Source organism: Barbus barbus (assembly GCF_936440315.1).
Source record: "Barbus barbus genome assembly, chromosome: 2".
Lineage (NCBI taxonomy): Eukaryota > Metazoa > Chordata > Actinopteri > Cypriniformes > Cyprinidae > Barbus > Barbus barbus.
The window spans coordinates 10582346-10839465 of NC_136730.1; the positions used below are offsets into that span (position 1 = coordinate 10582346).

The 257120-nt window shown below is 37.2% G+C and overlaps 3 protein-coding genes and 1 long non-coding RNA gene across 4 annotated transcripts; 1 reads left to right on the top strand and 3 right to left on the bottom strand.

Moving 5' to 3' along the window:
• Positions 1 to 37427: 37427 nt before the first annotated feature.
• LOC306881060 (NT-3 growth factor receptor-like) lies at positions 37428 to 162005 on the bottom strand (the record flags this gene model as incomplete). Its single annotated transcript, XM_079434956.1, has 15 exons — positions 37428 to 38875; positions 40055 to 40213; positions 44151 to 44394; positions 48158 to 48330; positions 50053 to 50183; positions 64282 to 64470; positions 99462 to 99564; positions 99654 to 99703; positions 102612 to 102917; positions 112123 to 112264; positions 112350 to 112492; positions 113389 to 113543; positions 155519 to 155590; positions 159260 to 159334; positions 161854 to 162005. 15 exons carry the CDS (start codon positions 162003 to 162005, stop codon positions 38690 to 38692), a joined length of 2280 nt encoding a protein of 759 aa, XP_079291082.1. The 3' UTR covers positions 37428 to 38689.
• Positions 68816 to 74626, bottom strand: LOC306883565. Its single transcript, XR_013785366.1, has 4 exons — positions 74531 to 74626; positions 73400 to 73489; positions 70438 to 70531; positions 68816 to 69770 (listed from the first exon to the last, which is right to left on the bottom strand). It is a non-coding gene; the product is annotated as an uncharacterized lncRNA (long non-coding RNA).
• A 64026-nt stretch (positions 162006 to 226031) lies between the features above and the next one.
• Positions 226032 to 228354, bottom strand: LOC306844239 (large ribosomal subunit protein mL46-like; the record flags this gene model as incomplete). Its single annotated transcript, XM_079376212.1, has 4 exons — positions 226032 to 226468; positions 226971 to 227141; positions 227250 to 227454; positions 228109 to 228354. 4 exons carry the CDS (start codon positions 228352 to 228354, stop codon positions 226221 to 226223), a joined length of 870 nt encoding a protein of 289 aa, XP_079232338.1. The 3' UTR covers positions 226032 to 226220.
• A 276-nt stretch (positions 228355 to 228630) lies between these two features.
• LOC306888370 (small ribosomal subunit protein uS11m-like) lies at positions 228631 to 235237 on the top strand. Its single transcript, XM_079446608.1, has 6 exons — positions 228631 to 228798; positions 229373 to 229489; positions 229996 to 230094; positions 230453 to 230582; positions 231617 to 231682; positions 234930 to 235237. Exons 1-6 carry the CDS (start codon positions 228719 to 228721, stop codon positions 235035 to 235037), a joined length of 600 nt encoding a protein of 199 aa, XP_079302734.1. The 5' UTR covers positions 228631 to 228718; the 3' UTR covers positions 235038 to 235237.
• The last annotated feature ends 21883 nt before the right edge of the window (positions 235238 to 257120 follow it).

Sequence of the window (257120 nt, forward strand, 5' to 3'; positions counted from 1 at the left end):
TTTGCCAACATCTTTGTTGAACACAGTGGTCTGAATGAAAGTGTACATCTTGTGTAGAATCGTGCCTTATAAGTGGTGCCAAAAACAAAGTGTGCCTTAAGAAGTTTGTTAACCAAAAATTAGAATTCTCATTAATTACTCACCCTCATGTCATACCAAACCTATAAGACTTTTGTTCATTTTCTGACCACAAATGAAGATATTTGTAATGAAATCTGGCAGACTTCTATCCTTTCATCGACAGCCTATAACTACATCTTTCAAGGCCCAGAAAGGTGTTAAAGATATCATTAAATTAACCCGTGAGACTCTGGTGATTTAACTTCAGTTTTATTAAGCAACACGAGTGCTTTGTTTGCGTAAAGGGAAAAAAAGCACGATGACAGATGAGTGTTTTGTTTGAAATTAAAGCAGACATTTTGTGAATGCATGCATAAAATTAAGGTTAAACCAGTGGAGTCACATGGATTACTTTAATGATGTCATTACTATATTTCTGGGCCTTGAATGTGCTAGTTGCGTGGACTCTCAATGTAAGGACAGAAATCTCTCAGATTTCATTAAAATATCTTCATTGGTGTTTTGAAGATGAACGAAAGTCTTACAGGTTTGGAACGACATGAGAGTGAGTAAATGATGACAGTTTTAATTTTTGGGTAAATTAACCCCATTAAACAATTTGTCAAAGGCATCAAGAGAAGAGATTGACTTGCATGGAATGGCATGCTGATCAAAACTGAAGTACTGGTGAACTGAATAATTCTTCCCTGAGCCAGGAGACAGGGCTGAGCACTTCCAGCGATGTCTTGAATATGCTCCTCAATGCTTGTTACACTCTGAAAAAAACAAGCAAATTGCAGAGGACTATCACTGATATGTTAAATTAAAAAACTACAAAAAATAATAATGAAAAACAAACCTTCTAGAAGATATCCCTACTTGAGACGTAGACACCTTTCCTGGTCTCTTCTGGCCTTGACAAGACACAAACAACAAAGCATTTTAAGATCATCAACAATGCTATATGAAGTTAATCCTTAGTCACAGTTAAAAACTGCTATGAAAAGTGGCACAATGAGATTTCTCTTTTCATTTTGTACGTTCAAATTATATTCCTCATTCTTTAGAAATGCCTCTCTGTATAGTTATGATTCAGGTACTTCTTAGAAAGACAAAAATACAGAAAAAGCAGGAGAAAGTGTTTTAAAATCCAAGAGAAAAATACACCACCTGTATTATGGGCATGTGATCAAAACATTTAAAAGTTGTCAACAATGCATTAAAACTAAAACAAAAACAGTGTGATACTTACGTAGCCATTTTGGAAGAAGGTACAGGAACAAAGGCACAATTCCTCTGGCACAGTTTTCGTTCATCTTCCTTGGTGGTTATATACTGCAAAAATTATTATTATTATTTTTTTAAACATAAAAATTGTATATATATATATATATATATATATATATATATATATATATCATATCGTTATCATATATATAGTTATTTATATTAAATATTACCTATTCTTTTCTTTAATGTCAGCAGTCAGAATATTGACAGTTTTTCTTTTTTCATCGAGAATCGATCAGACCAGCTTAATAATAATTAAATAAATTAAAAAAGCAAAGCAAAAACTTAAATATGGTATATAAACAATAAAAATACTACTTCAAACAATACTTAATTTTAAACACTTTTACCTTATAAAGATCAAATTAATGTTGTGTTTTTAAGTAGATTTATGAGTTTAACAGTCCCCCAAATTGCATAAGTAATAAAAACTTATTGCCATCAATGTGGCTTCAGTAAAGATGCATTGGCGGCGTTCGACTAATTTGTCTTCACAGAACTTAATTAATTCCGTTGGACACATTTAGTCTTTCGTGAGCTGAACAGTAGCAAATATAGAGTTTATATAACATTCCAACGGTTTACATAACATCATATAATTTATTCAGAGTTACGTATCTAACGTCGTAGGACATTCTATAAGACATTTCATTCCACAACAACACAATGTGCTATTCATTATACTTACATTCTAACATCAAAGCTAAATACATCTGAAAATCTAATTAAGTAAGATTACTGACATCATTTAAACTTTATCATTACCACATTGAGATGAAAAAGCACATTTCTCCAACATACTGACTTGCCTATTCAATACCTATTCGATATTTCCGAGTTTAAACCAAAGTTAAAAATAACTACAACTTATGCATTAATAGTAACACAATTATTAACCTCGAATATTAAACTTATGTTTTAACAAATTAATTAAAAGAGCTTACCTTTTCGTGCAAGGCAAAAGAAAATGGTGATGAGACAACTTTTGCTCTGGTCTTCGGGGTTGGCTTGAGGGGTGGAGCTTAACAGAGTAAAGTTAACAATGCAGAATTCAACTCTGATCATTTTCACCAACACTAGAGGGAATTTTTCACTATTCATTGTTAAGTTAACTCCTTAAGAGTAAACAGAGAGTAACACTGCTTAATTGACACTGACGATTTTACTGCTCCAGGGCCACTGCCGTCCTGCCTGATAAAGTCTTGAGGCAGTTCAGCGCAGACTGAGCATGTTCCTGGGTGAGGTGTGCTGTCTGGTTGACCGAATCCAACTCTATGCCGAGAAAAGAGATCCTCTGCGTTGGCACGAGTTTGCTCTTTTCCCAATTGATCCGAAGGCCCAACTGGCTGAGGTGCCTGAGCACCAGGTCCCTGTGTGTGCACAACTGCTCTCGAAACTGTGCAAGTATGAGCCAGTCGTCGAGGTAGTTGAGGATGCGCTGGGTGTGAGGACAATCGCTTGCGCTTGAGGACAATCTGGGTGTGTTCCTCCTCGTGTGGGAGGAAACACAGGAACCCGGCTTGAGGCTTGTGACAGCCCGGCTTGTGATGACTTGAAGCGGGGACTCGAGTGCTACCGCCCTTACCTGGTTCCACGAATAGGCAGGAGGGGTGCTCTTGGGCAACCACCCGCTGCCTGGTTGAGAGAGGAGGAGGAAAGTGATCCCGTGATGCACGGTTCACCACTCTCCTCCTCTTGAGACTCAGAGATTGAGGATAGCGCTCTTTTATTGATGTTTTGGGAACAAAAACAAAACGAAACTAAAGATTCTCCACCCGGCCCTCCTCCGGGGGAGGGAGTGGTGCGGTCACCATCTCCTGACGAGCAGTCTCCTCCATCTCTGGGTCGCCCGTCTCAGGGCCTCTTGCACTTGCCGCCAGGTTTGGCGGGGGCCTGGACGGGCTGGGCGTCCTGCCTGTGACCGGCTCCACGACGCTGCCTGGTGGAAGGCTGCTGCGGCTGCGCTGGAGCGGCCGCAGGGGGGCGCCCACAGCGACGACCAGTCTGAGGGGCTGAAGCCAGGGTGGAAGCAGCAGGATTCCTCCGGCGCTTGATCGCCTCAGTCTGCTTCTGTGCCGTCGCCAAAGAGGCCGGTCTGTGACACGGGAGCATTCAGAAACTGTACCTTCTCCTGCTCCTTCATGTCAGCGAGAAACAGCCAGAGATGGCGATCCTGGACCACTAGCGTGGACATTGCACGACCCAGAGACTGTGCAGGCTCCTTCGATGCTCGAAGTGCGAGGTCTGTCGCAGCACGCAGCTCATGTAGAACCACCAGGTCGAGACCACCCTCGTGCAGGTCTTTCAGGGCTTTGGCCTGGTGGACTTGCAGTAACGCCATGGCGTGGAGGGCAGAAGCCACCTCCCCACAGACTCTATAAGCACTGCCAGTTAGACCTGACGAATACTTACAGGCCCGTGAGGGGAGACACTGGTCACCCCGCAGGGTGGTAGCAGCTGTTGGACACAGTCGCATGGCCACAGATTGCTCCACCAAGGGGATGCCCGCGTACCCCAAAGCGGCTCCATCATCGAGTGTGGTGAGGGCAGAGGAGCCACGAGATTTGTTTTGGGCGGTGAAAGGTGCCTTCCACGATCTTGTAAGCTCCTCTTGAACTTCTAGAAAGAATGGCACTGGAGGGGGGTGCTGAGAACCCCCACCGAGAAACCACTCATCCAGCCTCGAAGGATCGGGACGCGGTGGAGGATTCCACATGAGCCCAACATTATCGGCGGCCCGGGAAAACATAGCCGTCATCTCTGGGTCTGGCTCGGACAACGCTACCACACCCGAAGGGGAAGGCAGCCGAGTCGTCATCCCCAGAGAAAGAGAGCTCACCCTCCGATGCAGCGATCAACATCTGGTCGTCAGGGGGAACACCGAAGGAAACAGGTGGTGAACCCCATTCTACGGAGGTCCCAACCCGCTCCAACGGCAACACCACCGGCTGCGGAGTGCTTGAGGGGTGAGGAACTCCTCTTGGGGAAGCTCTCACCATAATCCTCAAATCACCTCTGACTCCACCGGACGCGGTGGCGCCCCAGGTGCCAGGACGAATGCCGGATCGCGGTAGAGGGACTCCGCCATGTTTGACATAACGGAGTCTATTGCGCAACTCCGAGATGGTCATGTCCCCACAAGAAGAACATGAACCATCCACAAAAGCTTCCTCAGCATGCTGAATGCCCAGACACGTGAGGCAGTGATCGTGACCGTCCTGAGGTGCCAGGAAGCTTCAACCACTACCGCTCAGCTCCGAAGCGAAAGGATGAATTAATGCGGTGCACCTGCTGCCTCTTATAATCACGCTGTGATCAGCGGAAGCTGGATGCAATGATCGCATGCCAATGTCCATTGGCTCGTTTAGTTACACTCGAAGTGGATTGGTGGATCCAAAATAAAAGTTTTTGTGTACATAATATTATGTATATATATATATATATATATATGCATGTATTTAAGAAAAGTATGTTATGTTTATATATTAAATTTATTTATATATAATATAAAATATAAGAATATAAATACATAAATGTATATGCATGTAAATACTCTATTTCCAAAATGTATACTGTATGTGTGTGTATTTATATTTACATAATAAATATGCACAGTACACATACATATATTATGTAAACAAAACTTTTATTTTGGATGCGATTTGACAGCACTATTTACTATAATGAGTAACATAAATTTAAAAGGCAATTATAGCCATTTTTACATAGTTAAGATGACAAATATCATAATTCAAATCACAAGTGTGGACCCATTTGTGCGGGAAACAGACAATCCCACCCCAAACTCACGTCATTAGTTGAGCCAGTGTTGAGATCCTTTAAAGCAAACAGAGCTATTTAATATAGTTTCACAGTCTCTGCATTTTAAGCTCAAATAGGAGAAACTTTTTTAACACTAAAAAAAATAACAAGCATCACCTTTAAGGAAAATATATATTTACTGTTTTTCCACCGTAATAAATAACAATGACAAAAGTACTCTTATCTGAAGGCAAAAACAAAGGTGGTTAGTTCTAAGTAAACAGAAAATACACATTCTATTGTTTACTTCCCTTCACTAATGCACCTCCATAGAATATCACAGCTATATAGATATAAAGCTCAAAAATAGAAACCAGAGAAATATGCAGTGCTGTTTTCAAACCATTTCCAACCGTAAATGCAAGAGTTCCTTCTACTTTGCTTCGACGCTTCTAACACCAATAATTTACATCAGATTTAAAGTCAACATGAAACCTAAATTGACCCTATTTACTGTCTTAATAGATGTTCCTGCTCCCTGATTCACCAGTGCACTTTATTCCAAAGCAAAATGTTTGTCTTGGGAATCATGCATCAAGATAATGTACAGTACTTTTTGGCTGACAGTACAGGTGGTGAAAATTAAAGCTATTTAGACATTCCTTCATGCTATTGTGCTGTGTAACACAACCTTTGAAATGCCAGTTAGCACAGTAATTTAATGCAGGTTAAGCATTATCATTAGGATATGATGAGGTGCTCTCAAGGGTGAACTTGATCTTCATCCTCCACCTCCCCATCACCATCTTGGTTCCCAGCTGGAAGAGGCTAAAATAAACATGAACTGATTCCTTTTTCATCCTTTTACAAGACAACTGCAATCTTGTATTCAGATATGAAACAGCCCATTTTTGCAGTCTAATCAATTCCCAGTGGAATGGTCCTTGCACATTTTTTCTTGTTGAATATTTTGTGTCACTCACGAATACGTCACATTAGGTTGCCGTTGCATGGTGTCTGATAACAACAACAGCGATTTTGTGTGTGAATCTGTGATGATGCATTATTAGTTATTTATTGTGAAAATGCCCCAGAAATGTGCAGGCCCATGAGTGCACAGTCCAGTGATGTTTACACAACAAATATGAAATGTCAAAGTAGATCACAATGCCATCAGGAAATCTGCATAAGCTTTAAGTATTTTGCATATTTCATAAACAGACAGAATAAAGATGAATTAGGTCACTGTTTGTAAGCTTTTCTTTTTGCGCAATACACAGGTAGAGTCTCTCTTGTTCACGACCTCAGAAACATACATAAACAGATTCAAGGATTTTTCCCGTATCACATACTTTCCTGCTGTATTCCTCACGGTCTCTGTTTTAAAATATATTCACAGAATTACAATTTCTCTGTGTTTTGAAAAGCTGTGACATGTCATTGTGTAAATCAGAGAGAGAATTTGAGGCTTTGCTTATGAGACATCAAAGGTCAGCGAGGGATCTAAAATTCTGCCTTTAAAGGGGTCACGAAATGTATTCTGCTCCTCATGCAGTTCAACACAATGAAATACGAATAAAATTTCCATTTCATTCAACTGTGTTGGAGCTTAGTGTGTTTTAGCCTCTCATGGCTATAAACTGTATCCAGAAGTGAATTTTGCCAAAATAGAATAGATTACCATATTAAAATATTAAGATCGACAGTGATTCGTTGGCAGTGAATGGTTATCTCGTTCATATTATTCAGCAGTGAGGCTTTTTATTCATTTATATATTTTCTTTAATGGCAAACTGTCCAAATGGCTCATTAGTTGCATCACGCATCGTTTTCAACGGTGTAAACCAGAAGTGAACACTTAATTGGAAGCACTGGGGCTTTGGGTCAAAGTTTGGGTCAAAATTTCGGAATCCTCATTAAGCGAAAAGGCTCAGTATAATTAAATATTTCTCTTGTTAAGTTCAGAAAAAGATGGTAGCATAATTCAAATGCATATCAAAGACAAAACTGTGAATACATTTGCTGTTATAAGTTTTGACCTTTCAAGTTACAAGTTGAAGAGTATGTAATTTTTTTGCCCCTCACTTGGATTTCAAATTAATTGTGACACTCATTTTGAATAAACATTATAATATGCATGAAAGATTTAAAAATGCACAGTGATGTTTTCTGGTTTTACTTCATGACACAAATTTTACATTGGACATTTATGCTTGAATTTGTTATTGCACAGAATTAGAAAAATCACTGGAAATCAAATGACAAACTAAAGGAATAGTTCCAGTGTTTCCAGTGTAGCAAAGGCCAGCGGGTAAGTGCTGTGCAGGTAAAACTTCACTTCCCTGATCTCAAGAGGCGCTCTAGCGACAGACACTAGAGGCTGTTGCCTTTAGCCTCCTTGTTAGAGCACCTGCCTCCCACGCCGAAGACGTTCGAATCCCGTTCGGAGCAGGGCGAGTAGGACCGCAACACCAGACAGACGATAATTATCGAATTTGTACAATAATTTTGACCTCTGTACAATGTGTGATTAATAATGAAAAAGAAAATCCCATAATGTTTGATAAATTCAGAATTTTGTGTGTGTAAAGGGTGCCCTGCATTTAAGCCAAAGAGCACTATATTGCAGTCCATGACGGTATCAAATCTGTACCGCAAAAAGAACCCCTCAACATCTGGCAACACGCAGGCTTCTGATGACAGCGACTAGGTGGAGTTTGGACCGTCCCACTAAGGTACGCCTAGTTATTTATCTATTGTGGTAATTTGCAGGTTGTGTCAGAAAGTTGTTGGTCTAGATAAACACCTGTATTCTGTACATTTGACTTGTCTACAATAATTTTCTTCCAAATACAATAATTTTGAGCTTCTGGTACGATACTTGGACATTTCCAATCTGGCAACACTGAATAGTTCACCCCAAAATTAAAATGTACTCACCTTCGGACCATCCAAGATGTAGATGAGTTTGTTTCTTCATCAGAAGAGATTTGGAGAAATTTAGCATTATATCACTTGCTCACCAATGGATCCTCTGCAGTGAATGGGTGCCGTCAGAATGAGAGTCCAAACAGCTGATATAAACATTACAGCAAGGGTCACCAAGTTCAGTCCTGGAGGGCCGGTGTCCTGCAGAGTTTAGCTCCAACCCTAATTAAACACACCTGAAGCAGCTAATCAAGGTCATACTATACTTGAAACTTCCAGGCAGGTGTGTTGAGGAAAGTTGGAGCTAAACTCTGCAAGACACCGGCCCTACAGGATCAAGTTTGATGACCCCTGCATTATAGTAATCCGCACAACCCCAATCCATCAGTTAACATCTTGTGAAGTGAAAAGCTGTGTGTTTGTAATAAAATCATCATGAAGATATTTATAACTTCAAACTGTTGCTTCCAGTTGAAATATGAGTTCTCTTTCTGTAATGTTGTTTTGTTCAATAAAAATCTCATCATCTACATCTTGGATGGCCTGAGGGTGAGTAAATTTTCAGAAAATTTTCATTTTGCGGTGAACTATTCCTTTAATGTTACCTAGAACTGATAAGTAAAAAATTACTAACACGATTGGTTTCTAAATGCCTTTTGAATTTCAAAATGAGAAACTGAAATCTTTCCTCTGCCATTGTTTGTTAACAGGTCAAGAATTGGCAGTAAGATTTAGATGAACTCCAAAAGAGACAACAGAAGCATGAAGGATCAGCCCACCACAGACGCATTCCCATCTCTCTTGGCACCATTTTCTGGGGCCATTGCATTGATAGAATTTCCTGAAATGGTGCTTGAAATGCTTTGGCACAGAACAAGAGACGAAGAACAACTTGAGCGTTGCAGCTCTGCCTGGCGTGTGTCAGAGTACATGGTGCTCTATGGGTCCACTGAGTGCTGCATAAAACACCTGCCAACAATGACAAATCACCCATAATACCATGCCATGCGTTTCCAAGGGAGGCACAGACAGAACATTACCTTCATTTCTAGATGTCAAAAGAGGTGCCGGTGCTTTATTTTGATGGATCTTGGCAAAGAGGTGGCAGACTGTGTAGCATGAAGTCATACAGATGAGTAGCTGACAACGCAACCATGCACGTTCGCAATATTATTGTTGCATGTTTTGCTTTTCTACGTCTCTAAGCGTGCAAAAGTATCAGGGAATGAGTGCTACATATATTAAACTCTAATGTAACATCATCTTTCTAAAGAAAACAGCATCTCATTGTCTTGTCAGTATTAAGCAAGACTCATTAAGTTGCAAGAGACTATAAAATGAAAGAGATATTTCTGAGAGGAAACCATGTTACATAACCAATAAAATGATAACATGCCACTTTTTTTGGCAAGAAGCTATAAAGATATTTAGATGGAAATTGATTTTCAGTAAAGCTGCTTTGAAACGATGTGTATTGTGAAAAGCACCATACAAATGCACCATACACCATTACTTGAGTGTTACAAAACACACTCTATGGCGCTGTCTGACAGTAATCTGAACCAGCATGACATCAGATAATATGTGAGTAAACAAGTCACTGAATGTGATTTCCTCTCCTCAGCGTTATGCCAGTTTCCTTAGCCATTCATTTTCAAGTCAACTTAATCTTTGCAACCCATTTAACTTTCATAATGTGTCATGTTTCCAAGTGAAATAGGAGAATCAGTGAGAAATTAATTACTTTTTATCCTCCAGGAGTTGATTAGAAAATTTGTTTCATATACTGGAATACAGCTGTACCTGAATGCGAGTTTGCGGTGGATTGTGAAGGAACGCCCATCGTGAAACACCATCACCGGCACTTTGGAGGAGCCTTTTTGACTGGAACATGGAGGTTGAAGATCAGTGTTAATGCTTCTTTTTCAAATCTATTATTAGATCTTATTTATTATTGCAGTAGTTTACTACATTTGAACAGTAAAAATAGTAGCCTAAAAAAGTCAAATAGCAATTTGCCTATTGGTTAATGTGGCGAATATAAGAATTCACATTTATTTATATAGCGCTTTATAAAACAGAGATTGTTTCATAGCAGCTCCACAGTAATAAACTAGAAAATAACATTTGGATCAATTATGAAACAAATGCAATTTCAGCTGTAAGCTCAATTTAGTTCAATGCTTTATTCAATACAGTTTCAATAATGCATCAATTATGAAGTTTAATTAATTATTAAACATCTTCAATTTCAACTATAACACAGTTCTGTAAAAGGCAATTGTGATTATCCAGCTTTGTAAATCACCTTCTGCTTTTATCCAAAAATAAAAAATTAAGTGTCTTTTAAACCCCAATGTCATAAAAAATAAGTATTTTCAGAGGAATAGTAAATTAGCATTTTGATAAATAAAACTTATATAAAACTCAATCGTTATTTACAATATATAATTGAATACATTGCATGATATGCTGATCGGTTAATCAAAATAGTTGCAATTAATCATATATCAACATGCATTTGTGTACATTTTTAATAATTTTTTTCAGTTTATTTTATAAAATACAATGCACTAAATGCTCAATGATTATTGTATCTTATAGGTTGAAAATTATGTAATGGTGGTCAATATATTGAGCGTTTTGCATGATTTTTTATTAATTATCTTTAAAAAAAATGCTATTTAATTTGAACAATATTTAAACATCATTTACTAAAATAATTTGGTCAACTGATAACCATAATACTGTTGAAAATAAATATTTATGCACAAAATGCATAATTATTGTATCTTATAGGTTGAAATGAAAATGATGTAATGGATATAGTCAACATACTGTTTTGTGTCAGTTATTATTCATCTTTTTAACATTATTTACTAAAATAATTTGTTATACTGACAGCCATAATTCTGGTGAAAATACATATTTGTTTATGGACTGAATGCTCAAAATGTATTTTATCTTATAGATTGAAAAGAATATGATATGATGGTGGTTATATTGAAGGTGTTGGAATAGTACTACTCAAAAACCGATGTTGTGGTGATCCGGCAATGTGTTTGCGCTGCAATGACTGCGAGTCTAAGTGCAGAATTCAGCAATGAAGTTTTCAGCTCTCTCTAGCTGCACATCTGACCCCCATGAGACAATGTGTGGCACACATTATGGATTACACACCTTCTGATTGTGACTCGAATCACTTTACACCCGATTGTGGAATACTGTGATTTATCACACCACATCAAACAATATCAGCTCAGAAAGGGGCAGATAGGGAGAAATGGAGCAAGAGGCACAGAGTAAGCGACAATAAAGCCTTATGGCTGCTTAAGAGAGATGGATGGTAGCCTGATCACCCTGATTGAAGTGGGTGAGAGAGAGAGAGAGAGAGAGAGAGAGGATCATTTGGAAATGATCCTCTCTCTCAAGTATTGCAAAAAAACAGGATCATTTGGAAATGATCTTCAGACAGCCCGATCTAAAGCACTATATGGATGGGATTCATTTTTCAAATGATGTTTAGGTTGCAATTATTAACAGAAGATTTCTGTAAAATAAATAAGAATTATGTATGTTATAAATTTATGTGTGAATAGTGAAGGAAAGGTAAAAATCATACCCAATGCTGCTTGGGAGCTCATTATATTATATTTTTACTTCAAATGGGATGCTAGTACTGGACCACCAACTGTTGCACAGAAAGCTGGAATAAAGGTGAGATGCATGATGAAAGAATATTATAGTGCAATCACAGATATCCCTATGTGGGCAGGATAAGATTGTCAGTGAAGCCCATAGAAGAGTTTGAAAAAAAAAAAAACAATAGGTAATTTTGCTTTGTAAGCTTTTCTGAGGTTGTGTTTTTGATTTCAAAAATCTCAAGGTAAGTCTGTGAAAGATATATTTATCTGACCTCCTCTGGAAAAACTAGTCCTGTCTGAATAGAGCTAAGTATAAAGCTGTAAAATTAAATGTGAAGAACATAGTTCAGATAATCTTGTATTGGAAAAAAAAGAAATGTTGAGGAATGTTTGAGTTCATACTGAATTCATGGCATCTGAGAAATTGTTGAGAAACTGTATATTTATTAATATTACTTTTAGCTCAAATAATGCCATGAGTCTAGGGCCAAAGTATTTGTTTGTATAACTATCTATTTAAAAACATCAAATTAAGAAGCATTTTTTTATTTTAAAAAAGAGAGAAGACAAAAGTAAGCATGAGCTGCAGGAGGAAGCTCAAGGGATTCCTCGTGTGGTAGATCTTGTGGTAGAGTTACATAAACAGGTGTCTAGCTAACCCTGTGGCATTGCTTTATTGATCAGAATGGCAGCTGAGTCAGAGTTGAGGATTCTGGCGTGACTACATGTACCACAGCTTCCACAGACCTCAATACCTCACGGTCTGCCACAGAGAGTCATTTATTCGAGCATTGCCTACGGCCAGTAGAAGGCCCTGTCATCTCCAGGGCCTGAGGGGGAAAAGTATTGCAAAAAACCGCCTTGTCAAAAGGACAGACATATATAATGAAAATGTTACTCCAGTCAGAAGGATGATTTTGCTAAAAGGTTGACTTCAAAATGCATACCACATTGTTGCACTAAACTGACATCTCATTAAGCATTTATCATTTACATTTAGACAGTACCACTCCAAACCTGCTTTTCACACTTTTTGGGATTTTGCGAACAGTTGTGACCTCATGCCACAGTTTAGTTTTTGTTTCTTATCTGAGTAGAAAGCACCTTAAAAGTTTTAAAAAGGTGGTTTCCTATAAAAACTGATTGAAGTATTATAGGCTACTGAAGGACTAGGCCCACTTTTTTAGTAATTAAAATACAGCTCACGCTTTCGCAATGCATAATAAAAGTGTCATCTGAAGGGTGAGTAATTAAAGGTATAGTGTGTACGGTGGCCCAGTAGTGCACAATACAACGAAATCGGCACAACACAACGCATAGATCTAATTTTGTTGTGTTGTGTTCATTTCACTGTGTTGTGGTTTGTTTCCGTTGTGTTGTGACTTGTTTCCTTTCTGTTGTAGCTTGTTTTCCGTTGTGCTGTGCTAATTTTGTTGTTGCAGCTTCTTTTGTGCTAATTTCATTGTGTTGCGACTTGTTTCCTTTGTGTTGTGCTAATTCCTTTCTGTTGTGGCTTGTTTCTGTTGTGCTGTGCTAATTTTGTTGTTGCAGCTTCTTTTGTGCTAATTTCATTGTGTTGCGACTTGTTTCCTTTGTGTTGTGCTAATTCCTTTCTGTTGTAGCTTGTTTTCATTGTGCTGTGCTAATTTTGTTGTTGCGGCTTCTATTGTGCTAATTTCATTGTGTTGCGGCTTGTTTCCGTTGTGTTGCGACTTGTTTCCGTTGTGTAGTGCTAATTCCTTTCTGTTGTAGCTTGTTTCCGTTTTGCTGTGCTAATTTTGTTGTTGCAGCCTCTGTTGTGCTAATTTCATTGTGTTGCGGTTTGTTTCTGTTGTGTTGCGACTTGTTTCCGTTGTGTTGTGCTAATTCCTTTCTGTTGTAGCTTGTTTCCATTGTGCTGTGCTAATTTTGTTGTTGCGGCTTCTATTGTGCTAATTTCATTGTGTTGCGGCTTGTTTCCGTTGTGTTGTGCTAATTCCTTTCGGTTGTAGCTTGTTTCCGTTGTGCTGTGCTAATTTTGTTGTTGCGGCTTCTATTGTGCTAATTTAATTGTGTTGCGACTTGTTTCCGTTGTGTTGTGCTAATTCCTTTCTGTTGTAGCTTGTTTCCGTTGTGGTGTGCTAATTCCTTTCTGTTGTAGCTTGTTTCCATTGTGGTGTGCTAATTTTGTTGTTGCAGCTTCTGTTGTGCTAATTTCATTGTGTTGTAATTTGTTTCCATTGTGTTGCAACTTGTTATTGTTGTGTTGTGCTAATTTTGTTGTGTTGCATCTTTTTTCTGTTGTGTTGTGGCTGGTTTCCATTGTTTTGTGCTAATTTTGTTGTGTTGTGGAGATTTCGCTGTGCTGTGCACTACTGGGCTGCCGTAAGTATGTAATATTGTTTGTATGTAATGTAATGTATGTCATATGTAATATGACATCTAGTGTTTAGAATGGGTACTGCAATCTAAAATTCAGAGTTGTCTCCTCAGACTTGATGTTCACTCAGGTTGACAGATTGAGGACACTCAACATTAATGAGCGCAATTGACAATGGAAGGCGACGAGCCTTTGTTACGTCCAGAGATGAAGTAATTATTGATTTATATTTTTTTTCTAATATGTCCTGTTTTTCTTGGCTCTTTCTGCTCAATCTGTCTGGCAGGTAGTTGATTGCTCCCAGCTGTAACTGCTTACCAATTACGAGTGAGCCAGCATAAAAGCAGAGCTCCAGCTACCAGACGGTGTGAAAACGTTTCCCCAAGGGATTTCTCCAGAGCGTTGTCTTTCTCCTGCCCAGCCCGTTGCTGCAGTTACAATTGGTGGTTATTGAGCTGTGGCCTATTTTATTTTGGTATTGTAGCATTCTCATTATTGGTTCGTTGTGATATTTTCCAAACGCTTTTTGTTATTTTAGTTAAAGAGATTTATATTATCCTTCACCTTTTAGTTTGTTGTTTGATTTACAGCTGCTATTATTAACATTCTCTTTAGCAGCTACTTTAAATGTTTGCTTATTTTGTGTTTTGCTTATTAGCTTTACTTGGAAGCTGTAGGGAGGTGGATGCCATTTGGTTTAACCCTGTTTTCTCCTGTTTTGGGGGCTAGCAAGGGAGTTAGGGTACAATTTGTATTTTCTTTTCCTTGTTAGTTTAGTTAGAGGTAAACAAATCCGGTTAGATTGTCTTTTGTTTATTATTTTGGCCTTGTCCTCTCCTGAAACTACTGCTTCCCCTTTTTTTTTTTTTTTTTTTTTTTTTTTTTTTTGTATTTGCTCCACGAGCTGTGAAATAAAATATTTTTTTCTGGACACTTGTTGTTTGTGGTGCTGTGGCAGGACTCCGATTAACGCTCTTTAAAATATTTTTAATGTTGTTACGTCCACATTTATCCCTAGACTTATGCAGGACGTAACAATTGGGGGCTCGTCCATTCGTTCAATTACTTCGTGGAATATATTAGTTTATTTCTCTTAACTTAAATTTTTTGTTGTTTGGTGTCGTGAGTTTTTCAGCAGCTTCGAACTTGTGCGGGTGAGGAAGTGTACATGTTATGAATTGAATAATGGAATTTGATTTGGTTAAGTTTACTTTGTCTCCGACAGTGGAAGAGTTTGACAGGTGTATAAAAAAAGATCTGATTGTGATTGCAGAGTTTTTTTAATATTCCTGTCAGCAAGGACGCAAAGAAACAATGCCTCAAAGATGAGTTGTACCGAAAGCTTGTCCAAGCAGGTATTTTGCCAGTAGATTCTAACGTGGGTGGGGAAGCTGTGTCGGAAGAGTCTATTTCTTTTCATAGTAAAGGTGGCGATTTGAGTTCTGATCCTTTGATGGCGCTTCGTTTAAAAGAATTAGAGCTTGAGCTCAAGAAGCAGGAGCATGAAATTCAGCTGTTAAAGTTGAAAGCTCTGGAAATTGAGGCCGATCGAGATATTAAACTTCGAAAGTTGGATCTCGAAGTTCAGACTCTTCATAGTAGGCCGGTTCCATTGCCTAGGTCTCGTCCTTCCTCATCCAGTGTTTCGGCACCGGTCGAAACAGATTTTGATGTGAGTAGGTACGTGAGATTGGTCCCTCCCTTTCGTGAAGGTGAAGTGGATGCGTACTTTGTTGCATTTGAGCGTATTGCCACAAAATTGAACTGGCCAAAGGATTTGTGGGCTCTTTTGGTGCAGAGCAATATTGCTGGCAAAGCTCAAGAGGCTTGTGCGGCATTGCCAGTTGAGAGTTCGTTAGATTATGATGCTGTTAAATCCGCTGTGCTCCGTGCCTATGAATTAGTCCCTGAAGCGTACAGGCAGAAGTTTAGGCTGTGTTCGAAGCTGCCTAACCAAACTTTTACGGAGTTCGCAAGAGTAAAACGGGTACTGTTTGAGAAGTAAATGAATGAATGAATGAATGAATGATGCATTTATATAGCGCATTTATTGTGTATTGCCGTACACCCAAAGCGCTTTACAATCATGTGGGGGTCTCTCCTCAACCACCACCAGTGTGCAGCATCCACTTGGATGATGCGACGGCAGCCACAGGACAACGGCGCCAGTGCGCTCACCACACACCAGCTACAGGTGGAGAGGAGAGAGTGATAGAGCCAATCAAGTGGATGGGGATTACTAGGAGGCCATGATTGATAAGGGCCAGTGGAGGGAATTTGGCCAGGACACCGGGGTTACACCCCTACTCTTTACGAGAAGTGCCATGGGATTTTTAGTGACCACAGAGAGTCAGGACCTCGGTTTAACGTCTCATCTGAAAGATGGTGCTTTTTACAGTATAGTGTCCCCGTCACTATACCGGGGTGTTAGGACCCACACAGACCACAGGGTGAGCACCCCCTGCTGGCCTCACTAACACCTCTTCCAACAGCAACCTAGTTTTCCCAGGAGGTCTCCCATCCAGGTACTGACCAGGCTCAACCCTGCTTAGCTTCAGTGGGCAACCTGTCTTGGGCTGCAGGGTGATATGGCTGTGGCATATGAGTGGTGCTTCGCAAGCAGGGTCACGGCTTTTGAAGAATTTCAGGAACTTTTGTTGCTGGAGGACTTCAAGAGTTGTGTTCCTGAGGGCGTTGTAGTTCATATAAATGAACAAAAAGTGAGTAAGCTTGCTGAGGCTGCAGTTTTGGCAGACGAGTATGTGCTTACACACAGAACTGTTTTTCCTTCAATGCGTTCTGTTAAAATTTTCTCCTCTGAGGAGAAAGTTGCTAAGAATTGGTCAGGGGCTATCCCTGCTAAACCGATTTTGCAAGGCTGCAAGAAGGTCGAGGATAAGCGGGTATGTTTTTACTGTCTTGACCCAGGGCATCTTATTTCAAATTGCAAAGCTTGGAAACAGATAAACTCTGCTAAGTCTAAGGGTGTAGCATTTGTCAATGCTGTTCCTGAGAGTGCTGTTAGTTTACAATTTGGCCTGAGTACTTTCAGTCAATTTGTAATGAGGGGCTCGGTAGCTCTCTCTGAAGATTCTGACTTTAGGCCACACCTGATGCTTAGAGATACAGGAGCAGCGCAGTCCTTAATTTTAGACAACGTGCTTCCATTCTCTGCTGACTCGTACACTGGGTCTAGTGTGCTAGTCCGTGGGATTGAATTGGGCTGTATTTCCATTCCGCTGCATAGTATTTATTTGAAGTCTGATCTTGTTTCTGGTTGCGTGAGCCTTGGCGTGCGATCAAAACTGCCTGTCGAAGGGGTAAGCATGATTTTAGGAAATGATTTAGCAGGTGGCAAAGTTTTTCCTTCTCCAATTGTGTCTGAAGATCCTGATTGGTCTGCTCAAAACGGCCTAATGCAGTGTTCTGCTACTTTTCCGGCATGTGCCGTAACTCGTGCTCAATCACAGAACTTTGAAAATGTGATTGATCTTTCTGATTCCTTTCTGTCTACCCCACAGACTGTAGAGAGTGAGTTCTATATTAGTCCTGTTTCGTCGGAATCAAGTGGCAGGAGTAGTGAAGGTAAACTCCCTTTAAAAGTGAATAGAACCCAGTTAGCTACTGAGCAACGTTCTGATCCGTCACTTGCTACATGTATTGGTGGTACTGTGGACAAGGCTTTAATCCCTCAGATAACAGTGGGTTATTTTTGGGATGATGATGATATTCTCATGCGTTGGTGGAGACCACGTGCTACAGATGCAGAATTTTTGATTGTGTTTCAAATTGTGCTACCTGAGGCATACCGTAATCAGATTTTGAAATTGGCCCATGAACATGTGTGTTCAGGACACTTGGGTGTCACCAAGACATATCATCGAATTGCCAGACGTTTTTTTGGGCCGGGCATGAAAACCGCTGTGTACGCAGTTTGTACGCTCATGTCATGTCTGTCAGTTAGGTGGAAAGCCCAATCAAGCAATTCCACTTGCTCCACTACAGCCTATCCCAGTTCTTGGAGAACCGTTTGAGAGGCTCATTATTGACTGCGTAGGCCCATTGCCTAAAGCTAAAACGGGACATCAATATCTTTTAACGATTATGTGTGCTAGTACTCGTTATCCTGAAGCTGTTCCTCTGCGGACTATCCAAGCTAAAACTGTAGCTTGTGAGCTCATTAAGTTCGGTTCAGTTTTTGGCTTGCCGAGAGTCATCCAAAGTGACCAGGGGTCCAATTTTACCTCTAAACTATTTAAGGAGGTAACGAAAGAGTTGGGCGTAGAGCACCAGTTGTCCACCGCATATCTTCCAGAGGCACAGGGAGCTCTGGAGCGGTTCCACCAAACTCTGAAGTCTCTTTTGCGTATATACTGCATGGAGACTGGTAAAGACTGGATGGAGGGTTTGCCGTTTTTGATGTTTGCTGTGAGAGGAACTGTCCAAGAATCCCTGGGATTTAGCCCTGCTGAGCTGGTTTTTGGTCATTCAGTTCGTGGCCCATTAAAACTCCTAAGTGAGCAGTTTCTAGCTAAGGAATCTCCTCGTAAGTCTGTGCTAGACTATGTGAGTACTGTACAGGAGCATCTACACAAAGCGTGGGAGTTAGCTAGAGTTCATCTTGCTGAAGCCCAGTCCAAAATGAAATTTCGCTACGACAAGGGTAGTCTTCAGCGTAATTTCCAGCCTGGTGATAAGGTCTTAGTACTGCTTCCTCTGCCTGGTTCACCCATGCAGGCAAGATTTTCTGGACCTTATCAGATTGAGAAGAAGTTGAATAACACAAATTATGCAGTTTCTACTCCCTATCGCAAGTGTAAGACTCGTGTGTGTGCCACATTAACATGCTTAAGGCTTACATTAGTAGAGATGGTGTTAAGTCTCAGCCTGACCCTGTTGACCCTTTTTCTGTTGTTGCTAACACTGCTGTTAACTTGTCTCCTGTGTATTCTCCTGATCTAGATGGTCTTTGGAATAAAGATTTCATTGCTTCATGTGGTACACTGACTAACTCTGCCATCTTGTCTAACTTGCAGTCACATCTATCTTATCTGCCTGCAGCCCAGTGTGATCGTGTGGTCCAGCTAATTGAAAAGTATCATATGCTGTTTAATGATGTACAATCACAAACTACTATGGTCACTCATGACATTGATGTTGGTGAATGCAGGCCTATTAAACAGCATCCATACCGTGCAAATCCCAACAAGCGTCAGGTTATGAAAACTGAGGTAGAATATTTGTTGACTCACGGCTTTGCAGTGCCAAGTCAAAGTCCGTGGAGTTCACCGTGCTTGCTTGTACCTAAACCTGATGGCTTGTGGCGATTTTGTACTGATTTTAGGAAGGTGAATTCTGTAACTAAGCCTGATTCCTTTCCTCTTCCTCGAATTGAGGACTGTGTTGACCGGGTGGGATCAGCTAGCTTTGTTACCAAGCTAGATTTATTAAAAGGATACTGACAAGTTCCTTTGACACCCCGTGCCTCAGAAGTCTCGGCATTTGTGACCCCCGATTGTTTCCTACAGTACACGTCTATGGCTTTTGGCATGCAAAATGCACCAGCAACATTCCAGCGGTTAATGCTGAAGGTACTGTCAGGTGTGCCCAAATGTGAAGTCTATCTAGACGACATGGTTATCTATTCTGCAATGTGGGAGGAACATGTACAAACTCTTGAGTTGGTGTTTAAACGATTGTTGGAAGCCCATCTTACCTTAAATATAGCTAAATGTGAATTTGCTAAGGCAAGAGTGACCTACCTAGGCAAATTAGTTGGCCAGGGCCAAGTGAGGCCTGTGCAGGCTAAGATAGAGGCTATTTTGTATTTCCCACGGCCAAGTAATAAGCGGGAGTTATGCCGTTTTCTGGGGATGACCGGGTACTATCGTGGCTTTTGTAAGAACTTTGCTACTGTTGTCACACCCCTAACTGATCTCCTTAAAGCAGAACGGAAGATTGTGTGGAATGCTGAGTGTGAAGCTGCATTTAATTCTGCTAAAGATCTGTTATATCATGCTCCTGTGTTGTCTGCTCCGAATCTTGATTTGCCTTTTAAGTTACAGGTGGATGCTAGTGGAGTTGGAGCTGGGGCAGTGTTGCTGCAAGAAGACAAGACGGGAATTGAACATCCAGTATGCTACTTTTCGAAGAAATTCACCAGATGCCAAAGAAATTACAGCACCATCGAAAAGGAAGCTCTCGCCTTGATGTTGGCACTGCAAAATTTTGAGGTCTATTTATGTAACGGTAATATGGGCCCTATTATTTTATACACTGACCACAACCCTCTCGTCTTCCTGTCTCGTATGGCAAACTCCAACCAGAGATTAATGAGATGGTCTCTTATTCTGCAAGAGTTTGTTCTTGATATAAGGTATAAAAAAGGAGTGGACAATGTAGTAGCAGATGCTTTATCAAGAGCTCATATTGAAGACTAAACCGCTCATAAAATGTGTGGTAAATTATTTTGTTTCTCTCTTTTACAAACCAAGAGAAATCATGGTTTGTAACTATGGGTGGGGGTGTTACGTCCAGAGATGAAGTAATTATTGATTTATATATTTTTTTCTAATATGTCCTGTTTTTCTTGGCTCTTTCTGCTCAATCTGTCTGGCAGGTAGTTGATTGCTCCCAGCTGTAACTGCTTACCAATTACGAGTGAGCCAGCATAAAAGCAGAGCTCCAGCTACCAGACAGTGTGAAAACGTTTCCCCAAGGGTTTTCTCCAGAGCGTTGTCTTTCTCCTGCCCAGCCCGTTGCTGCAGTTACAATTGGTGGTTATTGAGCTGTGGCCTATTCTATTTTGGTATTGTAGCATTCTCATTATTGGTTCGTTGTGATATTTTCCAAATGCTTTTTGTTATTTTAGTTAAAGAGATTTATATTATCCTTCACCTTTTAGTTTGTTGTTTGATTTACAGCTGCTATTATTAACATCCTCTTTAGCAGCTACTTTAAATGTTTGCTTATTTTGTGTTTTGCTTATTAGCTTTACTTGGAAGCTGTAGGGAGGTGGATGCCATTTGGTTTAACCCTGTTTTCTCCTGTTTTTGGGGCTAGCAAGGGAGTTAGGGTACAATTTGTACTTTTCTTTTCTTTGTTAGTTTAGTTAGAGGTAAACTATTCCAGTTAGATTGTCTCTTGTTTATTATTTTGGCCTTGTCTTCTCCTGAAACTATTGCTTCCTTTTTTTTTTTTTTTTTTTTTTTGTATTTGTTCCACGAGCTGTGAAATAAAATCTTTTTCTGGACACTTGTGGTGCTGTGGCAGGACTCCGATTAATGCTCTTTAAAATATTTTTACTGTTGTTACGTCCACATTTATCCCTAGACTTCTGCAGGACGTAACACCTTACACTGTACGTTGATGAGTTGATTTATCCACATTTTAATATTCCTCTGAGCTTTTTAGATGAATGCAGTGGTTTTTGAGGTCAGGTATATTTTGCCATCGCTGACCCAGTCCATTTGCTGGCTTCCATGACTGCAATACACAGCGTTTGCCAGCAACTGGGAACCCAGTGTGACCGAACACTATTGGGTAAATTGGCAGTGGGTGGATATTTTACATAAAATGTTTATATATTGTCCACAAGACAAAAAAATAGCTGAAATGATTAAAATAATCCCCTTCAAACGTTTGGGATACCTTGGTTCTTAATACTGTGTGTGGTTACCTGGATCATCTATGGCTGTTTTTTGTTTTGTGATGGATGTTCATGAGTCCCTTGTTTGTTCTGAACAGTTAAACTGAGCACTGTTCTTCAGGAAAATCCTCCATGTTCTGCAGATTCTTCAGTTTTCTAGCATCTTTTGCATAATTGAACCCATTGCCGCAATGACTGTATGATTTTGAGATCAATCTTTTCACACTGAGGACAACTGAGGGACTAAAACTCAACTATTAAAAAAGGTTGAAACATTCACTGATGCTCCAGAAGGAAACACGATGCATTAAGAGCCGGGGTTTTCACCCCCTGGCCCTAATGCATCGTGTTTCCTTCTGGAGCATCAGTGAATGTTTGAACCTACAGCAATACTTATTGACAAAAATGGAGGTTATGTATTCTAACTTTGCCAGACCACATAGTAGGCGGTTGCATAAAATGTGCTGTTTTATTATAATCATTGCAATGAGGTCACTGCATAGGGGGGCTCTGCAGTGCTCCGCTAACCCCCCATCACTGTGGTAATGTCTCCAGGTGTGCTGCACAGCTAACAAGACACACTGGGACTTATTTAGCAGATTCAGTGTAGTGTGAAAACACAGTCTGTTTGAGGGTATGGAGTCTGGCTTTCACGAATGATTGGAATGCAGAACTTAAAATATAGTTCAGCCAAATGAAATGAAGATTCTTAGTTTCACTCATGTAAATGACTTGACATCTTCTGTGGAGCACAAAATTAAATATCCTGAAGAGTCTTTCTTTACAAAGAGAGTGATGCTGTAGTTCAGAAAAAAGCAAACAGAAAAACTGTACTGTAAATATGTCCACATGACTCTGTATCACATACAGTAGGGGCTAATAGATTTGTGTAAGAAGCACAATTATTACAGGCAGGAGAAATGTAAGGTCAGATCATTAAAAATCATATTAGATTTTTCATTGTTATTTGTGTCACTTTAGCCCCACTTTTGCTGTAAGTTATGTCTTATATCATAGGTTAATGATGGTTAAGGGTCTGTGTTTCATTATTAAGTGCAGGTTAAGGTTAATAAATGTAGGAAATGAGATCATATTTACACTGTACGCCCTTTAGTCACTTAACCCCATGACACTGTACGTGCAATTAATGCACTGTAAATTTATTTAAATTTACATTCATTTGTCAATGTGATTATGCAGTTATTAATTAGGGATGTGCTCTGGCAACGAGAATCTTGAAAGACTTGATCTTCAGTCTGACCTATAGAATATTGTATTGAGCCACTGTATCTATTTTCTGGCCCGATGAAGACGACGAGAAAGGTGAATCCTGCATATACTGCTAGAGTAACTCCCTTAAGGCACATTATCATAATAATTGGTTAACATCAACCCATGATAATCATTTTCTTCAAGAGGTGTCTATCGAATTGTACAGCATGAGAGCATGCAGAAATACCCACCCAGCTTTTGATGAAAGATTTTTGCTGCTAACATCATGCCGTTACACAACCACACGACAGGATTTGCCCCAGTTTTTTTTAAAAAACTGCATTTTTGAAAAACAGAAATGAAGTTCACAAAACTTTTTTTCCCCCACTATGTACTCTGTGGTGCATCTGCTTTGAATTATATATTTAACCCACATGAGAGAGATGCCCGTGTATTCTGAGCTACACAACCACTTTAGTATAACTTATTGAAGACATACAGGCTGAAGAACCATTAACGGTTACTGGTGCAAGGTGCTCTTTGTGTACCTGTATGTATTGTCACTCAGACCAAATCTGACTGAACTGAACCAACATGTATTATTAGCTGTATGTTTTTTATTCAATTTCATTGTCATAGATAGGCAGACTGGCTTGATTGATTGATTGATTGGTTGGGAGATTGACATACTGTAGATCACAAATTTCTCAGGAAAAATCACCTTCAATTTTTATCGCTGTAAAGTCCTTCAGAATGCTTAGTTCATTCAACCATGGAGTATTTCAAGATTAAACACATTTATCAAAATGTTTTATCCATATGTGATTTGAGAAAATCTTTCTTTGGTTCTTTTAATTTATTTCTCCATCAACATGGTGAAGTTTGAGTGATCGCAATTCTAACTCTGATCTTAAAGCTATATGCAATTTTGCAGGGACAAAAACACCAGCTTTGTTAAGTTATGGACTCACACATGATAAAACGCACATTTTAAAGAGAAAATGTGAAAAATGTTAGGGAGAAAGAGAGTGATAAGTCTCGTGCAGATGGAGATTTTTTTTTTTTTTTTTGTATTTCATCTTTTCAGGAACATTTTGGTGAGGATGAGGAGTGTCCACTGAGGATTGGCGAGTTTGTATAAATTGGTTGATTTTGATTATGATTTATTTATGTATTTTAAACAGGGCTTTACACATGAAATAGTTAACCATGGGTTATTCTAAACACTGGCTAAGGATATCATGGGTTATCATACTTTATGTTCCACACTGCTCATAATTTACTTTGGGTTAACAATGAATGCTATCTATACGCCGACATTTCACACTGTATGTTCCTAAACCCTGGGATAATGTTCTTATTTGCTGTGTCACTGATTAGACGAATGAAGCATGCGACCTGTTTACATAATGGCTCTAGCATTGCATAATCCTTGTGTTATATCTTAATTTTACAGACTGTGCTAAATTTTGTGTTTTTTTTTGTGGACTGTAAAGGTAAGAATCTCTTCACTTCAGTGTTTTCCATCACAACTTTACATCTTTATTTCTCCTCAAAGGCTGAAATGACTGTTTATACAACCTGTGGTGTTTCCATGACTGTCCAAAACATGTGAATATAATCCATGCTATTGGCTATTTAGCTGTAACATTTTAACACTGTACGCGTTTTGCACTGTAATTGTGGGGTTAACATTGCAAAAGGTGGGCTAACTTGCTCCAGAGCAGGTTTTCATAACCCAGTAAAAATTTACGCAAACCCCGCTTCTAGATTAACTGGAGTTAAAAGCTGTGTTTAGTTCAGGGTTCAGTTTATTGTGTGAAAAGCCCTATTGTAGTCTCAAATGTAAGCCTATACAGTGTGAAACGTTAGCATATGAATAGCCAGGATTAATTATTAACCCTATGAGCAGTGTGAATTCCATTAACCTTGGGTTTAAAATGACCCAGTGTTAACTATTCAAAATGTGAAAAGCAAAATGTTTCATAACCCCTGGGTAAAACTAGAGGTGCTAACTCTACATTTCTTTACCCAGGGTTAAGAGAAGCGTTTAGAATGTGGATAAACCAGGCTTAAGTGCATTGTGAAAAATAAGTCCAAGAACTTGTACAGTAGCTAGGGTCAGTGCAACTTTTCTGATATCAGTAATGATATCAGTGCAATCAATATAATCAAATATGTGAAAGGGGTTGATGGATTTCCTACTTTTTGTCCTTCACAATTCTGAATGGGACAAGAATTATTGCAGTCATCATATGGACTAAAATGTAATGAAGTATCAGATTAGACTAAAGCTCAATTAATCTTTTACTCATCCTCTCCAGCTTTCATAGCGTCCTTGCTCTTTTTGACCAAAATATCTCCTGTAAGAATCATCAGAAATGCTCACACAGAAATGTTCACACATCCCATCTAGAAATGGTCTTCATTTATGCTGTTCTCTCTCGTAGCACATGAATATTTTACTCTCTTGCCTCTTTGACACAGGAACATGACATGACCAATCCGCAAATAGCATTAAGCCAACAAAAACACTTTCATTAATCTTGTGTTCATCTCGGTGTGAAATTAGTGGGGAAAATGTAATCACTGATGAATCCACCACAGGTCAATTGGTTGGGTACCTGTTTGGCATGAAGGTATTTAGTCGATTAGTTACAGTGTAAGGTGGCTGGGGTGACCGACTGGGTGGTAACTGATGACTGATATTGACTGTGCAAAGGAAGCACTAGGATTCAAGCACAGGTCTAATTAAAAGAGTCAGCGCATGTGCTGTCAAAATGATGAAGATGTTTTCTTGATTTGCTGGTGTTTTTTTCTATTTGCATGTGTTTTCTGAAGTTGCAGCGCGTTGAGCTCTCTCGGCCACCGTAGATAGATGACTTAAATTCTCGCAAAGGGAATGTATCTGATTGCAACAATAAAATAAATTAAGCAAAGTTTATTCCTCGATTCTACGCATAAATTGGAAACATCAGCAAGGATGCAAAATAATTATGCCATGTAACTAGTCACATCATGACAAAGATTGACAGATGGCACCCCTTCACTAGCAACTTTTGTGAGCCGTGAAGTGAAAGACAGCAGACTGGGAAAAATATTTAACTGTTAAGAGCCTTCTAAAAAAATTGGGCCTTATCAAAACATTTACTATGATATAATGAAATACTTGCCATATATTTAGCATGCTGCTTCTGAAACTGAAAAATCTGCTTTTGCCCCCAGATAGTGTAGTCGCGGGATCTTCCAGCAGGACCATTGTACTGTAATCAGCCAAATTCTGATCCCTGGAGATTGTCTCTATAATAATCTCTTATGATGACATCATGTGAAAGTCATGGAAATTTATTCTACCAGCCTTGCTTGTGTGGCAATAAATTCATTTTAGATTCTTTTTTCATTCAATCTCCAGCATGAGAACATACTCTAAGCACTAGGTCATGGCTCTGACAGGTTATATGACTGTTTGATATCAACATGATCAAAATGATGCAATGCATGAATAATGCATTATCAAGGTGATGCAATGCATGATCAAGGCACGATCAAAGTCTTTAAGTTTCTCAACTTTTTGTCTTCTCTAGACTGCAGTTACCTTTAGTCACCCCACACCTCTGTACTAAAAGGCTAAGTTAGCGCACCTCCACTGCCAACATGTATTTGCAGCTCCCCGTATATTCATGCTCAGATGAAAATAGAAAAGCTGCATTTTTATTAGCAGAATTGTCTTCGTGCCTGTATCATTTATTCAGGTTTCTCTCGGAGAAAGAACACGAAAAAGCGCTTTAGCTCCAAGTCCTTATTTTAACCCCATCAAAGGAGGTACGTCTTGCCACAGTAGCTCCAATGAAAGGCACTTACGAGTGGGAACCGCATGTGTATGTGAAAGAGTGCATCTAATGTTGCCTAATGACAGTGCTGCACATTGACCCTTCGAGTTTCAAGGTGAGAGGCCTCTGCCAGCTGAAGCATCCCATCCCCTCGTCTCACCGCCTCTGACAGCTCAGAGAGTGAGCTACAGAGAAAATCTACAGGAATCAGATGTTGCTCTGTTATCCAAACAACCTTTGTGGCATGCCACCCCTGCTCTGTTTGGCAAAGATACAGTGCTTTGACAGAAATCCAAGGGAATGCTTGAAAGGACTTTGTTGCATTGAAAGACGCGTTGTCATTCTCACTAGTGCAGAAGTGGGTGTGCGGGAAACTGCTGACTTTGTACAGCATTCTTAGTAATTTGTGCATTCGATATATAAGACAATTCAAGTGGAGACAGAGTTAGTTTGTAATATACAGTGGATATTTAGTATCACATTTCATAGATACACCGTTATGTATGTCAGAATAATGTACAGTAATGAACTTACAATTAATCAGGGATGCAAAGAGGTGAGATAATTATAGATCCAGTGGAATTATTGCTTTAGTGGGAATTTCTTGTGAAAGAATAAACTTCAAGTACATGTTTAAGTAAATTTTTAGCAAAGGCAGGTCTTGGATTTTTGTATATTTAATACATTACAATTACGAGAGTTATTTTATTTTTGGGGTGTTTTCACGGTAAATCACATAACATCCATCTTTAAAATATTTTGTATAAAAATGCAATGTATAAACAGCTGAAATTTAGTCAACACTGACAAGACTGTGTAAAATATTTTTAAACATAATTTCACTGGCTAAAAAAATCCACACATTTTCTTTTCTTTTTTTGCTTCATGTAAACATCCCGCATATTTATGATTATACCTTATAGCTCCGCCCCTTTTCAGCACTGCCTTTATTTTCTTCTGTATTACGTTTTGAAGCTTGAAGATAAGTTCGTACATGTAATGTGTTCATAATGTATTAAATAAACCTTAATGATGCTATCCGTAGACATATATATATATATATATGTCTATGATGCTACCTTATTTTTCAACGTAAGCCGTTTTTTTTGCAAAGCCAGATGCCAGATGCCTGACTCCAGAGGCTGGAGTCAGTCAAGTGATTAACCATATCCGTAAATGAACGATTTTTCTTTCAAAATGGATAATTTTGTTAAAAAGCAAATAAGAAGTAATTATTTTTTACATTTTATAAAGGGAAACGTAAGTTGTGTTTGCCAGTTAAAACCATGTCGCCACAGTGCTAGGGTGTTGTGATTGGTAGCAACATAGATTTTATGTTTGTCAAGGTGTAGCTATGCGGTTGCTACGGTGTCGTAGGTGGTTGTTAAGTAGTTCTTGGTGGTTGCTATTCAAAAGAGACCATCCTTAAATCTGACTGAATTTCTAAGTGGCCTAAATCCCTCTTTCAGTACACTGTAAAAATGATTTTGATCATTGAAGTATATTTTATAAGAAAACATTTCCATCTTTCTTGCAATTTTCCATCTTACTTGCAGTTTCTTTGTAATTATTTGAAATTAATTTGCAATTTCTGAGTGAAAACTGTTTCACTACCAAAATGTTAGTGAACCAACCAGACCGAGTCTTTTACACAGCTACTTATGTAACCAAAAGATTGTTACATATGTGTTGCAGACTTTATACAACGTAATTATAAATTTAAGTACGCAGACATAAACTACTTAAAGTAAAGTGCATCAAGATTGTACTTAAGTGTACAAGTAGCTGTGTAACAGACTTGGCCTGTTACATACAGTATGTGTAACAGTAGCTGCCTATTACATCTACATAATTACAAACTGCAATTACAGGCAGTTCCATAAATTAGTTACATGGTAAGTACATTTTGTTTCATGCAAGTACAATGGCTACTATTAAGTACTTAATTGGGTAATTACTCTGCATTATGACACCTTAAAATAAAGTGTTACCCTGTCGTTTTATCATATTCGAATGGTGGTTCAGTTAGGAAAATATGCTGGGTACATTAGGTTGATGCCCTGATTTTATCATTTTGAATGTTAAAAACAGCATCCCTTTGAAAACAAGAATCTTAGTGTAGAAAGGAAGAAGGTAAGATTTATCCTACATCAGAATGTTAACACATGCATTAATAAATGTGAAAATATGTTTCAGAGGTAAATACAGCAGTTGCTTACATGCTTGTCTATCTGCTTCCACGTCTGAAGGAGAACTTGACCTTCACACGGTGTCCTGCGATTGACAGGCAACATAAAGTCAAGCCTAGCTAATTAGATTAAGAAACATAGATCTGTGCAGGCAGTGGATGTGACAGGCACATTGATCAATCTGCTATGCATGTCTGCGAGATACTCTGCATTCAGGGCTTCTATAAAGCACAGAATTGGCCGCTTGAAGAGCTTGGAGTTGGATGCAATTAGTCAGGTTTGAATGTATGTGTATTCTGATTGTGGGAATGCATAAAAATAGCATGTAAATGATTCACTAAACTGAGTGTAAATAAGTAAATGTATTGAGGTTGCACAACAAGGTTTCTGATCTCTGACAGATGTCTATTAGAATACGCTGGGGACATGAGCTCACTTTCACATTAAATATAAAGCACTTTATGTAAGCTGTTCTGAATAAGAGCAACAGCTAAATGCTTTAAATATAAATGTAAATACATTCAGATAAGTGTATGCAAATTTAAAGAGCGCAGCATTACTGTTAAGGATGTAATGAAGCTGCCATACATATATTTTTTATCTTTAAATGATAGTTTAAAGACACAGCAAAGATCATGTTATGTTTTAAGATATGGTTCAGTTTTTCATTGAAGGCTTGAGCTATTAGAACAGCATGCGAGAATCATATCAAAGAGCTGAGGATATTTCAAATTCTCAGGAGACACTTTAATCCTACTTAATAATATCTTTAAAAAAACATTGTTGGTTGTGCTTGCTAAGACACCGTTATTATCATCAGTGGAGACCAGGACTACTAGCTGAGCCCCAGACACTGATCCCCAGTGAAGACCCTGTCTCCTAGACAGCCATCGGGACGAGACCACAGGAACCAGATGTCATGTCCTGCTGGTGTGCCCTTATTGGCCAGCAGATGTCACTGTGTTTGTTTGAGCACATGGCTTGTTGTTTGTGCCATGTGCTCTTCTGTCTATTGTCTGACCCCGCCCTCCTTGTTATCTCATTATTGTTTCAGTGACTTCACCTGTGTCCTCCTCGTTTGTCTCCCTATTAATTCTCCTGGTGTCTGCAGTCCTGTGCTGTTTTGTTATTTCATGTTTAATGTGAGATGTTTGACATTGTGTGTGTGTTTGCAGTCTCGGCCTGCCTGCCTGTTTTTCCCCCTCGGGGTGGTTTTTGTTCAGTTTTTGTTTCATTTTATTATTAAAGGACACACCATTCTCCTGCACTTGAGTCCTCGCCTCATCTCTCTTCCAGAATCCGTGACAGAACGAAACAGCCAAATGAGGACTCAGCGGAGAATGGGCTCTCACCTTCCATCAGCCTCTAACGTCAGCAGCCCCCTCTACCAACGCATCCTCCAGTTCCAGGCCCTGAGCTCCCTCCGTCAGCAGGGCACTGACGTGAGGAAGTTTGCCCTGAGGTTCGGTGGTGCAGCAGAGGGTCTGGGGTACAATGATGCAGCCCTCAAGGACCTCTTCAATAGTGCCCTTGAGGAGCCCCTCAACAGGTGGAGGATGAGGGGGCTGGACCACCTGACATTTGGTGAGTTTGTTGAGTGCTTGGCATGTTCCACAGATAGGGTGGCTGGTGTGCCTCAGGCAGTGCTCGCAGAAGCTGCAGCGCCCACAGTGATGGCCGACAAGGCTGCGAGCCAAGAGGCGTCAGAGACCTCGTCTGCCGCACCCAGTAATTTACGTCCGGTGACCGAGCGTCTCAGGCTGATGCACAGTGTGCAGGATCCCCCGCTGATGTCGGTGCGAGCAGCGTGGTCTGCTATTTGTGGTCTTTCCGAGGCGGCGGTGCCTGCTCACAAGGCTTCCAATCACAAGGCTTCCGAGGCGGCGGTGCCCGCTCACAATCCTCCTGAAGGGGCGTTGCACGCTCACAAGGCTTCCGAGGCGGCGTTGCACGCTCACAAGGCTTCCGAGGCGGCGTTGCACGCTCACAAGGCTTCCGAGGCGGCGTTGCACGCTCACAAGGCTTCCGAGGCGGCGTTGCACGCTCACAAGGCTTCCGAGGCGGCGGTGCCCGCTCACGATCCTCCCGAAGGGGCGGTGCCCGCTCACAAGGCTTCCGAGGCGGTGGTGCCCGCTCACAAGGCTTCCGAGGCGGCGGTGCCCGCTCACGATCCTCCCGAAGGGGCGGTGCCCGCTCACAAGGCTTCCGAGGCGGCGGTGCCCGCTCACAAGGCTTCCGAGGCGGCGGTGCCCGCTCACGATCCTCCCGAAGGGGCGGTGCCCGCTCACAAGGCTTCCGAGGCGGCTGTGCCCGCTCACAAGGCTTCCGAGGCGGCTGTGCCCGCTCACAAGGCTTCCGAGGCGGCTGTGCCCGCTCACAAGGCTTCCGAGGCGGCTGTGCCCGCTCACAAGGCTTCCGAGGCGGCGGTGCACGCTCACAAGGCTTCCGAAGCGGCGGTGCCCGCTCATGATCCTCCTGAAGGGGCGTTGCACGCTCACAAGGCTTCCGAGGCGGCGTTGCACGCTCACAAGGCTTCCGAGGCGGCGTTGCACGCTCACAAGGCTTCCGAGGCGGCGGTGCCCGCTCACGATCCTTCCGGGGCGGCGGTGCACGCTCACAACGCTTCCGAGGCAGCGGCAGTGTCTGCTCACGATCCTCCTGCTCTGCCTGCCCCGCCTTGGCCTCCTGCTCTGCCGGGACCACCCTGGCACAGAGGTGTCTCCAGGCCCTCTGCCGCTACACGGGCCTGGCCCACCATCCCTCCCCCTGATCCACCTCTGGCCCACCTCCCTCCCAGACATTTTTTATTTCAGTTTTACTTTGGAGCATCTGGAATCTGCTCCTTAGAGAGCGGGTTGTGTCATGTCCTGCTGGTGTGCCCTTATTGGCCAGCAGATGTCACTGTGTTTGTTTGAGCACATGGCTTGTTGTTTGTGCCATGTGCTCTCCTGTCTATTGTCTGACCCCGACCTCCTTGTTATCTCATTATTGTTTCAGTGACTTCACCTGTGTCCTCCTCGTTTGTCTCCCTATTTATTCTCCTGGTGTCTGCAGTCCTGTGCTGTTTCGTTATTTCATGTTTAATGTGAGATGTTTGACGTTGTGTGTGTGTTTGCAGTCTCTGCCTGCCTGCCTGTTTTTCCCCCTCAGGGTGGTTTTTGTTCAGTTTTTGTTTCGTTTTATTATTAAAGGACACCCCATTCTCCTGCACTTGAGTCCTCGCCTCATCTCTCTTCCAGAATCCGTGACACCAGATGAGTCCTTTGCACAATCTGACTCTGCTGCAGCCTAGATTTAAACTGCTGATTTTGTCGGGCCAGAGGAGAATGACACTATTTTGACACACTATTTCCCCGTCTAAATACTGTAAAGCTGATATAAAGCCATCCAGCTTTATATCAAACTGATGTAACGCTGCTTTGACACAATTTGCATTGTTAAAAGCGCTATACAAATAATAGTGACTATTATCGCTCATAATTCTTATTGAACAATGTACACTGAAAGTGTTAGAAATGTCATCAAACTTTTGATTCATTTACTGAATTGAATGAATTATTGCTGTACTTTTTGTTATAATGTATTGTCGTTATAATGTTATAGCCTTTTGAAACTTGATAAAATAGTGCTGCACATGGTTTTGCAGCATTGGAAGTTATCCAAAATCTGTCAGTTAGATATGTTACAGCATAATATATTATCAACTCAGAAAGCAAAAGCAAACATAAAAGCATTATAATAGAGAAAAAAAGAAAGTGCAGCTTTTAAGCATGTAATTCAGCTCTGGTGTGTAATTGAAAAGTAGTCAGTAATAGCCACAAAGAACTTTTACATGAAATGACTGGAATGTTTACTTTCCGCTCTGATCAAAAGGCCAATTAAGTGATACACACTTTGTATAAATTGTTTGTGGAGTTCAGATGTAAAGGCCACCATGCATCTGCCGGACAACTAATCATTACATTTCCAATCTGAATTAAGCTGTGCTACTTCATTGTCCAGGGCTAGGATGCAGCAAAACTGCTTCCAAACCTGTCAGACCAAATTTAGTGAACAAATTTTGAAATCATATTTATTTATATATTTATTTTGTCATGACATTTACAAAGACATGGCTAATGGAGAAAAATGCATGCTTTGTTTTTGAAAGATGTTTTTGAGGCTGCAAATAAAACAAATTTTATAGAAGTACTTTTCACAAGGAAATTTCATTTATCACATTTAATTCAATGCGTTGCTTGTCAATTCTAAAAAATGACAAGGAAATTTCAATAATTATTTTCTATATTTCTAATATACAGTGTAATTACAAAATCTACCAGCAGTAGGTAGAGTGGAAAAACCTTTACCCCTTCTGGTCACTGGCCATCAGTAGCAAGTAGCAAATCACAATTCACGGCTGTGATGTGCTAAATGGTGCTGAATGTGCTAAAATAGTATTTAAATTAAGACATTGTCATTCTTTTCAGCACAAACACGGATCTTATGTAAATTACGCTCATTATCGTGTCTCATTCACAGAACTCTGCGCTATTTGTCTGGTGCAATTAGCATCATATTGCTTCCCACAGAAAGCAGGCGGTAAATTAAATGTAATGTTTACGTTTTCTATTGATAATGGCAGCAGTAATTCATCAGAAGACCAAAATGATGGGGAAGAGGGTGATATCCAGGCATATATCCATACTTTCACCATTTTAACGAGCCGAGTGACTCAGAACTGACCGGCAACATCAGCAGGTGTTGTGCAAACTGCATTCACAACATAATTTAGTGAATCTAAATTAATATGATCTGAAAGACTAACAACTACACTTTTGACAAGCAAAGCTTAATCATGTTTGCTTAAACTGGCTTGAAAATATATCTGTACTGAATTTATTCTTACCCTCAAACATTGGTAAGTGAAATCTAACACTTTACTAGACAATGGCTAACAACAGATATTATTTATTCGCATATGTGAGTGATTTACTTGCAATGTAGAGGGTTGGTTTAAAACCTATTTTTAGCTCAATCAAATGTAAGTGTGATCGAAAGCGTGCACATGAAAGGAGTTACATCTGCAGGAGAAACCGGGTTGAAAGGTGATGGAGCATGGTTGTGTGTGCAGTAATGCAATGTTGCCGTATTCCACACGTCCTATCTTTAGATGGTACACACTCACACAGCAGACATGTAGTCGAGCTGTCAGACACACACAGCGGGCAAAGCTCCTGAGGGTTGCAGCCCTGGAGTGGAGCTCTCATCCCCAATGCATTCTAATAAGCTCTCGGCAGCCTGGCTCTCTGCAAACCAAGGTTAATCTAGGTGTCAACACCTGTCGCCGGAATTGGATATTGCTCTGGGGTGACATGAGCAAGCACCACGAGTACGTGCAGCTCCCCAACATGACTCTCACTTTGTTCCCGCTTTCCATATTTGGATCAGTCACTGGATTTGCTTGACTTGATTCGAAGAAAATTCCTAGATTCTTTCCCCTCTTTTTTATTTACCAGTTCAAAAATTGGAGTCAGAGTTACACTGAATAAATTTAACACTTGATTATGGTGCAACTGCGTGCAATAATTCATAATATTCTGTCATCACTAATCTAGATATAGTGTTTCTAAATAGGGTCGCTCTCTTGGGAGCAATTTTCACCTGCTAAACTAAACGTTTAATATGACCGTTATATGTGTCGGATGGTTACTTCTGCCAACGTTGTGCTTTAAAAGTTTTAACACTTGTCGCTATGCAATAGTGTGTAATGATGACTTTTTGAAGAAAACATGAGCTTGACTGTGTAACATCGGTAAAGTCTTGGACTGTTGTGGATGTTTGCAAAGGTCTTCTTAAACGTGGTTTTGATTCGGTTTCTGTGTGGTTGTTAGGGATTTCAGAGTGGTTGCTAGGAGGTTATATACTGGCACAAGTCAAAGCTATAATTTGGTCTGCATATATGGATTGTGATTTTCAAAATAGGACACTTTGACAGCATTCATTTCGAAGGTTAAAATTGTAAGGGCCTCATTTATGAAGCGTGCATATACGCTCAGATTTGATCTCAGAGTGTGCGTACGCTTAAATCCACGCCAACACTCATATTTGTAAAAACTGCCTTTGACATGGATAAGTGCTTAGCATCAAATCAGGGTCTGAGCAGGGTCTGAGCAGCTTTTCTTGAGGGAGTACTGCAGGTTTTTGGAAATGTAAGCTGTTCTTGCAGCTCGCTGTTCTAAATTAAATGATTTAACCCTAACCCGACTGATGATCATTTATATGTTAATGACATTAATTAGCAGTTGTTTGAAACAATTCAGTTGCGTGCAAGTTCAAGATCATTTGCGATTCATAGATTTCACATCTGAAAGAGAGGCGTACATGTGTTTTCTGTGCATACATTTATTCCATACGCATATTTGAGAGATGATCGTTAAGATCAAATTTAGGATGGTTTCTGCGCAACATTTTATAAATGAGGTCCCGAAATATTTGATAAATGAGGTCTTATTTTTTTTTTTTTTTTTACGAAAATAGTTCATCTGTTTTATAGATGTGCTCTCTCTTCCCATTGTAATGTCCTCATATTCACTTTTTAACACGTGAAAGAGGATTATCATAAAGACACAGCAAATAACATCCAAAAACGACCATTTTAATTTTAAGAGTCAGACTAAGATCATGAAAAGCTAAAATTTATTTTGGCACTTTACTATCATTATACATTATGTAGAATTTAGAGATAAATAAAACACAACGTGGCATATCTTACCCCACTGTGTGCTGCAGTTTGAGAAACTCACTTCAACTCCCTCAAGGATTATGTGATTTTAATCACATTATAGCTATATTTTAACTAAAGAGGGCAATCGGTTATAATGGAGAATGAGTACGGGCTTTCCAGATTTTTGAAGTGAGCTGGAAAAGTGGTTAAATTTAGAGGTCTTTGTAATTTGGCAGTGGTGTCATTTTTTATTTTATTTTATTTTATTTTAAGTTCATTTCAGTTTAATCTTAATATATTGTATGCCTCTGTGCTATAATACTGGCTTCATACCTGTCATGATTCCATGAATAATAATCTAGAGTGTTCTAATAAAGCAGAATAATAACTCTGATGTATTGCAGTGCACATTTGTGTTGCATTTATGAAGGCAATAGGGAATGTGGGTTTAGTTCTCAGTCTGTGCACCCTTAAGGGATTTAATACTGATACTGAAACAGCTGGGTTTCACAGTGTTCCCTGAAAATCCCCCTTCATTATGATAACACCATTGACAGGGAACATCTTCATCTGCCTGAAGCAATCACATCTAGCAAGACTTGAATGGCTCATATATACAGAGTTCCAGTCAGGGGTAGAGTATCAAATGCTATCACTTTAAAAGCCATCATATAGTCATCATGTGTGAGAAATTATACAATGGACAGAGTAATCTCTAGTTGTCCAGTCGAAACGGTGATTCTCAAATTATTTCAGAACCAGGAAATCATTTTTACAGACTAAGCCCTTTGGGCAACTACAAGCTTTTCTTCATCTCCTCATTTGTTCTTTGTCATGCTCCTTCTGTTTATTGTTCATGTCCATGCATGAAATGTCCAGGTCATATATTTAACCCCAAAATAATTCATAAATGGTGCAACAACCTTTCAAAAGATATTTGTATTTTTTATATATATATATATATATATATATATAGGCCTATATTCCTAATTGTATTAATGAGAATCAGGGGATAATTGTGTTTAACGTGCTTAATTGTCATAAAAATATATTCACAATGCAAAATATCTTATTGGACCTAAAACAGGCTTACTTTTTTAGGAGGGAAGAAGCTCTATATATGACTTTCTATTTATTTTTTGTAATTATTGAGTGAAATATGACCTGGACATGTTTCTTAAAGTAGATGCATTCCACATGTTAAATTGCCTGGATTGCTAATAGGTATCAAATGTGTTGACACATATAAAGTATAATGAAATATGGTAATTTCATAATCTGCAACATTACAGCTTCAGCATACAATTATTCCATCACAGGCGTATGAGCATATTTTACATTTAATGGTTTAATGATGTGGTTATGGTTAATTGTTAAGCCTGACAGTCATGCAGCCACTGCATGTGGCCTCAGTTTCCACATGAAAAAACTAAATGCACTGCTGAATACATGACATGATTTGTCCATTCAACATATTTTAAAAAGACTGTTTTATTACAATGAATTATATTACTAAATATCTTTCAAAGAAATGGCCACAATAAAATATGTTAGGACCCAAAAGCTTTTTCCTCAGTTAATTGCTAGCCAGCAAGTCACTACAGTGTATGGCGCTGATGTTAAACTGCTTATGGTGGCCAAAAACTATTAGATTTCACTCTGCTTTGCTTCAAGAGCAAAAGACAGGGCATATCCAGCCGCAACATTGAATTTCATGACAGCTAGAGTCAAAACTAGGTTACGCTACCCATTACCAACAATGGACAGCCTAAACACAACGAACAGGAAAGACTTGATTTGACAAGGTTCTGATATTTATTTAATAATTAATCTAAACATACATTTTAATATGTCGTTTGCAAATATCTGTGGTACTGCAAAGAGGCAAGAGAATCCGTTGACATCGAAATCCTGACGTCAAAAAGATTTGGTGTCGTATCGACAAATATCTCAGAGAAACGGCCCCTGGAATAACAGAACTGTTTAGCTACAGACAACAACATGAAATCGTTAACTTTAGATGCTATGGCATTGATATTTATCAAACGCTATGAAGATTGCGAAACATCGATTCAAACAGGTGTCATTTTAGGATCTCGTGACATCGAACCTGCAGTTTAGTTCTAGTTTTACCACATTCAGTTTTGGTGATCAGAAAAGTACGGCAGCACGGTTACAGACTGGACTCGGCCGTGATGCGTTTTCCCTCCAACAATATTAGAGACCCTGTATTATTAACGAGCTGCCAAGTGCTCATTTTATGATACTGTGTGATATTTATGTTCTCTCCTGGCTGACCCTTTCTAAAGAGTACGTCACAAAATAACTCTTGTGTCGAAAAAAAAAAATCAAAACACACATAAAAAAAAAAAATAAGTTAACAGGTTGACAAGGATATAAATTTACAGTATATACAATCACGTACGATGAAAATATATCAACGCTTTAGTATGCTAAAGGTTCCAAGTTGCCCGCTCGAGAGCTATAGATCAAATCAAAGTTGCAGGAAGAAAATATAAGAGAAAAGGATGCTGACCGCAGCATCGGCAAAATAATCCAAACCTAATAAGGCTTTCCTCACAAAATCCCAGCTGTTAAAGCAGAGTAGAACCAAAGAGCAGCCGTCTTGAAAAGATAATATATCAACAGCACTAAACATGACAGGCACCCATACTTTACCTTCAAAATGAAAGAAAATAAATAAAAATATATTCATATATGTGTGTATATATGCTTATAAAAATGAAACACTGAAAATCATCATTTCTCAAACACAGTGCCGTCACACAGAAGGCAACATTCTGCTTTCGCCATCACTTTTTAGGATTTTTTTTATCTTTGTACAATAATCCTGTACACTATATACTGTAAACAAAATGTAAAAGTTTGTTTTTAAATATTTTTTTACTTTTTTCTGTATACCCAGTGTATCGAAAAAAAAAGTGTTGCAGGCACTTAAAGTCCATCTCCGACGTGTTGGTGTTTTTACAGTGGAGCGCCGACGCGGGGAAAAGGGCTTGTTTGGTTATTCCTGGATTGTGTGGGAGACGTCGCACCAGTCTTAGCCGAGGATGTCCAAGTAGACAGGCATGGCTTTTCCCAGAGCGTAAAGGACTTTCTGAATGTCTTTGATGTTCAGTCGTTGTTGCGGCTCTCTTTGCCAGCAGCCTAACATGAGGTCGTACACCTCCTTAGGACACAGACAAGGCCTGTCTAGAACCCGACCTTGGGTAATGCATTCAATGACCTGCAAAAAAGGGAGAGACAAAAATGAGCAAATGTGTGCAATTAATTTAGAGGTGGCGTGTTTACTTTTTTATGCTACTTCACTCAAATATAAGTCATGTTGAACACTATGACCAACCTGATACAGCAACGTTGGTTAAAATAAAGGTGAAGACCCATTCCCAAAATTCACTCAGTAAACTCCCAATTGATTAGTATTAGCATTCTAATCTAAAATATTAAGCATACAAATTACATTGCCCACATACTACCACTCAAAAGTTTGGAGTTGGTAAAAAAAACAAGGCTGCATTTATTTGATGAAAAATGAGAGTAAGATTTAGAAATGTTATTACTATATTTTTTATTTTTTTTATTATAATTTTTTTAATTAAATATATTTTAAAATGTATTTTATTACTGTAATGCAAAGCTAAATTTTCAGCAACATTTATTGTTATTATCAATGTTTAAAAAGGTTGTACTTAATGTTTATGGAAATCATTTATTCCCTCAAGGATTCTTGTGTTTTATTTTTGTGGAACGTTATAAATGTCTTTACAATCATTTTTCTGATCAATTTAATGAATCCTTGCTGAATAAAAGTATCAGTTTCTTTCTTTCCAATAAATAAATAAATAAATAAAAATAACTGACCCCACACTTTCTTTTTTTTTTTTTTGACCCCACACTTTCAATAGTGTTGTATTGGTTAAAAGTATTTTTAACTGAACTAAACTATTTTTAGAAATTCTTTATAACAGGTATACAATATTTAAATATATAAGATATGATTACTTATATATATATATATATATATATATATATATATATATATATATATATATATTAAAAATGTGATATTGTCATAATGCACAGTGGGACTGACAAATCCACAAAAAAAGGAATATACAATTCTGCCTTTGAACTTTTTCTGAGTATACAATTCAGTCTTTGGACCTCTTCTACCTTTTTTAACAGCCTTCATGTAAGTACACTTATGATGCCTTAAAATACTGTCTAGATAGACAGCTCACTAAGTTTTCCAGTCAAAATGTGTGTGTGTGGCAAGATGTATTGCTTCTAACCTGATCTCTGACAGCATTACACCCCGCCTGTAGAGATCACACTCACATTCTAAAACTGTCATATTCACACCAATGTTCTAACAATGGCTCCATCTCGTTTTGTGAAATTTTACCTCATTATTGGATAACTGAAACCATGGCTGTTTCCCATAGGTGAAGATCTCCCACATAATGACTCCGAAGCTCCATACATCACTCTCGGTGGAGAACTTCCTGTACATGATGCTCTCCGGAGGCATCCAGCGTATGGGCAGCATGGTGTGACCTCCCACCTACAAGAAAGATCACACATCAAGCATTGCTCAAAAACAACTTACGTGGTAGGGATAAAATTTCCCTCTCTGTAAACAAGCTGACTAGTCTACTAGTTAGCTCTAAATGGTTATGAAAAGCTCTTTTGATGAACTGACAAGATACAATGCAACAGTTTTGATCTTGCTTGACACCAGCATAGGGAGTGTCACAGTTTACTAGATTTTTATGCATCTATTCATATAAAAGATTAGAAATATTTAAAAAATAAGAAAATTTAAGGTTCACATTGATGTGTTGTGTTCAGCTTTTGCAGCAATACACATGCTGTGGAAGTTATGAATTGCATAATCAGGGTGCTCTGGGAGATCATGTGCTCTAACTGAGGCTGACTTTGAACAAAAAACAGCATTGCATACATTTTCTATGAAAAAAAGGTTTTTGGAGCTGCAATTCATCACAAACATAAAACCACTGAATCTGATGAACTGTAATGCAAGTTACTATATGCACTTTATTGTGTTAAAGGAGAGATCATACAGTATGTGCTTTCTGAAGTCATTTTTATTAACAGTTGCTGTGTGTTAAGTTCAAGCAGAGCACTCACTGTTGAGAAGGAAAGAGACACTGCAGCAGCGTGATACATAGACCCAATTGAGGGCATGAAAGAGCATGTACACCAACAAGAATGAACGTATATATACCATTCAAACATTTGGGTTCAGTATTTAAAACAACAACAACAAAATAACTTAATAATTCTATTCATCACGGGTGCATTAAATTGATCAAAAATGACAGTAAACACATTTAAATTGTTTAATAAAATAATAAATGCAGTTCTTTCAAACTTTCTATTTATCATAATATCCTGGGAAAAAAATCACATAAATTTCTTAATGAAAGCAATAGATATGAAGTTGTTCTTCACAGCACATGTGGGACTCTTAATGGGATTCTTATATATTAGAATTAAGACTTAAAAAAAAAATACATAACACATCAATTATCCTGATCCATTCTGTAAAATGCTGTGAGCGTGATGATGTAACATAAATAAAACAAACACAAATATCAATTTTAGTCACTTTGATAATACTAATGATTTCTTCCTCTACTAGTTGAGCCAAATTGACTAAACAATCATGCATTAATTGTGCATGCACTCAGCTCGATTAAAATGGCTTATTCACAAATCTATTTCTTATTCACATCAATTCCACTTCATTCATCATGTTGTGCCAGCATGAAATGTCCACGGGACTGCCGGGTGTTGCTGGAACCCTTCCAGCTCAGCGTGAAATTCTCTTTGTAATTACTATTCCCTCTGTTGTGTGCCGTTACATTGAACCTACTTCCGGCTGATAGAGAGCAGACTAATGGATGTCTACCTCCACATTAGAAATTAGCCAAGTTCCTGTGACTACTGTCTGCTGCATATAGTCAATATCTTTTCAAAAACCTTTTCAACCTGTGTTCTGTAAACTGTATTTTAGCTGCTCTTATTGCAAGTGATAGTTGGGAGAGGATGCGAAATGACGGGGCAAAGAGGAATTTCCTAATATCTTCAAACCCTTGATTTTCTGCAGCGAGACATGATAGCAATACATTTTGAATTGTGTACTGACGGATGTAGGGAAATACAAAGCTGTATTATACATTGCAGATGCTTCTGCTGTATTATACATTGCAGTTCACTGCAGTACCCCTGCTGCGAAACCATCTCATTTGTGATATTAGATTTTTTTTTTTTTTGTATGAAACAAAATCAAAATGTGTTTTACTAAAAAAAACATCTGAAAGTGTAGCTAATTAAAAACATCAATATGTTCTGTCAGCTCTTGTAATCAGCCAGTTTTATCAATAAAAACCTGAAAAAGTGTCTTGGATGGTTGTTGACTGTTAAATTCTAATTTGAATTGATGTATTGATGAAGTATAAGTAGAATTAAGACATTTAAAAAAGAAAATTCATATAACTGATCTATCTATCTATCTATCTATCTATCTATCTATCTATCTATCTATCTATCTATCTATCTATCTATCTATCTATCTATCTATCTATCTATCTATCTATCTTATAGTACATGGTGACCTACATGTGTCTCACCTTAATTTGTAGTTCAAATGGTATTAGAATTACTGGATATATTTATGTGAATTGCTAATTGGTAATTTAAACGAGCTGAGTAACAGTGATCTTAATAATAGACTTACAGGAGACTCACACACGTCCCGGCCCTTTAATAATGTAAATTACTTTCAAATCCCTCATTAAAATGAGCAACTAAAATTGGTTAAGCAATCATTCAAACCACTATCCACTGTATCACCTTGGGCTTTGTGGTTGAGACTGGAGCAATTAGCTTGGCGGTTTGAAAATTGATAAACCCATTAGACAATAACAGATTGAAAGCAGAAAATTAAGAATCTCTCTGCTGACCATATTTCCATTCCGTCAGCATGTTTTTTGCTTTATTTTGGTAGTTTGTAAACTAGACTAGGCTAGTCTTTGGCTCAGTGGTAGAGGGCTAGATTGGATTATGGGTATGAAGAGCAAAGCAGCATGTTGGAGAATGGATTACAGCTCCACTATAGAGCTACTCTCTGGGCATTTACGCTTTTACACTTAGTAACAGGGGAAGCAGATTCATGCATCCATGACCGATAACGGATTTCTCCAACCATTTAAAACACTTGGCCGAATTTCAAGTAAAAACAGACCTTTAGAGAGTTTAGAACTAAAATCTCGTCTATGTGATGACATTTAATGTCATGAGTGGTTTATTTACAGGGTGTTCAAAACCAAAATGACAGGGTGACCTGTACATTTCACTTGCTTATAGCGTGTAATCAGCTATTTGTGGTGAAGAAAACCCAAGACGACATCTAAAACAATCCTCAGCGTGTTTGAGGGATTGAGCCTGCTTTTTCCTGAATCCGTTTTCTGTACAACTATTGGAGGATCTAAACAGAGTTATCAAAAACATCTCATGCAAAAAGATACTTGGCAGGCTATTAGGTGACTGGATGTCGATGTGCCACTTATAACGTCTTGATGAAGGCGGTTGAATTGGTCACTGATGACAGTACCTCAATCTCTCTTCCAGTCATGCTCCATTCCTGTGGCCAAACGCTCGAGCCCCAGAGGACAAAAAACGTCAATATGTGTGGATTACGTGCTTGGCAGGATCCTCTATTTATAATCACTTGACACAGTGAACGTGTCCAATGCGGTAATAATTTCATAATCCCTCTGCTTTGTCAATATTGCAGACTGTGCGTAAGCGTGTGTATGCGCGGCTGATAAAGACGTTTCTGGCCTTCAGCTTACGACTGACTTGAATACAGGCTCACTCCACAATCCAATTTCTCAGTGGAATATTTTGCTGTCCTTGGCATTTAACTCGATCTAGTAGGTTGCTATTCTTAGCAGAAATAAAGGAAAAGAATATTTGGAATATTTATGGATTGGGATTGTAAATGGAAAATCACTTTTTTTTTTAAAGCACAGTTTTCTGGTCATTTTGAGCTGGAGAGGATATTTCATTTTCCAAAATTTTGAACTTTAAGATTTTTTTGTACTTTAAGATTTTTTTCGCACCATGATACACTTTTGGAACAGAGTGACCATAGGCCTGAGCTAGATATGAGCTTATGCACTTTAATTTTTGAGTTAGTTTTGTAAAATTGTCCATAAATAATGCTTTTTTCACCTAACAACTGGGGTGCATAAGCTCAGATCAATGAAAAAAAAATTAAATATATAAAATAAAAATAAAAAAATAAAATATACATTATTCTCTGTGGTAAGTGACATTAAGCCACAAATACTGACAATAACCCAGAGCATTCCTATAATTTCAGTCCAGAAGTGCAGATAGAAAGAAATGTACAGTGATGCATTTGACTGCAAAAAAAAAGTAAATTATACTGAAGCTATTGTGATACTTACTCGATAGTAATCTGAGCTGTAGATGTCTCTGGACATCCCAAAGTCTCCAATTTTCACAAGCAGGCCGTTACCCACGAGGCAGTTGCGGGTGGCCAGGTCACGGTGCACAAAATGCTGGGAGGACAGGTAAACCATGCCTGCTGCTATTTGTGTAGCGATATGAAGCATCTGTGAGAGACCAAGTTCCCCGTTAGACTGCATCGGTTGGCCATCCACAAGGATCATGGCGTCCGGACCATGGGCTCTGAAGGGGAGAAAGGCATGTTGGTTACACTTGTTAGTCTTGGCAGTAATTGTCCTTCACTGTTGAGCTTCGTCCAGGTTTGCAATTACTTGCGTTTAGGATCCGAGCAGGGAAAATTGATTATGGATCAATGTAAAAGGGCACAGGGTTGAAGTGTTCAAACACACTGCCTTATTGCCCCATAAAATAATTCCCCCTCTAATCCTTTAATCCTGTAAAGCTGTCTAATTTGAAGTGAGTAAGTCAAGGCAAAGAAAGATGTGCTTTGACTTCAGCTGCTTGGTGAAATAAAATCACCTATTCAGTTTACTTTTTCGATTTTCTCTTCACTCAGGGAAAATTATTTTTGTCTGACTGCGGCAGCATTTGCATAAGGTGGCTGTTCAAAAGGGCTCGACTGTAATTTGTGCATCTCTCCTGGTCAGTGCCACTTCAGCAGCGTGCTCTTCAACTCTATGTTGAAGAGCTAACAATCAGAGAGCTAACAACCCCAGCGGCAGCGCTGCTTTAGAATGCAACAGGCTGGGTTCTGAATAAAAAATAAGAGTCCCATTCATTTTCTCAATATAGAACTTGATTTTTAACAATACTGTTTAAAAGATTTGATTGCTCAAGAGGTAATTCTGGTGAAGCCACTTAAGTCAGAGTGATTTTTACGTCATTTTGGAAATATGTATTTAATTGCCAAATTCCAGGTGAGGAACTACAATACCCATAATTTGAAGAGATTTACCAACCAGTTACCATTAAAACAGATCGGTAAGATTTTTAAAATGTCAGTGTTGAAAACGGTTATGCTGCTTAATATTTCCAACCTAGGCTCATTGGAAATACATGCCTCTATATACATTCCCGCAAAACTGAAAAAACATCACAAATCACTGCAGTTGCCAGTTAAAAAATCACTGCAGTTTGCCAGCTCCAAAGCCTCTGCTTCATACAGCGCGCATTTATGCTGGATTATAAAGGGTAATTTTCAAACAATTACTTGCAGAAAATTATGTTATGACTTCAAAACTGATATTTTTGAATGTTGTCGTCACATATCCAGCTTCATATGCATGAGTTTGCTAATTCAGTAGGTTTGCTCGGTAGCTCACTCGATACGGCATTGTGCTTGAGTGATAAAGAGACCCCGTGAAACTACGGTTCGACAAAACAGCTCAAATCCATACAAGGAAGTTAAAATAGCAAGGCTACATCAACAAAGGTGTTTTAATATCACTTTTGCATTTGTTAACACTATCAGGTAGGTTTAGGGTTGGGTTTGGTGTAGGGGATATTTCCAACACGATAGAGCATTAACCTTTAGAGACACTCCCCAGATATTTCAATTCTGAATAGCCGCAATACGTACTCAAACTCAGCAATACGTGCCTGTACCAATGGTACCAACGTAATAAAAACATGCCACGGTCACGAATTGAACGTGTTTTAGCGCCACGCTCTGGACATTTTACTTTGAAACTGCCATGAAACATGCCGTAAGGTATGCCGTTACACTGTTGCAGAAATGTATATAGTGACATGTATATTGTGGAAGCAGTAAGACATTTTTTTCTATGTTGTATAAAAAGTTAAAAAGAACAGCATTAATTTTAAATATCATTTTTTTTACTGCCATTTTTGATTAATGCATCATTGCTGAATAAAAGTATTATTTTTTCTTAAAAAAAGTGTATAATCAACAACTTAGTCTTTAATTTTATATCATTATTTAGGATTTGATTACATACATAGTCTTTACCTTGTACATAAGTGTTACCATTTCAAATAGTTTATGTTTTTCACTTCTTTTATATTTTTACTTTTACTTCCAATCAAAGCTTGTGAGTCATGAACCAAACCAAACCATAAGTTGGGATTCAGCTGTTGGTTAGTTTATAACTTAACTTAAAACTACTGAATAATATTTTTTGAAATGTCTATGGAGTAAATGAATGGAGAAAAAATCCTAACCAAGGCTGCTGAAAACAAGGCAGTCCACTATTGTGCACTATTCTTCAACGATGTACTCTGACTTGTCTAATATGCTTTACCTTAAGTTCTCTAAATCTCTTTAATTCAACACACATATCATCTGCATGAAGCTTAACTAGAGTCTGCTGCCAAAATCCTTTTTGCTGTCCATGAAAATCAACCAGACTTGTATCATTGCAGCTTTTCTTAAAAGAATTTCATCATTTCTTTTTTTTCTTGAAAAGCAAGTCCGGCCATCTGCATAAGTGTAAGAAAAAATTCTCTCACTATACAAAAGAATAATTTATTATCATCACCCATCACTTTGCTCCCACAAGACAATCATCTCAACTCCAGTACTCAATCTGCCTTTATATGTTCACAGTTCTCCCCTGCAAATTACAATTCACATGGCCTCAATCCACCTTGCAATGTGCAATGAAGTTCAAACATGAGCTGCCATTTTGAAATAGAATCTTGTGTCTCAAAACTTAGTGAGCTGTTTTAATATCCAATGCCTACATGAGCAGCTGTCTACAGAAACAGCATCGAAATGAAACTTCATAATTGATTGATTTGAGCAGTAACCTTGTGTCTCATATTTGAAATGGGGAAATTAAACATTTAAAATTATATACCACTACTTCCCATCAGTAAATCGTTCAGATCTCTTTAATATCTGAATTAGTTCTGCTAAACAGTGATGACATGAAATGGAGAGTAAAAAGTCTTAAATCTTCAGAAGAGATCTCAGTAATGTTTGAAATTTATGGATCAAATTGCCTTGGCTATGATATTAAGCACAATCCATTTTTATTTATCCTAAAGTATTTTAAGAAATATTTTAGACAAAAGTTGGTTCCTCAATAAAAATACCAGAACTAAATTAAGTCTACTGAGCTACCTGTGAGCAATAAAATTCTCCTTTGGGTTGGCTCTGTGATAAAATGACATCATTCATGAAGGAAACATGATATTCACAAAGAGTTTGGCCAAAATTAGGCATCTTAGGAGCTAGAATAATTTCACTACCTACAATTTCATACCGCCTTTGCTTAGGGAGTGCATAATATGCAAGTCCTATAATTCCAGCCCAGACTCATTGGAGATACGTGTCTGTGGCAACATTTCTGCAAAATGATATTGTCACTTCTTGCATGTTTTCAACACTTTCTAGTGAAATGTCCAGTGAGTGATTATAGAAGTGTGTCTGGCAACATTTTTTTAGTCTGGCTGTTGCAGGTGACAATGTCCAGTGCAGTGAGTGGAACCGAAAGGTTAACATTCTGTCACTTTTGAAAATAATGTTAAATCCTACCCTAAATCTTATCGATAGTCTTATCAAAAGTAAACGTGAGATAAAAACACATTTGCTAAATCAGCCATGCAGTTTCAGCTTGCTTCTACCAGTCGTTTAGTTGTTTTATTGTGACTTGTGTTTTTGCAGGGCTGACCTGCAAGTGCAATACTGTATCAGGTGGGCTACTGAGCACGTTTACTACATTAAAAAAAGCCATACATATGGAGCTTATGCAATGCAAATATCAAAATGTATTAGTTTACAAATCATGTGCTGTAGTATTTTGAGGTCATAAAATCTTTTCTTAATCAATAACCTGCCCTCATAATTATAATTTCTTAGAAAAATAATAAAAGTTGTTGGTGTTAGCATTAAGTTGTTGGGCTCTAGTATTCATTTCAGCTTAAAACTGCAGTGAATGCATTTATAGGTACATTGTTGGAGGCATGTTTTTCCAAGGAGCCTGTGCTGTATAATTCCCACTGAAACCCCAATAAAAAATACCTCAGAAACTTATTGAGGTCGCCATGCTTCATGTACTCAAACACCATGATGAGAGGGTCGCCGTCCACACACACGCCGTAGAACTTCACAATGTGCTCGTGCTGGAGGTTGGTGAGGAGCTCGGCCTCCCGTTGAAAGTCTTTTCTGGCAGTCAGGGTGGGATCTTTGAGAGTCTGAGAAACAGAAAGCATGTTCACTCAAGGTAGGAGATGTACAGACAAGAACAAATGCACAGTGGAGAGCAAGATGCCACATTTTTGAAGTCATCCTCTAAGCAAGGAGAAATGAGATGGAGGTTAAACTAATATGCCTATATTGCATTTCAGGATGTCTGTCATAAACTGAAATAAGACAAAAACGTTCAACAAAAGGCCATAGCATGAATTCTCAAAACAAAAAGTGGTGCAATGATGCAACTTGCATAAACTGTGTCATGTAACAGTTAATTGGGGAGTTTTCAAATGAAAAAATTAACATAAACAGGTAATAAATCAATTGTGAATATAATTGTGAATAGTTTGTTAAAAAAAAAGTTCTCTCAAAACTGAAAGTTGCAACATTCATTCATGCAACCTGATGTCAAACTTGCAGTTATGCAGTTATCAAGACAGACAAAGCAATTTCATGACTTTATCGAATGGCAGAAGAACGTATTATAACAATTTTCAACAGTCTGCAAGGGTATTTGTAATTGTATTTTCTGACACAGCTTAATCTAACATTACATGCATTACATTTCCCATCTGACAAATTACATCTCACATTCTGGGAAATGCTCATTTTTAGACCTAGATAAATTTGATTTGATATTTTTTTTACCCTGCACATTAGAAATGTGATAACATTTTACTGTACATCTCTCAATCCCAGCAACTATGTAAAATAGGTATCCTTAAATCCAAAGAATTTATAGCATAACAAAAACATCCATTTAATCTTCCCAGGCACTCCAAAGCGCATTCTAGCCTTTTCATTGTGAGTCCTGCTCCTACCAATTAAATGATAACTTAGCCTGAATGGCACATGATGCAATTTGATTTTAATTACAGAATTCCCCTGATCTCTCAGATACAGGCAGAGGGAGGCATCGAAAGAGAATGGTGTATATGACACAGATGGTGAAGCGCTCATTTCCGTCAGGGGAAGTGTTAGCTCCATGCCATTCAACACAGTCCTGACACACTGTCTTTCTGTTGTAGCGTCCTGCCGGGGGAGTTGGCCTGACAACCCCAGGTTCATAAGATATCCTCATGACACTGGAGTTTTTTCACAGCATCTTCAGTTATCTTTATGATGTAATAGTTTCAATCGCTCTGGTGAGGAAGTACATTGGATTATAGGAGGAAGTTCAGATGTGGAGAGCGCTTTCCAATGGTTAAATGATGTTATTGGCCTTAGAAAGTAGTTCTAGACCAATTCTTAACTGGGTTTTTCAAAAGCACCCATATTTTACATTGCACACAAGAATAGTTTGTGATGAAGTAAAGAAGATGTTGTCACTACACACACACATACACACACACCCCTTCTGCCATTCTATTAAGAACGAGTAAGAACACAAAACTGCATTCAGTTATTTTGGATTCAACAAGAACAAGATGTACAGTAGGGTGATGCTCTGTTGGAAATGGACTGCATTGTAAAATGTTGGTGCAACAAAAATGGGTGTACCTTTAACCTAGTTAAAAGTAAAGCCTATAAAGTACAAAAAGTTTTACATTTTGCCCCAAACTTTTTTAGATTGTGTGAAATGAGAGCAGGAATGTGCTATACTTTCATATTGCACATTCCTGGTAATGGAATGGAGTGCACAGGAGAAGTGCATCTATTCTGAGAAAAGTCAAAGCAAAGCAAAGCCAGAAGAAGGTGCTTTTAACTGCAAAAACATGCCTCACCTTCACAGCCACCAGCATCTTATCTTTGGTGGGGCTGAGGTTGTAACACTCGGCCAGAAACACCTTTCCGAAAGCTCCCTCGCCCAGCTCTCTCTTCAGAACAATGTCCCTCCGTTTAATATGCTGCACATCTGAAAGAGAAATGCAGAAAGAGAAAACCATAACGGTTATTAAATTTTTAGTGTTTTGTATCTCAAGGTCATCAGTTCACAGTGATGCAGCAAAATGAGACTAGACTAAAATGGTACTGTTTTAAAGGAATAGTCAGTGCTAATTTAGGATTTGTATTATTGTTCTGTTCTTGTATTTTTTATATTTTGAATTAGCGTTTAAATTTTCAGTTTAATTTTAATTGTTTTTTTTTTTTTTAAGTTTTAGTAATTTTATCTGCTTTTGTCACTTTTATTAGTTTTAGTTTATTTAGCATTATTTTAAAGATTTTATTTGTAATTTTAGTGCTTCATCTTAAACTTATACTTTCCAATTAGTTGCCCATAGTATCAATATAATAAACTAAAATGAATTAAACTGAAATAAAAATTAATAAAAACTATACAGACATTAAAAATGGACACTAAAACTAAAATGAAAACAGAAAATATTAAATATAGTAATACAACTATAATAGTATCTGAGTGATATTAAAACAGCCAAGGCAACATTTCTAATTTTCTTTTTCACCTAATATTTATATTTTATTTTATATTTATTTAATTTAATAAATTCTAACTGATTTTTAAAGGGTTTAGATAACAATATCAATACATCGTGTGGCAGAAGAATTGGAATATGTTTTGTAGATGTGATAACTATGAATTGTTTTACAGCATGCCTTTTTTTCCCCCACATAAAATAGCATATTGGTTTGGAATTATTTATTTATTTATTTTAATGAATAAAAACAATAAGCACTGTCAGTGAATCTCATCAACTTCCATAATATATGAAAATACAATAATGAGACAGGTCCAGGTATGCAATTATCCAAATAATATCATCATAAGAGACAATGTCCATCAGGAACAGGAGGCAAAAATCGGTGGAAAACTGAGCCAATGAAATATGAGTGATAAGTTGTCTGTATGAGCCCGTTGTACGTGTTGTTTACGCATATGTGTACAAGTGTAAATAAAGGCTTCAATCGTGAGTTGTTCACATTGTGTAAAAGGTCAGTTCCCGTGCAGATGGTGTTTTAGAATTGCAGCTCACAGTCACAGCTGGATATTTTCCTGCGTGCTTTTTTGTCTCCTCTGAGTTCTCTTTTTCAAAACAAAACGAGTGTGATGCAAATGAGAGTCAATTGTAAAAGGTCTCTTTTTGCCATCTGTTGGGAACTCACCTGGGACTAATACTTTGCCATCAATGTTCATTGTCATTTCCAATTATTTGTGTGAATTTAAAGTAGCTTAAAAGCAAAAATGCTTTACAAAACAAGGCTAGAAAAAAAGCCTCTACCAAACATTTAATTAATAAAGCTAAACAGTTATGTAGAAATAAGTTTCTAATTGAATCAAGCAACTGACACCACGGGCTATTATTCACACACATGGTGTAAACATACATCACATATCCTGTTATACTGCTGTCAGATCAAAAATAACCATTTGCTCTGTGTGTGTCCAAACTGCAATGATTTGTTGTATTGCGTCAACTTATGGTTGCTACAGTGAAGCAAAGCACAAAGACATTGTGAATTATTATTATGTTGGAGTCATTCGGTCAAAGCTGTCATTCTGAGGCAAAACAGCAGGCTTCGCAATAAAATATCATAAATAGTCCTGTACTTATCTGTTTTATTAAATCAGCATGTTCTGGGTAAACAAACATAGACTCTCAGAAAAAAGGCACAAAAGCTGTCAATGGAGCAGTACCTTTTCTTAAGGTACCATGTAATATCTATGTACTAATATGTGCGTATTAGATGTTAATATGTACATTTTAAGGTACTAATATGCATCTTTTAGGGATAAATAAGATATAAAAGAGTACCATTTGAATACCCAGTGACAGCTTTTGTACTTGTTCTGAGTGTAGATCCGTGCAGAAATACGTTTTTGTTTTTAAATGGCAATGCTAATTGAAGTGGCATGTGTGTGTCTGTTTAAATAATGCATTATAAAAGTATTCATATAATGCCTTTTAAGTGAAGTGGCATACTGCCAAGTATGGTGACCCATACTCGGAATTTGTGCTCTGCATTTAACCCATCCATCGTGCACACACACACCGTGAACACACACACACACCGTGAACACACACTCGGAGCAGTGGGCAGCCATTTATGCTGCGGCGCCCGGGGAGCAGTTGGGGGTTCGGTGCCTTGCTCAAGGACACCTCAGTCGTGGTATTGAGGGTGGAGAGAGCGCTGGACATTCACTCCCCCCACCTACAATCCCTGCCAGCCTGAGACTCGAACCCGCAACCTTTGGATTACGAGTCCGACTCTCTCACCATTAGGCCACGACTTCCCCTCAATGCACCTTGTAATAAGTTGAATGTGCTTTTATAGCCTTTAGCTGTAACCAGAGTTAATACAATTTAATCATTTATAATACACAATAATTTCACAATAATTTGAATTCTTATAAATGCATGCATATTGTTATATCTTTAAACAACATGATGAATCAGTGACCAACATGTACATCAGTCACATTCTAACGTTTTAAAAATGTAGATGTTACTGTTGCATAACATTTCAAAACTGGTTTTGAGTTAATTTATCACAATATTCATAATTTGCATTGTAATGCATTATTTATTTTTTCCTGGATAGTAAATTTATGAAACGTTTAGGTTTCAAGTTAATTGTTTATTTAAATATTTATAATCCACATTATAATGGGGAAGTCGTGGCCTAATGGTTAGAGAGTCGGACTCGTAATCGAAAGGTTGCGGGTTCGAGTCCCCGGCCGGCAGGGATTGTAGGTGGGGGGAGTGAATGTACAGCGCTCTCTCCACCCTCAATACCACGACTGAGGTGCCCTTGAGCAAGGCACCGAACCCCCAACTGCTCCCCGGGCGCTGCAGCATGGCTGCCCACTGCTCCGGGTGTGTGTTCACGGTGTGTGTGTGTGTGTGTGTGTGTGTGTGCATTTGTTCACTACTCACTGCTGTGTGTGTGCACTTGGATGGGTTAAACGCAGAGCACCAATTTCGAGTATGGGTCACCATACTTGACAATACGTCACGACTATAATGAATCATATCTTTATATATAATAATTGTAATTATAAAATCACATTTATTGTTGCCCTTATAGAAAGAAGTTATACTGAATTTAAGAAGCTATTTTTTATTGACAGTTTGTCAATAAATTAAATATTTTATTAAAAACACTTAATTGAAACCAGTAAGTGTTTCTTAAAAGTATACAATCTGTTAATAAAACAGCTTAAGGCAAGTATGGCACCTTGCCATAAAGGTAACAAATCTTACTGACCAGAAACGCTTGAACCCCTGACAGACATCCAATATCAAGTGCTACAATCATCACTGACGCTCAGAGACTTGAGCAGCACGGCTCTAGCAGACTGAAGCAGGATCAGGTCAAGTCTGGAGTACCTTCCTGTCCCCAAAACCTCATTTATATTCACCTATTGTTCCATTAAGTGGTCCACTGGGTTTTTCCCGTCCTCTGAGTGAACAATTACATGTACACCTGCCGTAAGGGTCTGGGGTGGCTTAATTTAACCTTCAGCTTCCCAACCAACATGTAAAGCCCAGCTCCCCCTGCTGCTTATTTACCACAATCCGTTTGTGGAAAGACTTTGAATTAGAAAGGCACTATCCTGAGACTTACCGTCATTCATTTATTCCTTACCCTGGCCGAACCTGTATCAGCTCCTGAAGGCTGAAATTAGGAGAGCACAGGCAGGCGTGTTTATGGCAGCACAAATATATGATTAAAAATAATGCTGTCCATTCTTACTGAAGCAATCAAGAAAGGAATTCCTCCAGTTCATGCAGACCAAGCTTAATCTGAAAGCATCACTGTATCGGCATGAACACATATGACTTCCCACATTTACATATTCAACAATTTGGCTTGTTCTGGTGAAGGGTGAACTAGGCCAGTATGTAGAGGTTAAGCGATTAAGTACAGGTTTGTACAATATTCAGAACTGAATCGAATGACTTTTGAATTAGATTTAAAAAAAAAAAATAAAAAAAAAAATAATAATATATAGATATATTATTTTCTGCATCTTAAGGAAGTAGAATTAAAATGAACCAAAATTCAAATAAATGCACAAATGTAATGTAATTTTGAATTAGAAAAGAAATGTATAAATAAATTGCAAATTTGAATTTGAGGAAGTAGAATCAATATTAAATTAATTCAAAGAAATCTATAAATGCGTGTCAAAAAAGTGAAATTTTCAGCCAGAAAAGGAATGTATGAATAAAAAATAAGATGCGTATTTGAATTTAAGAAAGTATTATTAAACTGAACTGAAATGTAAAGATATTCACAAATGTAATGTGTAGTTTTCAGCTAAAATAATGCAAATTTGAAATTAATAAAGTATAGGCCTAATTAAAATGTACTGAAATTCACAAACTTTCAACTAGAAAAGGAATGTATGAATTATAAAATAAAATGCTAATTTATTTGATAAATATTTCATTAATTTAGTGTAGTAGATATAAAATTAACTGAAATTCAGACATTTACAAACGTAACAAGTGTAATGTTTAAATGATATATAAATAATGTGAATTTTAAAACAGTACAATAAAATTAACTGAAATTCACCAATGACGTTTATTTTTTCAACTAGAAAAGAAAGGTATAAAGGACTGAAATTCAAAGAAATGCACAAATGCAATTAGAATTTTCAACTAGAAGAGGAACATATAAATAAAACACAAAATACTTCAAAATGAATCATCATACAGAAAAAGATTTTTCCCCAAAAAACACCTATTCGCAAATATGGCTGATCCCTTGTTATCCAGCACTTGGTGTCTGTGTCCACCTTCATCGAGATGGTTTAATGAGATGGTAGTCCAATTATGAGCAGCAACAATAGATGGACTGAATCAGAATCTTTGTGAAGGTGTGCACATTCAGAGCTCCATTAAACCTGGCCTGCATTAAGTTACAATGCCCTTTTTCAGAGCGCACGCCTTTGTCTTCTCACTCTCAAGCCTGATAAATTCAGCTTGTCATCAAATGTTACCTTGAAACAATGCAATCGAAGTAATTGTGTCGAGAACAATGAAGGTGCACATATGAGACATCAGCATGGACATATCTGAAATTAGGAGAGCACAGAATTAATTGAATATACTCTACCCACTCTCCCCTAGGCAATCTCAACTCATTTGAATCGCATGCCGTTACTGTGACAGCTCCTATAAGACTCCAGATTGTGGTAATCTATCGTCCACCGGGCCAAATACCACCAACCTTCCTAGATGAGCTGGACGGACTGCTGTCCTCTTTTATGGAGGATGGCACTCCACTCTTGGTCTTTGGCGATTTCAACATTCACCTAGACAGGCCTTATGCTACAGACTTCCAGTCACTCCTAGCTTCATTTGATCTCAAACGCCTCACCACTACTAGCACGCACAAATCAGGTAACCAACTCGACTTAATTTACACACGCAATTGTTCTACAGATAACATTCTGGTACAACCACTACATATCTCTGACCATTTCTTCATTACATTTACTTTACATTTTGCTACCCAGGTGCCACCATCTCCCTTACCGGTTACTTTCAGACGCAACCTACGTTCCCTTTCCCCCTCCCTTCTTTCCTCTGTAGTATCCTCCTCTCTTCCCTCGCCTACCCATTTCTCTTCTCTGGATGTAAATGCAGCCACTGACACTTTATGCTCTACCTTAACCTGTTGTCTAGACGACATCTGTCTTCTCTCCTCTAGGCCAGCACGGGCTGCTCCTTCTAACCCCTGGTTATCCGATGTTCTTCGTGAGAATCGGACCAAACTCAGAGCGGCAGAGAGAAAATGGCGCAAATCAAACGACCCGTCGGACCTGAGTAGGTATCAGTCCTTGCTTTCATCTTTCTCTACTGAAGTCCACACTGCCAAATCCTCACATTTCCACAACAAGATCACCAGCGCTCCAGACATGCGTAATCTCTTCAGAACATTTAATTCTCTCCTCTGTCCCCCTCCTCCACCTCCCACCACTTTGATAACCGCTGATGACTTTGCCTCTTTTTTCACAGACAAAACTAGAACAATCAGTAACCAGTTCTCAACTCCACAGGACCTCCAATCAACCACATCCACTGCTCGAACTCCCATCTTCTCCTTCTGTCCCCTCACCGAGGCAGAAGTATCCAAACTTCTCCTCTCCAGCCATCCTACAACATGTCCTCTCGACCCGATCCCCTCACACCTTCTCCAAACAATCTCTCCCACACTCTTACTGGCACTCACACACATTATCAACACATCTCTCCTCACAGGCATCTTCCCCACAGCATTCAAGCAGGCTCAGGTAACCCCACTGATCAAAAAACCTACATTAAATGCTTCTCTTTTAGATAACTACAGACCTGTCTCTCTCCTTCCATTCATAGGGAAAACACTCGAACGAGTTGTCTTCAACCAGCTCTCGCGGTTTCTTTCACAGTATAACAAACTGGATGCTAAACAGTCAGGTTTCAGGAGTGGCCATTCAACAGAGACCGCGCTACTCTCAGTCACTGAAGCCCTGCGAACTGCAAAGGCTGATTCCAAATCGTCAGTCCTCATTCTGCTGGATCTTTCTGCTGCTTTTGACACTGTCAATCATCAGATTCTCCTGTCTACACTCTCATCACTGGGCATCACTGGGATTCCACTTCGCTGGGTTGAATCCTATCTCACCGGTAGATCCTTCAGGGTGGCCTGGGGAGGGGAGGTATCCAAACCACATCAACTTGTCACTGGAGTTCCACAGGGATCGGTTCTTGGACCCCTCCTCTTCTCCACATACACTACATCGCTGGGTCCCATCATACATGCACATGGCTTCTCCTATCACTGCTATGCCGATGACACGCAGTTCTATCTCTCTTTTCAACCAGATGACCCAACGGTAGCTGCACGGATCTCAGGCTGCCTGGCGGACATCTCGGCGTGGATGAAAGAACATCACCTACAGCTCAACCTGGCAAAGACGGAACTTCTGGTCTTCACTGCCACTCCGACTCTACGGCATGACTTCACGATTCAGTTAGGCTCATCAATGATTACCCTATCAACTTCGGTCAGAAATCTTGGTGTAATCTTTGATGACCAGCTGACCTTCAAAGAGCACATTGCAAAGACTGCTCGATCCTGCAGGTTTGCTCTACACAACATCAGAAAGATCAGGCTTTGGATAAAAGCGTCTGCCAAATGACTAAATGTAAATGTAAATGCAAAACAAGCTTAATCTGAAAGCATCACTGTATCGGCATGAACACATAATTCCCACATTTACATATTCAACAATTTGGCTCGTTCTGGTGAAGGGTGAACTAGGCCAGTATGTAGAGGTTAAGCGATTAAGTGCAGGTTTGTACAATATTCAGAACTGAATCAAATGCCTTTTGAATTAGATTTAAATAATAAAAAAAAAAAATAATAATATATATATATATATATATATATATATATATATATATATTCTGCATCTTAAGAAAGTAGAATTAAAATGAACCAAAATTCAAATAAATGCACAAATGTAATGTAATTTTGAATTAGAAAAGAAATGTATAAATAAATTGCAAATTTGAATTTGAGGAAGTAGAATCAATATTAAATTAATTCAAAGAAATCTATAAATGCGTGTCAAAAAAGTGAAATTTTCAGCCAGAAAAGGAATGTATGAATAAAAAATAAGATGCGTATTTGAATTTAAGAAAGTATCATTAAACTGAACTGAAATGGAAAGATATTCACAAATGTAATGTGTAGTTTTCAGCTAAAATAATGCAAATTTGAAATTAATAAAGTATAGGCCTAATTAAAATGTACTGAAATTCACAAACTTTCAACTAGAAAAGGAATGTATAAATTATGAAATAAAATGCTAATTTATTTGATAAATATTTCATTAATTTAGTGTAGTAGATATAAAATTAACTGAAATTCAGACATTTACAAACGTAACAAGTGTAATGTTTAAATGATATATAAATAATGTGAATTTTAAAACAGTACAATAAAATACAATAAAAAGCACAAATGCAATTAGAATTTTCAACTAGAAGAGGAACATATAAATAAAACACAAAATACTCCAGAATTAATCATCATACAGAAAAAGATTTTTCCCCAAAAAATACCTATTCGCAAATATGGCTGATCCCTTGTTATCAAGCACTTGGTGTCTGTGTCCACCTTCATCGAGATGGTTTAATGAGATGGTAGTCCAATTATGAGCAGCAACAATAGATGGACTGAATCAGAATCTTTGTGAAGGTGTGCACATTCAGAGCTCCATTAAACCTGGCCTGCATTAATTTACAATGCCCTTTTTCAGAGCGCACGCCTTTGTCTTCTCACTCTCAAGCCTGATAAATTCAGCTTGTCATCAAATGTTACCTTGAAACAATGCAATCGAAGTAATTGTGTCGAGAACAATGAAGGTGCACATAGGAGACATCAGCATGGACATATCTTATCTAAATGTCCCGAGCAGTTCAATGTGAACAGGACGAAAAACACGGTCACTGCTGAATATCAGCAGTCATTGTCACTAACCTGATGAAGTGAGAGAAATAAACGGATATTGCAGGAGTACGATAAAATAATTGCTTTTCTCAACTGTATCTTTAAGACTGGTGAGTTAAAATGGGAAGTCATTGTTTTCATTTCTAACATATATAATTGCAGTTTGGCTCTTGCTACACATTCATATGTGACTTTTTTGGAATGCATTAAGCTGTAGCTATTTATGTGTCACGGTGCGCACACACACACGAGGAGGATACAGGAACACGCAGACGAGGAGGTAAACTCAAATAACAGTCTTTAACAAAATCCAAGGCTGGCACAGACAGGCACACCGGGGAGTAACGAGTAGACCAGACGACACGAAATTGAACAGGCAGGAACTTAAATACACAGGCTAATGACTAAAACACAGCTGAACAGAATAAACTAATAATCACACTAAACAAGGACAGGAAACAAACCAAATATGGAAACATGAGGCGGGAACACAAGACACACACGACAGAGGTCTGACAGTATGCTAATATGTTTTTTAATATTATTATGCAAGTGACAAAGGCTGATAACAGTAATATTTTAAAAATATTTTACAATATAAAATATCTATTGTCTGTCTGGATATATTTTAAAATATAATTTATTCCTGTGATGCAAAGCTGAATTTTCAGAATCATTACTGCAGGCTTCAGTGTCACATGATCCTTCAGAAATCATTCTAATATACTGATTTGGTGCTAAGTTATTAATAATGATTCTTGTAATTATCAGTGTTGAAACATGTTAGCAATATAAACCATAAAAGACATCTTAAAAAAATAAACAAATAAAATGTATTTATTTGTTATTTGTTTATGGATAGATAGATAGATAGATAGATAGATAGATAGATAGATAGATAGATAGATAGATAGATAGATAGATAGATAGATAGATAGATAGATAGATAGATAGATAGATAGATTGATTATTTATGACATTTTGTTTTATTGGAGGGACATAATCTGACAATCTGATAAATGTGCCAGACACAGCCCTGCTCAAAATCATCCATATTTGCAATGCACAGTCAGGATCGTATATTTATAGCCTTTGTCCTCACCGGAGCTCATTGTACATGCTAGTGCACTCACTTCCTCTAGGAATACTGCTACCTGAATAATGATCCTCAGTCTATTGCATGTGATCCAGCTGCTGTATTTCCCATGACTTATGCCAGAAATCCCAGCGGCAAATATTTCATGATTAATAATTTAATAAATTAAAGAGCCATCTCACAGAGAGAGAGAGAGAGAGATTTCCCTTGAACAATTTCCCTTGCTCTTCTGAAATAAATGTTCTATGTTTACATAATCGTATGTTTTGTGATCTATGTGGCAAAAAGCAAAGTATATATATATCTTTATATTTTTATACCTATATTCTTGGATATAGGTGAAGCTAAACTGTAGTTGGTGTTAGCTGGTGCTAACCACCAACTGAGATTCTTCAGGCACTCAATTGCAATCGCAGAATAGCTTGTGTAAATCAGTCATCTTATGGATTTCTGAAAAGTCAGCATGTCATGGCTCAAGGGACTCGCTTACTTGAATCCGTGCGACAGCTTCCTTTCAAATACACCTACTGCAGCAGTCTACAGATAAAACAATCAAAGTTATATTTTTTTATTTGTCAAAATTGCTGTATAAATTAAACTCTTATAGGGAAATTTCACATTTAGCATATTTCATATAAAGAATTAAGCCTATTTTAGGATAAAATACATTTTTTTCTTGAATTGTAACATTAATGAAAATTAAAGCCATTTTCCTAAAAATGACTATAATCCGTTCAGATTTCACTTTTGAGTTCCCATTATATTCTGATTAATGGATTACAGTAAAAGAATACAATAATGCATTTTTTTTTTTTACAAATCTTTACATTGTCACTATTGTATTTATATTATCTAAAATAATGTAGTGTTTTACATGGTTTCTGCAGGTTTTATGGAGGTAAATTTAAATTTAAGTTTTTTTCAAAGAACATTTAAGACCAAGTAAAGAAAAGTTAAGGAATAAATTGAAGGGAACACAATGTCAATATGTTTTCTAAATGTAAATGTCTAGGGAGCACACAATGTGTTGTATTAGCAATACTTAGCACTTTAAAATACAATCTCCATTATTCATTCATTTAACTCAATTAATTTTACAAAAACAAAAGCTTAAGGCTTGAATAGCTCTGCTCCCAAATATGGAATACAGAAACAACTTTTACTTTTGATCATACTGAAATTAAGTGATGTTCTTTATTAGTATTGTTGTCTTATTTTCCAATGTAAATTTCTAAATATTATTAAATCTAGATACATTTTCTGTAGATGCAAAACTACATGCAAAATGACATATGAAGTCTTGTTGCAAATATCTGTCATATTGATTGATTGATTTAATTGGAAAATTTAAGATTATTGAATTGTGTATGATTACATGAATGTAAGGCTTTCTGCTTTGATTTAAGGACTTTTTAAGACCAGCAGAAACCCTTTTATAATGATAATATGATAAATATCACAATGAAAAATTCACAATCACAGTCTATTGTATTCTTTATGGATTTGGATAGTGATTAGATTTCTAAAAATGGCAACTGTTAACTGGGTGAAACCGGTCTGATACCCAACCCACACTCCTCGCTCTACTAGTTTATGTTCTATCTATAAAAAAATCATGAGCTGAACCTTGAACCATTTTTATAAGGTGTATATTTATATAAATGATTCAGCTTACTACAGCTTGCTCATAAAGTGCTTTCTAGTAGCCCAGAGCCCGAGAAGTAAAAATATACCCTCTCTTAAGCAGCTAACTGTCATTTAAATATCACACACTCATCAGATGTGGGTAAGCCATGATGGTTATGTATCTACAGCCATAAAGATTTAATGCCATCCATTATGCATAAAGACTTAATTTATTCATGAGGGCAAAATGTGATTGTCCTCTGCCTTTGGATTCCTTTTCATAGCCGTCATTTCACCCTGTGAATAGACCACTGTTTTGTGCTTGGAATATAAATAGACTGTGTGTGTTGATGTGTGCAAGTCTGTGTCTCCATATATACCATACTATGTGCTATAAATCAATCAGTGCCCCTTTTAGCATCTAAAACTGGCTAACAATAACTATTATGTAAAATCACAAGTATATTTGTTCCAATTAACTATATTAAAGGTCTAAACTAAGACACCATTTGCTCCAGAAAAGTCATTTGGAAGGCTTCAGTCACAACGGACCCCAAAAATAGCAAATAAATATATAAATGATCTTATAAATCTTAGCAGGAGCTCTGCATTTACATTCCTGGCCATTTATACAAACAATGGAGTTGGCATTTGTTTCCATGCACTCTGCAATAAGTGCAAGCTACGGGTATCCAAAAGTCATCTATTTTTAACAATATTGTGCTTATTCACACATCTTCATAGTGACCCATATACTCTGCTATGATGAGGATATACTGTAGGCTAGTTAAAAGGTCTAGAGCAGTGACCACAGAGGTTATTTCCATCACCATTTAAAATGATTCTTTCTGAAATATGTGATATGTGTCCATGAAGAAGTATTTATAATTTTTTATAATGTATAAAATTCATACGGCTTCCCTTAGAAGCACCACCTAGAGACACTAAAGTGTCACTAGAGTTAAATTCAATGGTATTCATAAACATTTTACTTCCGTTTACGTAAGTATAACTGAGTGAAACAGTATAATGAGCAAAAAAGGTGGTGTATTATGTTTATTACAATTAAAAAAAATTCTACTATTTTAAAATGTAAATGTAAATGAATTTTCAGCAGCATTCCTTCAGTCTTCAATGTCATGTGATCCTCCAGAAATCATTCATAATATGGTGATTTAGTGCTGTAGAAACATTTCATTTCAATGTTGAAAACAGTTGTGCAGCTTAATAGTGGAAACTGATACATCTGAATAGAAAATTCAAAGGAACAGAATTTATTTGAAATATAAATCTTGTGTCAGGAGTGAATTCCAGGTTTGTGTGTGTACAGAACAAAACTCACTTTTGAAGTTGTGATGATTGACACCGAGGTAACCATAGCAAAATTTTGGCATCTTATTTTTGGTAATATTACAGTAACCAAAGACTCATAATGCTGAGAGATTTTAATTAAACCGTCGTCAGCAGAGCCGTCATGTTTTGTTTATGTTTGGAATTGCTTGGCAGAGCGTGCTTTTGAAGGGTTGCCATGTCCACTTATTAGAAGCAAGACTTTTTAAGCCTCTTCGGGTTTGTTGTTGGGGCTGAGCTCACAAAACAATCCAGATTATGGAGTTAATAAAGTAGGCAGGCCCAGGTCAGAATATTTTGGTATGTGGCTTATTTCCAAGATAACACATTTGGATTTAAGTTTATTAAGGCCTTGTTCTTATTTGCTATTTTTTATAGCAAGATCTGGTCACACTGAATCAAATTGTACCTGGTTCATGTGATTTCTTGTACTGTGCATGCAGAAATAAGACACATCATTAAAGGGGTCATATGATGTTGCTATGTGATTTTTACAAAGCTCATCGTTCTGAGAAGCGAGGCGTGCTCTGATTGGCCACCTATCGCGTGCTCTGATTGGCCACCTATCCAATGCGTTGTGATTGGCCAAATACCTCAAGTGTGAGACGGAAATGTTACGGCCCTCACCATATAGTGATGCCGTGTCCCAGCACGACGACACAAAAACAATAAAACCCATTTATAAACCAGGCATTTGTTGCATCCAGTGGGGACATAATTACTGAATATACGTGTCGTGTTGTTCTTTAAATAAGAAAACTTACTTACAGGCTGTGAGTCAGAAGCGCCAGACTGTCCTTGCAAAGTTGGAATTGCCCCACTTTATAGAAACAGCCTTTGTGCAAGACAGCATTGTAGGCTACTCTTCCAGATTCAGGAAATAGTCCTCTGTAAAATGCACTGCGCACACTTGAATATTTGCATTGTACTGTTCTGGAACAGTGTTGTAAATACAACTTAACCACTGATTTCTAGTTGTGTCCTCTTTTGGAAGCCCAAACAAAGTAGTTTCGCTTTCACAACGAAACACAGCATCTCCAGGACATTTGGGCGGTGTTTTGCAGATATGTGGGGGAATATCTTGACGTAGACATGTGGGGGCGTGTTTGAATGAGCTGTTTTAGGGGGTGTGGCAGAGTCTAAACTTTTATAAAGAATATCTCTTTGGTTTTGAGACTTTAGTCTTTGCAACTTCAGGGATCTTATCTATGCACAATCAGCTTGTAACACTCCAAAGAGAAAGGAAAACTTGAAATTGCATTATATGACCCCTTTAACAACTTGCTGTTCATTTCGGTCCAGTACAAACTGCATAGAATTTCTGCAAATGCAGTTGTTCTTACTAACCCCAAACGTTTGATCGGTAGTGTAAATAGGGTCAAATTAGATTTCACTTTGACTTTTAATTGTATCTTTTGAGCCAACCACACTGAAATGAATCACAACATCAAATAATGAGACGTGGACTCACAAGTGGTCGGCTTGTTGCAGTTGTGTCCATGTCGAAAGTACTGCGGGTTCTCAATGACAGGAATGCGACTCATGCCGATCACGACGGCGTCAGGTCCCGCGTCGAGAGAGCAGGGTGTGACGATACCATGGTTGACATGATGAAGAGGGCTTGCAGAGTCTTCCTCACCGCTGATGACTGCCACTGGGCCTGTAGAGCAAGCACAAAGTAATGATAAACCTACACCAGATCGAATGTTATTTTGATGCATTGAAAAAAACAAAGATGGCTTTGTTCCAAATCAAACACTGATTACTGTCTTTGTAAAGAGCCAAAGGAGACATTAGACTTTAAACACTAGCTAAACGAGATGACTTAACAACCGTCGGCTCATTTCACAACATTAAACCTGCACAAGACTACAAAGACGTCAACAACTCTTTCATCAAGTTTACTTATTTATTCAATGTGAAATTGACAGTGGTTTAAAATCATCTAAATTTGCCACCTGAGGGAAAGCCATTGAGCTGAACTGGGGAATTGGGAAGGAAGGAGGGTGTTATTGCTGGTAAACATATCATTTTCAACAAGCCCACCTCAAAACAGGACTCTTCAAAACAGCCGTTTGTTCACAAGCACACTCAGGGGGCTGGTTTAAACATGGCCAACCAAACAAATGATCAACACAGAGTGACAGAAGTACTGAATGCCGTTTGTCTGTCTCCTCAAATGTCTAAAATCTGTTTGTAATGCTTCAGACTTGGACAGATATCTGTAAACCCACCTAATGAGCATTATATCAATGAATTCATTCCAAGCTGAGCTCTTGTTGGTTAATGTTTGATGTGAAATTCTGTTATCCTAATGTGAAAATGATTCCCATTTGTCTGAATACAATCTCTATAGCTCTGTTCCAAAACCTAGTGAGCTACCTTGCTGGTTCCATCGTCCTGATGCCAGTGGGTTTATTTAAATAGGTTTTTTGTTAAATGTCTGAAATAAGATCATGGTATTTTCATTTCAGTTTCATTCATTTCACTTTTACGTTTCTTAAAAAAGGTGGCAAGTGATTAAATTGAGCTACAGAGCTTGTTGAGGACAGGCAAATTCATATAACTCTGCTCTTACAGCCTTGTTATGTTTATAATCGAACTCTTGCAAACTATTTCAACTCAAACTTCATAAATTGTTGTTGAAGATTGAAAAAGTTTAGAGCTTGGTGGTGGTGACACTGAAATCATTTATCTGCTGTAGTTTATAGCATTTTACTTTGTAAGATTATCTTGTTAAACAAAACATATAAGTATCAAAAAGTCTGTGAAGATTAAACAGCAGCTGTGGTTACCATAAAGTATACGCTAGCAACATTTAAGGTATTATAGATTTAACTAAAATGGACAGTAAAAAGTATTTCATTAACTGTTTAAATAATTTTAAAATGCATTACCGACCTACCGAAGTACTAATATCTGTTTTGTACCTTTGTAATACACTGACAAACACCAAAAATGGGTGGTGATGAGAAAGCCACATGATGAATCAAAGCTCATCACAAGTTGCTGTTCCACAAGCTGAGGTAGTAAATAAATACTATAAAAGGTGCACAGTGTCATTCACACAAATAATAAACATTGTCATTGTAACATGACACTAAAATTAAAATTAAACTATTGTTTACTGCAGTAGTTCTCTAACTTTTTTGGTTGTGCAGCGCCCCCCCTTAAACCTATAAAAAAATCCTCCTCACCAATGACATTAAAAACCCTGTCTACACCGGATGCATGCATTGCGTTGCGCCACGACAAAATACAGTAGAACCCGTTATAATCAGTGATGCTGTCTACACTGGATGCGGCGTGACACGACAAATCCCCGACATTAAACTGATACTTCGTTCTTTATATAAAACATACTGACACAAAGTTAAAATGATTTGCAACGGTCGCTTTTTCGCGACCAGTGTAGACAGCCTCTAGAGTCTAGATGTTGCGGTACGACACGACAACTGTAGCATCCGGTGTAGATGCGGTGGGTGAAGCCTAGAACAACATATGCCTCGTCAAATGTTCTATATTTAGCTTCTGAATGACCAGCAAGTGCTTGGGTCTGTGCGACTTCATCTATGGCTTTTATCTTCCCTTTCACAAACGGATCCATCTCCCATTCTAAGTTACGTCCTTTGGCTGTTTACTGTTTTATTTATTTTCTTTTTCTGCAGATGCCCCCCCCCCCCCCCCCCCCGCAGTACTCGTGCACCCCCCACTTTGAGAACCACTGGTTTATTGCATTAAAACCCTAATGTAATAAGTGATCAAAAAAGCTAAGCGTTGATAAAAACTGTGAAAATTATGGGAATGTCAATTCACAGTTTTTCACTGTACACAATAAATGAATCACAACACCTGATGTGAATTTCAAGACGCCTCTTATTTAATTCACTTAAAGATTCAACTCAAACCTCCAGAAAATAACCTTAAAGTTCACAAAGAATATTTATAAACATGATTTAATGAATAATAACAAAGAAAAAAAATAATCAGCCCACGGGTAGGAAAGCTAAGAAAACAGACTCCTAACTACACCTGTTCTCGAAACAAAAACTCTTACCTAACTCCGAAAAAAAAAAGAATAGGTGAGTCTTCCGGACACCTGCTTCCCTCGCTCAGTTCTTACCAAATAAACAAAACGTGAACTAATAATATAAATACTACCCGCAACTGATAAGTAAAAAGAATATCACATATCAAAACACAAATTTACAAGTTAAACCTAAGCATAACGAAAAGCAAAAATATAGCCTCAAAGAGGCGATGAAAGAGACGCTTCCGGGAACAATGGGAAGCAAAGCCACAGAAAGAGAGAGAGACCGCCATTGTCGCCTCGCAGCCTATTTATCCGGAATCCTTGATGACGTCACACAACTCTCGCAGAAGGGAAATCCCGCACAACACCACCTATGGGCTTAGAATGTAAAAGTCACACAGATACACGTAACAATAAGATTGACGTGACATGTGGCCAAGTATGGTGACCCATACTCAGAATTTGTGCTCTGCATTTAACCCATCCAAGTGCACACACACACACACCCGGAGCAGCGGGCAGCCGTTTATGGAAGAGAGCGCTGTACATTCACTCCCCCCACCGACAATTCCTGCCGGACCTGAGACTCATACTCACAACCTTTGGTTTACAAGTCCAACTCTCTAACCATTAGGCCATGACTGCACCTGAATATTAATTTTCACTCATTTTCACGTAGCTAGTCAAGATCCATTTTGGTTTTGCCCTCTCCATAAGGATACACATCATGCGAATTGGCCAAATGAAGAAATCTTCAAATGCCGCTTAAGTCTTTGTGCCCAAGATGCTTTCAAATGCTGTCTTGGTAGGTGAGTTTGTCAAATCCAGTGAATTTCAAAGGCTAACATCAGAAATAATAGTTTTTCATTGAATCAATAAATCTCACCAACTCTTGCATCAGTACTTGTTGAAGAGACCTGAAAATATATATTTTTTCTCACCTTGACTGTCTCAGGGTTATGGAGCATTGCCCAGACTTGTAGGTGTAACCCCCGCAAATACATCCCAAGGTGCAAGGTGTGTGAAGTCTTGCCATAACAGCAAAGCCACAGGCAAGACTGAAAGTGACATGCACAAGTGACATAGCTTGTTTATTCCTGTTGAATTTATTAGACTTTGAATAAGGCATAAGGTTTTAGCTTTAGTCCCTATGTTTTTAAATTGCATGTTTGGCTACAACAGTTTCTTATGTGTATTCTGGATATGAGCATCTACTACATGTTTTAAATGTAAAGATTAAAGATTTAAATGTCAGATTGATAAAGTTTTGCAATCTTCTGCAGTTCTCTGAACTAGTGAAGCCTCTACTCAGTAGCTCATGACAGAACACATCTCATGAACAGAACCACACGTCTTTTGAGTTTGACATTTAGGGTCCTAGAGAGAAATTATGCTTGTGGCACAAAGTAAATCTGAGAGTTCAATATTAAACATCTGAGTGTAACTCTTGGTGTTCCCAGTCAAATCTCACTCTGAGGGATACAGACCACCATTATTGATGGTCCTTCACAAAGCAGGATATAGGAAATATGACTTATGACTCCTCCATTTGGCCGATCATTTTTTTTGTTTACGATTGTATAAAAAGCTCTGTGAGAAAAGCTTGAGCATATTTTATTCTACAAGAATGGTTAACCTACCAAAATTATCATACTAGTTTATTTTATCTTGAGCCACTGACGTTAAGCTAATTCTCACAAAGACTTTGCCCTGAAAAATAAATGTATTTAAATATTTATTAATTGAATTAAGAAAATCATATTTTAAGACTTTTGAGACATCATTTTCATTACAATTGAACACATTTACCCTAATCGTATTCCCATTAGATCTGGAGGTTTTATTTATTTATTTGCTTGCTTACTTATTTTTTACTATATTGTATTGTATTTAGTTTTTAATTGTTTCATTTATTTAAACTTATTCTCATTAGATCTGGATTAGAGTATTTATTTATTAATTACAATTACTCTACCCTTACAGAAAAAACACATGAACTTCACATGTGCAAAAACTCATGTGATCACATGTGACCACATGCACATGTGATTTTGCAAATGTGAAATTTAACATGTAAAAACATGTGATTTTGCACATGTGAAATATGTGGATCACATGTGAAACATGTGTTTTGCACATGGGAAATGTGTGCTTTTGGAACATTTGCACATGTGAGAACATGTGAAACACATGTAATCACATGTGAAACACATGTAAATCACATGTGAAACACATGTAATCACATGTGAAACATGTTAAATTTGATCACATGTGAAACATGTTAAATTTCAATTAGAGCCCCATGAGAAACCTATAAGCACATGTGAAACCCATGAGATCACATGTGAAACCTATAAGCACATGTGAAACCCATGAGATCACATGTGAAACCTATAAGCACATGTGAAACCCATGAGATCACATGTGAAACCTATAAGCACATGTGAAACACATGAGATCACATGTTAAACCTGAAAATTCCCATGTGAAACATATAATTACATGTGAAACGTAAAATTCCCATTAGAGACCCATGGAATAACATTTGAAACCCATCAACAATCTATGTTAAACCTACACCACATGTAAACCTGCAACTTCATGTGAAACCCATGTAAAAATCATTCAGCAAAATACCACAGAAAACGGTAGGCCTACCATGTTCTTTTGTAGGGCCTATAGCCATGTTTCCCAACATTAAAACAAATAATTCAAATTGAGCTTTTATTTCATTTCAAAAATATGCAGTACAAATTGAATGTTTAAAACAAAGCAAAACCAAATTAAAATTATACATTAATATCAATAAAAAAAGACATCAATAAAAAAAAAGCCTCTAAAACGATTATGTATAAGGGCATGTGTGTGTATTGTGTGTTTGTGAACGTGTGTTGTCTCAGTCCTCTGTGCCTCCTTCAGCAGGCATCCTGTTTTGGGATAGAAAAACAATCAAAGATTAGGGCAGTGCAAACACAAGTCTATCCTGATAAACTAAGCAAAGTAAATAGGGTCAATCAGAGCAAATAATGCAAAAGTGCTGCTTCAGGGTGTAACATCTCGGTGCTCTTTGGTTGTTTGGGATAATTAAGATATAAGAACTTAGGAACTCCAAGGCACCCGAAGTAAGTAGAAAAAAGTTAAAAAGCCTTTATTTCATTCATGGCTTAAACATTAAAATAGGTGACAGATCCACCTACGTGTTGGGTAATTTTGGGGTAATAGGGTCAATTTTGATTTCATGATATACGTTTTATTTTAAGGTTGAAAAAAAGGTGTTTGAAGCTGCTTTTGATTTTCACAGATGACTGATTTGCTGTGTTCGGATTTAAAGACTGTTAGCTATTAAGCCTATATATTTTTAGTGATATTATTATTATTAATTTGTAATTGTATTGTTAATAGTGTCATTAAATGTTTTGTGAATATGCTATGGAAACAAAAAATGCTGGTGAACAGCAATGTCGTTTTCATCTTGGCTTAAAACAACTGTATAAGAGTGATGCGTCTCTTTTATAAAAAGCACTTTTGACAATTTGTGAATAAATCACAAAATAGACTGAGGAATAGACTGATGTTGGATCATCTGAAGATTACCTTTCTGCTCGTCTCCTCAGATCTTTTAACTTCTGTGCCATGCAGACCTTGATCTCAGTGCCTCCGATGCCTGGGTGTGTCTTTTTGACATGGTCTGTAAGAAATGAGATTGATAATATTCAAATTTGAAAACAAGTTTGGAGTTAGTTGCCAAAGAGAGCCTAAATAATACAATAATCCATACTGTGTAAAACAGATGTCAGTGTTTCATCCAAGAGTGCAAAAGTATTATTTTCATTAGAGTATGACCTCTCTTTGCTTTGGAGATGTGAAAAATATTTTTTTTGTGTGCTAAAGGAGTCATGTGTACTAAAGGAGTCATGAAATGGATAATCAAAATATTCTTGATATATACACATTTAAGAGGTGAGATTAGAAAATGATATTTTTAGTGCAAAACACTTTGCAAACTTTATGAACTCCAGGAACAAAATATAAAATACCAAAACTGCATTTAAAGTGTCAACGATTTTGATTTCTGACCATTAAGGAGAGAATGTACAGTGAAATGACAACGCGACATGATGTGACATAACTGCCAGATTCAAACTGTGCTTTCGCATTATGGTTGGTGCTGAGCCAAAGACGGACGTGCTCAGCACTTTTCATATATCACAACTATTGATGTGCTGCTCCTTTAAGAAAGCAGGTAGAAGAATTACTACACCGTGTTGTTTGTCTCTTCAGACTTGCCATAGTTCTCAATGCATGCAACAACCCTGAAGCACAGCTGAGCACTTTTCATCATCTTTTACACGTTTTGTCTTCATAACTCTGAAGAACTTATGTCTGTAAGTGATGGTTAAAGTTGCATTTTCATGACAACCTTAATTAAAGACCGTTTGAATTACATATTTGTGTGAAACCTGTTAAAAACAAACTATAAACAATTTATCTTATTTATGCTAGATCATCCATGTGTCAAAGATTCAGCTCTCTAATCAATCAACTTTTGAGCCAGTCCAAAGAAGTATTGAATAAGTATCAAGAAGTATTGAAATAGTACACTTACAAGTATACTACTAGTACACTGATATTTGTATACTTACTACATAAAGTATGCTTAAAAATATACTTGAACTTTACTTAAGTATACTTAATAAAATTAATTTAAAGTATACTTCTTTTTGTAAGGGTAGTTTTTTAGAACCAAAAACAAAAAAGTGCATATTAGATGAAACCATGGTTTTTAGATGTAGTAATGTATTGCTTGTTGAACATAGCTTGACCGATGGAATCTGTACTATAACCACTCACTAGTGTTGTCAAGAATATCGATATTTCGATAAATATCGATACTGAAATATCTGAACGGTACCAATATTAATTTCCCGAAGTATCGATACACCGATACTAGCGGAGCTGTCACTTTCATTTCTCTCCAAAGGCACGTGGACAAGCACCACACGTGACAGCACTCGTCTCCTTCGCTCTGGTTAAATAGCAAAAGTGAAATGAATAGAAAGATGACTGCTCTGGGTGTTAAAGAACACAGCAGGAGCGCTATCTGTAGGGATCTATGATCTCCGCGATGCAGAGAACGCGCACAGAATCCAGTCATAAAAACTGAATTTACAGTTTAACGCGGAATGTCACGGAATTTGTCAAAGTTTGGATGAATTAATCAAAAGTAGGTCATTACACTTAAATCAAATCGCGATATGGACTAGTATCTGTAAATATTAAGCTGCAAAAGTCGATTTAAATATGAACCCTGCATGTTCTGCGCGTCTCTGTGTGAATGTGCTGCACGTGCGGTTGTGTTTACTAATGTGGCGCTCGCGGTGATTTCAGCGTCTGCCGTCTCAACGAGGACATAAATACATCAACAATATCTCCAGAACTGATCTGAAAGGCACTTTACGAGCATTTTACCATTTAATTTGAGTAAAACTAGCTCATATCATACACACACAGACTTTAAAAGTATTCACGGCAACCCGTCAAAATAAAAGTTTGGGTTAACTTATTATTTAAGCCTATTAAAGACCGTGTGCCAGAAATAGGCTATATTACTATTATTTAGTAGAATGTACATAATACTACTACTTACTACTACTGTTAATTTTTTTTAAAGTATTTTTTTTTTAAAATATTTAAATTTTAATAGTAAATCCCCTTCATTTGCCAAAAATGTAAATGTTTAATTTTCATTAATTCAAATATAAATTAATTAAAATTATTTTATGCCTTCATCTGATATCCAGTAAAATGTAAATACACAACACAGAATTTCTGAGGGGGATAACACATTTCATAAGGCTACTGTAAGAATAAATAAAAATGCAATTTGTATGCATTCAAATAATAGACATGCTAAAACACAGAATTTGGTAACAATAAAACATTTCATATGGCCCTAAACGTGTCATTTTTGTTACACTTTTAATAAATTAAATTTTAAATTGTATAATTTTCATGATTTTAATGAATTAGACATGCTTTTAGATTAATAGCATTTAATTTGACTTAATTTTTTAATTTCATAAAAAAAAAAAGAGTCCAGAAAAATTCAAACTGAAAAAAACGGAATCCAGAAAAATTAAAATGGAAAAAATTGAATGTAGAAAAAAATAAAACAGAATTTGGGGAAAAACAAAACTGATTTCATAGGGCCCTATATCTGGAAATATTTTGGTTATGAAGCAAATGAGAATATCAACAAATAGAACTTTGGATTTTAATTAGTACATGTATTAGTAAACGTTAGTTGCAATTAACATTTAACTAAGATTAATAAATAAATCAACAAATGCAGTACCTCGAGACATTTTTTTGTTCATGTAAAATATACCGCATGTTCTCGACTTGTTACATTTATCTTTAAATTAAAAAAATTACCCCCTTAATATTGTGGCAGTTTTTTTCACCGTGGTATCGAAAATGGTATCGAATATCGATATTTTTCAAGGTATCGTATCGAAGTTAGAAATTCCAGTATCGTGACAACACTACCACTCACCACGTACTCCTGAATGAGATCTTTAGGGTCCTCATTAAGATAGATACAGAGTCCTTTGATGGCAAGTTCACGAGCTGCATCAATGTCATCCTTAAAAAAATAAGCCAGAGCAGAAAAAGAAAGGTTAGTTACAGACATTACTCAAAACACAATTAAACAAAAGAGCACAATAGGTCTCATTCACTAAAAGTTCATAATTTATATTATGAGTATGGCAAACATGCATGTTATATTCTAGAAAACAGATAATAGCTTGATATTATGATGTGAAACGTAATGCAATTAACATCAAGTACAAAAAATAGAGTATGAATACATGCAAATAATTTCTAGTGTGCTAACCTGAAGCTAAACAATGCATTTTTTAAAATCAGTTTAATCTACTGAACATTTAATGTCATGTCTGATGCAAAATGGGTTAAGGTGGGGTAAATAATGAAGAAAATACAGCTAGACTGACTGCTTTACACCTTATCATATCATGTTGTGTGATTCAATGAAATACTCTTGACCCATAAATTTAGCAGTCTGACAGGCAAACCCAATGGAAAATCATTCACTAAAAATAAAAAATGCATTAAAAACTTTAAGAGAGACCTCACATGGGTCATTTGAATCACCAAATGTTAACATCAGTGCTATCAGCATAGTAAAAACCTTTGGTAAAAACTTGTCCATATGCTGTGCAGACACAGTGGGAGAATGGCAGGTAACCAGCTGGAACCTAACTTTCCTATCAACCCTCAGCACAAAATTCCGTTAAATATTTATAATCACTGATTTTGAAAATCTAAGTTAACTCTAAACGCTATGAAATGAACACTTTTTAGCCAATGTTGACGGGCATTAGCCTATTAATCGCCTGATGAAAACTTAGTATCTATTTGTGAGTGATTTAATTGCAGTTTGGAAAATTACGAGTAATATTTAACCTTATAGGCCTAACATTAAGTTAGCAGCTAACGTTAGCTGCTACCTCAAAAAAAAATTCTGCGATTACACTCGACGAAATATGCCGTCGATATGATTTAAAAGCGTGTGGAGCTATCTTAAAACACTATTGTTGCATTTAATCTGACAATGAATGCATTTTTAGTATTATCATACGATTTTTTAAAATGAAATTCTTACCTTTTAACGAGCTTTGGAAACATGTCAGTCAGTCCCCTCAAGTGTGCTTTCCCAGACCAACGGTTCTGCTTTTCAAAGCGCATGAGCGGATGCTCTCGTGCACGTTGCTCCCGCGTAAATGATAAGAGAACTTCACAAAACTGATTAATTGTACACAATGGAATTAAATTGAGAAGAAAATGTAAAGTAATGGTGTGACATGAGCTCATTTTAATTAAGTAAATCAAACAGCAGAAAAAAATAATTTTACGTGATCACCATTTGTTGGAAATCTGAATCAATTTGAACATTTTCTTGCAAAGTGATTATATCATGTTTTGATGACTGTTGAATTTCATTTAGACTTTACACAATAAAATTATGTTTGCATCTCAAACATAAATTTATTAAGTAGACTGTAAGTGTATTGTTTAAGTGAATTCAGTAAAACTGCTTTTCCTTTTTTTTCAGTGCGGGTCTAAACACGGGTTTAAAACAATCATGTGCAAACGTAAAAATATATGCATATTTTTAGGAACACATCTACAAAAATATGCCTGAATTTCAAGTTGATCAAATAATTTAGAAATAGACGAAATTGCGTGGCATATAGTGTTGTAGCCGCGTCTGTTCGATTTGTAAAATGTTATAAAGGCTACTCAGTTTCGTGGTAATGTTAACCATGTTCTTCATGTAACGGCCTTTTGACAGCTTTGGCTGAAGTTGTCCTTGTGTTAATGGTCATGTAATAACTTCTGTATGACCTGGCAATAAACATTTTTGTAAGTGTGTCTATAATATGATAGTCTAAAATGATTTTATTTCGGTTGCGGGTCGGGTGGTCGGTTCTATTTTAAGCGGATCGGATGCGGGTGCGGATTTACAAAATCGGACCCATGCAGGACTCTGCTTGTCAGTACTTACCACTTAATTATCACTTTTGTATCCGGCACTAGACTGCATAGCTCAGCTTATGGGGATGAATGAAACATCAACATCGTGTAAGTTGTGTTTGGGTATTTGTTCATATAACATTTTAATTATGAATGAGTTTCAAAAAGATCAGAGTCAGTAAAATGATCTGAACTTCCCATTACAATGAAGCTGAAAATGTACAGTATTTGTGACGTGTGTAACATGATTCACATGTTAAAACCTATTAAAACATGTTCAAATATATTTCACATGTGCTCCATATTATAACCTATAGTAACATGTTTCCACATGTGCTCCATTATGTTCACATGTGGTGACATGTTGTTCACATGTGGTGACATGAGGTCACACGTGATCACATGTGAAAAACATGTGATAACATGTGAAATTCATGTGTTTTTTCTGTAAGGGTATGTGGCAACTCTCATTACTATTCAGCATGAAATTAGAATAAATTTAATAAAACCAGTATAAAAATACTACCATGAATACTACATACTATACATGAATAAAAAATACTTTTATAGCATTTATTGAATATTAATGGGAATATGCAATTGAATAGTACAGTAAGAAAATGTGCTTATTTGTCATAAAAAGCATTAACGGCACTAAAAAACAATAAGGCTTAATTTCTTCAAAAGCAAATTATAATTTTTCTTTTAATATGATTTTAAATATGACCCAAATGTTTTTTGTAACAGTTAGATACCTATATTTATCAAAACAGAATTAATCGTTTCTTATGCAAAATAAAATTAATTAATTAATTAAATGAAATAAAATAACAAAATTTTAATAAATAAATAATCAGTAAATTAAAAATAAATAAATAAATAAATAAGCAATCAAATAAAAAACAACTCAATACCCAAGAACATTCTGCGACTATATTGAATTGATTAAAGGAACACTCCACTTTTTTTGAAAATTTTCCAACTCCCCAAGAGTTAAACAGTTGAGTTTTATCCTTTTTGAATCCATTCAGCCAATCTCTGGCGGTAGCACTTTTAGCTTAGCTTAGCATAGATCATTGTATCTGATCAGACAGTTAGCATCTCTAAAACTTGACTCTTCTGTAGGAAAATTACTACCATGGGTGCAGCAGGCGCAATGATATTACGCAGCGCCTGAAAGTAGTCCCCGGCTATATCATAACTGTTACCTAGCTGGGGACTACTTTCAGGCGCTGCGTAATATCATTGCGCCTGCTGCACCCATGGTACGGCAGCAAAGCTCCTTGATTATTACGCCGGAATGAGAGTATAGTTCCTAGCCATATCGGCCTAGAAAATCACAACTTTTCATTTTCCATCAGTCTTAGTACATGATGCAACTACAGAAGAGTCAAGTTTTCAATAGGAAAAATATCGAAACTCTTTGGTCATTTTTGAGCGAGATGCTAATGGTCTAATCAGATTCAATGATCTATGCTAAGCTACACTAAAAGTGCTACCGCCAGACCCGGAGATCAGCTGAATGGATTCAAAAACGGTAAAACTCAACTGTTTAACTCTTGGGGAGTTGGAAAATTAGACTATTTTCAAAAAAGTGGAGTGTTCCTTTAAAACTGGACATTTAGACAACTGGACAAGAAAACAACTACAACTCAACATGTGTAATTCACAATTTTACCAAGGCTCCATATACATTAGAACAGCAAAGCAAGCACAATACAAGCATTGCCCCAGCTTGATTCCTAGTCTACACTTGCACACAATCTCCTGAACTGAAGTGCAATGAAAAAATAAAGAGCCGCTTTCATCAGTCACACTCCAGCCATTTAAACAGAGGGAGGTGTGATCAAAATTGATATCGTTGCATCATCCTGGGCAGTCGGTGGTGGGCCACGATTGAGCAGGGGCCATTAAATATTTACCTTTTATTACAGAGTCACAGGGCGCTCACAGAAACATGTGATCATTCAGATACTGACAGTAAGACTGCTATCGATCAGGCTACTGCGCGGCCCCATGACTTCACTGACTTCACTGATCCAACAGTGCAAAGAAAACTGTGTTCAACGAGCCACATTCAAAACCCACAGCGGCAGGCCCAGACGCACACAAAATAGATTTGGACTGTTTGCTAGCACTTCATACTGCACTCAAATGAGAGGACGCTACAGGCTGCATGTAGACTAAATGTTGCAAACATACTCATTCCAGTTGCTGCAAATGATCTAACAACGCAAACTGTTTAAGGTTGTATTGATATCGATGGTAACTTGTTTCTGCCACAGAATACAAATAATAAAAAAGTCATTTTGTAATTCTGAGAAAAAATAAAGTTACAATTGTGGGAGATACTCAGAATTATTATTTTTTTTAATTCCGAATTTTACATCTCACTTTTTTTAAAAGGTAATTGTGACTTTTTATCTCACAGTTCTCACTTTTTTCTCACAATTGTGAGCTTATTTATATTTCTGGCAATTGTGAGCTTGATTTTATATCTCGCAATTCTTACTTTTTTATGTTTTATAACTAGTTTATAACTTAAAATTCTGACTTTTTTCTCAGGATTTTGAGTTTATATCTCACAATTCTGACTTTATATCTTGTCGTTCTGTTTTTCCACCTCAGAATTGTGAGTTTATATCTTACATTTCTTACTCTTTTTTTTTTTTTTCTCTGAATTTTGAGAATCTCACAATTCTGACGTTGTAATTCTGACTTTTTTCTCACAAAAAAAAGTATAAATTGGTATATAAAGGAAAAAGTCAGAATTCTGAGATAAAAAGCCACAAACAACTTTTTAATTTCATTTAATTTCATTTTTCCCATGGTGAAAACAAGCTTCCATATATATCTGTTTTGATTTATTTATTTTTTTTCATTGTAGACATGACATTTACCACTGATTTAGTGACGTGACATTGACTCAATAACATACTATTTACACTGGCCTACAAATACAAAGCATAGTAACCACGGCCTTATTGATTCATTATTTAATTAAATAAATAAATAAAAATAAGTAAATAAACCAAAATAGTTTGATAATTTTGATGCCACTTGCTAAATTAAACATGGTTATGTGATAAATGTAGTATACTACTGTTTGAAACACGCTTTCCGTTTCACATACTGTTTTTACCAAATAGAAAGCATTATTCAGTGTATACTGTGCAGTATACGAACTGCATTCTAAACATAACCATGCCTTTTGTTAATGCTTAAGACGTATCGATAATCAATATCTGTTTTATGGGTTGTATTAACTTGAGTGTGCCGTTTATTGTTGGCTATTATGGTAATCAATGTAAACTTCTATGAGAAACTGACTGTCGAAAGAACCTGGCAATAAAAACAAAACCTTTTTTTATTTTAACCAATCCCATACAGGTTATTCAATTCGTCAAGAGAGCAAATAACTGATTACAACAAGGGTTTACAGCAAATACATTATCATTTTGACATTTTGACATCCCTGCCAATGGTTGGTAAAATGTATTTTGTTAAAAAATAAATATAAAAAGTAAACAAAATATCAGTATTTTGCTTCTGTATTTTATTTTTAAAGATATTGTCTTATAAAGATATATATGACAGTGTAATTATTTAACCAACTTCTGTTTGCATATAGGTGATGAAAAGTGATGTGCAAGTTTCCATCTATTACAAAAAACACAAAGTCCCAAAATAGATATTTCATTCCTCGTATACTAATTTTGTGGGGAATATTCCAGACAATTTTCTTCAGAGAGAGAGAGAGAGAGAGAAAACTTGATTGTAGAGTTCCCACTGTGATAAATGTTAGGATATGTGCAGGTTTTTGTAGATAGTGTGTATGTCTCATGGGAATCCAAATGAATTTATAAACAAATGAACAGACTCACTGGAAATAAGTCCCTCTACCTACATTTCTGCAAAAGTAAAAAATCTTATACATACGAATCACTGCAGGTTCCAGTTGAAATGAACACTAGAGGCAGTAAAACTCCCACGACTTGTATTCCTTTTCACACAAAGCATGATTTGCAGGTCCACATTTGCAGGTTAACATCACATATCCAGCTTCATTTGCATGAGTTTTCTAATTGAGTAGGTTTGTTCGGTAGCTCACGCAATACGGCGTTGCACTTGGGTGATGAAGAGCTTCGGTACGAACCCTGTGAAACTACGGTTCGTCAAATCAGCTCAAATCTGCATAAGGAAGTTAAAATAGCACGGCTGCATCAATAAATGCATTTTATATCACTTTTGCATTTGTTAACACTATCAGGTAGGTTTAGGGTTGGGTTTGATGTAGGGGATATTTCTAAAATGATAAAGCATTAACTTTTAGCGACACTCCTCGGATATTTGAATAATGAACTACCGCAATACAGAAGCAACGTAATACAAACACAGCAATACGTGCCTATATCAGCGTAACAAAAACATGGCAGGGTCACGTATTGAACCTCGCGTTTTAGCTCCACTCACTCGACGTTTCACTTTGAAACGTGCAGTAAGGTGCGTAATAATGGTGCTGCAGAAATGTATTTAGAGGCACGTATTTCAAATTAGCCTGGGTTGTAAAGGAATGCAGAGTGCAAGGTTTGGTTCTATGAGGCCTGAAGGGAAGGAAATCACATCAATAACCACAGACAATTACAATCTCCTGAAGCTCCCCAGACCAAAGCACCAGCGTGGGTTCAATCACAACTCGAGGAGTCTAGGAAATACATCTGCAAATACCGTGGCAAACAGAAAGCTGAAATATACACCAGCTAATCTTAAATGTGCAGTACAGATAATCACAGAGGTGAGCCGCTGTCACCCAAAATCTGGGTTAGCATAATGGGCTCAATCAGACACAGTGCTGGAGGCAAGAATTTAATTATTGTCTGATTCTCCTGAAGTTGTGCCGCAGATGGTTACATAACATGTATCAAATCAGCATTTCTTTTTAGCTCTGCAGTTAATTCTAGATAGAATTCCACGGGTAGTCCAAGCGGTTCATTAAAGACAAACAAAACACACACACACACACACACACATGTAGGGGCCCTTGGAATATATTTTGCAGCTCTTAAATCATAATGCAGCTGTGTTAATCCCATCCCAAGAACAAAGTGACAAGTTCACAGGAACAAACAAGCTCAAATCAAGGACAAAACGAGATAATTTGCAAAACACTTAATTTAATAATTCAAGACTTGTTCAAAATAAAAGCATTTTTGTTTTCTTGTCGTGTCTGTGACCTTGTTACAGTGCCTAGAACACAGGGATTCCCCTGTCAACAATGTTTTTGCTCATCAAAGGCAAATATGAGATATATTTCATTTAGATTCATGTAGCTATAGTATAATATATAGTGGATTACCAGAGTTGCCATTTTGACTGGGAGAAATAAATATATTAAAGCATTTAATTTTTTCCCCCGAGAATATGGTCAATAAATGTAATTTGTGCTGATTAAAAAAAATATATTACAGTAATGAGAACATTCAAATGCAATTTTATTTATTTTTTTATTATTTATTAGTGCTGTGATAATTAATGCATTAACACGCAATGTTAAAATAATGTTAAAATATTTAACTGTATGTCATGCTGTATATCATTTCATATTAAAGCGCAATTATAGCCTATACAAAAGGTTTGAGAAAAGACGATGCATGTCAGATCTGCATCACGTGTAGCAGAGGCAGCTCTTAAAGAACCAAAGAACAAATGGAAAAAAGAGGAACTCAATAACTTTTGTAGCTGATTCATCTATATTTAATTTGGAATTTAGTGTCTGATAACTTTATTCAATTTCTGTATATTTCCTACTTGCTGAAGGGCACAGGTAGCTAAATATGACATTTATTATAATAGGTTTGTGTGGAGATTGTTTTAAGTTAAATTAAAAGTTATTTTTAAAAGTCTAATAATTGTTCAAATTGATAGCTCTAATTTATACTATAATGTTAAGTGCCTATAACCAATGATCAGTTTCATAGAGACTTCTGTATTGGTATCAGTGATGTTTGCCTTCAGTCATGCCACTAAACAATATTTTTTGTACATTAATTTGAATACTGCATGTGAAATTATTGCAATATAAATATATTTAAAAACTGTAAAGTTAGGTGAGATTAATCACGATTAATTATAGACAAAAAGTGTGATTAATTAGTAAAAAAAATCCACGAGCCCGGACTTGAACTCGTGACGCCCGAAGCACAATGGCACTACATGTCAGTGCTCTGCCGTTGAGGCTATTGGTGTCACGAATCCGGTTCATGGTCTTCCGTCCGACTGCCACAAGAGGTCGCCTCTCCATCATATTGACTCTCACACCACACATCACACTGGACTGCATTTCCCATCATCCATTGCACTGATGACACACACATAGCTGATTGCACTGATTGCACAGACACAGCTGAATGCATTGATCACACATCCATTTCACGCTCACACCTGAGAATTATCACACAATCACACACCCTACTTAAATCATGGACTTCCTTTCACAGATTGCCGAGTCTTGTCTAGCGTTTAGCACTCTCCTAGTGTTAGCTACGTACCAAGCCTTTCCGTGTTTGTTTTGTGTTCAGTCTCCTGTACTGTTCTGCGTTTATCACTCTCCGAGTGTTAGCTGCTTTACGGAGCCATTCCTAGTTTCCGTTATTATTGCAGTTTAAGTCTAGTCTTTTTGTGTTGCCTTGTTGTCTGGTTCCTGATCTTCTGCCTTGTATCTTGTATCTCAATATACCTGTTTGCCATTTGTTCGACCCTGCCTGTGTTTTTGACCATGTCTATTAATAAAAGCTTGCACATGGAACCGCAAGCCTCACGTCTTGTTCGCCATGTTACAATTGGAGCCAACTTTTAGCACAAATACTTCTTTTGATTTTGGGGATAAATGCCCTTGAAAATGTTAGTCGTGGTTTCTTGCATAGCCATGTTTACTAATTAATTGTTACATTAAACAGTTTAGTTCCAAAGCATCAAGAAAAAGTATTCTTCACAACATGACCTGTTTAAGGGCAGCACATTAATGCAAAGTGGCACTTCTATTCTAAACAGCACTAATGACAAACTTCAATGTTATGCTTTAGTCAAAGAGAGAGCATCCGATGCATTTAAATCATTTCTACAGTTATCAAACATTCACACTGTGTTTTCTTAATTCCTGCTCTTTCAGATGTCATATAAATACTCAATGAGGGGGCTTTGCAGCACTGAATGCTGCCTGAGGCTTATCACAGAGAAAGCAAACAGCTCTTGTTAGGATTTCAATAAATTCTGTCCATAACCCTTTCAGTTTATTCCTTATACGAGCCAGAATATCCTCCAGCAATCAGTGTGCTGCTGAATGATAGCAATGTTTTTAAAGTTCCAACCCTTTTTTGATTTTCCGATGCTGCCCTTGAAGTTGTTTTGTTATATATGAATCAAAAGAAATATCAATATCTCACACTTGCCCATCTGTGATTGCTGTATTAGTCCTCAGAAAGATGCTCTGCTAATGCCTGTGATTGACATAAGTGGGTAGCTTTTTGTGCCACTTAAAGTTGCTGCCATTCTGCAGACACTAACCAGCACTGGTCTGATTCATCAAGTTCTTGAGGATGCAACATGATTCATGGTTTTTCTCTAAGTGATTTCCAGAAAGCCCGTGTCCCAGAGGGGGTAATTAGATTGTCACTCAAAGTGAAGACCAAATGGGACAAGTAATATATAATGTATGATTGACGTATATATGATTACCGTTATCTTTGAAATCAATTTCAAACTTATGTTTGCGTGGACCACACTGTCCATTAAATCCTGCCAATTAGAAAACACAGCTGTACTGTATATAATCACCTGAATATATCACTTCTGTTCAGAAGAGCTCTTGATACATCTCTCTTATTGCAGCAGTGAGACAGATTTACAATAGCTCTTTTCCAAACCTGTCTAATTAGGCTGTTACCTTCTAAGACGGCATACTAACGTCATTGACATAATTAACTGGTTTGAAGTGCTCTACATAGGTATCGGCCCTCTTCACGGTCATGGCATACAAATAGCATTTCTTAATTAAGACACTCATGGTTGAGTTTGAGTGTATGCTGCTAAGCTAACAATGTTCAGTTCAGTTCAATTCAGTACAATTTGATTTATATAGCACGTATAAAAACAACCATGGTTGACCAAAGTACTGAACAATGTGACACGATAAGTAGAGCACACTCAAATATGGAATGAATTTTTGATTAGATATTCATGTTGATATGTAATTATTAGGTCTGTCAAGCAATTAAAATGTATAATCTTACTTGATGTGAATTTATTGCAAACTAATTCTACATCAATTTGTGCTGAGAATGTTTTAATTTAAAGTCATCGATGTATTAAATGAGAAAAGCACTGGATAGACATAAAAAATAAACATTTTAATTCAGCATAGAATTTATTACACATAAATTTTAAGGCTACAAAATTTTATGGCTACAGGCTACAGTGGGACATCATTTTGGGGCCATTTTTTCAGAAGCATTTACACTGCAATTTAAATTAACATGTAAATGCATTCAAGCATTTACATGAATGCATTTACACTGCCATTAGAACTGAATAATAATGTTATGAAATTAATGAGTTTAAATGGGCATTAATATTTTTAACAGAATTTTGAATTATGAAATGTAAAAAAAAAAAAATTAAATTATGCTCTAAATATGAAACTAAAGTCACTGTCTTAATGAGAAAATCATTCGGTCATTCAGTCAACCGATTTGTTCAAACAGCTAGTATGTGACCCTGGACCACAAAACCAGTCTTAAGTCGCTGGGGTATATTTGTAGCAATAGCCAAAAATACATTATATGGGTCAAAAAAAAATATATATATTTTATGCCAAAAATCATTAGGATATTAATTTTTGATTAGTAATATGCATTGCTAAGAAATTCATTTGGACAACTTTAAAGGCGATTTTCTCAATATTTCGATTTTTTTGCACCCTCAGATTCCAGATTTTCAAATAGTTTTATCTCGGCCAAATATTGTCCAATCCAAACAAACCATACATTAATGGAAAGCTTATTTATTCGGCTTTCAGATGATGTATAAATCTCAATTTTGAAAAATTTACACTTAAGACTGGTTTTGTGGTTCAGGGTAACATTTATCCAAGAACAAGCAAGTGACTGTCTTTATGAACAGGTCAATCGATTTATTCAAAAAATCTGTATTCATTCTATAATGAAACAGCACCGTGTGTTACTCGGAATGACTCAACAGTTCTGCTGTGTTTTGGTCCCACTTTATATTAGGTGGCCTTAACTACTATGTACTCACATTTAAATTAATCATTTGATACAATGCACTAATTGTGTAAATACATGTTTTTACATTGTACTTATATTTTTAAAAATACCTATATGTAGTTACATGTGTAATTAATTTTGGTAATTACATTTATAATTGCACTGTTGACCTATCCCTTACACCTTAACCCACCGTTAAACCTACCCATACCACCAAACCTTACATATCCCACCTCATTAGCAGCAAAAGTGTTTTACAATACAATATGACCATAATAAGTACATTGCACTTATTTTTTGACGTAAGTACATAGTAGTTAAGGCCACCTAATATAAATATGTGACCATGTTTTTATTGGTGAAATTGAGGGAAATCAGACAATATTGTGTCTAAATGTAACAGAATATACATTTTTGGTTTAGTGAACGGTTTAAAAAGTGAACTGTATAAAATCGGTATCAAATACGCAACCATGCAGATATTCGTGAAAATGGCACTCTTGCTCATGTGATATTGCTAAAGTATATCATATGATATAAATATAAGACCAAAACCAAGAAAGGGGCATTTGGGTTAAATTGACAGTCCTAATAATTATATGCACAACTGCAGTTGATCCAACGTTTATTTATAAACAGGTATGTATGTGTGTGTGTTTGTATATATACATATATAGAATAAAATATGTTTTATTCTATCTCTGTCCCTCTCTCTCTCTCTGTAGCTATATATATATAGAAAGTATGTTACATAAAATAGTATTTAATTGTTCCTTTTAACTGTTAGCATTCCCACTGCTAAAGGCCAAGGGCAAAAGAAGAAAAAAGGTCTGACAGTAAGAATATTCCTTTTGATTGATCAACATAAGAGGAAGATGAGTGCTTCACGTTCTCAAACACACCGTGTGTGCTGACATTTTTCAAAAGCAAATTGTGATCTTTAAACAAGCAACTTCCTCCCACATCTGGGATTAAAACGATTATAGACTATTTTCAGGGTGTGTGATTCTGAGAGCACAGTGATTTCTGTGCTGTTTAACAAACACTAGAGCGCTGGAAATAAGACTGATTTGCATTCGCCCACTCATCTACAGTGAACATGACGCGTTCTCTGAGGGATGGCGCTGGTATCAGAACATGGCAGACGGTGTTTTTGAGATGTACAGTGAAAGGCTACAAGTGTTCCTCTAGCAGATCGACTGGATGGATGACTGTGTCTTTGACTAATGTCTGAGATACGTGACTCCTCGCATGCCTTCAACAGAGATCCTAAATATGCTCAAAAGAAAATAAGGAAAACATTTGGGAGTTGCCAAGGATCCTACAATGCAATACTATCACAATATGCCATAAATTGTGCAAATTGCCCTGTCATGACGGGACCGAAATTTAACCCTGGTGACTGAAAAATGACAGATTTAGAGATTTATTTTCATTTAGTGGATACTTTTATCCAAAGCAACCTACATTAACCTACATTAGGGGGAAGTCGTGGCCTAATGGTTAGAGAGTCGGACTCGTAATCCAAAGGTTGCGGGTTCGAGTCTCCGGCCGGCAGGGATTGTAGGTGGGGGTAGTGAATGTCCAGCTCTCTCCACCCTCAATACCACGACTGAGGTGCCCTTGAGCAAGACACCGAACCCCCAACTGCTCCCCGGGCGCCGCAGCATAAATGGCTGCCCACTGCTCCGGGTGTGTGTTCACGGTGTGTGTGTGTTCACTGCTGTGTGTGTGCACGTTGGATGGGTTAAATGCAGAGCACGAATTCCGAGTATGGGTCACCATACTTGGCAGTATGTAAAAAAAAAAAACAATTACATTCACCACAGCAACAATTCCCTTGGAGCAACTAGGGTTAAGTGCCTTACTCAAAGGCACAATGGTCATACTTCATGGATCTGATCATCTAGTGCTCAAGCCAGCAACCTTCTTGCCTTTAGCCACCACAAAATCATCTACTATGGAAGCAATACATTTAACATGCATGTCTTAATGATGGAATTCCAAATATAATTCACTTTCTTTATTCACTTCCCAGTGACCTGTTGGTCAGATGACCTTAAATGAGTAGTTCACTCAAAATTATGGATAGAGGACTCATATTTGTGGATTATTGTGATGGACAGGATCCATTGGTGAGCATGTGATGCAATGATAAATTTCTCCAAATCTGTTCTGATGAAGATACAAAATCATCTACATTTTAGATGGCCTGGGTGTTAGTAAATTTTCAGCAAATGTTCATTTTTGGGTGAACTACTAACTGACAATTCAATGAACTTCTATTCCAAGAAGAGTCACCGTGTGCCTCATTTTCATCTTAAACCAGGTGCACACTGTGTAATTTTTTACCATCCTTTACGATTAATGCTTCTCAGATTGTACAAGATTCAGCACAAAGGCAATTAATCAGCCGTTGGTGAGCATATCACACTATGCGACCTGCAAATTTAGTCTCAGACGAAATCATGGCAAGAATCATACAGTGTGCACCCGGCTTTAAGGTAATAGACATGCTTTGCTCTGTTGAGGTTGCTTAATCTGGGAAATTACTTTTACAATTGTTGCTAATTATCATGCTCAATGAGTAAAAATTGGCTGCATTTGTTCTCACTGGAGCAGAAAAGCAGCACTAAAACAGATTAAGTTACAAAAGCTGTGACATGATAACAGAAGCCTTTTAGAAGCGAACGCTCATCTAAACTTCGGCCTTTTGGGTGATGACTAATTTTACAGTCATTAATTAATGCAGAACATTACGGAAATCCCTAAGAGGCCATGCATTATTAGATTTTTTTTCCCCCTTATTTTGTCATTATTAAGACTTAATTTTCTGTAGATTTCAGCAGTACATAACAAAAGTATAAAATGTATTCCTGTGGTGCAAAGCTAAATTTTTAGCGTCATTACTCCAGTCTTCAAAGTCTCGTGATCCTTCAGAAATCATTCTAATATGAATGACACTTGAAAACAAGGCTACAACTGTATCATTGCAGACCCTACAGTGATTCTGAACATGTGGACAATTTTATTTCCAGCCAGCTTGAGTCTGCATGCTTATAGAATGATGTTTGACAGATAAATTAAACGTTTTGTGTGTGAAAAAGACAATGCATGACCCCTTAGGGCTTCCATACAACAAAAAACATGTTAATTTTCCTTTTTTTTTTTTTTTGCTGAATATCATTTCAGTGCAAAAAAATCCAGACAAAAAGTTATTTTTTAAAAATCGATATAATTACACTGCTTGCAATGAAACACAATTTATTTTCCTTTGTTTGAAACTTTTGTTAAGTCAGCCTGAACCATGTTAACATACAGACTCTATTCAAATGTATAATTATAAATATATCTTATAATTTGAGCCTCAGGTGTGCTGCCTATATTTGATTAGTATAAACCATCTACTTTTTAAGAAAGTAAAGTACAAAGCTTGAAAGTGTAACCAACAGTGATTATTGTAATAGCTGCATTCTGAACTGCACTTGGTCTTGTTTTCGTCACATATGTGTCTATTTATCTATCTGTTTATCCATGTACTGCATATAATTTTTGCTGTCAAGCGAGCGCTGGCATTTCCTTTACGAAACACAAAGGCTTGAGATGTGTACACTAACGCAGACTCTGCACCGCGACAGCTCACATCATTGATGTTATGAGCATTGTGGAGCCTCTATTAAATTAAGTGATCTATCAATAGATGCAGAACACTGGTGAGGGGGAAACACAGCCTTGATTCGGTGTGGAAAAGAAGTGATTTCTCCATCCCTACAGCACTCTTCACTATTGCGTCCTCTTCTCCTGTGACAACCGTGACAACACACCATGACGATCACAGAAATTGCCTATTATAAATGACAGTTCCGCTAAAGTTAATGCACAAAATGCCCCCGTGTTTTCAAAAGTGTATTGCACAGGTCAGACAGACAGTCTTTGGAAACTAGGATAGAGAGCGTGGATAATCAGAATCAGGAAAAATGCACGTACAATCATACGTATACTTAAATGGAAACAAGTGCTACAAAATACTGAAATTTTGCATAAGCTATAACAACTGTGCTACTTTTTTATGTTATTTTTTAATTGGTTATTTTTTATGCTATTTTTTATTAGATACATTTTTCCAGAAAGCTCACATTAAATTGATTTAGAATTTGACAAAAATTTATATTTCGAATAAATGCTGCTCTTTTCAACTTTCAACAGAATCCTGAAAAAAATGTATTACCGTTTCAACAAAAATATTTATTGATAATAATATTTCATGTTTTTCTGAGCAGCAAATCAGCATATCTGAGTAATTTCTAAATGATCATGTGACATGTAACTGGTGTAATTGCAGCTAAACATTCAGCTTTATTTACAGGAATACATTAATTATTTTTTTAAATATATAAAACAAAAGTTATTTTAAATTGCAATAATATTTCATAATGTTACTATTTTTACTGTAATAACAGTTAACAATATATGTTTTAGCATCTTTACTGATTTATAATCCATAAAATTTTGCAGATCAATTTGTGCTGTTCTACACCTAAAAATAAAACATTACATAGTCAAACTTTTTAAAACAACATGCAAAATAACCAGACTTTCCTATCTCATTCTGGTGCATATGCACTTCTCTAATCTAAAGTTTCTCTTCTGGGCCAAGTTTTAGCTGAAGATTTCTGCTCCTCACCTAGAATGATCTACAAACACAAGCCCAAAATAAACCAAACACATCTGTAATGAGAATTCTGACCCTGGACTGAATGTTCTAGAACATTTTTATCTCACCAGTTCACAATTAACTGCGCACAAACTGTTTCTGTATAATCTACATGTGCATGCAAAACGGTCATATGCTCAAAAAATCAACAATCACTTCACAGACACCAGAGACACACGGATCCTGTGGCAAGCCATTCAGACCATCACTGACTACAAGCCCCCGCCACAGGCCTGTGATGGTGACACATCCCTCCCCGATGCATTCAACCACTTTTATTCACGATTTGAAATGCAGAATGACACACCTGCACAAAAACTGCCCACACCTCCCAACGACCGGGCGCTCTGTCTGTCGTAAGGAAGACCCTATCTAGGATTAACCCACGCAAGGCTGCGGGTCCTGACAACATACCTGGCCGTGTTCTGAAAGACTGTGCTGCACAGCTGACAGATGTGCTTACAGATATCTTCAACACCTCGCTGAGCCTGGCAGTCATACCCACATGTCTCAAATCCACAACAATCATACCGGTACCAAAGAAATCACCTGTGTCCTGTCTAAATGATTACTGTCCCATAGCACTGACTCAAATCATGATGAAGTGCTTTGAGAGGTTAGTCATGCACAACATCAAAACCAGCCTACCCAACACACTCGACCCGCTCCAGTTTGCATACCGTCCAAACCGCTCTACGGACGATGCAATTTCCTTCAACCTCCACCTGGCTCTTACCCACCTAGAAAATAAAGACTCCTATGTTAGAATGCTGTTCATTGACTTCAGCTCGGCATTCAACACAATAATCCCACAACAGCTCATAAATAAATTAAACCTGCTGGGCCTTAACAATTCCCTTTGTAATTGGATCCTGGACTTTCTAACCAGAAGACCTCAGTCAGTCCGTGTCGACCACAACACCTCGAGCACTACCACACTGAGCACAGGTGGCCCACAAGGCTGTGTGCTCAGCCCGCTGCTCTTCACACTGCTGACCCACGACTGCACTGCCAAGTTCAGCTCCAGCCACATCATCAAGTTTGCTGATGACACAACAGTGGTAGGTCTCATCAGCAACAACGATGAAATGCACTACAGAGAGGAAGTGGCACAGCTGGCTGAATGGTGTAGCACTAACAATCTGTTCCTCAATGTGGGGAAGACAAAGGAGGTTGTGATGGACTTCAGGAGAAACTCCGTTGACCACCCCCCATTGACCATCGACAGCTCGACTGTGGAGAGAGTCAGCAGCACTAAATTCCTGGGGGGGGGCACATCACAGAGGATCTCACCTGGACCACCAACACCATGTCACTCTCCAAAAAGTCACAACAGCACCTACACTTTCTCCGACCGGCTGAAAAGAGCAAGTCTCCTTCCACCCATCCTCACCACATTCTACAGAGGCACCATTGAGAGTGTGCTGACCAGCTGCATCACTGTCTGGTACGGGAACTGCAGTGCTGCTGACCGCAAGACCCTCCAGCGGACAGTGAATACAGCTGCAAAGATCATTGGTGCCGCTCTCCCCTCCATCCTGGACATTTTCCTTACACGATGCTGCAGCAAAACCAACAGCATCGTGAAGGACTCCACCCATCCCTCCCACAGTCTCTTCCAGCTCCTACCAACAGGAAGACGGTACCAGAGCATCAGAGCCCACTCCGCCAGACTGCTCAACAGCTTTTTCCCCCAGGCTGTGAGAGCCCTGAACTCAAACTACCCCGCCCCCCTCTGAAACCACATGCAAAGCCCTACCTCCTGAAACATGGACCACCCCCCACCCAAAACCTTACCACACCAAAGAAAAAAAACTGTATGGAACTTTTTTTGTGCAATTCGAAGTGTGCTACACACAGGTGAGTGGGCCTGTACAAACCACCTGTAGTAACACACTCTCCTCTATGTGCACTAGACACTACACACACTGCTGCGTGTACACAATCCCACAAAAGACTCAGCAATATATGTATGTTTACATGCTCATGCTCTACAAATCATCCTGCACTGTTCCCCAACCAGCTGCTTGACTCAACATGTTTCTCTTTGCACATGTACAGTATTTATGTGAAGCATTCGTATAGTTTGTATTTTTTATCTTTTATTTTTTTAGTTTGTATAGGGTAAATATTTATATATAGTATACTTATAGTTAAAATCTGTCAGTAGGTTAGTTGTGTATAGGTTTATAGTGTTTTTTTACTTCATTGTTGTATGTCTGTATTTATGTAGCACCGTGGTCCTGCGAGGCACGACATTTCGTTCCACTGTATGTCCCCACATGTAGCGGAATGACAATAAAGCTCAACTTGACTTGACTTGACTTCTATCATGTTTAATGGTGTTACGGCAAGAGGGACTGAGCCATTTCACTGGCATGAAATTGATTTAGGGCACTGCCTTTAGGGGGCTGATAATGACCCCTCATCTCTGCATGACACAAACCTTCATCTCCATTTCATACAGCCTTAAGAGGGAGAGAACAGCGTTTATCAATGTCCCCTATTCCCTATATAATACAGTTGAGATGGGCAGTATCTGTCTGGTGAACAGCATTGAGAGGTTAAGTGTTTTTACTATGTAGTACTAATGTTGGAAAAAAATCAGCTCAGTCACAGAGAAGCATAGTTTATCCACAGGTTACTATAAAAAGAGACCATACTTTAAAAAAAATAAAAAATAAATATATATATATATATATATATATATATATATATATGTATATATATATATATATATATATATATATATATATGTATATATATATATATATATATATATGTATATATGTATATATATATATATATATATATATATATATATATATATATATATATATATATAATTAAATTTAGAATGCCTTCTAAACTCCTTAATTTCAGTTGAATTTGAATTGAGGTAACAAATAGTACACATAACTGCAATTTAAATTTCAAGGATGGATGGATGGACATTTGGACGGATGGATAGATGGAACAGTGGTCAGATGTATGTATGGATGGATGAATGGACAATTGGATGGATGGATGGAAAATTAGTTGGATGTATGGACGGAATGAATGGATAGATTGGATGGAGGGACAGGATGTTTGGATAGATGGACAGACAGGACATACATATGGATAGATGACCAAATGGATAGAGGAATGAATAGTCAAGTCAAGTCACCTTTATTTATATAGCGCTTTTTACAATGTAAATTGTGTCAAAGCAACTGCACAATATCAAAAAAGGAAAATAGTGTGTCAATAATGTAAATGAAAAGATAAAAAAAACAAAAATAGATTTTCAGTTAAAGGCATTTCATTATTGAATTCAGTGATGTCATCATCCAGCTCAGGTCAGTTTAAATAGTGTCTTTGCAATCAGGTCACTGGAAATGAAGTGTCCCCAACTAAGCAAGCCAGAGGTGACAGCGGCAAGGAACCAAATCTCCATCAGGGACAGAATGGAGAAAAAAACCTTGGGAGAAACCAGGCTCAGTCGGGGGGCCAGTTCTCCTATGGCCAAACGAACCAGCAGTTCAATTCCATGGAATAGAAGGTTAGATAAATGGATGGATGGGCAGATGGATAGATGCACAAATAGATGGATAGATGGACAGATGGACAACCCTTATGGATGGAACAGTGGACGGATGGATGAATGAATGGACAAATTGGTGCATGTACTGATGGAATGAACTGATGAATGGATTGGATGGTTAGATGGACAGAAAAACGGATAGATGAACAAACGAATGGATGGATGGATAGACAGAATGAATGGATGGATGGAACAGTGGATGGATGGATGGATGGATTGAATGGAGAGATGGATGGAGGGATTGGATAGATATACAGAAAAATGGACAGATGGACATACGAATGGATGGATGAATAAATGGAAGGATGGAATGAATGAATGCACAGATAGATATAGATGGATGGATGGATAGACAGGATTCAGTAAATCTCTCTTCTTATGATTCAAATTCAAATGCCAGTTGGCTGATTTTTGTACAACCCTTAGCGTTTTCAAAAAAAAAAAAAAGGTCTCACTAAGCCACACAATTTGAGGTGTCATTCATGTCTGTAGTGCAAACAGTGCAGGATGAGTAATGCATCAAAGTTTAATACTTTTTCAGGTTTGTTCAAATGCTTCAGCAAACACCACTTTGTTATACAAAATACTGCTACAGTCAGGCATAATGGGTTCATACTGGCACTGTGTAAGAGCTGGGGAGCACTTAAGCAACAAATTAACCTGAAACAATGATAAAATATGAGATGAGCAAGGATTTTTTGGAACAGAGGTGTTTTCTATCTCAAGAGGGGTATATGTTCATTTTTATTACCAAAATGATGTGATTACAGACACTCTTTTGGTCGCTGGTAGGGCAGGAATATGGTTGAAACCACAGTGCATTAATTCAATGGGGAAAGTATCCTTTTAAACCCCAATCATAATGGAATGAAGTGCTTTTCAAAATTGAAAAATGGAGCTGAATGACCCTGTTCCACTTTGGAGGAGGAGGAAAAAAGGCAGCCATTCCTTGCTGTGATTTTGACATCAGAAAACGTTCATTGTTCCATATCAGCGAAAGCTTCAGTGTGTCTTTGTACATGGCCGTCTGTGAAAGAAACTGCGTGTCAGGGTTGCTGCAGACATGTAGGCGGGTGTCTTCATATGTCAGCTGTTGTTCTATGTGTGGCTCCATTGATTGCTTCATTGGCTGGGGCAAGGTGAATCAGTCAGGCGTGAAATCTTTGGGTTTGATGATGTGTGCTAAACAGCCCTTGGCTTATTGCAGTAATGTAGCCAAGGAAGGTTTAAGCCCTTGTGACAGCAATGATAGGATCTTAATAGACAGGTGAGCTATCAGGCCAAAGAGCATGGAGGGAGGTAAAGGGGAGGGTTTTCGCGGTGAAGCTAAAATAAACCCTGTCACATGCAGTTAGTGATGTTACCATCATGAGTCATATCTCATAGGGAGACTTCCTCCCTAATATTTGGTAAAAAGTAGATCTCATGCCATTTCAGATGTCTGGTGTGACCAAGCATACAATAGATTAGAATGTGCACTATTGTTAAAAAGTTTGGGGGTATTACATTTTTTTTCTTTTTCATTTTTAAAGAAATTAATTCATGTGTTCAGAAAGGATGCGTTCAGCTGTTTAAAAGTGACAGTAAAGATTTTTTTATTATGTTACAAAAGATTTTCATGTGAGATTAATTCTGTTCTTTCAATCAAATCTGAAAAATTGTTTCCACAAAACTATTGAGCAGCACAGCTGTTTTCATCACTGATAATAATAAATATTGCTTAAGCAGCAAGTCAGCATATAAGAAAGAGTGCATTTAAGAATGAGTACTTGCATCTTAGCAAAAAAAAAAAAAGTACAATTTATTTGTTTTTCTGTTTTACGGAAGCCCTAAGAGGTCATGCATGGTTATTGTTCTGCTTTTTCAGGTACAGAATGTTCAATTTATCTGTTAAGCATGCAGACTCAAGTTGGCTGGAAGTAAAATTGACAATATGTTCAGAGTCACTGTAGGATTTACGATGATAAAGTTGCAGACTTTTTTTTCCAAGTGTCATTCATATTAGAATGATTTCTGGAGGGTCATGTGACACTGAAGACTGGTGTAACGATGCTGAAAATTCAGCATTACATCACAGGAATAAATTACATTTTAAAATATATTCAGATAGAAAACCATTACTTAGAATGGTAATAATATTTCTTAATTATTGAATTAATGAATTACTGTTTTTATTGTATTTGAATGGTGAAAATATTCTCACTCAAAATTTCTGCCAGATTCACAACCAGTGTGTCCCCAAATAATTCCATTGCACTTCCATTCAAACACATGCAGACGTTTTGTCTTTTGCTGCATACTCCTCCAACATTCAGGTTTGTTGAACTATGACCTGCACATTCAAATAATGAAAATATATTTAACCAATTCAGGATGTAAACATCACAGACGGAGCTCTTGGCTCAATAAAGTGAATACAAACTTCAAAGCTTCTTGGTTTGCACTGCAGTGTTCCAGGACAGTGAGGCAGATAGTATATTTTAACTTTTAAATGTATTATTATTATTGTTTTTGGGATGTATTATTTATTAAAAACAGAAGCCTTAGAGCACATATCCTGATGAATCTGGATTATTCTAAATGCAGTAGCGCATACCCACAGTTAGTAATTATCATAATACCCGACCAAAACATCTACATATGAGCGCAACCTCACAGTCTGCAAATATACTCTTACACTCTATAAAAACTTTTAGAGTACATGAAGAAATTGTATGCATAAAGCAAGCTTTTACGTTTTTTTTTTTTTTTTAATGAAATATAGCTTTATATTTCATATGAATAATTTAAGAAAACACTTATTATAGGGTAGTTTTGTTCAATTTCTAAAAAATGATCTAAAATTATATATACATAACATTTAAATATTAATTTATAATAAATATACTAAAAATAAATCCTTTTTCCATTTAAATAAATTTTTAAAAGGAAAAAAAGTACATTTAAATTTTATGTATCAAGATTTTTGATACAAATACACTATATGCATGTATGAGACCCAATATATCTGTAATGACACTTTTATATCATACAGGGATGAAGCAAACTGATTATATTACAGATCCGAGGCTGGACAAAATGTCTGATTATAATTCAGATAAAATAATGACCATAGGATAAGACACAAGCCTGAGGCTCTCTTAAAACATCCTCTCCTGACAGGAAATGAATGCATTCTATGGAACTGAATTAAATAAAACTTCTTAAATATCCCCAGCGGAAATGTTGCAAAAGGAAATGCTTGAAATCAACATTTCCTGTGTACTTTCTTCTCAGTAATGCAAATCACTTATCTGTTTTCATATTGGCATTTTGATTGATAGCGGACAGGAACTGATTAAAAGAAGTTTCCCTCCACAGAATGAGGAAATTATGCAATCAAAAACCAAAAGCTCCATTTTCGAATTTATGCACGTTTACATAAAAGATGAGATAGGATATGATCAAGCCACTCCTTGCACTAAAAATAATTAGGCATTTAGGCCTTATTTGAACAGTAGTTGCTTTATACAAGTATCAGTTATTTTTATCGCTCTAGTTTGACAAACACGAAGATTGTCAATTAGTATCTTATAAGAAAAGGAGAAATCAAGCAAAAAACTTTTCATTTTTGAGCACTACTAAGTACAGTAGGACCAAAATCTGTTAAAATTGATCATTACAATGGCAGCAACAGATAATCTATGCATAACAATGCTTTTCTTCCTTGCTAAAATACAGAAACTAACTATACAAAAGTGTATGCTTTCACCTTAAGAAATAATTACTGTCTGACTAATCCATTTATTATTACAGACTAATATAAGTATACAAGAAAGTATATAAATGCTCAAGAAAGTTAGAGGGAAAACTTGTTAATGAGCTTAAATTAAAAATATGCAAACATATGTTCTCGCTTTTGATTTTTACCCACAATTACAACTAAACATGAAGACTGAGGCAGATTACGAAGCTTTAACATTAGCAGAAATACCCTGAACGACTTGAAAGACAAGTAAAATCAGTCGGACGCTGCGCAGCACAACCTCTGTTCATGATTTGATGATTTAATAGCACACTAAAGGTCCAAACACAGAAAACGAGAAACACACACACACACGAACACAAAATCAGATTTTATTGCCTGCCCTAAAATAGTCTGTGATCAAACTTCAACGGCAAAAAAAGGCTCCAGAATGATTGTGCGAGGCAAAAATCCAATACAGCTCAATCTGAGGTAATGGCTGCCTAAGACCTCCAGCTGATTTGAAGAGAAAAACAGGACAAGTGGTGTATTGTGGGAAGGCCAGCGTGTTGAAAAGGACTCGTATTGACGTCACGCTTTGAGTATCAATCCTTTTATGCCTCTTCAACCTTGCCGGCGATCGTGAGACTTAATGAGTCATTCCTCTCGGAGTAAACGGAACCCATATTTTCTGTCTCTCACAGGACTGTCACAACAAAGTGAGAGAGCGTTTTCATCTTATGACACATATATGAGAAAAGAGCAAGGTGTGTTGGGTCAAGGTGGTTTATTATAAATGAAATTACATTTCAAACCAGAAATTTGTCATTTTTATTTAACCATTTTACGTTTACCATTATTGTTTTAGTGTTTAAAACTATTACATTTATTACTTTTAATTGTAAAATTTGATATTTACAATTTACAATTTCACAATTATCATTGCTCATAACATAACTAGGAATAACTTATAATGGACTGAAATATGAGATGGTGTTTAGTTGTCTAAAGTTGCCAAACTTCACAACTTTTCAAGTTAGAGGGAAAACTTGATAATAAGCTTAAATTATGAATATGCTAACGTTATTTCCCTCTATTTATTTTTACCCAAAGTTTTCAGTATGATTTTTATTTCGGTATTACTTTTATTTAGCAAGGATGCAAAAAAATATTTTAAATAAATGCAATTTTTTTAAAATTAACTTTCTATTTAGCAAATAATTCTGAATAAAATGTTTCATTTTGTTGAAACCTCAGACTAGGCATATTGTCCATTAAGATAGCTTAAAAGAAGAAGAATTACACACACACACACACACACACACACACACACACACACACACATTAGAATGATTTTTGAAGGATCCTGTGACACTGAAGACTGGAGTAATGATGCTGAAAATTCAGCTTTGCATCACAGGAATACACTACATTTTAAAATATATTAAAATAAAAAAAACTGTAATTTTAAATTATAGTAATATATCACAATATTACAGATTTACTGTATTTTTGATCAAATAAATACAGCCTACCATAAGAGATATTTAAAAAAATTATAGTGTGTTGGCTCTTTACAGTAACTTTGAATACGACTTATCTAATCAGAATTTAAAGTCCGAACAATACTGTATAATATTATTTTTACTGTTTTTTGCTTTTAACTCAACTGGTTTTGCACTGATGCCAAGCACACAATTCATCCACCAAAAAATTGCCTACAGGTTTGAAATCACATGAAGGTGAGTAAATGGGTGAACTCTGGGTGATAATATTTACAACTTTAATATGTTATATGGTCAATGGTATGATTAATATCAATAATATCATTGGCATCAATGCAACACCAGCTTTACATTATGTAACACTTGAGTTAAAAAGAAAAGTACCTTTCATTTGTTAAGTATTTAATCACTGGATTATCCAAAAAGTAGGTATGAACTCATGGTCATTTAAATTGAAACAATCGCATCCATTGAATCTCAGCAAATAACCCTTATGTGATATATATATATATATACAGTTGCCGTGATCTAAAATTACTCATATCGTCATATGTTTTTTTTTTTGTGGTACTGCCCACTTCTACTACAAACGTAGGTTTGAATATAAAACTGTATCTCTGAAAGCACTGGCTCCACAGTGATATAAACCTTAATATTAGCAGAGGAAGTCAGGCTAACCAAAGAAAGACTCACAGGCATTTCCGCCAACTGCCTCCCGAAGGTCTGAGACTGGAGGATGCATTCAACTCAAATTCTATTCACACAAACCCACACAGCACAAACCAAACCCTATCTGACTCATGATGTGCCAGACCACTGTTTAAAAGCAGGCTCTAAACATCGCCTAAAACCAAAGCAGAGAACTCCTATTATGTTACCGAGTCCCGCGAGATGATTGACAGCTGAAAGACTGAGGAAATCTATTGTGTTGCTTCAAGAAAGGATGAAGAGAATTAAGGTAGTTTTGTTTTTTTTCACTGGGAATAAAATATCTAAAGTTAACATGAGGTCAAAATCGGACCCATTTTCCTTAAATACGCATTAAGACACAAATGTTTGTTGTATTGTTGTCTTTTATCAAAATTTTCAATTTTTTCTCCCATCCAACCACCTGTTGTAAAGAAACCATTTTTCACAAATCAACCAATTCCCATCCAGCCAGATATCCATTGACTTCCCTGAAAATATGGAGCAAGAATTTGCCTTCATTTCGACATTAAGAAAATGCAGCAAAATACTCTAGCCATACCTTTTATCCCAAATTTGTTGCGTCTGCTGTATTTGTTGATGAGGACGAAAATCACAATGAGGAAGACGCAGCCAAATCCTGCCAGACCAACAGCAATCGACATCTACAGGAAAAAAGCAATACAGCAGTCAATTGAATTTAAAGAAGAACTTCAGCCTTTTGAGTTTTTTTTAGACAGAAAGAACATCTTACTCCAAATGAATCTTCTCCAGGACTCTTCGCCTCATCTTCAGGTGTTGGAGCTACAGGAAATAGAAAAGACGTTGCTCAATTAAACGAGGCCAAATGAGTGTTGTTGTTGATAACTAAAACTAATAAAAAATATTTGTGTTAATTGCAATACTGCTGAAATGTAAATATTAAATTAACACTTAAAAAAATATAAATAAAAAGTGAGAAAAGTTGCATTGGCAACCATCTGAAAAAGTTGAAGTTTTATTACTAAAATGATTAAAACTAAAAATGAAAATAAATAAATAAAAAATAATAATAAACGAAAGCTAAATAAAAATATAAGAAACTCTAAAACATAAAAACCAGCACATAACAAAATCTCTAAAACGTAAAATAAAATATAAAAGTAATTCAAAATACTAATAAATACTATAAAAAAATGTAGTTGTCACACTTTTTTATTTGAGTAATTTTAATATTTACAACATTTTCACCTTTATTTCTCATCTAGCCAAACAAATAAACAAATAAATAAGTTAATAAAAAAGAAACCATTGTTTCCCCCCCAAAAAATATATTATAAATAATAAATTGTATGAAATAACAACATATCAAATCATGTAACAACCACTAACCAACAACAAAATTAAGACAACCGGCCCTAATATAAAATGTGTATGTACTCTATATAAAAATACTCTAGTCCTATTGTATGCTAGTGTGATGCCAAATTTCATAATATCAGAATTTGTGCTAGTGAGAACTAGCTCAGCTCTGCCCAATATATTGAATTCTTTCTGTCCTTACTAGATATGTCTATTTTCAGTTTCACTTCATGACTTGTACATTCATGATGCTGCCTGAGAGCCCCAGTGTAAACTGTTTTGGTTGGGGAGGCTTTTGTCTGAACCTGTGTGTGGCTTGTTCACAGGTGTCAGAGAGGAATTGCCATTTTAATTGAGTCATAATGGCAGAGGTGCAGCAGGGCTCACACATTGCTGCATCACGCACCCAAAGCACAAGCCGTCCTCCGCTGGACTCGAAAACAAGTACACCATCCTGAACTTTTAATGCATAGAGCTCGTATACGTGCCAAACACGTGCTGCAATTCATAAGGGCTATTCTTCAATCTACCTGTGTACAGAGTCATTAGGGGTGTTCTCTTTTACCGATACTGAGGAAGATTTCAAGGATGGGATGATGCAAGTGTGCTATGCTCTGTGTGTTCTTGGTGCACTTGAGAAGAGCTATTATTATGATGTTTTAAAGAAGAGGTTTCATCAAAGTCTTCAATCTTATCATAGATTATAAGGTATTTTTTGTCAAAAAGAGAGAGGCACTTACTGTACTCAATTATTCCTAAAAGAGCAGCGTAAGAGGAAAAAAAGACAATTATATGAGATTAAATTTGGAAAACATAAAAATAAATAAATATGGAAAACATTTTAAGGCATGAAAATGTGTAAAAGATATACTGCCGTTCAAAGGTTTGAGGTCAGTAAGACTTTTTGTTTTTGAAAATGAATGCTTTTATACAGCAAGGACGCATTCAAATTCTGAATCAAACATTTTAAATAAATGCTTTTCTTTTGAACATTGTATTCATCAAAGAATCCTGAAAAACACAATGTATCATGGTTTGCACAGATTAAGCAACACAACTGTAACAATGATAATATTAAGAAATGTGTCTTGAGCAGCAAATCAGTTTATCAGAAAGATTTCTGAAGGATCATGTGACACTGAAGAGTGGAGTAATGATGCTGAAAATTCAGCTTTGCATCTCAGGAATAAATTACATTTTAAAATATATTGAAATAGAAAACAGTTAACTGAAATTATAATAATATTTCACAATATTATGATTTTTACTGTATTTTTAAACAAATAAATGCAGCCTTGGTGAGCATAAGAAGCTTCTTTCAAGAACATTAAAATAATCGTACCGACCACAAACTTCATATATAATATGTAGTATCATATAGTTTTTGTATATATAACCAGACACACACATATATAATACATTTTAGAGTCATCCCAATAAATATCAATAAAGTCATCCCTCACACTGATAAAAATAATTTTGTGGTGAAGTAAATACAACATAAAAACAAATGTATTTTCTACATTACATCATTTAGTTCAGGCAAGAATAAAAAAAAATTAAGTAAATTCTATATTAGTACTCAATTTAAGCTTGTAGATATTAAAGTTTGTACTTATAAATATATTGTAATTATTTGTTATGTTTACAAGGATTCTTTAAGTAAATATCAAAGTTATGATCCCGTTTTTCCCATCATGCACTGGGATGAATAATAAAAAAAAAGTTAATTTTTTCACTATTTTCGAATTGCATTTATACTTTTTTATGGTTGCTTTTGTTGTTATGTTTAGTGATATACTGTTTTGTGACATCTGGAGTTCATTTTCTACTCAAAATAACCCATTCATACTCAGACACTATCCACTGATTGTTACCGTCATTGTGCACAGTGTACAAAGTATTGCAGTCTCTGTGTTCACTTGGGTAATAATTCTATTGAGTGGACATATTATCTTAAAAGGATAACAAGCTGTTTACTTACTTACTTACATGCTTGTAAGTGAACCACATGCTTTAATAGCATGCTTTTGTAATGTGAAATGTACTTGAGTATACTTAATGTTTTTCAGTGAATCAAGTTGAGTTCATTTCCATGGTAAGTATTATTTAAGTAAAATCATATGAATAAATAAAATGATAAATAAAATCAGAGTCAATAAAATTTACTGGGAATTCCCAGGTAAACTTAACATAAAAAATTCAATTTAAAGTTGCTAATAATTATGTTTAGGATTTTACTTGTCAAATATTTGTAAATTAACTAGCCTTTTCTGAGTGAAAATTGTTTCCAGGCTTTTTTCAAGTAAATCCTACTCCACATTTTTTACAGTGCAGGCTACAAGAGCAAATAAGCTGTTAAATAACTTACCATCATCCTCAATGAACGGCGGCTCAAGGAAATAGCCGTAGACGGTTTTGGTGACTGACCCGAGAGAGTTAGAGGCTACAAGGGTGTAGTTTCCATTGTCGTAATGCGTTGGGTTCTGAAAAGTCAAGCAGCCTTCCAAGTAATCTTGGTAGTACTCCATCTCCACGTGGATATACTCGCTCTGCAGGATCTCGCGGCCCTTGTGGAACCAGCGCAGTGTGGGATGGGGAAAGCCCCTCACAGTGAACTCAATGCAGGTGTGATGCCGCCGCTCCGGCTCGTCCAGCTTCAGGATTACTGGCGGAACTGATAGGAGGTAAGAAATACTCAGGGTTGAAGACAGAAGCTTTTATGTAAGAGATACAGGACAGAATGGCTGACAGCAAGTTTTCATCCGTGAAGTACACACATTTCCCAAGGTAAGCTGTTACTTTAGAACACTACAAACAAGGCATCCAATCTACCATGAAATAGACGTAATTAATAATTTTTTTTTTTTTTTTTTTTGCCATTTATCGAATCTTACCAAACATAAACTGTTGAATAGTAGTTCAAATGTACAAATATATATAAAAATATATTTCTATTATATGTGTAAAAGACGAGACATCATATCTTGGTGTTTGCATCAAATTAAATTGATTTTATATACACTTCAGAGACAACTGCATTTAAAATACTTACTGGTATTACTTCTGTGAAAATAAAATGTCAAAATGTGGGTGAGATAATGTTCCATCATCATTCATTGTATTTGTAACAGATATATATGCACCCAAAGTGATATAAAACGAAATATTAAAATATTCTAAATGATTAAAATATTTGTGCTGACAAATGGGTAAAACCTAGTTTATTGTTTGAATAATAAAAAATTAAATATAAAGAAATAGTACAAATATATAATTTGAGAATGAGCAGAGGCCAAATTTCCAGATTTCTGTTCTCTTCCCACAACAACTCTATTATGTTTCTGGAATCAACACTATGGCAAGAAACAGATCTAATTCCATTACCTGCACAATGACAATGTGTACAGATAGTCCTAAATGTCAGCTTTAAACAGATCAGAATTAGGTGCAGTGTGAATGGAGCCCTAATGTGCTTGGAAATACAAATCTCTATTCCCTTTGCTTGTATGGCGAACCAAATCTCAGACATTCAGGCTAACATCTCATTTTACGTTTCACAGATAAAAGAAAAGAATACACACAACATGAGGCTGACAACAGCGACAGGCGACAAGATGAGTGAGTAAATGATGATAAATTTTCATTCCTTTAATGTGACTTAAAGCCTCAAAGACTTACTTTTTTGAAATGCAAAGATTTCTTAACAATGGAGTTATTGTCAAGTCAAAAGAAGGCCCACTGTTATGTTAATATGCACTATATGGTCATAAACTGGGTCTCTGATGAAAAACGGACAGCAGAAATTGACGGAGGGACAGCTCATAATCTTGCTGTCACAGACTGTATATTATTGAACACTATTCAGAGGTAAACCACATGCAAACGTCTTATCAGACACTGCACGTTAACTGTCATTCAAATGAGAAGGCGTCATTATTGTCAGCTGCCTTCTCTCACTAAAGGGATTTGTGCTTGGCTGACTGATGAGACTAGACGAGAGATATATCCCTCCTGTAGAGCAGCTCGGCACACATCCTGCCTAAACAGATGACATGTGTTTTAGAATCAGCATGCAGCAGCACCCTTGCTCTCGGCCTGTCTGCTCTCACTGCTGCATGAGGCCTGTCATTTAGAGAGTCCTGCTGCAATCCCACCAGGAGAGAGAAAGAGAACGGGGAGGATGTGCATCCCATATGTGTGTCTCAAATTCCAGAGCTTTTGATCGGAATGCTAAAATCCAACTGGTGCACTTTTCATTAGCATTATTAATGCGGCTCAGTGGAACAGAGCCAAATCTTTTGGCTTTGTTGACTCTGCACCCAGTTGTGATGGTTCTCAAATCCTATCCCAAGGACTGATTGTCCATGCTGTCAGGTAAAGAAATCACATCTGTATGTTCTGATATTATAGTCAAGAACTGGTCTATATTGGCTACCATAAAAGAAAATATGTAATATAAAATATTTAATGTAATTGCGATTAATCGCATTCAAAATAAAAGTTTGTGTTTACATACAGTAATAAATGTGTGTACTGTGTATATTTATATGCATATTTGAAACTTTATTTTCTACATCAAATATAATTTAATTAATTTGTCAAATATTAATTATATAAATTAAATAATTATATTTTATTCATTCATATTTCATACACACCTTTTTATTATATAAATATACACGAATTACAAAATGTAAAATACATTTATATACAGAAATTTTATATTTATTTTAAAATGTATGTTTGTTTAAATTAATATAAAATATTTAAATTAATTCAATTTATTATTCATTTTCTAAATTAAATTTTTCACACAGACACACACACATATATATATTATAATATGTATAATATATAATATATGTAATATGTATAATAATATACAATATTTACTTGATTGTACACCGAATATTAACAGGATAAAAACCTAAATTTAATATAATTAGCTATATAAAGGTTTTATAAGCCATTAGAAATCATTACTCACTCTTACTTAATAAAGAGAAGACCATGTACTTGGTTATCAAAACCAAACTTGACAGTTTTTCCACTCAGCGCCTGTATATCTTACCAATGTCATTTCAATTTAACGTCAAAGTCATTAGTCAGCAGAGGGATAAAATGTAATGCTTTTCATCTACGCACTGTCTTAAAATCATGTGCTGTTTAATGAGCATAATGATGCCTGAGTGTCAGATCATATTTGAGTCCTAAAACATGAATGCCATCAGCGAGAAAAGTCCACCATTCCTATTAAAATGTAGAAAAGTTGCAGAGATGTTTCGGATTCAATCCTGCCTGGCTAATTCTCATCTTATACCTGTTTAACCCAGTTTAACACGGTGCAGTGCATGTCTATTTTTATGTTTGCATCACAACCTTACGCCTTCCCTAAACACACGTGCACCCTCTGATTAAATTAACACAAAGACTTACAGGTTCAGAGCTGTTAATTGCTGTATCAATTCATTTAGTACCTTGTTCTATTTAAAACGTGTCCGTGCAGTTATTTCTTGTGTTATATGCGTTAAAATTTGCAACATCAGTAAATGTATTTTTAAGGTGACATCTGAATAAGGATTCACAGACTATGTTATATAAAATGGCATGAATAACAATTATTCACCGTTTTTTTTTTTTTTTTTTTTTTTCACAGACTTTTACTTTTTTAAAACACGAAAACTATAAAACCGAAAGTAAAATACATTATCATACCAAATAGTAGTTTGAGTTTCATAAACTTAAAAAATTACTATTGTTTGATTCAGTCGGATCTGCCAGTCAGGTGGAGTGATTTAATAAAACGAATCAATTGAGTGATTCATTAACTAACTACACAGCTTTGCACTGTATTTTTGTAGCAAGCCTCTCTTCTTCCGGCTTGCACTTGCTCTGCGCTTTGCTCCCTATTTTTGCACTTTTCTCAGATTTCTCTAAGATTTTAACTTCAGCAGATCAGCACAATGCTCAGACAACACATTTTTTGGGGAAAATTAAGATTCTTTCCCAGCAGTTTACATTCCAGAGACGGAAAAGCACAGCTGTCTACATCCAAACAGACGAGAGAAAATGCCTCCCGTGGAATCTACTTGCTGCAGAAACTGTCACAGACTTCTACAAAGGATTGTGGTTCTTGAAACAAAGTTACTTGCTGGACTTCCAAAACAGGCGGAACTCACAGCTGATGGTCATCACGGACCCCCTCAGCATACAGCCGGTGAGTCCTGTGAATCTAGTGAATCTCAACAGTTTATACATGTAGAGGAAAAAGCCGAAATAGATCGACAGACAAATCGATGGCACAAACAGGGAGCGAGACCCAAAGGCAATCGAGACATCAGATTATCTCGTATTGCTGCCGTAGCATCCTCTACCCCAGATACGGCTATGACAAGACTTGTAAACACTGATATCCTACCACCCCCAATACATCTTGAGAACAGATTTGAAGCATTAATGAATGTGGGTGAGGAATCCGCAAATGTGACTAAACACGGATCGAATCAGCCAACAGCTAACATCGCTACTAACAGGCGCTCAAGGTCGAGCAGACAGCGGCTTTCAGCTCAGAGCGCAGCCGAGCCCAGGACTCTGATAGTGGGTGACGCTATTATCAGAAACATCAGTTGCAGGACTACAACTACATGCTGCTTTCCTCAAGCAACCGTCTCTGATGTGAACAAAGAACTTCGGAACATTCTGATGAAGCACAAGACTGCAAATCGAGTCATCATCCATGTGGGGAAGAATGATATTCAGAAGGAGCAGTCAGAACTCCTTAAGAAGGATTTCAGTGAACTCTTTGAAACTCTTCAAAGTCTTGAAGTCCAGTCGTTCATCAGTGGACCACTCCCAGCAAGGGGAACTAACATGTTTTCACGGTTGCTTGGGCTAAATACATGGCTACAAAGAACCTGCAGTATAAAAGGAGTCAACTTCATCGACAACTTCAATCTTTTCTGGGGCCACAGACAACTGTTTAAACTCGCTGGCCTCCACCTAAACAGACTCGTGCAAGAGTGCTAAAAGACAATATCTATTTCTCCCTCCGTCATCCTTCAGCGGTATGTGCCAATCTACTCGGCCTGAATGGCACACACACACCTGGACAGAATATGAGTGACCACAGGACTTCATGTCAGCTTTTGAGTCAACATGTGGTTGACAAATCCCACAAGGACACTGATAACACCACGCAGCCACAACAAGCACTGCTCATGGACATCCCAGCTGAGCCCTGCCCACAGAGCTCATCACATGCAGACTGTGACGTATTACAACAGCTCCAAGACTCAGCACCCAAGGACGAATTTCTGGAAAACAGCCAGGGAAGCCAGAACGACATCTCACAGTCACCGGAAACACCAGAGCAAGAGCCCTGCTCACCAGACACACTTTCCCTCTCTCCAGCATCCCCACTTCTAAGCTTCTCACAGAAAATGGAGGAACTGGTGTATGCTGGGACCAAACTCTCCCACTATTTCGCTGCAAGCCCCCAGATATCAACTAAAAAACGGCGGGCCCCACAACCACCAAAAACTGCAGGCCCAGCTCACCCTCCTCCTCCTGCGAGAGCTCTCCGGCCGCTGCCACAACGACAGGGCCCAAACTCCTCTCCATCTGGTGTAGGTGAACCAAAAACAACTGATAACAGCTCTCAGTGATATGTGTCGGGTCCCTGCTATATTAACCACAACATTCACAAATGTTTACAGAAAAAGCGGGAACCCAGCATGCCTATTTGTGTTTTATCACGTGATAGAAAGTCTAAGGCCTCCTCAAGCCGTACGGCTGACCCATCTAACCTGCGGCCTATAATGCATCAATCCAAGACTGCTATAGAGACAAAATGTAATTCCATCAACTTAGCATTTTTAAATATTCGCTCACTTAAAAATAAATAATTTCTGATCAACGAATTAATAACCACAAACAACCTGGATTTTATGTTTCTAAATGAAACATGGTTAGAAGACAGCTGCAGTGCAACAGTCCTTCATGAAACAGCCCCTCCTAACTTTAATTTTATAAGTGTCTGCAGGACTGTTAGGAGAGGTGGAGGTGTAGCTGCTCTGTTTAAAGATGTTTATCAGTGCAAGCAAATGTCATTTGGTCAGTATTTGTCTTTTGAACACCTAGGTATTGTGCTGAAAGGTGCTCCACGCACCCTGTTTATCATTATTTACAGGCCTCCAAAATATTCTCCAGCCTTTGTTGATGAGTTCACTGAACTGTTATCAATGATTTCCTTAGAGTTTGACTGTTTTGCTATTGCAGGGGATTTTAATATTCACATAGATAATGCAGAAATCAAAACTACAAAAGAAATTATAACTATTTTAAACACTTTTGACCTGGTTCAGCATGTGCACGGACCCACACACAATCGTGGACACACTCTAGATTTACTCATCAGTAGAGGTCTAAACATTTCATCCATTGTTATTAAGGATGTAGCACTATCTGATCACTTCTGTATTTTCTTTGATATATTGATCTCAGTCACCACTGAATCTAGATCTATCTCTATCAGTAAGAGATGCATTAACGAGAACACAAGTGCGCTATTTATGAAGGCAATGTCATTAACACCAAGCATTTCTGCAGACTCTGTTGATCTTCTCCTGGAGTCATTTAACTCAAAAATTAAGAATGTTATTGATGATATTGCCCCGATAAAGGTCAGCAAGAAGACGGGGAAACAGAAATCAATTTGGAGAAAATCAACAGCAGTTCAGAGCATGAAAAGACAATGCAGAAAAGCTGAGCGGAAGTGGCGGAAGACGAAACTCGAAATTCACTATAGCATCTATAAAGACAGCCTTCATGCTTTCAATGTGGAACTAGCCACAGCTAGACAGACTTTCTTGTCAAACCTTATAAACAGTAACTTAAACAACACTCACACTCTTTTTGCAACTGTTGAGAGACTGACAAACCCCCCAAGTCAGATTCCCAGTGAAATGCTCTCCGACAGCAAATGCAATGAGTTTGCTTCCTTCTTTTCTGAGAAGATCAATAATATCAGAAAGGAGATTGGCACATCCTCAAGTTATGCAGAGGTCACACAGATTCGACCGCAATCAAAAAGAAGTCACACTGTGTGTTTTTAAAAAAATTGATAACAAAATTTTGGAAGAAATAGTACAGCACCTTAAATCTTCAACCTGCTATCTTGACACACTTCCCACATCCTTTTTCAAAAATGTGCTTAACTGTTTAGAAGCTGATCTCTTAGAAGTGGTGAACGCCTCACTTCTTTCTGGGACTTTTCCAAACTCCCTTAAAACTGCAGTTGTTAAGCCCTTTCTGAAAAAGCGCAATCTTGATAACACCATGTTGAGCAACTATAGACCCATATCAAATCTTCCTTTCATAGGTAAGATTATTGAAAAGGTAGTTTTTTAATCAGCTGAACAACTACTTAAAGTCAAATGGATATCTGGACAATTTTCAATCTGGTTTCCGAGCACATCACAGCACAGAGACAGCACTCATTAAGATAATAAATGATATTCGCCTCAATTCTGATTCTGGCAAAATATCAGTGCTGGTACTACTAGATCTTAGTGCTGCGTTTGACACTGTCGATCATAACATACTCTTAGAGAGACTGGAAAACTGGGTCGGGCTTTCTGGGATGGCACTCAAATGGTTCAGATCATACTTAGAAGGGAGAGGTTATTATGTGAGTATAGGAGAGCATAAGTCTAAGTGGACGGCCATGACATGTGGAGTCCCACAAGGCTCAATTCTTGCACCGCTCTTGTTTAGCCTGTATATGCTCCCACTAAGTCAGATAATGATGAAGAACCAAATTGCCTATCACAGCTATGCTGATGATACCCAGATTTACCTAGCCTTATCTCCAAATGACCATAGCCCCGTTGACTCCCTCTGCCAATGCATTGATAAAATTAACAGTTGGATGTGCCAGAACTTTCTTCAGTTAAACAAGGAGAAAACTGAAGTCATTGCATTTGGAAACAAAGATGAAGTTCTCAAGGTGAATGCATACCTTGACTCTAGGGGTCAAACAACTAAAAATCAAGTCAGAAATCTTGGGGTGATTCTGGAGACAGACCTTAGTTTCAGTAGTCATGTCAAAGCAGTAACTAAATCATCATACTATCATCTCAAAAGCATTGCAAGAATTAGATGTTTTGTTTCCAATCAAGACTTGGAGAAACTTGTCCATGCCTTTATCACCAGCAGGGTGGATTACTGTAATGGTCTCCTCACCGGCCTTCCCAAGAAGACCATTAGACAACTGCAGCTCATCCAGAATGCTGCTGCCAGGATTCTGACTAGAACCAGAAAATCTGAGCATATCACACCAGTCCTCAGGTCCTTACACTGGCTTCCAGTTACATTTAGAATTGATTTTAAAGTACTTTTACTTGTTTATAAGTCACTCAATGGCCCAGGACCTAAATATATTGCTGATATGCTCACTGAATATAAACCGAACAGACCACTCAGATCATTAGGATCGAGTCAGTTAGAAATACCAAGGGTTCACACAAAACAAGGGGAGTCTGCTTTTAGCTATTATGCGGCCCGCAGTTGGAACCAGCTTCCAGAAGAGATCAGATGTGCTAAAACATTAGCCACATTTAAATCAAGACTCAAAACTCATCTGTTTAACTGTGCATTTGTTGAATGAGCACTGTGCTATATGTCCGAACTGACTGCAATCATTTTTATGTATAATCATTTTCTTTAAATTCATTTTAAATCAATTTCCATATCATCTTAAATTTCCTTGTTTTTATTATTTTTATTTCCATGTTTTTATTGATTTTTAATGTCTATTTCACTTTCTTTTATGTAAAGCACTTTGAATTAACACTGTGTAGGAAATGTGCTATATAAATAAACTTGCCTTGCCTTGCCTTGCATGTTCAGTCAGAGAGGGCTACACAACAGTCATGTTTTTCTATAGATTTGAAGCACACATACTCTTTGAACACAGTTCACGAGCTCTTAACTTGGCAGAAATATTCAATATTTTTGCTGTGCTGCTGCAGATTCAGAAAACACTGCTGATATCTTGACCTCTCATTTTGTCTGTAAAATGAAGCCATTCTTCGCACACCTGCAGCAATTACAGGTTGTAGATTAAATATCATAAAAATTCAAGTACATTCAACTTGTTTTGCAGTGGTTAAATGAATAGCTTCAGTGTGTTTCCTAAAGCTGAAAGTATTACACGTTCTGCAGCAAATGTTAAAGGTAATGTTAAATGTTTTCTTAAGAACCACTTATTTTATATCCTTAAGAAGAAAATGACTTTTCTGATTGTGATTGTGATTTTAATTACTATTTAATTTTTATAAACTATATAAAAATATATATTCGAGTCATTTTGTAGAGGCACTGAATTTCAGAATCAGGAAAAAAAATTGCATCACACATAATCATGACCAATCAATGCTTACAATAAATTATCGATCATTGGTGTCACTTTAGAGTACTTGTGCACATCCGTAGTAATAGTATTATATATTACAGGTAGCTAGTGTTATTTTGTAATGCTTAAAATTTGGAAAATACAACAACAATAAATTCATTAAACTTTTTACCTTTGGGGATTTAAGACAATTGTGAAGTTATCCTAACTTTAACAGGTTAATTGCAATTATTTTTAAGAATATTCCTTTTAGGAATTCAAATTCTTCTTAGGTGTTCAAAGTTTTGTCTTTAGAATCTTAAAAAACAGGATTGTTTTTTTTTTTGTATATCTGGCTTCTGATTGCTAAAACTACTAGCATGCCTTTTCTCACCCATAATTGTATCATGTATCACTGCTGTATGAGCAATAGCAAACACCATTAAGTATGAGACATGAAAACCTGCAAGAAGCACTATATACGTACATAGCACAGCCAGCTGAAGGGACACGTTGGTCATCCCAACCACATTCTCAGAGATGCAGGTCAGAACAAACCCGTTGTCGCCTCTGCTCACGTTGACCAGCGTCAGGTTGATGGAGTGGATGTTGGGCCAGTAGACATTTGACTGGGGGGCAGACCAGAAACATTATGCTATGGTTAGACTGAAAATAAGGTTAAACAGTGTTTGGTGTGAGATTAATGTCCCTCACCTGGTGTGTGTTGATGGAGTGAAGGCCGTTCACGGTCCAGTCCACCTCAGGTACCGGAAACCCAGAGCCGTTACAGCTGAGCGTCACGTTACCACCCTCCAGCACAGTCAGGTTACTGTGAGCAACGCTGATATCTGGCAGGTCTAGAGCACAACAATGATTAGTATGTACATTACTTAAACACACTCTTACAAGAATTTACCATAGTAACCACAGTTTCTGCCAAAATACTTCCTAAAACAGACATTTTTACCACTGTAAATGCATAATTAATTAATTGGAATGGTATTTGGTGTAAACTTTCAGAAGATTCAGTATTTCAGTCTTTTTGTTTGCTCATACCATAACAGTTTTTGATGTACTATTATTTATACACATTATAAATTGCAGTTTTTTACTTCAGTTTTCCAGAAACTGGTTATATCACTATATAGTACAGGGGTGGCGAACGTCGGTCCTGGAGAGCAGCCCTGCAGAGTTTTGCTTCAACCTTTATCAAACACACCTGAACAAGCTAATCAAGGTCTGAAGGGTTACTAGAAATCTACATGCAGGTGAGTTTTAATTATGGTTGGAGCTGAACTCTGCAGGCCTGCGGCTCTCCAGGACTGGAGTTCGCCACCCCTGATATAGTATATATATGATTATATCAGTGTTGTAACTACAGCCAAACTATTAAAGGGTTACTCCACCCCAAAATTGCTAACATGTATGATTTAGATTTTTAGACATGGATCATGGATCATTATTAATTTATTACTGTTATTATTATTATTATTAATATTATTAACATTTTTAGCATAAAATGTGCAATTCTCATTTGTATGTTTTTTGGTAGCATGAAAAATAAAGAAAAAAAAAATGCATGATTTCCTTCATTAAGAGAGCAATACAACTGACAGATCTTACCTCATTCTCCCCAATACTGCATCATAATGTGAGACAAATATTGCATCATGCGAATAATCTAATCTTATATAACAATACGTAGTGTGTGCTTGGCCTACAGCTGTATTATTTATGAAGAAAGATGTCTTACCACACTGGGCAATGCTCATTGATCTCAGACGAATCTTGCTTGCGCCATTCTTGCAGTAGAGGTGCTGGGTGTGCAGGCCGGCCTCACCTCGCAACTGCCAGAGCTGAATCCATCGGATCTCACAGCCGCAGTCAAAGACGACCCCCTCCAGCCTCCTGCATCAACAACACACAGCCAACTTTTATACAATCCCCAAACTCCAGCATTTTCATGCAGTGTTAACTCTGAGCTGGCCATGCAAAATCAATCAAACATCGCCTGCGTTGGTTGAAAGCAGCAGGTTTGTGACACTATATCTCCCGGGTGGTGTGACATAGTGACCCAGGCTGATTACTGAGAGCTTGTAGGTTTCCCACATGGGGAGATCCATAAGCAATCACCATCATGCCCTTGAGTAAGTCTCATAACCACAGGCAGCAGGGCTCAACGGTGCGAGCATTACACTCACATTTGCCACTAAAAATAGAGGTGTGGGAACTGTAAAATGTATTTACAGTAGGAGCATCTGTGCGAATAAAACAAGTCCCTGCATTTGTTTAAAAAAACGTAAAGATCTTATAAATACTATAACATACGGTAAATCATAATTATTATTTTTAAAAGGTCTTAAATTTGCTGACCGAAAAATCACAATACAGCCTAATGTGATTATTAAAGTTCAAAAGGCTATCCCCCGGTTTCACAAGCCTAGTCCTAGACTAAAATGTAAGTCTGAGCTGTTTCAACTGAAATAAACTTCCACTGACTGATCTTAAAATATATCAGTGCCTTTGTTTTGTCTCTAGATGCACATGTTTTTTTCTAAGCACTAAATGTCTTAATTGAACTATTATCTAATCCTGGCTTAGTCTAAGCCCCGTCTTTGAAACCAGGCCTATGATTCATAAAATAAATAAGTGCTACATGTTTAAAGTCAAAACGAGGTGCTGTTGCGCATTCTACAGGCTCGCTGTTTCAGAGCAGCTCGCAATCAGTGAATACTGTGCATTTATGCACATTTAACACATGATGAATTGCGACAGAGTTTAGTTTATGGTATTTATATTGTGATATATTGTAAATTGTTGTAAGAGTTTCATGTTTTTGAATGAGCAGCCAGCAATAGTAAAGCATATACATTTCAAAATAAGAGTCCTGGTGCATTTCAGGCTCGTTTATAATTAAAAATCCTGCATTATGGAAAGTTTTCCTGTGTAATACTGGTATTCTGGTTACCAAAAAAAATTGATTCCTAAACTATAGGAATACAGGTATTGTATTATAACAAATAAAATATTTTCCTTATGTTCTTTTATTAAGGAAAAACAGTTTTCAGTTTTTCAGCTAGTTCCAAGCCCTGGTAAGTGTAGCCTGTTTTAAAAAAAGCATCTGCTAATTGCCTGTATTTACTATTGCATGACATGCATTGCACACATGAACATTTTGTCAACTGCGTCTTTCTACATGTCACATACATGATGCATAACATAAACAGCATTAAAAGCATGGTTATTTGCATTTCAAAGCTGTAAAACTGGCAAGTGCACAAAGCACACAATTCCAATTCCCAGCAGCGCAATTCTAGATTTCTTCAGTTTCTAAAACATCAGATTCTAAATTATTTGTTTATGCAAAAAATAAGTTAAAAAACCCCTCAAGATACATTCTCTGAAAGCACATCTTAATAGCTTCCAGATATTTACTTTATTTTAGACCAGAAACATATGCAAGTATGCAAATATGCTTGGCCAACACATTGCAAGAGCACTGTCCCGTGACAAATCTCAGTCCTGATGTAGGAAATAGAGTTCCTCTCTGAGTCTGTGACATTAAAACAGATGCCTTATTATTCCGATAGCTAGCTAGAACAAGTTGAAAGCTGAACTTAACTGTAAGATTGTGAAAAGAGAGAAGTGACTGCAGCAGACAGCTGCTTGCTTTAGTGCCTACAGAAGGCAGTTTACACTAATGCCTCAGAGCACAACACGTACTTTTGCAGAATTATGAATTATGTTCAGAAACATTTCAGAAAGCAACTACTTGTGAAATCGAGCTTGCATAGCTGAAGCATTTGCATTCTAGTACTTGTGCTTCTACTACTTCTAGTACTTCTGGAGTACAAACATGTTTTTTACTGCTAAACAAAGACACTTACAAAATACAATTTCATGCAACAAAGTATATATACATACTACTGATTATTTTAAGCAAATACTGTTACTTTTGAACTTTCTATTCATCAGAGAATCCTGAAAAATGTATCAGTGTTTCCACAAAATTATTAAACAGCACAATTGTTTTAAACATTAATAATAATAATATTAAGAAATGTTTCTTGAGCAGTAAATCAGCATATTAGAATGATTTCTGAAGGATCATGTGACACTGAAGACTGGAGTAATGATGCTGCAATTTCAGCTTTGCATCACAGGAATAAATTGCATTTTAAACTATACGAAGAGTTCAGATGCAAAACCCTCTAAATCCATCAGACTTCTTTTCTTTTAAATGAGCATTTTTTTATCAGACTCTTATGATCAGGTTCAGTAGTTTCATTTTAAAGGTAATGATAAGGTAATTAGTTAGTGAATAAAATAACTTTTTTTTTTCTCAAAAATATCACTTTAGACAATCCATTGGTTTTTGACAAGTTAGATTTTCTTTTGTGTCAAAATCAGCTAAATCCACTTGTGCTTTTTTTTTGCAATAACCTCTAAATCCACCTCTTTGGGACAAGACAGTAAATAGTTGAAAAACCACTTGAAGATGCAACTAGAAACCCTGTCTGAATACAGGCAAAAATCCCCCAAAAATATAAAAAAACAAAACAAAAAGAAAAGATTCACACAGTATAACCACAATGGCCCAAAATGGCAGCATATTTATTTTACCAACAAAAAACAGACGTTACACAAACAACCCAACATTAAAAATGCATTAAAAATACATACAATTGGCATAACATCCATATGAGACAGAAGAATGGCATCTTGTTTGACTTCGTTGGTGAAATAGAGCTGTTGTATAATAAATCAGATTCCTTCAAAGTAACGGTACTGCACGAAAAACTGTTATGAATGCATGTTACACTCGTGACCGAGCCATTTCCACCACAGTTTTGAGGTAAATAACGTTTTTCCTCTGCTATTCAATGTCAGTAGGGCAGGCTCATCCATTTCATCGTACTCCATCTTTTATGTTAAAAATCTCAATCTGAATCTGAATCTAAAACAATCTCCACAGAAAAACGGCTCCTCGGCGTGCCGCTATATTGAAACCGCTCGAAAATTATTCGATTCGCGCCTTCTGATTGGTTCTCGGAACATAGCGGCTTTTTCTGCCAAAGGGGAGTGGCGTTTAGAAGCTTTTGCCAACAAAACGATATTTCTGAATGGGATGACGCTGGGATTTAGAGGATTTGAAGCAAAAATATTTGTTGAACGTGTACTATGTGCCGTAAGCATCTGCTCAATGTCTTTATCTCATTTTTGACGGAGGTGGCGTTTAGCGGCTTTTGCAGTTATTTAAAATTTTAATAATAATTCACAATATTACTCAAGTAAATGCAGCCTTGGTGAGCATAAGAGACACCTTTCAAAAACATTTTAAAAGAATCTTACTGACCCCAAACTTGGTAGTGAAAATATCATTCCAGTCCTGGGTGCATCATTTGATTTGCATAGAAACATTCTGTCATGTCAAGGATGATGTTGCATTATATAAGAAATATTATTTATATGTACAAAACATATTTTGTAAAACTAATGAACTCTTACATGAAGTGCATATTATGCTGACAAATAACAATGTGATCGCATACAAAGCTGTACTTGGTGAGCGGACATCGATTACTGGAACAATACAACATTTCACTTTGTGAAAAACAGCGTCGCAGTGGCTGAATGGAAAGAAAGATGAGGGGCTCACAATGTGAGCTGTATATCATTACCCACAGGCTTTGATCTCAGCGTGAAACTTTAGTCCATTAATCTGTATGCTCAGGTTAGAACGCTACTGTATGTTTTCAGAGCCCTTCATTATTTTGCAAATCCCTTTCTGCAAACCTCCAGGAGTCTGGTCACCTGCAAGAACAAACGCATCTGTAACACGTGGAATAAGCTGACAGGCAGAGTCACCGAAATTATTTGAATGTAATTCTGACAGAAATGTGAAAGAGTTTGTTCATGAAGTAAACTAAGAAGTTGCGAGAGCGTCTATCAACAGCAACAAAAAAAGATGCATTTTGTTTTCTAAGTAATTACACGTGCTTTGAGCTTAAACTCAGACATCATTTACGCTACCTGGAATAACCCAACAGCGGCCAACGGGGGGCCTGACTATCATCAGCGGTGATTGACAGCCCATAACATGATTATGCACGCTGATGAGGTTAAGTTGTGCATCGCACCTGAAAGCTATTGAGAAATGAAATTGTAAGCTGCAACGTTTTAGAAACGTTTTAGAATGTAATGGGATCATTTTCTTTTTGAAGAATAAAACAACACATTGTGGTGCTTTGAAGCAGTGGGTCTGGTTTCGCTTCAGAATCCAGATTTTACATTGGACATTAAGTAGAGACCCAAAACAATACCAACGTTGTTTAAAAGTAAACAAAAACATTAAATTTGATTTTGTTTGTTTTCTGCATTTCAGTATTTTCATGGTTTCTTCTGCTATTCATGACCCCATCAGAACAGACCTACTAGTTGAGAATCGCTGTCCTAACGGATAAAGTCTATATTCTCTTTTTTTTTTTTTTTTCAAAGCTCAGGCTGATATTATATTACAATGACTGTTAGGATGGATTCACTGTGTCTGAAAATCAATAATGCCCATGAATCTCATCTAGCTTTGAAGATTACACCATTATTACAGCACCACAGCAACATAACTGATACCAATCTACACCATTTATCTCCATAATACATGCAATTTGTTCAGTGAAGTTCAAATTTGTTTGTCTACAAAGTATATTCAGTGGAAATAAATGTAGATTTTCCAGTTGCTCCTTCCTATGCTTTTTGCTTTTTCTTTCCTCCATTCAGCCATACATCCATTTAATCTAAAATGATACACACACACACACACACACACACATTTTGATAAATATTTATCTTCTTATTGCTACATTAGTGAAAATGTGTCTCGAGTTTACTTTTTTGCATCAAACATTTTGAATCTAATTGGCTGTAATGACTGTTTTGCTGAAAGGATGGCTCTTGTGAGTGAAAAAACAAGTAAATTCATATATTCTATCATAGATGCTTATTTATTTATTTCCATAAAAGGAACTATAATTTTAGCCCAAGTGTCATATTGAATATTGTCAAAACAACAGGCTGAAAAATTTTGCTATGATCTGATAGAGGAGACACTCAGAACTTATGCTGATAAAGTATGTCTGCAAATCTTTGTGTACTAAGTGTCCTTGAAGACAATGACTTTGTCGGATTTATTGCAATGCATTCTTCCATTTTCATTTTAAGTACAGTTTAACCATACGATCAATCATTTCGATGACACGTCATGCCAGTGGTGAATGTATCACCAAGTCACTTTCAGATAATACAGGACAGCAAGAACATTACGATTATTTACATGCTCTGATTGAACTCTGAAACATCATTTTAAACTGACAAATCATGCACATATTTTTAGACATTTAAAGAAATAGTCCAACCAAAAAATAAAACAAAAATCTGTCATCCTTTACTCACGCTATTGTTGTTCCAAATGCATGACTATTTAGGTTTTGAAGGAAAACTTCAAAACCTATAATGCACCCGGCTGGATCAGACTATTCATGAGCAGGGATACAAAAATGCAGAAGTATGATCTGCAATTTTCATAAAAGCCCTGGAAGATGTCAAAAGCGAGATGTCAAAAGTCTACTATGAAAGGTTTGTGAAAGGTCATCTGGTGGACTTCTGCTGACAAATAAACATAGTTCCCTTTCAAGGGAACTTCGAACTGCGTCCTCTAGAGGTCGCTATGGGGAACTCCATCTACGTGACCCGTGTCTGAAGCATATATACAAAAACACCAAATTTTTGGCCGGCGACAGCCTATGACGTCACTCCCAGTGCGACCACAGTATAAGAGGGCGCCGGGAGAAAGCATCATCCTCTTCTTCGTCTTCAATGACTGTTTGTTTGAAGCGTGCACCTTACAAGATAAGTATGGTTTACTTTGTAATGCGAGCACTAGCAAGGCGTTAAGAGATGTGTGCATCCGTATCCACGTTATCTGATGCTTGATGATCTTTGCGTCTTTTGTTTGCGCGCTGCGCGTACTGCGAGCGTTTTTCTAAAAGCTCTGCTCTCGTCTGTCTCTCTTTTTGAGGAAAGAGGGGCAGCCGTCTGCTTCCCGCGGTTCAGGACCCTCCGCTGCTGAAGCACGGAGGAAAATGAGCTCATGGGGTTTGCAGGTGGTTCTCGCCAATGAGTTATAGAGGGGGTTTTCCTTCTCGCGCTCGTCAGTCGCGAGCGAGGGCGAGCTGTTGGATGACAATGACGCGATTTCGCTGACGTCATCTGAGAAAAAAAAAAAAACGCTGGAATGGCAATGCATACGCAGCAGCAGGTCAGGCTGCCGCCTCATTACACACTATGGCAGTGTTTCAGGCATACCAGGCTGATCTGTTGAAAGACCTGGATAAAAGTTGTTGCCTTCTGTTCAGCTACCTATTACCCTGATACTTTTTCCAGCAGCTTGTTCGGGTTGTTAGGTATCCCTCTGTTTGTAGGTCGAGCTGGCTTTGCTCCCCTCGCCTAGAATGTGGAGGGTTATTTATGAGCATGCCGCTCCCTCCTGAGTGTCTGAGCTCTCATGCTGAGAGTAGATTCTCCGCTCTCTAGAGCTTTATCATGGTAGAGCTAGTTTTTGCTCCCCTCACTGTTGAGGGTCACCTTGAGTATACTGCTCTCGTATGAGCGTGTGAGTTCCCTCTTTTACTGTAAGTAGAGTTCCGCTCCCAGAGCTTTGTTACTTAACAACCTGCTCCTCGTTGCTGCTGTACCCCTCCGAGCTCTACCCTGTTAGTTGAGCTGGCATTGCTCCCCTCGCTATAGAGGGTTGCCTATGAGCATGCCGCTCCCTGCTGAGCGTCTGAGTTTCCTCTCATATGAGAGTCGAGTCTCCGCTCCCAGAGCTCTGTTATTCAGAAACCTCAGCACGTCAGGCCTTTCTTTAGGCCTCCTTGTCAGGTTGCTCTCATAGTTGGTCGAGCTAGCATTGCTCTCCTCACTTTAGAGGGTTATTTATGAGCATGTTGCTCCCTTTTTGAGCTCTCTTTGTTGGCTGAGCTGGCATCGTTCCCCTTATTTAGAGGGTCACTTATGAGCGTGTCGCTCCCTTCTGAGCGTCTGAGTCGGTTAGGCCCGTTTTCACCTTGGGCCCCACTCTACTTATATATGTATGTGCTGAGTATCCTCTCTGTCTTGGTAGAGCTAGCATTGCTCCCCTCATTTTAGAGGGTCGCCTGTGAGCATGCTGCTCCCTCAGGAGCTCTCTTTGCTGGTCGAGATAGCATTGCTCCCCTCTTTTAGAGGGTCACTTTTGAGCATGCCGCTCCCTTATGAGCGTCTGAGTTCCCTCTCATGCTGAGAGTTAAGTTCTCCGCTCTCCAGTGCTCTTTCTTGGTAGAGCTAGCATTGCTCCCCTCAGCATGGAGGGTCTCTTATGAGCACGCTGCTCCCTCACGAGCTCTCCTTGTTGGTCGAGCTGGCATTGCTCCTCTCTCGAGAGAGGGTCACCTATGAGCATGCTGCTCCCCCCAGAGGGCATCTGATAGAGAGAAACGTTATTAAAATCCATGTTATGGTAAGTGCACACGCTAGTCTCTGTGCACTTTCTGAAAGCCACGCTGTGGTAAGATCGCACACCGAGTGTTTTGTGGTCTTTTCTAAAATCCTGTATGGTATGGGTTACGCGCTGAGGCTTCGTACCATTCTTTGAGTTGGTCAGGCCTCGGTTTTCACCTTAGGCCCCACTCTACTTATGTATGTGCTGAGTATCCTCTCATGCTGAGAGTTGAGTTCTCCGCTCTCCAGAGCTCTGTCTTGGTAGAGCTAGCATTGCTCCCCTCACTATAGAGGGTCACTTATGAGCATGCCGCTCCCTCACGAGCTCTCCTGGTTGGTCGAGTTGGCATTGCTCCCCTCATTATAGAGGGTCACCTATGAGCATGCCGCTCCCTTTTGAGCGTCTGAGTTTCCTCTCATGCTGAGAGTTAAGTTCTCCGCTCTCCAGAGCTCTGTCTTGGTAGAGCTAGCATTGCTCCCCTCACTATAGAGGGTCACCTTTGAGCATGCTGCTCCCACACGAGCTCTCCTTGTTGGTCGAGCTGGCCCTGCTCCCCTCTTTATAGAGGGTCACCTATGAGCATGCCGCTCCCTTCTGAGCGTTTAAGTTCCCTCTCATGCTGAGAGTTAAATTCTCTGCTCTCCAGAGCTCTGTCTTGGTAGAGCTAGCATTGCTCCCCTCATTTAGAGGGTCACCTATGAGCATGCTGCTCCCTCACGAGCTCTCCCGGTTGTTCGAGCTGGCATTGCTCCCCTCGCTATAGAGGGTCACCTATGAGCATGCTGCTCCCTCCAGAGGATTTGGAGAAACGGAGTTTGCAAATCCATGTTATGGTAAGTGCGCACGCTAATCTCTGTGCACTTTCTGAAAGCCACACTGTGGTAAGATCTCACACCAAGTGTTTTGCGGTCTTTTCTAAAATCCTGTATGGTATGGGTTACGCGCTGAGGCTTCATGCCCATTTTTTGAGTTGGTCAGGCCCCGGTTCTCACCTTGGGCCCCACTCTACTTATGTATGTGCTGAGTATCCTCTCATGCTGAGAGTCGAGTGCTCCGCTCTCCAGAGCTCTGCCTTGGTAGAGCTAGCATTGCTCCCCTCACTATAGAGGGTCACCTATGAGCATGCTGCTCCCTCACGAGCTCTCCTTGTTGGTCGAGCTGGCATTGCTCCCCTCTCTATAGAGGGTCACCTATGAGCATGCCGCTCCCTTTTGAGCGTCTGAGTTTCCTCTCATGCTGAGAGTTAAGTTCTCCGCTCTCCAGAGCTCTGTCTTGGTAGAGCTAGCATTGCTCCCCTCATTTTAGAGGGTCACCTATGAGCATGCTGCTCCCTCACGAGCTCTCCTGGTTGGTCGAGCTGGCATTGCTCCCCTCGTTATAGAGGGTCACCTATGAGCATGCCGCTACCTTTTGAGCGTCTGAGTATCCTCTCATGCTGAGAGTTGAGTTCTCTGCTCTCCAGAGCTCTGCCTTGGTGGAACTAGCATTGCTCCCCTTCATTGTAGAGGGTCACCTATGAGCATGCTGCTCTCCTTGTGGGTCGAGCTGGCATTTCTCTCCTCGCTGTAGAGGGTCACATATGAGCATGCCGCTCCTTTATGAGCATCTGAGTCCCCTCTCATGTTGAGAGTTGAGTTCTCCGCTCTTCAGAGCCCTGCCTTGGTAGAGCTAGCATCGCTCCCCTCAATATTGAGGGTCACCTAGGAGCATGCTGCTCCCTCCAGAGCATTTGGAGAATAAAATTTGCAAATCCATGTTATGGTAAATGCGCACGCTAATCTCTGTGCACTTTCTGAAAGCCACGCTGTGGTAAGATCGCACACCAAGTGTTTTGCGGTCTTTTCTAAAATCCTGTATGGTATGGGTTACGCGCTGAGGCTTCGTACCCATTCTTTGAGTCGGTCAGGCCCTGGTTCTCACCTTGGGTCCCACTCTACTTATGTATGTGCTGAGTATCCTCTCATGCTGAGAGTCGAGTGCTCCGCTCTCCAGAGCTCTGCCTTGGTAGAGCTAGCATTGCTCCCCTCACTATAGAGGGTCACCTATGAGCATGCTGCTCCCTCACGAGCTCTCCTTGTTGGTCGAGCTGGCATTGCTCCCCTCTCTATAGAGGGTCACCTATGAGCATGCCGCTCCCTTTTGAGCGTCTGAGTTTCCTCTCATGCTGAGAGTTAAGTTCTCTGCTCTCCAGAGCTCTGTCTTGGTAGAGCTAGCATTGCTCCCCTCGTTATAGAGGGTCACCTATGAGCATGCCGCTCCCTTTTTGAGCGTCTGAGTTTCCTCTCATGCTGAGAGTTGAGTTCTCCGCTCTCCAGAGCTCTGCCTTGGTAGAGCTAGCTTTGCTCCCCTCACTATAGAGGGTCACCTTTTTGAGTATGCTGCTCTCTCCAGAGCATTTGAAAAGAACGATGTTTACAAATCCATGTTATGGTAAGCGTGCACGCTAGTCTTTGTGCACTTTCTGAAAGCCACGCTGTGGTAAGATCGCACACCGAGTGTTTTGCGGTCTTTTCTAAAATCCTGTATGGTATGGGTTACGCGCTGCGGCTTCGTACCCATTCTTTGAGTCGATTAGGCCCATTTTCACCTTGGGCCCCACTCTACCTATGTATCCCCAGTGATACTACTTGAACAGGGGCTACTACCAAGGATCTGTTGATACAGTTCCTTCAGCTAGCTCTTGTAGGAGCAAGCAGTAGCCCCTGGGTGACAGGCCAGGCTTAGTTACTATCCTAAGCGCTTGGTCGTATCCCCTTGAAGGAATCCCTTTTCTGATTCCAAGCCTCGAGCTCTACCCTGGGTCCAGGAGCTCTATCATGTGAGTTCCAGGGTATGCAACTCAGGCATTTGGCCGAAGGGGGTAATGTCACTGACAGCCGTCAATTCATCCCAGGGACAACTCCCTTATTCTTTTTGGTAGAGTTGATGCTTAGTGCTCGCCTTTGTGGAATGGCATGCACTCCCCTCAGCATGGCGGCGTGGGTATATCGTTCCCCATAGCGACCTCTAGAGGACGCAGTTCGAAGTTCCCTTGAAAGGGAACGTCTCCGGTTACGTATGTAACCATGGTTCCCTGAGAGGGAACGAGACACTGCGTCCTCTAGACTTCAGGCCATGCTTCGGATGCCGCTTCAGACGAAGAAGTGAATGATGCTTTCTCCCGGCGCCCTCTTATACTGTGGTCGCACTGGGAGTGACGTCATAGGCTGTCGCCGGCCAAAAATTTGGTGTTTTTGTATATATGCTTCAGACACGGGTCACGTAGATGGAGTTCCCCATAGCGACCTCTAGAGGACGCAGTGTCTCGTTCCCATACGTAACCTGAGACGTTATCTTGGTGCATGTCACACAGAAAAATAATAAACATTACTTATAGTTAATTTACTTATACTACAAACACTCACCTAAAAATCTGTTTAATAATGGCGTTTAAGAATGGCACAAATCTTAGTAAATCACGTTTATTCCAATTATTCAAGATAATTCCCATTAATTTTGCATCTGAAAGGACAACTCCTACAAATGCAGATGCAAAAAAGGTCAGTTGCAAAAAAATCTGTGTCCAAAGCCCTTTCACAGCATGCCTTTAGTAAATACAGCCAGTATACCGTATAAACTATAGTTTTTATTGTCAAAAGAGGGTTTGCGCTATTGAAAGCTGTTAGTAAATCCGGCCCAAAGATTCTTAGCATAATTTTCTAGAGTTTTTAATTAAAAAACAATACCAAAAGAGCTAACGGGAATAACTACAAAGATTTACATTGACTATATAACTTTCTATGGCTTCAAGATTTCATTAATTTCCACAACTTTTCCAGGTCTGAATATTATAATTTCCATGACATTTACACATTATTGAGCCAGGATTATCATTTGATATTGGCCCCTAATGGCATATAGAGGTGCAGTTGAACACTTATTAAATTCAGTACTAAAATATCTTCCAGTTTAACACTAAACGTTTCTCAAATTATCTCTAAAGCACCAACTTGGCAAATTTGCCTAATTCACCAAAATGGTGAAAAGAAATCAGATTTTTTAAAAACATAAATTTTCCTGGAGGACAAATTTAGACAAATGACGTGGTGTTTATATCCTCATCTACAATAAAGATAATGTGTGCACTACAACACTGATATAACTTAAGCAAAGTTCCCACACCTTCTTAGTAGCCAATGAATTCACTTCACAATTATTCATCATTAATAGGTAGAGTTTCTTATCATAATTTACTGTAGATTTCACTCATTAAAAACAATAACAAAAGAACTAACATGAGTAAACAGACAGATTTATATTCATTATAAAAATGTCTGTGACATTCATTAATTTCTACAACTTTCCCAGGTCTGATTATTATAGTTTTCCTGATATTTACAGGTTATTCCTTATACAGAGTTGTACCAGTAATGGCCTAAAATCAAAGAATCACACAAAACAGTATTTGAGCCAGGTTGATCTTTTGATATTGGCTCATAATGGCACATTTTAGAGTTGCAGTTGAAAACTTATTAAATTCAGTACTAAATTATCTTGCATGTTAGCACTGAACGGTGCTGAAATGATCTCTACAGCACCCACCTGGTAAATATGCCTAATTCACCATAACAGTTAACAAATCAGATTCTGGTAAGACTAATTTCCTGGAGGACAGATTTGGACAAATGACATGTGTTGTTTATAATATCCACAATAGGAAGGACAGGAAAAGACAGCAATGCGCACGGTCCCAAAATCCCCCAACACATTCTGAAATGAAAGGCCAAAAATGTGCATAATAAAAAATTAAGCAGGACATATGTCAGTGGCTCTGCAAGTTGTGTTCAGCCACAACAAAGAACGAGGACGGGACATGTCAAATTCAAAAGAATTGAATTATTTTGTCATTTAAAGCGCAACATGAAGACACCACATCGTCACAATCAATAAACAAACTCATCACTTTATGTACATGCAGATTGCTCAAATATTCATGACAAACAAGAAAATGAGGTCAGGCACCCAGCAGACAAGACCAATACATTTCACTGTCATGTCTTAATTAACCAGCACGAGCGACTCGACTGTTCGCAGACATGGAAAAAGTGTCTCTGCTTCATCACCGGAGATGTTTTGCTTTGACAGAGACACAAGTCTATCGGAGGATGGGAGCAGGGGGCGCACAAACAAATTAGTCGACAGTAAAGTGCTGAAAACATTTCTGTTTTCAGCGTCCAATTTTGCAGGCGAGGGCTGCTTATCATCGAAAATCTATGCAGAGAGAGTTTTGAGGAATTATTGCTTGGTGTGTTTTTTAAACTGCAATTTGGCAATTGAATGCATGCAGTTATCTCACTTTTGGAAATACTATTAACTAATGCAGGATGAACTTACAGTTCGACCAGCTGAAGATGCTGAAAAAGCTGCCAAGAGAGTGTCGTCAGAGGGTTCTTGGACAGGTTTCTGTGCGAGGAGACAAGAACAAAGAGGAACAACAATTTATGATTTAGCTGTGAACACAGGAAGCAATAAAATCAACATAACATAAGGCTTGCGACACATTTTACTTCTAATATGTGATATTTCCTGTGAGATTTGTGACATTGCCTGAAAAAGAGAGAAAGACGAAGCAAATTTGTACGTTTTAATGAAAGATTATGAATTTTTTTCATGCTCTGAATTAAGCACAATACAACTAGAAGCACATCAATTTTGATTTCATGTTGACTTTAAAATATAATAAATTGTCTAACATGTTTTTTTTTTTCAAAATTTAAGACAAATGCACACTGGTAAACAATTTTTTGAGGAGACATTACATGATCATGATGCATCTACAATAGGATAGTATAGGATAGAATGAAAAAATGCTTTTTGTAGGTAAAAGGAAATTAATGTATCTGAATTTTTTTAGGCATATATGTTAAAGGGATAGTTTGCCCAAAAATGAAATTGGTTATCATTTACTTATCCCCAAGTTGCTTCAAACCTGGATTAGTTTCTTCCTTCTGCTGGACATAAAAGAAGATATAGCCATTGACTTCCATAATACAGGAAACGTCCATAGTTTGGTTACTAATATTATTCAAAATATCTTCTTTTGTGTGCAGAAAAATATCAAAACTATTACAGGTTTGGAACAACTTGTGGGTGATCAAATAATGACAGAATTTGTTGAACTTAGTTTTTTATTTATAGTCACTGTATTAAACTGAGTAGATTTCAGTATATGGGTAGCTGACGTATCAGTGTGTTCTGGTGTGACAGCAAAAATAACCTCTAAGAATGAAGATACGTTACGTATTTTTTACCCTACATTTTTGCTGTCACACATAGGACACAGTCCAATTTTTATTTGCTAACTACCCATATCCAAATCTGTATTTCAGTAAACAGAAAGGCCTGTTAGTGTTTAATGTTCAGGTATGTATGTTTCTGTAGAGTTCCTATATTTATATTATATAGGACACAAACAAGCAGTGCTATTAGCAAAGCTATTATCCATTATGATATATATTATAGTATTTATTCAGAGCCAAATAACCACAAGCTCTACTCTTCAGCACAATGGTAAACAGCAGAATTACATAATATAGCAGACTCTCTCTTAAAATGTAAAACATAAGTGAATATTAAACATTAAAATGTCTTTCTGTTTACTACTTCTGTATATTTAAAAAAATAAATACTTATTTTCAGCACAGATGCATTAAATTGATCAAAAGTGGCCATAGTTAACATTTATATTTCAAATAAACGCTGTTCTTTTGAACGTTCTGCTCATCAAATAATCCTTAAAAATATGAATCACAGTTTCCAAAAAATGTTACGTAACTGTTTTCAACATTGCTAATAATAAGAAATGTTTCTTGAGCAGGAAATCAGCATATTAGAACAATATCTGAAGGATCATGTGACACTGAAGACTGGAGTGATGATGCTGAAAATACAGCTTTGCATCACAGGAATAAATTACATTTTAAAATATATTAAAACAGAAAACAGCTACTTTTAATTGTAATAATATTTCACAATATTACTGCTTTTACTGTATTTTTGGTCAAATACATGCAGCCTTGATGAGCAGAAGAGACTTTCAAATACACTGAAAATGTATTGCCGACCCTAAACTTTCATATGTGGATACATCGATGAGTGCAAAATGAGTCAAATACTGTACATTTTAAAAGTGTACCTTTTCTAAAAATAATTAGACACAAATATAAAGAGCAAGAAAAAGTGTAATTCAGTGAACACGTTCTGTGAAACACAACATTAACGAAAGAGTTAACATGAGAGAGAAGGACTTTATGCAACAGGAAATCAGAGAGAGCCTCCATCGCTGCCAAGAGGAGCTGAGAGAAAAGGAGCAGCTGCAGGGGCCGCTCAGCCAAATCAATAAAGAGAACTTGAGCAGTTCGCCGTCTACAAATTCAGTAGACGCAATGAAAGACTGCAGGTTTTAAAAGCCAACAAATTCAATACAAAGAGGTGGTCTGGGACTTGTAAATAGCTTTTAACCAACAAAGCCAAAGGCATGATATGTGGTGGGGGGCATTAGATAAATCCACTGGTTATAAAGAAAGATGGACATCCGTGATATGGAGAAAAAAATAGAATGGACGTCATAGAATGGGTCTGTAATTCGACTTAAATCATATTAAGCATCAATATTTGGGAAAATGGTAATATAATCATTTTTATCAATGCATTTGTTTTAGATTTCAGTGCAAAATATGGTTATAAATGTCCATGGACTGAAAGCGTTTGCTAGATCTGTTCCTGTATATCTCAAATATATCAAATAATACATTTAAGGAAGCACTCAGAGAAAAAACTTATAGCCTTTATGTTTCCCTCAGAAAAGAAGCGACAGAGTAGTGCATTTAGGCCATGCCCACACGGGGGGGGGGGGGGGGGGGCAATACAATGCTCTCCATTGACTTTATCGCAGGAAGCTGCCTCTTCATCATTTCTGACTTATAACAAAAAAACAGAGCAATGCATAAATGCTGCTATGTGACACGGTGTACAGTAAACAAGCTGAAAACAAACAGAACTACATTTTTTTTAAGCTGTCGACCACAAAAAATGAGCCTTTAAGGACACAAATAGTTGTAGATGTCGGGGTATTTCACGTTGGGCCATTCAGTTGGATTATTTCGCAAACAAAAGGAATGTAAGGAAAAGGGGCACTGACAGAGACCAATAAAATTTAGTTTCTCAATATATCTCCTCCTCTCAGGTATATAGCGCTTTTAACAATACAGATTGTGTCAAAGCACTTAACAGTATCAAATTGGATGGTTAAAAATAATGAATGTTTCCTGGGGTCAGGGGGGATTTTACAAAAAAATTTGATAATAAATAATGTTTTCAACTCAAAAGTAAATATGCACATAATGTAGTTATTTTAATATATTTTAAATGGTTATTTTGTAAATAAATGAATAAATACAGTATAATCAAACTTACTAATGGCTTCAATCTCATTTGCGTAAGAACTTGTCGCGTGACGAATCTGCTTTTTGGCAGATAATAGCCTATACTGCTTACCTGTTGCATGGCATAAATGGATATTTAGAGGAGGGTTTTTTACAACATACAACAACTGCAGAGGAATCTCGACCTAACCAAAATAAATTCAGATGAAGATGCTAATCCTTGACGACTCCAGACTCGGACAATCTCATAAAGGTGATCCGCAGGACGCTCCGTTGTAGCTTCTCTGTGTTTTGCATTTGTCAGTAAAAGGGCATTTTACATCCAAATATAACTTAATGCACACAGAACAAAACCTAGAAATAGATTTCAGAATATAAACTGCTTAATTGGCCATTTTCAGCAAGATTTAACATTTCAAAATATGTTTGCAAATTGTGTGCCTGTTTTTGTATGTTTAACTTTAATCCCCTATCCAACAGACATCTGTTTTTTAAGCAGTGGGTAATTCACTCATTGATTTGCTTAAAGTTTACTTTGCGTTTTTGTTGAGAAACATGTTTATAGTGCATTATATGTGATGTGTTTATTGCTAGCGCAGCAAAAATTGACAAGGCACCCTTTACAAGTAAATCGCATGCAATGTATATGTTTGCTGCTGCTCTATGTAATCATAGTAAAAATGGTACACGGAGTGATGCTAAAATGTATTTAAAAGTTTGATTGACCAAATCAACTGGCTTTGCTCACAATGCAGTCAATGGAGAGGGTTAGATTGTTCCCCCAACCAACCGCCAGGTGGGCATGGTTTTCAGATTATGACGCATGTCACTCTGTCTATATAGGTTTATCAGTAAATTCAGTGAAAAGATAATGTTTTATCCTTCACAAAGCATCTGCCTCAGTGTTTCAAAAGGTTCTACTTTCCTATAAAATAAGCACCAATAAAATGACCATCAATATTATGGTTCAAAATTTTGGGGTCAAGATATTTTTAAATGAATTAATACTTTTAATCAACAAGGATGCATTAAATTGATCAAAAGTGACAGTAAAGACTTTTATAATCTTACAAAATATTTATTTTTCAAATAAATGCTGTTATTTTTAAACTATCTATTCGTCAAACCATTCTGAAAAAGAGAATCGCCATTTTCACAAAATTATTAAGCAGTACAATGGTTTTCAACATTGATTTATTAAAAAGAAATGATTTCTTAAGGAAACAAATCAGCATATTACATTGATTTCTGAAGGATCATGTGACGACTGAAGTGATGATGCTGAAAATTCAACTTTGCTATCATATTCAAAAAAAGAATATTTTATTATAACGAACACTCTGTCCATTTTTTTCAGTGTGCATTTAAAAATATATTAAAATAGGGGATAGTTATTTCAGTGTTTATTATAAATTTAAAGCTAAATTTCACAATATTACTATTTTTATATTTATCTCAAAAAATTTGTCTTTTTTGTGATACGGATAGCTCAAATTGTGCAGCTTGTTGAGGAAAGTTGTGTCATAAAGATCAGACATACAATTTTTGCCCAAGTGCATGATTAAATAGTAAAAATAGCCCACAAAATTAGACCGAAGGATAGACCAAAACCACTGACTTGTCGGTGTGCTCTTTTGACTTGGACTATTAATCAACTACCTAGCAACCACATAGTATTTTTTCTCTCGAAACCTGCTCTTCAGAGAAACACTCAGCAGTAAGATGGCTGGAGTGATGGATGCATGTCTTATAAGAAGCTATTTTGACTAGACGACTGGCGTATTCTCAGGGTCATAAGAAACTCTTATGAGTTTTATAACAAGCACTGCTGGCTGCCAAAGACAGTCACCATAGCAACAAGCTCTCTGATGCGGCCTGATGCAGGGGCAGGGTTTTGTTGCCGCTGTGCGCTTTAAAGTGTCAACACCCACAACAAACACTCAAAAACACACACGCGTACACAGGGCTTTGAGCATTAGTCCGTTTTTTATTTGAAACTAATAGTAATTCAACCATTCAGTTTCTGCTTCAAGAGCTTCTGGTGGAGTCTTATTAAAACGTGTTGCATTAATCAATCTATGTAATTGCACATCTTTGTGGGTGTTACTTAAAGGTGAAGCATATTAAAGTGCACTTTTTCTGTTAAAATGTTTGTAAAATGTTTTTTCAGTATCTCTGTGGTGCTATCCAAAAACACCCTGACATGGCAACACAGGATCAATATGATGATACTCAGAGCAGTAAGTGATTACATATAATCTGGGTTACGTAATTCCAAAAATGAAGTACTTGTAATTAGATTAAATTACATTTTAAAATACTAGGAATCAGACTACAGTTACTGTTTTATTGATTACGTGATTACATTATTATTCACTCAATAGCAATAAATTATTAATAATTTATTGGTTCTCCCTAATTCTTCTTTTTCATCTTTTAAATAAATTTGCTTTTCAGTAAACTCATAACCCCCCTGCAGTTCCTTTACAAACGCCAGTTTGGGAAACCTTGACATAATTAATGTTTAATGCATGTCAAGATGTTAATTGATGGACTGGAGTCATGTGGATTACTGGTGGTTTATTGTGATTTTTTTATCAGCTGTTTGTCTCTCATTCTGACGGCACCCATTCACTGCAGAGGATCCATTGGTGAGCAAGTGATGTACAACCCGAATTCCGGAAATTTTGGGACGTTTTTTAAATTTGAATTAAATGAAACTAAAAGGATTTCAAATCACACGAGCCAATATTTTATTCACAATAGAACATAGATAACTGTGTAAACTGAGAAATTTTACAATTTTATGCAAAAAATTAGCTAATTTCAAATTTGAACGACGTTTGGGCATCAAGGTAATGAGTTTCTGGAGTTTTGGTGTTGGAATTTGGTCCCATTCTTGCCTGGTATAGGTTTCCAGCTGCTGAAGAGTTCGTGGTCGTCTTTGACGTATTTTTCGTTTAATGATGCACTAAATGTTCTCTATAGGTGAAAGATCTGAACTGCAGGCCAATTCAGCACACAGACTCTTCTACTACGAAGCCATGCTGTTGTAATAGCTGCAGTATGTGGTTTTGCATTGTCCTGCTGAAATACACAAGGCCTTCCTTGAAATAGACGTCATCTGGAGGGGAGCATATGTTGCTCTAAAACCTTTTTTTATATCTTTCAGCATTCATAGTGCCTTCCAAAATATGCAAGCTGCCCATACCATATGCACTTATGCACCCCCATACCATCAGAGATGCTGGCTTTTGAACTGAATGCTGATAACACGCTAGAAGATCTCCCTCCTCTTTAGCCTAGAGGACACTGTGTCCGTGATTTCCAACAAGAATGTCAAATTTGGACTCGTCTGGCCATCGAACACTTTTCCACTTTGAAACAGTCCATTTAAATGAGCCTTGGCCCACAGGACATGACGACACTTCTGAACCATGTTCACATATGGCTTTCTTTTTGCATGATAGAGCTTTAGTTAGCATCTGCAGATGGCACGGCGGATTGTGTTTACCAACAGTGGTTTCTGGAAGTATTCCTGGGCCCATTTATTAATGTCAATGACAGAATCATGCCAATGAGTGATGCAGTGTCGTCTAAGGGCCCGGAGACCACAGGCATCCAACAAAGGTCTTCGGCCTTGTCCCTTATGTACAGAGATTTCTCCAGTTTTCTGAATCTTTTGATGATGTTATGCACTGTAGATGATGACATTTGCAAAGCCTTTGCAATTTGATGTTGAGAAACGTTGTTTTTAAAGTATCTTTTTACGCACTCTTTCACAGACTGAAGAGCCTCTGCCCATCTTTACTTCTGAGAGACTCTGCCTCTCTAAGACATCCCTTTTATAGCTAATCATTTTACAGACCTGATGTCAATTAACTTAATTAGTTGCTAGATGTTCTCCAAGCTGAATCTTTTAGAAATGTGTTGCTTTTTCACCCCTTTATTACCCCTGTGCCAACTTTTTTAAGACCTGTAGCAGGCATCAAATTTAAAATGAGCTCATTTAGTGGATAAAAGTGCAAAATTTCTCTGTTTAAACATTTGTTATGTTCTCTATGTTCTATTGTGAATAAAACATTGGCTCATGTGATTTGGAAGTCTTTTAGTTTTCATTGTATTAACATTTAAAAATCATCCCAACATTTCTGGAATCCGGGTTGTAAAGCTAAATTTCTGCATACCTGTTTTGATGACGATACAAACTCATCTGCATCTTGGATGCCCTAAATTGTCAGCAAACTTTCATTTTTTAAGTGAACTATTCCTTTAATGCATCTGTAGGTCATCAGAAAGTTATAGAAGTTCAGAAGAGCTGATTTTGCAGACTCATTTCAATAAGCAGTGTTTCTGGGAAACAAGTTTTGAGTTGTGAAAGTTACAGTACATTTTCATAGTACATCAAACTCATTTATTTAAAAAGATCAAAGAAAATGTGATTGCTCATCATGTGACCCCTTTAAGATAATGACAAACCTGTGAATTCAAAGCACTGGATCTCTATTCCTGTCTGTTGGACAGGAGATTTACTACAGTACAGCCCTTACACTGGTCTCATCTTCATTATTGCAACTCACTGTTGGCTGACGGCCCAGTATGAGCAATAAAATGTCTGCAGCACATGGTGAATGCTGCAACCCAGCTGATCCTAAACCAGGCCAGATATTCATATGTATTTCCTCTGCTATGAACCTGCTATTGATGCCTGGATCAAGTTCAAAAAGCCCAACAATGCAATTGGTCAGGTGACGTAGCCTGGTGGTTACAAGTGTACACTGTTTTTAGTATTAAATGAAATACAGTACATTTAGAATGGACATTTGACGCAATGCATTCTGGGATTGCTTTATCCTGAATGATCAAACACTGCTGCCATATAATTAGGTTAAATTAAAATTAGGTTTCTTAAGGCTGCATAATCATAAGTCACCTCCTATTTAGTATTTGAAACAGACTACTTTTTATTTCAAAATAAATTAATGGCTTTATTCAACAAGGAAATTTTACATTTGAATTTGCATGTATTGCTGCAATTTTCCATCAAATGACTATGTGACAGTCTGAGATCAATGCTTTTCTGTGAAATGGACAGAAAAATGTCTTTTGAATATATTTGGGATTGCAGAATATTCAACAAGGATGCATTAAATTGAACAAAACTGACCATTAAAAAATTCTAATAAATGCTGTTATTTTTACATTTATACTCATCAAAGAATCTTGAAAAAAATGTTCCACAAAAATATCAAGCAGCACAACTGTTTTAAACACTGATAATAAAAAGTGATGTTTCTTGAGCAGCATATCAGCATATTATAATGATTTTTGAATGATCATGTGACACTGAAGACGGTAGTAATAGTGATCAAAACAAATGAACACTTTTTTCCCCCTGTTGTTGGTAGACCACAGCAGCAATTTTCTTAAAAGGAACTGAAACACTTTTGCAAGTCTCGCCAGATAAGAGAGTCTGCTAAATGCCTTCAATGTAAATCTAAATGTGTTGGTGTTTTGTGCAGAGCCACCTGCATATTTCAGGAGCTGCTCTTTTAAAAGGTCATCTTTCAGCACTGTGAAGAAAAATGTCAGTGCAAATTGAACAGGGCGGATGGTAGTTAATGAATTAAGAAAAAAAATAATTTGCCATCAATTGTGCAGGAGCCACGCTGAATTTATTGAAGAACTGAAAAATGTAGCAGTCTAGGAGAGAGACACAGAAATAATAATGCCTAAAGAACATTTGCATTTTCCAATTCTGCAATCCCAAATATATTCAAAAGACATTTTTCTGTCCATTTCACAGAAAAGCATTGATCTCAGACTGTCACATAGTCATTTGATGGAAAATTGCAGCAATACATGCAAATTCAAATGTAAAATTTAAAAAGCCACTGTAATACCATGATCATGTACCACTGAGTATCAGGTGAATACCATGTGACATGAATATAGTAATCAACGCACTATAGAGTCTTTTAAAAGCTCTGAGCACAACATTATACTTTATCAGTGGAAAATACATCTAAGGATATACTTCTACAATAGAATTCAGAGGAAAATGAGACTGTATATAACCTCACAACAATCAGTGATATACAGAAGAGGTTTAATCATCATAATGCGCTCACAGGCGTTCTGCTACTCGCTTCTGAAGCAACTCTTTACATCTGGGTCAGTGAGGGTATGATTTCAATACTGCTCTTTAATCAGAGATTGAGAGGCAGGCCAGTGATTCAGTGCTAATAACAGGAACCACACATTGTCACATGTGGGGGTGGACTACTCTGCTGTGACTGCCATGACTGTGAACTACAATTTTTCTACAATTTGTTCAAATAAATTGTGTACATATTATAAATTATATATTTTTAATACAAATTTTATACCACATGATTATGCTATGTATGCACACATGTTGAATGCAATATTATATAATTTTTTTTTAGTGTTCAGGAGTGTTGTTATTGTTGATTAAAATCTATCTATCTATCTATCTATCTATCTATCTATCTATCTATCTATCTATCTATCTATCTATCTATCTATCTGTCTATCTGTCTATCTGTCTATCTGTCTGTCTGTCTGTCTGTCTGTCTGTCTGTCTGTCTGTCTGTCTGTCTGTCTGTCCGTCCGTCCGTCCGTCCGTCCGTCCGTCCGTCCGTCCGTCCGTCCATCCATCCATCTGTCTTTTTATCTACACACACATACACACACACGCACATGTATATGTACACATATATATGTGTAATTTTTTTCAGGTCATGCAGAAAAAGGCATTAATATGTGCTGATAAGTATTAATAAGTATTAATAAACAGTCAGTATGCTAATGTTAATAAGCAACTAGTTAATAGTGTTTACCCAGTTAGAATCCGGGGGGGGGGGGGGTAACACTTAAGTATAGGGACCAATTAACTAATTGCTTATTAACTTGCATATTATTAACATATTGGCTGTTTATTAGTACTTATAAAGCACATAATCTACATGACCATATTCTACATCCCTAATCCTACCCAATACCTAAACTTAACAACTACCCTACTAACTATTAATAAGTAGCAAATTAGTAGTTTATTGAGGTAAAGTCGTAGTTAATTATTTGTTAACCTTTAGTGAGGACTGGATCTTAAAATAAAGTGACCAATATTTTTTATTAGTTATGCACTTATTAAATTATTTTAATCATGAGAGATGCAATATAACTTTAGGTGAAGGAAGCTGAGTTATACAGTACAGTAACTTTTACAGCTATGCACAATTTATGATACATTTGACAAGCTCTTTTTCCTCAGAAAGCGACTTTATAACATCTAGGGGGCAATATATCCACATGAAGCTCTGTACAAAGCTCCTCAAATCAATCAATCCATCACAAAAAGGTTACAGACTGTGTAAGCACACATTGAGTCATAAACGGAGTTAAGCTGTGCACATTTAAAGACTGGCTGAATATTTCTCTTTTTATTAAAAAAAATCCCTGGAATGACATGCTTGGGTAAAAAAATACCAACCGGGAGCTTAATTGCTCAGCTCTGGTTCAACGGCTGAGATGGAGTTCTGCCAGTGTCTGTTTTTGGCTTGGCTAAAGCTAACTTTTAAGAGCTGTGTTGTGAGAGATGCAGCGTGCCACCCACCCTGTTCAGTTTCCTCTGCCTCTCTCTCTCTCTTCACGAGGCTGAGTCATGCTGCCGTCTATTATTCATAACTGCAGATACCTCTGCTTTAAATTTAAAATACAGCTTATGAGCCCTAAAACGTTTGGCCACTCCAATCTTGAATTTATGCTGATCGGAAATAGTCAAAGATCCTCTTTACTGTCTATGTCAGTATGGGGTGAAGAGCATTTCTTTCATGGCAAAACTTTGGAAAACTTGGCAGTTTTTGAGTTTCAAAGACTTCGTATTCCAAAACACATCAAAGTGACATCTAACTAAAATTAAAAAATATATACACTACCAGTTAAAAGTTTATGAACAGTAAGATTTGTAATGTTTTTTAAAGAATTCTCTTCTGCTCACCAATCCTGCAATTATTTGATCCAAAATACAGCAATTACATTTTAAAATATATTCAAATAGAAAGCAGTTATTTTAAATTAAGTAAAGTACAAATATTTAACAATATTACTGCTTTTGCTGTATTTTGGATCAAATAAATGCAGGTGTGGCGAGCAGAAGAGAATTCAAAATATTCATACTGTTGGTGAACAGTTATCAGAGTTTTTTCTCCAAACATTGTTTTATTATGGCTGATCCCTGATTAATCTGGATTGTGACTAAAATGCAAATTATAGTTGCCTTTCATTTCAAATCGCTACAGATATTTTTTTGTTTAAGCACAGTTCAGCTTAGAACAAATAAACATCTTGTTCATGTACTCTTTTGTTCTTTCTTGTTTCTTCCTTTAACAAAGAAACATACAGTCAGTATCGGAATTGGCCCATTTGCTTCCAAATTTCAGCAATTGGAATCGGCCATGAAAAATCTTGAATGGTGCATCCCGAATTATCACAATGGCTCACCAAACTCATTAATATTAAGACACTCAAAGGAATAAATTTTTTCAACCCTTATACGTAACAACAGGAACCACAATAGAAATATTTTCCTAGACACAAGTGGGTGCTGTTAACAGAATGTGTTATTTTCACATCAACATGCTCACGTTAATTACTGAGAAGTTCCATAGAAAGGCACGCAAGTGCAGTAATCGTTTAAAATAGCTCCATTAATGCCTTGTTTGGTGTAACTGCTGTCCAGTTGCTCTTTGCTGTCAAAAAAGAATCAGTAATATGCAGCGGTGCTGTGTATACTATCATGAAATAACCGACTCATCTTATCAGCGTTTGCACGCTCTGTGGCACCAAAAAAAAAGGGAAAACAAAAAAGGTACTTTAAATGTAACATATTGCAAGTCTCTGAACTAGAAAACTGAGAGGATTGCATTGCACGAGGCGCACTGCCCCGCAAATGGCTTTTCAAATACTGTCCCCTTTGATTGTCTGGCTTTGATGACGCTGGTTTCAGTGATTGCACAATGAGTAGAGGAAATAGTTTCATGAGATGGGACATCATGCTTTCAGGCATAATCCTGGCAGGGGATGCCTGAAAAGAGAGGAAATATAAGCTCAGGTGGGGGGGAAGGAGGGATGGGGAACAAAAACACTTGGGACATGAAAGATCTGCTGCTACTGCAGCCAGACCAAATAAAGCATCGCCTGTGTTTCAATTCCTCCGGGTGGTCTCTGCACCCAGCAGGTGAAACTACCTCTCTGCTGTCTCCTTCAATAGCTCTCCTATTACACTCACAAATCCATTCGGAGTCTCATCAGCCATCACCAGTAGCAAAAGCATTGTCTATAAAAGTCACCTGTTCACTTTCCCCAAAGGCCTACAAAGGAATCAACACTTTGCTAAAATGTGTTCTGCTTTTTTGGTGCTAGCGGTGGGCGGTAAGACCAAGGCTGCAGCAGCTTTTATAACTGGGCGTAAATAGGCTTTTTGCCCCTCCAACTTTTTGTGCAGTGGTCATTATAATTTAAGAGCTTAGTTTTGCTTAGCCAAAGTGCAAATGAAAACACTGAAGCTTTAAAGCCCGGCTCACACTGTGCGATTTTGGCCACGATTTGGTCGTCTGAGACAAATTTTGAAAATCCTAAAAGATTCCTATAATCCTAGGCTAAAATCGGTTGTCTAGATCGCTGGTTTGACATGTTCACCGACAGCCGATTAATGGCCGTTGCGATCAATTTTTTCCTCCGATTAAATTCTGGCAGTGTCAGAAGATTTCAGACACTTTCCTGCAGTGTGACATCTCCTACGACGACCGTCAAACCAAGAACCAATAGGAGCACTGAACTTGATGACGCAATTAGCGCGACAACTTCAAACCATTCATTATTTGTAAAAACAATATATGTACAAAGTAAAGTTTACTTAAAGTTTATTTATTAAGGGGCAGGATGTTTAAACTCGAATAACAAAATTACCTCAAGTTCGCTCTGTAGAACTGTAAGTCCATAAAGTCCTCTTTTGCCCAGCCATGACTTGCTCCACACATATCGTCTTTTTCGTTTTTTTTTTTTTTTAACATCAAGGCATGTAATTAATAAAACTAACGCTACACGTTGCTGTTGTTTGCTAGCTACCATTATAGCGAGAGAACGCGGGTCACGTATTGATGACGTACAACTCCTTCTTGAGTACGTCCGTTTTTATCGCGTCTTGACTGTCGTACAGTCTGACATTAAGACAACTGAGATCCTACAGTCTGACATGGGGATCATGTTCGTACAGTGTGACAAGCAGCAATCGCAAACGACTATTAAAAATCGCACAGTGTGAGCCCGGCTTAAGACCAAACAGAAACTTCTGAAAACCTCTCTCCTCATCCACAATGCAAATAACAATAATAATTTTAAGCAGCATCGATGCAAAACACTGAAACATCCTTAATACAGAAAACGTTATGTAAAGACTTATTTTCCAAGTTTATTTGCAAATTCCTTAAAAGCATAAATTATAATCTTATGAGGTTTATGCTTAAAGCATAAAAACAATTTGCCAATGAGGTAAGAATTCAAATAATTCAAATACTTTCTAAAATAGGCTGTAATATCATCATAACAATTTTGATTCACACAAATAAATTTTGTTCTAAGTATGTTTAGATATATTTACAGGAATACAAGACAAATTTACTGATTAAAAAAGTTTTTTTTTTTTTTTGCAGTGTAAGCAGCTTTTCAGAAAATAATGTATGACTATTGGGCCAATGTCACCTAATTAATATTCATGAGCCATGCTAACAAGGACTGGTACATGTTATAGATTGTTCCCACACTCTGGAATAAAAGCATTCAATTTCTATCACTGTAATGGCATACATCACAATAGCAGGAAAAAATGTTATATTGGCAGGAAAAAGAAATTCACTTTAAAATGTTTTACCTGTTTGGAATATGTCCTGCTCTGTATTTATTTATTTATTTTTACACCAAGGATGCATTAAATTAACTGGCACTATATACACTGAAGACTTAAGTAATGATGCTGAAAATTCAGCTTTGCATCACAGGAAAACTGCTATTTTAAACTGTAATAATATTTTACAGTATTACTGTTCTTACAGTATTTTGATCAAATAAATGCAGCCTTGGTGAGCATTAAGAATCTTCATTCAAAAACATTAAAGGTGCCATAGAATGCAAAACTGAATTTACCTTGGCATAGTTGAATAATAAGAGTTACCGTAAAGTGTACGTCACGACATACCGTGAACCTCAAACACCATTGTTTCCTCCTTCTTATGTAAATCTTGTGCGTGAAAAAGAGGCAAAGCCCAACACAACACCGACTGTGACGTTGCAGTCTCCATTTCTGGAGAATTTTTGCCCTTACCTAAGCCACATATATTCAATGTAGATATCAGAGAACAATTTAAAATATTGTATCAATGCATTCTATGGCACCTTTAAAAAAATCATATCAATTCCAAACTTTTGAACGGTATCTGGCAGTTGACTCTTTTCTACCATAGCCTGGTCTATACTTTGATACAGCCCAACCCTATTTTATACCTTCAAATGCACCAATAAGGGCAAAGCTTGTCAGGACAGATACTAGAGGGTCCCGTGAACGACAGAGGTGTGAGGGGCACTAATGAATGCTGAACTGTCACTGTGCCCAGGCCTGGCAGAATGCCGCCACCTCACAGCAGCTCAAAGCTGTCATCCACGGAGCCGCCATGCCCTGGCACCTGGGCCCGCCAACTTCAGCTACTCTGATGAGTTGAGAGACAGGGGCAGATGGCAATGTTGAACTGGCACAGGGTTACGGTATTTGGAGCAAAGCTGCACGCCCCTGCAAAACACAATCAGTGGGCTGCCTTGATCTGGTCGATCGACTAGAGATTTGGTTTTCCTCAAATAATTGGACGTACTATATAATTGAGATCAACCAGAAGTATGGAAAGAGATACCTATGTAGAATATCAGAGACTGAATCAGACAAATTTAAGATGCATCAGAACATTGAAACCTGAGGAGCTGGAAGGCCCCAAGGAAACAGGACAATGTCATAAATTAGATTCTGGCACCACTAGTCTGAAGCAAGCAAACTAACCAACTTTTTCACAGAACAGAACACTTATTGATAATTCCAATTCAGGAAGGAGACTGTCAAATTTTTTGCAAATAATCAAGACTGATGGTCAAAGAGATGGCCATCACGTGTTCCACGATTGAATTCACAAGCTTCCTTAGACTGACTTCTCCCCCACATAAAAGACAGACCAAACCTAAATTCCTTTGTCTAAAGAACATGCCTTCGTTCTCCATAGAACTATACAAATACTTTCTTTTTCATATGCACATAAAATCATCCTAAAAGGACATTTATATGCAGAACCCCATATTATGTTTGTAACCCACATATTAGACCTTCATGTTTTAATCAAATATTATGTATGTCTTTTTAATCATTATTGAATAGCTGAAGGATTCAGATGCGTGCTTGGTATGTATGAGTGTGAAAAATCATGCTTTAAATGTTTCTTCCAATGAATTCTTTGTCAAATGTATTATATTCTGGTTATAGAAATCACATCCAAAATTATACTTTGTAAAAGTGTGTAAAATTCGGACCATGTGACTGATAACATGCTGATTTATGATGGAAGGAACACCCCCCTAGCTAAGATAATAGCCTATCTAATTGGTCAAGACACCAGAGGGGATGTATCCAGAAGCCGAGTTTAAAAACTCAGGACACCATCAAACTCGCTCTTAGTCACTCTCTCTCCTCTTCTTCTCTTTTGCCACCGTGTTTTGACGCTGCTCTTTGAGCGTGCTCTGGCCCACGTGCCAGCTGCTACCACAATAGTCTCATTACCACCTAGTAATGAAAATGAAAAACCACCTAGTCTCATTACCTCCTTTTATTTTTATTCTTTTACTTTAGTTTCTTTTCTTTCCGTGGAGTTTCGTGTTCTAATGTAAGTTTGCTGCAAAGTTCAGCTCCGACTGCACTCGCTTCAAACTTCAACCAGACCAACTCCGCATGTTCAGCCAACGCCCAAGACCTCACTTCAAAGACTATTGAACTTCCAGCCAATCAGCAACTTAGGGGAACCCCCTGTCTGCAACGACGACGACACAAAGGAAACCCCTTAACACAGGCAATGCAAGCAAGTAACACCTCCAGGTTCTAACTGAATTGGTGTCTTTAATATAAATTTTAGCCTCATTGAGAAACTCAAAGCGAGGGTTAAATAAGTGATTGATGGTTGTTCAGGTCTATGCAATTGAACATATTGCTGTAAACTTGGGATTTCACATTTCCATTCTCTTAAACTCATCCTTTCCTCACTTTCTCTCTTTCTGCAACGTGTGAATGTGTGAATGCTTGTGTTCATGTGTTAGATTAGTTTATGTCTCAGGTTTATATAAATAAAATCTGATTTATATTGAAAAGAGAAGTATCTTGTGTTTTCTGCTCACAAGTTAATGTCTTAATCTGCCGATCTTGTTACTGTGCTATTAAATAGTGTTTTCACATAGCCAGTGCAGAGTTTGTTATACTTCTGGTTCAGTGAATCGCAAAAAAAAACTGTGATTCTGTTCAAAATTCCCTATAAAATCATAAATGATTCCCTTTGAGCTAAATTAAACTATTTCTTTAAATTACATATTAATATTACGTTTTTATTACGTTACACCTAACACTATAATTTTATGTTCATCAAGTCTGCTTATTTGATCAAAAATACAATAAAAACAGTAATATTGTGAAATATTATTACAATTGAACTGTTCCACTGTTTTCTATTTGAATATATTTTAAAATGTAATTTATTCCTGTGATGCAAAGCTGAATTTTCAGGATCATTACTAAAGTCTCCGGTGTCACATGATCCTTCAGAAATCATTCTAATATGCTGATTTGCTGCTCAAGACACATTTCTTATTATTATCAATGTTTAAGATGGTAATCGTGATTATCTTTTTTTCAGAATTCTTTAAAAAGTAGCTATTCTTCCTATTCAAGAAGAATAGAAAGCTCAAAAAAGCTGAATTTATCTGAATTTAAATTTTCTTGTAACCTTATGCATGTCTTTACTGGCTCTTTTCATTAATTTTATGCATCATTAATGAAATTAATAAAAGTACTAATTTCTTTAAAAATAACTGTGTATACATATATACACGTGTATATATACAGTACATGTATATACATACATATATATATATGTTAGTGCTGTCAAACGATTAATTGCGATTAATCGCATACAAAATAAAAGTTTTTGTTTGAATAATATATGTGTGTGTTCTGTGTATATTTATTATGTGTATATAAATACACACACATACAGTATATCTTTTGAAAATATTTACATGTGTTTACAAGTCTATATTTATATTCATATAATTTAGATTATAAATAAATATATATATAATAATATATATTTATATAAAAATATTTTTTTCTGAAATATATACATGCATAGAACATTATCATGTTGAACATTAGCATGTTGTTTACAGGTGCTAAGCAACATATGTTGCTAAGCACCTGTAAACAACATGCTAATGTTCTACAGTCATCAATTACTTTGAACAAGAAATATTAAGCAATTTCACTGCAATTAAGGCTTAATCATGTTAGAATTAGGTAAAATAGTAATGGTAAAATTAGAGTGACCATGTCCTCTTTTTCCCAGACATGTCCAGGCCTGGATTTTTTATATTTTTTTTGGCTTTGTTTTCATACCTGCCAAAGGTAATGACTGAAAAGTATTTTGACCAATAGCATGCAGACGTTTTACATAATTGACCAATTGTGGCATGCAAGAAGGTGGGATCTAAAGAGAACAGTCAAAGCAATGCAAATACACATATAATGTAGGACTATATAGAGCATGTCAACAGGAAAAAAGCCAAAGCCTGGACATTTTAGGCAATTTATTCTGGCCAGAACAGGAAAAAGAGGATGTATGGTCACCCTAGGAAACATCACTGTAAAGGCTACTCATGGCTTCTCGTGACTTACTGTCTGGCCCAAAAAAAAAAAAGGAAAAAAAAGAAATCTAGAAGTCAGCTGTGGACTATAAAGGATGGATTGAATAGTGGTGGGATATGAAATGAAATCACACTGCCCACATAGTTTCCTCTTTTAGTTATTGGCATCATCTCTGCCAAGCTGACCTTTATGGCAAAAAAACCAAAAACTGTGAGATTTGACAATGCCAGTGTCCTACTGTCTGGAGGCCTAACCTGACAGGAGAGCTCTGGACTGGTAGGCCTCTGTGGGTTTAAATTAGATCAGTCAGATACATGCACAGTGTTAGCATATTACTGTGCATGAAACCTGCGCTTCTACAGTACTGCATGCTGCAAATAAATGTCCAATACTTTCAGATTTAACTCAACCATACTATATGTGAAAATTCATTCATTTTTATTAATTAATTACAATTCATTTTATAATTAAAGGGTGGAAAATCTAAATCTTAAAGTGTAAACAGCTTGCCTGTATGTCATAATGGTTCATGCGTATCACTTAAGCTTCACATTTATATTTAAATATCAGTTTTAGACTTAACTTTTTCATTTATTTCTCTCATTTCAGCTTATATGTTCAGGAAAGGGAAATGATTCAGAAACAGTGAAGACGAATGCAGCTGCAGCCTGTAATTGGATAAAAGCCTGATTGTTTCTTATATGCAGAGAAACTCACAGTTACTGCAGGAAAAAAATTAAAATGGAAATAAAAATTTGCAGCACTGAACCAGTCATGTAAACAACTTAGCTCACTGCCTGAGACATTTCAGAAACAACAACTTGAATAAATGTCACCATGAGTTCAGCTTTTGTTCACATTTTTCTGCAATTATGTTAAACAGGCCACCCAACTGAGACCGAACAATGTTGAATATACAAACAAACTTTCTTTTTTTCATCGTTTGGGATGAAACACATCCTGTTATGTGCTGCAGAATCAACTATTAGCTATTGTTGAGAAAGCAGGCTAAAACATGGTGGCCCCAACAGTGAGTGAACAGTGATGAGCTTCAGCTTGCGGTTGTGATAAAACGCTTCGGACTAGAATGAGTGACAGCGGCTTGGAGAAGCTGTCTTTACCTGTGTACACATGGTGTCAGGCCCAGAGCCCGCAACTGTCTGTCAAAATCCAAGCTGCTGACTGAGCGAAGCACGTGAGCTGGGGTGGATCAATACGTTCTAATCTTATTTAAAAGACAGAAATCTTTGGGGGGGGGGAGGGGGGGGGGGGGGGATTATATTAGTTTAAGCCTGCAGAGAAAACAATATGACTTGTGTGTCATATATCTGCCATATTGCAATTATAATGACTCACTATAGATCATCTTTGGCTTCCACTGACAGATTCCAGCATGAAAGCTACCTGGTAAAGGAGAACTATGCTCTTGAGATAAGAAAAATAATATAATATAATGTAATATTTATTAAATACTATTTTTATTATTATAAAGGCTCATTGTGAATGCAGCAGGTCGAAAAAAAAACCTTAAGATACGACCACGCATATCAGCTAAACCTATTTGGTGAAAATGCATTCACCCTCAGGCCAACCAAGATGTCGGTAGGTTTGTTTCTTTATTGGAACAGATGTGGAGAAATTTAGCATTCCATCACTTGTTCACCAATGGATCTACAGCAGTGAATGGGTGCCGTCAGAATGAGAGTCCAAACAGCTGATAAAAAGATCACAATAATCCACAAGTACACTCAAGTCAATCAGTTAATATCTTGTAATGTGAAAAGCTGCATGTTTGTAAGAAACGAATCCATCATTAAAACATTTTAACTTCCAACCTAAACACAAGTTCATGATCAATACTAAGCCTTCCTCCAGTTAAAAAAAAATTCCATCCACAACTGTTCTCTCACAAATCCACCAACATGTTTTATTCAGACCTGTTTTGGACTATTTTCACTGTACTTGATGAGTGCATATTTCTCTCCTAATCGAGAAAAGAGAAAACAATATTATTGATATTGGACTTTTATTTTAACAGAGTTTGAAGTTAAATGAAGGTCTTAATGAAGTATTTATTTATTACAAATCAAGTTTTTCATTTCATAAGATGCTAATTGATGGACTGGAGTCATGTGGATTACTTGTGGATTATGTTTTTATCAGCTGTTTGGACTCTCATTCTGACGGCACCCATTCACTGCAGAGGATCCATTGGTGAGCAAGTGATTTAATGCTAAATTTCTCCAAATCTGTTCTGATGAAGAAGCAAACTCATCTACATCTTGGACAGTCTGAGGGTGAGGACATTTTCAATAAATTTTTATTTTGGGGGAACAATTCCTTTAAGGGCTGTTTCATGAAAAACTACATAAAACTCAGATGATATGTTCACATCATATGTTCACTCAGATGATATGTTCACATCTCAGTGTGGTATGGAAACAGCTCCAATCAGGACTGCAAAGCACTACAGAGAGTTGTGGGCTTAGCTGAGCGCATCTCAGGGTCTGCTCTCCCCTCTCTGCAGGACATCTACCTCAAACGCTGCAAAAGTAGAGCTGTCAAAATCATCAAGGACTCAAATCATCCTGGTAACCGACTATTCACTTTGCTTCCATCTGGTAAGCGCTTCCGTAGCCTGATGGCAAAAACTGAGAGACTTAGGAGGAGCTTCTTCCCCCAGGCCATCAGGCTCTTAAACTCTAACTCTGTGTCATAATATCACTTGACTCCATGTAATATCACCATATCAATAAGTTATTCATAATTTTTCTCCATGTAAATATCATATCAATAAGCTATTCATAATTTTTCTCCATGTAAATATCATATCAATAAGCTATTCATAATTTTTCTCTACCTCATATTGCTGCTATTCAAATACCCTGTACAACTTTTTGCACATTATTTTTGCACATTCCTCTCATTACTATTTGTCAACAACATACTGACCTGCATTTATATTTATATTTTTTATCTTATCTTATCTTATTTTATCTTATCTTTTATTTTATTTTATGTTTGTACTTCTTCTTAATATTTGTATTCTTATAATTGCACTGTCCTTGGAGCAGACCTGACCTACATTTCACTGCTGGTTATACTCTGTATAATTGTGTATGTGACAAATAAAACTCTTGAATCTTGAATCTTGAATCATGAGCAAAAATAAATATTCTTCAGAATAAATGAAAAGAAAGTTTGTGCTGCTGCTGATTGACAACCAAATATAGGTGCAAAACATGTCAGAATGCACCTTTGAGCTGGTGTCCCAAATGACACAGGACAAGCAGGGCAGACCATTAATAATAAAATACAGTATAAATCGATTCTCAGACTAATGATTCAATATTTGAATACTGTTCTACAAAGTCACAGTCGAACATTTAATTTCTTTTCAAGAAGAAGCACCATATAAGATACACAAGATCCCAAGACATTCTGCCGTTTATCAGTAAATGATGAAGTACTTCTTAACGGATAATTTATTCATGGAATGAAACGCAGATGGGACGTTTAACAAAAATGAAGACAACTCTTGACACTTTTTATTTTTTTCATTAAAAAGGCTAAAAAGATAAAAAGGAAAATGAATGACGTTAATGATTTTAATCTTTTGATAGCCCTTTTTTTCCCTTTTCAAAGATGCTAAGGGCCTTAACAATGTAAACTTAATCTTTAAAAAAATATTTTTAATTGATTTATGATACTGTATAACACCTTTAATGTTTTGAAACCACAAAGAAAGACAGAGTGCTTACCAAGCGGTGTAACAAACAAAAGGGTGTAACATTCAACCTTTAGCAAAAGCAGCAATTAATCCAAGCAGAGTATCACGTTAGTGGACAGACCCCTCTGAATTCCTGCTCTGTACCCAACCACAGCTATTAGCTTATCACCCGCAAAGGCTAAATGCCGTGTGTTCTGCATATCTTACGGGGATGTGTGGAAAGCTTTCACAGCCTCTAATATCTTCCTACTTAGCGACATCCAAACCTATGGGCAGCTTACAGTCTGTTCACTGGCCATCTCACACACATTTTGCACGAAAATGGCAAGAGCAGCAAAATCGCCGGTTCCAATACGATTGGCATGCGATATGTGACTTCTGGGAGTCAGGTGGTGCACCAGTCACTGGAGACAAACAATGTTCATGGCCATTACAGCTTTCAGTCTTGAACTAATGATGGAGCCCTAAGTGTCCATAAATTTTAAAGAAAACCATCCATGATATCACTTTATATCATTCACAGCTGCGTTGTTTGAGAAAATAGCAGCTCATGTTTGAGAAATTCACTGTAACATGCATGGACACTAACTGTAAATAAATGCAATAAGAATAGACCATTTTACCGCCACCGTTGTCTCGATGAACAATACATGCTGCGTCTGCCAAATGGAGTCTGACTAGTCTGACTAAAAGATTTAGGGCCAAAAAAAACAGTTATGTCATTCTCTGGTGAGTCCACATAAGTGTTGGGATGAAGTAAAGAAATCCGCAAAAATTGGACCGCAAAAAGAAATCAGGCTTCACTGGGCAGAAGCTCTTAAGATCAGTGCGGGATCTCAGGGGTTTTATACTAAAAATAACTATACTTGAAAGTACTGATTTTGAGGTCATTTTATTTAGAGTCACACATATAAATATATAAAGCTTAATGAAATTGTTATAGTTGTTCTAATAGCCATTAATTTTCTTCAGCCTACTAGTAGTCCTACCATGAATAGCTATTACAGTACATCATGAATAAAATTATAAAAATGACACAATATCCTTCTTTTTATATCCATTAATGTATAAGGCACTTTTTAAAATCTTGTACAAATTCATCAGGATCAAAATCTGGAAATGGGATTGAGATATTTTTAGTTTCTTTTGCTGTCCTTGCAACCTAAACCACTTCTTTGTTTGACTTTTAATATTCCATAATGCATGTTATATTTAGAATATGTAGGCTAATCATCTTTCTAAGGCAACTTTATTTACTTGGCATTTGTGTTATTGGCTCCAGAGTGCTTTACATGACAGCACGTGCAATGCATGATAATTAGTTCAGCGAGAACTGTATATAGCCAACGTATTAAATCCAAACTTAAACATGATTAAAATGCTAAAGTGAAAGAAATTTGAAACTGAGAATAAGTCATTTCAGATTCACTGAATATATGCAATACATTTTTCTAAATTCAGTTTGTATTTCCACATGAATGAAGCATCAACAAGCACTTATTTAAATAATATTTTATGCATTAAAAAGCTAAAACAACCTCAAAAACCAAAAAACAAGGTAAAATATCAATATTCACAAAAAACGGTTCCCTGTACTGCATAGCAATGCAATTGTATCACAAATCCGGATGTATACTTCACATGACCCATATTTGTAAAAAAGGACACTATGTACTAGACTGTAAGTATAGTATGATGAAATATGAAAAACATGACCAACAAAAAGCATTTGGACTATAATAATATTACAATATGTCTAGCTGTATTTCACAAATAGGATCACTCAGCCCTACTAGTGAAGTCATTTTGTTAGAAAATATTCTTGTGCCGATCTGAGTCATGTTCAAATTAACACATAATATTTGGCCCTAATTGAATGGGATGTCAGAGGAGGGGGTTTGGTGAAGAAAGTGACATTTTGGGAAAGGAGAATCACGTAGAGAAACACTTAATGAGGGAGAGACTTTCCGCCCTCCCAAGAGGATATGACCTTTCCTCCTTCCCTACAATGGGTCCTTCAAATTTATTAGGCTCCTGTTGATATGTGGGCTGTGGAGACACAACGTCTGGCCACCCAGACTGCGCTCCATCATTTAAAACACAGGACGTTTAGGATGCATAAAAACCAAAAGGTTTATTCAAGTCAATGTGTGGAATTAACAAGCAGGTTTCTTTGGGAGCTGGGGAATTTGAGATTAAGGAGCGTGCTATCAGTAAAAAAAAAAAAATAATAATAATAATATTTGATCAGTACTAAAATAGGATTAATTTTCTTCATGCAAAATAACATTTTTAGCTATTTCACATTACGTGTTATTTCACATTAGCATTGATGGTTGCTTGAAGAACCTCTAGCATAAAAGTATAAAAGGTTCTTAATAAAAAACATTCTTTAGATTATTAAAAATGTTCTTCAGGCTAAGAATTTTTTTTTTTTTAAGAACTATTTTCTGTAAGGTTCTTGTGGAAATCAAAAATGGTTCTTCTATGGCATTGCTGAGAACCCTTTGAAACCTTTATTTTTAATTATGGAAATATATAGAGAGAGAGACAGGGAATGAAAGATTTATTCATCCACTGAATACTGCATGTTTTGTTATCAAGAGAAACTCAAACTTATCGGAGACGGTCAAGGAAGTCTGACATCTCAGTTGTACTGAATTTAACTTAAGGTTCTTGCACACTGACTCCGAAATTTTCATATGCGTTTTTTCGTTGTTGTTTTTTTTTTCGTATTCGCCATCCTTTCCTATCAAAATGCTTGCTACGGATGCGAAAACAAAAAAATTGAACCTGATCCGAATTTTTTATGACGGACGAAAGTTTCGGAGGCAGTGTGTAAACATGCAGGTCCGCTGCTGGCCAAATGGGTGCCCTAAGCAGAATTGTATTGTTGTGGCCCCTCCCTCAAATATTATGGAAGTTTAAAAAAAAAAACTACTATAGATGTCAAAATAGAATTTAATAAAATATAAAAGTAAATAAATAAATTGTAATTAAATGTTATTATTTACAAATTACAACTGTAGCTCTAGACATTTACCTGTGGCTATTATTTTATTAATACAGTTGTCTGATTGATTTTATAGTCTCAAGCATTCAGAAATCACGCAAAAGGAAATTAAGCAGTTTTACTACGTTAAAACCATGGTTAATTTTTGTAAGGGCTGTGATGTCCACATGTTTTTGTTGAAGAAATTAATTATTGGGGCAGTCGTGGCCTAACTGGATAGAGAGTCAGACTTGTAACCCGAAGGTCGCAGGTTTGAGTCTCAGGTCCGGCAGGAATTGTAGGTGAGGGGAGTGAATAACCAGAATAACCAACCAATAAACGACTGAGGTGAGACCCTTGAGCAAGGCACCGAATCCCAAACTGCTCACTGGGTGCCGCAGCATTGGCTGCCCACTGCTCTGTGTGTGTGCGTGCGTGCGTGTGTGTGTGTGTGTGTGCGTGTGTGTGTGCGTGCACTTGGATGGGTTAAATGCAGAGCACAAATTCCGAGTATGGGTCACCATACTTGTCCACATGTTACTTCACTTTTCACTTATTTATTTATAGAGGCTGTGTCATATATCGCACAAAAGGTGGCCAAAAATTTAAGTTTAAGTGGATATTTAAATAAATTATTTGGTCAATATTAAACAAGGATGTGATCGTCCTGTGTAATAGCAGTTACCAGGTCTTTGGCTCCCTTTGCAGACATTTGTAATAATATGTAATGTACATAAATTGTGACCCTGGACCACAAACCCAGTCTTAAGTGTCAATTTTTCGAAATTGAGATTTATACATTAACTGAAAGCCGAATAAATAATCTTTCCATTGATGTATGGTTTGTTAGGATCAGACAATATTTGGCCGAGATGCAACTATTTGAAAATCTGGAATCTGAGGGTGCAAAAAAATCTAAATATTGAGAAAATCGCCTTTAAAGTTGTCCAAATGAAGTTCTTAGCAATGCATATTATCAATAAAAAATTACGTTTTGATATATTTACGGTAGGATATAAATATACAAATATACCCCAGCGACTTAAGACTAGTTTTGTGGTCCATGGTCACAATTGTTTATTTTGTATTACATTATGTATTTTAACAGTGTTATTCAATGAAACCATATAATTATTAATTAACCAATCATTATTGCCTCATTGTTTTTATATAATGCATGTTAAGTTATTTTAAAGGCTGTTGTTGGCTTTGGTCTTTTTTTATAACCACAAAAAAATATTACAAGTTCGTTGTAAATTATTGTTTGAAGGAACAAAACCATGGTTACTTTGTGGTTACCATGGCTACAAGAACCATGATTTTTGGTTTTATTCATAGTAAAAAGCATGGCTAATTTTCGTAAGGGAACATGGAAACTCAAGAGAGAATATTAGATGCGTTGGTGGTGATGAAATATTAGACATTAAAACACATTAACGTCAACAGCCAAAAAAGTTTCACAGGATAATGAATGTACCTGAAAGTGATGCATGGGCTTCATCTTTTTTTCTCGGCGCCGGATTGCTGATGTTTTTTCACAGGCATAGCTGTCCATCAATTACGATCATTTGCAGTCAGCCGCAAACATGAGGTGCTAGCGGGTGCGGATGCGGGAATGGCTCATCACGTGTGCTTAGCCTACTGCGTTCACCGTAAAATGCCCTATGTTTATATTTTTATGTATGTATATGTACATGTTAATATTAATATAGAACGAAAGTTCAAGCATGAGCTGGTCCCTACTCAAGCTGCATACTCAGCGTATATAGGGAGCAGCGGTACTGTAAACATGATTGACACAACGTGAGGTCGTATTTATTTTTTCACGTGCAACCATTTCAGATGAGAATTTTGGACTCAGTGTGCAATAGCCTTTACTCCACATGGCCTTAATCAATGTTTTGTCTTTTGAAAATGTTGCCCGTCACTGAATGTAATTTATTTCCATCGGCACATAACAGCTTCAAAAGTGGCCACTTTATTCCTTTGAGAGCCACAATTGAATAAGACACAAGCAGTCATCATCTTTGTTACTGAAGTTCCTGACCATATTTCTTAATGAGCCCACAATTAGCATGTCCATCTCCTCTGTCCATGCCTCAAGTGAACACAAGATCTTTTACTTTTTTATGGCCACTCAGTGCTTTGCCTATTCACTTGCCTTTAACTGAGACCATTATCGCATACTCTAGAAAATCATGCGTTGCTCTGCTTGTGAGACTCTGACAGACATCAAAGGTCACAGGTAGATATTTTGCTTACTGGCATGAAGGGTAAAAAGTGTATTAATAAGAGTATCACGATGATTTCTCCTAGCTATCGTAAAAAGAACGTCTAGTTGTGCAACGGTTCAAAGAAAGGTTAGCCAACATGAAAAGTGAAAGCTATGGTTTCCAAAAGAGATAAACCCTCCAACTGGCACCTGCATTTCAGAAGTAAAAAATGATCAGCAGGAAGTTGGCATTAAAATAAAAATTCACCTTATCTATTTTCTACACGCACTTTATCGGTCTTATTGTGAACGATTCATTCATGCATGTTTTAATTTTTGTGATTTTTAATTAAAATGTCATAACTCAATTTTCCTGTGAAATGACAAACTTCTCTCTGGTGATGCATTTTGGACTTTAGTCTGCTTAAACCCCACTCTTTTCTTACAACTGACTGCAAGCTGCACATTCAACCAATCTGCCATCTAATCAACAACTAACTGATAGACCCAAGTCCCTGCCCAACATGTTTCCTTTTCAATAGTCTCTTTCATTTGGATGTACGTCACAATGCAAAAAAGATCTGTCGTGACTTCAGTTTCATTGCAATTATAATGCATGTTATAATGCATTATTAAGGTATTGCTAAGGCATTGTAATGCATTATATCTTTACACAAATGATTATAACCAAAGTTAAAATGCATTGTAATATTTGAATGTATGGTTGTAATGTGCCTTTTTGTGACTTATTATATTTTCTAAAGCTGTAACAATGAATAGATAAGTATTATAATATATTGCACTTGTTAATGCAGTTATTCATGAGATCATAAAATGCACTATAAGGTGTGTTACAAGTAAGGAATAATTGACGACGGGCCGTTGAATTATTAGAAAAATAATGCACACCCGAGGTGGTGATGCGGCCACGACGCGAAGCGGAGTGGCCGTTACACCTCGGGTGTGCATTATTTTTCTAATAATTCAATAATTCCATGGCAATGGAGGCTTGAGCCGTTGATAGCAGACTAATGCAGTTAATAATGAAGTTATTAGAAAGAGAGCGAGAGAGACAGAGACACAGAGAAAGAGAAACAGAGAGAGAGAGAGAGAGAGAGAGAGAGAGAGCTTGTATGAATTAGGCTACCTCTGTGTGTCCCTCAACAGTGTTCTGAAGCACCGTCTCTAAACTGTAAGTCTGCTTTAAGATGCAGCGCTGTTATTACCTCGCTAGTGAGAAATGTCATGTGTAGCCTTTAAGTTGCTACACTAGGCTAACTGATAAAATCGTCAGGGCAGCGCTGACAACGATGCGAAGTGATATGGAACTGTAATGCGGTCAAGAAAGCTGCCTGGAACTACGTTCGCCGTGCGTTTCCCTGAAAATAATTGCACACCTCAGAACGTTCGTCAGCCAATCAGATTCAAGCATTCAACGGCCCCGTAGTATAAGACACAATTAATGCATTAAAGCTATTTTTATAATGCATTATATAACAGTGTTACCACAATTTTCTCTCAGGAATTGCTAGCAAATTCACTAATTACAATGAAATGGCAATGACACTGAATTAAACATGAAATTTAGAAGTAGATTTTGAAGTGTCTGACCAGTAATTGCCCTCTGATTTTATGGTTATGATTGGTTGATAGGCCTGACATTTCTCGGATGTTGAAAATATTAAGTAAAAATGAATCAAGTTGATTACTGATTGAACTACCTCAATGATCAAAAATATTAGAAAACTAGAAGCTGGGATTAATCTTTTGACTCATTCACTGACTCTTTCTGTCCACTGTATCATTACACCAGCTACTATTGACAAGTAATATAATCAGAGCACTAAATGTAAATTGCCCAACATGAGCCACTGTTTACAAGTCAATGGAAGCAAACAAGAATGATTCATTCACTTAAAAGATTCATTCAGAGAATAACAAAAACATACTTTAAAGACATTTTACTTACATGTAGCGCAGGTGAGGGTTCTGCGCAAATGCACGTGCCTGGATTGTCCGTAAACTGCAGTTTATTATTGTCCTGAAAAGAGAAAGAGAGAATATCATATGTGACCTGTGCTGGCAAAATGAATCACAATGATCAAATTTTCAAAAATGAGTTATTTTTCTTTTCATATTTTCTATTAAAAGACCTTCAAAACTAAAAATAACTGAGCTACACCTGTTTGAAGTCGATGGAGTCAGCAAAGTAAATTTAGACTTTCCGACTTATTTTGACAGCACGGGTCACATATGAAAAATGCACAGTTCCTCTCAAAAATCTATGAATGACAGGTGTCACTGGCTAGCCACACATGAGAAGCATCAATCCAGCAATGATGAGGGCAAATGAATTTCACAAGGTGAGACCACCAACATTTAATTCAGCCTCCACACAGCACGGTTCATCAAGTAATTTTGACTGAGGGCCCTGTTGTTGGCCATTTGCACCTGGCATTGCAAGTTGATCATTCAAACCTGAGGAAGCCAACAGTTCATTAGAGCCTTGCAGCTTGATATACACCGTTTATGATGATAAACTGCAGAAGCAATCTCAGTTCACCATCTTTCCCATCTCTTCAGAGAGTGTCATTACAATAATGGTATCATCAGGGTCCCCAATTTCACAGCACTGAGCCGCAGCGGCAGCTGGAATGAATTGTGCATCCTAAAGACTCTGAGCACAGTCTCAGTGGCATTAATTGGTAATGACTGCATCCTTTTTATTACAGGAATTTAATGCAAAAAGTGATTACACTCACAACACCCTTATCCGATGAACAGTAATCAGTACAGAATTAGTTTTATTATGACGATGGCTCTATAGCTATAACTATTTCTAGAAATACAATTATCCGTCTCTGTTATGCAGAAGATGTAAGGAGGATGTTGGCTGTGTTTATACCATTTCTCCTCTTAACCATTCAGCTCTTAAAAGCCTGAAAACAAATGCAAGGGGCCTTATTATGAAACCCTCCTGATGGTCCTTCACGTGACACGTGTGAACTTGTGGGGGTGGGATTACAAGTGTGGGCAGATATTTCATTCCGGCGCTGCTGCAATGGTGCTTCTGTGTGTGCTAGTGAACTCCCTACGAGCAGGTCAGTGGTCTCTACCAGTGTTTGAACTAGAAAAGTTTGGCTGAATTTTAAAAAATGCTCAAAAAACCTAGCATTTCAAATGTTGTTCAGGCCTTATGTGCTTTGAATACCTCAAGATCTATACAAGGTTAAAAGGATAGTTCAGCCAAAAATAAAATACTGTCATCATTTACATACACTCATCCAAAACAGCATGACGTCTTTCTACTGTGGAACACAAAATAAATATTTTGGGTACAAACAATATTTCCAAACAACAAAATAAATACGTTTTTGTACTGTACAGAAGAACTAAGGTCATATAGGTTTGAAACAAGTAAATGGTGACAGAATTTTCATCTTCAAGTGAACTATTCATTTAAGACTTGGTTTAGATGGATGGACGGATTGATAGATATTGTGTGTGAATGTATGGATAGATGGATGGATAGACAGACAGATGAAAAGATGAATATACAGATTGACAGACAAATGGCAGATAGATAGAAAGACGGTTGAATAGATGGATGGACAGATGATTGGATAGATGATAGATAGATGGTTGAATGGTTGAATATGGATGGACGGACGGACGGACAGACAGATAGATAGATAGACAAGCGAATAGACAGACGGTTGGATATATGGATGAACAGATACATAGAGGGATACATTGACAGACAGACAAATGGATGGATAGAAGGTCAGATGTCTGGGTGGACAGAGATAGTCTTAGTTTAGAACATTTGAAAAAAGTTTGTACAGCAACTCATCATTGTTAAATCAACATAATATCATTGCACAAAACTACCATCTTACCCATTAAAACCCCAGAGGTGGGCTCAGATGTTGTATGACTCAACTAAACTATTCCAAACCTCCACAGACAGGTCCTGCATTCATGCGTTTGGTTATGTAACGTTGCTATCTTCAGTGTTTGTGCTTAAAAAAGTTGTGAAGCACAGAGCTCAACGCATGCGGAAGCTGATGACCTTTAGTGGAACCTCAGAGAGTAATTTAGAGGCCTGGAGGTCAGAGCTGTTTCCAGGCATGGGATAGACCAGGAGAGCACACCATCAGCTTAAGAGAGAGCAATATCAATGATAAAAATGCAAATGGGAAGCTGGAATAGTCCATTTGGCTTCCTTACTGAGGGATCAAGGGGAGTGCAGGGGGAAACTTTGTCTTGAGGATACGATGAAGAGAAGATGGGATGAGAAAGATGGGAGGGCTTGACAGAGTTGAAGGGAAGCTCATAAGCGGTAGTGATGAAACTCTGTGGGAGGTCTGGATCCAAAGCAGATGGTCTAGTCTGTTTCCTCCCACTAGACCTTTTCATCTATATGCCTTATATATATATATATATATATATATATATATAGACTTTTAACTACATGAAATATTTTAAGTATGTTTCACTGATGTTAAAACTGATTATATTTTCTCAAATGAAGAAGACTTGATATTTTATTCAATTGCATTATAAATTACTATTCTCAAAAAATTACCAGTTTGATATTGGTACCAAACCAAAACCCACTCTGAGAAGTTTTGGAGAAATTAAATTGTTCTCTAAAATGCTTGGTAATGGCACCATTTGGCACAGTGAATCATTGTTATAAAAATGTCACAATAAGTTTAAATTATTCAAATATTAGTAACATAAGTTCTTAGGAAGGGTGAAAAGAAGATTTTTAACATGTTTTTTAATTGTTTTGGGGTCAGTAAGATATTTATTTTTTAAGGAAATGCCTACTTTTATTCAGCAAGAAAGCATTAAAGTAATTAAAAGTAAATAGTTAAGTAAAGATTTTTTAATGTTAGAAATTATTTCTATTTCAAATAAATACTTTTCTTTAAACCCTTTGTTCATCAAAGAATCCTGAATTTAAATTTGAATTACCAATTTCAACTAATAATAATAATAATAATAATAATAATAAATGTTTCTTGCGTACCAAATCAGCATATAAGAATGATTTCTGAAGGATAATTTGACAGTGAAAACTGTTCCAATGGTCACAAAATAAAATATATTAAAATAAAGGACAGTTCTAAATTTTAATAATATTTCACAATATTACTGCTTTTGATTGTATTCTTGACTATCAAAAGAGAAATATGTTACTGAGCCTGAACTTTTGACTAGAAGAGCATATAAAAATCGTAAATATATCTATTATCTTCATATTACACATAATAAAGGTTTCATAATAACACAATTCAAAATATCACAATATAATGTATTAACCCACTGCACTCTTTGTGATTTTACCATCACTTTTTACAATTGTTACTTGTCATATTGTGTGATATAACCCCAGTGAAACTTCTTGGATAAATGCCACTGGAGACTGTGTGAAATGAGCTGTCAGACTGTGTGATATAGATCTCAGGACTTTAGTCACGATTGACAGCGTTGAATGGGCGATCAATCATCTCACATTTTGACATCCTCATTGACAAACAAAACTGAAATTATATCACACGAGCAATCCCTTAAGCAAATGTCAATAATGCTTTACCCTGAGATTAAAGGAAGCGTTCGACAGCCTAAATCATTCAGTGTGCACCAGGCTTTAGTGTAAAACACATATAATCAGTATAAGATCGGTTCTTTTAGTACTCACAGTCTCTGGAGTCCTGTGTACAGTTCCATGTCGACATCCTTAAGAATCTGCAATCCTGTCCAGTTCTCTATGTGTCTGCAAAAGAAAGAGAGAAAATATTGAAAACAGCACCATTATCACCAATTTATTCAAGCAGGGGATATGTGTTTTTCCGCTTGATGGCTGGAGCAGGAACCCAATGGAAGGTCCCGGGAGTTTTGAAAAATGTATCATAGTTCAGCGAGTGCTTGTGAAACATTCCTCTCGGAGGCATTGGTGTGTTGGTTAGGCAGATGGCCTAAGGGTGCGATTATATGCAAACCACACCGTGAAATAATTAGCAAAACAATTTGTTTCTCCCTAGACTGTAAGGTCAAATGCATAGAACATGTGGGGAGCACAAAGATAATTATCATGTATACTGTGTAGAACAACCACAGACATAAGTCGACTTGTATATGAGAGAGCAGGGATCACTGTAGCTCTCAGTGAATGTATGGTCTGTAATATAGCACACAGTGCACTCATTATAGCCATATCATGTGCAAGCTTCATTTAAACCTCTATCTCATCCCAAAATCATTTTATTTGCAGTGTGGGATCATTAAAATTAAAATTAAAATTAAATTATACTTTTGTTCAGTCAGTTGATAAAGTGATCAAATATGACACAAAAGATTCTTGTATTTAAAAAAGAAAATCTATTTAAAATAAAGGCTGTTCTTTTGGATTTATTCATCATATCCTGAAAAAAATGTTTTGTATTTATTATTATTAAGCAGCACAACCATTTTCAACATTGATAATAAACAAAATGTTTCTTGAGCAGCAAATCAGCATATTTCTGAAGGATCATGATTTGCATCACAGGAATACATTTTATTTTAAAATGCATCCAAATAGAAAATTGTTATTTTTAATTATAATAATATTTCACAATATTACTGTTTTTTTCTGTATTTTTTATCAAATAAATGAAGCTTTGAGCATATAAGAGACTTCTTTCAAAAACATTTTACTGACCCCAAACTTTCGAACAGTAGTGTATATTATAAATATAGTCATTCACATTATAGAGATTTTTCAATTTCCTTTCCATTTAGACAGCATTTGTTTTATAAATATTACTTGGTCCTTTGTGTATTTTATTTCAATGGTGTAGGATTTAATTGAGTAACGACAGATAAACGTTTAGAAAAATTGTTGCTTTGGGCTGTACATTTTCTGAATAAATCTAGAAATCCAAGTGAAAAGAAAAAGTTCCTCCTTCAGTGACAGTCTGTAGGATTTTTTTTTTCTCTCCCATTTATTGTCCACCAGCAAAAACTGCAGTCCAATTTCTTGGAAAAGTAATAAAGCACCTCTCCTGAACAAGCTACACGATTTGACGTATCATTCATTTCCGTAGCACAAATGATGCAGGATGAATTATGTGCAAAAGTTTAAAACTTATGGTAGAGGTTTGCTCAAACAACTTAACTTAAGTATTAGCAATAATAAATGTGTTTACATGCACAAAATATGCTGATAAACATAAATGTGACCCAGGACCACAAAACCAATCTTAAGTGTCAAATTTTGAGATGCATGCATAATCGTAAAGCTGAATAAATAAGCTTTCCATTGATGTATGGTTTGTTAGGATCGGACAATATTTGGCTGAGATACAACTATTTGAAAGTCTGGAATCCGAGGGTGCAAAAAAATAAAAATATTGAGAAAATCGCCTTTAAATTTGTCCAAATGAAGTTCATAGCCATGCATATTATCAATAAAAAATTTAGTTTTGATATATTTATGGTAAGAAATTTACAAAATATATTCATGGAACATGATCTTTACTTAATATCCTAATGATTTTTGGCATAAAAGAAAAATCGATCATTTTGACCCATACAATGTATTTTTGGCTATTGCTACAAATATGCCCCAGTGACTTAAGACTGGTTTTGTGGTCCAGGGTCACAAATGAACACATTATAAAATCCCAGCCATGCAGAAAAACACGTGTACATGAGATTTTAAAATCCTGAGTTTTTTCTTTGTCAGCCTTAATGTAAAAACTTACAAAAATATACAGAATTTTTAAAAAGGCATTTAAATGCAAAACAAAATTGTGGTAAAAATGTCGAGGGGTTTCAATTGGGTTCTATCACATTGATGCTAAATCCTTTCTGAAAATAATTTAAATTATGACAATATCCCCTATTGCTCTCCCCCACCGTGTCACTGAAACACCATTATCCATGTCAGAATCTGCTTGAAAACACGCTTGCATTTAAATTCAGCTATTGCCAGGGCATGCGGCAGCACTGGCTTTATTTCCTATTCCACAGGCTTCTTATCTGCCAGCTAAAACAAGCACAATCTGGACAGAAGTGTTCCAAGCAGGAGAAATCACAGATGTGCCGCTGACATAACACAACCACACACAGAAGCAAACACACTTCTAGATCCACACACATCCTGACAATGCCACCAGCCCCTAGAAGCATAGTCCAGCACAGTACATGAGGTAGATTTAATGTTTCTGTTTACAGCAGTGGAGAGAGTGACACTTCACAAATGAGTCGCACTGCATTTAATGTAATATAGCCAAGGCCTTGCTCCTTTACTGCCCATCGGTTTTATACAGCGTCTTCAGGTCACTAATTTCCCCAAAGAGCTCTGACTGAGGATTGGCTTCAGCCCACCACTGAACCATACCTAAAACCATTCGAGGATCAGTGGTTTTGCTTCGGGACCCAGATTTTACATTGGTCATCATGTGGCGATCCAGAATTGTGGTAATTAATGGACAAAGTTTATGTTTTTGACATGAATCTATTTCAAGATTCAAGATTCAAGATTCAAGAGTTTTATTCGTCACATACACAATTATACAGAGTATAACCAGCAGTGAAATGTAGGTCAGGTCCGCTCCAAGGACAGTGCAATTATAAAGTATACAAATATTAAGAGAAGAAAAGTAGAAAAAAATAAAAAATAAAAAATAAAATAAAATAAAAAGAATAAAATAAAAAGATAGATAAAAAATATAAATATAAATGTGCAGGTCAGTATGTTGTTGACTTAAATAGTACTAAGAGGAATGTGCAAAATAATGTGCAAAAAAGTTGTACAGGGTATATAATAGCAGCAATATGAGGTAGAGAAAAATTATGAATAGCTTATTGATATGGTGATATTACATGGAGTCAAGTGATGTTATGACACAGAGTTAGAGTTTAGGAGCCTGATGGCCTGGGGGAAGAAGCTCCTCCTAAGTCTCTCAGTTTTTGCCATCAGGCTACGGAAGCGCTTACCAGATGGAAGCAAAGTGAATAGCTGGTTACCAGGGTGATTTGAGTCCTTGATTATTTTGACAGCTCTATTTTTGCAGCGTTTGAGGTAGATGTCCTGCAGAGAGGGGAGAGCAGACCCTGAGATGCGCTCAGCTAAGCGCACAACTCTCTGTAGTGCTTTGCAGTCCTGATTGGAGCTGTTTCCATACCACACTGAGATGCACTGAGTCAATACACTTTCTATGGTCCCTGAATAGAAAGTTTTCAGGATTGCTGGTGAGACCCTGAATTTCCTCAGCTGTCGCAGATGGTACAGTCTTTGCCTGGCTTTCTTTACCTGAGTTTGGATGTGTGTAGTCCAAGTCAGGTTCTCGGAGATGTTTACACCGAGGTACTTGAAGCTACTCACCCTCTCCACAGGGGTCCCACTGATCATAAGAGGTGTGTAGGGCTGCTGCTGTCTCTTCCTGAAGTCCATGATCAGCTCTTTAGTTTTGCTCACATTCAGAGAGAGACAGTTGTCCTGGCACCATGATGTGAGTCTCTCTACCTCGTCCAAGTATGCGGTCTCATCGTTGTTGGAGATGAGGCCCAGAACCACAGTATCATCAGCGAATTTGACAATAGATGTGGAGCTGTGAGAGGACACGCAGTCATGCGTGTAGAGAGAGTAGAGCAGGGGACTCAGGACACAGCCCTGTGGGGCTCCTATGTTCAGAGTGATGGAGTTTGAGGTGAACTGGCCAACTTTCACCACTTGAGGTCTGCCGGTGAGGAAGTCTTGAATCCAGTCACAGAGTGAGGAGTTTAGGCCGAGGTCTGTGAGTTTAGATGCCAGCTTGATGGGGACTATAGTGTTGAAAGCTGAGCTATAGTCAATGAATAGCAGCCTTACATAATTTCCATTGTTGCTATCCAAGTGTGTGAGGGAAGAGTGGAGAACGTGAGAAATGGCATCGTCCGTGGATCTGTTTGGGCGATAGGCAAACTGAAGAGGGTCCAGAGTATCAGGGATGGAGGAGCAAATGTGGCTCTTTACAAGTCTCTCAAAAACCTTCATGACTATAGATGTGAGGGCAACTGGGCGATAGTCATTCAGGCAAGAGTCTTTATTGTTCTTTGGCACAGGGATAATAATGGATTTTTTGAATGAGGTGGGAACCACGGCGGTAGCAAGGGACTCATTAAAGATAGAAGTGAACAAACCAGCGAGCTGATCGGCGCAGGACCTCAGAACACGGCCGGTTATCCCATCAGGTCCGGCTGCTTTCCTGACGTTCACTCTCTTTAGCGCCCTCCGAACCTCATCCTCCGACACGGTGATTACAGGATCATCGCTGCTCTGCCTGTTGCTTCCAGACGCGCTGGTCGGCAGAAACGCGCCACCGCCGTTGCCATCGAAGCGGCCGTAGAAGATGTTTAACTCGTCGGCCAGCAACGGATCTGCTCTCACCTCCGCGGAGGATTTGTTTCCGAAGTCACAGATGGTCCTCAGTCCCTGCCACATCCGTCGAGAGTCGTTGAGCTGGAAATGAGACTCAATTCTCTCTCTGTATCTGTGTTTGGCGGCTCTTACTGCGCGTCGGAGAGCATAGCACGATGCTTTGTACTCGCTCGTATTCCCAGACAGAAGAGCCTCATTGTAAGCGGCGGTGCGTGTGTTAACCGCGGCACGGATTGTTCTGTCCACCCACGGTTTCTGATTGGAGAATGTCCTTATCGTTATTGTTTCTGTAGCTTGCTCGGTTAGCGTGTTTACGAAGCTTAATGCTACATTCGTGAACTCGCTGACGTCAGAAGAACTCGCCCGGAACATGTCCCAGTCGACGTCATCAAGCGCCGCCTGCAGCATAGTCTCTGAGTGGGAGGACCAGCGCGTCACTACTCTCTGCACCGGAGGTTCCTGAACGAGCCTTTGTTTGTATCTCGGTGTTAGAAAGATGGCGGCATGGTCCGATTTGCCAAAAGCCGGTAGTGAGCGGGCTTTGTAGGCATCCTTGAACTGAGTGTAGCAATGATCCAGTGTGTTTGGTCCTCTAGTTGGACAGGATACATGTTGGTAAAAGTTCGGCATGACCTGCTTGAGGTTGGCTTTGTTAAAGTCCCCCGCGATGATGAAGGCAGCGTCAGGATGTTTGTTAATGTGGCCGCTGAGCACATCGTGAAGCTTAGACAAAGCCAAGCCAGTATCCGCCTGTGGTGGAATGTACACAGCAGTAACAATGATCGATGAAAACTCCCGGGGCAGATAAAATGGGCGGCAGATAATGGAAAGATGTTCCAGATGAGGCGAGCAGGAACGCGACAGAATGGAGATATTCCTGGGATCACACCATTTCTTGTTGATCATGAAACATACTCCTCCACCCCTGGATTTACCAGCCTCTGCTGTTCTGTCCGTCCGAAAGACAGAGAAGTTATCACTCGGCATTACAGCAGTGTCCGGGACCGAGGACGAAAGCCACGTTTCTGACAAACAAAGGATGTTACAGTCCCTAATGTCCCGTTGGAAACTAATCCTGGCTCTAAGATCGTCCATCTTATTCTCCAAGGATTGGACATTAGCGAGGAGAATGCTTGGGAGAGGAGGACTGTGAGCCCTTTTCCTGAGTCTGACTCGAATTCCAGCGCGCTTCCCGCGGTGTTTCTTGATCCGTCGCCTCGGGGGGGTGTTGTTTATCTCCGCGTTCCGAAGAATCTCCAGAGGCCACGCAGGATTCGTGGATAAAGTGTCCTGAAACAGGTTGGTGTAGCGGTTTCCAATGTCCAAAAGTGTTTCTATGTTGTAGGTGATCAGTGCCGACGTGAGATGTGTAAAAAGAGAAAGTAAAACTAAGTAAAAAGGAAGGTAGAAGCAAATTCTCAGTGGAGCGAACCTAACGGCGTCCGAACACAGCGGCGCCATCTTGTCTATGTCTATTTACATATATATACACACACACACCCATATATACTTGTCTTGTCTATTTACATATATATACACACACACACCCATATATATATACAGGTCCTTTTCAAAAAATTAGCATATTGTGATAAAGTTCATTATTTTCTGTAATGTACTGATAAACATTAGACTTTCATATATTTTAGATTCATTACAACACAACTGAAGTAGTTCAAGCCTTTTATGGTTTTAATATTGATGATTTTGGCATACAGCTCATGAAAACCCAAAATTCCTATGTCAAAAAATTAGCATATTTCATCCGACCAATAAAAGAAAAGTGTTTTTAATACAAAAAAAGTCAACCTTCAAATAATTATGTTCAGTTATGCACTCAATACTTGGTCGCGAATCCTTTTGCAGAAATGACTGCTTCAATGCGGCGTGGCATGGAGGTAATCAGCCTGTGGCACTGCTGAGGTGTTATGGAGGCCCAGGATGCTTCGATAGCGGCCTTAAGCTCATCCAGAGTGTTGGGTCTTGCGTCTCTCAACTTTCTCTTCACAATATCCCACAGATTCTCTATGGGGTTCAGGTCAGGAGAGTTGGCAGGCCAATTGAGCACAGTAATACCATGGTCAGTAAACCATTTACCAGTGGTTTTGGCACTGTGAGCAGGTGCCAGGTCGTGCTGAAAAATTAAATCTTCATCTCCATAAAGCTTTTCAGCAGATGGAAGCATGAAGTGCTCCAAAATCTCCTGATAGCTAGCTGCATTGACCCTGCCCTTGATAAAACACAGTGGACCAACACCAGCATCACTGACTGTGGGTACTTGACACTGGACTTCAGGCATTTTGGCATTTCCCTCTCCCCAGTCTTCCTCCAGACTCTGGCACCTTGATTTCCGAATGACATGCAAAATTTGCTTTCATTCGAAAAAAGTACTTTGGACCACTGAGCAACAGTCCAGTGCTGCTTCTCTGTAGCCCAGGTCAGGCGCTTCTGCCGCTGTTTCTGGTTCAAAAGTGGCTTGACCTGGGGAATGCGGCACCTGTAGCCCATTTCCTGCACACGCCTGTACACGGTGGCTCTGGATGTTTCTACTCCAGACTCAGTCCACTGCTTCCGCAGGTCCCCCAAGGTCTGGAATCGGTCCTTCTCCACAATCTTCCTCAGGGTCCGGTCACCTCTTCTCGTTGTGCTGCGTTTTCTTCCACACTTTTTCCTTCCCACAGACTTCCCACTGAGGTGCCTTGATACAGCACTCTGGGAACAGCCTATTCGTTCAGAAATTTCTTTCTGTGTCTTACCCTCTTGCTTGAGGGTGTCAATGATGGCCTTCTGGACAGCAGTCAGGTCGGCAGTCTTACCCATGATTGCGGTTTTGAGTAATGAACCAGGCTGGGAGTTTTTAAAAGCCTCAGGAATCTTTTGCAGGTGTTTAGAGTTAATTAGTTGATTCAGATGATTAGGTTAATAGCTCGTTTAGAGAACCTTTTCATGATATGCAAATTTTTTGAGATAGGAATTTTGGGTTTTCATGAGCTGTATGCCAAAATCATCAATATTAAAACAATAAAAGGCTTGAACTACTTCAGTTGTGTTGTAATGAATCTAAAATATATGAAAGTCTAATGTTTATCAGTACATTACAGAAAATAATGAACTTTATCACAATATGCTATTTTTTTTAAAAGGACCTGTATATATATATATAGATACATATATATTCCCCACCTTTTTTACTACTTTAAAAAATGGGACCTTTTAGTTAAGTGATTTAATATGCTAATTGGACATCACTTGATGGACGCAAATACGTTTATTTATTTATTTGTTTGTTTGTTTGTTTTAGGTCTTAAAATCGATTAATCAGGATTATCTGTATCCAAAATAAAAGTGTTGACATAATATATAAATATGAATATGTATATCACACACATACTTGCATACATACATGAAAATATTTCTTAAATATATACGTGTGTGTGTATTTATATATACACATAAATATACAAAGTACACACACACGTTATGTAAACACAACCTTTATTTTGGATGTGATTAATCGTGATTAATTGATTTGGCAGCCCTAATTTATTTATTTATAAAAATGTTTATTATAAAATGGATATTGATTTGTATTTTAAACGCTGGAAATATATGTGGCCTTATGTGAGACAGCACTTCTGAGGTTTGTTAGCATTTGTTACATGGCAGTTAGAGTGCGCAGAATATTTTTTCTAATCAATAAATTATAAAATATATCAAATTATATTTGTAATTTTATCATTGTAATAATAAAATATTGAAATAATCATCTCTTTTAGTTGAGTGATTTACAAATAATAGACAAATCAGTTAGACTCATTAAAGAATAGTTTGTTTATCAATCAAAATAATCGATAACAATACTTTAACAATTAATTTTTTTATAGAATATGTATGCATTTAGAATTTTTTTTATTATGAATTATATTAATATTTGCCAGTATTTTCCAGTGATTTTCATAATACACAAAGCAGTTACACTTAATGTTTTTTCATTAATCAGACATTGCTTACTGGATGCAGAGCAATCTATAACAATACTCTTAATACAATTATTTTTATATGTATGTATGCATTTATAAAATTGGTAAATTGTCTGCACCAATAGCCTTGTTTATAATTCATAATATTGCTAACAACGGTGTCCCCAACTAAATTTTACTGCTAAAGAAACTGATCCCTTTTAGTTTAGTGACTTACATCATAGTGAATCAGTAAGACTGAAAATAATGTTTTGTTCAGTAATCAGATATTGCTCGCAGAATGCACAAAAATCTATAACTGAGTTTGGTTGGTTTTGTTGTGATCCAGAAGCATTGGAGCAACCATGTTTATACAGCTGCACATCCTAAACCATGTGAATCATTCAAATATCAGTCAAATGCTCTGAGCACATTTCATTTCAGCATCTGATGAAAAGCCTCTCTCAGGCTGTGTGCAAATTCATGGCTGTTTTCTCCATAATCTTCTCTCTAGTCTCTCCATTGTTCCCAAAACCCATGCTTGGGCACGGTTAATGACTTTGTTTAAATGATCTACGGCACAACTATATAGAGCTTAATGGAAGAACATTTAATAAAACAGATTGTCTCAGATGTGCTCTTCAGGCATTGATCAACACCCTCCTTTTCATCTCAGAGTCAGGCTTTGAGTAAAGAACCTTAAAAAGCCGGAAACCAAGTCTTTCCATTATCTTGCACTTCTACTCCAAGAATAAAGAACGCTGGTGAGCACAATTATGAATTCAACCATTCAAATGATTTCAAATACTATAATAGCAAGCAACCATATCTGTAGAAAGGAACAATACATTTCAACATGACTGCTAGAGTTGGAAAACATACTGTTTACTCTTCACCGATTCTTCACTGGCGTTCCTTCTACACCCACATATCAGCTGAATAAATGTAATTACCCGGAGACAGGTGTACAACATGCTTAATTTCTAATGCATCTTGTCGATGAAATTATAGCTGGCCTCCATCTGTTGCTGATTTCAGGTTTGAGTCCAGGATTTACATTTCCAGTGTATAAATACAACATGCCTCACCTTTACCGCTAACAAGCTATGAATCATTCGTAGGTGCCTGGATGCTGATTTGCATTTTAATCGCTGGAAATATATGTGGCTTTATGTGAGACAGCACTTCTGAGGTTTGTTAGCATTTGTTACATAGCAGTTAGAGTATGCAGGATATTTTTTTCTAAATGAAGAACAGCTGTAATTACAAGCAGTTGCACTTACATTTTCTGAAGAAAACATGAGTGGTGTTTGTCCGTCCAAGTGCTAGGGATTTGTAGAAGGTTGCCAGGCCACGCTATGTGCTTCCTAAGGCTCTCAGACTTGTTGTCAGCATGTTGCCAGGGTGTTTTGGATACTGACTAGGTGTTTGCTACTGTCTGACATTTCAGGATGGTCAACAAAGCAAAGTTCCTTCCTCTGATTAATTCTGTATTGTTATCAGAACACCTCTCTGGAACAAGCCACATAATTTGAGGTATCAAAAAGGAGCACATTACAAAATTTACTTTTGAAAAAGTAAAAACAACAGTGCAAACAGTGCAATGTCAAAACCAATAAAACTGAACACTTGCAGCAAATATTAACAAAGGGTTTTTTTTTCATGCAAAATGAAATTGCGTAAGGAAACGTTTTGAGCTTTCATAGAAAAGAGATGCAACAGATGCATCGCAGAGATGTAGCAGGGTAAAACAAAAATTGGATAACCCTTTATGGTTGTTGTCCTGCTGTGTACTGGTGACAAGATGAACCACCACTTGCATAAACATAAATATAAAAATATGTCAGATTTATAGTTGAAATGGCAAAGGATATATAAAGGTTTATACCAATTATTTTTCTATACACATCTCTGTGACTGGTGGGATATAAACACCTGTGATGTTCGTGACAGGTGCACAAATGGGCCACAATGCACAAACGTTTTGTTGCATGTAGTATACATATACATGTTCAAGTAAATTGAGATGAAACAAAAATATGGCTCTGATTAAATTGTAGCTTTGGTGAGTATATTTTAGTTATAAAACATAACTTTAGGACCTAACAAGCCTATAGTTTAAATACTTAAAATTATGATTTGCTTAATAAAATACACTTTTTGAAACAAGCTTCCCCAACACTTGTTAGGCAGATACATAAAGGACTAAATGAGATTTATGTAAATGAGAGTGCAGCTGAGAATCGAAAACTGGAAATGAGTGAAATGTGTATCGACTGCTTTGCTCACTTTAGACTTCTAAAAGTATTGCAATATTGAGTTTTCTGATCAATTGGTCTGACTTCTTCAGGAAAAGGTGTTCAATAGAGGTAAAATCACGATAATGTCTCACCTCTAGTACATACACAGGGCAATCACTGTCTCCATATAACAGTGACCTTTCAAAATGTGCAAATGTCTCCCTATTCACTACACCTATCAGCAATGCCTTTTAACATTTTTCACATCTTCATATCAGAAAAATGTGTGTTTATGTCATTTATTTAGAACAGATTTTTACACCTGAAAAAAATCTGAGCTCTCTTCTTAAAAGACATGGTCAGTTTTAAAGAAAACATAAATGAGATCATAAATAAGACCTGGCTGACCCCTGACTTCATGATAAATTAAGAAAATGTACTCTCCCTCAGACCATCCAAGATGTAGATGAGTTTGTTTCTTCATCAGAACAGATTTGGAGAAATTATAATTACATCACTTGCTCACCAATGGATCCTCTGCAGTGAATGGGTGCCGTCAGAATGAGAGTCCAAAGAGCTGATAAAAACATCACAATAATCCACAAGTAATCCACACGACTCCAGTAAATCAATTAATGTCTATTTGTAAGAAACATCCATAATTAAGGCATTTTAACTTAATCCATCACTTCTGGCCAGAATATGCTTGATCTGTGCATATCTCTCTCCTGATTCAGATATGATAACGGTTTCAAAGCAAAACTGTGGATTGAGGACTTGTATTTTAGACTGAAACACTAGTTTAAAACTGAAGATGTATTTATGATGAAATTATTTTTCACAAACACAGAGCTTTTCACTTTACAAGACATTAATTGACAGACAGAGTGTGGAAGTTATTAATCAGTTATATTATGTTGTGTGGAGTTATTAATCAGGCGTTTGGACTCTCATTCTGATGGCACCCATTTACTTAAGAGGATCCACTGGTGAGCAAGTGATGTAATGATAATTTCACCAAATCTGTTCTGATGAAGAAACAAACTCATTTACATCTTGGATGGCTAAGGATAAGTCAATTTTCAGTAGATTTAAATTTTTGTCTTTACTGTTCCTTAAAACAGGTAATTCACCCAATTCTCTTTACTCACCGTTAAAGATACTTTTTCATTTTATTTCCCAAGGTTATACAGCTTTTGAATGACATAAAGGTGAGTCAAAAACTTTCATTTTGTAGTGAACTATTCTTTTTCCAAAAGTGTTCTAAAACATCTGACTCTGACCAGCAAAAAAAGCAATCACACATTCTCAAAGGAGATTTCCTCCATATTAAGTATTTCTGATCCAAAGTGCTGCTGGCATATTATCGAAGCTAATGCACATAAGACTTTACTTTCCCAAACTAACCACATCTAGGCAGGCATGCATTTAGGCCATGTATCAGTGTGCCTCAGATTAACGGTGTGCAATGCATCGCAGCTTCATGGTCCATGGCCAGAACTGGCAGTCTAAATATAGGCACAACAAAACCCCTTCTGAGCTGTATCTACATTCTGCACATCTCTACCCTCCATCCACTCCTGAGCTTCAGCCAAAATGAAAATGAGCATAATTAGGTCCCATGAGGCAGAGAGCATTAGACAGAGCAATAGCGGCATGGATGCCAATATCTTTCTGGTGTTTGGGACGCCAATGTCACTTGCCATGCCAAAGGCTACAGCGAGCACTTGTTTGGAAAACCTGCATGAGATGACTTCCTTAACACAGAATAGCAGGCAATTCTAATTTCCCGCACTTATCAGAGAAAAACAGGCCCAAATTTTGCTCTCTGGTGAGGGGAATATATCAAGAAAATACAGTGATGGTCATCGACTCAGCATGTCTGGCTGAGGAGTTAAAATTACGATTTTTCACATTATATATAAAACATCTGCCATTATGTTTTTGGATGTTGTTAACAGCATATATAAAATACATTACTGTTCAAAAGAGACTTAATGTTTATGTTGATGGTGAGACTGTTTAGAAAAATAAGTTCCCAAAGCTGCATTTTTTTTTTAATCAAAAATATAGTAAAATCAGTATTACTGCCAAATTTTTCCTGTGGTGACCACAAGGGTCAATTTTTTTAAAATTGAGATTTCTACATCATCTGAAAGCTGAACGCATTGATTCATGGTTAGCTAAGATAAGACAATATTAGGTCGATATATATCTATTTGAAAATCTGCCATGTGAGGTGCACAAAAATCAAAATCAAAAAAAGTTCTTAGCAATAACTAATCAAAAATTAAGCTTTGATATATTTATGGTAAGAAATTTAAAAAATATCTTCATGGAACATGATATTTACTTAATATCCTAATGATTTTTGGCATAAAAGAAAAATCGATCATTTTAACCCATAAAATGTATTGTTGGCTATTGCTACAAATATACCCCAGTGATTTAAGACTGCTTTTGTGGTCCAGGGTCACATATTTTGTCACATATTCCAGTCTTCAGTGACACATCATTCTTCAGAAATTATTCTAATGCTGATTTGCTACTCAAGAAGTATTTCTTATTATTATAAATGCTGAAAACTTTTGTGCTGCTTAATATTTTTAAGAAAACAATGGTATTCTCGATCCATTTAATGCATCCTGCCTGAATTAAAGTATTAATTTCTGTTAAAAAATGTCTTACTGACACCAACCCTTTTGAACGTTTGTGTATCTGTACTGTATATACTGTATGTACTGTATACAAGAAGGCTATAGCTTACTTTGAGACAGATGAAGGCAAGGTGAGGAAGAGGCTGACAGGACAGGATGTCATTGGGAAGCACAGAGTTTGACACAGGAGGCAGTGGCAGTGAGCACAGCAGAGAGAAACAGAAACAGAGAGGCAGAACCTGTTTCCACTGTCTTTGAACAGACAGGAGAGACTGCCTGCCGTGGTGCCCTCACTAGGTAACAAGATTACAGGCACAAACTGGGCTGAAATAATTATTGTTTAGGGGTAAATTAGTTAAATTTTTAAATTATAAATTTTCTTGGCATATTTTGTCTATTATGTTGAGTATTTGTAAGATTAAGATTAAGACTCTATGTGTGTGTGTGTGTGTGTGTGTGCCCGGGGGTAATATGTATAATGAGCATAGCCTTATTGCACTGAATTACATTACTAATATTGCTTCATGTTTCACCAGATCCAAACCTCAACACAGGACGCAAAGAAATTCCTAGGGATCCAACAGTTAGAATTTGTAATGTACAAATACAAAATTTGAATTGTAAAAATGTGTCCAGCTAATTTAACATAAATGAGCACAAGCATGAGAGAAGATGCATTTTTTCTTCTTATTATTATTTTTATAGTAATTAGAGTATGGCTTTAAAGCTGACAACTCATATTTTTCTTATTATAAAACACATAGTTTTAACTGTTAAGTGCCTATCTGTTACTAAACATTAGTTCTAAATTAAAAAAAATTACAACTGAGTGTCAGTATCTGCATCAGTGGTGGACTTTTTAATGATTCCTTCCGCAATTTAAATTCTTACCACTGAAGCTTTAAACTTAGCACTGATGCTGCAGTCTTCATTGGATGGGTGTCACCCCTAGATTTTCACTGGCCACCACATTAAACAATAAAATACTGCTGTCTATGGCTTGCTTGATTCCGTGGTGCAAAACATCAGCAGGGCGTCCGAGCAGGTACGCCTGTCAACAAGCCTTCTAATACTATATTGTGTTGCTCTTTCTTTTGTGCACTCAATATGTCTTGTCTTGAGTTGAGCAATACGTGGCATATCCCCTGATGAACATTCTAGCAGCCCATTGTTGTACGAGAAGCTTTTAAGTAAAATACTGGATCACTGTTCTCTTTTGTACTGGCAAGAAGCCTAAAGCACCATGCAAATCTGGGAAACTTTTGGCTGTGAAAATAAAGTGTGTTTAAAGCACATCCCATCTGGGGTCCGGGTACATACATGCTGTTGATCATAATTTGCAGCCCACCGGTTGGGACAGCAAACATAGTGTGTGTTCACGCACAAGTGTACACTAACTTCCTCTAGTTCCCCACGCATACAACAAGTGCTAACTAACTACATTCTGGTTCAAATAAAGTAAGGACGGATATGCATTTGTGAGAAATCATGCATCCTAACTGCGAAATAGTGGCTCGGAAGTGTTGCATTTCCATTGTGGCCCCTGTGGGACACATAAAAGCAGCTTTCTGTAAGATTTTATCCTTTTCTTTTCATTATGCCTGCGTACACTGATCCTTTTGAGCTGAATTGAGGGGAAACACCTACAGAGCTTCTGTAATCAACAGATAAATGACTTATTTCAAAGGATTTTGCCCAAAAATGGGTGATTTTAACATTAATGGCCCCGTTGTCGCCTGTAAAATAATGATCAAAAAACTGTGTCAAGCATAACTAACCATGTAGCCAACCAGGGAAGTTATAAATGGCTGCAAATTAAAATAAAATATAAAACATTTTGAAATCCATCATCAAAACAGAAAAAATTACAATATATTCTATATATATTGAGTCTCCTGTGTACTTTGTGTGAGGATTTTTGTAAGGATTTGTGTGTTGCTATTTGTAAAAGTTGCTGGATTTGTAAAGCGTTTCAAATTACAGTAGCCACTTACAAGGTTCTGTTATATTTAGGATGCTGCCTTAAAGGTGAAGTGAACAGGTTTTGTGAACAGTCAGTGTGTACACAGACGTAACAGAGACAAGTAATGTAAGTATGGTGCCTGAAGCTGGATTATAATAACGGAGACGTTTAAAATAAAATCAAAGACAGTGACAGCAGTCTTTTCGTGTAATATATGTCCAATCGGATTCTGAGACACATTCATACATCTATTTCTCACATATTTCAAGTCCTTGGAGAATCTCACACATGACAAGAACCCTACATACTTTTAATAGGATTGGACATTTTCCATTTAACATATTCCTGGCATATTTCAATTTCAATCTCCGTATCTACTCAGCTTCTATTCTTGAAGGAAAGAAGGCACGCATGAATGTCTGACAGATTTCATTTCATAACATTATATGAACCTATACATCTGAGGTTCTGTCAAACGGCTGCTGAAATCTATTCAAGTATGTTATGCAGCAGGTAGGACTGTGATACTTTTTTTTAATATACTGTCTTGTGGACCGCATCCAAAACTTCGCAGCCTAGGTCTTTACCCTATTAGCTTAAAATGTAATCATTACTAGCATAGTGTGCACAAATTAGGCTTTCAAAGAGAGAAAATGTTAATTAAATTGGATCTAAACATAGTTGTGTTGATAAGGAATTTGTGGCATGTAGGATTTTACGTGACCTAGAAAAGGAGGATCAAAGTAATTTTGTTCATGGATTCAGTGTTCAATATTTCATGGTGAAATAATGCCGTCTTCAAGTCGAGTCTTGTGGTCGCAGACGAAGTCTGTGCAGCGTCGAAAAGAGTGTCATTGTGGCATCGCATTGCTGTCATACTGCTGTTGCTGCCATTAAACTATACTGTATGTAGATTTGTTTTTTACCGCCTTGAGAAACAGACACCAAGGGTAAAAATCACTAATGTGAGATGTGTGCCTCCCATTTTATTTCCTACAGCTACCATATTATTTTTTCATGATGTGATCTTTTTAATGAGATATTTTGCTCATTTAATTTGAAAATAGTCATGTTTTTTTTTTTTACTCTCTACCCTCATCTTGCACTGATTCTTGAGACGTGGGACAAAATAGGAAATAGAAGGGAGACTATGATCAAAATTATTTTAAACTGTTTCTTTAGAGAAAATTAAATGAAACTTTTGTGTTCAGAACAGTTATGACTCTGGACCACAAAACCAGTCTTAAGTCGCTGGGGTATATTTATAGCACTAGGCAAAAATACATTGCATGGGTCAAAATTATCAATTTTTCTTTTATGACAAAAATCATTAGGGCATTAAGTTACGATCATGTTCCATGAAGATATTTTGTAAATTTCCTACTGTAAATATCTCAAAACTTAATTTTTGATTAATAATATGCATTGCTAAGAACTTAATTTGGACAACTTTAAAGGCGATTTCCTCAATATTTAGATTTTTTTGCACCCTCTTCCAGATTTTCAAATAGTTGTATCTCAGCCAAATATTGTCCGATCCTAACAAACCATACATCAATGGAAAGATTATTTATTCTCCTTTCAGATGATGTATCAATCTCAATTATAAAAAAGTTCCCCTATGACTGATTTTTAGTCCTGGGTCACATTTAATTTTATCTCTAATTAATTTTAAAGTCCCCCTGCAGTCATTCATTTTATCCCTTAAACCTCATCTTTGATTATCAGATTGACATATTTTAATGCTTGTGGCATTAAAATGCCTTGAATAGTACCGCATTTAGCATACAAAGGGTCATGAATATTTAAACTAGTCCCTAACTTGGACTTCCATTTTCAATCAGTTAACTGAAATAGTAAACGCTACACAATGGCAAATGCCAATATTGGATTAATTCATCCAAATATGTTTGAACCAGAAACTGATTTTAGAGAAGAGGAAGAGTGAATTATACAGGCGGACACGTAATGGTATTGTTATCATTAGCCTTTAGCTTGACAATGACAAACAGTATATATGTTGCTAATGTTCATAAACCATGTTCCCGTTCTTTGAAAAATCCACATCCTTAGGTAGAAGCGCTTTGCTAATGATATGAAAAGCCTCAAACTGCAAGTAGATGGAACTGGTCACATGTTTGTGACAATAGGAAACGGGGGCTGTTTCAAATCACAATTCTGAGCCTGTCTTTGGTGCACTGCCGTTTTTAAGGAAAAATGGTGTTGACTAATGAATTTGAAAAGACACTAGATATTAAACACTAGATATTAAACAATATTAAAAACTTGATTTTCATTACAGGGAGGGTTTTAAAGTAAAAATATTGCCATTTTCAAAACTAATGACAAGTAAAATTATGGCGTGTTTTGCCTCAAGAATTGGTGCTGGATCAAATTAAATGTTATGTCAGTTTAAACTGGCTCAAATTGAACAGAAGCTCTGGGTCTAGTTTCTATCTGCTCTCTATGTCCATATCATACAACATAATTATGCATTATGCTGCATTAAGCACTGCAGCTTCTTCAGATGAACTTTAGCTATCGGAAGGCTCTCTAATTATAAAGAATAGTGCTCATTTTGACCTAGAAACCTCACCATTAACACACAGACAGAGCTTGGCACATTTCCAATTAAAGAAGCAGCAGTGTAAATCAACTCTTTATTACATTACATTGTGGGATACATTTGCTGATTATTAAAAAAAAAACAGACTTTAAAGAGCCTCTATAAGCTCTGTTCTGTTTCTATAGAGCACCAAGGCATTGTCCTCTTCTCCTAAACGCTTTCCCATCACCCATTTAGTGAGCGTGTATGTTCAGAGGCCAGACTAGGATGGAGAATGAGCTCAAACCTCACAATCTAGCACAATAATAAGGACAAATGATGGCAGTGGATCTTATTCATTAATTTTCATCATTTAGCATGTGTTATTGTACGTGTATTATCACTTTTTAAACAAGGAGCCATGACCATTTTAGTGTTCAAGTGAAAACTGGTACATGCAAGTCTCAGAGAGTTACATTTCAATGTAATATTAAAGGAAAAAGGAAAATAAAAGCCTGTTTTTAGGACCATTTAGATTTTTTTTTTTTTTTTTTTTTTTGCATTGTGACATTATGTGCATGGGAATTAAGCACATTTCCCTCAAATATCTCATTACCATAATGTGTCTGGATGTTTTACTTTTGAGGGTTTTTGTTGTAATAATCAAGAAATAATCAAGAAAACTGCTATCCAGCCTCTGACCTCTGACTATCTCTTCTCTGGCAGTTTCTCTCTGTACAGTACAATATGTCGAACACGACTATCGTTTGTCTCCATGATTCATCATAAGCTAGTTAAAATACAATCACCTTCATCATAAGCTAGTTAAAATACAATCACCTTAGAAACAAACTTCAAAAGCTCAAACAGCTCAACCCGAAACTCGTTTCCAGATCTCAAGCACTTCCTTTTTGAACCTCTTTTGCTCCCACAGGTCATCAATGCGTCTTTTGATTGTTGCCTTGGAAGGTGCTTCATTTATATTCCTCAGTAAAAGAGGGGCCCCCGCAGATGGCTCAGAGTAGCCTGCTTACACTGATCTGCAATCAGCTTCCCCAACAAAAATCCCTATTATAGCCATTACAAGAGAGACAAACAAATTTGAGCACACATTTCCTTTAAAGGACAACTTGGATCCAGCACTGCATGGATATCAGGGGCTGCAGGGAAGAGACAGGGTCAGTGTCATTATAGTTACGCTTCTTCCCAGTAAAGAGCCAAACCCTGATGTTCTTCTTAATTCTCAAATGGCAGTCCTGACCTACTTAACACAAAAACGGCCTCATACAAACTTGATGATGTGTAGTAAGTCATAATGCTATTGCAAAAGACTTGTGTTCTCTTATGAAATAAAACTTGAATGCATTTCATATGCATGCTTGCTTCAGTTGCACTATATATGTAATATTATAATACTAAATCCAGACAAAACCTAAATCCAGACTAAAATCAAAGATGCATTAAGCAACCTAAATTTAGAGAAGACTGCTTCCTTTTCTTAGCTTAGATGGCATTACAAATGTGAATTATACTAAATAAATCCATTCAGTGTCAGACTAAGCTCAATGTCAATGATAAAATTAGAAGATTTTGGTTCAAAGACACATTAGGTAACTTACAAATATACACTAAATACATCCATTTAGCCTCAGACAAAACTTAACTGAACTCAAAATTAAAAGATTTTGGTTCAGAAACCTTCAGTGAGGAAGACAAACCAGTATTTCACACACAAAGGACAGACACTTTGCCTAAAAAACTGAAACTTTGACGGATCCCCTCCATTTTCTGAGCCAGCAACTAAATAAATAATGTGTTCACTAAAAAAAAAAAACACTGTCATAGCACGGTATACAGCCAGCCGTGAAATGGACAAACAGACAGATGGAAACATAGAGTGACAGCAAGAAAAACAGACAGATCACTCTCGTATTTTATATGAATATGTCAGTTTTGTAACAGATCTGTAAGACTGTAAATTTAATCACCATGTTTGTAGGAGCTGTCCAGAGTGCTGAATGAAAGAAATCTCTGTAACCTGTTGGTGCACAGCTGCTCTCTTCAAATCATTCATTGACAGCGTTACATTATCACAGCATTCACTTCTATTATGTAAATGTCACGAAAACAGGATTTATGTTTAGACCTGAATATTACTGAGCACCTACAAACAATCCATTTCGAGCAATAAGGGTAGAGTGGACAATAAACTACTAATTCCAGTGTCTAAGCTTGCAGTGATTTCAAAATGAGCATTTCCTAAAGGAGGTTTCATTCAATAACATGGGGGGCATTGATGATTGCATTGATTAAATGAGAACGCAAACAGGTTCTTGCATGCTTTGATCATTAATGAATGCAGAAGCACGACATAAAATTGGCACCAGCAAAATGGCATTAGTATCATCGATATCCTCAATGTTTAATAATATGCTGAATCGCTCTTAAATAAAATGGAGGGGGGGTGTCTTTACTGAGATTGAAAATCTCTAAATCATCGAATTAGTTTTGAAATGCATATAATACAACATAAAAGTTGATATAACGGTGCACATTTGATATAGAACCCAAGTTTGACTATATATGAGGAAGTCGCGGCCCAATATATATTTATATATATCAACATTTTGCGCAGTAGGAGAGGGACGCACAGAAGCCCACTTACATGGACGTGATGTTCCTGAAGAGCTCTTCAATGTCATTATTGTTACTGCCATTGCTCGCCGGATCTTGTAAAGCAAGTAAAGGGAAGAAATTTCCACTGTCGGACTTATTGCAATAGATCTCAATGGGCGAACAGCTGCATGTTAGTGGACAATCGAGCATGGAGCTCCAATAACCCTGGAAGATGCTTGAAAGAAAGAGAAGCCTCCAGGTGAACACTGGAACCGCTGAACAGAACCATACATCCATGACTTGTGGGTCCAAAACGACTCGACGTCTTCCAGGGCTGATGAGGATGTGATGATGAAGATCGCTGATGAAGATATGAGTGTTAAAATGTCTAAACGCGTTGGCTACATAAGAGTGCGCGCGCCTGGGAACACCATACGAGGTTGGGCTCGTGATCTTGTCGCCTTATCAAATGAACAAGTGCAAATGCCACAACTCGCCTCGACTTTCCGTTCCACAGTTCATCATAGAGATGCTCTCAGCGTCCAAGCCGGAGGAAAGTACTGCTGAAAGCGGCGATGCTCCGGATGACGAGTATAAAGTCCCACCTACTGGACAGAATTAAGACTGACACCTGCAAGAGGAGGACACGGAATCAGATTCCCGACCAACGAAGGCTTTTATTTAAATAATAATAATAATAAATGATATTAATAGCTTTAAAACGACTGTTTATTCCGGTTTCGTTAGTGATTTGCCGTTGATTTCTGTCGGTGACTTTGTGTCATGGTTTTATTGGGAATTGATTTATTGGGCTAGTTGTCACATAAGGAAGTTGCCATAAAGGATAAGGTTTCCTTATATAGCCTATTTTGGTTTCAGATACCCTCAAAGTAAAATTTAAATACCATCATAATTTATATAATTCATAAAACTCTGACATATATTCAAACGAGATCCAAACTGCAAATTCAACTGTGTACCTGTCAGACAAAAACAATGTTTTTTCAGTTTTGGGGATTTTGCAGAAAATCCTTTAATAGACCAACTGACTTACACTTTAAAACAAAATGGTGCTATATAGCACTAAAAGTGGTTCTTTGCTCGTAATCATAGGGGAACCACTTTTGGTGCTATATAGCACCATATCTTTAAAGGTACTACACTGTAAAAAAAATAATAAATAAATAAAATAAAAAAGTTGGCCAAACTTAAAAGTTTAAGGCAACCAGCTTCAGCAGATTTTTGAGTTTTCTCAACTTCTTGTTTTAAGTTTATGCAACAAAAAGTTGAGAAATTTCTTTAAAAAAAAATAGGTTGAGAAAACTCAAAAATCTGCTGAAGCTGGTTGCCTTAAACGTTTAAGTTGGCTCAACTTCTTTTTTTTTTTTTTTTACAGTGTATTCAGCACCTTTGTCAAATGGTGCCATGTAGAACCATAAGAGGTGCCATATTGCATTGTATTTCTTCAACAAAATTGGTGTTAAACAGCACCAACAGTGGTTCTTTGGCTCGTAAAGAACATTTAAAGGGGCTCCTTAAATAGTAAATTAATCACCCAAAGAACCACTGAAGAACCATACAGGAGTTTAACAGGTTCTGTATATGGTAGCGGTGCTATATAGACCCTCAGTCATGCCAAAGAACCGGTGAAGAACTGGTGAAGAACCACTGCTGCACCAAGATTTGATGCTATACTGCAACAAAAGTGGTTCCCCTATGATTACAAGCCTAAGAACCACTTTTAGTGCTATATAGTACCATTTTTTAGAGTGTACCTTACTCTAGGCATTAAGAAAAGCCAAAACCCTAAAGGTTTACTCAGAAATAATTTTCAATTTTTTTTTTTTTTACACATATGGAAATAAATAGTATTTAGTGAATTACTGTGCATTACTGTGAACATAATTTTTGATTATTTTTATAGATTAAGAGTCTGAATTACTGTCTAAATTGTTGGCCTTTAACCTAAAAATGTGCTTTGTGTCGTAGCTTCCTTACAAATTAACAGTCTTTATTCACATGTGACTATATCAATCTGATTTCATTTAGTTTCATCAACAAATGTCACTGTAATCGATTCTAGTATTATACACTATTATCTATATAGTGACACCTTGAAATTTCATGCAGCCTGCAAGCTCATTATTTATAATGAAGTCATAGGGTACATCAAAATAATTCATTAAAATACATTTGTTTAATACATAATGTTCAACACATCCTATTAAGCATGTGTCAATGTATGCCAGATGAGTGCTAATTGTTTTCTGTGAGCACAGAGAGGAGAACAGGGCTAATTGTAACATTGTTTGGGTTTTCTTCATTTACTCAGACTATATGTAAACACACAGCAAGCAAGACAAACAAGTCGATAAGGAAAATGCATATTTTAATACATTTTAAACCCCAGAGAGGCTCTTTTTTTTAAATGCACGATGACATCAGTGAAATGCAACAAGTGTAAAAATACCCTTCTTGCACATTTTCATTTTAACAGTTATGGGTTACCCTCCGACTATTTGACCCACTAAAATTTGCTTTCACAGCTGAGAGCTCATTCACTGAATGATGTGGTTAGTATTGTCTTGCATTTCCGGTTACATCATCTTGACATCCTAGAATCTGAATGTTTTGAACTGATTTTTTTTTTCTTCTTTTTCCAGTTGCTGGTTCCCACTGAATTCCACAGTATGGAAAAATACTATAGGAAGTCAATGGGGACCAGCAACTGTTTGGTTACTAACATTTTTCAGAATATCTTCTTTTGTGTTCATACATACAGGTTTGGAACAATTTGAGAGCGAGTAAATGATGACAGAATTTTCATTTTTTGGTGAACTGTCCCTTTAAATTCAATATGCCACAAGCCTTGATGGCTTGCTTTTACACCACCAAATCCATCCACACCCCTGATGCTGGTCTGAAAACCATAGCTTGACTAAAGCGCATCACCTGTTCAGCAGGAAGAATCACTGGTTGTGTCCTGCTCTTAATTGTTAAAATCCTGGAAAAGTACAGGAAAGACCTTCAGTGACCCTCTCACCCTGATCATTACATCTTTTAAGCACTGCCTTCCAAGAAGTAATTCAGAGCAATCAATGCAAAAAGAACCAGGTACAAAAATAAGCCTCTCAAGCAATTGAATACACTCTACACACGTTTTTGTGTTCTGGAAAACAGGCTTCTGCAGCTGCAACCTGCACTCAATTGATTTATTGTTGATTTGGGGAGTAAGTGAAGTAAGTGTAAGTGAAGTGAAGAGTATTATATGATATGATATGATATGATATGATATGATATGATATGATATTATATTATTATATTATATTATATCACAATGCATAAATATTTATGAGTACTAAATACAATCAAATAAATAATACTAAAAATGAATATGAAAAATCCTGTATCATAAAAAACAATTTTATGTCAATTAAGCAATGTTGTCCCAGTTCTCATTATATAATACTATAAATAAATAAATATAACTTGATTCTTTCATTTATTTTTCATTAAATGATTGTATTCCTGTACTTTTTCTGTAATACAGTAAGAGTTACCATATTACAGTAATGAGAAACTAATGAGAATCACCACTGAGAGAAAAAAGAAGAATAAAAAAATCACTGCAGTAACAAGAATTTGGGGGGGAAATGTACTTAAATGCCATAAAAATAATGATGCAATGCCATGCAATCGATCAATAATCCGATCAATAAATCTTAAATCAATCAATCTTATTTTCTTTACACAAAACTTTTTTTTTCCTTTTAATTTTGAGTTGAGATGTGACATTGTCTTTGTGACATTCAATGGAATATGATTTTTGTGCATTCTGTATTTTAATCATATTTAATGTAATTCTCTCACATGGTATAGCTTAATAATAAAGATGCCTTTGTTATTATGGCCTGACAACAATCAGCTGACATTATTTTTATCCATTCAAGCACAATTCCAGATCATTCAAAAGGGGTGAAAATGTTTCATGCAAGGTTACAGTGTAATTTTAATGGACTATATTTAGGATAAAAACAAAAAGCTGAAATGAATTATTGTGGTTCATAGTGGTAAATGCAATATTGTTCTCACCTTTACAATGCCAGAGGTTCAAGTGCCATGTACAGCATCATTGCTGATGAGGAATAAATAGGAGACTGTGTAGTGTAAGTAGGCCTAGTTCAAGTTTTTTTGAGCCACACCTGAGGCGACAGAGTGCCCCGAGGGTAATTATGAGGAGCTGCCAAACCAACTGCTGAAACAAGGGCAGGATTTCACTTTCACTTCACCATCATAGCCTGTCAGCATATCATAGCATCCCACCACTTACAGGTAAGGTACACACTGTAAAGTTTCATGAGTGACAACTGTATTTAAATACGGGAGTGAACCCCCTAAATTACCGTTTTGTGTGTGAACAGAATATAAATCACTCTCGAAATTGTGATGGTTGACACCATGGTAGCCTACCCATCTGCATTTGGTGTCTGCTATTTATGAACGTCCAAAGACGATTTTAGCTAAATGTCTTTGGCTCATAAGGCGATCCAGTTTATGGAGGTAATAGCAATATTTTGGGTTGCAGATTTAAAGGGATTGTTCACCCAACAATTATGATGCTGTTCAAACCTGTATGACTTACCTTCTTTTGTGGAACATAAAAGAAGATAATTTTTTAAATGTATCATTATTCTTATCTATCCATCTATCCATCCATCCATCCATCCATCCATCCATCCATCAATGGAAGCCAATGGTAACCAAAATAGCTGGTGGTTACCAACATTGTTCAGAATATCTTCTATGTGCCGCAAAATAGAGTCATGCAGGTTTGAAATGACACATATGCCTTTAAATTGTTTGGACTTAGGTTTATTATGGGCTTTTTCATCTTAAACGGATAACACAAGAAAGATAATTGCTTCTCAAGTTCGCATACATTCAAGTTTTACAAAATGTCTTTGTTTTATATGAATAATGAATGAATGAATGAATGAATGAATGAATGAATGAATGAATGAATGAATGAATGAATGAATGAATAAATTTTATTATTGTGTCATGTCCAAATAGGACCCATCCCTTTCGGGATTATAAGACACCACAAACCACTTCAAATTATAACATTCACTTCCTGTAGATGGTAACATACTTCACAGTAGGTTAACACATGCATAAATAAATAAAGAGGTACATAAAAGTGAAAAAATAAAATAAAGAATTACAGATTTAGTGTTTCACCTTTTTGTTATCTTTGCCCAGGCTTTTTCTAGATAATCAGCAAGGGCGAACACCTTATAATCAAAAAACCACTTTAGTCTATCCGCATCATTCAACCACATCAAATCTGTAGTTTTACACTTTTTAAACAACTTCAGCCGCATCTCATGGTATAAAGGGCAGTAAAACACAAAATGAAACTCATTCTCTATATCAATATTACAATAATCACAGATTCTTTCTTCCTCTGGCACTCCCCTATAACGTCCTGTTTCCAGGTGCAGGGGCAAAACTCCAGAACGGAGCTGAGCGCACAATGATCTCTGTTTTTTTGATAGGGGAGCACATACATATTTTTCATTTCCAAAACAACTCTTTATTATTCTATATGTTCTTAATTTTGGTTTAAGGAATATATCTTGTGACCATTTACTTTTATGTGTATCTAATAAAACTTCCTTTGCAGCAAGTATATATACTGTGTTTATATTTTGAAAAAGGTCAGGAGCTCCAATTTGTGTAAATATGTCCTGTACTTCACATGCCCATGCACCCTTTACAAACACGTCCCAGTTAAATATTTTCTTAGCAACTCGGTTCTCAGGCATTTTCACCAATCTATTCCATAAAGCCATCATACTACCTTTCCACCTTACTTCGCTTGGTTCCCAACCCATATCTCCCGTTATTGCTAAGATTGGGGTAAATTTGTGGACTCCTAGGAAATAACGTATTGCTCTATTTTGTACCATCTCTCCTCTCACATTTATTTTTGAGCCCCATATTCCTGCCATATAGTCCATGACAGGACAAACACAGGCCTGAAATAATTTGGAATAGGTAGCATATCCCAAGTTTCCCAACTGTTTCGTTTTTGCTATTACACCCCCAAGCGCTCTACTAGCAGATTCGGCCAATATACATATACCATGCTTGTAATTCAAATACTCGTCCAAAATAAAGCCCAGATATTTATAATGTTCAACATAATCCAACTTGTGGCCCCAAAAATAAAACTGAAACTTACTTCTTCTATGCTCAGATTTTCTGAAATGCATAATCTGTGTTTTACTATGGTTGACTCTAAGTCTCCACTTCCCACACCATTTTTATATGTCTTCATGCGATTTTAGATGCTGAATTGTGCATAAAGCTGATTATTCAAAGCTCACACCATGGATGAGCCTCTACATTGGCTATTATTACATGCTTGATTTACACTCTGTATGAATCATAAAATAATAATGAGCTGTACTGTATAAAGTATACAGAAAGATGTAAGCATGCAATTGTCTGTATTGATTGTACATTAAGTTGTGACACTTTCATTGAACAGTGACTGTAGAAAGTGACAAAATAAAGGACAATGCAAATAAGGAAAAATATAATATCATCATTAAATTTGTTGATATAATGAACATACCACAGGAGGGTGTTTTATGATTGTGTCTGTCCCATTTGAGTAACATTTAAGATGTCCTATGAATGACCTCACAAACAAACAAACGAGAAAAATGTAATTAGGAGCTTGAGGTGTGAACAGCCAAAACCAGCCCACATTTAGCTGTCATTTAATTCGTTAAGTTCTGCGCTTATCTAATGAACCATACAGCAATGACTTAACAGCACATTTCAGCCTAGAATTCAGTCCAATTTAGGATATTTAATTATAGCTTGTTTACAGTTGTTTCAGGACAACATTCCCCCTAACTGGATGCCAAGAGCAGTGAGTGCCTTCATTTGTGAATATATTTTAGTGATGCTTATTAGAGTTCTGCTCAAAGAAAACCATCAGAAAAGTAATATGATGTGCTAGAGCGTAAATGAGAAATGAATGTTGTGTTATACTGTGTGTACAGTACAGCTATTTGACCAACCTTTTATACTATTAAAAATTTGCAAATTTCTTTAACTAACAAATCCTACAACATTTTATAGTACGGGTGATTAAACTCCACTATAGACAGATAGATTACTACATGGAAAATGGCACAGGAAAGTTACATGGCATAAAGCTAACAAAAACTTTACCTTTTAATAATCAAGACACTTATTGATTTGATGTTAGTTGAACTGCAATTCAAATGTTGATTGAACAAGCAGACAATGTGTTTTGTAAGTATTGTTTGTTATGTGGCATTTTACACATATTAGATTCAAATCGATGTCCCATCAATTATTTAAAAGACATAAATTCTATATTCCTCAGAGAGATAATGTAAGTGTAATGGAACGGGTCTGACACAGATGGTAAGTGAAATGACAAGGTGTTTATTTACAGGGTGTAACAGCAAATGCAAACGTGAGGATTCTTCGGACTTGGTGAGTGTCACTTCGTGAGGTTTAAGGAGAAAAGAATGTCAATCGTAATCAGTCTTTCTGTTTTGACAGATCCTGGGGATTGGCCGCGGCAGAGCGGCAGAGATATGCGGGGAGCCGATCAAGCCACCGGAACAGACGAGGAGGAGGACTGGAATAGGACAAGACAGAAGGTAAGTAGGGACAGGTAAGTAATCGCAGGTAGTTATACTCAGCTTTGTCAGGAAGCAGAGATGGTCCATGGAGTAATCCTGAGATCGGACAACTGGTGACTTTGGTGACTGAGCTTATATGGCTGGTGATAATGAGGTGCAGGTGCAGGTGATTAAAACTCAGGTGAGGTGGATCGGGGTAACTGGCTCTGGGAGGAACCTGGTCCTTCTGTTACAGTAAGATGGCTTATTACTATAAAATTAACATAACATGAAAAATAGCTTACACATGTAACATCTGTACTACTACCCCTTCGCCTCAAAAGGTTTTGAGTTTCTCAGCTGTACTGAACACTTAAAAACATTTTCTTAAATGTTTTTTTAAATATTGATATAATATTTATAATTTATATTTTGTTAAATTAAAATTCAAGAATTCATTAAAAAATATTGTTTTACATTTACATTTCATATAAAATATGTATCCATTTAGATATACCTTTACACAAACTACTTGATGTGATGCATATGTGTTAGTCATAAATAAAACAGATAAGACACAGGAAATATATCTGTAACCCCTGTCTGTAATAGAAATAATAAACTGAATTTGTTTTAAATATTCATATATTTTTCATTAATAAATCCAATTTCTTCTTACACATTTTATCTGAATAATTTCTTTGTCCACAGAACATTTTAACCATGTTCATACTTTTTAACTGAATAAATTGAATTGTTTTCGCAATGAGATTTGTTCTGCATTTGGCCAAAATGCATTTTAAATATATGATTAAAATCAAATAAATGCAAATGCTTAATAATAAACTATGCCATTATTATTGATTGATTTTTATTTTGTTTTTGTTTTTTGCACACAAGCTGTTACAACACAAATGTCCCTGATTGTCCCAAATAATGGAATATTCCATAAATTTGTGACCCCCAGGAAATTACATTAACGGGAACCTTTCTATACGGCAGCACAACTATTTAAACATGTCACCAAGGTTACTGAAAAAAAAGAACAACCATGTATAGAGAAATTAAAAAGCACATGAACAAACAATACATTCTAAAGGCTAAAGCTGTTTGAAAAAGAAGCCTTATTTTGTTCGCTCTTCATGGAAAGTGTCATGTGTAGCACAAGGTAAATATGTGATTTGCTAATAGGAGCAGGTAGATTATTACAAGATCACTGTGGACGCAGAGCTGTTGAAGCACTTGACGTGCACAGAATGTGTTGATTCGGTTTGTTGAACTCATTTCAGAGGTGAGCTTTTGTTTGCCCTAAGAACTTTGATCAGCTTTTGTTCTTATCTCATTCACAGGTGAGACGTGCTCTCTGAAAAAAAAAAAACTTCATAACTTACTGGAAGCAAAACCTACTTTCATCAAACACCCATTAGAGTAGCGCTTTGCCTTGTATTACATCAAAAGTGTGGATTGGGTTGGGTTGGAGGGAGGTGTTGTTCTATAGAATCCAAAATCCCCATGAGTCAGGCAACTTTTGAGGGATTACACATGCCGTTATGAAGTTCTCTACCAGGAACTTCATCAAACGCTCACTTTCCCAGCAGGTTGCCCATGGGAGACGAGTCTCTGGCATAGTGCGCTTAGATCATCAAGTATATCTCGCAGTGTTTAATCAGTACCTCCATATTTATCAGATGGTCGAGCGAGACAATACCAAAGGGGGCTCTCCCGCCCCCCCCCGTCATCACGGCAGCAGTTTGATAAAACAACCGAAACTAATGCTCTCGTGCTGCTGTTGGCAAAGAGAGAGAAAGCAAAAGAGTGAGTGAGTGAGGGAGGGAGAGAGTGTGTGAGTGAGTGTGCGAGGGAGAGAGCGAGCGAGTGAGGGAGGGAGGGAGGGAGGGAGCGAGCGAGCGTGTGAGGGAGCGAGCGAGGGAGGTAGTGAGTGAGGGAGGGAGGTAGTGAGCGAGTGAGCAAGTGTGTGAGGGAGTGAGGGAGTGAGGGAGGGAGGTAGTGAGTGAGTGTGTGAGGGAGGGAGTGAGCGTGTGAGGGAGTGAGCGAGTGAGCGAGGGAGGGAGGGAGGGAGGGAGGGAGTGAGCGAGTGTGCGAGGGAGTGAGCGAGTGTGCGAGTGAGCGAGTGAGGGAGGGAGGTAGTGAGTGAGTGTGTGTGTGAGCGAGTGAGCGAGTGTGCGAGTGAGCGAGGGAGGGAGGGAGGTAGTGAGTGAGTGAGTGAGGGAGGGAGGGAGGGAGGTAGTGAGTGAGTGTGTGTGAGGGAGTGAGCGAGTGAGTGAGGGAGGGAGGTAGTGAGTGAGTGAGTGAGTGTGTGAGCGAGTGAGCGAGTGAGCGAGTGAACGAGTGAAGGAGTAAAGGAGTAAAGGAGTGAGTGAGTGAGTGAGTGAGTGAGTGAGTGAGTGAGTGAGTGAGTGAGTGAGTGAGAGAGTGAGTGAGTGAGTGTGTGAGGGAGCGAGTGTGTGAGGGAGCGAGCGAGTGAGCGAGCGAGCGAGTGAGCGTGCAGCGAGTGTGTGAGTGAGCGAGTGAGGGAGTAAGGTAGTGAGTGATGTCTCGTGAAAGCTCGAGAGGGAAAGTCTCCGGTTACTGTCGTAACCTCGGTTCCCTGAGAGTGGGAACGAGACATCACGGTGGTCGCCGTGCTCACTGAAAGAGAGAGTTACCGTGGTTACGATGACAGTTGGCAGCAAAATAATCAGCTCCTGATTTAACAACATTTTTACCAGAGAATGTATGTTTTTCATGACTCAAATCTTGATTAAATGGATACTTAAATGTGAACAATAGAGGCAGAAGATTACTAAGGTAAGACCTCTAAAAAGTATTTTTTTTATTGATATCAACTGAAAACTGCATATAATCAATACATCAAGCTGACTGTTAGCCAAGCTAACATTCCGTATCAGTTAATTCAGTTGAGAAAAAATGGGCCTATCTAAAGTTGAGGCATTTTTCAAAAATGAAGAGGAGCTGGAGATAATATATCCAGCAGAAGTTAAATCTGCCAAAGAAAAGAAATGGATGAAAGAAATGATCCTGAGAGAGAACCCAGAGATATCCTGGCAAACCGTCCTCTGCTCCACCATGACATGTATGAGGAAAGGAGGCATCAGCAAAGGTTGACAACTCACCCTGGAAGGAGACGACGACACAAAGCTGACTGGAAACCTTTATCACAATGGTACAGTCATGGTCCAGGGACCAGAAACCAGCCTCAATGAATTCCATAGGAACTTCAGAAATCTTAAAGTGGAGGTTCAGAAAATTAAGAAAGATCCTGAAGTAAAGAGCCACGCAGAAGATGAGGGTGGCACAACCTCAGTTACCATCACTGACCCCAGCTCAAGAACACATGGGCACACCAGCACTCCTGCGTCTCCCAAGATAAAGGCTTTGAGAGATAACATCGCTGAGCTGGAGCAGGACTTCTTCCTGTTTAAAGAGGAAACTAACAACAACCTTCATCAGCTCCTGAACCTGACCAGTGTGCAACAACTTCAACAACTCTGCTCTGCTGTAAGACACCTGCAGGAGGACAATCAAGAGCTGCGCCAGGAGCTGAGTAGGGTGAGAGAGGAACTGGCCAGAAGAGAACAGCACGGCCACACACTGGAGAGACTGCTGGAGGAGACCAGAACACAGCTGCACACAATACAACAGCAGCAGTGTGTCAGCACACAACCCCACAGCAGCCCCACAACTCAACACCACACACAAACACCCAGCACACAATCTCAGAGCTCCTTCACTCCTGCAACCCGTCAGTCTCCTCAAGCTCATCAGAACCTCAAGAGGAAAGACAGCAGCAGCACTCAGATTCATCCACCGACTACAACATCATCATCCACGAGCAACGGCAGAGAACAGAAGAGAAAAGACAACATCGTCATCCTCTGCGACTCCAACGGCCACCATCTTGACCCCAGACAACTGTTTCCGGGGAGATCCGTGAACAAGTTCTGGTGTCCCATCTCACACTCTGCTTTAAGACTACTGCAAGAGGGTGCGTTAGGTGCCCCGTCACACATTATTATTCACACCGGAACAAACAACCTCAGCACCAGAAGGGTGGACATCACAAAAGCCGTGTCCAACATGGTGAAAACAGCTAGCAGGAACTACCCCAGAGCCAAAGTCATCATCTCAAGCCTTCTATCTCGCAGAGAAGTACCACAAAAGATCATCAACACCATCAACGTGGAGATAGCTAACATCTGTGCTCCAATACCGAATGTTCACATAGCCAACCATCAGCAAGTCACACATCAGCATCTCTATGACCATATCCACACCCACCGAGAGGGCATGAGACTGTTTGCAAAAACCATAAAGGCATCAACCCTGAACAGCCCTCAGAAAACACATCCGGACCGGAAGGAGAGAGTTGAGCAGCTTCCCGGCAGCCAAATGGACAGCTACGCCGCCGTAGCGGCACGACGAGGTAGATCAGACTCTAGTGACCTTATCCAGATAAAAAACATGTTGAAAATGATATGTGATAATCTATTAACTTAAGCACACAATGGGTCTATAGTCAAGAATGATCATCATTTCTTAATGACTTATTTGTTTATTTATAAACTTATTTATTTTGCTTATTTACTTTTTTATTTTTAAAATGTAACATTTGTAAAATGGATCCACTCTCTGTATTTCTCTATATTCTCTATATTACCTTTTTTTAATTGATTAATCTATATATTTACATGATTGTGTCATGAACTCGTACATTATTCTGGTAATTACAATAATGCTCAATGTCATTGTTTAAAATAAAATATTATAACATTCAAGGGATATTCTCTTCAGCTTTTGGGGAGAAAATTACAAACTCTGATTTTGTTAATATTGTATATAGTTCAGATATAATTATATTGCTTGAGACATGGAGTCGTTCAGACTTAAAATCCTACACTCCTCCAAACTACAGAGAGCTACGTATACCATCAATCAAACAGCCTAATGTTAAAAACAGAAGAGATTCAGGAGGAATCATAGTTTGGTTTAAAGACCACCTGTGGCAGTATATTCAGCCTGTGAAAAAGGGGAAAACACATATTTGGATAAAACTTAAAAAAGAGATTTTGTGTTTAGATGAGGACCTGTACCTATGTGCCACATATATCCCCCCACATGAGTCGCCTTATTACAATGAAGACATCTTCTCAACCTTACGGTCAGAGATCATATACTTTCAGTCTCTAGGCCCAGTTTTGTTAATGGGGGATCTGAACGCTAGAACAGGGAGAGAAGCGGACTACATTAGTTCAGATGGAGATAAATATATTAACAGTTCACATACGTAGCAACAAAAACGTTTTACTAAAGCACGACAGAATTATGACAACACCGTAAACAGACATGGAAAACAGGTCCTACAGCTCTGCAAAAGCCTGTGTCAATACATAGTTAACGGCAGAGTAAAGGGTGATTATCTGGGTCGACTCACTTACTGCTCCTGTCTGGGCAGCAGCACAGTAGGTTACCCTATTACAGATCTAGACCAAAGTAAAATAAACTATTTCACAGTGATGCCACAGCTACCGTTATCAGACCACAGTCACATAGTCCTCAGTCTGAACAGGTCAGTGAATCTTCTGCCATCTTCATAGCAGAAGGTTAAACTGTACCACCTCCAAATTTATATGGAATAAAGACAGTCCTGCCCAATATGAAGCCGAGCTCCACAGCACTCATGTGGAGAACATGATAGACTAATTTCTACTGACTTCATTTGGTGAAGAGAAGGAAACAATCAATTTAGCAACAGAACAATTAATTAAAAAAACTTCTACAGTGGTCAGAAAAGCCCTGAGAAAAAGAAAACATTACAGATGTAAAAAAAAGAAATTGCTAAAGCTGGTTGGTTTGATAAAGATTGCCAAAAAATAAGAAAAGAATTACGATCATTATCAAATAAAAAACACAGAGACCCTGCAAACCAACAAACACGAGCCATATATCAACAAACCCTTAAAAAATTACAAGTCACTGCTAATACAGAAAAAAGCTGATCACATGAAAATAAAGCTCAACAAGATCGAGGAGGCAGTCGATCAAAATTATTTTTGGGAATTATGGAATAATTTAGATAAATCCAAAGAAGCTAAACACATTCCCATCCACAACCCAAACATCTGGACTGAACATTTCAGAAAACTTTATTCACAAAATGAACCAACCGCTACCCGAAAACATCTGAACTCCAAATTACATGACCTAGAATTCACCACAAAAGATGAGCTAAACCATTTAGACAAACCCATAGCATTACATGAACTAATAGGCAAAATGTAATCCCTAAAAAATTTAAAATCCTGTGGTTTGGATGGAATATCTAATGAGATGCTGAAACATTGCAGCTCCAAATTGAAAGATGCTTTTCTGAAAATATTCAATCTCATATTAAAATCAGGACACTTTCCTGAAATATGAAAAGAAAATCTAATAACTTCAATTTTTAAACAAGGTGAGAAGTACAGGCATCACAGTCAGCAGTAACCTCGGAAAACTATCCTGCTCTATTATTAATGACAGATTAGTTCAGTTCATTCAGGAACACAAAATTCTAAACGACTGTCAAATTGGATTTATGCCAAAACAGAGAACATCAGATCACATTTACACACTCCACACACTCTTCTGCTGCTGTCGCCTCATGAAGAGGGGCTGCACCAAAGCCTCCCCATGTTCAAATTCATCCCACCCATTAAACTGTGGCTGAAAATCTTCGATAGCATCATCAAACCCATTCTTCTCTATGGCTGTGAAATCTGGGGCTCCAAATTTAAACTAAACTATGAAACATGGGACAAAAATCCTGTTGAAATATTCCACCTTGAGTTCTGCGAAAACATCTTGGGAATTCACAGAAACGCCCCAAATCTCGGCTGCAGGGCAAAACTGGGCAGATTCCCTCTGCTTTCTGAAATCCAGATGAGAGCAGCGAAGTTCTGGTTCCATCTTTCAGACACGCCGACAGATAGCTACCATCACTGTGCTTTCACTTATCGGCAAAAACACCCAGAGAGTGTTCTTTAGTGGAAAGACATTCAAAAGTTAAAGAAACTGAAAAAATAACCCAGGACGAATACATTCATGATTGGCAACAAAAAGTAACTCAAGTATAGAAATTAACTTACTTCCACAGTATAAAAGCTGATTATAAATTTGTGCCATACCTGAGCAGTATTAAATACTATGGTCAGAGAAAGCTGCTGACGAAGTATCGTCTGAGTGAGCACAGTCTGAGTGTAGAGACGGGCCGACACAAGCAGAGCTGGAGAGCCAGAGAGCTCAGACTGTTCTCACTGCACAGAGGGACTCATAGAGGACGAGCTACACTTCCTTACGGAGTGCAGCAAATATAAACACATCAGAGATGCCTATTTCAAACAAATAGCACTAGTGTCACCTGAATTCCTGCACACGAGCAACACAGAGAAACTCTCATATATATTGGGAGAGAAGGAAAAGTGCATCCACCTGGCAGCGCAGTATGTGTACTCCTGCCATCAAATGAGGGACAAAGGCTGAACCCTCTTTACCATTTACAATAACTCTCTGTATTCTTTTAATCTGTTATTTCTTTAAGAGTGAGTGAGTGAGTGAGTGAGTGAGTGAGGGAGGGAGGGGGGGAGGGAGGGAGGGAGGAAGGGAAAGACAGTATCAGGGGACCTTTACTCTGTCACTTTTAATTAAAAATGGATTCATCAAAAGTGAGGAGAGAGACAGAGCGACAGAGATTTTCAGGTCACCATACCAGTGTCTGTGATAAGAAATTATAACACCCCTTTTGTTCAGCCAGACGGCACTCTGAAGTACAGATGGCACAAGATGAATTGTGATGAAACAATGCAACTATGTTACAGAGAGAAAGACAGTGCCGTGTTTGCTAAAATATTATTCTTTATGCCACTAATTCTACAAATAATAATACATTCGTGTAGAAAGCAGATTGTATTCTTGAGCATGTACAACTGGTCTATCTTTCTTTTTTAGTATAATATATAAAGTCCCTTTGAAAAGTTTAGGGTCTGTAAAATGTTAAGAATGAATTCAAAGAATATAACATTTTTATATACCATCAATTTAATGCAAGGTTGCATTAAATTGATCGAAAGTGACATTAAAGTAATTTATAATGTTCCAAAAGATTTCTGTTTTGAATAAATATTTTTTGAACTTTCTATTCATCAAAGAATGCTGAAAAAACTGTATGTCTTCCACAAAAATATTAAGTAGCATTTCAACATTGATAATAAGAAAAGTTTCTTTAGCAGCAAATCAGCATATTAGAATGATTTCTGAAGGATCATGTGACACTGAAGACTGGAGTAATGATGATGAATAATTCAGCTTTGTCATCATAGAAATGAATGATATTTTAAATTACATTCAAATGGAAAACAATTGTATTAACAGAATTGCACAATTTTACTGTATTTTTTATTTAAAATAAATAAAAGAAATATATATATTTTTTTTTAATTGGAATAATGATGATGATGATGATAATAATAATAATAATAATACACTTTTATTATTATTATTACTTTTAAATACTTGTATCCCAAATAATAATAATACAGCAGTGTTTTTTCGTCTGTTGCTGGGAACCTCCAATAAATAAAAACAATGTTCTTGATGGAATTTAATTCAGGCTTATTACAGGTTTTGTGTTCAATGAAGACGATCTTAAAAATCTATTCTAAATTTTATGATTACAGTACACTACTTTTGAGCAGTCGTATACATTGGCTGTTTTTTATCTTCATAAACCGCCAATTAAATTCTGTCAGTGGCTAAACTGTTAATTAGAATGAGGTCCGGTTAAGGGTAATAAATAGAAAGCTGTGGTACTTCCCAGAACTGCAGCGGATCAGCACCTGGCGACATTCTTGTCAACTAAAGGTCACCTACAAGCTTTGTCACAATGAAAAAGTTAGACTTAATTTGTTGCCCTTCTCACACTGAGGATGTTGAGAGAGAAACACAATATGCAGCATCCCCAGGAGGAGGCAAATGGCATTTGAAAACAGCATCTGTGTTAGTTTTCAAATTATTTTAGATATGTGTCATTTAAGACAATCTGAAGTTAATTGAACATGAACAGTTGCGAATACAGCTTCACCCAGAAATGACACCATTTGTTCATATGTAGCTTTTTCCTTTATAGAAATATTCTGGCAAACCCCTAAGGCAACTTCTCTGAAACATTTTGCCCCAAATTAACCATAAGCTTGCCACAAATAAAAACAAATCACAAATGAATATTTATGCATTATGTGGTTACGATTTAATTAGATTTCCTCCTTCAAAAAAGTAAAACGACCGAAACATCCTGAGGTTGAATTTGCTATGCAGGTAAGGAATATTCTTTTTAATTCTATGCTTACACAAGGAAAGGTGCCATTAGTTTCATTATTTCTTCTCACATCAAAGACACTCAAGACGAACCTTTATCCTGGATCCTGATGGTTGTTTGATCTTGTCTGAAAATTCAGTTCAAGGACAAGTTGAAAGGTAGAAAAACTCTTAATACTTCAAAAGCTGTCCAACAACAGCACATTACTCATTATTATACCATCGTCAAAAATTCAGGCATTTCATACATCATCAGAAATTCAGACATTTAATTGCATCATATGAGTTGAGCCTTATGTTTATTATTAACAGTGTGATGGGATGCTTTTTAATTTTGTTTCAAGTGGATGACTTAAATGTCAGAATATGAAATTAATGATATGTTCACGACCAACAAAATAACACACAAAAGTTTGCAAATTATATCTGTCATCTTTCTGAATAAGTTTGTATAATCTCTGAAAACTCTTACATAAAAGGAAGTTATAATCTTTTTTAACATGCTTAAATGATTGAGATGCTTGCAAACAAAATAAAACACTCTGGCTGGCAGGGTTATGCTGATCTTTTATTATTATTATTATTATTATTATACACTGAAAAATATGGTGTTGGAACAATTTTAACATAGAAATTGCTAGTAAATGTTACAAACTATTACAAATAAATGGAAATTAACACATTTAATTTAACATTTAAAGTTGAAAAACCCCAATAATTTTAAACATTTTTAATGTTGCAAGTGAATTAAAACTTTGCAACATTATCAGAAGTCAGAAGAAGTCAGAAAAAGCATTAATGCCAAGAAATTTGTTTTAATGTCACAAGCTTCCAGGACACAGAGACAATAAAAAATAAGATGAGAATAAAAATACACATATGTAAGCATAAATAAACAAAAGTAGAAAAATAAATTGAAAAATAAAATAAATGTATGTACAGTTGTGCTATAGATAGATTATAATAGGAATAAGACAGAATAAGATGTAGATGTTCAGGATGTACAGTTATAGTATGAAAATGGATTTTAAATTTTTGAGTGAACTATCAATTTAACACTCTTATTAAAAGTTAAAGGTCATTTTAAACACAAAAAATATGGGAAATGGGCATACCTAATTCAGTTGATATCAAATATTTATGACAAGGACTAATGTACTGTATACTGTGCATCCCTAACGACAGTGCCAGAATTACAGACACAAAAGTACCAGAAATGTCCTTGAAGCAAAACTTTGAATATTACATTAACATGACAAAGGATGAATAGCACAATTATATAAATGCTAAAAGAACAGAAATATGACTTACTAGCCTAACATACAGAAGAAACACTGAGCCAAATAATGCATTACTAATAATAGCCAAGAGACAGATGAATTTGTTCCAAAATACCAAAGATTGAACGCACTGCCTTCTGACATCAACAACAGAAGATCTGAGAAGTGCTTTCTCCTCTTTTAGAATAGTTGATCAGCTATAAGTTATATTATAAATGTGAGCTGTGAAGCCAGAGGCTGTGCAGCTTGAAAAGGCAATGCAATGAGAATTCATCAGATAGAAAAATGGCACGGCCTATTCGTTTAAGATACCCCTGAGAATTAAAACTACAAGGTTTTCAGTCATAAGCCAGCACGATTTTGTGATCATTATGCCACAATTCATTTAGAATAATTAATGGGGTGGATCGTGCTGTAGCTCCAAGGTGGATTTAAACTTTGGGCCTGAGACTTTGAGTTGGGCAATCTAGGCGGTTCGCCAAGAGGGCAGGCATCCAGCTCACCGAGCGGAGAGCAGTGCAATGCTCCAGAGATATGCACGCCGGTACATTAACACTAAGCAAAGTTTTCTGGTCATGTCATTTCATATATTCATAATCTTAATCTGTGCTTTTAACTGCATGGCATTTCAAACTGATGTATATGCTAACTCCTTTTTGCTTTTTAAAGTTCGTCCGGCCATCTACTTTTTTAGGTGAAGCAATGGCAATTTACATCTATTAGATTTGGGTTGTCATAACATTCACACTACCATTCATAAGAAATTAATTTTGATTCATCAAGGATGCATTAAAATAAAAAGTGAAAGTAAAGACTTTTACATTGTTACAAAAAGAATATATATACATATATATGAATGCTGTTCTTTTGAACATTAGTCCTCAATTCTGAAATAAAATGCCACAAAAATATTAAGCTGTTTTCAGCACTGATAATAAGAAATCACCATATTAGAATGATTTCTGAAGGATCTTGTGACACTAAAGACTGCTGAAAATTCAGTCTTGCCATCTAAAATACAAAACATTTATTTTAAATTGTAATAATATTTATCAATAGCTGACTTGACTTGAGTGCTTGACTTATTTCAAAATGAATAAAAAAAATCTTATTAATCCCAATTGCCACTAAAATCCCATAGACTTAAATTCCCATAGACTTGCATTGTGTCGGTAAGTTCTACATGAGTAACCAAAACAAAATCAAATAAAAATCTAGTTCTTCTTACTATTAATATTAATCTTCCAAATGATGCTGTTGCCAGTGAAGATGGTGTGAAAAAAAAACAGAGAGCTGAATAAATGTAGTTATTTACAATCCCTATTTCATATTCTGTGAGACATGTTTTGGAAAAAAAAAATGTCTGAAGAACATCAAGCGCAGGTGTTTTTTGTCAGTAAGGGGAAATAATGTGGTGATGAAAAGACTGTCTCAGTTATTGTGTGTGTCACACAATGGCAGAGAGAGTAGTGCGCGGGTGAAGATGCTGTTGATCAACAGCAGTAAAAGAAAGACGAGAGATATGTGAGAGGAGAGACAGGTGTGTGTATGTGAGGGGTGATAAAGGTGAGAGCATCTGTGTTAGCTTGGAGATCATGTGCGAATGATGTTTTCTGTCCCCTTTCTCAACTCTTGCACTTTAGTAAAGTGCAAGACAGAGGGAGAGACACAGAAAGGAAAAGATCTCAAATCTCAGTCTTCCATACCTGCATATGATGCATTATGACTCGGTTTCAATTATACATAACCACATTACCCACCGTGAACTTAGCTGGAACATTAAGCTGCAAAACATGTTTATGCATTAGTATGCATTTATATCCACTCCAATAATTGACATGGGGGAGTATGGGGGCGAAATGCCATTTCCACCATGTTCCACAGGTAAAAAGTTACAGGTCATTAAACATAATGACAACATGCCTCAACAGCATAGTGCTACGACCCTTTTAAGATTGTCTAGGGGAAAAGGGAGTAACATTGAGATTGTGGCAAATCTGTAAAATGATGGAGGCGGCAAGAAACAATGCAAGGGCATGAACTGCCAACGAAAGTGATTTATTATACAAAGTGAAAAGAATACATATAACTACAAAGTATATTTACAAAAGTATAAGTTATTAAAGGGTTAGGTTTAGAAAAAAAAACTATGCAAATGAACCGAAGAGAAAGGGGACGCTAGTGACGCCAAAAGAAAGAAAGAAAAAAAAACAATTAGCCTTTTTCACACTTCCGCGTTTCTGGCTTCCGGATTGGCTCTTGCAGGTTAAAAGTTTTTCCGGTGACAACAGCGGCCGTACTGAACAAGAATGAATTCGAGAATCAAAGTCTTTTTTTACGAATTAGATCCTATGAAAATGCTTGAACTGCTGGTACTGTACTCTACAAAGCGCAAGCATTTTACTCGTTTTTGACTTGCTTTATTTGTTATTCGTTTATGCCAAAATCCTTTGTGTTTTGTTCTGACACTCTTGATCCTTATAACCTTTTGATTTGCCATTTTGTCTGGTTATTTTGTTACTTTGTTACTCGGATGGCGTTGATCTTTGATCTTTGATTAGCTTACGCTCTATGAAATTATGTATAGTTTTATCATAAAAGTCGAAATGTCATCATAATTACTTCTGCATTATGTGGGTGAGCAAATGTGCATGCTGGGAAATATTGGAGCACAAAAATGGGTTTCATTTCATATGGCAGAAGATTACATTTGAGAATAATTACTGCACTCTCACAGTACATGTTACACTGTACATATGTATTTAATTTGTCTATCTATTATTTTTTGGACCTATTTATAATGTTATATCATCATAATTTGATGTTGTAGTCTTGTTAATTATCACTGTGGCAGCCTCAAAGCTTCAATCTTCAGACCTGATGTTCAACAGTCTCATGTATGCTAATTGTGTCCTTTTCAAGTTGAAATTACACCAAATGTAGTATCTTTCCTCACTGTACTTCACAATTGTAAGTTTATAACCATATACAGTCATCTATACTCTTACATAATAACAATAATTAGTCATGTTAGCAAGTTCAGTGTGATTCTCCAGTGAAGATCTAAGAAAGAAAGAAAGAAAGAAAAATGAGGATTGGCAGTCAAGCTTCTAGATATCTCTCATTCATCAAATACATTTTTTCATTCTGGTGGAAAAATAACTCATGGTCCTGAATAAATGAGCATTTGAAAGGTTTGTCATTGTCAAATATTGGAACAGCAAACAATTTGACTCATCACTGAAGCATATTTAACACGCACAAGAATGTTGCTTTACTGGTTACTCTACAGTGTTCTGTTTTACAGAAAAAACTCAGTTTCACTGAACACTGGGAAAATCATAACGTATTTTGCATGAAATCCAAAAATTCAGTGCTTTTTACCAAATGGAAAACATTGCAGAGATAAACTAAGATGAACTAAAAACTGATGCTATTTTTTGAGTCATGTGGATTTTGAATGCAACACCTAATTAATAATATATTGAATAATGTCTTTATAGTTTTTTACGATTGTTTACACACTAAAATAAAAATTTCCACACAATATGCAAAATTCTACTCCAATGAGCAAAACACCTCCACAGATTTGCACAACATTACACACAATGTCTGCTTCACCCTTTTTGCAAAACATTACACACAGTGATTTGTAAAACTCTATACACATTTTTCACACCTTAGACACAGATAAGGATTGTGAGGTTACTTCCTTGTCACTACAAAGCCCAGGATTGCCAATGACCACACTAATGAACGAATTGGATAATCACATCCACCAGGTGTGGAAGCACACATGTGCTAATTTGAAAACGCAGCACTCAGGTGTGCTATAAAAGACAGCAGGTGAGTTCATCTGTCTATACCTTCAACAAAAATAGAAGGAGCTAGAAGAAGAAGAAGAAGAAGAAGAAGAAGAAGAAGAAGAAGAAGAAGAAGAAGAAGAAGAAGAAGAAGAGTGAGAAGGAGAGGGGGAGCTCAAAGAGGAGATGAAGGAGGTAGAGGAAGAGGCCTAGGAAGAGGAGAAGAAGATAGAGGAACAGGTAGAGAAGGACTTGAAGAGTTGATAGAACCTGACCAAAGAAGATAAGGACCAAATTTGACCCAAGAAATCCGTGCAACACTTATTGCCCATGTTATCAACCATGGACTGACACTGATGGAAGCTGGACAAAGAGTTCAACCAAATCTCAGCAGAAATACTGTTGCGTCAGTAATTCGGACATCTCATCGAGAAAACAGGTAAGCTAACCACACAGTACATTGAAACTGAAGCTTTCTGTACTTATCATCAATATTGTTTACTGTGACATTTGACAGTATCCTGCATGTGTATTTTTATATATATATATATATATATATATATATATATATATATATATATATATATATATATATATATATATATATATATATATATATATATATATATATATATATATATAAAAAAAAAAATATATATATATTTTATTTTTATTTTTTTTACATAGGATTGAGGGCCGAGGACACCAAGGTGGAAGGGGCCCTATGTTCACTCGTGCACAAGAGGCCGCCATTGTGAACATGGTTTTGACCAATAATTGTATCAGGCTGCGAGAAATCCAAGCCAATATCATCAATGATGACCATATTTTCAATAGCATCCAACGAGTCTCTCTGTCAACATTAGGTTGAATCCTCAAGAAAAATCAAATATACATGAAGCAACTGTATCGGGTACCATTTGACAGAAATTCAGAGAGAGTGAAACCTCTGCGCAATGAGTATGTGGAGGTATGTATTGTTCATCTTACTATGGTGTGGTATTGTGCACTGCTCATAATGTTCTGGCACAAAAAATACTGTGCAATAGATATTGAATAGCATCTTATTGTCTTTTACTGTGTTTCAGAGAGTCTTGCAAATGGATGCTGCAGAAATTCAACATGAATTTATGTGTGGATGAGGCAGGATTTAACCTTGCAAAAACAAGAAGAGGGATAAATGTAATTGGACACAGGGCAATCACCAATGTGCCAGGGCAGCGAGGGGGTAACATCACCCTTTGCGCTGCTATTACACAAAATGGGGTCCTCCACCACCATGCAAATCTGGGACCTTATAATACAAATCTAATACTTGCATTTCTTGACAGGTTGCACGAGATTGTCACAGCATTAAACCAAGTGGACCAGATGCGGTACATTGTCGTTTGGGACAATGTCTCATTCCATCGGGCTGCTCTGGTCCAGAATTGGTTCCATGAGCACCCTGAATTTGAAGTTTTATACCTTCCCCCATACTCCCCCCTTCCTGAATCCAATAGAATAATTTTTTTCAGCATGGAGGTGGAAGGTATACGACCTGTGGCCCTATGACCGTTTGCCCCTCATTCAGGCCATGGAGCAGGCCTGTGATCCTATCGAAGCAGCTTCTGTGCAGGGGTGGATTCGTCACATGAGGCGATTCCTCCAACAGTGCCTTGCCAATGAAGATATAGCCTGTGATGTGGATGAAATCTTGTGGCCTGATCCAGCCAGACGGAGATATGAATACAGTATTCTTGTTGCTTTTACAGTAGTTTTTCTTCAGAGTCAAAGTGTATGTACTTCATGCAGTAATTTTACTACAGATTTCAACAGTCTACAGATTTTATTTGTTTCATTGTTGGTTGATTTACTGTAACTGATTATGGTAAGAAATACTGTAAGTATTGAAATAAATACTTGAAATATTCAGTCTGCAGCATCAGTGTTGTGCAGTGCTTGGTAAGTTTATAGTAGGCCTATTTGTGTACATTCTCCCTATATCTCAAACTAATCATGAAGAATGTTGTGGGTTTGTCACTATTTTTTCATCTAAATTATCCCTTACATAACAATGTCTGGCCAAAAATCTAGCGCATGCTATTTCCTAAAATTATTTTTTTTACAAATGTTTTTTATTTATAACAGCAGTGTGAAACTGGCTGCAATAGTGTCTGATCATTGAGGAGGACTGTGTTTGTTAAATGAAAACTATAGCATTTTCACAAATGTGTGTGTGTGTGTTTTGACTGAAGTGTCATTTTGCAAACAATTTAGGAATTATGCAAATTGAGTGTGGTGTTTGGATAATTGTGATTATATTTTGAAAAAACGAACCCGGTTTTCAAAATTGTGCGTAAACAATTGAAAAAAAACTGTAATAAGTTTTATTATTATTGCTGGTCCAAAAAATTGTTTTTACTCCGTAATATTTAAAGATGTGGCCAGTCCAATCGATTTGCATCACCGGCTTTAAAATGAACATTTTTCTATTATCTATCCACTCAATTTTGCTTGGTTTGTTATTTATTTTTTAGGTCAGGAGTTGAACCTTGGTTCCCTTAGTTGAAAACAAGACCAAGCATGGTGAGCAATTGACACGCATGTATAAATAAATATAATAAATACATACATAAAATTCCCATGGTGCAGATTTAACCAAAAACATATTATGTAAATCACCCCTGGAGAAACTCACAACCACTGCTTTGAAATATACATATATGTGTATATATATATATATATATATATATATATATATACTGTGTGTGTGTGTGTGACCCTGGACCACAAAACCAGTCAATATTTGGCTGAGATACAACTACTTGAAAATCTGGAATCTGAGGGTGCAAAAAAAAAGTAAATATTGAGAAAATCGCCTTTAAAGTTGTCCAAATGAAGTTCTTGCCAATGCATATTACTAATCAAAAGAAATTTACGTTAAGAAATTTACAAAATATCTTCATGGAACATGATCTTTACTTACTCCTAATGATTTTTGGCATAAAAGAAAAATCAATCATTTTGACCCATACAATGTATTTTTGGCTATTGCTACAAATATACCCCAGCGACTTAAGACTGGTTTTGTGGTCCAGGGTCTCACACACACACACAAACACACACACACCCAAACACAAACACAAACACACACACATATATATATATATATATATACAGTATATATATATATATATATATATATATATATATATATATGTGTCTGTGTGTGTGTGTGTGTGTGTGTGTGTGTGTGTGTGTGTCTATGTGTGTGTATATATATATATATATACAACACATACAGTGCCCTCCATAAGTATTGGAACAGTAAAGACAAAATTGCTCTGTTGGCTGTGGAGTCAAGACAATTAGTGTCAGATGAATATGAGACAAAACTACAGAATGTCATATTCTATTATTAGCCGTTTCAACAAATACATGCGTTTGGCAACTCGACCCTTCAGCTTCTTCCACAGTTTCTATGGGATTAAGGTCTGGAGACTGGCTAGGCCACTCCAGGACCTTAATGTGCTTCTTCTTGAGTCACTCCTTTGTTGCCTTGGCCGTGTGTTTTGGGTCATTGTCATGCTGGAATACCCATCCACAACCTATTTTGAATGCCCTGGCCCTGACGGTACATGGCCCCATCCATCGTCCCTTTGATGCAGTGCAGTTGTCCAGTCCCCTTAGCACAGGGGTCAGCAACCCGTGGCTCCCGAGCCGCATGCGGCTCTTTCATCCCTCTGCTGTGGCTCCCTGTAGCGTGGGTGTACAATACGCGGGGGAGGTGTCCCCCCAACTTTTAATACAACCTAAACTCTTCCCCTGCACTTTTTCTCGGTCAAATGTGTTAAAGTAGAGGTTTTCAAGAGCCAATGTGAATAAATCTAGATTTAAATTAAAAGAGAAAAGATAGCTACATCGTTTTGGATACGTTTTATTCGTATCCAAAACGATGTGATCATCACGGAGCGCTGAACACTCTCACACGCTGTATGTTTCATTCATACTCGAAGCCGGAGGGCGCTCTTGCACAGAAAGTTCATGACTTTCTAATATGACTCATATGAGAAGTAATAATAACTTTTGACAGGCATCCCGCTATCACTGTAGCTAAGCTGAATAACAAGCATAAAACTTAACTGATGAAACGTGAAGACGATATGGTTTGTGTGTTTTTCAAGTCTTCTAACGGTACATGGCCCCATTAACTACAGTACAGAAGCTATAAAATATATTTTCTGCCTTATTCTGTGATAAAAATGGAAAAAGTGAATTTTATTCAGTGGGAAAAGGGCCAAAATGGCTCTTTTGACGTTGAAGGTTGCAGACCCCTGCCTTAGCAGAAAAACAGCCCCAAAGCATAATGTTTCCACCTCCATGTTTGACGGTGGGGATGGTGTTCTTGGAGTCATAAGCCCTATTAGCACGGGATTAGTATTATCTGGGGATCATGTGTGATTTTGAAATTACCCCCCACATCTGAATTTTGTGTGGTGCATTCGCACGGGATAAGCGAAGCCTGTGATTTTACATGAAATTTACTGACTTATCTCCCGGATACCCAGATGTCAAGGCTTTGAGAGTCCCGTTCTATGGTCCAATTAGATGGATTTAAAAAAAAGAAAAGAAACTAATATAGTTTTGTGCCCCGTGTCATTTACATTTCACCAGGTTAAAATAATATCTCAAGCTTTATGCTTGATTTATTTGTAACACATTAAACCTTTTCAGCTTTCTCTTTCTGCAAACACTCCAACGCAGCTCCATTCTTTGCGAAATATGGATAAAAAGGCGCACAGGAAACAAAAACCTTGAAAAATTATATACGACCCGCCAAATGCTGGCCAAATCACAGAGATGCCGATTCGCACGGGACTAATATTATCACAGGACCTCGGTGTTCGGCGAAATATGGTAGGTCATTTGCGGGGGAATTTTTACTTTACAAATTACAGACATGGCCGATTCGCACGGGATTAAGATCACAGACGACCTCTGCAATTATTACAAATGACTGGAGGTCACCAGGTAATACTAATCCCGTGCATTCCTCCTCCTCCAAACATGGCGAGTTGAGTTGATGCCAAAGAGCTGCATTTTGGGCTCATCTGACCACAACACTTTCACCCAGTTCTCCAATGAATCATTGTCAAACTTCAGACGGGCCTGAGATGTGCTTTCTTGAGCAGGGGGACCTTGCGGGCGCTGCAGGATTTCAGTCGTTCACGGCGTAGTGTGTTACCAATTGTTTTCTTGGTGTCTTGAGATCATTGACAAGATCCTCCCGTGTAGTTCTGTGCTGATTCCTCACCGTTTTCATGATCACTGAAACTCCACGAGGTGAGATCTTGCATGGAGCCCCAGACCAAAGGAGATTGACAGTTATTTTGTGTTTCTTCTTGTTGTCACCTTCTCACCAAGCTGCTTGGTGATGGTCTTGTAGCCCATTCCAGTCTTGTGTAGGTCTGTAATCTTGTCCCTGATATCCTTGGGCAGCTCTTTGGTCTTGGCCATTGTGGAGAGTTTGGAATCTGATTGATTGCTTCTGTGGACAGGTTGTCTTTTATACAGGTAACAAATTGTTATTCTGTCTCTCACTGTTCAAATAAACCTACCATTAAAATTATAGACTGATAATTTCTTTGTCAGTGTGCAAACATACAAAATCATCAGGGGATCAAATTATTTTTTCCCCCACTGTATATATATATATATATATATAACACACACATGCAAATACATAATCATTATCAAGACTTTCGGCTTTGTACGACAAATGTATTCTGAACTTATTTTTAGTCATTCGTTAACTGATCGAATGCTCTGGCTTGTACATGTGAATGAGTCAGAGACCCAGGCTTGTGTTTGATTTCACAGGTGTATCAGAGGCATTGACAGTCAATGCGAAGTCACAGAGCGTTACCGACTTTTCCCCTGACGCTCACGAACTGTCTTCAAGACACCTCCAAGGACACCATTCAGTTCTACTCCTTTACTGTGAAAATGCGTCAGCTGGCAAAGCCATGCATTGAGCAACTTCCTGTCGCTCAGGCCACGATGATGAAAGGGAAATATTGTCACTCCATTTGCCATGAAGATACAATCAACTTTCATGAAAGAGCGGAGGCAGCAAGTGAGTCTCCAGAAGTGAGTCATCTCTAAAATTTTATTCACTTGCTGAGAAATACAGCAAATATTAACTGTGTAATACAGCATGGCTATTTAACCGGCTATGAACCCTGATTATCTGGTGAATTTTATTAACAGAGAATATAATTTCGTAAAAAGAAGTGCATCTCCATGTTTGGCATCACTATGCTTTTTTTTAGTTTCAGACAGACATATAGAGACATACATACATACAGACATACATCTTATGCAAGACAGAGCCTGCAGAGTATAAAGCATTACCTTATGCAGGTTAAGGTCACATCCATGGTGGAAACGCCTGATTGAAGGCAAACTGCAGTTCTTAAGTGTCAAAGCACTGAATGGAAATGTTATTGAAGTGCTGAGCCGACAGAAATCAACCTCTGTCACTATACGGTCAAAGAAGCAGCACATTTTGTGCTGGGAGAAATACTGAATACTTTATATGCCATGCAGACCACGAGAAGATTACCATATCTCTGTATTCACAGGTACACCTTACTCGGCTAAATATCTAATGACCGGCTGAGGAAACAGAGGGCAACTGTAATATTTTTTACAACTTCCTTCACTCTCATATGCCCTCTTTGGGTAGCCTATATGAAACATATGTTCCAGTGCAATAGTAACACATTGAAAATATTAAATATATATGAAATCATTACATTGAATTTAATACAAGACATCAGTGTACTGTATGAAGCAATTAATGTGTGCAAAACAACTTAACCCACTGTATTTCAAATAAGAGCATAATTTTGGACGGAGGTTCTGCTTGTTGGAAATGTGACCCTGTACCACAAAACCAGTCTTAAGCCGCTGGGGTATATTTGTAGCAATAGCCAAAAATACATTGTATGGGTCAAAATTATTGATTTTTCTTTTATGCCAAAAATCATTAGGATATTAAGAAAAGATCATGTTCCATGAAGATATTTTGTAAATTTCCTACCGTAAATATATCAAAACTTAATTTTTGATTAGTAATACGCATCGCTCATTCAGACAACTTTAAAGGTGATTTTCTCAGTATTTTAATTTTTTTGCACCCTCAGATTCCAGATTTTCAAATAGTTGTATCTTAGCCAAAAACGGTCCCATCCCAACAAACCATACATCAATGGAAAGCTTATTTATAAATATAAACGTATAAATCTCAATTTTGAAAAATTGACCATTAAGTTTTGTGGCCCAGGGTCACAAATGAGTCTCTAAATATAAAACTGCCATGTAAAATCAACTTTAATGCTTTTTTAGCAGAAATGTTTAGTAGCTTTTTCAAATTACAAAAAAGGACCTTTAACATTTAAATACAATAAAACAATTTAGCAGATAAATGTTTCAAACAGATTACAATACAAAAGAACAATAATAAAGAAACAGATCATTTTGAACCAATAATGCATTACAATATTGCAATACTCTCTAAAAAAAAGTAACTAATTGCGTTACTTAGTTACTTTTTGTGGAAAGTGATGTATTACATTACTTTTGCATTACTTTTCTCATCTGGGCTGGGCTTGCCAAAAATCATTAGGATATTAAGTAAAGATCATGTTCCATGAAGATATTTTGTAAATTTCCTACTGTGAATATATGAAAACCTCATTTTTGATCAGTAATATGCATTGCTAAGAACTTCATTTGGACAACTTTAAAGGCGATTTTCTCAGTATTTAGATTTTTTTGCACCCTCAGATTCCAGATTTTCAAATAGTTGCATCTTGGCCAATATATCATATCCTAACAACTTATATATCAATGGAAAGCTTATTTTATTCAGCTTTCAGATGATGTATAAATCTCAATTTAAAAAAAAAACTGACCCTTATGACTGGTTTTGTGGTCCAGGGTCACAAATGTGAAGTTTAACTAAAGTTACTCTTGCTTATTCATATGGTTGAAGCAAAGCAAAGATATTGCTTAATAAAATTGTATTAAACGCTTAAAGAAAATCTGTTGGCCAAGTTTGCCCATTTTTAACCACCTTTGTATTGTTACAATAAATGTGATACCTGCACCCAGATATCCCTGTTTATTTGTCAGCAAAAGTCTATTGGATGATGCAAAACATGTCATTTTGCATCATCTGGAAGACTTTTGAAAGATTCAGGCATTTGTTAAAACGACAGATTGAATTTATTCATTTTCAGTGCTTTTTCTTTTGTCATGTAGCACTTCTACCAAAATATCTTGTCAACAGGTAAGTCAGGAATGGCCTTTAACTTTAATAATGAAATAATGCTCATGACACATTTTAATGATTGAATCATTCAATTCAGTAAAGTTTTCAATTTAATTACTGGCTTGCAGCCATGATCAAATCTTATATGACAGCTTCCAGTAATCGAGTCTTACAAGAATCTGTCATCCATATAAACTTTTAACCAACATGACAGAAATAAAATAGATAAACATTTAAAATAGACGTGTTTTGTGATTATTTTAAATGTTTCATATTTGAATATTATTCTGATTAATTGCAGCTTTAAAATCGGTCCGCAGAGGGGATTTAAGGACAACTAGAAAATTGCAGAGCTGTGATCCAATTATAATTCAGAGCTTCAACAAAGGTAGAACAATCAAATCAAATTCTCTCTATTCAATTCGCTCATTAGCTTTGATCCACAGGCAAGGCCTAGAATCAGTAATTCTCAGTTTATTTCATAAAAAAGACAAGGCTTATGGCTGCTGCGAGAAAGGTTGGTTGGATTTCAAGTAAGGTAATTATTTAATAAAAATTCATATCAAACGTCTTCTGAAATGATCCTGGTATGATGGACAGCAGACATATGCAACAACAAACAATATTCTGCTGTGTCTATGGAGCAGAATTTAAAACAGCCTGATTTTATTTATTTTTTTATTTTATTTTTATTTTTTTTACTATCTGTGTCCTGTCCCGTTGCTGTCATTCTGTCGCACTGTGGTTCTACTGTCACTAAAACAAATTCCTCGTATGTGCAAACATACCTGGCAATTAAGCTAATTCTGATTCTGATTCTGATTCTGATTTCACCACCTAATTTTATCTACACAAACACCAGACATGACATTTAATAGATATGAGGTCACTAAGCATTAAACATGATTACACAGATCGGACTCTAATTCTCTCATTTAGGCTCAAGTTTGTGTGCATATCCATCAAGTCAGCCATTATTTACAATGCACATATATGAAAGACGTGATTAAATGTAAATTATGGAAGATGAAGGAACCAATAGATAGGCAAAGCAATCAATTTTTTGTGCTCACATAGTGTTTAATTAAAGGCTACGGCAAGCTATTAGCTGTACTAACAGTTAGCTCTGTGGATTATGCATGTAAAACACTGCGTACCTTTTAGTGAGGGCATTATGGTTGTTCAAAGACCTTTCAAAGACATTTTCTTAGTCAATTAAACCACAAAGAGTAGAGATGAGGAAATTATTATGATATTACATACATGCACTGTGCAAAATTAATTCATAAAACAATACAGTGTCCTGTGAGTGCATCGTGAAGTAATTATTAAAAATAGACTTAAACAAAATGTACTTTCACTGGGGCTTTCATTTATCAAAAGCCTTTCCAGAAAGAAAACTCATGGCCATGTCATTATGTAAGAGACAGCGAAGGTTGAGTTGTGCTGGTCTGCAACATTAAGACATGAGATGATAGATGACAGTACAGTACGATGACAGTTTAAACTGTTTGCTCATCCCAAAGTCTTGAGGAAGATAGATGGTAGACTACAAAAGTACAGCGAACATTTTCAGGGACTGAATCATTCACAGCACCATACCCCAGAATGACTTTATCAGATTTCTTTTTTTTTTTTTTTTTTTTTTTTTTGAAGCTGTGAGTGCTAATTTAATGCAATCACAACAGACAGTGTGAATTATCCACCTTAATTTTTAAATGCAGAATTAAGGTATTTCCCATAAATGTGCTAGACGTCATCAGTCACTAAAAATAAGAAGATGAACACAGTGCAGTGAACAGTAAATGATTAAATGTACATGTAAATGTCATTATACTCAATATGTTGGGGTTCATCTTGTGCAACGCAAATTATAATTTGACATCACTACATGACATTTACCTAAATAACAAAAGGGTCATTCCGTGTCAAATCAACCAAATTACAGAAATTATTGTATTCTGTTAATACTGTTTTGTTGTGTTTTTGCTCCTCATGTGTTCACTGTGACCCAGTTTCTCCCCAGTCTGATTGTGTTAATTTGCTCCAGGTGTGTCTCGTCGTCTTCCCCAATTACCCTGTGTTTATAAGCCCCAGTCCTTTCAATTAGTGTTTGTCGGTTCTTAAACGTCGTCCCTTGTGTTTCCTGTGCCTTATATACGCCCTGTTGGATTATTAAAGACTCGTTTTTGTGAGTTCCTCGTGTCCTCGTTCCTTGCTCCGTGCTCCCTGGCAAAGTGTGACAGAAAAACCAACCGAAATACAGTTAGCCCTGTGTCTACCCTCCGTTTTGTTTTCCATTTTTTTTCGCACCATCTCCCCGCAGTGTGGAGCACCAGCCCGAGCCCACCGATGACGGAGAGCCATTTTCCCGCCACGATCTGCGAGCCGAGCTACTGAGCGGATGATCTCCCCGGAAGTTGAGCCCAACCCGTCAGAGGGTGAGCTGAAGATAAATCTGGGACTGCGGGACAGAGAGGGGTCGTCCGATCCTCCAGTGTCCGCTCCTCGAAAATCCCCTCCTGTGCCTGTCCTCGCAAGTGCCCTCCAGTGTCTCCGCTGGTCCCGTCCAGCTCTCCTGCGTCTCCGCTGGTCCCGTCCAGCTCTCCTGCGTCTCCACTGGTTCTGTCCAGTTCCGCTCTTCCAGAGCGCCCTCAAGTGCCCGCTCCTCCAGAATGCCCTCCTGTACCCACGCCTCAAATGCCCACCCTCTCCTGCCTCCTCCACCGCTGTCGTCTGGCAGCCCCCCCGCTCGCCCTCAGCCCCCTATCTGTATGGTGCAAGCCCCGTGGGTCTGCCATCCTCCAGCGTCGCCGGGGCTGGAGTATCCCTCACCTCTGCCTCCAGCCTCCAAGGCCCGGACTCCTTGGCTCCTAGCTCCCTCGCCTCCACCGTCACCCCTCGATCCACCAGCTCCACCGGGCTCTCTCGTCCCTCCGGCTCCGTCCTTGGTCGGGCGTCGACCCACCATCGCCTCAGGACTCCTCTCCTCTGGCTGCGCCTCGTCGCTCCGTCCCACCAGCTCCGTTGGGCTCCTTCCTTCCTTCAGCTCCACCTGGGTCCTCAGTCGCTCTGGCTCCGCCGCGGATCTCCGGGTCTCCGCCTCCGCCTCCGCCTCGGTCGCCAGAGCCCTCGGCTCCACCCTGGCCCCCCAGATCCTCGGCATCCCCCTGGCTCGTTGGTTCTCTGCCTCAGGCTCCTCTACCACCTGCTCCGCCGCCGTTGGTCGGCCCCCTGGAGTCAGCGGCCTTCCCTCCTCCATGGCTCCTCCCTCCGTCGGCTCCACTGTGGGCCATCTTCACGGATGTGGCCTGGGTCCAGCTGTGCGCCTCCTGCTCCGGGTCCCTCCTGTCTCTTCCCTGGCTCCTCCCTCCTTCGTCGCCTTCTTGGTCTCTGTCTGCCGGCCCCCTCCCGGGTGTCCGTCCTCCTACTGAGCCGCATCCCTAGTTCCCACCCGCCCCTCCCCTTTGGATGTTTCAATGGTGCGAGGACGCACCTTCCGGGAGGGGGGCGATATGTCAGGATTCTGGACTGTTTTGTTGTGTTTTTGCTCCTCATGTGTTCACTGTGACCTAGTTTCTCCCCAGTCTAATTGTGTTAATTTGCTCCAGGTGTGTCTCGTCGTCTTACCCAATTACCCTGTGTTTATAAACCCCAGTCCTTTCAGTTAGTGTTTTTCGGTTCTTAAACGTCATTCCTTGTGTTCCTGTGTCTCCTACGTGTGTGGACTATTAAAGATTGTGTTTTGTATTACTCCTCGCTCCTTCGTTCCTTGCTTCCTTGTCAAGCGTGATACTCTCATTATGTAAATCTCTTATTATGCTGTTATCACCAAATCTTGGATTCAATCAACTTTTATTTCCTTCAGTTAGAACATTTTGGAACTTTGGAACTTTAGCCTCATTTATATGTGATTATATGCACCCCAGTTTTCAAATTATTATTTTTTTTTTTGGCAATGTTCACTCAAAAACTGAGATGCATAAGCTCAGATCAGAGAAGCCTATGATCAATCACTTCCAAAAAGAAAATCAAAACCTATGTTAATTAAAAGAAACAAGCTGATAAAAAGATTGAACAAAACAAGTTGTTGTGAGCTGTAGGTTTTGTCCAATGTGATAACATTTTCAGGAAAAAAGAAAATCCTTTGAGGGTCAGAATGAGGGCCAGGTATGTCTCTTCCTTCAATTCAAGTCTTCTTTTTCATATGAGGTGAAATTCAGGCCACTTGAAAGTAATATCACACCTCTTCTCAACAAGCCACACAATTAATCACCATGTCCATTTATGTATCACTCATGTCCATAACACGAATCCCTAACCGGCCAATAGTAACAGTGGCAGTACAAAACTGTGTTGTAGGCATTTTCCCTGAACACCCTGAGTAATAATAGTTTTTCCAAGGCTACTGAACTTTTATAAACTGTATTGTAATGGACAAAAAAGAAGCTACTGAAGACAAATAACAGTAATACAACCAAAACTACAATGTGCAGCAACTTGTTTAATGTCTTTTATAGTGTAGGAAATCTGCATTCTCTATTGTAAACCTTAGTCTGCTTAATTGTTCTACTAATCACAATTGTCTCATAAAATCTTTTTTCTTTTTTTTTAAGGAAAAAGTGCAGTATTGCTGAATTTTTCTTTTCAGGATATCTTTTTGCTGGGGTCCAGTTTACCTCCAGAGGCCATAAAAACACCTAACAGAGCAATAAATCTATCCAGGCCAGGTATAGAGACAAATTTGAGGATCTCACATAAGCCCTTTGTCGTACACAAAATTGTAAGCCTTTATATGGAGGGCGTCTTATTTAATGCAATTATGAGACACATTTTCACACTAATGATCGTAGCTCTCGAATTATTCTAGAGACAAATGGTTTCCAGTAACCAAAACAGCCCTTATCAGCATTTTTCAATCTGATCAAACCCATTAATGTGAGTGTTTTGCATGCTATTGACTGCATCAGTAAGTCTGTAGGTCTATTAGGTTACGTTAGGTGAAATGTATTTGTAGTAAGTTAATCTTCCCCTCTCTAATGTGTTTTGGTAAGTCTAATGTTCACTAAAATGCTGAGTTGGTATTTTTCTACTTTAAAGTGAGGCATTAAATTGATTAGAAATATATTGCGTCGCCACAACATCAATTAGTGGTTATTTATTTGAGGAGACAAGGATTTATGGTGGAGTCCAAAGTAGATGTTGTTCTGCACAACAACAAAGAGAAGATATGTTAATAATGTTTGTGTAATAAATTATATACAAATATTGAATCCTGTATGGTTCTAAATGTCTTCTTCAACAAATCGCTCCGTTGTTGCATAAAGCTGGACACAATTGTGCACAAATTGCATGTGAATGTCACAATACTTGTACATTGTACATTTAGACTCTGAAGAAGTTAAAGAAGAAATTAACTAAACCACAAATTTCCAAGGACATACCAAAAAACAAAAACAACAAACAAAAAATAGTCAACACAGGATTAAATTCTGTCAAACGATTAATCGCATCCAAATTAAAATTTTTATTGCATAATATATGTGTGTGTTCTGTGTATATTTATTGTGTATGTATAAATATACACACATACAGTATATATTTAGAAAATATTTACATGTATTTACATGTCTATATTTATATTCATATAATGTATATTATAAATAAATATATTTAATATATAAAAAAAAAAATTCTGAAATATATACATGCATGTGTGTGTATTTATATTATATACATAATAAATACACACAATACACATGCATATATTATGTAAACAAAAACTTTTATTTTGGATGCGATTAATTGTTTGACAGCACTACACAGGATCAATGCAAATGTAGTAATGAGTGAAACTCTCCTAATGAGATTCGGTGGGTGGAAGATAGGCGAATGGTCCAACTGATCCTCCAAAAGATTGACCCCGGTGGACTCAAACCTGTAATCTTCTGATCCGAAGTTAGACGCCATATCCATTAGCCATGAATCTTTTTAAATGATCAAACGATTTCAACGATTCTGTCAGAATTCGATTATAGATGAGCTTTGCAAAAGCGCCATTAGCCCTCTATGATCACAAGTTTCGCTGAACTCTATAGGTAACGACTTAACTTGCGACAGTTGCTTTTGGTAAAAGCACCCTAGAGTGGTTTTAAGTCACCGACTTATCATTGAATCAAGAACTGACTCTTTTTGGCCATTTGCATTTATTCATTATCATGAATGTGACCCAGAAAATCTAAAGGATTGTAATTGAATGCACATTGTAAAAATATAGATTACTATCTAGGATGCTGATTCTTGGATGTTGATTCTGCTTACTAAAAGGACAGATTGAATGATTTTATATACTAGACCTTGAATGTAAAATAAAGCAGCTGTCATTCTAATGCATGCCGATCATATTGTCTGTCAGCTAAAGTGAGAGTGAATCATAAAACAATATCACTGCAGGATTTAGGATGCCAGACATTGAGATTGAAATAATCAATAATCCAAATAAAGCCATGAACATTCATTAAACAGCAATAAAATGTACCGTCTGGCATGATCATGTTCAAATTCTCCAATAGGTAATACATCAGCATTGACATTCAGATATGACAAGTTCCACTTATGGGAATATAACATTTGCATAATTTCCCCTGGCTGTCGAGTTACCTCTGTCTTCTTAAATGGACAGAGGGTGATGCCAAGCTGCCACTCATCCAGACCTTTAGGATGTTTGTGTCTGGATCATTTGCAGGATCTTTGAAAAGTGAAAGTCTTGGTTAGTTTTAAATCCATTAGGTTATCTGTTAGCTGAAATAAAACACTCATCCACATTAGCTATATATTCTGAATCATTCCCTTGAAGAAAAGTATCACATTATGGAACTTTATCAGTTAGGCTATCTTCTCAGGAAGCAACTGGAGTGGTATATTATCTGAAGAAAATCTGAATGGTGCTTGCTTTCTTATGCAAAATGTTTCTGGGAATTACTCTTAGCACCAAAGTAGTTGCTAAATTGTTACTATACTGTTCTGGCAGGTTTCTGGTGATGCAAGGTGTTTCTTACTGACTCGAAACAAAATTGTGAGTACAATCACACCAAAAATAATAGCACACCTTTTATTTAAAAAATCACATGATTTGAGTTACAATTCATATCCAAAATTGGTGTGAGATTAAGTTTAATATTTAAAATGTGGGCTTCGGTTTCACTTAAGGTGATTTTTGACTTAGAAAGCACAGCTAATTAAAAGTATCATTATATTAGTCAGTACATTAAAGGAACAGATGAACTAATAGTGAAAATGTGCTAAAAAGTCACCCAATATGTAGATGAGTTTGTTTCTTCATATATTTGGAGAAATTTAGTATTACATCACTTGCTCACCAATGGATCCTCTGCAGTGAATGAGTGCCGTAAAAATGAACGTTCAAAGAGTTCAGTCAGATGATTAAAACAACACAATAATCCACAAGTAATCCGCATGATTTATCTGTGGATTTTGTTGTGAGAGGACAATATGGAAGGGATTTTTTTCATTGGAGATTTGGATTATGGATAATTGGACTGGAGTTATGTGTATTACTTGTGGATTATTGTGATGTTTTTATCAGCTGTTTGGACTCTCATTCTGACGGCAACCATTCACTGCAGAGGATCCATTGATGAACAAGTGATGCAATACTAAATTTCTCCAACTCTGTTTTGATGAAGAAACAAACTCATCTACATTTTAGATGGCCCAACGGTGAGTATATTGTCAGCAAATGTTCATTTTTGGGTGAACTGTTGCTTTAAAGCCATAAAAGATAATTCTGTGATTGACAGAACCTGGAGTTAAAAAAAAAAAAACTCTAGATTTTTTAGACAGACACATAATTGGAACATTAGCTTGTCAAGATATATAGGCCTCAGGAAAAAGCTGACACAAAACAGGAGGAGCGCCAATCCAGTGTTGCCAAATGACAATCTGCCAGAAAGAGATTGTCTATATTATATTGGGACTATATTATTAATCTATCTGCAGTGATATGAGGTAGTGCATAAAATTAAAGAGTGAATGCAAATGTATTCAGGCTCAAGGAGCTGTGAGAAGTATAATACATAAGTGTAACCAGGAGTGTGCAAAGATGCAGATTATACAAAATCAGTAGCAGTTCACTTTTTCATAATTTAGGATGAACTGCTGTTCATACCAGTTCCAACATTTCTTATTCCACGATCTAGTTTGAAATACCGCTTTCACACCAACCGAACTAACTGATGACAAACAAACTGTTCTGGAAAGCTGTAGTGTGAAGTGCATATTGATTCCATGTCACCCAGAAACAAGGCCCAGCGGTTTCAAGCGACGTGATGGAGCAGCGGCTAAGAGAGCCACACAGCAATCATTCAAATCTATAGTGATCTATTGACTCACAAATGCCACCTAATCAATACGGCCATATAGGAAAAGGCAGAAAACAAGACCACAAAAGAAAATAAACCATTTAAAAGGCACCAAGGAGCACAATCTGTGATTATGTGCACATGGGTTTAACACCTCACGCCATCTATATCATGAATGCATTAAGACAGACAGATCTAATTATGTGATCTCCTTCTAGTGAGAGTGGATTTCTCAAGGACTCTGATAATCCTTAGGGAGAAGATGATATTGGAGTGAAAACCGGTTATTAGTGTTATCACAGTAGATTTTGGAGGTGATTAAAAACTAGAACTGGACATAAAAATGCAGAAAGGGCAATGTCAGTAAACTTTCAATTAACCTGTGAAAATGTGAAATTGCTTTGGCTGTTTCATGTTCCAATATTTACTGACCTGTGACAACAAATCCAGTGGTAGTAGTTGGGTAATCACACCTTTAAAGAGGTTGCAGGTGATTTGGTTTCATTTCAGCGGTGCACTATTGTAACAAATCATTTCTCACAACTGGAAATGTTGCATAGGTTGCAAACCTTGTGTGCTTTGATGTCTAATGGTTTATACTGAGTACTCATTATATCATCCTGACCAGCAAAATGCATTAAAATTCGTAAAAGCATATGAGGGTTTAAACAGCAAGGCCAATTGCTTTCATTAATCCACTGGGGCTGTCAAATTATGGATTACAGTACATGATACCTTTATTAATGGCTCAGTTATTTGAGGTAAGGCATGATGTAATACATCGTATGCACCTTAGGTGAGAAGATTTTTTTTGGCAGCTATACCTTTATCTGAAGGTTGATTTAAGTCTTAGTGAACCAACAAAAAACAACATAGGAAAGCAACCACTCTCCGTCTCTATATCTCTTTTATTTAGCCTCATTTACAAGGCAAATGTGTGCACATCTTTACAAATGTGCTTATTTGGAAATCTTATGGGTGTGTGAGAGGACATAAGGAAGTTAGTTTAAATTAAATATACTTTTTTACCAACCGTATTGCAAATTAAAGCCATCAAGATTTTGCTCTTTTTCATGCATTAATAATTAGGAGTAGGAGTGCATGTATTAGCATTTTCAGGAAATGTTGGTTATGTGTTGAAGGCATGCCAGTGTGAATAAAATGTAATAGTTTTACTCACCACAACATTTCAGGAATTTTTAGTAAACTTTATTCGTTTAGTGAGTTTCAACTTGAGTTCAATCACAGATACATTTCAAGTGGTTGTATTACATATAATAAATTAATCACTGTAAATTGTTCTACTTGATTTCCCAGCGTGCACTGAATATATTGTAGATTATTGTTTGTTCTTCTATTTTTCGCTGTTTTTACTATTTTTGTTTGTTGTCAACCTCAGTTGTTTTTATTTGCCACATTCCACTCTTTGTGGAATGTGTATCAAGATGATTATTTTAATATGTTAGCAAAGGTTTGGGCTCTTTTGGGTCATTTTTATGGTGCTGTGTTTGAGTTCTCACTGCATTTATGCATTTATGTGGAATTTCATCCAAGCATATTTTGCATTGCATGTAAGTTCATGCACTTCCTAAGTCCCGCTATCTTGCTGTTACATTTACATTCACATTTATATTTAGCACACACTTTTATCCAAAGCAGTTTACATTGTATTCAAAGTATACAGGGTCAAAGTATACAGTATATCAGTTCATGCATTCCCTGGGAACGTGTTGTTACTAGTACATTGCCCTACTATTTGAACTACAGGAGCACTATGTCTCAACTTTGCCTGATAGGATAGAAAACATTCAGGTATCAGAGCATGAATGCATTGGATTTTCTAACGCAGTGTGTATGTTAAGTGTATTTTCTGGAGTAAGCTGAAACTACAAAGCAGGACAAGTGCATGGCATTGTAATTTGTTGTTTAACAAATATTGCTAAGTTAAAAAAAAAAAAAAAGATATAACTAAGATCAACTGAATCATATTGACTGAAAAAAAATTAAAGTAATAGTTCAACAATAAATTACAATTTGTTGCAAATACTCACCCTCAGGCACCCTAGATGAGTTTTTGAATTCATCTGAATAGATTTGGAGAAATTTAGCATTTCATCATTTGCTCACCGATGGATCCTCTGCAGTGAATGGGTGCTGTCACAAATGAGAGTTCAAACAGTTCAAAAAACATCACAATAATCCACAAGGAATCCACATGACACATGTTTTTATCAGCTGTTTGGACTCTCATTCTGACGGCACCCATTCACTACAGAGCATCCACTGGTGAGCAAGTGCTGTAATGCTACATTTCTGGAAATCTGTTCTGATAACGTTTTGACAGTAAAGTAATTGTTTTAGTGTGTTTCTTCCTTTGAAATTTCACAGTAGTGCACTTCCAAGTTTGTTTTAACAAAGCAAGATGTTAAATTCAAAATGGAGTGAATTTTGAAGTATATTGTTCAGTCAAATGCAAAAGGGAAATTCAGTTATGACATATTCACATTACCAAAAAAAAATGGTGTCTTGTGTTAGTTGAATGTGTTTGGCTCCCCAAAAAAGTTTGCATAAACATTTCATATACTTTTTTCTGTGGAGGGACTGAATCTCAGGGAATAAGCTCAGCCAAGCAAAGTCATGCATGATGCAGCCATATATTTCTCACTAATTACGCATTTTGTGTGGCACCACAGTGTTTTTGAATGGTAATGTGAATTGTCGCATTTTAATTGACCCTCAGCGCCTTTTCCTGGCTTCTAAGTCTTAATTTAAACACAACAAACAAGTGCAAAAAGTTATTGCTTCATTTGGCAGGCTGGTGTAGAGCAACTGCTTTCAAAAATGTGCGTCTATTGTGATTCACTGTGTTTTAACAAAGCTACGTCCTGCAATTCACTGACACGGTTTCAGCCATTTCAGATACAAACATTTTAACTTTACCAACACTTTTCAAAATAGCTTCTGCCATTAACACATAATGGTTAGATTGTCTTGAAAGACAATTGTCTTGAAAACTCGAAAATTGTTGGTTGGGTATCAATTAAGAACATCAGATGATGCTATGGAGATACAGTAGATAATACCCAGACAAAGGTAAAAAAAAATCCCAAAACCATTGTAAAATCCAGTTCTCGGACTTCTTCAAACATTCCTAATCCCTCCATTACCCCCAACGGGATTTCAGTTCAATTTAAGTCTTCCCATTCTCCGTATCCAGGTCAGGAAAGGGGCTCACTTCCCCCTGTCTTCCTTAGCACTGCCCAATAGGTGTAATTATGATGGATGGGGCAATTTCCAGAAGCTCTTTTTTGCCAAGGGGGTCATACCCATCTTGGTTCCTCACAAATGTAATGACTTTTCAAAGGAGCGTACTCACAAAAGTGCATCCGCAGCACAGTGTTTGAGAGCTGACCTAAGGCCAGGTATGAAAAAGCAACAAATTACTGACTATAACTGGTAATGACACCTAATGACACCATTTGCTTTGTGCTCAAGAAACCCATATCCAATGAAACATTTTATGCTGTTTTTTCAATGAAGGATATTCAGTGTCAGATTTTCCTCAGTGGTGTAATGACTCAAATTTTATGTCACTTTGTCACTGAAATGTCAAGCCAACCAATTATTTCGATTTGATGAATTTTTCGCAATTAAATCCAAATATATACTGTATGCTTCTTCTTTAGAAGTGTAAGTTTGCTCTAGAAATGAGTTCTAAACATTAGTGAAATTCATTTACGTTTTACCATAGAGAACCAGAAGTATTTCAAATTGGGTCCAGGGACCACAAGAGGGTGCTTAAGGATCTACGGAAAATTTGAGAAGGAAAAAAAAAAGTGTTTGTATGACTGTAGAAGTCAACACATTAAATTAAGTTATTTATTTTTATGTAACATTTTGTGACACAACACCTTAATGAATTTACTGAATGCTATATTATCAGTATATTAAATTATTAAAATATATAATGTTATGTAAAATGTATATATGTGTATATAATGTTATGTAAAATAAACCTAGTTATATGGAGAAAAAATATTTAAAATTATTTATTTATTATATTTTTATAAGACAACAATAGTGTAACAGTGAAAATGGTTTTCATCACACCCAATTGTGTGTAGAAATAAAAAATCATATAAATCAAATATTAAGCGCACTGACAATATGTCACAGAAGGTGAATTATTTAATTATGCAAACAAGTTGTGCTACACTTCTCACACGGTATATATGTGTCTTGAAAAGAAAATAAATAGCTGTCTTAATATTGTAAGTAGAGGTCACTCCCAAAAGTATCTTCACTTCTGGGAGTCCTTGGTATCAAAAACTTTGAAAACCCCTGTCCAAAAACTCTTGGCTCTGAGATAAGCATATAACATTTTTTGTTTTGTTTTTGCTGAAGTTTTATAGAGCAATATATAATCTTTATAGAGTCTTTTCTTGTTCAATTAAACTGGCTTTTCTGGATTAAAAAATCAAGCAAATGGAAACAGTGTTAGGTTAACTGGGGTTAAATTTCTTCTTTGGGACATTCCGTACAGCCAAAGATTTTGCATTGTGCTCTCTTTTTATAAATGGTTGATTGATTCCAGGCTTTGTTTTTTAGCGGCAGGCATTCACTTTAATTTGAAATGGGATTTGATGTCTAACAACAAACAAACAGGATAGAAAAAGTGCAGAGGAAATATCAATTCTAATATCGTCAAAGGATGTTTAATCCTCTCAGACATGACAAAGCACCATGATAGAGATGTGAGACGTGAGCGAGGACAAAACATGCTGATCAGCTAATTGTTGTGCATCCCCCCAATAACCTCACCTGATCTCATACAGCTGAGCTCAGCGCTTGAGGTCTTTGAGGGAAGGTTCGTGCTTGCACCCATTTATTGCTTTCCCGGCTCCATTTAGATGTCTCTGAAGACCTCTGAGCCCCCGTTTTAACCTTCAATTATAAATTAAGCTGTTGAGGTAAAACGTGTTTATGGGCTAAATGTGGCCAATTTAATTTGAAATGGGATTTGGGTCGAAATGTCTTTGCAGCAAACATGCATAGTGTTCTTTATTCTCACCATTATTAGGTTAGACACTAGTGTCTTGAGTATGCTTAGGTGCAGAGAGCACTGTATGTATACCTGAACTAATAAAACAGAACAATATCTGGATTAATGGCAGACTTGAGATACAGTGCTTATAAAAGACTTTTTCATGTTTAGTGGCTTTACAGCAATGAATCATACTGGACCTCTTTAGGCTTTTTTGACACTGATCAACAGAAAAACACTCGATAAAGGCATTTTAAATGATACGGAGGATAAAATCCAAACTAATTCATTTCATAAGTATTCACCCCCCTTAATATGACACGTAAATAAATCCATAGTTAGAATTACTTGTGTGTAGTCAGAGTTTCAGCTGATTGTATAAAAGCAACTCTATCTGGGAGCTAAAACTTCTGGTGAGTCAATATTGTGGCAGAACTTACATCATTAAGACAAAAAAAAACCTACGAGCAATTCAGCGGAAAAGTAATTGAAAAGCACAAGTCAGGGAACGGCTACAAAAAGACTTCAAGAAGTAATTGAATATCCCTTGGAGTATAGTTAAATCAATAATTAAGTAATGGAAAGAGCATGGCAGTGCTGTAAATCTACCTAGAGTTGGCTGTCCTCAAAACCAAGAGTGACCGTGGAGGACACTAGTGAGGGAGGTCACCAAGACCAGCTGGAAGAGAGGTTTCTGTCATCTGAAGAGACCAAAGTAAAGCTTTTTGGCCATCAAACTAAACACACGTCAGCCAAGTAGAACGTATCTTTTGTGAAGCATGGTGATGGCAGTATCATGCTGTTGGGATGCTTTTCTAGAGCAAGACCTTGAAGTCACGCGAGGGTATGAAAAGTGCAAAATACAGGAAAATCCTGCAGGAAAACCACAAGACTCCTCTGACTTGAAACGATATTTGTTTTGCTGAAAGCAGCATGCAGTTTTCTAAAAAAAAATGGAGAAACACTGCAGTTGCCAGAAAACCTATCCACATAAATGCAAGTCTGAAATTGCTGTCATCTACTTCTATGATTTGATAGGGGTGAATACTTGTGTAAATAATTATTCAATGTTCATTAAATGTAAATTTTCACTGACATGAAAGAATATTTCTAGTCCAAAGCTAAATAGATGTTGTTAATGTTCATGTCCTGGAGTAGCTAGATCAGTCAATCCAATTGATTTATAGATGGACTTGAAAAGTGCAGAAAGAAACATGCAGTTTGCAGTTTTGAAAGAAGAATGGAGAAGCATTGCAGTCACCAGTGACCCACAGACTGCTGCTACTTAATTGGGGTGAATGCAAAGCAGAATTAAACATGAAAAGTACTTTTTATAGGGAGTGTACAGCCTCAGCATACAAAGAAAAGTTCTTGCATTGGCACTTCTCACATAAACTGTCAAGAAATATCTGGGTCCTGTTTTACCCCCCAAACAAAATAAGAAATATTTTTTTGGATAAAGACAATAAAGCCTATTTTTAGGACTGTTGAGGTTTTTCCAAAGAAGTCATACATCACTTAGTTTTACGAAAACTGGCCTTTCTTAAGTGTGTGTTCTTTAAAAAAGTCTCCCACTGCACTATTTATGAGGAATTTTGAAAGTAATTTCTCCTCCAGATCCCAAAACGCTGGCAGAAACGACTGTCTACAGCCAATTTTTAGAGACCTACATAATCAAGGTGCCTAAATAATTCATAGTATTACTAATCCCAATTTCCACCAGCACAGCACAAAAGTCAATGACTATTTGACAACGGAGCAAAAGAGAGAGACATAAAAGTGCATAAGAGAAACCCCAAGTACAAGGCATTTATATTTGACAAGACAGAAATATACCGGCCAAAAGCATTATTGGATATCCTTTGTGTTTTCGAGAAGGGGTGGAGAAGTTCCCGTTGGATGGTCTGTCCTCCATTCTTTGTCCTTCTACTGCCCTCAAGTGGTAGTATTTTAGAGGACATACATGCACATAAAGAAGTGACAGTGAAGTAGAGGAATAGCAAACAATATAACTACCACCCAGCTAGAAAAATTATTTCATACTACATTTTACAAAATATTTGAAAAAAAAGATGAGATCACATGCTATAAAGTAAAAAACGGATCTTTTAATATTGCATTCATTGTTATAGAAGTTTCCATTTACAAACAGGATATATATATATATATATATATATATATATATATATATATACACACACAAATACATGGCAGGTGACAATATAGCGTATGGAACATACTGTATAACATCTATACAACAATCTGAACCTCATTTATATTGTTTGTTGCCATCATCTGATGGAATACGGTCCAGACTCTAGGAATCATAGTCCAAAACTATGAAAAGCATAAACTTGCGGTCTGTTTTCCAACATATTCTCCATCATGTCCAGGTCTTCCCATATTACAGAGCCATAATGAAGCGTCTGACTTGTTTCAGGTACTCTGGCTTCAGGAAGTCCTGGAGTTCATCCTTTTTTACCCAGGCAAATGAGTTGTTCTCCAGGAGTAAGTGCTTATGGCAGGATAGCACAGCTTTGAAAAAGAACACCTTGGCTCCAACACTGCCCTCTTTCTGAATGTCCTTCGGGTATTTATATTTGTAAAATCCACAGGGTGCATTGCCAAGAAAAGTGGCCTTTAGGTCAGCACCTATAGACGACAAATTAAACAGAAGCTTAATAATTTAACCCGCAGCCCATTTGATTTAAGAACTACAGTCTTGTTATATCATCACCCTCAGGCTGAATAAAGAATTTTATTCAGCCCCAAAGTCCTTTTCTTTAATCAGAAAATGTAATCAAGTTTCATTTACATTTTTTCTTGCCCTGCTTGTGATTCAGTGTTAAAACTAATCATTAAATGCCTACTTATGAAAATGTTTGATTATCAGCTTTTCTTAAAGCTGACATCAACTCTCCAGTTCAAACTGACCTACCTGAAACGGTCTAAATGACTATTATACAATATAAGCATCAGAATCAGGAAAGAGCTTTATGTTGCCAAGTATGATTGCACACACAAGGATTTTATTTTGATGACAGAATAACCTTCCAGTACACAGAGACAACAACAACACAGATAACAAAAATTAAGATATGTGGATAAAATACACATATGTATAAATAAACAAAATAGACAAATTTGCATGTACCTGGAAGACTTGCAAGAGCACGTTCGGCCGTCTGTCGAAGTGTCTCTCCCGTCTGCCACTGTATCTGAGGCAGGAGCCAAAGCTTTTCACTGCCAACATCCTTCTTCACCAACAAGATCAGGCTTTCTGCTAAACAACGCTCTGAAGAACTCACGCCTTTCTCATCAACACCTGTAATTTGTGTACATTCAACATGTCTGAAATGTCATAAAAACATCAAAAGCAATGATTTAATCTGATTTTCTTTCTAGACTCTATCACTGCCAATATAATGCTCACCGTGTGACCTCGGAGCTGGTTGATATTGCTTGAGTTTCTGTTCCCAAATATCTTCCAGATCTTGGGCTGTGACAATTTCTTTGTCTCTATAATCCTCCTCCTCTTCATCTGAATCATAATCCTCTTCTTGTTTCCGGCTCATCCGTGCAGCGTCCTCCAGGAGCCTCAGCTCATGATCCGAAAGCAGACTTCTCTCTAACTCCATCTGAAATCGTAAGCAACCCTGTGAGATGTGTTTGACAGGTGGCTCATGGCGAGCAGATTAATGGATGGGCAGCATTATAAGGATATGCTTGAAAGGCAGAGCACAATATTAAGATACATACAGACACACAGCCTCAAAATATGCTACATAGCACAATAAATTAGACAATTAAAATAAATTGTATGTAGGTAAACGGTGCCGTCACCAAATACATTGTCCAAAAACATTATATGTGACCCTGGACCACAAAACCAGTCGTAAGTATTTGTAGCAATAGCCAAAAAATACATTGTATGGGTCAAAATGATCGATTTTTCTTTTATGCCAAAAATCATTAAGATATTAAGTAAAGATCATGTTCCACTAAGATATTTTGCTCATTTATTTCCATCCAAAGTTATTTTTTGATTAGTAATACGCATTGCTAAGGACTTTAAAGGCAATTTTCTCAATATTTAGATTTTTTTGTACCCTCAGATTCCAGATTTTCAAATAGTTGTATCTCAGCCAAATATTATCCTATCATAACAAACCATACATCAATGGAAACTAGCACATTTATTCAGCTTTTAGATTATGTAGAAATCTCGAAAAACTGACCCTTATGACTGGTTTTGTGGTCCAGGATCACATTATATATTTCATGTCAAATACCTGGTGCATAAGCTCCATGAACTCCTCCTCAATAGGGCTCCTGTCTTGAGAAACCACAGGCAGCCGCTGCAGACATACGGCTCCATGCAGCGCCCACGGAGACGCGACACCCGCAGTTTTTACATTTTGCGCAGACCACTGTTGCCTAGTGGACGAAACATTTCGCATGACTTTGTTTAATGCAGTTGTAGTTGTAGTTATAATTCTCCATAATGGTCGATAAACTCTAGTGAAGGGCGTCGCCATTTTGACCGCACGTGCTCCCGTAGTGCTTTGCGGAGTTTGTGAATAAGACGCGACTATTTCGAAAATAGGGGTAACCTGTTTAGGAGAAAAAAGGTTTGGCGCTATCCACAAAGGTCATTTAACGAAAGTTAAGAAACACTATAGTTATATTATGTATAATTACTACAGTTAACCTAATACAAAATACTCTACGTTACATTAGATACGCTGGCGTCTATTATATAAATAAAACTCCCCTCTGAAATACAGTACGATTGTGACGTTCCCATTAAACACACTGTACATGACCGTCAATGTCCGCCAAGCTACCTGAAGCCATGTGTGTGTGTGTTTGTGAATAAACTGCATGATTTAAACACACACTATGTATCTTAGGTTATATAGCCTCATTCGAGGCTCGTGTCAGCAGCTTTTTGAGCCCTTGAATTCATCTAGACGAATAATGTAAGTAGTTTATGTGGTTGTTATAGCAGCACATCTGATTAAGTGAGACTTGTGTAACATAATTATCCTCCACTATATTTAAGTCAACACAACAATCATATTTCAAATGTTGACATACTACATTACTCCATACTACAGCGGTTATGCCATTTTTTGGACATGGTACTATGGGCATACCATGTTGTTTGGACAGGACTTAATAGTATTTTTTAAAGGGATATGATATTAATATGCCTTTTTGACATTGCATCGTAGTAATACCATGGCTTCCTGGACATGTGCCACACTAAAACCCCCATTTAACATGATTACACAGTGGGGTTATTTGACATACCCCCTAAGTATCATATTTACTGTCAGTGACTAGTTTGGAGATGCATACTCATTCTTTATTACTACCTTTTTCCACATTTTACAATAATAGCGTAATAATCAAAACTATGAAATAACACAAGATCAAATGTTTTGTATTTGAGCTTCTTCAAAGTCATCACCGATGTGTCTAGAGACCAGATTTGCACATTCTGGATGTGTTTTGTTACTAAGGGACCTAATTGATCATTGTCTCCTGCAGTGGCGGAAATGTGGGGCTTCAGCGTCCGCTGTCAAGCAGTGCCATCCGATTACAAGAGGCTGATGCCAAACCAGTGGAAACCGAGAAGCCATCAGCCCCTGTCAAAAGACTGAAAGAGTACGACAGAAACAGTGACACACACACCTGCTTTCAAATATAGTTTTAACTCAGGGTCTCCCAGTCTTTTTGTCAGTTCTTAGGCTATGAATTATCACATAAATCAACACCAGTAATAAATGGATTGTGATACATTTTAGGATTCTTTCATGAATAGAAAGTCGAAAGGACAGCATTTATTTAAAACATAATTTTTTTGTTACATTATAAATGTCTTTACTGTCAATTTTATTCAATTTAATGCATCCATGCTGAATAAAATTATAAAAAAAATGTAAAACCCTAAACCTTTGAGTGAAAGTGTATCAAAGTTTCTGCAAAAAAGTAGCATAAACTCTTTTTGACATTGATAGTAATAGTTATCATTTATAATAAAGTATCTCTCTCTATAGATAGATAGATAAAAACATAGATCGATATAAAAATGCGTTGAAGTTCAAAATCTGATTTAATTGTAAAAAAAAATATTTGTTATTGTTGTTGCTTATATTCTTTTCCCTATTTAGTCTCTTCCCTCCATTTCCGGGTGAGGAGAGCTCCCTGACATGGTACAGCAAGAAGTTTGAAGAATTACCAATAGCACACATAAAAGCCACATATAACAAGTAAGTTGCTTGACAAAAATGAAATGGTAGTGATTGACGAATTGAAATGGAGTTAGTTCAGATATAGTTTAAATATAGTTTATTTGCTCTGTGCATGCAGCTATAGCATAAGTTTATTTAATCTCTTAACTATTCTTGTCTTTTATCCATCTGTTGTGTTGGTCAAAGTGGTTTTGTTGCATAACATATCAAGTACATCATGTCTTTTAGTTTAGATGCCCATGTGAAATGAATTTACAGTGTTTTCTTGGTGTATCTAGGTACTCTAGATGTTCATAGTATATGCATTATAGTTAGTACCTAATACTGCATGTTTACATATAGCTAACTGTCTTTTGTCCTTCATTTCTTGCTCAAGCACACATATCCACGTCACAGATTGTCTGGGCCAGTACATGGTCCGAACCTCGTGTGGATCAGAGGGTTTCAAGAATGTGAAGAAATCCACTCCCATTGCAGCACAGACCGCTGGGATTTCAGCCGCTGCGGTAAGATGGACAAAATATAAGGATTTAATATGAAATCATATTGATTGTATAACATATACTGAAATACAATGTGTCAAGGAATGTTTAAGGCATTTTTTGAGCTAAATAAAAATAAATGAATGCAAACTTATCCTGAGTGCAATGGATTTTAATAAAAATAAAGTTTTGTATAGTTGTCAAAGCATAAACCATATGTAATTTCATTTGAACTGTCTAGTAGAGAGCGATATATCAGATATTTCCATTAAAAATAATTATTATTACTTCTATTTGCAGTTGTGAGTCTTTTTGTGTCTGTCCTTTAGATGTTGTCCACTTGATGGCAGCACATTTCTTTGTAGTAAATTACAAAGCAAACCCCGTTTAATTGTTAAAGTACCCTTCTTTAGATTGTGTTTGAGAGGTTTTCTGCTTTAAATTTAAAGTCATGCTGAAAAATTCTGTCAGAACAGACATAAAATATAATGTTTGAAACAGGGTCGGTCAAAACCTAACTTGAAATATAGAGAACATGTGAAATAAATTTTTATTTATTTTATATATATATATATATATATATATATATTTATGACGGTCTTACGTGTGTGTGTGTGTGTGTGTGTGTGTGTGTGTGTGTGTGTGTGTATGTTTCCTCAGGTTTGACTTATCAACAGTGTCTTATTGGCTGTTTCAGTGCTCATAATGATAATATGACTGGCCAGGAGAAATAGAAAAATTAAAAATAACATTTCAAATCTTCGGTTTCATGTTTATACGTCTCTTCGGTTACTTCCACGCTATTTGTTTGTAATTTCATCAGCGTGTGTCGTGAAGAGTCTTAATGACAACCGTGAGTCACAGCAGGCTGTATAATCAGTATATGACTTCCCACTGATAACCATTCATTTGCTGTATGGACACAAGCATTATGATCTAAATTAGTAGTTTCAGACAGACCTCAGATTCTAGGCTCCTGCAATTTTGTGTTTCCTCAGTGATTCATTAGTTTTTATTATGCTAAATGTTCTAAATGTATGTATGTTTGTCTTGAGCAGAAGGCAAGGGCGAAGGGAGTCACCTACGTCCGTGTGCTGGTGAAAGGACTCGGTCCAGGGCGATTGGTGAGTAGCTTACCGAGGCCAAAGATTTACAGAATTGAAAAAGCTCTGAAACATCCACAGTTCCTTGTAGATTAAATTACATTGTAGGTGAGAATTTCCTGGGAACTATGATATTACTTTTTATTTATTTTGACATTTTCCATTTATTTCATATGACAGTTTATCTGTAACAGTGAGAAAACCAAAGTGAACCTGTACACATTTGAATGCAAATGGAGCGTCTTGAATCTGTACAGCTGTCAGCATCATAATTTACCTCCACTCTCAGTTGAGACAAATACTCTGTTGCTGTTTTCTAATAAACTGTGAATTTTGCAGTAAATAACAAAAAAAATGTCACAGTTGTGAAAGATAAAATAATCCAAATGCAAAATAGATGGATAAAAGATAAATCATCTACATTTTAAATTTTCTAAAGAAAATGACTGCTTGAATGTTGTGAATGTTGTGTGTGGTTTTAGAGGGGTCGCTTTGTGACTGCTACAGTGTTTTGTTTGTTTGTTTGCTATGTGATTTTGTGGTCAAAAGAACCAATTTTCAAGTCTTGATGATATTCTAGTCCATAGATAAGACTTGTGTTCCTCCTTCAATATACACGTAAGTTTCTTATGCTCACCAAGGCTGTGTTTATTTGATCAAAAATGCTGTAAATATCGTAATATTATTACAATTTAAAATACATGTTTTCTATTTTAATAATTTTTGAATGTAATTTGCTCCAGACTTCAGTGTCACATGACCCTTCAGAAATCATTCTAATATGCTGATTTGGTGCGCAAGAAACATTTGAAGAGTTCAGACGCAAAAGCCTCTAAGTGCCGTTTGAAATTTTCTTATAAAATCAGCATTTTTATCAGACTATATGTGTAGAGTCAGTAATGTCACTTTAATGGCAAGGAATAGGTTATATAAAAGTTCATCATTTAACTAATTCAAGAACTCTAAGATTTTATTAGTTCATTTAACTAATAAAAGAACAAACAAGAAAAAACAAAGGATGAAGTGGTGCTAAACACTGTTGCGTGGCGTGTAAATGGGTAAATGGGCAGCTTGAGGTGCACAGATGTGCAAATCAGTAAAAACTGGTTCAGGGGTGCGAACAAACAAAAGACTTGTTTGAAATGTCACCTTTTCTGCCCTGTTTGAGGTGTGCTGTTACCTTTTAGTGATTTGCAGCCAAAAAAAGGACTAAAAATCTATTGAGGGGCCACAGCCATATTTAGAAGCAAGAGACTTAGGGTAGGACTTCTGTTTCACTTATATTGCCCATCCACCCAGAAATCTTATGAGGTTATTCTGGTGCAATTTAAAAAAAACAACGAGGTGTGTGGAAAAAGAAAAAAGGTACTTATAAAACCAGCAACACTTGTGGAGTGTATAATCAAAGAATAAAAAGGAGCTATAGAAAATCAGTTCTTTATTGTGCCAACGCATTTCTGCACACAGGATTTCATCAAGACTAAACGATTAGAAATGAAGAAAAAAACACCTAAATGCAAACAAATAGCAAGTTTAAATTTGCAACCCATCAATAAGGAAATCAAAACGGATCCACCAATCACAAGACACATCAGAAAACAAGCCAATAACCTCAATTGTAACCAGTATTTTGTACAGAATTAAGTAAAAATTGTTTATAATTTATGACACCTCCCAGTAACTGCATAGGGATATCACGGTGGTTTCATCCAATTTATTTTTCTGATTCTTTCAGTAGAGTGGTAGCAGTGATTATTTATTATTCTCTGTATTCTGCCTGTATGGTACGGCAACAGTTCTGCGTGCTGACTATTCAATCAATACTCTGAAACTGACCGATGAGTTCTGTGAGCTCAGCGGTGGCCTGCATGCTCTTACTCTGAGCCGGGTGGGAGGACATTAAGGCTGGGTGAGAATCTAATGAGCCCCTCCAGAGCTGCAGGCAACAGGGGGCTTTTAAGACTTGCATTACTCTTTTACCTACCCTCGGTTTATTCACAGTCAGAAGCTTCCAGACTAAGTTGCATTTAAGCAGATGGTGGTTGGGCATAAATAAATCAATGCAAAGCCACCAACTGCAGTGCTAACCTATTTGAATCAAATTACTAAATAGGCAAGCCAGGGTAAATACTTATTGTTGTAGAAGAATAGATGTAGATTTGGATAGGAGTTTGATAGGAATCTGGGATGCATTGATTTTACCGATTCGAATGTTGTTGGTAAATAGCAGGTAATAGTATAGACTATTCTATTTAATTATCTATTTAATCGTATTAAATTAAAATGAGTCATTTTAAATGCTACAAATAAATTAAGGCATCATAACATTTATTTTTATTTTTTTCTCAAATGTACTCACCCTCAGGCCATCTAGGATATAGATGAGTTTGCTTTTTCATCAGAACAGATTTACATAAATTATGCATTACATCACTTGCTCACCAATGGATCCTCTGCAGTGAATGGGTGCCGTCAGAACGAGAATCCAAACAGCTGATAAAAACATCACAATATTCCACAAGTAATCCCCACCACTCCAGTCCATCAATTATTGTCTTGTTAAGTGAAAAGCTGTATGTTTGTTAGAAACAAATCCATAAATCCATCACTAAGATGTTTTAACTTTAAACCATTACTTCTGGCCAAAATTCCCGTCTGTAGTCCATAATAATGCTTCCTCCAGTAAAAAAAGTTAATCCCCTGTTGTACCCTTACAACAAAATCTGCAGACATATTTGTTTAGAACTGTTTTAGACTGTCTTGGGTTGTAAATTGTGCTTGATCTGTGCATATTTCTCTCCTGGTTCAGATAAGATGACTTTTTTTACTGGAGAAGGCAATATTGTAATCAGGGGGCATGTACTGTAGCCGGAAACGACAGTTTGAAATGCCTAAAATTATGGATTTGTTTCTTACAAACTTACATCTTTTCACTTCACAAGATGTTAATTGATGGACTGGAGTGGTGTGAATTACTTGTGGATTATTGTGATGTTTTTATCAGCTGTTTGGACTCTCATTCTGACGGCACACATTCACTGCAGAGACTCCGTTGGTAAAATGTTCCAATGAAGAAACAAAATCTTGGCATTTTCAGCAAATTAAAATTTATGGTTGAATATTGGTTGTATAACGTTCAAGAGTATTAGGACTCATTGAATCATTTTGTCATTGGAGTCACGCATGTCTCTTGTAGAGAGAGTGTGTTGTTGTGAACTGTATCTCCTAGCTGACTTGACCTACATTGATTTTGCTCCCCTGCGTGTAGTCTGCCATTAAAGGGTTAACCATGGGAGGACTGGAGGTTGTTTCTATCACCGACAACACCCCGGTGCCACACAATGGCTGTCGCCCTCGCAAAGCACGAAGGATGTGAGGAGGAAGAAACCCCATGAACCCAGAAGTCTTGTTTGTCTCTCTCTCTGCATTATCTTCCACCATCCAGTCTGAATATAGATGTTGAATTATTCAGGTCAACGCTGTTCGAGAGTAATGCTTTTTTTCCTTTTTCACAACAGCAGTGCTATGTATGTTATTTACCTTTTTGATAATTATTAAAGTGTGAAGGTGTCACTCATCATGTCTGTTTTTGTTCTTATTAGTGCATGTACAGCTTTCAGCTACGCATGGCTGTGTAATTTAAAATGCAACCTTGGGATTCAAAATCTAAATTAAACCTAGAAATAAACAACGTGACAATGATCATGCTGGATAACGCGGATCTTCATCAGGATTTGAACTTGTGGAGTTCATGCAGCTTGATCGTTGCTGTCATAATTGTACAGTGGGAACAAACAAAAAAATACACTTTTTTTAATTAAACTTTTCACTTATATAGTTTTTGTATTAAAATAGAATAAAAAGTAGAAGCGTTTTCACTTGTGGTGTCAGACTTTAGGATCCAACTACATTTTTCTGATAAATTTAGGTGTAAAAACAGAAACATATGACAGGCTGTTACAGTGGCTTTGTTTCAGGAAATTGCACAAAATTATTACCCTATTTGTGCACTTGAACATATGTTTGTTTGTTTTTTCTTTTTAATAAACATTATTGTTCGATATGTTAGCAGTTAATTTGAGTCCGTTTTCCAAGTTGACAAGCACGGGGTGGAATAGCGCCCTATAAATAAATGGACCCTTGTAAGATTATTGCCCTTTCCTACCATTACATCAGGTGCTTCGTTGCTATGACAACGGCAATTAGCAGGAACTCAGGCAGGCGGTTGAATATAAGTCTGTCCCTAGTACCCATAGCAACCAAGGTCAGGCCTGGAACGCACATCTGCTTTTATACTAGCTTTAGTGCGCGCTATTGCTCGAGGACTGGAAAAAAGACATAAATGACAATAGGAAATTATTCCCCGACCTGTTAATGTCCACGTATAAGCTTGCTGGATGGCTGTGGTTCAGTCTTACAGTTTTAAATCTGAAGGATTCAATTTTAGAACCAAAACATTTCATGGAAGAAAAATGGTTTGGTGCTTTATGCAGGAACTGTTTTTCTGTGGCTCTCCAGCAACAGCTGTCCTTTTCCCAGTCTCCTTTCGCACCGAGCGTCAGAGCCACCACAAAACACGGCTCATCAGCAACAAAGTGTGACTCCTACCAATGTTTAACCCAGATGGCCGAGAATCTCAGATGTCCTCAGATAGCCTGTGCATCCGGTGGAGGCTCTGACATGGAACCTGAGTATCCCTGCTGGGATTTTGTGGGCAGTGATTAGAAACCAGAGCCCACAAGGTTGATTGAATATAGAGTTAAATGGTTCGCCTGCAATACAGGTGCATCTCAATAAATTAGAATGTTGTGAAAAAGTTAATTTTTTGTTATTTCAAAAGGTTAAACTTTCATATATTTTAGATTCATTGCATGTAAAGTAAAAAAATTCAAATATTTTTTTTTTGTTTTAATTTTGATGATTAGAGCTTACAGCTGATGAAAGTCAAAAATCTGTATCTCAAAATATTAGAATATTTACATTTGAGTTTCAATTAATGACCATCCCTACAGTATAAATTCCGGGTGTCTCTTGTTCTTTGAAACCACAATAATGGAGAAGACTGCTGACTTGGCAATGATCCAGAAGACGAATATTGATGGCCTTCACAAAGAGGGTAAGTCACAGAGGGTCATTACTGAAAGGTGTGGTTGTTTACAGAGTGCTGTATCAAAGCATATTAAATGCAAAGTTGACTGGAAGGGAGAATTTGGGTAGGAAAAGGTGCACAAGCAACAGGGATGACCACAAGCTTGAGAATACTGTCAAGCAAAGATGATTCAAACACTTGTGAGAGCTTCACAAGGAGTGGACTGAAGCTGGAGTCAGTGCATCAAGAGTCACCACGCTCAGACATCTTCAGGAAAAGGGCTACCAAGCCACTTCTGAACCAGAGACAACGTCAGAAGCATCTTACCTGGGCTGTGGAGAAAAAGAACTGGACTGTTGCTCAGTGGTCCAAAGTCCTCTTTTCAGATGCAAGTAAATTTTGCATTTCATTTGGAAATCAAGGTCCCAGAGTCTGGAGGAAGAGTGGAGAGGCACAGAATCCATGTTACTTGAAGTCCAGTGTGAAGTTTCCACAGTCAGTGATGATTTGGGCTGCCATGTCATCTGCTGGTGTTGGTCCACTGTGTTTTCTGAAGTCCACAGTCAACGCAGCCATCTACCAGGAAATTTTAGAGCACTTCATGCTTCCTTCTGCTGACAAGCTTTATGGAGATGCTGATTTCATTTCCCAGCAGGACTTGGCACCTGCCCACACTGCCAAAGGTACCAAAAGCTGGTTCAATGACCATGGTGTTACTGTGTTTGATTGGCCAGCAAACTCGCCTGACCTGAGGAAGATGAGAGACACCAGACCCAACACTGCAGATGACCTGAAGGCCGTTATCAAAACAACCTGGGCTTCCATTACACCTGAGCAGTGCCACAGGCTGATCACCTCCATGCCACGCCGAATTGAGGCAGTAATTAAAGCAAAAGGTGCCCCTACCAAGTATTGAGTGCATATACAGTAAATTAACATACTTTCCAGAAGGCCAACAATTCACAAAAAAAAAAAAAATGTATTGGTCTTATGAAGTATTCTAATTTGTTGTGAATTGGTGGGTTTTTGTTAAATGTGAGCCTAAATCATCACAATTAAAAGAGCCAAAGACTTAAACTACTTCAGTCTGTGTGCATTGAATTGATTTAATACACAAGTTTCACAATTTGAGTTGAATTACTGAAATTTTTCCACGACATTCTAATTTGAGATGCAGCTGTATGTGTGATTTTCATATGAGAAAGCATTCCTGGTCTTTGCTGAAGTGATGTGTTAAAACATTTTTTACATCTCAATCAATTGGGAAGTCTTTTTGTTATGTGTTCTGTATGGATTGTGTTATGTAAAGGTTTTAAGCCAAGACACATTTATTTATATAGCAAGTTATACAATACAGATTGTTTCAAAGCAACTTCACTGTAATAAACAGGAAAATTACAGTGTTAAGGGCCGTTTACACAAAGAACAATAACTACAAAACATGTCCAGCAATTGTAACTGCTATAAAAAAAAATGAAATATTTTAAGTGTAAATGTTATGACAGAATGTTTTAACACAATTATCCCTTTCAGTTTAATTTTATCATTATTATATAAAATCTATGACAATTATTGGCTTCTCACCACACCTTAAACAGTGTGTCCACAGAGAAGGGACATACTGTTTAAGGTGTAAACAGCTATGGCAAGCCGTTTTGACTTTTATTCATTCTCAGGATATGAATTCTTGATATCAACCATTCAGTTTTTACTAGTTAAAATGTTAATTCTTGGAAATCAGGAATTAGATTTCTACTAGTAACAATGGCTATTTTTGATATGAGCAATTACAGTTCCACTAGTAACAATGTTAATTCTTGATATCAACAATTCAATTTTCACTAGTTAAAATGCTAATTCTTGATATCAACAATTCAATTGTTGATATCTGTAATTGTATTTTCACTAGTTAAATGTCACCATAGGCTGCCATTCAAAATCAATTGTTGATATCAAGAATTAATTTCTTACTAGTTGAAATTCCAATTTCACATATCAGAAATACAATTCTTATATGGAAAGTGAGAATTAATAAAAGTCAAAACGGCTTGCCATAAGAATTAGCATTTTAACTAGTGAAAATTGAATTGTTGATATCAAGAATTAATTTCCTGCGAATTAATAAAAGTCAAAACGGCTTGCCTATTGCCATTACTGTGATATAAATTATTGATATCAAGAATAATATTTTTTACTAGTAGAAATTTAATTGCTGATATCAAGAATTCAATTTCTACAAGTGATGATGTCATTGTTGATATCAAGAATTAACATTGTTACTAGTAGAAATCTAATTCCTGATATCAAGAATTAACATTTTAACTAGTAAAAACTGAATTGTTGATATCAAGAATTCATATCCTGAGAATGAATAAAAGTCAAAACGGCTTGCCATAGCCTTAAACAGTGTGTGTAACCACACTGTTTAAAGGAACACTCCACTTTTTTGAAAATAGGCTCATTTTACAACTCCCCAAGAGTTAAACAGTTGACTTTTACCGTTTTTTGAATCCATTCAGCCAATCTCCAGGTCTGGCGGTAGCACTTTTAGCTTAGCTTAGCATAGATCATTGAATCGGATTAGACCATTAGCATCTCGCTCAAAAATGACCAAAGAGTTTAGATCATTTTCCTATTTAAAGATTGACTCTTCTGTAGTTACATTGTGTACATCGGTGTAATAATCAAGGAACTTTGCTGCCGCACCATGGGTGCAGCAGGCGCAATGATATTACGCAGCATCTGAAATATCATATCATAATATCATAGGCTACAGAGCTGGGGACTACCTTCAGGCGCTGCGTAATATCATTGCGCCTGCCTGGTGCGGCAGCAAAGTTCCTTGATTATTACACTGGAATGAGAGTATAGTTCCTAGCCATATCAGCCTAGAAAATCGCAACTTTTCATTTTCCTTAGTACACGATGTAACCGCAGAAGAGTCAATCTTTAAATAGGAAAATGATCTAAACTCTTTGGTCATTTTTGAGCGAGATGCTAATGGTCTAATCCAATTCAATGATCTATGATAAGCTAAGCTAAAAGTGCTACCGCCAGACCCGGAGATCGGCCGAATGGATTCAAAAACGGTAAAACTCAACTGTTTAACTCTTGAGGAGTTGTAAAATGAGCCTATTTCCAAAAAAAGTGGAGTGTTCCTTTAAGGCTGCTATATAATAGATTTAAAAAAAAAAAATAATGATGATGAAAAAGAGCTTGTTTTATCAAAAGCAACACTTAATATCTCATATCAAAGGAAGGTTGTTTTTCAAGGACACATTCGTGTGTCATAGGATTTCAAATTTGTGTCCCCGCTTTTTGTCAATACAGTTTGTAATAATTGTAATAAAATTAGGGAATATCAGGGGCAGCTGTTTTCTGGTAGGCTAATGTGTTTGACTTCCGGTTCATAAGCCACCAGGGAAATAACCAAAAGAGTGAAGAAGTGCAGTGAACGGTAAAATTGTTTGTACTACAAACCATTGTGTTCATAATTAAGATAATGCATCAAAATAATATGGTAAGGCACACCAGTTTGCAATATCAAAAAGCAAAACGAGCTGTTTTGTACAGTTAAAAATACCTGGACACGGATAAGACCGGAAGCCAGAACCATTAAATTTACAAATGGCCGTGCCCGCTCTTGAATATGACGAGGTGGAGACCACGGACATGCAAAACAACCCGCTGCAACAGTGCTAAAGTAGCCAAATTTCACTGTCGTCTGCCGTTTTAAATGCTCCAGAGTCCAGTAAATTCTGATGGGTTTGTATTTACAGTATATCTCATCAACTGGAAGAGATCGTTTTAAAAGTGATGCCAACGATGTTGTTCCACTGTGCCATAATCGTTACAGTTGTGGTGTGGACTGCACTCTGCTATTCCTTTACATGAACGATTTTTAAAACTAAAATATGTATTGTTATGCTTAGAGTTATCGTTCTGTGAACAGCCTTTGAATGTATAGTTCACCCAAAAATGAAAATTCTGTCATTAATTAGCCTACTCACTCTCATTCCAAACCCATAAGACATTCGTTCATCTTGTGAACACAAATTAAGATATTTTTTATGAAATCCAAGAGCTTTCTGAACTGACATAGACAGCAACTACCACATTCAAGGCAAAAAAAGGTAGTAAGAATGCCAATAAAATAGCCCAAGTGACATCAGCGAATCAAGCGTAATGTTATGAAGCTACGAGAATACACTTTGTGCACAAAGAAAATAAAAGAAACAACATTATTCAACAATATCTTCTCTTTCGTTTCAGTCTTTGATGAGCATTCAGGAGAATGCCACGACATATGCGTGTGGTGCTGCTGACACAGGAGCCTATTTTTGTCACATGGACTATTTTAACAATGTCTTTACTATCTTTCTGTGCTTTGATCACGGTAGTACCCTTGCTATTAGTCTTGTTTCTTTCTTATTCCGAGGTCAGTGCAGCCACCCAGATCCAGACTGTATCCAGATCAGATGGTGGATCAGCACCTAGAGGTGACCTCTACAGCCCTGAGCATCAGACTGATCCCCAGTGAAGACCCTGTCTCCTAGACGGCCATCGGGATGAGACCACTGGAACCAGATGAGTCATTTGCACAATCTGACTCTGCTGCAGCCTAGATTTAAACTGCTGATTTTGTTTGGCCAGAGGAGAATGAAACTATTTTGACACACTACTTCCCCGTCTAAATACTGTAAAGCTGATGTAAAGCCACCCAGTTTTATATCAAACTGATGTAAAGCTGCTTTGACACAATTTGCATTGTTAAAACCGCTATACAAATAACAGTGACTTGACTTGCTGTCTATGGCAGGGTCTGGGAGCTCTCAGATTTCATCAAAAATATTTGAATTTGTGTGCCGAAGATGAACGGAGGTCTTACGGAATGCACACGCAGAACTCATTGCTTCAATGTTAGAGTATTGCAGTGTTAGGCAATTTGGTTACCAAGTGGAAAGAGTCCACCCAAGTGTTTCTAATAAACCACATTTGGTTTGGTTCTCTAATTATAATGATAAGTATAGTAGCATCCACACCAATGGACAATCGCATTCTGTTTGTCATAAGCGCACACAGCGATTCTGTCACCTGCTACTTTAGATGTTCAAGCTCTTTAGAGAAGAATGGATTGTGAATGACTGTCAATTTAAAAAAAAAAAAAATGAACAAATTCTGCACCAATTACATACAGTAGAGCAAAAATAATGTTTGTAATTGGGTGCGTAGATTCAGTCGATCGAAGAAAAATGCAAAAAATCCGCACACCAAACAAAATGCAAGGTTCAAGGTCCTTTGAACAAGAGTTTATTTTAGAAGATTTGCATAGAGGTGACAATAAAAACTAAAGTGACTGCACACACAAACAAAAAGGCTAACGTTTTAGTCCTGGCTGGACTGTCTTCAGTGCTATAGTTTCAAACATTAGTTAGCAAGCATTTAAAGCAGGGGTGTCAAACTCAGTTCCTGGAGGGCCGCAGCCCTGCAGAGTTTAGTTCCAACCCTGCTCCAACACACAAACAAAGAAGTTTTCAAATAAGCCTGAAGGACATGATTAGGTGGATCAGGTGTGTTTATTAGGGTTGGAGGTAAACTCTGCAGGGTTGTGGCCCTCTAGGGATTGAGTTTGACACCCCTGCTCTAAAGAAAGCAGGAAAGATTTAAAGTTTCATTAAGACCCAAAGTTTGTTTAGTTTTAACTTGAAAATTCCAATGGCTTTCACATTGTAGTAGTCTTTGATTAGTGTTGGAATACCTACGAGATGGAAAAATTTGGTCAGTTCCACAAATGACTAAAGTATGAACAGGGTGATTTAAATCTTTAAAGTGTCTAGCTACTGGAGCTTTTAGATCACCTCTACATACAGAACTATGTTCATTAATGCGGGTGCGGAGATGTCTATTTGTTTTGCCAAAGTATTGAAGTCCGCATGGACAAGTCAAAAGATAAACAACATTGGTAGAGCTGCAAGTAATGAAACTAGTTATTCTGTGTTTTTTTTTAGTTACAAAACTTACAAACGTGTTAACCTTTTTGGAATTGCCACAAGTTTTTATTGTCTCTATGTAAATCTTCAGGAATAAACTCTTGTTCAAAGGACCTTGAACTTTGCATTTGGTTTGGTGTGCGTATTTTTTGCCTTGGTTTTTTGTCTGATGTTTTTAGCAATCATCAGCTGGGAAAATTGGTTTGAAAGTGACTCTAACCATATTTTTCTGCACCATTCCCTTTAGCTGTGGTGTGAACTCTTGAGCTACCTTATGGGACTTTAATGTTGCAAAATTAATTTATGAAAAAAAAAAAACATTTTGTTTTAACTAGATTTTTTAACTTTTTTGAAGAAAATCTACATGCAACTTGCCACTTGATTTGACTAGTTGTGCCAGTTTAATACTTAGGCTTAGGGGTTTGTTCACATTTCTTGTCCACAAAAATAGTGAAAATTGTATTAGCAAGCACCAACTCAGAAAATATGTTTAGTTAAATTTTGATTTATTTTTCATTTCAGTATTGCGAACAAAGCAAATAATGGAGTCTTCGTTAAATGCAACATGACCGTTTTGCCATGCAAGACTTAAATCTTGATTATTTTGAACCATGGGTTGCATTTTAAACCACATTGTTCTCAAATCAACAAATGCACTTGGAAATCGCTGAGAGGTGAAAGTTGTAATGGGTTATTATGCAATTACTTCAAGATACAATTTGCTCCTAATTAAAGTACCACACAAATTTCACCTTTCCCTATTGTGACAAAGCGTTGAATTGATTGCACTGAAATTATAACTTCCACCAGGGATTTTGTTCGATTTCTCCAGTTTTGACATTCATGTGTCACAAGTCAAGTCAAGTCACCTTTATTTATATAGCGCTTTTAACAATGTAAATTGTGTCAAAGCAACTGCACAATATCAAAAAAGGAAAATAGTGTCAATAATGTAAAATGAAAAGATTAAAAAAAAGATTTTCAGTTAAAGGCATTTCATTATTGAATTCAGTGATGTCATCATCCAGCTCAGTTCAGTTTAAATAGTGTCTTTGCAATCAGGTCAACGATATCGCTGGAAAGGAAGTGTCCCCAACTAAGCAAGCCAGAGGCGACAGCGGCAAGGAGCCAAAACTCCATCGGTGACAGAATGGAGAAAAAAACCTTGGGAGAAACCAGGCTCAGTCGGGGGGCCAGTTCTCCTCTAGCCAAACGAACCAACAGTTCAATTCCAACTGCAGCAAAGTCAGATTGTAAGGGCTCAACTGGTTCCCGATGGCTGTCTAAGTGGCGGGGTCCTCACTGGGGATCTGTCTCTGGCGCTCATCTCGGTGTCCTGGTCTCCGCTGATGTTCAGGGCTGTAGAGGTCCCCTCTGGGTGCTAATCCACCATCTGATCTGGATACGGACTGAATCTGGTGACTGCAGTGACCATCTGGGCTGGATACGGACCGGATCAGGTGGCTACAGTGACTGGGGATATGTCCCCGGGACTCATCCAGGTGTCCGGCCTCCGCCAACGATCAGGGCCACATACATCATCTCCCGGTGCCAATCCACCATCTGATCTGGACACAGACTGAGAAACAGAATAGAAACAGAGACATATTAGCGTAGATGCCATTCTTCTTATGATGTAACGAGCACATCATGTGTTATGGGGAGTGTTCCCGGTTCCGGTTGATCTAATTAATGCAGCCTAACAATCCTTTAACGGATTTGAATAATAGAAGTGTATTAGTATGTTATGTGTAAGGCAGGTTAAAGAAATGTGTCTTTAATCTAGATTTAAACTGACAGAGTGTGTCTGCCTCCTGAACAGTATTAGGTAGATTGTTCCAGAGTTTGGGTGCTAAATAGGAAAAGGATCTGCCGCCCGCAGTCGATTTTGATATTCTAGGTATTATCAAATGGCCAGAGTTTTGAGAACGCAGCAGACGTGGAGGACTATAATGTGATAAGAGCTCGCTCAAGTACTGAGGAGCTAAGCCATTCAGGGCTTTATAAGTAATTAACAAGATTTTAAAATCTATACGATGTTTGATAGGGAGCCAATGCAGTGTTGACAAAACCGGGCTAATATGGTTTTACTTCCTGGTTCTAGTAAGGACTCTAGCTGCTGCATTTTGGACCAACTGTAATTTGTTGATCAAGCGTGCAGAACATCCACCCAATAAAGCATTACAATAGTCTAACCTTGAGGTCATAAACGCATGAATTAGTATTTCTGCATTTGACGTTGAGAGCATAGGTCGCAATTTAGATATGTTTTTGAGATGAAAAAACGCAGTTTTACAGATGCTAGAAACATGGCTTTCAAATGAAAGATTGCTATCAAACAACACACCTAGGTTCCTAACTGATGAAGAAGAATTGGCAGAGCAGCCGTCACGTGTTAGATAGTGTTCTAGGTTATTACATGTGGGGTTTTTAGGTCTGATAATTAACACCTCTGTTTTTTCGGAATTTAGCAGTAAGAAGTTACTCGTCATCCAGTTTTTTATATCGACTATGCATTCCGTTAGTTTCTCAATTTGGTGTGTTTCACTGGGCCGCGAAGAAATATAGAGCTGAGTATCATCAGCATAACAGTGAAAGCTAACACCATGTCACCTGATAATATCTCCCAAGGGTAACATGTAAAGTGTGAAAAGTAACGGCCCTAGTACTGAGCCTTGAGGTACTCCATACTGCACTTGTGATCGATATGATACCTCTTCATTCACTGCTACGAACTTATGGCGTTCAGATAAGTACGATTTGAACCATGCTAATGCACTTCCACTAATGCCAACAAAGTGTTCTAGTCTGTTTAAAAGAAGGTTGTAAGGTTATTACATATAATATTAATATTAATATAGTTTAATTTAGCTCAAAGGGAATCATTTATGATTTTATAGGGATTTGAACAGAATCAGTGTTACGGCGATTCACTGAACGAGCCGTATGACAAACTCTGTACTGGATATTAAAATCCAAAATATAGTGAAAACACTATTAAATAGCACAGTAACGAAATCGACAGATTAAGGCATTAACTTGTGAGCAGAAAACACAAGATACTTCTCTTTTAAAATATAAATCAGATTTTATTTATATAAACCTAAGACAAACTAATCTAACACATGAACACAAGCATTCACACATTCACACGTTGCAGAAAGAGAGAGAGTGAGGAAAGGATGAGTTTAAGAGAATGGAAATGTGAAATCCCAAGTTCACAGCAATATGTGCTATTGCATAGACCTGAACAACCGTCAATCACTTATTTAACCCTCGCTTTGAGTTTCTCAATGAGGCTAAAATTTATATTAAATACACCAATTAGAACCTGTTAGAATCTGGAGGTGTGTTGCTGGTTTTGCCTGTGTAACGGGGTTGTGTCCTCGTTGCAGACAGGGGGGGGTTCCCCGAAGTGTCTGATTGGCTGGAAGTTCAGTAGTCTTTGAAGTGATGTCTCTTGGGCGTTGGCTGAGGATGCGGAGTTCTTTCTGGTTGAAGTTTGAAGCGGGTCGGAGCTAGCTTCGTAGCAAACTTACATTAGAACACGAAACTCCACGGAAAGAAAAGAAACTAAAGTAAAATAATAAAATAAAATGATGTAACGAGACTAAGTTGTTTTCTTTCTCATTATGGCACGTGGGCCAGGGCACGCTCAAAGAGCAGCACGCACTCGGTGAGAGGGACGAGAGTTGGAGAGAGTAAAAGGCAAGAGCGAAGAGTGATGTAACAGAGAGAGTATTTTACGATGTCCTGAGGTTTTAAACTCAGCTTCTGGACCGTCCCATCTGGACGTCCCGACCAACCAGATACGGTCCTTGCTTAGCTAGGGTGTGTTCTTCACATCATAAATCAGCTTGTTATCAGTCACATGGTTCGAATTTTAAAGGCTTTGGCAAAGCATACCTTTCTGAACATGATTTCATAATAAGACTATGATGCACTTGACAAAGAACTGATTGGAAGAAACATTCACATCATGGATTTTCGAGCTCATACATACTAAATATGCAATATTTATCTTTAAGGCTCGAGCTATTCAATAATGATTAAAAGCAAGACATACACAATGAGTGATTAAAACAAGGATATTAAAATCATATGTGGGGTTCTGCGTAAAAATGTCCTTTTAGGATGATTTTATGTGCATATGAAAAATAAAGTATTTGTATAGTTCTAAGGAGAACGAAGGAATGTTGGTTTGGACGGTCTTTTATGTGTGGAGACACGCCCGAAAGAGTCTGTAGCTAATGAATTTCTATCACAGGTTTACATGTGAACATCAGTCTTGATTACTTGCAACCAATTTGACAGTCTCCTTCTTGAATTGGAATTATCAATAAGTGTTTCTTTTTTCCTCAGTGTTGCGAGTTGTTTGGTGAAAGAGAGCTTGCAAGTTGGGATTGCTTGCTTCAACCTAGATTTATGACGTCCTGTTCCTTAAGGCCTCTCTGCATTCCAGCTCCTCAGGTTTCAATGTTCCAATGCATCTTAAAAATTGTCTGATTCAGTCTATGATATCCTACAAGGTTGTGGTCGATAGTGTCGAGCGCAGCACTAAGATCCAGTAGAACTAATAAAGAGATACAACCACAATCAGATGATAGAAGCTGGTCATTTGTAACTCTAATTAGAGCAGTCTCAGTACTATGATATGGTCTAAATCCTGACTGGAATTCCTCACAAATACTATTTTTCTCTAAGAAGGAATATAATTGCGAGGATACTACCTTTTCTAGTATCTTTGACGGAAAAGGGAGATTTGAGATCGGTCTGTAATTAACTAAATCTTTGGGGTCAAGTTGTGTTTTTTTAATGAGAGGCTTAATAACAGCCAATTTGAAGGTTTTGGGGACATATCCTAATGACAGTGATAAATTAATAATAGCCAAAAGAGGATCTATGACTTCTGGAAGCAGCTCTATGTGACAACCCACCCAACTAACCTTTCAGGTAGACCTCCTCCTATACACCTATATTTCCCAAACCTCTAATTCTGTTCTGTAACTAGCGTAATTTTGCAGCACTATTTTAAAAGTACTATATATACTTTATGGACCTACAGCCTCTCAGCTGACATGTGCTTTGTGCAATTTTGTACAGCACTGTATGTATTATTCTTGCTTTTATTGTTTTACCGTTTAGTCTAGGTTCAAAGGCCACTGTGAGTTCTTTTATAAATTTTGGCACCGTGATTCTATTTTGCATGGGTTAATCTCACAAAAACCTGTCAGGAAAATATCTGGGGCATATTTTACCTCAGAATCAATAGTAAGAAAAAATTAATTTTGATTAAAGGATATCCTATTTTATGAGAAAATTTTTAAATGTCCCAAATTCATGGTCACTACACACTGTTAGAACTGTATAGATGTATGTAACTGAGTGTGATTTTAAGAAAGATTCACAAAGAATTAATTTTATTTGATTTGATTTAATGGTTACACTTTATTTCGATAGTCCACTTTAGACATTCTATACTAACTGTAAGTAGCTTTGTAACTACATGTCAACTGAATGTCAACTAATTATCGTAAATTTGCAACTACATGTCTACTAACTCTCAGAGTAGACTGTTAGGGTAGGTGTAGGGTTAGTAGAATAAGTTGACGTATACTTGCAAAGTTTCTAATAGTCAGTATGTTGTATGTTGTGCACCCATCAAAATAAAGTGTTAGAAGATATTAAGCAAATAGTCTACTAATACTCTAATGACTGTTAGTTGACATGTTGTTGCAAAGTTACTTACTGTTAGTAGAATGTCTAAAGTGGACTCTCAAAATAAAGTGTTACCGATTTAATAATTTAATTACATTTTGATTTTATTTAACAAGAATTTAAGATGCCCCTAAATTATTATCACTGTATTCTGTTAGAAATTTTGATGAATTACAAATGTTTTAGCATTTTTATTTTATTTACAAGAATTACACTAATCTGTTATAAATGTAAGTGGATTCAGAACATTTTTGAATGTCTTTTCTTTTCTTTTCTTTTCTTTTCTTTTCTTTTCTTTTCTTTTCTTTTCTTTTCCTTTCCTTGCCTTTTCAAATCTCCCAAAATCATTATCCCTCTTTTATGACCATAAATATTTTTGAATTCTTTGATTCTCAAATCAATTAAGTTGATTCTCACTTAGTAAATTGTTTGTTCTTGTTGCTATAATGTGAAAAAACTTTTCTATATGCTTGAAATTGTAGTACTGCCTTCATGCTAATTATATTTCGAAACGCAAAATGTTTTCTTCGTTGAATTTGGGGTGAAATGTGGCTGTGTTTTGTGAGATTTGCCCACATTTGTCATGAAATCAGAGGAATGATTTTTCACAGACTCTTGAGATTTTAGCTAAGTGGACTAATGCAGTAAGTTTCACCAAAAAAAAGACAAAATGAAATGAGTCCCATGACACATGAACTCTTGCTGTTGGAGACATCATTTCGACTGACATCTTTCTTTTTTCTTGTTCTATTTTACAGTATTCATATTTCTTAAAGCCAAAAATTAAAGTAGGAACAAGTAAGAGTATTAAAAGCAGGAAATACAGCTCCATGCATGGCTTGAGTGCTTGATAATGGGCCTCCGTCCAATTATCCACTTCCAAGAATGTAGACATAGTTGTAATTTTCTGTAATGGCAGGCTGTAGACATGGGGGGGGGGGGGGGGGGCAGAAAAGTGAAAAAAGAGAGAAGACATTGGAAGAAGCTGAATATTTTCCTGATTTTGTGGCATTTTTGGACCACAGGAGCTGGTCTTAATGCGCTGCCCTTTAGAAAATGTTGAAGTGTAATATGCCTCCGCAGACACGTCTTGAAGACGACCTCTTTCGCGTTTTGTTTTCATCCAAAAATTTCCTGTAATACCCCTCCCTCTCCTCGCTCAGGCTTTTAGCAGCTGCTGGCGATGGTACATTATCAAAATGGAATAGGAGGCAGAGAATGGAAGATTAGAATGCTCATTGGCTATTTAGTCAAGCCTAGTTCCCACTTGAGCTCCATTTGGGTGCTCTTACCTGTCCTGCTGCGTTGAATAGCACCTTTGTTCTAAAGCCGAAGAGCAGGGGAAGATTGGAGAGCCGCTGGGGTTTACAGTAGCCAACCTATACGGCAGCACAGAGCATTATGAGACACAACAGCGGCTAAGATATTTTGTAGATGATATTATGAAGCATATATTAAACCCTGAGACAAGTGCTAATTCTTGAAGCATTATATTAATGAGTAGGTTTAAGCTACTGCCTTTAGCTCCCTCCCTTTTTGATGTGTAGACAGAAAAACATCTTCGGCCTAATGTAGACTTGTGTATTAGGCGGATGAGTGTCATTTTCAGACATATCCACAAACAATTTCCTAATGGTTTACAAATGTTTTAAGAACTTTTATATTTTACGAGAATTTCACGTCTCAAAATCATTATCACTATTAGAAATGGATTCAGAACCTAACTGAGTCTCATTTTCAAAAATATCCACAAAGAATTTTCTAATGGTTTACAACTTTGTTAGTTGTTTTGTTAATCCAAAATGCCACTGCAAGATTCATCTTTAATGAGCCGAAAAGAATGCACATCACACTTCTATTCATCAATTTGCACTGGCTACCAATAGCTGCTCGCATAAATTTCAAGGCATTAATGTTTGCCTACAAAACCACCTCTGGCTCTGCACCCCTTTACCTAAATCCAGTACTTCAGACCTATGTGCCCTCTAGAAGCTTGCGTTCTGCAAGTGTACAACGCATTATTGTACCATCCCAAAGACACACAAAATCACTTTCACAGACTTTTTCATTAACTGTTCCCACCTGGTGGAATGACCTGCCCAACTCTATCCGAGCAGCTGAATCCTTACCCATCTTCAAGAAACGGCTAAAAACACATCTCTTCCATCTTTATTTGACCCTCTAATTCTCAATTCTAATTCTATTTTATCTATCTGCCTTCTTTTTATTTAAAAAAAACCACACAAACACATTTGACCCTCTATCAGTTGCATATTTATTCTCTATTATTTTCTTGAAAAGCTAACACTAGCTTTCTTTTTTCTATTCTATCTACTTGTTTCTTTAAAAAAAAACACAACCTTGATACATGTATTGCATTAGGCTAACCGAGACTTGTCATAACACTTGCATGTTGTTGCTCTTTTGTTGGTTTTAATTGCTTCTATTGTCCTCATTTGTAAGTCGCTTTGGATAAAAGCGTCTGCTAAATGACTAAATGTAAATGTTGTGTTTTGTTTTGTTTTACAAGAATTTTAAATGTCCCAAAATCATTATCACTATACTCAGAAGATTCAGAATGTAATTTTATTTACTAATTTTGTTATTTTATTTTATTTTCAAATGTCCCAAAATCATTATGTTAGAAATGCAGATTATGCATTATGTAGATATTCATCAATGTAGATTAATTATGATCCTCAATTTCAAGGTCCTTCAGTTTTGTTAAAGAGCACCAGCACCAAGTTCCAAGACCCTGTTCCCATGCGAAAATATAAATAAATAAAAACTTGTGAAAATGAGCGTCAGAATCCTGCACACATCAGTTCAGTAAATTGGCAGCAGCAAAACAAACTCTCCATATGCAGCATTTGGTTTGTCTAAAAGGTCCAACGAGGGATTGCTTGGATGATTAGCCATCAAAATGACAGGTTTCTGTTGCTTGGGAACATGACTAGACTGCATGAATTGTTGCATCGCTTGATCTACTCCAAGCAGACTCGCAGTGACAGCACTTGTAGTTACCTCTTCAGATATGTGTGTTTACATACAATTATTGCACACAATCTTTTGCAGTCCCTATTTTTAATGCTTTATTATGCCTCACAGACCAATGAGGGCTCTGGTACCGTATCACTTCAACAACTGTTGATGTAATTTGTTCCTTTTGTTTGTTCATATTCCTTTCTCTATACATTGAGACATCTACGGTTATATATGTCTGACAGTCTCACTTGTAAACATTTCTCAAAGTACTGGTTGCTTTATGATGCTGGTTGCTATGGTTACATCTAGGAAGCAAACAAAAGGGGAAACAGGAAGGGGAGGGTAACCCCTATGCAAGCGGGTGACTGCCCTTGTGCCCTGTGCTGAATTTTGTTAACAGGCCTAAACGCGTGTGTGGACACAGGGTTGCGTATATATGTGGATATGTGAGTATAGGACACAATGTGTGCTTTTGAGCAAGCCTGCTTTGTTTTTTCCTTATTTCCAGCAAGTGTTTCAAAATAAGATTTCTGTTTTCTCTTTTTTGTGTGTTCACTGTGACCTGCATGTCTGTGCCGCATTCGTTCAGGGTGAATGGATGTCTTAGCCAGCACAGCAGCCTTCAACCTTGGCCGTGTGTTCATTCAGCTTCAGATGCTTATTATAACTTGTTTTTAAAGATACTGCATCATTCCATTTATATTGACCTGAAAGCTTTTTTTTTTTTTTTTACAAGGAGAGTTGAAAGAACTTCTTCATGCTTAGATGAAAATAATGGGATGTAGGCTAAGTGAAAAACCTTTAGGGGCATAAAGGTAATTAGTGGATTATAGTGGTAGATTAAAGCACCACTGCGTATTTCTAGAGCAAGAATACTTGAGTGAACTTACTGAACGCCTCCTGAAATGCTTCACGGAATTAATGATATTAAAATAAACGAGCAATAATACAAACCTGATTGCTCACTTAGTACTCAGGGATGTAATTTGTGGGTGTTTTTTGCACACAGATGGACTATGTTAGCCCAGAAATAATACCAGAATTCTTTTTTTCTATCTAAAACTATTTTTGTTACACCCCAGAGTCCATGTTATTTTATATATTTCTTTTTTAAATCTATTTCTTTTATATATTTTAATATGTGTATTTACTTTATATATTTTTTTCTTTATTCTGTATTATATTGAAAAATAGATTTTAGTGTATAATATTATTTAACAGTTACATTAATGTGGTGCAAATAGAAACCCCGATATAAAAGTTAATAATGTTTGTTAATGTTTTATTATTAATGAAAGTTAAATATGTAATGGAAAAATAATAATAAAGAAACCTCAATACACTTGCCCACCAAGTGCTCTTATTATAAAGGATATTATAACTTACATATTATATCAATTGTAATTTACATGTGTAATATAATATAAAAATAGTTTACAAGTCTATATATTATATACACAAATGTTCTGCATTTTAGAATAATAGTGACGTCATCAAAACAATAAAAACTAGGTATTTCATTTTGACCAAAAAAAAAAACACAACTAACAATAAAATAATAATTATTATTATTAATGTACTTTAATATTATTATAAAACATATATATATATATTATTTATTTATTTATATTATTAATATATATTTATCTCATAATTACGGTGACGTAATGCGCGTTCGGTTTCCTCCTCTCTCCAATCGCGCGGTGACGTCATCGACGGGCCACCTGTCTGTGGAATGGACCTCGCCTTTAAGAAGCTCCTGCAGGATCAAAACTGGAGCTGTTCACAACACATGGTGCTGAACGACGCCGACACATTAGAGAGCGCGAAGAAAACGAGCGTCGAAAACGCTGTTTGTGCCGGAGACTGAGAGCATGTGAACAGCTGAAGAGCCGCTGCTGGGGACGGAGCAAGACGTCGTTGTTACAGTGTGTAGCTTTCACATGTTCTCTGTTTAATACCCATGTTGATAAAATGTCATCTGTGTGTGTTGGCGTGGGAGGGAGTGCCACAGACAGCACTGGACGAAGCAACAGGTAGTTTCAATCCTTAATAACGTTTAACGTTTGTTTCAGGCTTGATTTGTTTTTTATCTTGTCAGGAGAAACCATGTGGAATATTTTACGGCAGGAACGGACTAAATCGAGAGCTATAGCTCAATGTTATTTCTTCCTCCGCTTGTTCTTTATTTTCGGAAGTTTTCAGTGTAAATATTTGAGACCTGTTGATTGCAAATAAGTGTTTAATATTTAAATGTGTATCATCCTGTTTGTCACTCCCATTGCACAGACTGTCTTTGTGTATTCACATACTGCTTGTTGTTCCACATAGATTGAAATCTGAAATATTTTGTTATCATTACTATTATTATGCTTTGCTTGTGCTGGTGTTTTTATTTTGGTCATTTGCAATCGTTTGCATAAGATTCGTTTTTTTTAAGTGTTTGTACATTTTTTTGCATTGTGCGAGGGAGTTTTTGCATACAAATTTTGTGCATCATTTTGCTTTGTTTTTGCTCTGTGTTCAAGTGCCAGTTTGGCTTGTGAAGGCCACACAGTGATTTTTAATGTTCAAGTGTGATCCAACTGGCCTTGTGTATGTTCATAGTACAACAATAAATCAAACCAATAACAATGTAAAAATATGCAATATATTTTAATATGCAATGTTTTCTGAATTAGAAGATGGTATGGTGCATTTATAAATGCAAACAGGCTGTTGGTGCAGCTTGCAATTTTGTCAAATATGCATGCATTCATGCATGCTTATGTTTTGTTAAATCTATCTTTACCTATGCAATTCAATTGCCATAATCACTTGACAGCAACATGTGCTTGTATGCCCTCATGCGTTTCTGTTATCGTCACATCAAATGCGTGAATTATATATTTTGCATGTCATTCAGCCAACGTGACACCCACTGGACAGATACGTGATTCAAAAATAGCTGGGTTCGTGTATGCCATTGGCATGAATGTGCACACAACTTTGAAGGGGACCTGCTTTTGAAGGAGCAGGCCTTTTGAAGCCCCACATGGCCTTAGAAAAAAAAGATCAAAACTTGATAGAATGTGCACAAACAGGGACACATTTGATGTGCCATTACAATCAGACCTGGAGGAGAACCCAAGCTTGCCCTATAGTCCCTACAGGCATTAGGGAGCAAGGACAGTATTTGATCTAGTGTTTCATGGACGCAGGTGCTGGTAGCACTGCTGACTTCTTGTTGTAAAAAATAGCACGCTTACAGGGGCATGTAATGAACGCTATAAGTCCTTGGTGCCTTGTGCTACTATCTCTTATTGGATTTCAATAGCAACATTTTCGCTTCAAGATACAGAAAATATTTTCTTAGAAAAAAAGAGAGATAAAATAGGATCTTTATCTGTGACTGTAACCGGTCCAAATAAATCATCATTATAGCCTACATTTTGGCGACGTTTGTAATCTAATGACAAAGATGGGTTCGGTCAATTTACTGCCACGTCTGATTTGCGCCTTCCTGGGTTTCATCTCAGTGTTAAAAGGCAAATGAAAAACTATGCAATAGATAAATAGGGTTAGAACACAATAAGGTTAACTGGGAAAATTGTCATATAATGTGATCATGCTGGTGTCACAGGGTGTATTTCAGGGTGAGATCTGGCGTGTTATGCAGCAAGAGGCCTTAATGAGGAGACATGTCATAGGAGAACCTGCTCCATTCGAGTCTCGCAGCAAAGGTGACACCCAGATGAGAAGAACCGTTCTCGCCTCTCCTCATCAGATGAAGGTATACAATATGACTCATGCAATACGGCAGAGAACAGAGCTCGCCTGAAAAAAAGAGGAAATTATGAGATATGAAACCAAAACCTATTTATTGTTGTTGTTGCAGTTAATTTAAATAATAAAAAGTATTTTTTTTTAAGTTGTAAAGAAAACAAAAGCTATTGGAGTACATTTTATAAGAAAATACTATTTCAGTCTTTCCATTTCAAAATTTCACATTTAATTCAGTGTGTTGCTTGCTATTTCTTCGTAATTATTTGTGAAATCTACTTGAAATTTGAAAATGGTTTTCAACAGCATCCTACATCTTTTTTCTCAGGTTATAAAACAGATGCTGCTGAAGAGCACTGTTTTCCCTTTTGCTTTTTAATAGACATCTTGTTATATATGTGTAACAATTTACAATAAAGGCCCATTAGTTAACATTAACATATGACCTATAAATTACAGCATTTATTCATCTTTGTTAATGTTACTTAATATTAAACACAATTGTTCATTGTTAGTTCATGTTAGCTCAGATCCATTAGGAAATATTAACATATTCAGCTATTAATTTAATTTGAATTAATTTAGTGTATGTTGAAATGAACAGATTTATACATTCTTTATAAGTACATGCTAACTAGGCTACTAAATGAAGCCTCATTTTAAAGTGTTACCAATATATATTTGGAATGATTGCATGCAATTCATTTATTTTGTTGAATCTGTCAGATATTGCATGTTTGATCAGCACGTCAACATTTATTTACTGGCATTATGACAAATGTTTGAGAATATGAGGATGCTTTTTGATTATGGATCGGGTCTGTGTTGTTTGCTTCCATAACAATGCAAACACAGAGGATCAGCATTTGAATGAGTCAGTTTGTTTATGATGGGCAACATTATGCCAACAAGGGTATCTAGATGTTTGTTCTTATTATACATCCTCACTAAATGAATATATGAGGTGTTATTGCGTGACCAACCTCTGATTAGTTTCCCTATAGAGTTCTGACAGCCTCCTGTTAAAACAAACAACCAAACAAGAGAGTCCAGCCGTGTTACTGGAGTATATCTGAGTGTGATTGTGTTTCTCTGTTAGTGAAGGAACAGCCTGGGGTAGAAAAGAAAAGAGACTCAAAAATTTCTCTTTTTTTGCCAAGCATTTTAGTTCAGTGCTCACGCTCAGTGAGGAGGAAATTAATAAAAATTAATATGAGTAAAAAAAGAATATTAGACCTTCCTGTCGCACTTTGTGAGTAACAAGCTTGCCTGATGAGGCATGATAATTAAATTACAGCAGACAGAGAATTCTGCTTCACCTTACAGTCGTAGTTTTGAAGTAAATGCTTTTACAATATATGCAACTCCAACTGAATGCTAATTTATTTTTTTCTCACACAAAACTGTTATTTATCTAAGCTATATGCCTCTGCTTAATTTTTGGTTAAATAAGAACAGAATATATCGTAAAATGTGGTATCTTGCAATTGTTACGTTAAGGAGCTATTTCTACATGATCTTACCCTTAAATTTAGTTTTATGGAGTACCTAATATATTTAGGTTGATTCAGTAATGTTAATGTTTTTATTTTTTTTGAATAAAATTAATTAAATTACATGTTACCGTACATTTTGGTTACCATTTTTACATTGAATTTAATTAGCAAAAACTAAAACAGACATGCATGTCTTATGATAAACAAAAAAATAAGCAAAAGTATATAAAAAATATTTTTTATGCACTGAAAAAAATGGTGCAGGATTTACTCCAATATTGCTTGTAAATTTAGCAAATGATTACAAAGAAACAGCAAGAGACATATTGAATAAAACATGAAATTTTGAAGCAGAAATCATATTTTCTTGTACAACGTGCTCCAATAATCTTTGTTTTGTTTACAACTTTGAAACAAAA

What these genes read in the sequence shown, in the direction of transcription:
- LOC306888370 (XM_079446608.1), top strand. Translation starts at nt 228,719, where the DNA reads ATGTATCTTAGGTTATATAGCCTCATTCGAGGCTCGTGTCAGCAGCTT. An exon ending in ATAAAAGCCACATATAACAA is followed by an intron (nt 230,095 to 230,452) that starts GTAAGTTGCTTG and finishes TTCTTGCTCAAG; the next exon opens with CACACATATCCACGTCACAG. An exon ending in CTGGGATTTCAGCCGCTGCG is followed by an intron (nt 230,583 to 231,616) that starts GTAAGATGGACA and finishes TGTCTTGAGCAG; the next exon opens with AAGGCAAGGGCGAAGGGAGT.